This window comes from Molothrus ater, chromosome 1, assembly GCF_012460135.2.
Source record: "Molothrus ater isolate BHLD 08-10-18 breed brown headed cowbird chromosome 1, BPBGC_Mater_1.1, whole genome shotgun sequence".
Taxonomy (NCBI): domain Eukaryota; kingdom Metazoa; phylum Chordata; class Aves; order Passeriformes; family Icteridae; genus Molothrus; species Molothrus ater.
The window spans coordinates 93,654,973-93,909,561 of NC_050478.2; the positions used below are offsets into that span (position 1 = coordinate 93,654,973).

General features: G+C 38.1%; 2 protein-coding genes across 12 annotated transcripts; one reads left to right on the forward strand and one right to left on the reverse strand.

Annotated features, from left to right (window-relative positions):
- Window positions 1-53,205: 53,205 nt before the first annotated feature.
- MBP (myelin basic protein) lies at window positions 53,206-163,841 on the forward strand. 6 transcript variants are annotated; one of them, XM_036397270.2, is made up of 11 exons: window positions 53,206-53,285; window positions 78,535-78,608; window positions 109,631-109,721; window positions 144,742-145,172; window positions 148,455-148,478; window positions 154,823-154,849; window positions 157,203-157,310; window positions 157,784-157,819; window positions 158,394-158,426; window positions 159,392-159,514; window positions 162,046-163,841. In XM_036397270.2, the coding sequence occupies exons 2-11, from the start codon at window positions 78,558-78,560 to the stop codon at window positions 162,100-162,102; spliced, it is 981 nt and encodes a 326-aa protein (XP_036253163.1). In that variant the 5' UTR covers window positions 53,206-53,285; window positions 78,535-78,557; the 3' UTR covers window positions 162,103-163,841. The 6 variants fall into 6 exon arrangements, with proteins under 6 accessions (XP_036253163.1, XP_036253180.1, XP_054373443.1 ...); XM_054517467.1 differs by lacking the exon at window positions 53,206-53,285 and adding an exon at window positions 53,647-53,663; XM_054517468.1 differs by lacking the exon at window positions 148,455-148,478 and having other exon boundaries at window positions 53,216-53,285.
- A 1,708-nt stretch (window positions 163,842-165,549) lies between these two features.
- On the reverse strand, window positions 165,550-243,501 carry ZNF236 (zinc finger protein 236). 6 transcript variants are annotated; one of them, XM_036397358.2, is made up of 33 exons: window positions 243,456-243,501; window positions 232,603-232,745; window positions 230,987-231,151; window positions 226,755-226,933; window positions 225,079-225,203; window positions 221,728-221,900; window positions 218,974-219,120; window positions 217,071-217,142; window positions 213,228-213,431; window positions 211,907-212,135; window positions 209,939-210,211; window positions 207,900-208,103; window positions 205,953-206,097; window positions 203,401-203,661; window positions 202,900-203,150; window positions 202,173-202,274; window positions 197,135-197,286; window positions 195,889-195,995; window positions 195,613-195,764; window positions 195,284-195,496; window positions 194,468-194,747; window positions 193,899-194,002; window positions 189,770-190,135; window positions 187,653-187,798; window positions 186,219-186,462; window positions 185,315-185,494; window positions 184,675-184,827; window positions 179,705-179,895; window positions 177,948-178,079; window positions 176,505-176,702; window positions 170,781-170,910; window positions 167,737-167,913; window positions 165,550-167,302 (listed from the first exon to the last, which is right to left on the reverse strand). In XM_036397358.2, the coding sequence occupies exons 2-33, from the start codon at window positions 232,627-232,629 to the stop codon at window positions 167,175-167,177; spliced, it is 5,610 nt and encodes a 1,869-aa protein (XP_036253251.1). In that variant the 5' UTR covers window positions 232,630-232,745; window positions 243,456-243,501; the 3' UTR covers window positions 165,550-167,174. The 6 variants fall into 6 exon arrangements, with proteins under 6 accessions (XP_036253251.1, XP_036253223.1, XP_036253215.1 ...); XM_036397330.2 differs by lacking the exon at window positions 243,456-243,501 and adding an exon at window positions 243,184-243,371 and having other exon boundaries at window positions 213,228-213,398; XM_036397322.2 differs by lacking the exon at window positions 243,456-243,501 and adding an exon at window positions 243,184-243,371 and having other exon boundaries at window positions 187,653-187,768.
- Between the last annotated feature and the right edge of the window lie 11,088 nt (window positions 243,502-254,589).

Genomic DNA, 254,589 nt, shown 5'->3' on the forward strand with positions numbered 1-254,589 from the left:
TGAGTCTGTGCTGACTTTTTTGTCCTTCTAGTTCTCTACTCCAGTTCTTAAGAATCAGTTCCAAAAAATGTTAAAATGCAGGCAATCAAAAATAAATTTGGAGCTAAATTTCCAAAATCCCATTCTATATTTAGTGCTTTCAAGTAATAGGTTTTAGGCTTAAAAATTGTACATAAAAACATGTATCCATTCTTTATTCAACACCCAGAAATTTTCTCTGTAAAAAATGCCAAAAGCTAAACACCGTGGTCTAACTACTTGAACTTGCTTTATAGTTATTGAAGAGAGTTGCTTGTTTCATTTTCCTTGATTTGTGACAATTACCCCATGGGATGCTTTTTAATGTTGGCAGCAGAAGCAACTCACCTGTGCATGGAAACACAGCTGTGTTTTGTCTAAAACAGAACCAAGTGTATTTTGGTGAACACTTGTAATACAACATAACACAATAGATCAGGTCTTACTAAACTCAGGAGAATGCAGCAGGTATCCAGGTCATGGGCACAGCAGCTGCAGAAATCTTTTAAATGGAAAATTATTCCACCTTCAAACTGCTTTGTAAAATGTACAACTGACTGGAGTGAGGTCATAGGGCTTATGAAAGGCTTAAGTTCTGTAAAACGAGCATCATGTTTCTATATAGGAAAAGCGGAAATACGGGCTCAAGAAGCTACCTTAGCTATGATGTTGGCAAACATCAAAATTATCAGGGCTGAAAGAGGCAGCAGTAGAAAGAAGTAACTTGGACAGTGTGATTCCAGCTGAAGCAGGTGTGTGCTGCTGGCAAAGCAGCCAGGAGTTTGCCGGTTGCTTTGTCTGGGGTCAGCTCCAGGCACAGGCAGAGGCAGAGAACATCTGATGTCAGGGAAAAGGCCAGGACCTCACTGTCCAGCCCTGGAGACCTCGGTCACCAGGGCATATCTGTGGGCAAAGGGAGAAAACAGGTGGGCAGTGCACAGTGGATAGAGACAATGGACATCTTTCCCAGCACTTACTTCTACCTCTACACTCTCCTCCATCCTGGAGGAGATGTAGAGGTAATGTGAGTGAATTGCCAATTTCCTAGAGGCACCATGTGGAGATGTACCATGGAAAATGGAATTGCCAATTTCCTAGAGGCACCATGGAGGAGATGTAGAGGAAATGTGAGTGAATTGCCAATTTCCTAGAGGCACCATGTCCAAAAAAATATATAAATCATAATTTTGATTTTTCTTGGAATATTGACTTTTTTAATATGGATACCTATGTAAGTAGAGATTTATAGTGTGTAGGAAAATGGTAAAATATACCTCTATAGCTGTGCAAAGGCCTTGCAAAGACGTAAAGAAAACCAGGATTTTTGTAGACAAAAACTGATAGTTCACAATTTCTTTTAATTTTGTATGTCAGACTGTCATCATATCAATTGTGAGTCAGGACACAAAAACCCTAATGCAGATTTAATAGTCTTCATTAGAACTACTATTAGAATTACTATCAGATCCTGTCTGCTTTAAAAGATCTATCTTCTAGGCAAATAGCCTGACAAAATTATTTTCAGTTACAAAGTTCTGGGGACAATTAAAAGACTATTTTCCTTTAAAGGTTTGTATGCTGCACATCACTTTACTGCTGTTAGGACTTTGGTTGCATCAGTATTCAAGGAGAGGTAATTAAGATATAGAGATCAAAACCAACAAATTCAGCATAGCAAATTCATTCCATAGTTGTCATAGGTCTCAGCTTCAGGTCTTGCAGAAGCCAATTTCAGCTGCCAGCTCTCTGGGCTTTAGTGAATCTTTTCCCCAGCTCTTGTAATTTTTTGTCCTGACAGAACAGAGACCAGTTTTACTTTCAGATAATTCAGAATTTATTGTAGTGGGTGGAGGTAGCTTAAGCTTTGAGCCAGACTTTTCTTTTTTATTGGTTTTAGTAACTGCCTAAGTTGGGGCTTCTGGATTCAGACTCAGTTGTGCAGTGTTTTAATTGCTCTGGGAGAGGGTTTCATTCAGAGTCCAGATCATTAAAGTGATCCTATTTTTCATTTTTCTGACATTTCACAGGAGATGTAATGACTCAGGGTTTATTTGAAGTTCACCAAAATTATAGATGTTGTTGCCTTCCCTTCCCTCATCTCTCAAGACTCACTGGGCATGTACAGAGCTCCATGGAAGAGGGTTCTGCTGAAGAAGTTCCTAATCTATCTGCCCCGCATCTCCAAAGGCAAACTGAAATCAGAAAGAAGAACAATTAATTTTGTGTAACCAATCTTCACAAATACCTATTTATTACAAAACAACAGCACTGATGGAACTCCCCCACACCTAATGATTTTTCGAGGTCGTGATTGAAGGCACTTGAGACGGTAGTTCATGTTTGGACTCAGGTGTTTATTATTTCTTATCAGTGAATCAGCCTCACAACCATGAGTTCTGCAGCCTTTCATTAGCAAGGCACAAAATGGCTAACTATCTCTTGTTACGACGTCTTTTATGACTACACTATCCAATTAAGAAAGGACACCTATTATTTTCCCTTTTAACCCAATAACTCCTTCGAAGCCTGCAATGTGGACTTTTCTGTCCAATCACAAAACATTACCCAAACCCATGAAGAAGAAGGAAGAAGAAGGTGAAGAAGAAGAAGGTGAAGAAGGAAGAAGAAGGTAAAGAAGAGCAATCTGCTTCTGCCCTAAAACCCCCATCTTGCTTCATATTTATTTCTATATTCTAAAACTCCAAACTCTAAGTTTTCCACCCTGTGATAGTACACACTTCTAGCCAACCACACACCTGTAATCCCAGTGCTATCAATTAATTTTGGAAGTCTGTTTCACGGCCTCAGGTCAAATGCAGTGCTCTCTTGTGAGTCTGTTCCTTTAAGCACAGAAAGTTTAAAATTCTCAGCATCCAGGATTCCAACACCCACCTTTGTAGACCCTGCTAGTGCTCAGCTGTCATTTGGAATCAGAAATCTCTGTTATTGTTTACTTACAGTCCTTGTGCAGCAATTTAAGCATACTCCTCTCTTATCTATGAATATGGAAAATGGTGTATTCTCTCTGCTTTTGCAGACACTTTGCAATATCTGAAGACAACCTGCCCTTGCTGGAGACAGTTCAGATTCACATATGCCCACCTGGTGGAGGAACTTGAGGTAAAAATTTGATCCAACATACAAAGATTCCTTGGCTTTTCCTCCTGGAAGGAAAATAGCAATGTGTCTTGGTGTACAATGATCACTTTTAGTGAATCCAGAGGATTATATAAACTACCCTGAAGAAGCATTGCAAGTAGGCTCGATGGCAGAGCATCCATACTTTGTGCCTTCACATATCCAACTTTTCCTGTCAGTCCTGCGTGCAGCCCAGTCCTTTGTGTCAACAGCTCAGCATGAGAAGCTGTGCTTGCTTTTGGTCATCAAATGCCCTCATGACATTATTTTTGAGGTCTTTCACCCCAAGGAAGCCTGGAGTAATATGTGTAAATCAACATGCAGATAGGGTGGTTTCATATTTAATATAGTGACAAACTGAGTGTCAGAAGATAAATTATTCCTGTATTCTCTTTGATATTTCTAAGAAATTGATTTTTAGCTTTACTTTGGATTTGGTGTGGAAAAGAAGACACACTAACTCATTTTATCTTGATTAGATTCTTGCTATATCTTTTCTTTTTTCCCCTTTTAAAATAACTCTGGAAACCCCATTTTTAGACTTCTCTTTTTTAATAAAAAGTTAATTTTTTGAGTTCTAATTATGTTCATCTTCCACTGATATCTCGCAAGTAATTGTCCAGAAATAAAACAATCACAGCATCAATTTAGTAGATTATAGAATTGGTGTAACTTTGTGAATCTTTTTCCATTTTTTAAAAAATTAGGGGTGAGAGTGAACTCTTAGGTACACTGAGTTTGAAATATATCACTTATGAAATTTGGCTCAGCTGGAACCTTGTCAGTTTGTACCAATTTTCTATTGGGTTTTGACAGTTTATAAAAAGTTATTTACTAAAGAAATCCCTAGCCTATATTCACATAGTCATTTAAGAATTTAATATGGTAACATATATTAAAATGCAAACTTTTTCATTTTGCAATGGTGGCCTGTGTTTGATTTAATTTTTTTAAGGAAAAACTGAAGGGAAAAGTATGGCCACAGAAACTAAGGAGTAAAACCACTTTTCAATTACTTTTGTCATATTTCTCAGATTATTTTTTTGTACACATTTCTATTAAAGACTTTTAAAAGAAAAATATTCAAAAGAGACATCTGGAGTGAATCAATAGCTTGTTTTATCTATCTGAGAATTTTCAATAATCTGTTTCAGTTGTGAAAGGATGACTTTATTCATGAATATGATCTTTTGCTATTCTTACCCAAAAATATCATGTCAAGAACACTATCCATCAGTTGTATCTATCCGTTGTTTCCTGGAGATCGAATTAGTACCTCAGATTTTTTCCATGTATGAAAAATAATCAATAGATAAACATTTCTTCTGAGTTGCAGAGAACCCAGAGCAGTGTTGTAAAATCCTCAGCAGAGCTTATCCAAATTGAATTGAATGAAATTGAAGTACTTCAGGGATTTTGTTTCATGAGCTTGCTGCCTTTCTTCCTATTATTTTATACTGTGATCTTCTCTAAGAGCACGATGTTTGCAATTACGATTTCTTTCCAACACCATAGGAAAAGCTATGTGTCAAAGAGGGGGACAATATTACATAGCAATGGTTGAAGAGAATGGGTTTGTGTTTAAATTGTCTTAGGACAATTCTGCACTGGGCTCTTGTAGTACACATTTCCTTACAGAAATTCTGAAGGAAAATTTCAATGCTTGAAATTTTTGCCGCATTAGGTTACAGAAAACAAACCAGCAAATATTCATTAAAATACTTCAGAAAACCTAATTTAGACAAACTTGAAACAACCAATACCAAACTAACTCATGGCCACTTGCACAGCCATATAAATTATTTATTTTTGTGTTTATTAGTCATCACTAAAATAGAAAGCTTTCATGCCAAAAATTGTGTAATAAATGACATATTTTCTTCAGCATTTTGGCTATATTTATGCAAAGTAATGCATATTGGCAAGGACTTATAGCTGAAATTCTCTCAAAGCATTCTATATAGCCATTGCATCAGATGTCATTCGTAAGCTTCTCTCGGTGGAACACAGTTTTGTGTCCATATTCACAACCTTGACTGAGCATCATAAACTTCAGGAAGGGACACTTCCACCAGAAGATCTTATCCCTGGACAGGGGTGCACCATTAGAAGTGATGTGTTGAGCCACCTAAAACTGTTCCACAGGTTTGTTCTAACAGTCAAAATTTACCTGAGACCATTATTTTCTGAATACACCGAGGAGCAGGTAGCTTCTTAATGTTGAAGGCATGATCATAGAAATATGTATTTTTCACTCAGTATCTGTTTCTCATTATCTCTGTACTTAGCTGTTTCTTGGAAGTGAAATACAGGTATTTAAACCATAAGAAGTTCTGAAAAGGCAATAATTGTTAGAAGCTTGACTGAAGTGAAAAATTACTTAGTCTTAATTCTGTTCATCTGCAAAGGCGGTCCAGGTAAAATTGACCTTTTGAGCATATGATCTGTGATCTGGGGCTGTCTCCTGAAAATCTTCCTGTGTTTCTTCCAATTTCAAATAATTCTGGTTTAATACAGAATTATTAATATTGTTACTCTAATTAAAATAAAATAACAAAAATCAGCTTCTTTTTCTTGATCCTTTAGAGGATACTTTTCATTATATTGATTATGGAAATATTTTAGAAATTTATAGTAGTGTTATAACCAGCTGAATATCTGCTCAAAAGAGGGACTTATCTACTGAGATTTGATCTAGAAATTCTCCCATGCTAGCCTGCAACATCCTGGGGATCAAGAGAAAATGCACATCCACACCTGAGTTAGGAGAAAAGAGAGCTAGCCAAGAGAAAGCATGACACATTCAGATTATTGGAGAATTTTGCCTGAGTAGATAGAGATATTAAAAGCCCCTTACCTGAAGTTTTGTATTTAGGTGTTTTATTTGGATTATTATCATGGGTATTATGAGATATTAGTCTACTGATTAGTTGCATCTTCTACTTCTCACTTTTCAAACCCCAAAAGAAATTGGGGGGGGGGGGGGGGGGTGGAAGGAATCATTGTAGCTTTTTCAAATACTTTTTAGCTCAGGAAGCATATTATGATCTAGATTACACACGTAGACTACACGAAGCTTTATACTTTAATAAATGGATGATTTCTTAATTATTACTGGAGCATGAAATGCTAATTAAATCAGTCTTGAGGATTTTATTGCGCGGCCGCAGGGGAGGCACCGCCTGTGCCCGGGACCCACCAGAGGGAGCCCGAGAAAGCTGCGCGGACAAACGATGCGGAAAAGCGACAAAGCAGAAAAGGGAGCTGGGGAAAAAAAATTGACAAAGAAAAACTGATCTTGCCTTTCTGTTCCCATGCTCCAAGCATTTACACGAGCTGATGTTTCCATCTATTTCAGTAATGAAATCTGTATGGCTGAATGGTTTCCTGGCTGAAATCCTGCAGGAGGACAATGAAGACTAAATGATGCATCTATTTCTTTAAACTGCATCTAGAGATTATTTTTTTAAATTAAGTAGTTAGTGGGGATTTGTGTACACAGTAGCTGAATTAGTTTTTTTAAAAAAAGAAAAAAAAAGAGATAAATTGCCTTAACTTCTCCTAAGGGCTGTCTTTAATTCAACAAACTAAACAAAGTAAAGACATTAAATTTGAAGACTTAGAAATGTGGTTTTTTTCTTTCAGTATTGGTAATAACTCTTTGATATCACTGTGGTAACAGGAAAAGCCGAGATATCACAGCTGTATGAATGAAATTAGAACATTCATATTCTTTCTGAATATAGCTTTCAGGGTTAACAATGGTTCAATGTCAAAACCAACTCATGTAACAAATGGGATAACTGCAAAAAGTTTTAGTTCAGACATGTCCTTATCTGTAATTTCATTAGTTACTTGAATTGTGGAATAAAGACTACACTCAATAAATTTGCAGACACTGTTGTTGTCAACACATTCAAGCACAAGCTTAGAAATCAAAAAGATCTGAGAAAAACTGAACACCAGTGCCCTTTGTGGCAGAATCACATCTACTCTCACTCAAGTGAGGAGCAACAGGTAAGGCAGAGGTGCTGTAGAAAAAGATCTCAGGATCATAGTGGATTTTAGGCTGGACTGTGGCTGAATAACATGATGTTATTACAAAAAAGGCAAATACACACTGGAAAATAAAAATAAAAAATACCCTGAAATTCTTGGCTCAAACAAACAAACAAAAAAAAGATGTTATTTAATTTTACAGTGCACTTTGTGAACTACTGAAAATCTAGTTGCTAAAAGAAGTTAATTACTGGAAGCCTACTAGTTGATTGATTTAATGTGAGGCAGAGGCTGCTTTATACTGCTGGGGTCATATATATTTAGAATAAAGTTTGGGTAACCAGTTTTATGTGACTGCTAATAGTGAAATGTTTACCTGAACAGAGAGAAAAATAATGTGGCTTTTGAAAGCACCTAAATAAAACAGCTGTACTAAATTTGGAATCTGAAGCCTGAAGTTTTCATCAGTGTATGGGGATGTCTGTGTTTTGAACAGTTAGGATCTGAATGTGCTTAATGGGATTTACATTTCTAAATGTAAATGGCAGTGAACCACGATATTATCTTAGCCTTCTTTCCTAGCAGTAGATGAAATATGGGATTATAATTGGAATGAATGTTCCTTACAAGAGGTGGTTTCTTATGATGATGGTCTAAAGGATTCAGCAATATCATGGGCAGGTCCAGATTCTTCTGTGGAAGGGCATGGGTTCACTTTCCAGCAAGGTGAGTTTTAACACCACTTTGTAAAATTAGTGCTGGCTCTTTGTGTATTTTTAAGCAGTATAAAGTGAATCAAGTTTTTAAACTTCAAATGTTTGTAAGGAAATATAAGAATTCTTTAACTTTCTGACTATACTATCACTAATTGTGGAAATTGTACTTTTTTGAACATTTTTTCTTTTTCTTGTTTCAATCATTTATGGTTTCACTTTGGATGTGGTATTAAATAATCTTTTAATTGCATGGTAGGTCATGCAATAAAATCAGTATTCAAGACAATTGAAGAATTTGAATATAATATGATTTAACATCAAATAAAGTACTGTTTAATTGTAGATGTAGTTAATTCAGTGAAAATACCCCACAAGAGGAGCCAATGATTAATGAATGGATGTGCTGGCCTTTTGATTGCTACTCATTAGCTGGACTTCATAATACTTGCATTATATGGGAAAATTATCAACACCTCTCAGAGGTAAAAGTTGGCTTTTTTGTGATACCTTGTCCTCAATCCCAAATACCTGATTGAATGTTCACACCTTATCCTCTGAAATGTACATTTACCTTAAAAACAGTGTAACCTGTGTGGCAGTTTCTCTTTCTCAATTTCTCTGAGTGATACTGGGTATTGAATAACGAGTAACATGCTGAAACAAGCCTCAAAAATTGTGGGCAGGAACCCAGCTTCTGTTTGCTAAGCCTCCCACTCTCTGTGTTATGGTACAGACTCTCTGATTCACAAGTTTTTTCACAATGTGACAAGATCCAGTCATGAGGGATGGCAGATTGTCACAGGAGCAGAAGGGAATGAGTTTTTCTCTGTTGTTGGAGTTTCTGCACTGCCACTAAAAAACAGGAGGAAATGGTGGAAATTCTCTTTGTTTGAAGTTGCTGTTCCTGACTAGATTTTTAAATCTGGACAGAAAAAAAAAAGCAGCCTATGTTACATTTTAGCAATTTTAATTGATTCTTCAACTTCAATTATATTTGTAAACCCAAAAAAAAAAAAGAAACCAGCAATCTCTGGGAAAAGCTTGCAGCTGGGAGACTGGGTCTGAGAGCCTCACATGTACACTCAGTTGTTTTACATGACCATTTTTAATGCTATACACTGAGCAAGTAATCAGATTTAAATTTTTTTCCTCCCTTATCATTAGTAAGTTCCCAGGGAGTTTTTCAATTGCTCAGGTACATTGCTGGCCAGAGATGTATGTTTCTCATTAGGATGAGAAACCAGACTCAGTATAGTTTTCCTCTCTGGTTCTGATGGCCACAGGTGAATTGAACTGTGTATCCCTTTGCTTATGTTTGTGTCTTATCATTTCTCTTAATAATTTCTCTAAAAAACCACCCAGCAAGAATAGTTTTCTTATCTGTTCCCACAAAGTGAAAGTGAGTCAATTACTGATAAGAATAGAAGCTCTGTGCTCCAATTCAGACATGCAGCTGTTTGATCTTCCTAAACAACAGAATCTAAAGAGCTATTCAGAAAATTCTTCTGGGTTTTATTTGTCCTAAAGCAGTAAAAACTTTTAATTAATGTTAATATTCCTAACATTTTGACAAGACATGACATTTTGATGTGATCAAACAGTATCTAATTGTTTCATGTTTATATTTAAAATGCAAAAACTCAATTGCTACAGAGCCAACCATATGGAAAATACCTGTAAGTAGCTATCTGGCTTCCACAGGTAGGAGTATCGTAGGAGACCTTACTGATTTTTTTAGGACTAGCAGAATGACTAATCATGCTTAAGTGGTAGTACCCCCAAAACCTTGAATGGCATTTTGTTAAAGCATTCCCAGGTCTAAAGCCAGATAACCAGTTCTTAAGATCAAAAGCCTTTAATTCCCTTTTTCCTTCCCTTCCTAACAATTTCCTATAAATAGGATGTTACTGCTACCATAAAAGAGAAAAAAATTCCTTTCAATCAGTACACTTTTATCACTAATGACAGTTAAACTGGAACTGGATTTCTTGTCAGCTTGTGAAGATTTATAAAAGAGCATTTGCTACTTTCCATGATTGGAAAAGCAGGAGCATTACATCCCACTTCACAGATAGAGATTGAGCTGAGGTCAATTCTTACAACAGAGAGCATTCGTTCCCTGCATTGCATATAACATTATGACCTGTCAGAGAGGAAAAAAAAAAAAAAAAGAAAAGAGAAAAAAAGAAAAAGAAATAGGAACAAGCAAGAGCATAGAAATGTGATTAGAAGGGGAGAGACCAGGACACAACTCCCTGATGATGGCTGTGCATCCACTGCCTGAAATCTTTCAGCCTAGGGAAATTTTAGGGTTGAATTACATATTTAGTACAATACAAATCCTTTTAATGAGGGATTTGCCATGGAATAGCAATACAATAAACTTGGTATAAGTTTTAACTCAAGGACCTTGCAAATAATAGAAAATTAGAGAAAAAATGTATTTTAAAAAATGGGCTTGTAAGGCCTATAGTAGAAAATTAGAAAAATAGAAAAATAGGCTTCTAAGGAAAGAACTAGCATCTCAAAAGTAATTTTCAAGGAAATTGGACAATACTTCATTAATTAAGTATTCTCCAGTTTATCAATTATCTTGAACCTTTTTGTAAGGTCCTTATCCTGCAAATAAGCCTAAATGGTACTAGACAGGGATGATGTTTGGTACGACTCATAAAGCTGATAGATTTTTTGCAAGTGATTTTTATACTTGGGCTACCAGCTTTATGCTCAAAATCATGATATGCTTATCAAGAAAAACATAGTGTAATAAGATGTAGTTTCCTGAGAAAATTCTAATTTTAGGGTAATTTTTCTGTAAATATCTGCTTCTTTAGGGATTTCTTTCACTGGTATAAATAAAATTGATATGCTGCTTTTCTGGGATAAGGTTTTTCCAATCACTTATTACTCAAAGGAGATAATGTTTATGGCGGAAAAGAAGCATCATTGGTTATGATTTCAAAGGCAATATTAAATCTTATGAAAAAGCATCAAGAACGCTAAAAAGATGAAGGAAATTGCTTAAAGTTATTTAGCCTATAATGATATTAAGCATATCGCAAGTTTTTAATTACTTCATGTAATGCAGGGGTGTGTGGAAAGGCAGATCTGTGATGGCAACAGATGAAATGAGGAGGTGAACTGCAGCACCAGATGCATGAGAAGCCGAGTTTAGAGGCATTGAGCACCCTCAGTGACATCCCCCTCTTTGGATTCTTCACATTAATCAAACTCATGATCAGGATCAAATCCCTCTGCTTTCGGGACAAGATCCTTCCCATCTGAAGAGTCCACCTGCTTCCACATCAGTGAAGATGGCCGAGTTATGGTGTGGGCTCATAAAGATCTAAAACTGTGCTTTGCCTGTGAGCTGTGTGCGCAGCAGTTCACACCAGGGCCTCAGGACCTGCCCTGTCCCATGGGTTATTCCATCAGACACTGTTGTTTCAAAGGTAGCATCCCTAGGCCTTGATTACCCCTTTAATATTTTGTATCTCATCAAGGCTGGACACAAAATGCACAGAAATGCAAGGCACCATGGAAAGTGCCATCTGACTGTAGCTAATGCAAAAGTTGACAGTATCTCATGTAGCTTTTGGTAATGAGTCAGATTCTACTTTCAGAGTAGTGCCAGCCTCCTGAACTACATGCCAAACTGGTCATTAAAAATTGTGTTAGAAACATTCATTCTTATCACAAACTGTGCTAAGTATAATTTTATTAACTTTTTTATTAATAAAATTTATTAGATGTAACATTAAGAGTCTAAGAAATACCCCACAATTAATGTGTCTTGCTTCAGCTGTCTCCTATGTTTGTGCATTTTTGTTTAAGAACTAGATTCAGTTTTTGGATAAAGCTAAGCTAAATGATACTGAACTCTGTCGCGTTCAGGTCAGTGCAGAAATATTTGAAGGATAAAATGACCTTTCTAGATTAATCATCTTTAACTGACATGGAGGAAGGTCTGTTATTCTTCACCATGAATTAAAAGACAGATGACCACTGAAGGGCTTCTCCTTTTAAATGTTGTTTTAAGCACCAAATATTCCCTACTTTTCATGCTGGTCATACTATAGAACAATATTTTGCTCTAAGACATCTGGATTCAAATTTGCTGTCTAGATTCAGATTTCAATTTTTTCTCACACACGGCAAGAAAAAAATAATCATTGACTTGAACAGAATTAGATGTACAGATCCAGACAGAATTGTTAAATCCCTGCAGATAAACTGGGTTTGTTTTTATTTTAAAGGCTGATATCCCTTGAATGACAACAAGGAGCTCATCTGCTGGAAGGGCAAAACAGCAAGTTTAAATATAAGAAGAAACTGGTTAAAAGATTATGGACAAAGAACAATCCCTATATTAGTGGAATGTAGTGTATCCAAACAGCTTTGCATAAGGTCACTTCCCCTGAAGTTACTGCTGCTGTTCAGCCTCAGACTTAAGCCTGCATAAATTAGGCTCTGGAGATTTATTCCCAATAAATCTTCACTAAATTCTTGTCAAGGACAGAAGTGAAGGACATAGAAAACCCATTAATTAAGGCTGAATGCAAGGCAACTGAGGGGTTCACTTAGGCTATATCTACATTAGCATATTAATTTTGTTCAGGAGTGTGTTTTTAAAACAAATCCCCAGCTGACACTGGTTCCTGTAATTCAGTTCTTCCCACTCAGGCTGAGCCTGGAGGCTGACTTACAGCTGAAGTTTAGCTGGGAATATGATACAGAGTACACATCGTGTGCTGCAGCAGCAGGTGGATGTCCAGTACCTCAAGCAGACTGAGTGGGGTTAGGGTAAAACTGCTGGAAATATGTTTATTATGGAATTTGGGTCCCCAGAATTAACTGTGTGGTTTGATCAACCAGCTTCCCTTGTGCAGTACTACTTGGTCCCATAATACAGCAAAAATGCAGCTCTTGCCTGAAGGCAGGATGAAAATCATCTTTTTAGAGCAGTAATCACAGATTAAATAATTTGTTTAGTTCGGGCCAAAGTTAGGTCCCTTACAGTAAATGTGGGGACATTTTATACCAAGTAGAATAAATGGAAGAGGTTTTGTTGCTGTGCTGGGTGTGAACAAGTATTAAGCCAGTCACTCAAGCAGCAGCTGTTTACAGCTGATATTTCAGTGGCCTGAGTATCCCTTCTCAATGGTTTGCATGGGGTAATGAGTGTTACATTTGGCAGTGGATCTGCCCCTGTACCTCCTTTACTGACACTAATGACAAATAGTGAAAAAACATTTGAAAAATGAAGAAATGTTTTCATAAAGAATTTGTAACTTCCTTATTCTGTTGATGACACTATTATTTGACATGTGAATAATAACAGATAGCCACCTCAGCTCATTGTAGTCTTTCATAATAAATGGAGTTGCATAACAGTAATCTTAGAGATTTGAAGTGGTCTTTAGAAGGGAATTCATAAGAACAACAGATTTGAACAGGTCTTGACTGACTCCTTTGATTAATCATCCCTGAAATTTGCTTAAGAGTTTGTGCTAAAGAAATATACCTCAATGGGAAAAAATTATATTTAACTTCTTGCTTTGCTAGACTCCCTTTTACTCAAAAGCTGTTACAAGTCAGAGAATTTTACATTTAACTTTATTAATCACATAAAATATAATATATTAATAAGCCCAGACACTGGTGTTGCCTGGGATAGAGTTCATTTTCTTCTTAGTCAGTGGTACAGTGCTGTGTCCTGGGTCTGGTGTGATAATAATGTTGATAACACACTCATGTTTTGGTCGTTGCTATGCAGTGCTTACCCTGAGTCAGGGACTTTCCAGTGTCCCATGCTCTGCCAGTGAGCAGGTGCACAAGAAGCAAGGGGAGCAGAGCCAGGACAGCTGATCCAAACTGGGCAAAGAACCACAGAATGTTGTTTTCAGTCAATAAACTGGGGGAAGCTGGTCAGGTCTTGCGGATCGCTGCTCAGGAATGGGTTAGGCGTTGATCAGTGGGTGGTGAGAAATTAAATTATGCATCACTTGTTTCTCTTGGGTTTTATTACTTTTCTCTCTCCTTTTAAATAAAAATGATATGATTATTGTTATTATTCTAATTAGAATTATTAGTATATTTGGGGTTGTTTCAGTCATTAAACTGTTCTTATCTCATCCCACGAGGTTTGCTTTTTCCCCCCAATTCTTCTCCCCATCAGGGGTGGGGGAGTACTTAGTTGCTGGCTGGGGTTGAATCACAAAAATATTATTTACTTTAAACTCATAATAGCTCACAATAAGCTTTGTTCTCTGAAAATTAATAATCAGCTGAAGCTGTGGGTTTGCTTGTTAAAAAATTCCCAATATTTTCCCTCTTTCTTTCACAAGAAACACACAAATAAAGATATTTAGATATAACAAGCAGAATTGAAAATTCTTCAAATTAATTTCTTTTTCAGATACATAAAGAAATATAGGTCCAGAAAGGACCTTCTAGGTCAGTTTATTGCAGGCAATCACTGTAGAACGATAAGGTACAGTCCCCTCAGTGTCATGGAGCAGCAGGAATTTCATTATTATTATTATTATTGAAACATTGCTTCCTTGAAAATATCTAATTTTATTTGCCTTTTGATAAGTATGTTGTCCTAAGAGAATGGTGACTAAAAACCACCCAACATACTTTTAATCTTGGAGAACACCTAAAGAATCTAAAGAGAATGTGTCAAATCAGTTCTGTGATTGTCTACCTAGACTTCGACATTTGTGGTTTGATACGGTCATTTTCCTTATTGGTATTTAGTAGGTGGAGAGCTGTTTCTGTGTATTTTTGTGCGTGGGCACCCATGTATTCTTCAGTCCAGGAAAACAGAAAGGTTTTAGATCAAATTTGGAACTATGACAAAAATATGTTAATAAATTTCTAGACAGTATAAAACAAATTCTTGTTAAAAAAACCTTTAAAAAATAAATCTGAGCAACAACAGAGGTCTGACTGGATTTCCAAGATTCTTATCTAGAACTCAATCCCGAAGTGAAAAGTTCATTGAGTACTTAACCTTGCTTGGCATCTGCTCACCAGGCTAGACATCACCTGTGTAATTTCCCTATTAATTAATAAAGAAAATCTGTATTTTTATTACTTTAAAGTCATGAGACTAGAAAATCAAAATTTGATCAGCTCAGGCACCCAATCTGCTAATTGCAAAGTTCACTTTCATATGATTCTGTCAAATTCTCACATCATGTTGACTTTCCTTCTCAAGGAATTTAAATACTGACCCATGATGAGCATTCTTTGGATCTGCACAAAGGACACAAATCATCAGCAAAGGATGCTGTTCTTTATAAACCACCTCATTACTCATATGAGTCAATCTAAAAGGTAAAATGGGTGAAAAAAACCAAACACTTTCAATACACTTATTTAAAAGACTTTCCAGTAATTTGCATGAAAGGGGGTATTCTCTTAAAATACATTCACTTGTACAAGGCTGTGTTCTGCTGCTCATTCTAATTTTATAGGAATCAATCATTAAAAATATGGTCACAAGATAAAGTTGCTTTAAAGCTCTTGTTCACATGCTCACCTTGTCAGAAAAAGAATAAAAGCAAATTCTGATCAAGCTCTGCACTTACTTATGAGATCGATATACACTATTGCAATTTTAATGGTGAGGCATTTTTTAATGCTCAGAAATGACCTGATTTATGTGCCTTCTCTCAGGAATCTAAGCTCCATAAGTAAACAAAAATGATGAATTCAAGTGCTCTAAAATGGCCTCCAGAGGTCAGCTCTCTCCGCTGACTACCAAGGAAAACTTGACTACTCACCCATGTCGGAGCTCTACAGCACCTGACGGTATGCCACTGTACTGAGAAGTAAAAACATAAATAGAAATAAGACCCTCTTAAGATCCCATAGGTTAAAACCTCTGATCAACCCAATTGCTCTCCCATATGTCAAAAGTCAGTGACAGTTTCTTGTAAACACACAGTCTATTGGAAAGATGACACACAAGTTATAATTAGAGCTTGTTACATGGATGGATTCCAGACTACTTACCTACTCCCTGTGCTTGCCTCCTGTCTGAAAATTAATGGAGCTATCTTCCAGATCAGTCTTTTCGGGTTATTTACCAGAAAAACATATTTCTGGGGAACAGCTCCAGAATGATTCACTGTGAGAACTCCATTTCCTGTCAGTGTATTTATGAAAGGAATTGTCTTTTCATTTTTCAGTCTGTCCTAGCAGAGTTATGCCAAGATATGCATATTTTTTATTTCCCAAAATCTCCAGGGAAGTGTTTGGAGCCCTATAATAAAACCAGTAAAAATTTCCTCCTCAAGAAAATTTTTTATTAGCTCTTTTTTTTTTTTGTTTTGTTCTTAATTATGCATTTTCTATTTTATTCAAGCAGAACATCTGTGTGTGTAAACATTGCTGCATGTGTGTCTAACTCCAGTGTTTGCTTGTGGTGCCAATTCACCCCAACTGAAGCCCTGTGAGCAGGTGTGTGATTACTACTGTGAGTTCAGTCGTTTCAGTAGCACTTTGCAGAAGACACTGGACTTCTTTCTTCTTCATATTAGTGCTGCCTTCTGGCACCACTGGTTTAGCTGGCTTTCACCTACCCAACTGAAAGCAAAATTGGACCAAAGGTGGTATTTTGATGATCTTCCTCATCACATCATCTTCTCAAGTTGTAAAGGGTTGCATTTTTTAAGGACTCATACCTAATTTTCCTCTGCAGCTTCCAGTTCCTGCTGCAACACACCACTTTCAGCTTGATTTCATGTTGATAATTATTTTGCTCACCCTGTCTTGTTTGTTGGGATATAATAAATGCATTACTTTTATGCTGATGCCGATCTTTTGTGCTGCTGAATCAAAGTCAAAGTATTCCCCTCAGAGTCAAAAGGAAAATCTCTTATCTGAAATTCAAATACAATGATCATGCTAACACACCTAGTGGTTTAGGAGCACTTCAGAAAACTGAAGCCCCAGGAAGGTAATTCCTCATAGAAGCTGCAAAAGCAGGAATAGTTGTCCTAAAATAGAGCGCTTGTTCTTCTCAAAGTTTTATCTCCATTTGCTAAACTTAAATAATAACTCAGCTGAGACAAAGGTCATTGTTGGTTTTTGGTTTGGGTTTTTTTTTTTTGAGTAAGCTTCTTCTCCTTGCCTAAAAGGGCTCACAGGGTTTGCAGGCGTTGCTCAGCATAAAAAATGCCAGCAGTCCAGCATAGGACTGTAGATTATGGAACTTCATAATACATGTTAGCTCCAATGGTAAATTCAAAAGAAGTTGAAAATCCAATAGATCTATGATGTCTGAAGTTTTGTGAATCTGTTTTAATCAAAGCACTTGGCTACCTTTTTGCTAGAAGTGGTCTGTCAAGATCCGTCAGCTCTTGATATGTTTGCATGGTAGAGAGAGTGATTTGAGAATCAGACAATTGGAAAGGATATTTTTTGAAGATGTTCTTGACGTTCTTTGATAATCTTTGAAGAGGGCACTCAAGACAAATGCATAACCACTGAGGAAATACTAATTACACCTATGAATGTCTATGCACTTTAAAATGGCTCCTTTTAAATTCTGCTGACCTCCAAGTAAGTGATTGAACTGACTATAGTGGGGTCCTGGATCAGTTATCTAAGCAAGCATCTTCCCCTTCCCTCTCTGTGTCATAACACAGCAATCAGCAGACCTTCTCCCAGAGAGCTGCTGACACAGAGCCACTTGTTTTAGCAAGCAGGGTGCTACTGGCAGTACATTCCCACTAGGAGTATTTGAATTTGCTGGAAGTCATTTGCCCTGAGAGTTTCTTGATCTCTTAATTTGACTTCTCTGGTGAACTGCATGGGGGAGCATGGGAGGTATCCTTAAAACAATTTCACTGAGCCCATTGTAAAAAAGGTACTTTATGGAGCAGGGGGAGAAGGGGGAATGGGAAAGAGGAAGAGGAAAGGAAAAGGAAGGCTGGAGAGAGAGCTTATAAGGATCAGTTTACTGCACTTAAAGTTGGTCACTGTGAGCCATCTCTTTAATCTCACTCCCTGTGGAGAGGATATGATTTGATTGACCTGTTAAGCTAATATTATTTAAGAAATGCTCATTATATGACTTACTTCTACTGTGGGTCATAGATACCAGAAATGTCCCTTTCTGCCTCTGCTTTTCAAAGCGTGAGGCTTTTTACAATGATTCATTTAATTAAATTTCTTTGCATATCTAAAGAAGGAAGTTGAAAAGATGTAGTTTATATATCCTGCCACCAGATATTTTAGAGTTTAGCACATTTTAGTTATCTGCTAGAGACATGAAAAAGATATGATAACTTTTTTTTTGTTATTTACTGAGTTGAACGTTCTTGCATACCATGATCAAAAATTGTGCAGCACTTTTGAAGAAGTTTTGTACAATTATTCATAGGAGATAAGGTGATTATCTTCACAGTCACCTGAAAAAAGTGATAATGCATTTCTTCTTTATTAATGATCAATTTCTCTAAAATCTACATGATGGTAAAAAGCACTTTTGTACGATTTAGTTTAAAAAGACCTACTGGGCAAATCTCACCCTCTAGTCTGACTGAAAAATGTATTTGATATTCCATATTGACTCAATTTATTTTGAAAAGTATCTGGTCTAATAATGCATCAACTCCCAGTGAAGTTCCATTGTTACACAGGGGAATAGAACAAAGGTTTTTTCTGGTATTTGACAGCCAGCATTTGGTCTCCCTGGGGCTTGGGTGAGGGAAGGGAGAGCCCAAGCTATAAAGCCAGAATAACTATTTTCCCCCACACCTGAATGTTGGGCTCCATGTTAACTGGTACCATAAATGTGCCCTCCTTGTCTAGATGTGCAAAAGAGGGGTACGTAGCAAGAGAAAAGAGGGGTGTGTAGACAGAGAGGTAGAAGCAGCCTAGCTTCTAGAGACAGAGGACCAGCTACTAGTGATTTTTCTTGTGAGGCTTTCTAACATCTACTTCAGGACCAGCAGAAGCATTCCTAGTGAGTAGGAGAGGGAGAGGGAAGTCCTTGCAGAAACTGTAGTGATAACCACCTTTAAAGCATGAGAGTGAAAAGGATTAAATGAATTAAGTGAATGTCAGAGTTTTTTGTCATGTTTCTTTCTAGAAATTCAGGAAAAGAATCTTTTTTGATACTGTTTAATTGGCAGAACAATTACAAAGGAGTTTATTTTTAAGAAAATACTGTTCCCTTGTTTACACATCCACACAAATGCTGTGCTTTTGTCTACACTGAACCATTCTCTGACCCCTTGCTACAAATGATGAAGCATACAATTATATATGCCATAGGGTTTTTTAATCCTTATATACTGACAGGAGCAAGGTGTCAGAATCAAATAATCTGTACACTCAGCATTTCAGAAAAGTCCCCAAACCAATTTGATACCAGTGTGTTCTTCACCTGTTAATTTCAGATGTATCTTGTTTTTGCAACACGATAAAGGAATACTGATACAGTGTGGTTTTCTACAGCTTGATCACTTTGGAGTCAATTCTGGTTTTCATCTCAGAATTCCCAGGGCCACAGGCCTGCTTTATTTTCTCTTGAAGTCAGAGCTGGCTCAAGTGTTAGCTACAGATCAATGGGCTATGTGAATAGGTCTGAAAGATAGATAGATAGATAGATAGATAGATAGATAGATAGATAGATAGATAGATAGATAGATAGATAGATATAGATAGAGGACTTGTATATCTAACATATGGTCTAATAAAGTATCCTGTGTCTTCAAAAGTCCTAGAGACAGAAGGCTGTACTTCCTCCTACTGTTTTGTCTATCTCAGTTTGAAACCTGACTCATATTTTTATCTATGTGAGATTCTTCAAACATCCTTTAAGTATACATATGCATTGTGTGAGTCAAGACAGCTACTGTCAATGCTTACAGACAAAGCATTTCTTTCTGGAAATGAATTCCTGCTATAGTTTAGCAGTGAACATTTTGCTATCACCTTCAAAGACAGATGGGATCTCGAATGCTTGCTTTCTACCAAACAGCAAATCTAAATGAAGACTAGATGCTAATGATACAGAAATGTGACAAGTGCATGGAGCAATTATGTTGCAGGAAAATCCATAGGATGCACTTATATACATATATATATAAGTAAGATATTGCTTAAAGGACCTTGCACTAATACTTATCCATGGGCATCAAGGGAGGATTTTACCATTTTTTGCTGCTTAGTACAAATTTACCTGATATTGGATCCTTTTTCCTTTCTCTGTCCATTTGTCATCACGAAAACACGGCTGAAAAGTAATTCCAAAATCATATCTCTGATGAACTTTTCATTATTTCTCTTGGTGGGTTCTGCCTACTGCTGATTAAATCAGGAAGAAAAGTAGTCCTACCATGTACCATTTAACAGAGTGCACATAGTGGCTGTTTCTCTGGTAGCGTTGGCTCAGTCTTGTCTTCAACAGTGGCAATTTTGGTATAAAAAGAGTACTTTGAAAAAAAAAATCTTTACAATATGTAACCAATTAATATGCAATTGGTTAATTGCAGCGCTGTGAAAGCTGAAGGGCAGGGATAATGCTCTTTTCTACAGAAGTTCCTGGAGAGAAATTGGCTTTTGTAGAGGAACTGGTTTTACAAGGAGCAGCAGGATTCTAATTCAAAATTGGAGCAATCTCATATGGTTTACATCTTTTAGTTTAGTCTTGTTTATAACTCAAAATACCTGCAGCAACCTGCTTTGTGTCCCCACAGAGCTTTAAATCTTTGGGGTTTTAAAGCTTTGTTCATTGAAGAGAACATTTTGGAAAACATCAGAAGGTTTGTCAAACTCCCAAGTACATTAGAAGACTACACACTCATTCAAAATACCTATAACAAAAACATTTCCTCTGAAGTCTTGATGGGAATTGCAGTAAAAGAAATATTTTTTTCTTTAGTTTCAGAGCTATTACAAGGAAATCAATAATATATGATGGGGGACATTTAAAAGAAATGTTAAAAAACCTGGGATAATGGAAACCATTCATCATGCTGACACAATTTAAAAAAAATGTTCCAACAGAAATAATAATTTTCACACAAACTAGCAGTCCATGAATGCCTTTTGTGTACATATACAAATGTGCACTGTCTTTTCTTTAGGAAGAATATTTTTTCTCTAAGAATAATACTTTATGCTAGATTTAAACTCATAGTTAAAGCAAGCCTCAATTAGTGTTAATACTGTAAATTTGGGAGCCACCAACATATCATATCAGTGTATAATCTGGGATCTTCATTTTTCCTGAGCTATTAACATAACATTTCTTCTTTTTTTGGGTGAAATCAGAGGGATTGCTTATGCTCGTTGGATAAAAACCAGTTTCCCATGTTTTAGTTTCCCTTGCTTTCAAATCAGGGTAATAGTTTTAACAAAATATTGTAAGTCTTAATTTGGATTTTCTAAACTGTTATTCATGAATTCCCTGTTTTTACAGATTATTTGTTATCAGTTAAAATATGGACTATTTATGTAATTAATTTTTTTCACATTGTCAATTTTTTTGTAAATGGAAGCAAAGCCAGTTTTTAAAACATCTTTTTCACAGATAGGATAACATACTTTCACCTAATAGTTAATTAAAAAACAATTAAAGAGGAAGCATTTTCCTTTCGATGTATTTCTTTTATTACAATATTTCATACCATATTATGGTACAGGGGAAGTGCCTGGTGCAGCACAGCAGGTACAGAACGGGGCAGGGCCCTGCAAGCCTGCTGACAGCAGGGCTCTGTCCCCTCTTGTTTGTCAAGTACATAGCAAATGTTATCATTTATGGTGCCAAACTCTAATTTATTTTTCTTACCCGTCTTTTGCTACACTGTATTTCTATTTGTTTAGCATGTTGGCTCCATGCTGCAGTGTCAAGTAAAGGTTGCTATTGCAATTTATCCTGTTTCCAAGCAAAGATGCCAAGCTTTTTCCACATACTGAGCTTTGTTTGAAAGAAGTCAAGTGAATTCACACATTCTCCCAGCACCAAGTGCAACATCCATCTTCAGAGTGCATCATCACAGAGAACAGCACATTCTCTGTTCAATGTGAATCTGCTGCTTGTACTAGAACATAAAACACTATGTATTTTTTGGAGGGGAAGCTCTTTTAAAAGCATCCTGAAGATAGCTCACATAATTTTATTCATGTACTTGATGCCTAACAAAAGCCATTTAAGCTCTGCTGTGATGAAGACTGTTTTTACATGGTTTGAAATAGCCTGTACCAGTTGCAAATGAGTCTTTTCCAGCTCCGTGGTTGTCACAGAAGGTGGATCAAGCCCTGTATCACTTGAGAGGGAAAACATCAAAGAGGTGGGATAAGCACTCAGCATCTAACATGACAAATGCATGCAGGTTTATTTCGCTGAGTAGTCATGAGCATACACCAGAGATAAAGACAAATGGTGATGATTAATTTCTCTTCCAATAGAAAATAATTTTCCAGTGATTTTCCTAGAATGTTCACAAGACAGTTCATTTGCAGCACCTGCTTCATAAATCCATTTTACTCCCAAATAGGATTTTATCTAATGAAAGCAAATCTCCTCTGGCTATGTTGAAGTGAGTATTCATCCGGTGAGTATTCCTGGGTACTCTGCAGCCATAGCTAACAACCCTGGCACGACCCACATCTGGGGTTTCTTATGCAGAACTCTTTTATCAGAGAACTTTTGGCCTATTCTTAATAAAAGGACAACTTCTTCCTGCCAGCTGCAAAGTAATGCTCATTCACAGGGTGATGTAAATAGTGTCTCTTGGTATGTCTCCTTTAATAAATGAAAAAAAAAGGGATTAGTACAACATGAACTTCTCATTATTGCTCCTACTGCTGTCACAGTCCCTGCACTGCTTCTTAAATAAACCCCATGTGCAGTACAATTGCACTAATTCTTCTGCCTGAGAAATCCAATATCCCATGAATATGTGAGGGATGATATTGGTATAAGTCAATAGAAAGGTTTTTAATATTCCAGGGTTTTCTGAGCAAAAATCCTCCCTCCCCTTCCATTTTTAAATAGAACATTTTGCAGGAGTGTTTTAGATAAAATCAAAAAGAACATACATCAAAGTGTGAATTTTATATCTAAACTGTTGGAATCACAATTACTTTTGATTCATATGCTAACCCTGTGCCAAATCATCATGAGTGTTTATGTGTGGATATGCACAAACATACATTAGCTCTAAATTTTGGTGTGTTTTGCTTTATGGTAATCATAAAGGCATGCTCAGGCCAGGAAGGAACTAGAGCATGTTCATGAATCATTGATCAGTCTCAGTGCAGATCCAGAATTTGTTTTTTGCTATTATGCCCAGATGGGCTATTACTGTTATAGGGAAGTGATTTAGAGAAGGAGAATAGTGCTGAGCAAGAGAAAGAGAACAGAAGTGGCTCTTGCCTTGGGACTAGTGGGGTCTATCCCATCAAAACCTCATACTTCTTACTAGATGTCTTTTTTTGTCATTCTATCTTAATGGTAACATGTGCATAGCACAGTACAAGTTGTAAGTAGGAGGCAACATGTCACAGTAAATGCAACATGTCAGGTGTTACAGGATGTCCAACATACACTTTCCATATATATATATACATTTATATGTATATGTGGGTTTTTTACTGGTGTTTTAATGCACCATAAATTTCTCATACATTTATCCACCTGCACAGTATCTCTATTCCAGAAATTTTCTGGCTATCCTCAAGCTTTCAGAGATGAGGCTGTGGAATTCAGTCAGTGCAAAGATGTTGCAGAAGAAAATTACAAGGCCTTTTACAAGGTTATGGCTCTTTTCTCTGGTCTCTGAAACAGGAAAGTTTAGCACTGAAGTTTTTTTGTCTTCTTTTTGTATTACTGTTAGAAATAGCACACACTGTTCTTGCTTTGTGCTCTGCTGCTCACTGAAATATCAGTTGTGTTACACTTGCACAGATTTGCAGTTGTGCACAAATCCACTCTTGTGTTTTCTGCTGAGAGCTTCACCATTCATTCTGACTAGCTTCTAGTGAAACATCATTCTTTTCTTCTCTTGAGGTGGCTGATAGGGGTTATATAGCCTTATTGAAAGACCATTTTAATTCTCTATGTCTCCTGGTCACATCTAATAAGGAAAGAAAATGAGACAACTTAAGGGCTGGTTACTACATCCAGTTCCCTCCTGTAGTGTACTTAGCAATTGCACACAGCCTTTCATTGCCATCATGTCTGGTATGTAGGAAGCAAGGGCAGGCAGCATTCTTTTGGCAGTGGTTTAATGAAGAACCCAAATATAATGGCTATTCTCCAGTTTCAACACTTCAGTGGTGCAGCTCAACCAATGCACCTACAAGGAAACTACAAGAGACAATGAAAACCAAATCAGAAACCCAGAAGAAAGGAAATGGAACCAGTAGCATCTCATCTGGTGAGTGTAACTTTGTGTGTTTTTAGTGGTCACTTTCCTCAGAGGCATTAATGAGTGATTTAGACAAGCTTATATGGTGTCCTGTCAAAGGGAGGCTGGATTTCAGCAGTTCTCTCTCTGGAAAGGGAAATGACTGCAGCTGTGTAGTCACAGTGCAGCTGTCTTGAATTTCACAATTCCCCCAGCAAAGATAGAAGTCCAACCTGTGTACTGGTCTATAAAAACCACCAAGATTCTCCTTGATTTCTGAGAAATTAGGGAACTAATCTTGGCAGAATCAGCAGTATCATAAATAGGCAGATGGTTCAGTAAGCTGCAGAGAGGGAGTATTGCTGCACTCCTTTCTTAATTTAGTATGAAAAGTGAGGGTTTTGTCTGTACTTTTACACAGATCCACCTGCATTCCCTGAATTGAAAGAAATATGCTCAGTCTCTTGATTTAAATTTCTACTGCATAGAATTACTTTGTGCAGTTGCTCTCTAAAGCTCAGCAAACCTCCTTTTAAACTGAGCTAAGAATGTCATGTTAATGTTGGATCCCTCTTGCCCACAGAAGGGAAGCCACAGAGCACCTCCTCACTAGCATCAGCCCTAACAATGTACAAATCCAAAGGCTTCAAAAATCATTCAGCTAATGAAGTTAGAAAATAAAACAATTTAGGAAGTTTTAAAGATCTTACATGCCTAATTATTTGAAACCATATCCTGTTCATAGACTGATATTGGAGGAAGTTAAATAAAGTTAATAAGCAGGTATTTTGGCATTCTGCTCAGTTTAATTCTATTGCTACATCCTGCAAGGTCAGAGTATCCAGAGGTTAGTAATGAAAAAGATTTGGAAAATTCTGTCTTGACTGAGTGGCTGTCATGGGGAATTTTTCTTACACCATTGCTGTACATAGTATTTTGCAAGTTACCTGACCAGACTTTGCTGTCAGAGATGCAAGTAGTCACTCAGCCACATTGCTAAGGTGGGGGATAGGAGCAACACTTTTTTTATTATTTGATTACTTAGAGAAAACAACAATAAAGCCACAGCCTTTGAGTGGTATTTTGTTACCTGACTCACCTCAGCCTCTTAAGCTGCAGAGGAAGAGGTGCTTGCAATGACACAACATCCACCAGGAGATGGCCAGGATCTGTGTTTCCAGGTAGAATAATGCTGTAGAAATACTGGCATATCAAGCCAAGGGGGTGACTTCTTATGGAAAATGGAGAGACTACACTATACATATACAGTCTCTGGAGCAGACAGTATGTCTGATAAAAAGAGGTATGAGTACTGTAAATCCAAAGGAACATCTTTTTTGAAAATGAAATCTCTCTTTTGGGTACTCCCTAGAAGCCTGATGCTAGATTCCTGAATGAGTTCACAGCAGGCTGAATGAGTTCACGCAGACTCCCATGTTAAAAAGCCTGAAGCACCAGCCATGTTGGGCTCATCCATGTTTCAGCTTTGCAGAAGCACCAGAAGCAAATGGTGTAGACTTGTGCTTTCATCAGGCATCTAAATTTATGCAGTGGGACAACTCTGCTAGAGAGCAGGTCCCCACAGCCATGTGGGTCTTATCAGATCCCTCTCTAACTGCCCATTGCAGGAATTCCCAGAGAGCAGGAATCAGTCATTCTGTGCCAGCAGTCTCTGGACAAGTCCTTCACTCACATGTTCTGTGTAAAGCCATGTTACAGTTCCTTAAGCTTCTTCTATAACCTGCTTGATAAAGAACTATGCTCTCTTGGGGATAGGTGCTTAGGAACATGGTTTTATATCTCAGCCAAAAGACAAATCCAATTTGCTTTGGCTGGTAGGACAATCTCTCCCATAGGATCAACTACTTTAAGGACAGTAGTTATCCCCTCACTCAGGGGTTATTCCTTCTCCTAATCCAACCTGCTTCCATCTCTCACTTGCCCAATAACTCACAGGATGCAAAATGAAAGCCGAAATATCCTGCAGAAGGACAAACTAATGCAAAAATCCCTGAGTGGCAATGCAATTTCATTCCCTGATAACATTGCTTTAAATTTCAAATCTATCTTCCAGTAGAACAAATGAGTTTTGCAGGATGAAGCACCCAGCACAGGAAACATTACACCAGCCCCAGTCTCCAACTCCATCAGCCTGACTTCTTCACTACTACCACAATTCATGGTTGACCATGCATCTGACAACTTCATGGCCTCCAGTGGAGCTGCATTTCTTGTTCCAAGGCAAAACCTCTTCCTCTGTACATTATTTTATTGTGTGTTGGTAGAGCCTCCTGCACTGGAGGAAGTGGACTCTGTTCCAACCAGAGCTCCAGAAATCTCACTAAAAACTTTCTTTGTTATTCTGTGTTAATAGATGTTGGCATGCAATGGCAACATAGCACAGCGGAGGCAATGTGTGATTCTGGAGATAACTAGTAATATTTGCTTTCACATGTTTGTGTGTATAAATGTGTATATGCATGTATATATCTTCTTCTAATGTTTAAATGTGTCATAGACTTCTCATGCTTTTGAGCGCCTGTGTAGGAGCTTTCACTGAGGATTTTTCTGACTATCCCCAAGCCTATAGAACACAGGGCTGTGGGAATTAGGACTGATGAGGAAAAGGGGCTGGGAGAAAATCACAAGGTGATCTTTCACAAGGAAACAGCCCTTTTGTTTTTCTCCTGTGTTTCAAAGCACAACAACTAAATATTTTAATCTGGTTAATATTATCTTAGTAATGGGTGACCCATATTGGTCTTATTTTCTATAATGGTGTTCTTACAACCCTCCACTCTTTGCACACATATGCATAAATCTATGGAGAATTTTATAAGATCTGGTAAAAAGCACTAACATCACTACCACAGAAAATGAAATCTTGGTTGTCAAGGGGCTCAGATTTAAACTTTTCTTTAGCAAGCAGAAGTACTGATAGATCTCACATTCATTTCTGGATCTTAATTCTTGTACTACATGCCTTTTGAGTGATGTGCTGTACTTTTGAGGGTAAGCATATCTTGGGGGCTGTGGTATGTTTTTTAAAGTAAATATTACACACTACAGTCATTGGATCTGCATAATGTTACCAGAAACATCTGGAGATTTTCAATTCCCTCTAATCTTATTTTCCTGACAGCTATAAACTTATGCTTCAAAATGTAATATGTACTATGGGCAAAAATGTTTCTTCTCACCAAAGAGAATTCCTCTGCCAGAGAAATAGTCCAACTAGTCCACTGACAACATCGGTAAGGCAGGGTTTGTGGGGTTGCTGTGCTCAAGAGGAAATAGCAATAATTTGTAATTCTTGTTAAAGTTTCAAAGTCTCAGTCCTCTATTGTGGCCTTTCAGATACCAGTGGGTTTTTTTCCTAAAAGTCCTCAATGGTTTGTGTCTGTTTGACTGTAGCCTCACAGGGTCATTGTTTCCTTTGCAGCTGATTCAGAAGTCAGAATGCAAGGAAAAGTCATCCACTACTGTAACCATGTAAAATCACTTCCACGTGTTTAGGTGTTAGACTGGCAACATATGTTCTTAGAATATTTGGACTCTAACAACTAGAAAGCAGCTGCAGATGCTGTGGGATAGCCTCTAATCAGTGTAGGTTTGTATGTTCACACATGGTCTGGAATGGCTCTTAACAACTTCAGCCAGTTGCAAGAGCTGGTAATTCTATAATGAGAAGAACAACTTGGATAAGTACTACCCAGTGGTGAGATTAAGTTTGTGTACTTATTTACCATAGATAATCTAAAATTCTCATCCTTTCTGTTATGCAGTTATCTAACATGACTTGTGTTGTGTTTTTGTTTGCTGACAATCCCTCTTTCTTGCCTAACTTGGATCAGAAGTGATGTTTAGTTTCCGACATGATGCAGTAAGATGAGAAGGAACTGCCTGATAAAGCTATTGCTGGCAAGCAGAGAGATTGAAGGAGGTTGCACTGCTTCATGGGCAGTCTGCACTTTGAAATGTTCCTATCTGGTCCCAGAGCAGGAAGTTTTAAAGTATTGCATGCTATGCACAAGACTGCTGAACGACCAGGTTGTTGCAGTCTAGTGAAAATGTATACTTCACATTTATGGTACCGGTGGGAGAATGAAGAGAAGTTTGTTACTTTCCAGAATATGCTAATTCACTGCTCTTAAATAAAATGTGTTACATGTACAAATCCAAGTCTTCTTGTTTTGCCAACATCTCCAGTTACTGTTTCAGTCTTGCACTGTTCATCCAGATTCCCATTTCTCAGTAGACAGGCATCATCTTCTGAGCGATTTAATAATGGCTGTTAAGCTGGACCTTTTGCAACTTACATCACTTTCAGAAATTTGAATTAGAGTAGACTTCATTTCTAGCTTGATAAATTCAGTTGGGTTTACCACTATAATATTTGTTAATTCAAAGTTAGTTTAATTGAAACTATGGAGAAATATTGCCATTGTATGAAAACTTTATCCATTGAAGCCAAACTTCTAAAAAGATGTATAGAGCAGTTTTTAACTTAAGTGCTGGAACTAATGATTGAGGCTGAATCCTATGCAGTAAGTAAAAAAAGATTGTTATGATAGTTTTTTTCAGTCTTAGTCTCAAAAATTAGTCTTTCATTCATAGTGAGACAAATGCAGAAGCTCTGTCAAAGTCAGGCAAAAAATTATTTGGACTGGAATTTAAAAGTTTGTTGACAAATATTTAAAAATAATGCAGGTTGAGCATTCAGCAGATCAAAGGAAAACTGAAGTAGGGTAAAACTGCTGAGTTTTAAAAGCCAGTTTCACAGTAAGTAGTTCAAGTTCCCTGAAAGCAATTAAAATGTTCTGAAGTTTGGGAGCACAGCTGCAACCATCCTCTGTAATATAAAGAAATGCACTTTCTCTCCTCCGAAAAGGGTTATCATTAAATCCTCTAAACAATCCTCTATGAGCAAAAGGGATGCTGACCAGGCCATGGACCAGCAAAGTTATAGCAAAAGAAGCATTTTCCTCAGCCAAAAGAAAGAGAATTTCAGAGGTTTGTGTTTTAAAGGTGAAAGATTTCTTTTCTACACTCAATTGGAACTTGAGCAATATGTATGGGAAGTGAAATTTTTTTCTTTTTTTTTTTGCTAGCTTTTTTGACCCATTTATCAGAAACTATATGCTTTTAAAGTCAGATATAATGGCTAAAACTTGAAAACATGAGAAGCAGATACAATACACCAGCGAAGAAGTTTCAACATGCTTCAGTTCCTGATTTAAGTTATATTTATATGCTGTGCTAGTAGAATAAAAAGATTAGAAGAAGATGTTAGTTGAGACAAAATTATAGAATATACCAGGCCTGGCTGTTTGATTAGGTTCACTTTACAAGTCCTAACTTCCATATTCACACCCATTCTTCAAGTGTAGACAGGTCTTTCTCCTAAACTTAGAGCCTGCCAGCTGCAGATAGTAAACATGAAATAGTGCAGTACTGTGATGGTGTTCACAAGGGTTTTCGGATGAGGGAAGAGACGTAGATCTGACTCCATTTTTCAGAAGGCTTGATTTATTATTTTATCATATATATTACATTAAAACTATACTAAAAGAATAGAAGAAAAGGTTTCCTCAGATGGCTAGCTAAGCTAAGAATAGAAAGGAAAGAATGATAACATAGGCAGCTGTCTCAGACTCTCTGTCTGAGCCAGCTGGGATGTGATTGGCCATTAATTATAAACATCCAAGATGGGCCAATCACAGATCCACCAGTTGCATTCCACAGCAGCAGATAACCATTGTTTACATTTGGATCCTGAGGCCTCTCAGCTTCTCAGAAGGAAAAAATCCTAAGGAAAGGATTTTCCATAAAAGATGTCTGTGACACAGTACTTGTTACAAAATGTGAAGGTACTTCTTTGAGGCAACACCATGTGTTGCCTTGAACTGCTTGTGTTAGACATCTCTGAATTTTGACACAAGTAAAAATTCATCTGGTGAACAACAAGGTCCTTGCTACTTCTCTTGCCTAATGAAGTGAATTACATTTGTTACATTTTGCATTGTGTTATATTTAAAGTCCCAAAAGTGTTTCAAATTTTGTATTGTAGAGTGCATCTGGTTGACAACTCCTTTTGTCACATTATAAGATCCATATAGACACCAATTCCCAATAATAAGTTGCTATGAGGGCAGAATCAAATATCTAACTGACTGTCTTGCAGAAGAACTGTTTGCTTAAATTTAAGTGCTGTACAAGAGAGCTGCTTAATGCAGTAAAACCAAGTATGGAAACAAATTGTATCTTTGCATCTTAAAACTTAGTAAGTTTATGTGAGAAAAATGAGAAGGAAAATTCTGAGTCCATCGTCCTTTGTGCTCTGGCAGCACACGTGCATGCTAATAATCAAATGGCAATGGAAGTTTCTAAAATGCAAGTGGAAAAGGCCTGAAACTTGTCCTTTTAGACTTTTCTACAATGTTTACTGTAATTCTTTATCACTTTTAGTAAAGCAAGTCATTCCGGCTAGAAATTTCCATTCCTTGTTTTTGTAACAGTTTTTTTTCGGAGGGCTTGAGTAAGATTAGTTGTGCAGAGACTGGAAAAATGAAAATGTGGAGTTTTCTTGCTAATGTTAACAAATAAAGCCAGAAAAAAAAAAGCTCTGTGACAATAATGTCCAATCCTATTTGCCCTGAAGTACAACACTGTGAAGGCACTGCACTTTACTCTGTGGGTTGAGTGACAGAAAAAGCAGTAGCGACCTCAGAGTTTTTGCAGGAAGCAAATACCTGTGGCCATGAAAAGCTCTTGCAGCTGTCACTGTCATTCTTGCAATTTTGGTAGAAGACTGTACCAATCTTGACTGCTTTTCTTGTGGGCACACAGTGTGCTAGTTACATGGTATGATAGTTTATATAATCACACTGTGTTTGTTCACTGAAGCGTGGTTTCGCTAAGTGAGATGGTTAAATGCTATGGGCTGAGTTGAATTCACTTCTGCTGTTCTACAAGCACAAGCTAAGCCAAAGAGACCCTGGCTTTTTTGCATTCAAAATGTGACATTCCAGAATTGATTAAATACTTTGAAAACAAGCTATACACAATTCAGGTTGGGTACATAAATGAATAGAAACATTTGTCTTCAGTTTCTGACTGTATTCTCTCCACATATTAAGTGAGCTGTGAAACATCCTAGTGCTGTTTTTACAAAGAGCATAAAATAACATGAGAAAATAAAATGTTCTGTCTTTAGAATGGTATTTTTGTAGTTTAGTGTATAAGGCATAATAATGCATTACCTGAACATTTTGGGGAAAAGATCACCAAAATACTGAATTGCTGTCTATCTGCAGAGCACTACTCAGCTATGTGCTGAAGGAGGCAGGGGGACCACTGGAAAATGTCATTCAGTAATGTGGTTGGACAGTGATGGCCCTTATGTTTGCATTTCTCAACTATGTTTCCTGTCTGCAGTTGGTTTGCAAGTATTATGCATTCAAGGAATAGCGAAGTTTTTGTAATGTGGTAAACAGCAATCAGGAGAGCTCATATTTCCTTAACTAGCAGTCATAAAATAATGACAGAAAATATGGAGAAAGCCTCATAAATGCTACAGTAAAATGTAAATACTTTGCAGCTTTATATAATTATTTCCACTTTTTTAATCTTTTCCATGTTTCTGTCAACGTTTCTTCAGACTGTGCTTCTCTATCCCATGCTGTCACCTGCACTTCAGCACAGCAACTGCTGAAGATATAGATGAGAACAACTATTTCCAAATTCCTTTTATATTTAGATATTGTAATAAAAATACAATGGGCCTTCAGCAAGTGATTTGCAACATCAGAACTCTGGTTTTCACTGTATAAAATATACTCAAAAGTGCCAAAACTCCACAAATAACAAAAACAAAAGAATGAAAATTAAAAGGCCATTAAAATTTTTTACTGTACTAGTATCTACTAGCATTTTAGCATTTAGATGTTTTTCATTCTAAAAGTGCCTTTTTTTCCCCTTCAAATTCTGTGCTAAAATACTGCATAAATTCCTGGCCAGTTAATTGCATGTCTGCAATAAAATAGACGAACTTGTAACTAAAATGCAGTATGAAGTGTTAGGTTAAAGGTTACTACCTTTAGACATGAAAAATTATATATAAAATAAACTGTTATCTGTAGTGACAAGATTCTGAATTTTTCTTTTCTCTTCAAATTCAGAAATGGCTGTGAGTATTGCTCTCAGGATTGAATTGTTAGCTGAATTCTTTATGTAAATCAAATCAATGTAGAACAATTTTGTAAAATTGTTTATATCCTGAGAAATTCAGTAATTTCTTCCTAATTTATACTTGGTTTCAAGTCATTGCCCACTTTAAATTTTAATAATATAATTTAGCACTCAGATGCAATAGCAATAACTTTTCTGAGCCTCACATAGATCAAAACAAAAAAATCTTTGACAGCCAACCTGACAACATCATAAATGTAAGTCATCTGATTGTAGGCAAAATTCCTCTCATTTCTATGGCGTCTAGTTACTATAAATTAAGTAGACTCATTCAATACAAAAATAAAGGACAAAGTGTAGAGTTGCATAAATAATCAGTTGAAATTGTTTAAAGCTGATAAATAATTGTCTAGCTTTCAACAAATGTATGCCACATCTGCAAAAGATCATGATCTAACATGTATTTAAATATTCTGCTGGTTTAATGTTATTAAGTGCATGAGCATCAGTGCAAGATGGAGAATTTAGGAGGAAGAGAGTTTAACAATACCTGTATAAGCTGCCAGTTTCCTTTTATTCAGGAAGGACAGTACCTACACCAGCATTATGTTCAGGTACACCTTTCAGGAGAGTAAGAGCATAACAGCATTTAAATGTTTGTAGAACTGATGTGTGACACATTTCTCATCAAGTGCCACAAGATACCACAGAACTGCTTAAATAAGTGGAGAAAGGGTTCAGTGGCTGTCAGATGGAAGACCATATCCAGGAAAGGCACTAGGTGGCACAGAGATGATTATTTAGGGCAGTGCAGAGAGTGGTAGGAGACCTCAGAGCTTAATAAAACAGCAGTGATTAGTAGCAATGTAAACTAATCCTTTTTATGCAATTTGCCATTGCAGACATTTAAAACTGAAATTCTGTGGTAGCAAAAGAATATTGCCCATCACTTTTAATCTTGAAAGGGTCAGGATTATATGAAATACATTTACTGCCATGACAAACCACAGGGACTTGTGAATTTCCACTTTTTCTTTCTGCTCAGAGTTTGCTTTCTCAACCTTTTACCAGAATTACCTGAACCATTTGGAGTTACATCTACTAATGGAGCACAGATGCCTAGGAGAAAACCTCCAGTCCCCCTAAGATGTAACTCTGACACAAAATGGGTGCTAAAGATTATTGTATAAAATGGTATTGTCTTTATAATTCATTCCTAAATCAGCTGTTGGGGAAAAGGCCAGCAGGTCTCCAGGCTCTTCTCTCCAGAAGTTCCTCCTTTTTGCTATGGCTCTCTTAGTTTCCTGCTCTGGGAGGACTGACATTAAGGATAATGAATGTACTGACTCACACTTCTGTTAACGATTCAGTCATATTAAAGATTCTCCCTTTGTGTGGGCAGAGGAAGCTGGGCCTCATTAAGGGTTCAGAAGGAAAGATTAACATTCTAATTAATGCACTAGAAAATGACAGCCAAGACCTCTGGATCTGATTTCAGGCTGTGGTCTAGCTGCAATTTCTCATCACACTTCTAGATGCAGTCAGAATTTGTTCCATTAGAAGATTGTTCATATTGACAAATTTAAGTAGGATTTCCCATTGTTAAATATCAATGCTGATAGTTTCTATTCCTCTGAGAAACACAACTTGTGTCTCTTCACCACTGTGTATCGTTGTCATGGCTTTAGCTAACTCAGTGCAAAATCTAAGGTGAAATCGAGACAGAATCATGCCCCTTATTCTTGTAGTACTGTAGACAAAAATAGATGTATTCACTTTATAGTTACCAGCTTGGATCAGGAAAGACTCATCAAATTATGATGAGTCTTATGAATGCTCCTTGTCTTGGTGAGTAAATAGAAAAGGTAATTTTATAACTCTCATGCTAGACAAAAACTTTTTAGTTGCTCATTTTCAAAACTTTAAAATCTTGTATGAACAAAGATGTTGCTTTTTGAACTGTGAAACTTCCTCAGAGATTATAAATATTGGGTGTATGGAGGATTGTGCTTGTATTTTGTTCTTAGCAAAGTGTTTACATGGGCAGCAAGGAAACAAAAACTCATGTGGCTATTATAAACTACTATATTTAGAGCCTGGTGCTCTAAATGTCAGGTAATTATCAGTGTCTCAATAAGACTTCCATCAAAATGAGCTATCCCTCCTATTTGTAAAGGTTTGTATTGTATTTCAAAAATGTTTGCATCTCCCACTAAAATATTTGGAGAAGGGTAATAGAAAATAGAATAAAATAGAAGTGATGGTAATTGATTCAACATATTCTGAAATCCTAAGCTTATTTACTAGTATTTATTTTACATTATATCACTTTGAGGGTGTCAAATTAAAGCTGTAAGCTAAAGGAACCAGCAAGGGAATTAGAAGCTGGCTAGAGACTTTATTGTATTCAGACATTCATTCATTTGACTTTTAAATGCCACTGGCTGCTCACTCTTCCCCAAGCTTCCTATTTCCATTTTTCTATAATTGTTAAATACTATTTTAATGCACAGGGTTTACCTTTTTGGCTTGATCATGAATGACTGTAGTCCACAGAACATGATAAATACAGTTGTCTTTCACTTGGTTTTGTTTGTTCACTTTTATCATCCAGTTCTTGCCTTTCTATGATATCTTCAGATCATAAGTTCTTCCAGGTGAAAGCATTATATTTTTCCATACATTCACTTGGTTCATTTTCATTAGGTACACTTTAGAATCATAGAATTAAAGTTGGAGAAGACCTCCAGTTTCAAGACTAACCTTTGATGAACACCAGCATTTCATATGGCAAAGTGCCACAATTTTAATATATATAAAATTTCAATGTATTTTAATTGCTAATCACAAGACAAGAACTTTTATCATTTTCACCTGTAGACTTGTTTGCAAAACACTCAGCTGAACATTTTTTGAGATTTGTCCCCATACAATTTTTTCACCTTAGAGAATAACTGCTCAAATTGCTGGTTATGCTTTGAAACAATTCACAGTCTGCTATGCCTGTTACTAAAATTCAATCTCATGTTTAATGATTCTCATTGGAAAAGAAATAATTGCTTAGACCCCATAATTTTAAATGTACTTTGCCAAGAGTTGCTTATGACACAGTTATTCCAATTCTGTTCTCATATTGTTAATCTCTGAGTGACTGCAAACCCCAGCAAGAATTCTGGGACACATGTAATTAATGAGTACGCTTGGTTAAGGAATAAACATTAGAGACAGAATAAAATGTCCTCTGGTGAATATCACTCTTGTATCCAAGGAAAGGATAGCTGACAAGCCTGGGTGGTGTTCCCTTTAACACTATTTAATTCATTGCATTTGGAACGGATTTTGCTTTTCTTGTTTGGAGCAAGAGAGGAAGAATGTTTTGTACGCTGGTGTAGTTATTTACAGGGTCCTTTCTTCACCTACTGTGTGTTACAGTCAGTATTTTCTCTCCACCCTTCCCATTCAACATTTCAGAGTATCACAAGCAAGTAAGGTCCTTGGTGTAGAAAATGAACGCAAATAATCTAAAGTACTGTGAATATATTTCAGATGGGACACCAGGTTTCACACTGACCCATTTTCTCTGTCTGAGCTGGACCAAGAGCCTCAAAAAACACACGTCCATCCCTCTGCTCAGCAAGAGCAGCTTGACTTCTCATTCTATTTTTCCTGGGCTAGACAGGAATGGCCAAGGTAATGGCATGTAATGGCACTGGCCCATGACATGGGTGTTAAAAACAAATATGTTGTTCCAGCTTGTTCTGCACCAGGAAGAAAACGCTGTAGGTGTATATAAGACCAAGAAATTACTTGCATTGCTGGAGATGTTCAACTACAGGTGACTCCCCAGTGACCAGATGGGAGAGCGCACAGCCATCTGTCAGTTGCAGAGCACAGAAAGGTGGCACCTGTGGTGGAATGGTATTCTCTCTTTTAACATTGCAGAAGGACCCCTTTCTGGCAGAACCCTGCACTAGAGTGAAAGGAATGTGTTAAAACAGGTGAATTTCCACAGGAAGAAGAGATTTGGCCAACACGTAACTTTTCTTCATCCCAGCTTGCTTATGTAGCAGTCCCACTGTGTTACAGGCAACAGCACTGAAGTGCAGATCAGACAAGGCAAGCATTCCTCACTCTGCCAGTTCTGTGCTCATTATATCTTGCACTGATTTTGGATTATTACTGAGGTAACTTTTTGTAATACCAATACTAACACTGTTAGCTAAGGTGTGTTCTTGTGTTTCACCAAGAGTAGAGAAAGCTGAACTTGTTACCACTCATCTAAGAGGAATTCCAAAGTTACCAAAGCGGATGGTGATTCTCAGTGTGGTCATCACATGCTTCAAAACAGCATATTGGAAAAATTTCCTAAAGTGAAAGTCTCAGAGCCCCAGTTTGTTCCCAGATCATGTCAGGAGATTTGTTTTGCTAGATAGGTTTGACTAGATTGGTTTGGCTAGAGGTTTTGTAACCTGTCACAGTTGGATGTCACCAGATCAAGCAATAGCAGTATTTTAACTTTAGAAAGAAAATAATTTAGATTATGCATATCCACCTAGCAGAAAAAAATGTTTAAAAAATCAAAATTATTTTCCTGTTGATCTGCTTTGAAGACTAAAACCAGATACTGTATGCCAGACAGTAAAGAGTGTACAATTTCTGTTGGGTAATTTTATTTTTTTTTAAATGAAAACCTGTGACAGATCTTGTTTTTAATTTATTTCTTTACCTTTCCACCCACTTTTCTAATAGTAATATTGGGGTTTTAAAAAAGAAATTGGACCACATTTCCCAATTACCACTCTCCACTGGGAGACTAGAGTTTCTCACAAAATAAGTAGGCAGGAGTGGTTTATACTGTATTTTCCAGCTCATAAAGTGTAAGGAATGGAGAGAGCTATTCTCTGTTGGTGGCAGGCCCAAGGCTTTTACTCCTCAATCTTTATAGATGTACAAGCCACATATTTGTCTGTACCAAGACAAATATGCTGGGTTTTGACTGCTTCTTGGTGAAGTCTATCTTGGCCCTATCCTTATTGCATAGCACTCAAAATTAAGTGGGGAAACAATTTTTTTGAAACGTTGTTGAATTTAATGATCTGTTTTGTTCATATGCTAGAACATGTAGGGATTTTGGCCCCAGGATCTGGTGTTTCAGGTGATGTATCTTCAGAAGGTACAGGATAGATCTAGGAATTGTCTCGGTTAATTTTTCTGTATTTCTATATTTCTATATCTATCAATATTTCTGTAATTTCTATATTTTATCAAGAGTGTTTAATGTTCCCTACCCACACAGAGTTGTTCATGTTTCTTAGCACATTTTATCCAGAGTCTGCCACAGTGCCTTACTCATGACTTGAGGCATCAGCTAACACTTAGGGATTATGTAACACATGATGCTTTCTCTTCACCACAGACTATGTCCCTCAGGGACAATCTCCTTATAGAGGGTCATCTGATTCACAGATGATTTTGTCTGTAAGCTCATTTCTGTATATTTTACAGATTTCAAGATCTGGGGACTGATATCACTAGGCTGAAGGGAACTAGTGAGGAACAAAGCAGCAGTTTAACAAAACAAATAAAACAGATGAATGTGGGCTGTTTCATGGTTTTAGTTTTTCCCCAGACAACATTTGTGTGGGACTTTGTTTTGTGAAATTTGGCTGAGATTTACTGCAGATTTCAGATTTGTGACCAAACTTTTACAAAACTTGATAGATTGTTAGGTCTGATTTTTTTTTTCAGGAAGAGCCACATTTTCTACAGCCACTGCCACAAGTAAACTGCGTATTTAAGCCAACAATTTCATCTCTCTTTGCATCCATTTATTCCTTGATTTGGCTAGTTTGTCTTCTGAATGATGACCCTCAGTGTGTTTTTCAACTCTGCTGCTATAATTGGCAAATACAATCTTGGCAGCATCATGCAAGAAATATTGTAATAATAATTAAAATTTTAATAAACAATATATTGGTTTGTTTTATAAATTATTGCAGAACACAGAAGTGTTTAATAAAAAGCCTTTTCTTTGTGTTTCTGAGCATCAGAGATCTACACTAAAGACTACACTTTCAGGGAGGTACAGAAGTAAAGGCAGAGTAAGAGGATGGAAGAGCAATTCCAGATTATGGACTCACATACTACAGATAAAGGTGAAGTCCAAATGTCAGCTAAATACATTGATTTTCCCATTTTAGTTTTGAATGAAATGTCTTCTCTCTTCCTTTTACATAATCTCCTGCTTTTGAAATTCATGTCATTCCACTGTTCAAAAAGGAGAAAACCCCTGGGGGCTTTAAGAGCGATGCATTGCAAAGCTTTTGGAAAGAGCTTGCTGCATTGGAAGGTCATATTGTAGTTTTACTGATTCATTAAATATGTATGCCTCATCTCCTATATAGTTTTCACTCCATAGTTGCAGAGCAGCTTGTAGAGCATGTGGCTTTGTTCTATTTCCTAAAAGATTCTTTCAGCCTTTAATGCAGTGGAAACCAATAATGACACTGACATTTTCCCTGCAAGCCTTCACATTTAACCACGACTTTCTCCTGATGTCTGGGGTGCAAACTCTCCATCTGACTGATGTTACTGAAATGTCGTCTGTTCTGTCACCCTCCGAGTACAGGAAGATGTACTAAGGAAGCAGGGATTGATTGAAGTAACCCAGTACATGGATTTTTTTTTAGGTTACCAATGTCATGCTGTTCCAGTTAAAGTGAATCCGATTCAACCTCAGTTACAGTAGAGTGCAAATACAGGCATTCATTCACAACATCCCAAAGCAGCACAGTTACAACTCATTAGCAAAAAAGAGATATACATGCAGAGGTGAAAGGGAGCCTTGCCAGTGTACCTTGGGCAAGGTTATGTAAGAAAAACCTTTCACCCTTATTAATGCAAATACTATGTCTGTTTTTTATTTGTGGCTTGGTTCTTTCCCTCCTGTCTCATACTGCATCTGCTCAGCAACCTCCAGCTAAAATCTTGCCCATCACTAAGCTGTTTTTAGCTTCCTATGGGGAAGTACTTCACAGTGCATCTTCAGCTATGCTTAGATCTCTGCTTGTCCCCTTCTCATCCTTTGTTGGAATACTAGCTCTCCTTCCCTTCAGCCCTTCAAGGACATCCACACGAACTTATTCTTTTGCTCCAAAACTCATGTTAACCCACATGAGCTTATACAGGAAATAATCAGCCCATTCTTCTTAATGAAAACCAGGATTGTTTGCCCTCATTCAATATGTATATATTGCTTGCAGCAACCCTTTGGCCAAGGTCTATATATAACTAACTAGTAGAGAAAACTTTACTTCGGTGAGTAAAAGTCTTCTGTTCCCCTCTTTAATGACTGCTTCCCATGTTTCAGTGTGGAATGTAGGTTTCATTGCACTTTTATTCTATACCAATCTGTACTTTGAAGCTGTAACCGAGATAATTACACTTAGGTGCTTGTCTGCCTCTCATTATTGGCTGAGTGCTGCCTGGGCTGACAGTGAATTTTGGTGACTGATCTCCAACCTCCCACTCCAAAGCATTCAATTTGATATGTTGATGGTCTTAGGACAATAAAGTTGTAAATGTAATTTTTTAAAGAGAAATAACTGAAAAGGCATTTTTCTACCTAGTCAGTAGCATCTCAAAATTGAAGCTTTTGGTCAAACTAGGAGAAGTCACTGTGTGATCACTGAGTATATGTGCTTATTGACCTTGATTCAAAACACCACTGATATTCAGCTTAAAACACATGACTGAATCCCACTGGAGTTGCTGCAAGCATGTGCTTGAGTGTCTCTTATGAGTAAAGATGGGCAGAAATCTTGTAGATCTACATTCCAGGCTGTGGGCCTTTTTTCCATCCTCCAAAAATTAAAATCCCTATGGCTGCTTCAGTCCTGAAAGAGTTAGAGAGTTCCAGAAGATTTTGTCTTGTAGATAATATTAGCTTGTCTGGGAATGTAAGTCCTCTACTTGAAGCATAATTCCTAGAAGAATTAAGCTCCTGACAGTGGCTGAATGAAAATATGGATTTTATCCGTCACTGCTGAGCAATTTACTGTATATGCATGATCCTTTCCAGTAATGAAGAGAGAGGTGTGACCAGTGACTGGGTTTGTTAATTGAACTCTGTGTCAGGACTATGACAAGGCTTAAAGAGCCCTCTTCATTGTTTTTAGGACTCTGAAAGGTCTCCATCTAACAAATGTGATACCTCAAAAGTGAATAGTTTCACTTCAGGCTTCTTGGCTCCTTGGGATACTTTTCCCAAACGCTTGATGGGAAGCTTCAACCAATAATTTCTTTGTCTTCACAGTAGAGGAATATGGAAAAGTTGATGTGTTGGGAGTTTTTAAGCTTGATTGAATGCATTTAGGAAGCATTGGCAGTATTTACACTATTCTACTGCTATCTTTTTATCTTATTCTGCACAGAGATCAAATTTAGCAATTTCATTAATCTGGAGGGGGGAGGAAACAGTTTTATAATAGACAAAACTGATCTTCTGCATCAATATAGCTAATGGGCTCATCAGGTGCCAATAGCATCAACTTTATATCAGCTGTCATGATTATTACATTTTCCTTTCCCAAATTGTTTGCATTTATTTCACTATTACAGCCTTTTCATCTTTGAATAATAGTAGGAAAAATGAAGGAAAATAGCTGGAGTTTTTCCTCACTGAGACTAATATTTCAAGAGCAAAAGACAAATTACATATTTTGTCAAATAAAAAAAAAAAACAGAATAAATAGATCATCTCTAAGTCCTTTCCAACCTAAACCATTCTATGATTCTATGATCCTATGATAAATCAAAGCCTGCTTGCCCCAGAGAAGTGTAACATCCACTATTTTTTCTCAGTAGTTCAATCTGAAGGCTTTTCTGACAACCGTAAAGTGAATTGTCAGTGTAAGCAGAAGCTCAACACTGAATTGGGTGACAACAGCTGGGAACTTAACTCTCAGCCTGAAAATGGAATGGCTGTGACAGTTTCTTTGGAAAAAAGACAGGTGGCAGCACATCTATATTAGATATTTTTTTAATCATGCCTACAGACAATGACACTTTTAGAGACCTTACAGCACAGCACCTCCCTTGAGCAGTACATCCACATGTGTTAAAGGCTCCTGATAAAACAGGTCATTGTATAAAAGGCAAATTCACCCACTCTGACCCTTCATACAGTAAGAAAAACTTGGTAACTAATGTCACTGTTTTTTAAAAGTAGTACTTGTAAAAAAAAACAAAATAACTTCATGCCACATCAAGAATTTGCAAGATTTAACCTTAAAGTGAGATTTGTTCCTAATACAACTATGTAATAATGGTGCACTGTGTCACTAGTCTCAATATTACTAGATAAAGCAGAATAATTTATTTGCTTTATGATGTAATATTCAAGACATGGATACAGAGACAGAGAAATTGACAACACAAGAATGATTTTCTTCTATATACATTCATTTGCAAAGGAAATAACAGAGAATGTAAAATTAATAAGTAACAACCTATTACTGAAGAAACAACTGCATTTATATGCAGTGCTGAGTGACAGACTTGTGGAGTATCCATAAATACCAGTTTATGCTTGAGATATTTTATTTTAACCTAAATGTTCCACTTAAACTGTGGCCTTATGACAGAAATTATAATTAAAATACTCTCTTCTCTACTTAATAAAATGAATTCCGGGGGGTGATGGTGTTATCTTTTATCACCCTGAATTACATCTCTGACAGCGAGCTAGATTCCACATATCACAGGAAATTCAATTCCTCTCCCTGAAGAGCTTAGAGTCTGATTAAGCTGACATTAAAGTCGATGTAGATCTGCCCATTAAGTTAAGGGAAAGGGACTGATTGCATCGGCCCAGATTTGGAGTTAAGGATAGCAGACACATTCTGCTTTGAACAGGCAGCTTCAGTGATTGTAAGTGCAAGATGACATTCAGCAAGCTGTTCTTTGCAAGTGGAACACCCATTGAAAGCACTTTTTTCCCTCCCCACTCAAAAGATGCTTTCCACTGAAAAAATGGGACCATTTTCAGTGCCACTCCCAGCACTCAGCACAAGCAGAGCAAAGCACAAAATTTGGTGAGGCAGCAGAGACTGTGCTCAGCTTGTTTGGCCTTCAGGATCAGCAAGAGGATCACCTTTAATTGTTGCCATTTAGTTTCAACAAAGCAATCTTAATTTTAGAAATGTAATATTTCTTACACATATTGCCAGTTTTTGAAGACATGCATAAGGTTTGAAAACAGCAATTTATATCATTTCTTTCCCATTTGATGGGAAAACCAGGAGCCAGTTAGTTATGAACTAAGCATGTTTGGTCATTGCAAAGACACGTATTTTTCCCCATTTGTCTGCAAATTAGATTGTATTGGGGCCCTTGCTTTGTGTCAAACCAGCAGGAGGTAGGAATTTTCATTAAAAAATAGGTAGTACAGATTCTTCAAAGATTGCCATGAGCTGCAACAACACAGCATGAGAATCTGATGTAGCCAAATGGAAATAAAAAACAACCAACGCCCCACACTATAATAAGAGTGTTTTAGCTGCAATTGTGTTTGTTAACGTCATGGTGAACCTGAGGCCTTTTCATGCTAAATGCTGCTTCAAACGTGGAAGCAAAAGATGGTGACTATTATAAGGACCTTGAATAATGGACAAGGCAGCAGATGGGCACAGGCAGATGGGAAGCAGCATAACCAGGCAAATTCTATAGGTCAGCTTGCCTGGCATTTGTCTCTGTCCACTGAAAGCTTAACTGCAGTCGTGCTGCAGGTGGCTGTGCTCATTTGGGCAGTGGGTGGGTGAATTTTGCTTGTGGTTTTTTTTTAACATATGCATTATTAGAATTGAAGGTATTAAAGCAAGTGGAGGGAGGATAAAGTCAGAGCTCTGCAGATGCTTACAGGGAAAATTGAGGGCGCAGATAATCTGACAGTGTCATGTCTACCTTCCCCTGTAAAGATTTGTGCCAGTTTTAGTGGGTTGTATATACTCAGTAACAAAATAACTGTCTTCAGACCTTTAACTTCATAGATTCAGTCAACTCTCATTTTGGTGCAGTTCAACTCAGAGAATTTTATTGCATCAGATTTTGGTAATGGGGGTGAACTCTATGTTACCTGTAAAACCAAATGTTATGTAAAGAGGTATTCAATTTAAGATCCTTGTAGTATTAAATATGTACCTGATTTAACAACGATTGATTGGCTATTACTGTCATGAAAATCACATTTTTCCTTAGTAGTCTTTCTACAGTAGAACTCTTTCATATTCTTCCCTCTGTCACGTCCTTTTTGAATACATTGTTTTCTCATGCTGTGAGATGCTGACACTTGAGGGAAAAATTATGCACCAGCTACATTGTTAATAAAAAACCCACAATTGTCTTCTGCTGTTTTTTGGACATGCACACACACCAGCACATGCTCCAGCACAGGCTAATTTACAGAAATAAACTTCCACAAAACTTATCTTAGAACAAAATTAATGTGAATTTCCAAGTATAGTGAATGAACATTTTTTTTCTAATCATTATCTTAAAATACCTGTTTAGAAATTATTTTAGGACTTATCATTAAACTTATTGATTTGAATACTGTTTAAAATGTATCTAGAAAAACACTCTTTGTTTTATTAACTTCTAAGGACTTTTGGAATATTTTTTAGGTTTTCAATGGGCTTGATGGAAAATTGTGGAAGAGGAACCTAGCCAGGGCCGACAATTACTCTTGTAACAAACACCAAGTTTAGTGAAAGAGGTGCAATGGTTTATGATATGTGAAAGAAAGCTTACACAAGGTTGAAAACAACATATGCACAGTTTGCATTATAAGTATGTCTAAACCAGAGCTATTTTCAGAGAAAGACTTCCTTGGGCTAAAGCTGAACCACAGATAAGTCTAGTCCACAAAAAACTCCTCACACTGGCATTTTTACTGGGATAGTTTCAGCCACTGGCAGCTGTTCAGCTCTGATAAATTTTTCCAATAGTTTACACATATCACTATATAATTGCTATTTATAACCATAAATATTTGCCTTCACAGGTTTATTAATTTATAAAGACTTTTTCCAAGCAGTTACACAGGGCTCAATGTTCTGGGCTGAAACATTATGATTTGACTATTTAAATAAAATTATTAAAATATTCTAGAATTTATTAATGTATTCACTTTAATTCCAAACTCACTTATTCATTGAATTTGGGTGTTTCCCAATGAAGGTGTTGACAGTAAGTTTAAAAAGCATTCACAAAAACATCTGTTGGGCTTTCTTTTACTTTGTTTCTTCTTGGAAATTCAACTTCATGCAGACAATGAACTAGCTTTTTATTTTTGGTCCTGTTTTCCATTTTAAGTATTTTTTTCCCTTGAAATCTGCCATGTTTCCAGTTTACATCATTTCTCTTTCTGATGCATCAGATTCCAATCTTTCCACAGCAGTGTAAGCTGTACAACAATGGAGTGCAATTCACGCTTTCGTTAGTTTAGAAAAACTAAAGCATTCTAAAGCATTGAACACCGGATGTTTCATCCCACTAAACAAAAATTCTACAAATCCGTTTGAGGACTACAGAGGCCTGGAGAAGCAGCCCCAGGAGAGAGCACTGACTGCATCTCACAGTGCTGCAGACAGAACATGTCTGAGGCCATTGGAGCTTCTTCTGGTTCTTCACCCCATGCTTTTATTTAGTGCTCACCATCTCTAAACATTTTTGCTACAAATGAAACCACCTTCTTTCTGCTCTTACCTGACCTGCTTATAACAATCTTTCATACACTGGAAGATTTACAGGGTCAGCCCTTGTCTAATAATGTTATACGTGTAAACCGCAGCCATTTCCTAGAGTACTGCTGCCTCCTCTCATTAGTATTAGTACTTTTTTTTACCCTTTCATAAAGGCACTACCTAGGAATAACTTAAAGTTTCATTTCTTCAATATTTTAATTTTCACCTTGTCTTATTAAATTACTTGCATCCTTTCTCAGCTGGCTCCTTTCACCCATTTTATGGCCATCCTTTCTCCTCTAGCTCATATCAAAGAGGAAGGGATCTCGACAACTGTAGGGTGTGTCCCTGTTGAAATGCATCAGGGGCCCAAACCTTCCTCTCCTGTACCTCCTCATACTGACACCTTCTTTCATACTGACTAGTTTTTTTTAAATTTCCCATTTATTAACATTTTTCTCTGTTAATGAAACCAAAGTTTTATTCTAGTAACTAGAGTTTATCAGAAATAGAAAAAACAGGAATATGGTAGACAACTGCTATCTCTGAGCTGCCTATTCTTTTACCTTCAAGAGAAACCTTTAAGATTTTAATCAACTAAACACAAAGAAGTGGCATCATTTTCTTTATGACGGAGATCAGAGAACCTTTTAAAATTTATTCAGAAGTGTATTTTGGGAAATGGATATATTTAGCAATTTCATAACTGCATATAGTTTTTTGCAATACATTTATATCAAATACCTTATAAAATACCTCATAATTACCAACAAAACGGACCACAGACCCACCTGGAATTATTGGTAGGTGGTTACTACCACCCATTGGACGACTCAGCTTTGGACACTTAAAATTTTGTCAAATTTCAGTGATTTGGGAAAACAGTTAATTTGGGCTATGCCCCTCCCTAAAACCTCAAAAACATTGCCTAATCTATTTCATATACTAGGATTATACAGAAAGTTACTTTCTTCATGTAGAAACAAGCAAGTAAACTTAGATTTTGCAATGTATGTCTAAAAATCCACATGGCTTGTTAGTATTTAGAGTTTAGGTCTACCATGCAGGTTAAAATGAATATTAAGTAGCACCATCCTATCATACCTTACACTTGTTTTGGCCAAGGAATAGAAAACTTGGCATGGTCAATTCCAGAGTTATCTCAGGTGAAGTTTCCAGTATTGACTGTGGAGGCATAAGTTAACAATAACCCTGCTCAAGCTCATTTGAAACATCCAGGATAGCCATGTATTGTCTGAAAGTTTGGGGGCTGTGGATTTTCAGAGTTGAGAATTGTTGCATTGTGACTGTAAAGAAGAAGGGAATTGAAAACAATGCTGTTCAATCTACCATTGTTCAGGGACACAAGATCAGAACTTTATTGACAGTGATTACTGCATATTGTATCTTTTTTGATAGGTTTAGATTTCTCCATCATTCTAATTTTTACAGGTTTTTTTCACAGCCAGTCCAAATAACAATCTTTTATTATGGTTAAGCTTATTAGGTGCATAAATCCAAAGCACTTTTCTGATTAAATTTGATTCATCTTTCCATCCACCATGTCTGAATCTGGGGTAAACTCAAGTATTAAGCAACGCAGCACATACAGTAAAGGAATGAACTGCAGCTGAAAGCCTCTCTCTTTCTACTTGACTCTTTGCTTATCCCACAGCATAAGTCAGTCCATACCTGCCAGTCAGAAGAGATCACCAAGAACAGGCATTCTCTGGCACAAACTGGGATACTTCTGGGCTAATCATTAAAAATGCTACTGACATCCATGTTTTCTAGACCTCTTCCTTTGTAGTGACACCCTGCAGGAATACTGTATCCTCCTTTCTAAAAACAAACTTCACAGGTGCAAATAATATCCTTTTGTTGCTCATCTTCAGTTGGATAACTTGCCCACTTTGCAAATGTAGAATTAGGGGGAGGGAATGTTACACATTGACAACTCGAGCTGAAATCAGTAGCAGAAAAAAGTTATGTGCAGTCCATTAACAAGCACTGTAAGCATAGCTGATAAAATTCTTTCTTATGTATACTGCACTAGCTATTTAATCTGCTAAACTGAAAGAAAAGATAAAAGAGTGGTTAGCACAGTGCCATGTATGAAAGAGAAAAGTATTTCCCAGCAGGGAAAACAGAAAGCAGTGCAAGCAACTACATGCCCTATAATTGTACACTTTGCATAGATTTGTACAGAAAACTGCTTTTTTTTCAGATCCCCCTAGATTATGCAACAGCAAACTTGAAAAATTGCATGATTTCCTATTCTACAAAGCTAACCCCCAGCTGCAAAATGTGATTGTTTTTTTGTAGTAGGGGATTGTATTTTGTAGTGTGAAGGGGAAGGCCCCAGTTCAGTTATCAAAAATGTTTTCTGCTTTTTCTCTGCTGATACTGCTGCAGCTGTGCTAAGGCATTCTGGAGTAAGTTTTATGTGTGAGGCTGGTTGACTTCCTCTTGTTGGAAAGGCATTGAATTGCAATAAAGCAGAGCTTTGTAGATGTCTGCCCACACAGAGAATACAGCTTCTCTCTTTTGCAGCAGGAGAAACTATAATGATGGCTGTCATGTTTGAGTTTTAAGGAGTATGTTTTACTTAGTGTAAAACTGATCTCAGCACACATTAGATTCTCCTGTAGAGACATATCTATATTCTGTGATTTAAATTGCACTGAATTCAAGAGCTAATGGTCACAAATTGCATGTAATACAAATCTTAGCCTTTTACAGATTTTCTCTTCGAGGATTATGCTATAGTAAACAAAATCATATTGTTATTAGGTTTTATCATGTATTTTAATACCCCTTTTATTACAAAAATTTACTTGGAAGGTCAAATCTTATGATTTTATAGAGAATAATAAAAAGTTGCTTAATTGTGAGTGCCAGGCGATCATTCTTGTTAGTAGGCACGCTAAATCTGTCTTTATGTTCTAGCCTGGTTTCTTTTCCAATTACCCCTTTTGGAGACTTTCACTCTGGTACTTGTAAATCTTCATTATTAAAACTGAACAAAAGCATTATTCCTCTTTTTTTCATTTCATGACAAAAATGCAAAAGGACTTTTAGCTGGACAGCCTTGCCTGTTACATTTGTTTCCAAGTTCAGTAAGACTGGAAGTTAGATATTTCACGTCTCTGAAATAAAGGTAATTTCTCCAAATGGCTGGAGAACTGGCACTAGAAACAAACCAGTACTTCAACACACAGCAGGTGATGGATTGAGAAAACGGATGGAGACAGAACTTCCTCTGGCACTGAGCTGAGTGAGGCTTGTTATTTTAAAAGCATCTAAACTGAAATAGAGGAAGTGTTGTGCTGGTCATCCCAGAGAGAAGTCCCAGCTCTGAAGCACATGCATAAGAGCCAAGGTGTAATAAGCAAAAAAAGGGAAGGTGGGAAGGACAGAGGTTCACAGTAGGTAGTCCTGTACATACTAATTTCTGTCTCTCTTGAAGTTAACTTTCCATCTGCCCGCAGAAACCTCTAAACCACTCTAGCGTGTGTTGTAAAAAGAGGGATAGAAATGGATCAAATTTATGTGTATCTCTGTGTGTGCATGCATCTGTAAGTAATTACTGAGAATACAGACACTTTAATTTGTATAAGTGAAGAGGTATTTATACACAGGCTTGTTTTCTACTCATTCATTTGTAAATTAACTGTACACAGCAGGCATGTTTTCTCTACTGATGAAGTGAAGAGCAGAAACATGGGAATGTTCTTAACAGCACTTGAACACATCAAATATTTTTGACAAACTTTTTCCATTAGCTGGAGTGTTCAAGTTAGAAGAAAAAGAAGAGTAAAAACTCCTTTTATCATAGGACTTCCTTGACCTATATTGCAGCAGTACATGAGATGTGTTTGAAATAACTTGCAAGATGATCAGTTTCACAGAAAACTGGGTTGTCAGAGGCAAAGATTAGACAGAGACAAAAAAAATAGAAAACTGAGAAAATGAGTTTGGTAGCCTGCTATGGTCATCTTCACTGTCCTGTGCTACTACAACTGCTTTTCAATGTTTTCCTGCAAACAAGGTATTGGTGGTGTCATAAAAATAATGCTCACCTCGAACAATGCTTTAGAATCTGAAGACAAATATTTAGGTCAACAATTTGGAACAAAAATTCTTGTTTGATCATTGATAGGCTATTTTTGCTCTAAAATACAATCACTCAGCTCTTTAAATGCCAGTATTTCTGTAAACAATTGCTTTTCTTTCTCATTCAGGCAAGGATATATCACATTTGCAAGGACTGTCAATATCTATTATATTGTCCTTCATCCACTGCTGATTCATCCAGTTGGTAATCACAATTTACCAGTAGAAAGATTTTCTTTGCAATGCCTTGATACCCATGGCTAGTAAGAAACTGTGAGTTCTGACAAGATTTTTCAAGAGGGTCTGTCCCCTTGTGGCTGCAGAACACCACCCCAATTCTCAAGGTTCATTGAGAAAGCAAAACTGAAATTTTTTTAAGACTCAGAAATGGTGGGTTTTTAACTGCCCCTTTCACAGGTATTTACTGAAGAAGGACACATTGAGCCATTTTTCTAAATATTTGGCAGAGATCTTCTAAAGTTTAGTCACCCTGACCATATAGAAAATTCCTAACTAGGAATTCTAGTCTAACTTTGAAATATATTGACTGCTAACACATAACTCCCAGTCTGTGACAGTTCTCAGCATCTGCAGGTAATGGTGTTCTGTTTCCCTATATAAACAGTCTGACATTACTCAAAAACTTGCTGAGACAATGCTCTTGTATCAGAGTCTTCTTGGGAAAAAAAAGTATCAAGAACTTGTGTGATTCTACTCATAAAAATAGGGTAAGCATTGCGTTGTTATTTTTAAGGACTCACACATAACAAAAGGTTTTGTGAAAATACAGCAACCTCCTAAGTCTTTATAATCAAGATTTGATTCTAAGACTTAAATTAAACTATTGTCATCTGGAATTCACTGATGGTCCATTCATGAAAAATTTCAAATGAGTCCTTAATTAGGTCCAGATTATGTTTCATCTGCATGTAGGGCTTGATATCGTTAATCTTGCATCGGCAATCTCCACTGTCTCAGTGATGGCTCCTCATTACAACATTTGCCATTTTCAATGCCTGAAAGCAAATAGCTGTTCTTTCATCTTAATTCAATAGTGCTCCATGAATTTTAATTAAATCCTTCTCTGAGTTTGTATGATGTTGGTCATTATGAGGCTATTGCACACAAACTATAGTTTTCCTACTAAGGCCAAGCCATTGGCCAGCAAGGTCAATTGCTTCTCATTAAGAATAATAAATGGCAATTCTAGTATAAAAGTACATATGAAAGACTATGCAAATTCTGCTCTCCTTCCATTGCCTTTCTATGATTTGCATAAAGGAACATTTCATACTTGACTCAAGCAATTTTTTCATGGACAGTGAATGTCAAAAAAAATCTCAAGATTAATTTTCCTGTGACATTTGTTTTCATACTGTCTTTTATTCAGATAGAATTCTTTACAGTGGCCCAAAGACCAGGGGTGAAATAGCATGTGGAGTATTTAAGAAGAAGGTGACATTTTTCTTTTCTCCCTGCAAAAGGAAGCAAACAAAAGACAAAATGATACAGGCTTTGTAGATGTGGGCACATTGCTGCTGAACATATGCACTTGCTTTCATCATTAAGTGCTTCCAGGAGCTGGCATTCATTAGTAGCAGAGCTACAAGGAACAAATCAGAATGTCTACATTTCTAGCTAGCAGTGCTGTCGACTGATTCTAGTGTTTTTTACAGAAGTTTAATTTGTCTATGCAATTGAGCATACTGACATCTGCTTACATACAAAAATCCTGGAACAACAGAGGAAACTACAAACTGAACAGCAGGGAGATGTTCAACACACTAAGAGAGAGATGTTGCAGCTATGCCAGGTAACACAGCTGTGCAAGGGCAGTGATTTCTTCAAATTTTTCTTTCCCATTTACTGTATGACAATGCACACTATGCAACTGTGAGTCTCCTCATACCTTCATAGACATTTAGGCCTCAACAGAGTTAGTACACATCCATAACTGAATGTAGAAACACACACACATATATAAATATATATTTTTTGTATGCACATCTGTAGGTAAAGATGTTGACATGTGTAAATACATGACCCACTGCCCAAAGGGTAATTATTCTAGCTCAAACCTACATATAATATCAAAGAAGGGAAGATTTGGGTTCTAAACTGATTACCATAATTTATTCATCTGGGTTCTGAGGGTGTGATCAGATGAGATTTTTGGATCCAATTCTCCCCTGAGATTTTTATGCAAGAAAAGACAGAGATGACCACCCGAACTCTGAAATTGAGTGTTGTTTCCTAAAGTTGTTAAATATTGGTTTCTTTTATCATGCTTTTTACCAAAGTTACTGTTTAAAACTACACAAAGCTAAAGTATCAAACTCATTTAGTATCTTCCTCAAATTTCCAAGAAAAGAAGTGATACTTTTCTGCTAGTGAAGAAGTGTGAGGAGAGAGATGATTCAAAGCAGTATTTCATGTATCCTTAACATAAAATTCCCAGACTTTGAATTGCTCATAATGGTGATACTCCGCCTCTTCATTTCCTCTGCAAACCTTCCTTCCTTCTGTGACCTTTTCTAACTCACACTCCAGCATTTTGTCTGCACAGTACTCTACAAATTCAATAGAGACTAATGTTGTAAACTTCTCACTTTGCACTGTAAGGAATTAGGAAGCTAGGATGAACATTTTATACAATGGAATTATTTATACAAATAACTGTTTATTCATGAAAACATAGAGTTTCTAATATGGCCCAAAATATTTTTCTAAGACCTCCTCCATCTTTAGAGATGAATAGCAAGACAAAAAAAAAAGTCTACATAATGAGAAATTGGTGTATAGCTATAAATCTCGGTCTATAGAGGTTTAAACATGGTGCAGGTGCAACAGATATGCTTATCAGCGATGAAATTTCCAAACAAAAAAAATTACAAATTTACTTTGTACTTTTGCATCTTTGAACTGAATGGAAGCACTGCCTAAAGTATTCAAGCAAGAGAACTGCCCCCAAATGCTGGATGAAACGCAAAAGGCAGTTTCTCATCCCTCTGAACTCCCAACAGCCCGACCCCCGGGGGTAGCGCTCTGGAGCTTCATTCCACGAAGGTGGCTGAAGTTTGCTTGTGCCTGGCGCTAAAGTCACAGCCGGTCCTGGGCTCCGGGATGCCCATGGGGCAGCGTGGAATTCCCTTTGGAACAGCGAGATGGGCCGTGGGGCTCGGGCTCGGCAGAGCACGGCGATACCGAGTCTCTGTTGCGGGCGTGTGACTTGGAGTTTAAAGCTGCAGGTCCCTTTGCCTACCCCTCCCGCCAACCCCGGGCATCGGATTTATCAGGATGCCAGTAAACCCAGTAATAAGAGGAAGTTCCCGGCCCAGGGCAGCCGGGCCCGAGAGGGCAGCCAGCCCCGGCCGGGCAGGGCAGGCAGGCAGGCAGACAGACAGACAGACAGACAGACAGACAGGTAGGTTGCGATCGCTCGCCTCGCTGAGGCCGTGGCGGGACGCAGCTCTCAGTGGTCCAGAGCCACTCGTGTCCCTTTCTCAGCTGGAGCCCCGGGGGGTAATGGGGCCTGTCCCTCCTTTCCCGGGGTCCCTGCCCTTCCCTGCCCGCCTCCGGGCGCTCTCTCCCGCTGCTCCTTCCTGCTGGCCGGCGGCTGCCAGGGAGGGCGGGCGGGGCGCGGCTGCCGGGCGCACCTCCCGCGCAGGTACCGGGGGACAGCCGCCGGGCTTCCAAGGGGAGGGCTGGGGTCGGGAAGGAGCAAGGCAACAAGCCACACGGCGCCGACACCGAGCGGGGGCAGCTCCCGGCTCGCCCGCCGGAGGAGGCGCGGCTGTGTGGCGGCGGGAGGGACCCACGCGCGCTCCTGAGCGCGGCGCGGCGGTTCCCTCCTTCCTGCTCCATCCCTGCCTCTCCCCTCACCTGGCCGCCGCTCCCGGTGTGCGCGCGGGGTCCCCTCGCACCTTGGCTGCCCCCGCCCGCTGCATGCAGCCCCTGGAGCGCCGCAGCCCAGGAGGATACGCTGGGTGCGTTAAGATTAACTCTTTTTTATTATTATTATAATTATCATTTTTAGAGGTTTTTCTTTTCTTCTCTCCGGGCGCTTCGCGGAGGGGAGGGCAGAGGGGCAGCCGGGGCCCCCCCGCCGCCGGCGGCCCCAGGGCTGTGCCCGCCCCGCACGCTGCGCTCCGCTCCGCTCCGCCGTGTTTGTTGTTGTTGTGCTCCGGGGAGGGAGGCGGCCGAGCGAGCAGCTCCCCCAGGGCTGCGGAGGGCGGGCAGCCTCTCGGCTTGTTTCTCTTCCTCTTCGCCGTGTGAGCCCGCGTCCCGTCCTGCTCGGCGGGACAGGCGAGGGGGCTCGGCGGAGGAGGTGCGGCGCTGCGGGACACCTGGGGCAGGTGGCAGCGGTAGGTGGCCCCGGGCTCCCTCGGGGAGGGATCCCGCCCGCGGGACGGGTGCCTGAGGAGCGGGCCAGCGGTGCTGGGGACGGCGGGGAGGGCAGGCGCTGCTGCCCGAGCCCCGCAGGTGTCTGCGAGGGGCGCGGGGCTCCCCCGTCCGTCGGGGCGGCCGTGCCTTACATAACCGGGCGGGAGGCCGGGGAGCAGTGGATGCCGTGCCTTCCGGTTTCACATCGCGGCCGTGCCCGGAGCCTTACACCAGAACGGAAAACTTCTCCTTTTTCTGTTTTGTTTTGTTGGGGTTTTTTCGCCCCCACTTCGCGGGGCCACGGCGCAGGACGGGCGCTGGCGGAGAGCTGAGGAGCGGGGCAGGTGCTGTCCTCGCCGCGGTGCCACCGCTGCCCCCGGCACGGCTGGGCGCTCACCGGCTCCTGCCGGGATTTCCTTAAGTTTCCGTGGGGAAGGTGTGCACGGGGCGGCTCCGCGGTGCCGCTGGGGCGCTCCTGTCCAGCGCCACGGGACCCGGCACCTTCCCGCCCTCCGCGGCTGGGCTCGGCTCGAAGTTGCCGTGCTTCTGATGCTTGCCACGGCTGGGCGAGGGCTGGGCAGGCTTGGAGGTGTTTGAGGTAGCTGTGTCTCCGTGTGTGATGAGCTGTGGCCATAGCAAAGGCTGTACTTCTAGTGCCTTCGTATGCTTGTGGGGACTTTTTAAAAATCGCTGCATGATTTGCCTTGGGAAGAATGTAAACACGCATTTTGTAATTTTAAGTAGGTCCATCCTGATAGTATTTCCTGTGTGCACTGCCTCTGCCCTTCAGTATATCAGATGCTGTGTTTGAAGTAAAGTTGATTGAGATAATATGAAGACACTGGGAAAGTAATGAATTCTTGCAGAGAAACTGAAGTTTTCCCCCTCTTCAGTGGAAGCAGAATTGAGTCTCACGTGATCAGGAGTGATAGCATGTATATTGCACAGAATTATTTCTATTATATCCACTAATCATTTCTAGAAAGCTGAGACTAATATCATGTTGTTAGTGTGGATTACTGCCAGTTCACAGATGCAAACAAGTTAACCTTGGTAGGTTGTGGTTGGTTGTGTACAAAGGCTTGAAACACCTGGCTGGAAGGATGATGAAGTGCTCCCTGTCAGTCAAGGTAAATAATAACAGAGTAAGGGAACAGTCTTGGTTTGTGTTAATGATTTGATTGCTCTCAGCAGTCAAGTAGGAAACAGTTCTCTAAAATCTTTAAATAGTCTTAGGGCACTCAGTAATTACTGGTATGAGTCCATCAAAGTTCTTGAGCATCATGGACTGTGGGTAACATCGGCTCTGTCTGTTACAGATTGCATTCTGAATCATTCTAAAGAGCACCAAGGAGAACATTACCAATGCCATACCAGGCTATACCCAAGCTTCTTCTTGGGTATAAGTAGAGCCTAGTGAGGACTAGGAAAGGAAAAGCTTGCATTGATGCTTCCCTAGAATATTCCCTCCAGGCAGCTGTGGCTAAAGCACTCCATGGGTAGAAGTGTTGCCTTTGTTCTTGACCAACACAAAGTTTGTTGTTCCTTCTTTGATTCTATACAGTAGTTTTTTCAGTCTCTGAGGAAACAGGCAACCAGATGAAGCATTCTACAGACATTATTAATAACTGATAAGATGGTCAGAGGGCAAGTTCTTGTTTGCAAAGGCCCATGCACAGGAGTTATATTGAGGGATATTAATTTTCCAAGTGGTGTTCATGCATTAGGCTCAGAGATAATACATTTAAAATAAAGCTTGATATCTGTAATGAAAAGAAAAAGGCAAAGGGGTGGTGCCTTAATGAAATGGATTCAAATTATTTTTCACTGAGTTGGGAGAAAGCCATGAATCCAACATATAGTCTGCTTCACTGAATTTGTAAGTAGAGAATTAAGAACAGAAATTGAGTTTATGCCATTCTGTACAGCTGAATAATATTCACAGACTTTCAAAGCCCCTGTTCTATCACAATAGTTAATATAAATAAGGTAGTGAATGTTACAGTCACTATTGGGGTGATAAATTTCAGCTCACCACTGACTCTTAATGATAGAAATTGGAGTATGTTAATTAAAAATAGTTTCATATTTATAATTACCTAATTTTGTGCATTTATGAAAAATTTAATGACAGAATTGTTCTTACACTGGGATTTGTTTCTCATGATGCCAGCTCCCATATGACACCTAGAGCCTTACATCCTTCTTAAAGCTTGTCAGAATTCTAGACATAATCAACTCAGAGTATCCAGCACATGCAGGGGAGGATTATATCTGTTTTCAAGTCTTGAGAACAGCCAAGATGACACTGGTCACCCCATTAATCAATAGCATAAGTGAGACGTGATTCCAGTTCTTTTCAGTTCTGAAAGTTGGAGAAGATGAATGTCCGTGGTGTGTTTGATTACACGTGAAGGTACATGGAGTGGTACTGGTGGGATGAGGCAGGAGAGCAACCCGAGTGAGTGTCCCTGCTGTTGTGTATCCAAAAATTTCTTGTTTGTTCTTTTTGTGATTTTTTTTTTTCAGTACTTCATATAAATTACCCATATGGTTGAAATAGCCACTTCGGTTATTTATTCCATTAAACACAACATATAAATTTAGGCTCTAATTGCTCTGCTACATGATTTTTTGTGTGATGAAAGAAATGCATTATAAACTGTGAGAGAAGGCTGAATAAGCTGAAATAAACATCTCATGCTTACTTGAAGCATAAGTACCAGAAGTCATTCAGTGTTCAAATGCTACTGTTTTCTGTTAGCATCTTACCTGTCAAAAGGAAGAGCTGTGAAAATACAATGGTGCTCATATATTAGAACCTGGGCCATTTCGCTCAAACTTTTACTTACCAGAACTAATTAATTTAATTTACTTGAGAACATAACAATTTTTGACAGTCAGCAGTGTTATTGGACTAATATGGATGAAATCTGGTATTTATTGGCTAAAACACTTAAACCATAACTCGTGTTTAATGAGGAGAAGGCTGGAAGGTTTGCAGTCTAAGACTCTTGCATACAGGTTTGAAGTATAAACTCTGCCACAGATTAAAGGACAGCAGAGTCTTCTGGATCGTTGGTAAAGTGCCCTGTCCTGTGGTGTTTAATTACCTGAATATTTTTTCTTTCAGGCAAGATGTCAGGTTGAAACTGTTATCTGTGTTTCTGAGGTGAGGCTCTTAAATAAAGGACAGCAGTGATGAAGAGCAGCTGGTCAGGAACTGCTGTTTTAAATACAGACAGCTGATAATCTTTCATAAAACAGGAATTTTTCTGGATTCTTTAAAATACCCTGTTGAAGACAGAAGGGTGTCCAGAATTGTTAGATGCTTCCAAGAAGAAAATCAGTGGGACATAGTAATTTCTGAAGAAGCCTGAATTTATGTGTTTTAAAAAGAAAAGTTAGCAGCCAATGGAAGAAGAATCAGAAAAAGGGTATGTGCTTTAGAGCTTGACTGCTCAAATCACTTGTGCAACTGGAACTTCAGACAGATAACTCTAGGCTCCAGTACTTTATTTGCATATTTCTTGTGTTAATGTCCACTTTCCAGGCTGTCCAGCCTTCTGCACAGAGTGCTTGATTTGGACCTAATGAAAGAATCGATGTAAAATGAGCAGGTTCCTCTCTGAGAGACCAATGCAGTTGCCCAAGGCAGTGGCTGGCTGCAGTGGAGATGACACTGGAGCTGTGTTACTGCAGCCTTCAGTCCTGATTCTGGCTCTGGCTGTGTGGATCTTTCTGCAGGCAGGTTGTTCTCAGCCTGAGGATAGAACCTATGAGTGCTGCATTTGAGCTGGAGGAGCACAATATGCTGGTGCTGACTGAGCCCTAAGTTAAGATGCCACACATCTTTATTGAAACACAATTCTCTAAGGGTTTTGCCAATGTGAGAATTTAGACAAAATAGTTATGCTAAGCTGTGGTGGGAAAGAGTTGCACAGAACTTCATTGATTGCTTTCCCTTAGAGAGACAGTGATGGTGCCTATCCTTATGTATTCAGTGACAGTGAATAAAGGCTTTGTCACAATCAGTTTTAGATTTTCTTTACTTAATAATTTCATTCAGATGACTATGGATTTTCTATGTTCATTTCTCTGGTTGTTTTCTTGTGTTAGTAGCACATGAAGAAATGTCTTCTTCAGTCTAACCACCACACGTACCAAATGTTTTCCTACTTGAATCCTTGTATCACGTGAACTTTTTGATCTAGTATTAAATAATTTCTGATGTTATGTTTATGATTGACAATCTTACTAACTTCTTTAAAGATGAAATTGTACTCATGTTTTCTTGCTTTGCCAGCTGTTTTCAGAGTTTGGTTTTTGGGTTTTTTAAAGCACTTTTTCTAGATATGGATTTTTAAAACATGTTTTCTAGATGTTTGGGAAACATATCAGTCACTTTCATTAATCTCCTACACCTCATCTTCTTGAGACATTTCCAGAGACTGACCCTTCTGTAAAAGGTTGATCATCCTGGCTTTAACTTTTTCTTGTAGAGATTGACACACAGGTTACTACTATTTAAAGGATTCAGAATCTATTATGATCATTTATTAGTAGCTAAAGAATTTCTAAATAGCAAACACTTAAACAGTTCCTGACAACAGGATTCAGATTTTAACGTTTTTGGGCTTTCATATTTTGAAAGAAGCTTTATGCTTCTCAAAATGCTCTGTTAAAAATAAGTGGAGAACTCTGGTTAATATAGAGTGAGATAATTCCTGTGAGGCTTCTTGCATCAGTTGCAGTAACTGTGAAATCCCAGTTCTGTTGCTTGGAATAGCTGTAAATCTTGGACATAACCCAGGAAAGCCCACACAAAAGGCACGTGAGAGAAAAACAAAAAATAACATGGACAGTTTTTTTTTTTTTCTCCTTCTGTCCTGAAGTGAAACTCAGTGCGGAAGTTAGTTTTCTAAATATTGCTTTTTATTTTACTTTTATTTTTTTCCTGGAGCTTTTGGAAGCCCTTTCAAAGAGGAGAAACAAGAAAATTTTTTTCTTTTCAAGTCTGAAAAGACTGATCAAGTCAGAGCTTTTTTTTTTAATAAATATACAATGACTGAAGGTAAAATAGCAGGTTTTATATTAATTTTTCTTAAAATTTGAGCAATTTTTGATCAACGTATCAGCTGTACTAGGTTTGTTTTGCATGTTGGAAGGAAAGAGGTTTTTTAATTCTGACTTTTTTTGGATTTTGTTCCTACACTTGTAAAATTTCTTAGTGTGTGTAATTGAAATTCTTAGTATTTATTTTTTTGAACACTTGAGAAAGCTTAAACATTTGGAAATGTTTGAATTCAGGTTTTTCCAGGTTGGTGAAGTTAACAGCTGTGGGGATCTAGTGTTTAACTCTTATGAAAGTGGGAGGGAAAGCAAAATCAAATACAAACCAAGTTGTATTTCTAAAATAATTCAGGCATGTAGTGTGTTTTTTTAATATGTTTAACTGGTGCATTATCTTTGGCTTCTGCTAAAGAGTTGCAATTGCAGGACCACAACTGTAAATCTGTTTGTTCTTATCTTTGTACTTGGAAGTCCCAAAATTCAGGTAAAACGATGCAGTTGGACAATTCGTTGCTATACTTGGAATTCAGATACTTATAAAAGAGGCTTTTCAGTGTGAGAGATCAGTACTACCAGACACATATAAAGCCATTCTGGCTGCATTTTTGAACCAGTTTTTCTGATTGGTCTTGTGAATACATGAAAGACCATGAAAAATAATGGTTGTATGTGGATTAAGTTAGATCAAGGACTCTTGTAGTGCAATAACAGCCTGTCATCTCAATGGGCATGTATTTTTTTTCTCTGAAGATTGGAAAAGTCCTGAAATACAGCCGTTGCGTTGTCTGTGCCCTGCCAGTTTTTCGGGTTTTTGTTTCTTTTCAGTTACAAATTGGGCTGTGATACCTTCCAGATGAGAAGGCACTTGTATTCTGGTTATTCAAGGGCCTTCTAGGGGACAGTGTACAGCTGCTTCATCTGTTCTGGGCATGGTCTTGCTGAAGTGTGGTATGGTGGTAGAAGGCCAGTCATGAGGTTTGTTCATCTTTGGACTAAAGGTGTTAAAACTGCCACAGTAAAATCAGAGTTTCCAATATAGCCTGTAATTTTTATCATTGGCTTTCCTAGATTGCCTTGATAGATTTCAGATGGATAAACTGAAGTGAGGTAGGGTGGCTTCAGGCTGGTTGGATTAAGTGGTAGAGGTGCTCTTTGCTGTCTTCTCAGATCTTCTTCCTCACCAACCTAACAGTATCACTTTGTATCCCTTTCAGCTTGTCCGCACAGGTGGCCAAATCTCTCATTCCTCAGGCTGGTTTAGTGCCTTGAAGATGAAGCCTAGAATTTATTTTTTTTTTTAAATGCAGCAATTCTGCAGATCCCAGTGACAACTGTTACTGTCCTCTGCCCTTCAAATCTGTACCTACACCTGTGTCTCATCAGCATATCCCCTAGCTTGTTGCCATTTCCTCCTGACTAATATATGTAATAATATGTGTGTATATTTAGAACTTCTATTGGCTTCCTACAGTACTGAATCCCAGGAAGCATTCCTGCAGTTTGTGACAAATCCCTCAATTACACAGACTTTCAGTTCATCTCGGAAAAGACTCATCAGCTTCTGGGGGTGGCAGTTCCATATCATCCACAATACCTCATGGTTAATAGCAAAACATTGCTTTGTGATGTTTTCTAAAGTATTGTAATGCTTTTCAATTATTCTTCTCCAACACTGTTGTTTCCTGGATGTCAGCATTGCTCTTCTCTTCTAATTCTAAAAACATGAGTCCTTAGTTAAACTCTCTTGTCAGATCTTTTTAGTTCTCTGGACAAAAAGTAGTGTTGGAATATTATCTGACAGAACTTACAGTGATTAAAATAAAATACTATACTTGTCCCTTAGAGCGTTAAGAAGGTACAGAAGAAATTATGGCAGATTTATGCGTGTGCTGGGGTTGTTTTTTTTTTTTTTGTGGAGGATGGCTGTACAAGTTTGTGTCCAGAAAGGACCTGTTATACTGAAAATTATGACAGCAAAATCTGAAACCAAAGGAAGGAAAATAGCTGGCTTATGTTTCCAGTAGTTCTGTGGTATAGGATAAAATACTGATGAAACAATACAGAGCATAACCTTGGGGATTGGTGTGTGCCTTGTAGCTTATCCATAAAGAATGATATAATCATTGTAATAGGAAACTTTTGCATCCCTACTGTGTTGCATTTGGAATGTTTTGATAGCTCTCACCATTCTAGAGAGCTAAATTGGAGTAAAACTCATAATCCCATGAATTACTAAAATCCACTATCAAGTTACACAGTGATCCCATTTTAATTTGTCTCTTCAGTGAAATGGTCACTGAAAAATAGTCAGCAGGCATTTTCATCTCTACGTTGGTTAGCTAAAAAGAAAAAAACAGTGCCTGGAGGGCTGTCTGAAGAACAGTGGCAAACTGTTTTGAAAGTAGTTGCCTGTTGTGCTTCATATAGTAACAAAATTGGTGATACAAGTAGAACCTTTCCACATTCCTTAAGTCAGCCTTAAAATTAAGTCCCCTTTTATTTTTCTGAAAGTAGAAAGAAGATGGATTTTTTTCACAGCTGTTTTTTAGCTTAATATACATGCTCAAATAATTGGGACTGACTTAAAGGAGAACAATTGCAATTATCTTCTGCTTTGGCTCTTGTTGAGTCTTTTACTATTAGATTCTTTTCTCAAATACTGGAAGCTACTGAGGGACTTCTCACTGAAGTGTGGAGCTTCTACAAATAGAAACTCCCTGACTTGTATTTTGTATTATCTTTTATCTGTACTATTACTTTGCCCTGACTTGTTCCTGGAAAAGAGATGCAGAAGTTTCTGCACAGCTTTCACAGTTTCAGCATAGTCTGACTCAGTGCTGTTCACCTGGAAGCTAGGCAGTAATTTGGCTTTGGTTTTGTACTTCAGAAAGATACTCTTATCAAATGGGAAATAGGCTCACATGGAAAAATTGTTGCTTTAATAGAAATTTTAATAGGTGCTTTTCAACTGAGTGCAGGGCTGTTAGTGTTGAAAAGCTAATCTTAAACTTTGGCCAGCCTGTAGGGTAGGTTGTGAAATACTCCATTATTCTCCTCCTCCAGTGGTAAAATACTGTGTATGTGGTTTGGTTGTTCGGTTTGGGGTTTTTTTTGGTTGGTTGGTTTTTTTCCCCCTCTTAATTCTAACTCCTGAATGCCACAACCTTCTTTATTAATGAAAACACCGTAGGAAGATATTTGATTCCAAGTGAAGGCTGAAATTATAGCCACAAGTAATAATTTTTTTATTCCCCTGGAAAGAGTGAAAAAGAAGTAACGAAAACTACTTTGCAACATAATTGGCCTTTTATTATAAATGGCTTACATATTTCATCCCTGTGGGTAATATTTTGTCCATTAGGCCTTAGCAAGGCCACAAACAGCATACAGCAACAACAAAAGTATGCTCCTTGTCTTAATGGAGTTGTGTGGTAAAGCACTGAGTAGCAGCTACTCAGAATTCTTAACTGCAGTTTATATTCTGTCATTAGGGACTGTGTTTCTTTTCCCCTTACCTAATACGTATTTACAGCTTCCCAGATCACAGCTGATGTTGTTCTGCACCCATGCACCTTGCCAAAAAGCCTGGCCTCATCAGTTTTGTAATTTATTTTAGGTATTGAAAATTTGATACTATGTGCTCCAAAGCTTTCTCTAGGCTGAACAATCCCAGTGTTTTCAGCCTCTCCTCACAGGACGTGTGTTTCAATTGACAGTTGTCTTTGTGGCCTTCCACTGAACTTGCTCCTGTTGACATTTCATAATGTGGATCCAAAAGCAGACCTGGTAGTGCAGACACCAGAGAAGTGGATTGTGCATGAAGCAGGGCAATGGCTTCCCTCAGTCCACTGGCTGTTCTTCCATTTCCAAAGCCTGGGAAGCTGTTAGCTCTCCTTGCTGCCAGCTGCAGGGCTGATTCATGGCCTGCCTGGACCTCCAGCTTGTATTCAGGGGAGCTGCTCCCCAGTAAGTTGGTCTTCAGGCTAGGGTCTCAAGACATTTTTGTTGGCCATATCTAAGTTATTCTGAATGGCAACCCTGCCCTCCAGTGTGTTTTCTACAGCAGTGTTTGCAGACTGCTGTGTGCTCTGCCAGGTCACTGTAAAAGAATTTGAACAGGATTGGATCCCTGACCTATTCACTTTGTAACCATGGTCAGATTATGAACCATCAAGAGCTGCTGTTTGAGCCTCATGAGAGAGGCGTTTGGGCTTTTTTATCAGCTGGTAATTTACCCATCCATGCTGTAACTTGGATCAGGTTAGGTGCAGTGATGCTGCAGGAGAGATTGAGTATTCCTGAAATCAAGGTGGGTGACACCAGTGATGTCTCATCTGCAAATCCTGTCATTTTATGGCAGAAGGCAATCGTATTGGTCAGGCATGATTTAACCTCTGTAAATCCATCCTGGTGATTCCCAATGACCATCTTCTCCTTAATATGCCCAGAAATGACTTGCAAGCAGGCATATGTCAGAACATACTGTGGGAGTAGATAAACAAACAATGAAAGTAGGCTTGGACTCTGATGTTTTATTTCCTAGTGATCCCTCAGACTTGGTAACTGGTAACCTGTGCATAATCCCTCTCCTGCTCTTCTTTTTTGGATGCCCAGTTGCTGTCCATCTGTAGGTGGTGAGTGCATGCTGGTCACAGGATTGAGCACCTGCATCTTTGGGAATGTGGTGATGAATAAGCTGGGACTTCATGTGACCTGGGGGAACAAGTTTGTTAGGAACAGGATGTTGCTTCCAGAGTGATTCCTGCTCCCTCTGTGTGTGTGTGTGAGGAATTTACCAGATAAGAAGGTGACAGCAAAAGTGACAATAAGTTTAATAATTATTTTAGCTTGATCTAACGCATGTTAATGATTATATTGATGATCTGCTTAAAGCCAGTGGGCTTTGCCCTGGGTTTTCTCTTGTATTGATTTAGTTCCATTATCTTGCCATTTGCTTGACAGTAAAAGTATTGAATATGCAGTACTTTTACTGTGTCAGGATGTGTGAAAAATCTGTAGTTGCCTTCTGATATGCATTTAAAGCTTCTTTTTTTTGGTAGTTGTTTGCTTTTTTTATTTTTTGGTTTTGTTGCTACTGTTAATCTACTTTTACATCTTCTCTAATTATGTTGTGGCTTTTTTTCTGATAATCATTATTTTGATATTCCCTTATTACTCATAATTTTAGGTGGTCTTTAGAAAGCACCAGCACCTGTCAAATGCAGTATGATCCACAGTAAAACTGAGACTTGCTTGATTTGCACATAGTAAGAAGCAAAGAAATTTAACCTTATTGTATGATGCTGAATAGTGAGTTCACAATGACTTATGGGGGAATTCAGTGTTTCTCAGATCTTATTAGCACCACTTGCCTTACTCATTCAGATGCTTAATTTTCCAACTTCTGTTACTGATGAACAGTTATTACTCTGTAGAGTTCATCAGGTATCAAAAAATTTTGTCACGTGATGATAGTTGTCCTTAGTTTTTTCCTGTATAGAACTATACATTTAGATACTAATTTTGATTAACTGCACTATTTTTTAGGACCTGAAAAGTCCCTTCAGAGTAAGGTTACAAATATATTTAATAAAACATTTCTAAAGGAGCAGTAGCTGAACTGATTTTAAGACTTAAATTCTACAGTTTAGAAATGTTCTAGAAACCATCTCATCAGCAGTGAATTAATTAGAAATAACAGTATTCACAAAATGTTTTGAATGGCAGGTGTAATTAGTTCATTATTTTAATGCTTCCAGTAGTGTTTAATTGCAGTAAGACTTTACTACTTTAGGAAAAAGATCATAATAGTTGGCAAATCATTGTCAGTATTTTAGCTCAATCTTACGTGTATTCCAAAATCATACTGGCATTTTCTAAACAGAGACTGAAAAAATCATGTAGGGGAAAAAGTCAAATGCTAAATGATACCTCTATAGTAAATCTTAGATATCTAAGTTCTTACTTTTTTGTATAATGTCTGTCTCTCTGATATTTTAAGAACTGGTTTTATGCTTTGTTGTGAAGTGTAAAATCACATTTTCCTTGTGTTCAGTTTTTTCTTGTTCAGTAAATATTTTATCTTTTGTAAATAAAAGATTAACATGCAAGTACAGTATTTGTAGAATATTACATTTGGAAATGGACAAATGATTAAATGTGTTTCACAATCAGATAGCTCTGTACTTTAACCTGAGAGGAATAACCAGGGCTTTGGAAAGAAGGCAGTTAAGTAATTTCATAATCATTCATGCATTACAGCAATAATACTGGCACACACAAGCACAAAAACTGGTTTTGCAGTGTCTTCCTGATACAAAAAAATAAAACAATCTTCAATGGGCTTTCTTGTATAAGGAAAGACCACCTAAATAAGTAAGATCAAATGAAAGCAAGATTTTTAGTCATTAAGGTTTGTTGCCACACTGATTTTAAATAGATAATAGATAAAAAATTATTCTTTATATGTCCTTTTGTGGTATTGAGTTATTTCATGATTTTTTTTAATTGATTGAGGGAGGTGTTGACTTAGAGTAGGTTGACTCAATTCCAGCTTATTTTATTTGTATAAAAACTCCTGTAGTGTCAGTTAAATAAGTTGCCTGTCATGTAACTTCTTAAGCATTTTAAGTTTTCTCAATTTAAAGTTTGCTGCAAGTCAGAAATGTTTGAAGTTATTTGTATTTTGTTGGAAGGCAAGACATTATAGTTCATATTGAGGAGAATGTGGAGTAGCATTGTGGTGGGACATACATAGCGAGTTTCTGGCCAAGGGAGAAGATCTCCTTCTGCTTGAAAATTCTCTATTTACAATATAGGATCAGGCAGGTTGTGGGGGTGGAGCATGAAAAAAGCTCATCTGTGAAAAGATCATATATTCTGGATTATATTTGGGTATGGACAATTTTCAGTGGGCAGATGGGAAGCAAGTGATGGGCAAGATAATTGTATTGTCCGAGTGCTATGACACGAAAAGAGCAAAATAGTAACCTGTACAAAAATGATGAGGTGCCTTTGTTTCTGTGGCACCTTTTCTTCATCAACTTGTACATGTTCCAGTCCCAGTGGACCTGGCATCACTGTGCATCTGATTCTGTTACTGTCCGCTTACACCTTTTCCCCATGTGGCATTTGAGAGAGCATTTGTGGTATGATCTGCAATCCTCCTCCATGTTAGCAGACCACCAAAATCTGGTGACATTTTAAGTGCTTTAGGACTGGCTGTTTATATTATGTAATTGGCAAGATAAAGGAAACTTCTGTGCATGACTAATTGAATATAAGAGTGAAAAAAGGTGCACTCTGATTTATCCAAACTGACGTAATGTTTACATGCAGCTATGTTTAAAAAAACCCCAAAACTGTTCTGGTGATAATTGCTTCCAGTTTGCTTAACTTCAAACATACAGAGTCTGGAGTGCTTTTAACTTATGTTTTTAAACATCCTTGCTAGATGCTGTGAAGCCTGTGGTTTTGGGGGTGGAGCTGTGTTTTTATTCTGAGTGAATATTGTGTGCTTCAAGATAGTAAATGGGGAAAACAGTTATGGTTTTTTGTTTTGGTTTGGTTTTGGTTTTTTTTGTTATTTTTGTTTTTGTTTTTTTTGGCCCTAGCATTGCTGTATTTTTGTTTTGGAAATTGGCATTAGATTTGGCAGATGCTCAAATACCAAACTGAGAATGGATTTACTAATAGATACTTACCTATAAGCAGTAATGCATTAGTGTTATCGGTTAAGCAAAAGAAGGTAGTGATGAAAACAGTAGCATTAGCTTAGTAAAGGCTGGTTTGGTCATTCAGAATTATTTTAAGGTCTTAAAATGCCACAGACTAAATATTAGGGACCGCAGTTGAGCAATGTTGAAATAAAGAAGGGATTATTCATTTGGGAGTAAAAGATTCTAGCTGTAACATCTCAAACTTATCATAACTGTTAATTTAAATAGCTGAATTTTCACTTAAAATGTATTATAAATCAGCTAAATCCTATTGGTATACCTTACTTGCTTGCAATTCAATAAAAACTGGTTTAAGTATGATGCTATGTTAATAAAAGACCCATTGCTTTCACTCATAGCTAACTCATGTGAATGTTAAATGACAGGTTTTGATTCAAGTCTAGTAACTTGTATTAATGACTGTATTTATGCCATGAGTAGTTGTTTGAAGGGACTGTAGGTGAGTTAAAAGCTGCATGGTAGTAGGTTGGGTGGAGATATTCTTTGGGGTAAGAAATAAATAATTTGGCCAAACCAGCAGCTAAGTATCTCTTTTCTGAAAGGTTTTAAGTCTGTTAGGGTATGGAATGCAAAGCACTTTTATGGATTGAGTCAATGATGCACAAACAAATTGCTGGAACAGTTAATTAGATAGTTTGTTCTGTGCATATGTGCTATAAAGCTTCAGTCACAGACTGTGGAAATGTTACTCATTATTGCATTTCCATGGAGCAGTGTTTACTGCAGAGTTTTTGAGGAGGGGATTTTAGGGACGCTTTTGGAATATACTCTTAGGGGAATGTTATGAAAAGAGCAGTTGGTTTGTAAATGGTGTGGGAAATAGAGGTGGAAGAGACTTGATGAGCCTTGTATGAAACCCCTGGTCTATCTAGTGCTCAGAATCAGATGTCTCAGAATATCACCCAATGTAACCAATGAGCAAAGGCTCCTGAAAGTCAGTATCCATCCAAACAAAGTGTGTTTCACTGCTGTATCAGTTCCCAGAGCTGTGGAGGGCAGAGGTGGACTTTGTGTGTGTCTCACAAATGTTTCCTGAGAGCCACTGCTCACAAACTTGCAGAAGAGCTGGTTAGCCAAGACCCTGCTGTGCTGTGGTTGGGATGGAGATCATCTCCAGCTCTTTCCCCAAGGGTTCAGACCTGTGTTTCCTGCTGCAAGCAGCAGGCTGCCAAGGTAGAGGCAGTTGAGCAGGAGTCATGTTCCCTTTCTTCAGTGAATGCATGTCTTGGTGCAGAGGGAGTTACAGCTCTCCCATACTTACACTGATCCCTTAAAGGATAAAGTGGATGAGCTCAGAGTGGGGAATAAAGTCTGTTTGTCTAATATCCTACATGCCAGTGAAGTCCAGCTGGCTAAAAGCTATCCTATTTCATTTCTGTTCCCCCTTTCCAGAGTAGTGCTGGTTTTGTGATTTCATTTTGTTTGGGGCTTTGATTATTTTATCCTTTTTTACAGTCAATTGTCACTGTATGAACAGGTGCAGAAAAAGGTAGGCCCTCTCTGCCCCCTGCTCCTCCTGCTTCCCACCCCAGTGCTCCAGGTACACTGTCCAGAAACACAGATTGAAATATTCCCAGGCCCGAGGAGTGCCCTGTGTCATTTGGGGCTGTCCCGCCATGGTAAGAACCACACCATTCATGCAGTCCCTGTAATACAGTGGTCAGACTCTGTCTTCAGCACAGCTAGGTATTCTACACTCCTCTGGTTCTCCCAGAGTCCTGCTCTCCTCATGTTTAGAAATATTCTGACTTTCAGTTTAGACTTATATGTGGGCAGTGTCTATTTTCTCTTCCTCCAACACTCATTTAGCTTTGCTTTACTTAGGCTTGACGTGTTATGAGCTTTTAGCCTTATCTCTGTCTAATAGGTTCCTATTGCTCCCCTCATCTTCACATCTGTTCTAGTAAAAAATTCATGTTGTTAGCTACAGCTGACCAGAATTGTACCCACTAGCTGATGTTATGCTAATGGCTGGTGTGATGACTTTAATTCTTCCCTGTTTTAGCTGGAAATACTCCTTCATGTTACAATGTAGGTCTGTTTGTCTGGTTTTTTTAATCTATTTTCCCCTTGCCAGATCACACTGGTGACTCACAGTTATCCTGTGATCAAGCCAGACTGATCTTTCCCTTCAGTGTCGTCCAAGACGATCCCTGGTTTCCCACATCCTGTGTGAGTGTGCTAATCACAAGCTTATTATCTCATGCTATAGGTGACCTTTTGCCATAGCTGCCTAGAAAAAAAAAAAAAAAAGAAGGCAGGGAGTGGGTTGTTGCAGTGGTTTCCACTCTGTCTTGTGATAATCTTGAGTCTGATAGTTCACATTTTCTGTGTTTGAGACAAAGTTGGCTGAATGAAGCCCTAGGATGTCAGAGAAATAACCTCATTGTATATTGATAGGGTTCTGGTGTAAAATCATGTGAAGCTGCTTGGCTGTGTCATCGCAGCTGGAGTGTTATTTTGCATGACTGATAGCAGAACTTGAAAGCCATGGAGCACTTATAAAATAAGAAGGGAGGTGTGTGTTGTGAGTACAAACCCTGGCATTATGAGTAGCTGAGAATGGGTTTTCAGAATTACAACTCTGGATTTAATTTTCTAATGTCTGCCAAAGCTTCTCAAGTGGGTTGTAAGTATTTTTTTAGTGCATTGTCCTTAACTTATCTCTGCTTTTGCTCTATATCTGTAATATGGGAGGAAGGTTTTCCTTCTGGTCATGTGTTTTGTCTACTTATGTTGCAAGACCTTTAGGGAAGGAACTTCCTCGCTATCTCTGTATATTGTCTGGAAAACCCCTCTTGGCTGAAGGCTGTGGACCCTGACACAGATGATGGCATTTGCAACACTTTCTTTTTTAAAAAATATTTAGTTAACAATAAAATAGTTTACAAGTGCAACTTGTTCAAGAACAAGATATTCTTATGATGGGTGCTGCAAATATTATATACAAGCTTACTTTTAATTATAGAGTGGATTTGAGATATATATTGGTAATCATGATTGAAAGTGAATACACTGCTAGTCTCCTTATTAAAACATTTATTTTTCTCACTCCATTATTTTGATATGTTGCCAGATTTTGTTATCTTTTTCTTTGTACACTGATAAATAGTGAACTGCACTTGAAAACCATACTGAAAAAAAGAGTGTTTGGCCTGTCACATGCTTTTGTCTTCCTTTTAATGTGGAATAAACAATCTAGTTTTCTTTTTAATAAAAGAAGGGGAGATAATGGTCTTGTGTACATTTAGAACATTCTCATGTTCAAATGGAAATTTTCCCCTGGGTCTATCATTGTTCTCTTCAGTAGTTATTCAGTAATGACTGTTTCTATATTGGCTTTAAATGTACCTCTGATAAAGATTGGGAAAACAACATTAGCACATGACATTTATGAGTTACATAAAATGAGACGATATTCAAGTATGAGCCACGAGTTCTTGAAAGCATATTTAAAGAAGCACACAAGTACAATAATTATGTCAGGGTGATGTTCCTCATGCAGATTTCAGCTGCTGTTACTCATTAATTTTTTAAAATTCCAAGTGCAACAACTCACAGCTTAGTGACTGTAACCTGCTGAGCTTATGACCAAAACAATTAAAGCCAAAACATCTGGATTAGAATTCCGTTTGAAAAGAAGATAAATTGATTATTTATTTCTCAGCTATGCAATTATCCTTTGCAAAAAATTAATTTTGCTTTCTCTTCTGAGACGGGAAAGTAAATCAGTGTGTCATCCCCAGAGAAAATCTCAAACTGGGGTCAGAGTATCTGTCTTTCCAGATAATCATTTATGAGCCCAGAAAAATTGCTTCTCTACAGCTTTCTGAGTTACTTTTTTCTTAAATTTATTTACAGATTTCAGAGAAGAGGAGCATAAAAATCTTTATTTAAGCTTCATGAGGTGTCAGTTGCAGCTTGCATAGCAAACCATTTCTCACTGGAGAAATGTCTTATTTGTGTTAATGAACTCTGGATAATGGTGACCTTTTAGGAGGCTGCCACATGAATTTTGAACGTTCTTGCAGGCTTCAGCATGCTTACAAATGAAAATACTGAGGATTGAATCTTCATCAAATTACTTTAGAAAACACTTTAGGATCATGATTTCATGTATGAATGCTCATACAATACAGCTAGGCAAAAGAAGGCAAAAAGAAGTGAGAAACACAATGCACAAGAAGAGAGAAATACAAGCACAGAGTTAAGGATGCATTTTTTCTGTGTCAGAGAAGAAACATTGGGTTTTGTGCCTCCTTGGCAGTGTGTTCATGGGGAGGAAGGGAGGGAAATGACTGCAGAGAAGTAGATTGGGCCGAAGGGAGTAAACTCGGAGTATGGTGAAAGTCAGACCCTTTCGCAATATCAGTATTTATGCCAAATGTTACAGAGGAGAATCTGCAGGAAATCCATCCTGTTGGTTGATATGTTTGCAGTATAGATAACATATATGAAGTCAGAAGAGAGAGAGAGAAAGATCAGGGAGAGAGAGAGAGAGAGAGAGAGACTTTTTTTTTCCTGTTAATTGAGAAGGATCTAGTGATTCAGTGTTATCTCACAGCACGGTTAATGCTGTCTGAAGGGGGTGAATCATCTCCTTGTCCCATCTGTCAGTCTGCTGGATATGAGAAGAGCAGGCATACAGCGCCTTTAATTCATGTGTGTTTAGAGCTGCAGGTGTGCATTTTGTTGTCAGTCTCTACAAAGTGTTAATGAAATACTGATCATCAAAGTGCCTGTGTTCTCTGGGAAGCTTAGGTAACCTACCTCACTTTGAAAGGGGGAATAAACCACTCAACATTTGGAGAGGGCTGTTTTTTCTAAGCAGAGAACAGGAAAAAAAGTGAGTTACCAAATATATCTTGGTTTTATTCTCTTGGCATTTTAAAATTTTTATCAGAATAAAGGTGCTAGATCTTGCCTGTTTTCAGAGTACCTTAATCTCAGAAACTGAAAGTTTTCAAGTAACAAACAATTATAATTTTCTGTATAATTTCTCAGTTGCTTTTATTTTTGTCCTCTGGTACTGTTAAGATTGTTACTTTGGCCTGAAATTCTCAATGATTTGAATATGAATTTCATTCTTTTTTTTCATTCTTCTGGTTAATGCTGCATCTGACTTATATATTCTTGTGTGGTGTATCCTATTTTTCAAAACTACCTAAGAATCTAGGACAAATGTCTTACTTTTTGTTGTTGACTCACTGAGGCTGATTGTTGAGTTTCACAGCTGTGGAGGTATATTTGTAAAGGAAATATGGAACTTTAGAAGCCATGATGGTGGAAAGCACTGCTCTTAGGAGTCTTCTGCATATCTGCATAGAATGAGGCTATGATATGTCTCAATTCTTAAGTTTATTCTTAAGCTTACTAAATTTCTCTGTCCCTTTTTTTTTCCTTTTTTTTTTTTTTCTATGAGTTAATGTATTTTACTGTAGTATCAAATTATTTTGTCTCTGGAGCACCTTGGTGCTGAAAAAAAAAAATCAATGAATATGTGTCTGATCCTTCCAGAAAGCTGGGAAAAGTTGGTCCTAGCTCCAAGGTGTTGTATGCCATTCAGACATAAACCTATGAAAAAGAAAATAGCAACACCCAGCCTGTTTTGTTGTGGTGCTGTGCATAAAAGACAGCATGTAGCAAGTGGACCTTTTCATATTAGTGACTGAGATAAAAACAGACAAATCAGTCTAAGTTTCATAGGAGGGCACCTTTTTCCTTTTGATACATGCATTCAAGGGAGGTGTATGAGTGGCCTCCTCTGTTCCCTAGACTGGGAATAGCTGAGAGGCACAAGTGTCTCAGCAAAGTCACAGAGTACTTTCAAGGAAATCCATGTTTAGTCAAGACGCAGTTGTAGGTACAGTGGTAGAAGCGCAGCAGGCAGAGGGGACGGAGCTCAAACATGCGGGGTGCTCAAACGTGCTGCTGCACCTTGCCCCAGGCCTTTGGGGTCCTACCTGGCTCAGGCGCACCCTCCTCAGGTGCACTGCAGCTGATAAGGAAATTTCCTTATGACCCTGCAGGTGGATTGGCACAGAGTTCACAGGGCTTTGCTAATCTTAGTGTTTTGAAGACAAACAGTAAACATGTGGCTAATGCCGAATGATTGTGGTCACCGATGATTTCTGGTTGCGTAAAGGAGTGTAGGTACCAGCATGTGCTACATGACCTTAGGGGGAGCATTTTTCCATTTGGGAAGCAGAAGAGCCCTGTTAAGAAATTTTCTTTTCCTTAATGGACAGGGTGGATGGCGCTCTAGCAAGGAGAGTGGAGTGGGTTGAAGGAAGAAAGGAGAGAAGAGCAAGAAGAACCTGTGCTACAGAAAATAAATGTCACTTAGCAATTTCATTGTAATCTCACTGTAGTCTAGAATCAAGTTTGGAATATGCTCAATGTGCTGAGGTGAGATTCCTGGAAATCACATGCTTCTGTAAAAGATAATGTGCGATATCCTTTTTGTTGGCAATAGAAGAAAATGGTAATCAAAACAGTCAGGAAACATCTTAAACCTTGGACGTCCTTAAGCAGGATGCTTACCCTATGGCAATTTCAGGAAATAGTTTGCAACAACGTTTTTTCACAGAATATATTCTCTCTCGCTGTTGTAGCCTTTCTCATGTGCCATAGTGTTGCAGAAAATTTTAGAGAAAATGAAATAATTTTGGTGTCCTTTGGAATGATACATGAAGTGTGTATGAATTACTGAGCAACTGTGCTAGCACTGGGGAGTACTTTCTCAGATAAAAGTGTTTCAGAACTTGGCCAGTCTCTCAGAGGAGTGGTTTTCTAGGCCTAGTGTCCTTGGTAAGGTACGTGCAGTTATCTGTAAACATCGAAATTGCTGTAATATCTAGATAGGTCAGGACTGTGATATGCAAGACACTATACAAGCATGATTAAATACATCTGTAAGTACTAAACTCCTGTTGACTTCTCTGATTTATAGACTATGGTCACCTCTGAAATCTTGGTTTTGATAATTCATGATGGAAATATGTCTGGAATAATGTGTTTTTCTTTCAGAGAAATATAATTGTGGAAGTCAAAAGTGAAATAAAGTTTGATTTAGGAAGTATTGCACTCTTTCACAATAATGAAAAATTATACTTGTGTTAAATAACAATGAACTTTGTAAGGGATTTAAGGCACTATATTTTATGAACTGATTTAACAGTTGAATTAAGAGGGTGAGACTCCTGTGGAGCAGTTTATCCATGGGGCAGGTTACTTTAGTTACGTGGTTGCTCACATCTGTCTATCAAGAGTCTTGACTGTGGCTGCTGATGGATTTAGCTGCAGGTCACTCATTCGTGCCTGCTGGAGGTTTTCTTTCTTGGCGAGCTGGAATATTTGGTTACCACAATGAGGGAATTCTGAAGAAACAGATGAGGCATGCCAAGTGCCTCGGTCTTGTTTTGAAAGAAGATGAAGTGAAAGGCTTCCTTGGAAAGCTGTGTATCACACTGAGAGCCTAAAAAAACCACTCAAAGATTTCCATCTAGCTGGCAGCCACTGCTGTGCAGTGTGTCAGCTTGCTTCCCAGGAAGCTGTGTAACCAGGACCTGACACTACTACAAACAAACACAAAAACCAAACAAACACAAAAACCAAACAAACAAAAAACCAAAAAAGAAAACAAAAAACCCAAAAACCAACCAACCAACCAACCAAAAAAACCCAAAAAAACCCAAACCAAAACCCAACAACAAAAAAATACCACCAAACCTTGGGTAAGTTTGTAATTAAGAGTTTATGTTAGGAGTCTACCAGAATTAGAGAGAACTTGCACATTTCTTAAAAGAAATTACCCTTTTTTTTTCTCTGTTAAGACCTGTATATAGTAGTAAAATGGATAAGAATAGTTGTGAATTTAGCAGGAAGTTTTAAGTAAATTCCTCAAATATTTTTATATTCTATGGTTACCCTTCCCATGTGTGAGTAAGGCTAGGAGCACTTGTAGCTCTGCACTATTACCCAGCATCAGTCTGTGATGAATACATATTCCTAGACAAGGTAGTAATTATGTTCTGATACCTGTAAATATGTAAGTCCTTGCATACCTTTATTATTACATGTAGTTCTGTTGAGTCATAATTAACGTGTGGGAAGAGGTAAGATCATTTTTTAAAATCCATTTTCAGCATCAGGTGATACACATTCAGTAGTTTATGCTTTTTAATTTGAAGTAACCAATAGTGTTCAATAAAAGTGCTCCATGTGGATTGGCTTACAGACTGTTTTGACTCCTCAATTACAATATCACTTATTTAAAGTCTGATGACTTCATGGGTGAACTTTTTTCAGGCTCCTGTGAGTAAGAAAATGCTATTTTGCAGTTAAAACTGCATAACCTGCAGAAAGTAATTCCATTGCATTTCTTGTTATATTCAGAAGGTTTGGAGAAGTGTTTTTCTGCCTTTCAAAGGTAATTCTAAATCTTCTTTATAGGACAGTGGGTGTGTATGGGAAGAGCACTAGAATGACTTGTTTAGCTGCAAATATTGACAGGCAGACTAGAAGGGGCTAAAAAACACTACAATGATATATGTTTCTAAACCCCTGTTTTTAATTAACTGCTCAGGTGAAGATAAATTACATGATGCCAACCCAAGTGTATTATTAGAGGTATGTGTTGTGTAGAACAGAGTTTTTCCATTTCTTTTTTTGAATTTTGGAAAAAAAAGTTTTTGTCCTTGGGTAAGGCACTGGCATTTCTGTAGTAGTTGGAATATGGGTTCCTGCTGTGAAGAGAGTGGGAAAGCTGCTTGGGGTCTAGGCTTCCATCAGGTTATCTCTTAGTCTAAACTCTGTGACAAGGTGAATTGATGGGAGGAGATGCTTAATTTCATTTCCCCAGGCAAAATCCCTCGGCTGTTTTTGGAATTACTCAAAGCAGCTGGCATAGGTGGAGCTACTGCTGTATCAGTCATGGATTGGGAAGTGCCAGGTCATGGCAGCAGAGCTGATTCAGCTCAGGAGCTGGTTGTGGCATGGTGCTGAGGCAGCTGGATAGCTCTGCTGGTGGCACCTGCAGTGGTGGTTCATAACTTCCTGCCCCAATTCACTCACTTCACCCTAAAGAGCTTTTAGGTAGCAGAAGCGTTTTCAACTTTTAGTCCTGTTAAATCAGTTTAGTCGTGTGGCCTTTAATTTTCTGAGCCTCTCAGATGGTTTTAATGTGAAACCAGGAACACTTGATGGGGAGTTTTATGGGGGAGCTGGTGATGTAACTCCGTCCACTGCAGGCAAGTGGGGTGTCCCCTCTCATTTGTGACTCAAGCTCATGTGCAAAATTTGTCATCTCACTGGATTTACAAAACTTGCAGGGTTTCACTAGGAAGCTTTTTGGCAAGTGCTGTTGTGGTCATAAGGTCGATCCCATGTGCAGGCCTGTTTTGGCAGGTTATTGTTAGGTGTGATTCATGTGAGATTCGAAGAAGGTATTGCATTTCCACAGTACTTGTGTTTCTTCATTGCTTGGAGCACTGTGACTGTTCTTGTGGCTGTTCATCAGTGCTGAATCATTCATGGATTCCTCGGCAAAGAGTGCTGTTCAGTTGATGGACATTGTTAAGAAGTGTAAGAAGCTGTGTCTTCACTTCATACAGAGCTGCTTAGTCCAGCAACCTGTACATTATGAAGTTGACTAAAAAGAAAATATGAATCTTTTTCCAGCTGAGATGTTTAGAATAGTTGGCTGCAAGTTCCTACAAAGATTTGTAAAAGTGAGTAATCCCGTTGAAGTCAGTGACTCAACTCATTGCATAACGATTGGCGCAGGTAGAAACTCTGCAGTGTGGTCTCCCTCCGGACAGTAAGAACCAGAGTCAGTGTTTAAGTCTCAGTGTTTCATCCTGAGGTGAAAACAACCTGTGTGCTCAGTTTTTAGTCAAGTAAGGCAGATTTCTGCTTGAGGCTGCAGTGAAAAATTAAATCTTTGTTGCTATAAATGCTTGCATGTATGTATGGCTTTCCTTCCTAATCAGGTATCTACAGAACAGCTGGCACTATACAATTTCCTTCATAATTCATGTCAGATTCTTGGAATCCTTTCTTTGCCAAAGGATTACTTAGATTTCACTGTTTAATAGGTAGCATGAAGAAATCTGTAACATTTAGGATACCCTTGCAGTGGCTGCTTGCTTTTGTCCCTTTAGCTGAAAAGTAGTTTTATTGCTATGTGAGGAATTAATAGCAGTTACCTGTAGCTAACTTCTCTTCAGTTTGAACACCTGCATTCATTTATGCATGAAAAAAAAAAGATAAAAATAAAATCTAGTTGTGGGTGTTTTATGGGTACCGGATGATTGTTCCTGGGTGTTACTCCAAAGACATGAGGGAGGCTAAGGGGAGGCAGGAGGACAGGATCACAGATCTGGTCTGCAAGTGTTATGTGGGCTTCATCATCTGTGTACTTAGACATATGTGTGTTATGTACCAAATTTGATAGGTATTTTTTTGATAAATGAGTGGAAAAATAACATTTAGAACATTTGCCTTTATGTTCTGCTGTAGACATGTCTTAGAGTTTTGTATTCTGCTCTGCCTTCCTTACGTTGGAAATTCACCAATTCCTTGTCACCTACTTGATGAGGAATGAGCTGCTGCTCATAATTTGTAGAGCAAAGGCCAGCTTGAGGAAATTCAGGTCTGATACCCAGTGTATATGAATTTATTGGTATTTTTCCTTAAAAAATTTTAGAATGTCAAAAATGGGTGAATTGATTGTGCTGATCTCAGAGTTGGAAAGTACAGGGCTTTTTGGTTTTTGTGGGTTTTTTAATCTTGTATGCCATAGATAGGGCTGGTTTAAAAACATCTGTTTTCAATTTAGTAATAAATTCTAACTTGAGTGCACTTACTGAGCTTGGATGTTTTTAATTTTGATTTTGTGAGACCTTGAAAATGGATTTTTTTAAGGATTTATTTAATTGGATACAGTGATAACATGGAACTTAAAGCAAACTGAATTCAGTGAATCGCCAAATAAGCACTGTAGACCCTCAAAATTTGAAATTTGTCACTGGGGGTTGGGTGGGGTGGTAAAGTGTGTGTGTAAATAAATCTATCAGTCTCTCTAAAAGTTGAAGTAGAGATACAAAATTAGATTGATTACTTATGACTGCCCATCACAGATGTGTACTTTGTCAAGAGCAAAGTTTCTGGCTTTAGAATCCTTTTGTACACAAATCAGTGCATGTAGCTGGGGTTATAACAATATATGAGTTTGTATAGCCTATTGCTTTATTTCATGCATGTAATTTTAAGTCATGCATGTAATTTTAAGTCTTATGACTCTAAATGCTGTGATGAACTGCATTCAAATCATCTCAAGGCAGCAGCTGCAAGGTCCTGTACAGACACCTGCTTCTATGACAAGAACCATGTGGCACAACCATGAGTGTGCTCTAAAAGCTGAAATTTGCATGTTGTTTAACCTACATAAGCTCTGTTAAGCTGAGATATGGTAGGATGAGCCAGAAAATATGAAGAAAGAGTTGGCATTTCTTATGTGCTCATCATGAAAGTGGGAGCTGTAAACAACTTACATGTTCTAACCTTCACAGCAAATTGTTAGCAGTTAATGTGGTGATTTTTTTCACTAATTGCTGTTTATATAGTGGTAAGTGTGAATTCAAAAGAACTTACTTGAACTATTATGGAAGTTTATAGTAACAAATTATTTGATACATACTGCACTGTTTGTTATTAAAAACATAATATTGATAGGGCCTCTACCAAATCTCTGATCTAGTTTATTTTATGTGCAAATTTCAAAAAGAGCATTTTATTTTTTTCCTTCTCTTTTATGTCTTTTTTAATAGAAGTAGTAAAGCTTTCTGATATTGCTTAAATGTGTAAAATAGACCAGATAAGCATGGAGGTTTTTTTTCCTTAGGATCTTACCTTGGACTGTAAAAATTCTTATTGAATATGAAAATTTTCTTTGATATGTGTCAGGTTAAAAATTTATCTGTATTTCTTTACAAATGTATTGGTTTCAAAAATGTTGTTTTGTTTTTTATCTTTTCAGAATTTAAAGTTTGGTGATCCGTCATGGGGAACCATGTAGGAAAACGAGAGCATAGCACTGAGAAGTCAACCAAGGTGAGTGTAGAAAATGGAAGAGAGAGAACCACTTGGGAAATATGTATTCTGTGAAATACAGGGGATTTTTAGGACAGTAGTTGTTTACCAGATCACTGTTACCATTACTATTTTGTAGTTTACACTGTAAAGTGATCATGTTTTTAAAAGAATTTCCTATGAGATGTGGCCAAATGAAGATTTTGTTGTGCTGGATTTAGTGAGAGATGTGATGTTTGATCCATAGTTGATAATAATCTTCTCAGTCATGGTGGTAATGAATGAAAGGGCCTTAGAATCATGATACTGTAGAGTATCTTTTTTAAGAGTCAGTAAGCAGAGTTATATTCTGTGTGTTGACAATTTTTCATTTGGGCAATAAAATTGGCTTTATCCATAAGAAAGACACTGTGAAAAAATAGGTAAAATGAGAGGATTTTTAAGGACAAGAGTGTCAATCCAAGGAGATACAGCTTTAAAAATCTCCTCCCTAGGGAACAAAAAAAAAAAGGGAACTGTCAATATGTTCATTAAAAGTTAGTATTCGATTCCTAAGCATCTGCTGACACTGTTGCGTATTCTGCACATAATGTGGTATTCTGTTTGCCTTGTGATAATATCTTGTTTATTTGTTTTTCTATGTTGTACCGGAAGAGATTTCACAGATCTTAAAACAGAACATCTTTCTATATTTATATTTAAAGTAAAAAAAAACCCCACTGCTTGTTGCTAGCTTTTGCTATCTTCCCTCCACACATCCTCATCCAAAAATAACAGTTTGCAGTCTAAGCCCACACTGTATAAAACTATTGCCCTTTGCATTGGACATAAGCTGTAAACAGATAGTTTGGGCTTTATCTGGAGCAATGTGGGTATTTTGCTTTGCTGTGGCAGATTATCAGCTATCCCCAAAAGGTATACATACTGGAACTCATACATTTATTAGTTCCTTGCAATCTCCTTTAGGAAAATGCATAGTCACACTGGAAGGGATGGGGAGAAAGCCACAGGAACAGAGGACAGCTGGCTACATACAGTTTTGTTTTGTGTCAGTGCAGTATTTTGCAAAATATATTTTGTGGCCCAAAGTTTCAGTTTGAGTACAAATAGTATGAATCCCAAGTTGCTGTCTTGTGGTGCCTGGTCTTGCAGACTTGCCCTTTTGAAAACTCACTTGTGCAGAAATGTCTAATGCACCAAACAGAAACATTTAGCCAAATATTTTGATCCTTTCTGAGTAAGCATGTGAGATCCTGCAGGTATGATACATTACGTTTACAGAGCTTGATGGGCTTCAGTGCACCAAATATCCCCTTCTTTAGTCTTTGAGGATAAAATTTGGTTAAAAAAAAACACATCGTAGCTTCTCTCCTGCTGTGGGATCATGTGTTTGAGGCATCTGGATGGCAGGTGGGTGAGTTGTGGGCCACATCTGGCTTCAAAAAGCTAAAAATTCTTCCAATTCCAACAGCCTGTGCAAGAGGTACAAATTTTGTGGTGGTGAGTGAGAGTCAGGTGACCGTGAGTCTGCACTTGGTATGTAGGACAGAACTACAAGGAAATGGATGGCTGCAATTCTTTAAAATTCCTTCTTTGTCCTAATCAGTTCATGGAGAATACTTGATTCTGCAATCAAAATAAAATTAGTTTACCAAAATTGTTTTGTGAGGTAGGAACTTACTACTGTAGTAATATCTTCTGTCCTTCACTCATCCTCCTAGAGGGTCAAAAAACCAAAACACCAAACCCCTAAACTTTCAAACTGTCAGTGCTTGATCAAAATCTCCCTTTATGCACAGAGATGTGCATGATCTCATTTATCTAAAACAGTACTCATGCCACAAGAAATTACAAGGCCATAGATTTAAAATCAGGAAATACATGGTTGAGGTGTTACTATGGATTCCCTGTAGTTAGTCATTCTTGATTCAGTTCTTTCAGGCAGCATTCAGTTTCTTGGAGGCATTAGCCAAACCAGTTTGTTTTGGGGTTTTTTTTCCTCTTTTTTTCAAAGTTGAAGTAGGGTTTTTTTTGTTGTTGTTCAATATTGCTGTAGATTAGAACTGTTCTCCCACTAATCTTCTGGACCTGCTTACGGCTTACAGACACTTCAGTGGAAATGCTGAACTGCCTCTCCTCCCTCATAGTAATAGAACTGCATGAAAGAGGCAAACATCTTACCAAGGGTCTTTCTAAATTTCATTACTTTGACTCTTCAGGCTGTTTACTATAAGTCCTTCCCCAAAACTGTAGGTCTAAAGGAAAACCATGATTTTAGGCAGCTTCTTTGAACCTTTGTGTGGTATATTAAGGGTCCCCATGGCAGGAAGGAAATGATGAATCTGACTCCATGTTCTTAGAAGGCTAATTTATTATTTTATGATATTAAATTATATAAAAGAATGCTATACTAAAACTATACTAAAGAATAGAGAAAGGATACTTACAGAAGGCTTAACAAGATACCAATGAAAAACTCGTGACTTCTTCCAGAGTCCTGACAGAGCCGGATGGGGATTGGTCATTAAGTAGAAACAATTCACATGTTGGATAAACAATCTCCAAACCACACTCCAAAGCAGCAAAACAGGGAGAAGCAAATGAGATAATATTCCCCTCCCTTCTCTCTGAGGCTCCCCAGCCTCCCTTGAGAAGAAATCTTGGCGAAGGGATTTTTCAGAAAGTATGACAGTGACACCTTTGAGGTCAGATTTACAGCCACCGTACTGTTCCTGGACTGGTAGACCATTTCTCCAGAGGGCTATTTTATGTGTAGTGACATTAAAGAGACTGTTGCCAATTGCAGCAATCCCAGTTCTTGGCTGTCTAGTAAATGTCCTTTAATCCAGCAATTACTATTAGCTTGATTTGGTGGTTTTTAGAGTTGGCATCTAGCTTCACTTTACTTTTAGTAAATTTGTGTATTTAATTGCAAAATTAGAAATGGACTTCTGGAAATCAATTACTTCATGAACTGTCTAAGGTGACACCAATATGCTTTCAAATTTCAAATTTACAGAAGACATTAAGATGGCTTCCCATGCTGTGACACTTCCTTCAAAATATTGTTCTCCCCTTGATACATAGATATGGCAAGCTACAGAGATTATTTAATAAATAATGAGATACTGTGAAATTAAGTGAATACTTTGAAAAATGTTTGACATAAATAATGTGGAGGAGTATTTACAAAACCTTTCTCTTTTACTTACAGCAATAGCATACTCATTTCTGTGGGATTTCTTTCTCATATGTTTGATGGATCTGCATTTTTTAGTTTTGTAAGATACAAAAACATTCCTCAATGAACTCAGCATTGTATCTTTTCTTTTTACTTTGAATGATACTAGACTTTGCATCTGCTTGATGCATTAGTAAATGTTTAAGTATTTATTTTGTTTACTTTCCTCTTAGTGTTAATACTTGAGTTTGAACTTAACATAGATATATCTAAGAACAACCATAACAAAATGAATAGGCTGTCATGAGTTTAGTGCCCTGAGTTTCTTTAACTTCTCATAGAGCTCAATGTCAAGGAGTAAAAAGAACAGACAGTGGAGTTTTACTGGTTTAGTGTTCTAGTTGCTGTGTGCTAATTTGTCATCATTACACTACGAAGTGGCACAATCTCTTTTGCAATGACTTAAAGCTGCCAGTGTTACAACAGCACAGTTCTCTGCTACCCCTCATTAGAGAATTCTGCTCAGCACATTATTGCCATTCCAAAATCTTTGAACTTTCTTGCTATCTGTCAAAACTGGCCCTTTGATTGTTCAGGAAGAGGGGTTTGAAGGAAGGTTTCTGGCATTGTCCCACTTATTCCAGAACAACTTCCAAATGCCCGTGGTCCGTGTAGCTTGGTTTTCAGCGTCACACAGTACTGTGGGGAGATGGAAATCAAGTTTGTGACCTGTTGTGAAAGATCAAAACCCACTGCACTCAGATTTATACAAGCCTGGGACATGTTAGATCATGGGAAATGCTGGATTATTTACCTAGTTCATGTCCTTTATGTAATTGGGGTGTGCTGTAAAAAACAGCAAAGAACCAAACCAAATTGCTCCTTCTGGTACTCAGCTCTGAAAAGCCTTGGGAAATGTAATTGCAGGCCAAAACTGAAAACAGACATAATGATGAATAAGGCATTCAGTCTGCAATTTAATGTTTTCTTTGAACTAAAAATAATCTGTTAATAATGACCAAGTCTTGCTGGGTAATGAACTTGTGAAAAATCTTGCCTTTGATTGCCCTGTGTTATGTATCTAGATTCTATAATGTGTTTTGCAGTGGTTGATTTGATATAACTTTAATAAACTGACAGGTTCTCAGTGTTTAAGGCAAGCTCAGCATAACTACTTCAAGCTAAATTGCTTCAGTGAGCATGTATCAGTAAATCAGATAGTTTCTGTGCTGCTTTAGAGGAGATTCTATTTCCTCTCCTCTTTTTTTCTCCCTGTTACCTTGCTAATGTTGTGAAATTAGCACCCTAAGGCTGCAGTTGTGTAACACCGATTGAAAATTTTCTGTCTCTTCCTAGTGAAAGGGAGTTGAAATTCTTAAGATGACTGGCACACGATGGTAGTTGAACTGTTCATCTCATACATGCTCAGTGATCTGCAAGCATAAAAGCTTTCACTACCTCTCATGGCTTAGGCTGCTTACAGGCCTGAGCTGGATGTGTGGTTTTTGCCAGGTGCTTCCTCTTGGTATGCATCATAAATTATCAAAAAAGGAAAAAAACAACAGATGAAACACTTTTTACTTGCTTAGTTAATTGCTCTGAAGTATTATTTTTCTAAAATAAAAGTTTATTATTTTTTAGTATATACAGCTTGAGAGATGTAACATAGAGATTGTATAGATTTTGAAGTCTGGGGTACACTTTTCTGTAAAAAATAAACAAAAAGAAATAGTCTTATTGCCATACAAAATTCATTTGTATTGCCATAAAAAATTAATCACAAAGCCCTCTCACTTTTTTCTCCTAGCAAAGTTGTATAGCGCTATTTTTATTTTCCAGTGTAATTGTGTGGTTTTTCAGAGTTTACTCTTTCCTGTAAAGCGGTAAAGAGCACAGGAACTATTATGGTGTATCCTTTGCTATTTGATGGCTGGATTAAAACACTCCCCCTTGAGCCAGGATGTTTTCTGAAGGCAAGCGAAAAGGAGAAAGAAACTTTAAATGTTGGGAGCACCAGTGTTTTCTGTGAGAGATTTGGTGAGCATTTTCACCAGTCAGTTTTACAAGTTAGACATGATCTGTAGGATCCTTATGACCAACTGGTGTCTGGTTATGCTGGTGCCTGGTACAAGGAACTGCTGCTTTTGGAAGAGGCAAATCTTCAAGGATGTGAAGGGAAGTTTTGGGCAGTCAGGTTCAACAACACCAGTTGAATTTGATAGATGTCTGTTTTCCTCATGTTCTACCATCAGCCTAGCTTTGCCCTTGAGCAAATCCTCATGTGGTCTCTCTGTCTTCCTATTTCATTTCTTAACCTTCGTGCTGTCTAACTGGATGCTGCTTTGTTGGGATAGAGGCAATGTCATTCTGTATTAATAGTAGTGCTTGGAGACCTTGAGTGGAGCCTTCAGGCACTAATGCGCTTCTGCTGGTGAGATGATACAGAAATGACTTACTGTTTGAAACCTCTGAGAATGCCAAGCATGAAGTAGCTGCGACATCTGTCCTCAAAAATTAACCTTAACACCAGCACCCAGTATGGTATCAGAAGTCTGTGTTAATGTTTCAGTGGGCAAATAATTCTACTATGAAGTTTAAAGGAACAACTTGTGTCTAAATCCAAGTAATGTGTTCCATTACTTGACTGTTCATTAAACTCTTTGGGTGCTGAATTTAGTACAGTCAATTGTGGCTGCAGCAATTAATCCTTCTCTTGTCTAAAATATAGCAAGCTCATTGAAATTTTGTGAGGATAATAAATTGTACCTGAATTGATGATGATACTCCTACACTTCCATGTTTGCCTTCGGTGCATGTGAAGGATACTGTGCAAGGAATGGGTGGAAAAGATAAAAGGTGAGAAGCGAGGCAGGTACAAGAGAGGAGCAGGTTCTGGCCCTGCCACAGCACCCACTGCTAACGTTTAAGGAGTTGCCTGAACTGTATAACCATGGCAGTGTGTGGTTAGATCTGTGTTTCAGTGAAAAAGTGAGTAAATGTGTGGGCATTGCTTGCATAAAATAAGTTTCAAGTGTGTTTTTCTGTTTTGCATGCAATGGCTAAGTCCTAGTGCTCTTTGGTTTGTGTCTAGAGCTGGTGAAGCCTGCATGGGTGTAAAAGGAAGAGGTGCAGTGGCTGTGGTTTTGGCTGGGGAGGAGGTAGGGTGTTGGGCTTTGTTCTCCCACCCTCAGCCTGCAGAACTGACTAAAAGAGGGAAGTGCACTCTGTGCTTTTTTAAGGTCTTGTGCTTCAGATGCCATGTTTTTGTGGTAGTTTTCTGCAGTTCCCTCCTTGTTAGCTTTGATGCAGAACTAGATAAATGTCCTGTCAAATGAGTTTAATGCCAGTGCCACTTAAATTAGCAAGGAGCTGGAAGAACAGGGGTGTACTGCAGTAGGCATTCTTTGTGAACTCCATGTGAACTGTTCTAGCTGCTGAGATGACTTTTCTAGTAAATCAGACCATACTTCAGCCTGAGAACATGTTGTTCAGTGTTTTGGCACCTTCATGCCATAAAAATGAAGGGAAAGCTGTTGATGCTTTTAATTTTGAGGAAGCAGTAAGTGACATGGCAGTACTGAAAGGGAGCAGTGTCCTTCCTCACGGAAACTTTTGTGCTTTTACTGTTGTGGTGGTTGTGGATCAGCTTGTGGCAGTAATGTTGTATCGCCTGCTCTGAAATTGGGTCAGATGAAAATTCTGATTTGTTACTTTGACCCTGGTTGTATTTGAGAAGAGCTTAAAAATCTTCTGCAGTAATGTGTTACCTTAAGATACAGTTATATCTGTAAAATAAATTGTGGTGAAATGTATTCACCCTTTTAGAGAAATGGCTAGGCTTTACCTCTGGGTGTCCGGTGTCAAACCACGGCAGAATCTCCAGTGTCTAAGATAATGACTGGCAAACCTGCCCTGTAGCACTTACTGAAGTATTAAAACCTGTTAAAAGTGCATTTTAAAGTTTGTTCTCGTCTTTTTCCTCCTAGTGCTAATTCAGTGGTGTTTGATGCTCCTGGGCAGCAGCTGTGAGGAAGAGTTCTGGAGCCATGTTTCATTTTAATTCTCAGTTTCTCACAAGTGTATTTCTGATAATGCAACTGACTGTGCAGATAGGGTCGTTGTAAGACATAGTTTTACACTGTGCATCAGTAGGAAGTCAAAAGACTCTCAGATGCTAAATATTCTGCCACGAGAAAAGAGAGGTACCACATTAAGCTGAGTTGAATTTTGCTCTCATTTGTAACTTCAGCAAGTGTGCAATGGAGATTGGAAGGAAAAGGTTGTAGGGCTTTCCAATGCAAAGTATTGCTGACAGTAACTTCTTTTTGCACTTCAGAAGTGGAATTTCTTGAGTAATTGGAGCTATTTGTACAGTGAATAAATTTAACTTGTCTGCAGCTACAGTTCAGAAATGGATTTTTCCACTTTGAGGAGAAATGCCATGGAATGATTTTCCTTTTTATTTAACTTTTTCAGGCCTTCTGGTTGATGGAAATACTTTGTAGCTTTTTCTGGGGGAGGAAAAACATGTTTTTGTAAAAGGAAATTGAAAAACTTTTAAGCAGAATAATATGATGTTACTCTTGATTGCTGAGATAAGATTTGTTATTTTAAAAATCTGATCTTTCAGTGCAGCAACCCTAAAGATATCAAAATTTACATAGAGCTAAAAGCACAAGTTACATGCCAGGTCCTTGGATGATTAGGGGGACTTCTGAGCATCAGTTGCAATGAAGAAGAGGCAATAAAGGAAATCTTGCATTTTTGTCACAGTGCCACACAGTGATGTTCAGGCTGGTGTGGCTGTACTTAGAATTGAAAGCTGAATATAGGGAGGCCTGAGGGCACTCAGCTTGCTTGGAACTCTAGGCAGCTCAAAAAACATTGAAAAGACCCAAGAGACCCAGAAATCTTATCAAGTCTGTCACTAATGAGATATATCTTCAAACAGGCACTTACCAAAACAATAGTCACCATTTTTCGGTCCTCAGATTTTCCTGTTCAGTGTAAGAGCTTCAGGAATGGATTCACTGTTTGGTGGTGCAGAACTATTTTAACTGAATTATGGAAATACCAATATACTGGAGATGTTTTGAATAAAAAAAAAAAATTGAGACTGTGATGTTGAAATCTGAGTCATTTGGGGTTTTTCTTGTTTTGGTTTTGTGGTCATAGCTAATTTACCCGTCTACCTCCTTCCTTTATCTTCTTTCTGCTTCTTTCACCCAGTTTCTTACTGCGTGCTATTTTCTGGCAGCACCTCCAATGCAGTCAAAATGCCTTGCTTTGATTTTTCTGAGGTATTAGAAATGCTGTTTAGCTGCTGACAGTGCTCAGAAACAGTGAGGAGATGGCCAGTTAAGAGGCAGTCTGATCAGGAAGGTGTAAGCACCACAGAAGAAAACAGAGAAAATTTGCAACATATCCAACACATATCCACCGGAATAATTACTTTCTTTTCAAGCCAGTTCTCTCTCTTCATGTTATAATGTGACTTTCTGCAACCTTCCCAGCCTACCACAGTACATTGCTTTACAAAGCAATCCAGTAGTGCCACTGTCAATATTTGAAAGCTGAAAATCAAAACAATATTCTGTTATTTTTATGAGCAACTATCATTGTCACTTATATACTGTTTGGTCATGAAGTTGTTTTGGATTTTTGCATTTGTACCTTGTACCTCTTAAAGAATTTGTTACATGCATCAAATGCAAGAACTTCTCTGTAATCCTTTTGGGGAAGTGTGGCTAAAATTTGTCAGTGTGAAGTGGAACTGCAAAAACTTTAAATCCCATTTTTGTTTCTTTTGTGCACATATATGTAAGTATGCACATGTCCATATTGAAAAAAGTACAAGTGTATATTTAAAAAAATATTTGTATATAAATGCAGGTGTATATTCAAGTATTGATATTGTGCTTCTATGCCTGTTTGGCTGCAGATGTGCTGTCTGTATTAGTTTCAAAAGGCAACACCAGTAGCCTTCCACCCTGGGGAGTCTGTTCATTCTGATCTTTCCTGTGAACTACAGACTAAATGTTTCCTTAATGCTAAGCCAGAGCTTTCTACTGCAGATGAAACTTGCCTTATGGTACACAGCGATAAAGCCTGAATAATCAGTACTTTTTTTCATTTAGACTCTTGTCTGAAATTCCAGACAATTCTGGGTTTTTGAGACTTGGGAGATGAAAGATGGAAGAGAAGATGAGAGCATGTGAGACTCAGAATCTCAAGTCAGTGCCTGTAACAGTTGAGAAATATTTATAGATAATAAAATATATTTAATATGTTTCAATACTTAATATGCATTGATTTAAAATTAAATATCTTTAATATATTTAACAAATCTATAGTACTAGTATAAATAAACATATCTTCATATTCTAGGAAAGGCTTTGGAGCTCACAGTAGGTGAAACCCACTGCATAAAGTAACAGCTGTTTTGTCTTTGGTGCACTACTGCACAGAAAAGTCTGTGTGTTTGGGACGATTGACATTATTTCTGGAGCTTGGTCACGTGAGATGAGATTCTAGGTCAAGGCTGCACACAATGTTATATTTCTGTGCTGAAATAAATTACGTGTCATGTGCTGCAGGATACTTGCTGAGAGAAACTTGCTGAGAGGAGCTCTTTCTCCTATGATGGGATGCTAATCTCCAGTTTCCTTCAGAATCAAATCTGTGTTTGAAGAAAACTTATGTTATACATTTAGTTTGAGATGGATCTGAACCACTGTAATCCATTACATTCAGATTGGCTTAAGTGAAGCATGTTTGTTTGTATGTGCTAACAATGTGTCCTGAGCACTCAGCTTTAGGATACTTTTGCTTGACAAATTAATTTTAATGTTGGTATTTTGTTTCTACCATACAATATTAAAAAAAAAAACAAAATAAAAGGTTTTTCTTTATATGTGCTTCAACTAATTTCTTGTCGTATACTAATATGGCAAGGGTATTGGCAAGGAAAAAAAATAGTTGAAATGCCTAATAGAAATTAATAGAAATTAGGCTTTGACACTTTTTCCTTTTGTTTGACCTCAGTGTTATGTGTTCTGCTTTCCTGCAGTCTTCTCAGGAAGGGAAGGAACAGAACTACATTCAGGAGTCTCTTCAATATATATTTTCTGTCTGTTGCCTTCTTTTCCTTTCCACTGGCATTTTGTCTATTTTTTTCATTTTTTAAAATTTTTATATTATGCCATGCTATGTAGTGTTTATAAGGATTGATAAAACCATATAAAAATGAAAGTCTTATGGAGCCTGGGGTAAAGGAGGCCACAAGATCCCAGTCATTGGATGTGTTCAGTCGGAATGGGGAGCTCTGGTTTCTAATACTCTCTCAGCAGATTGTACAGGTGTCCTGGCTGGTGGCTTTAACTCCAAGTACATGAACAACCAGTGGAGCAAGGGATATATCTGCCTTTGGCAAGGGATTCTGAGATCTTCCAGGCATCAGATTCTGCTCTGGGATTTTGCAGAATTCCTAATAGCATAATGCAGTTAATACTGCAATAATGTAATATTCTATTGCAGCTGTTGAGTCACCTGACTGTGGAAGAATAAAGGGTTTATGGCATTTTGGAAGCCTGTAGGGATTGACACACAGACTTTGTATCAACTAAATTGCATGTCTTTGATAATTTCTGATGATGTCTGTTGCTGCTGTATGTAAGAAACTGGAGGGAGCCCTCTGAACATGTCTTGCATGTAGCCCCCAGGGGAGATGGCTCCACCAGGAGCAGGGGCCCTTGGCTTTAATCCCAGCTTTGAGCTCTGGTCTGAGTAGATGACAAGTTGTTCTGGGTTTTGTCCCATGGGCTTGCTTTAACCAAGCGGGCTGCAAACCGTGGGCTGGTGGAACAGGTGCAGAGCTGCTGTCTTTGTGCTGGAGCCAGATGCCATTTAATTGTCCCATTTAATTGTCCCAGTCACTGAGTAAGACTTGGCCGAGTCTCTTGCTCAGTTCTCAATTCTGCTGCTGCACTGCCTAGTTGGGTCTTGTGGCCTTAAGAAAATGAGGACTTCAGAGAAAACTCTGAGCATCTGGACTTCTCCTAGTCATGAGTTAGTTTCAAAATGTTAGTTTCAAATCTCAACATGGTTCATAGCCTAATGCTGTTTTCTTAAAAGAAATTGTTTGATGCTTTCCTAAAGTAAAGATTTCTGATCTGTCCTGGCATATCTTGCTTCTTACAATGTTATTAATATTAAGATGATAGGAAAAAAGTTTTAAGTAGGAACCCTTATTTTCAAAGGATTTATTCCCTGAGATTTTGCAAGAAGAACTTTTGTATCTGTTGAGTTACCTCTTACCAGGACAAGAGCTGAGGGGAAGAATTTTCAGGGTTAAGAATATTTTGGCTTGCTAAAGCTTTCAAAATCCTGTTTTAGAATAACAATTTTTCATTGTTCAGAAGAAGTAAGAAAATGATTATTTGAATGCTGCACTTAAGGGGAAGTGCTATACTTTAGGGCTTGTAAACTTGCAAAATAGAATTGCAAATTAAGTGTGTTTGCTTATCTATATGGTTATACTTATTCACTTGGTTTAATAACTACAAATATTTTTTACCTGTAACGTCTTCAAATGAATGTATTTGTTGCTTATATGTAACTCAATCAGTTTTTTTTTTGTCAAGATAATCCACTTTTATTATAGTAAATCATTTAAGAAGCTGCAACTGTGGGGTGTTAGAGGCAAAGGATGAGACTAAGTAGTGTTATGGTAATATTTGCAGTGCTAGGGAATGGAATTAAAAAGATGTCTAGGTATTTCCAGCAGGCCACCTCTTTCATTCAGTGCTAAAAAGGTAGTCTCTGGGTCTAAAGTGATTATGAAGTACTATGTTGATTCAAGCTGCTTGAGTTAGACTGTCAGTCAAATCACAAGTAGCCTATATATGGAAAGGATCGAATATATATGTTAATAAAATACAGTTATTTAAGCTTTTGAATTTAGAGTCAATGGATTCTAATCTGGATTTATTGTAAGATTTTATTTTTTTTTATCCATCATGCTCCACCTGTTTTGTTCAGTCCTGGATCTGATTCACATAGCTTTTTTTAGTTTTGTTTCGACTGTGGCTCTGGCAGTACCAATTTTACCCAGAAGTTACATAGCCTCTGGATTATACTACCTCTAGGGGAGAAGGTGGAGAGCTTTGCATGGTCTGCTGTGCTTATGTCTGCAGTCCCCACTGCACAGCACATGAATAATACCAGAAACTATGCCCAAGGTCTACCTGCTCCTTTTTTATGATGAAATACCACCAAAAGAAGGGCAGTGAAAATAGCTTCTTGTTTACCCACAGGTTTCTCTCCAGTTAGATTCTCTGCCTAGAGAAGCAGTTGAAAATAGTTGGTGCTACTTTGTTTTACAGTTGCCCGCATGACTCCTTTCCTTCCTGCTGGCCTATAGAATCAAGGCATGGATTTTAGCCTTCACAATACATATGCAGTGATGTAAAATTCTATTTATGTGCAGAGGGTTACTAAGTAACAGTTGCTGAGGGAAATGCAGTCTTTGACTGTGTGATGACGTCTGTGCGCTTAAAATTCCCAGCCAAGTAGTGCATTAACATAGATTTTGCACATTAATGTAATGGAATTTGCTGTGGGCAGTGTGAGCAAAACCTTGGGAAAACAGCAGTGTAGTTTAAGGAATTGTATTCTCTGCAGCCTGACCCTGTGGACAGGAGATGAAACCAGTTTTTGCCCTTCTTCCTCATCCTCTCCATACGACACCATAATTAAAAACCCTGATATATTTCATAGAATCATAGAATATCCAGAGTTGGAAGGGACCCACCACGTCCAGCTCCTGGCCCTGCACAGGACATCCCCAAGAATATCACACCATATGCCTGAAAGTGTCGTCCAGACATTTCTTGAGCTGTCTCAGGCTTGGCTCTGTCCAGTGCCTAGCCACCTGCCTGTGTGCAGAACATTCTCCTAATACCCAGCCTAAACCTCCCCTGACACAACATCAGCTAATTCCCTTCAGTCCTGTCACTGATCACCAGAGAGGAGAGATCAGTGTCTGCTTCATTTGCTGGGACCTTTCTAGATTCCCAAGCCATCATTGAAAACATCCCAAGACCACTGACATCCCAAGACCAGTGAAAAATCTTTAAGGGAGGTCTCCTGGTGACATAGGGCAGCTCCCTGAGTATCCTGGGATGAATCCCATTAGGCACCATAATTTTGAAGGGATCCAGCTGAAGAAGCAAGGTCCCCACAGGTTCAGGTTGGCTGGGAGTTTGTAATTCTTGCATTTGCAGTCCTCCAGTTCACGGCTCTGGAGGTTCTACTTTAAATATTTTGTGCATTTTAATATTTGTTTGATATTTGTATTTATTGTATTTGATATTTGTATTTATATTGTATTTGTATTTATATCTATCTGTAGGTAAAAAGGATTCCACATGCAATCAGTTTGTTTTGCATGTGTACCTTCCTTCAGAGGGAGGAAAGTTGAGTGGCAAAAAACCAAAAAGAGTTGGGGATAGACTGGGTGTTGATAGTACAAGGAGAAATTTCCCTTTAGCTCTTCTGTTAACTCTGCTTCTGATTTTTCATGGTCTATCAGAAGATTGTTTTTCCTAAGGATTTGGTTACTTGTAAATGGTTACAGTAAATGTTACTTGGGAAAGATCATGTGTCTAGCCTTGAAAATGAGCTTTTGTACTGGAGAAGATTCTACTTGAATGATCAACCTTTCTTTTAAATCACACCACCTAATATGACTTACAGTAGAGCTTTGAACTGAATACCTTTTATATGCTGATAAAGATGATTTTGTTGAACTTTCATGAAGTCTTACAGTTTTTAACTAATTTCTCTATTACCAGGCTCCTTTTTGTCTGAAAATACTTGGAGAATAGGGAGAAGTGCATGTATGTAAATAATTATTGCAGTGGGAAGGTAACATGAGCTTATCAGGCTGTGTGATTTGCTCACTGTGGCTTAAGGAGATCTTAATTTCAGTGAGGTTCTTACATTAATGATGTCGAATCAGAGTACATAAAAGATGGACAAAAATAAATTTTTATAATGAAGTACTTTCACCGTCCTTTAATTAAATATTAAATTAAAATATTAATTAATATCTATCAGACATATCTAGTAATTATTTTATTGGATTTCAATGACAATTGTTTTAGCTGAATCCAAGGATGTTGTTTGTTGATCACTGAGAAATGCATTATAGCCAGGAGTTGATCTTATGTTACTTACCTGGGCTCTTCAGGAACCAGCTCTGTCACTGTCATGGGAATAGTATCATAATTTGTCAACTGTGCAAAATTTACTTTATTCACTTATGACAGTTGTTTTTTAGTTTATTTTCTTGTTATTTCTATGCAAATTATAAAAAAAACCAAAACAGCAAACCAAGCAAAAACCAAACCTAGCGATTCCTTCTCTGTAAGAGTTGGTGTGTTTTCTGTTCCAGGCATTGTAAAGTCTCTTAACATTTTTGATGGGGTATAATTTTCAAGTACTGTCTGACTGCATTTTTTGCCTGCGTTTGAGGGAGTGTAGTATCTGAGGGTTTTTGTAGTCTTTCATGCAGTTCACTCATTTGGTTTTGAGGCCAGAAACTCTTCCCTCTGGAGAGAAATTGATCCTGAATTCTTCATTGTTCAGTCAAGCTCCTGTTTTTCTGTAACTCTTTGTGATCAGCTGTGACTGCTCAAGTGGTTTTAAACTGGTGTGTTGGCCACAGCTTTTCCCTCAGGAAGCTGTCATCACTGCTGGGAGTACTGACTCTGAGCAAAGTATCTTTTGAGTCTACAGAAGAAGCAGAACAGAACAAGGGAAAAAAAAACAGTCACACAATCGACACATCTATTCTTTCAAAGCCTTTTCTTGTTCTTCCATAGGGGCCCTTGTGTATCTTTTCTCTCAAAAGCCCAAGTTCAGGAAAACTGAGTAGGAGTTAAACCTATTTGCCAATAGCACCTGCTTTTCCCATGTACTTTAGGAGCAGCTCATCAGTGCCAAACACCTCTAATGCAACCATTTGTAGTTACTTAACTAAAATGGATGCAAAAAAAAAAAAAAAAAAGAAAGAAAACCTTCTCTGCAAAGCTGCTTCCAGGCGATTTAACCCACCCCTTTCGATCCTCAGGATTGGAGTTATCCCCATTTCAGCTGCAGAGTTTTGCATGCGCCTTTACTGGACTTCAGGAGATTCTTGTCTCTTTACTTCTGTAGCCTGTCAAGGTCCTTGTCTGAAGAGCACCTCTGCCTCTGTGTACTGACCAGTACCCCCAGTTTATTATTACCTGGGTTTTTAATAAAGACATTAAATGATACTGGCCTTAGTGTGGATCCCTGAGGGGTTCTGCTGCTGACTGACAGACACATGGACTCCGTGCTGTTGATTGCCATCCTCTGAGCTTGTTGGTCCTACCAGTTACCCACCCCTTGTGTTCCACCTGCCCAGACTTCATCTTCATGGTTTGACTGGAAGGGTAGAGTGGCAGACTGTGGGAGGCTGTGTCATAGGCCATGCTAATGTCAGGGGATATGATGTCAAGCTTCTCCCCTCCTCCACAAAACCAGTCATTTTATCACAGGAGGCTATTCAGGGGGTTAGTCAGACACCGTTTGCCCTCCAAGCAGGGTGTTCCTACACACCTTCTATCCATGGGGGAAAATTACTGTTAAAACTGTTATGTCATCTAAAAAAAGAAAAACAGCTAAGCATTTGAAATGCTGTGTGTAAAGCATCTCTCTCTTCTTACCAATGCATTATCACTCCTTCAATGTTAATGCAGAGGTTTCTGTCGAGTACAAAATGTACCTACCTTTGACAGTCTTTTATCCTTCAGTAAAGTATTGCACTTATGAATTATTGACAAAAAAAACCCATACTGAGGCCTTCTTTTGGAACAAATCCACATAAAAGAGAAAAGAGGTGTGATGTGCGCTTTCTGGTTGTATGATGATCTTGATTTCTTGAAACCTTTCTAGAAAGATGGGCAGTTGTCACGGAGTTACCAAGTCTTGACATATTGATAGCAGCCTGTATAGTGTAACAGTACAAAGTAAATGTTGATTGGTCACAGAAAAACAAAGGCAATGCTGTCTGGCTGAGCTGTCGTTGGGTTTTTATGTGGTGTTGTTTTTGGTTTTTTGATTTAGGTGTTGGTTGGTTTTTTGTTGCTGGTTTTGGTGGCGGTTTTTTTGGGTTTTTTTTGTTTTGTTTTTGGTTGGTTTTTTTTTTTTTTAATATCTATACAAGAGGAAAGATCTAAAAATTAGGCACTGTAGGAAAAGGTGGAAGTTGAAGAAAAGAACAAGTGTTCCTGCCTGGAGCTGGAGATGTTCCCAGGCAGTGAATAGGTATGCTTGCTGGTAGAGCTTCATGTTCCCACCCAGAGCCTGGGGCTTCCACAGATGATGACTATAAATAGTGCAAAGTAGCGCTTATTTAAATCACCTTTTTTTTTTTTTCCTTTTTAACATGTAGCTCATGAATTTCAATGCAATATTTCTCCTGAAGATGTAGAGTACTTACTAGAACCACACTAATGAATCAAACTGTGGTAAATTGAATCATCTCTGTAGTGATTAGTGATAGGACCCAAAGTAATGGTCTGAAGTTGTGTCAGGGGAGGTTTAGGTTGGATTTCAGAAAAAGTTTCCTCACCCAGAGGGCGTTTGGGCACTGGAACACGCTCCACAGGGAAGTGGTCACAGCACCAGCCTGAGAGTTTTGACAGTGCTCTCAGGCACATGGTGTGATTCTGGGCCAGGAGTTGGATGTGATGATCTTTGTGGGTCCCTTCCAACTCAGCATATTGAATGATTCTGTGATCTTTTTAAATGACAGTTTCTATTTGGTTTATGGCTCACTGAATAAGCTGGTTGCTCACAAATTGTGTTTCTGGTCTTAACCATTTCTCCTGTCTGTACATGCACATGAGTGTTTCAATGTCATCATTTCTGATACTTATTTACATTGGTATTAGAGAAAATGGACATCAATCTCACAGTCAGTATGAGATTTATATTGCTTGATCTTTCTCAGATTTAATTTCTTTGTTTGACTTTATATATTTGGAAAATGGTAGTTACAGCTGTTTAAAAGTATACTGTCTCTGCAACAAAATAAGAAATGTTGCTGAAGAACAGGATTTTGTATTGTGCAGATAGGGGTTTTTAAATTCAGTTATTAGATTAGCTGCTTATGCTTTGCAAAAGGTATGAGAACAGGCTTATGAACTATTTATGTTATGGAGCCTGTATCTTATCATATTTGCCATCTGGAGACACTTTGGATGGATACTTACTGACCACAGTCTTTTTTATATGGTGTACAGAAATGGCAGCAATTAACTCCACAGGAAAACCTTTCCTAGTTCCAGGTGAGTAATAGCAGGTATTTGCAGATGAATCAGGTGTCACCTGGGACTGAAGAAGCACTGAGTGTGAGATCTGAGTGAGTCATTTCCTTGGGCTCTCAAGGTTTGTCTTACCACTAAGTGGTAAGCAGCAATACTTAACTTGGGATCATTATTTCTGAGGGTCAGGAACATGTTCAATTACTGATATGTGGAGGAAAATGTAACATTTTAGCTGTACTCCTTGCATATGAAATCACTGATATTTGCTGCAAGCTCACCCCATCATTTTATGGAATTTTGGAAAAGCATTGATCAGATTGCATATCTGACATATCCACATCTGCATGTTACAGTCTGGGTGCATTAGACTGTAAGTGTGCTCCAGAGGAGGGCACCAAAATCTGGAGGTGTTAGTGTCACTGGTATAATAAACCAGATGGTGGCTTGGTAGCCAGAACACAGCGACAGGTCAGGCTCTGAGTGACAGCCCTTAAAATGCCTGGAAGCCCCAGTGTGATCAGATGCTGAAACGTGGGACAGCTAATGAAATTGGCTTCTGCCATTCATTAAAATCCAGATCTTCACGATCTGTTGTTGTTGTTTTCCCTCTCATGATGGTCAATGCAATTTGAATGCTAATTTGGACATTTTAAACAGGCTGAAAATAAAAAAAATTAAAATGTCATCTCTCTGGGCATGTTTGGGTAAACAATTGGGTTTGTTGTGCTTTTTTTCCAAAATATTTTGCCTCTTAGACTTCATTATTCCCTTCTGAAATGGGAAAGTTCACCTGTTGAATATGTAGGTTAATATTTCAGGGTGCAGCTTCATACATGTGTTACAATGGTCAATTTTTCTTCTAATATTGGTGCAGTTGTAACTCTGCACAGTAGTTTTTGTGAGAGTGCCTCTGTGTTGGCCTAAAACATGTAGGGAAGCATTGTTCTCTTGTTTGTTTTCAGAAAATGTGGTGGGTTGACCCTGGCTGGACTCCCGGTGCCCACCAAAGATCCTCTATCACATGTCTAGTGCATATGAACATTGTGAAAGGGAAATAATCATGCCAGCAAGGGTTCTGCTCCTCTGTTCCTGATAAAGGACCCAGAAGTCAAAGCAAGCAGTGAATGGGAGCAGTTTCTGTTTGTGTTGAGAGAATTTGAGGGATTTGTGTTCTATTGCTCTGAGATTTCTTCCTTGTTATTGGAGTGGATTGGTTTTGGTTAGATTTTTTTACATTCTCCTGACTTGGGTTCTATTGCTTTAGTGCTAATTAGGTGCATTGTTTTGAGTTATTTGCTTTATGACACTTTTTCTGGTTCAGTTTAGACAGTTTCTTGAAAAATGACTGACATGTAGAATATTTCTGAAATCAGTTAATCTCCTCTTCAGATTTTGCATTTTGTGGTTGTTAAGGTAACTAGGAAAAGTGAGGAAGGGATCCTTATTGTGCTTTCTTCAAGTGTATTAAACAAAACTATAAATTAATTTTAATAGGTGTTTTGAAGTTGCTTTTCAAAAAATATTCATGTAAGTATTGCATACATTTCAATGTATATTCTTTGTTTCTTAGGAAATATCTCTTGGGTTATTTCTCTGTGTTCTAGTAAGCAGTTTTATTTATGTATCCTTGACAGCTATCTGTTAGTTAGAGTTGATTTATACTTGAAAGGCTTACAGTGGGCTGCTGAAAGAAAGGTCACCCCTATTTGGGCCTATAGTTGGATTTCAGATCCAACTCTGGGATGGTATTGTGCCTTTCTGAAGAGATAGCTGTACTTGAAAGCTGATTTTAAAGTCAAAAATTAGCATTTATCATTCTGTTGCTTCCTGCTGATTGACTTGAGTGAGAATTGAAGTTGCTGAGAGTTTATGGGCAAGCTCTATCTCTTAAAATTATCTGTAAAAAATATTTGCAAAGGTGACTAATACTTCTGACAAACTTGTAATGTATTTGGTGAGGTACGGAAAGGGGAGGTACCTTCAGGTCTTTAAGCACATTGAGAAACAGACTCCTTGAGGGGCTTTAATATGGTTCTAAAAATTAATGGTCCCTCTTTCCTTTTTGTCAGTCTTACCAATATCTATCCAGGGTCATTACATAAGGTGCAACTACATTATTGTGCACACTGTTTTTCCATCTCATGTATTTTCTCTTCTAGGGGAGAGATTTGGGTCCATGGTGGTGTGGTGATGCTGGTGGGGCTTGTGAAATCCTTGTGCTCTTACCCCCTCCTTCTCTTCCTTGATATGGGGGCAGCCTTGATACTGATATAGGGGTCCTGAGACTGATTATATGGCTCTGGGTCTGAGGAACAAGGGCACAGGAGCCAAGGCTTTCTCCCTGGTGCTCTTAGTGAGGGTCCTGGGCTTGGACAGAAGTGAATGGATCCTAGAGGTCAGCACCTGGTGGCACAACTGATGCTGTCAGCAGGCATTTGGCTTTTACAGCCATGGAGTCCCTCTCTGAGGGTCAGGGACTGCTCAGATGGAATCTACCTGACCCAGTCAGGGAAAAGCCTCACAGCCAACAGGCTGGTCAAGCTGGTGAGGAGAGCTGTAAACCGAGAAAAATAGGGGAGAGAGAGATGACAACCCACAGACAAGTGGGAAGTGATGGAATGGGTTGGCAAACAAAGGGCACAGGGTGATGAAGACAAGAAGAGCCTTGGAAAAAATGTGCCCTCCTCTGGAGCACACTTACACTCTAATGCAGCCCAGACTGTAACATGCAGATGTGGATATGTCAGATATACAATCTGATCAATGCTTTTTTCAAAATTCCATAAAATGATGGGGTGAATGGGGCCAAAGGCCGAGGTTGATTCCATGAACTATCAAGCAAATACTCAGTTTTGCCTAGTGTCTCAACTTTTCTGGTGAGTCTGCATTTGACTCAAACTATTGATAAAACTTAGTATCTTAATGATTTTTTAATAGAAAATATTTTAAATGTAGTTTTACAGTGGGGAACTATCTTTTAGTAGTATATTGATAAAGTGATCCTTGATAACATGATCGATGTCTTTACTTATCTTCACATGTTGCTTGATGTTTTTTAAAATTTACTTACGTGGGAGTGAAAAAATGTCATACCACTGTTTTGCAATTATACAAACTGTTTCGTGCCTTTAGCTGTTTCCCTTAACTATAAAAACCCCCCTTGTTTCCACTCCAAATGCATTTCAAAACTCTTATCTGAAAAGAAATCTTTATTTACATTTTGAAAAATGCAGTTGTGTTGATTATTTTGTAAATATTGACCCTGTAGGTCTTGACATTTGAAAACATTTTCTCCTAAGTGGTGTTTGCGCGTTTATTTACCCTACACAGAGGACATATGCACATTCTGGGAGTACAGAGCAATAAAACTCATTTTCTTTCAAGATCATGCATTTAACATTGGCCTATTTAAATCAAACAGGGAAATGGAAAAGTAATTTTCTGTCTTGGGTGGATAGACAGGTACATGCACACCAAGGTCTCATTTTCTACGGTGACAGGGTCATGGCAGCTTCCCCCTTAACCAAGTGTTACACAGCAAACTTTCTTTTCCCATACAGACTGGAGTGAGGGAGGGGCTCTCTGGTGGATTGGACCCAAGATCTGGTTTAGTTCCATTTTCTCCCCCCTCATGTTACTCAGATGGATTGGTTTTAGCCCCTCTTTTGCCCCCTGTCCAGTTCCTTGAGGGACCAAAAAGTTTTGGGAGCAGCCCTGCTTGTAGGTATGGTCAGGAGGGAGGACACATTCCTTGGAGATGGGACAAGATTGGGATCTTGGCAGGAGTGAATGGTAATGATGAGATGAAATGTCTGTGTCAAAATACCTTGCCACTTTGGAAAGGCAAAATTGTCTTCTTCTTTACAACCCACCAGGCCTCAAAAAATCTTTTTGTACAAAATTTAAGAAACATCTGGTAATTTCCTTTCGTCACAGTTCAGAAACATGATGAGTACTGTAGTCAGAATTTTCTTTGAACCTACAAATCTTGCAGGGAAATGTAATGTATTTTAGCATCAGGCAACTTGTATGTACAATTATTCTTAGTTTTGGCCTAGAAAAGTACTAAATGGGGCTAGAGACTGCCAAGTGACCTAAATCACTTTCAGTGTGTTGAAAAATCTCCATTCTAAAATTAAGTGCTTGATGCTACATTTAATTCTTGGCAAATAAAAGTAAATTTTGCTGAAAATGTCTTGGTAGTTTTTAGGGAGTTGATGTGATGTAATTTTGAATGTTTTTGAATGCTTTTTACATAGCTGCTTTTGAGCTTTCTTTCCTCATGAGCTAGAGACTTGAAAGTGAAAATTAAATTCAAGAAGTTGAAAGTTCATGTTTGGTGTTCACGGGCAGTTGTTTCAGAGTGTGTTTCATACTCATTAAGCTCAAAGGGGATTTGAATCACTCTGTTGTATCTCTTGCCCACTGTCAGTAGAACAGTGCAAAAGTGTTCTAAAGTTGCCTACTGTTTTTGTCTTCTTTCTGTAACCTTAGAGAAAGCACTGCAAAGGTATTTTTATTATTCAAGAGAGCCAGTCTGCATCCGTGTTGAGGAAATGACCCAGACACATGTTCTGTGTAATTATTTTGCACACTGAAGGACTGGTTCATGCATGTAATGGAATTAGGAATAAAATACCAGAAGTGAAATTCTGCCTTCCCTGCAGCCTGGTTTGCTGCTGGGGAACTGGGCAGAGCGAACCTCTCGTGTTAGGTGCTGAGTTCCTGCTGTGCATGTTTTTTTGGCACCGTTGTGCCTCAGCTCTTTGTAGCCCCCACAGTCACATGTTGCACTTCTCTCCTGCGGGCCGGTGGAGTCAACAATTCACGTTGACAAGGGGAACCTTGTGTGTTTCCTCTTAACAACGTTAACACGGGCTGCAGAGCCAGGATGTCAGCTGTGCTGGGTTTTTGTCAAAAAACACCTGTGCACTGTCAGTTGGGGTACTGCAAAAGCCAGAACATTTTCACACCTAGGGGCCGAGAAAAGATGTTTTGCTGGTAATGCAGCAGAAAGGTTCATCTCTAATAGTTGTTTACTGTTCTTGCATTTGACACTTTTTCAGTGAATATTTCTGAGATGCTCTGTAATAGCTTTCATGTTATAATATATTTCCCTCAAAATACCTTTGAGATAATGGAAGAAGATAAATAGAATTTAACTGATTTTTTAAAAAACTTCTTTACTTATGTAAGACACTCTGAACATCTTCTTGTTCCTGGGTTACTGCAGACATCCATCCTTGTGTTTGATGAACCAGATTTGGACACTGCTTCAGGCCTAATTTCTTATTTTTTAATTTTTTTAAACAACTGTAAGCATCATGCAAATGCAGCAATGCAGGTTTACATAGCCATGGTTGGTGGGATTCTGCAAAAGGACTGGAGCCTTTCCTCTGTGTATCATGGCATCAGGTAACTTCTGCACTGAATGGTGGTTTGGAACGATGCACTCTCCCAGATGTGCTCCACACAGACAGCTGCCACCCCTTCTCCATCTCTTCCTATGGATAAATGGTGCAAATCACCAGGTCTACTGCCACGCTCAGTCTTCTATAGGCCCCTGAGGAGGATTCAAGACTGAGGAGGATTTCTAATTATGAGGCAATCATTTTGATCTTTACTCATTGCAAGCTGCCAAACTGAGACCTCTGATATGAGAAGTTCAATGTATGAGGGTGAAAGCCATTTTTTACCCGAACAAAAAGCCCAAAATACTTCTCATTTTTTCTGCCTGGCTAGTGGATTGTTATTTTGCACCTTTTTTTAAATGGCTTTGGTTTGATTTTTTTTCCACTGGTTAATTATTGGACATCATTCTGTACCTAGCTGCTAGTTTTTTGCATCTCTATTATGCTTTCACAATAGATAATCAGATGCTTAGTATCTTTTTCTGGTATATTGGTATCCTGATATATGAACTCAGATTTCATCAATATGCTGGAATATAGAAGTGCTCTCATTAGCTGGGAAGAAAACAGGATTGCTGTTGTACACTTCTGTTATAACCCTTCAGAAAGACCTCATGTGGTGGCATTTGAAAATTACCAGTCTGCTGGAGCCAGACACTGACGTTGTTCAATGGATTTATGAAGCTTTTAAGGAGGTGCACTGAGGGTTGAGGCTGCAGTATCAACACTGTGTTTTTGACTTAAACCACATCCTTTTCTTGAAAAATAGAGTGAAATATTTGCACCTGTGTACCATGTGGCTAAAATAAGTGCTGAAAGGTGAGTAAATTTGCACTCAGTTTAGATGAGATAAAGATGATGAATGGGCTGTGAAGGCATTGATATTGACAGCTGTCACTTTTCAGACTACTCTGGAAATCAGCTTGAACACTTTTTGTAAAAGATACATGCTCTTGTGCTTGGTGCCCAAAATACCTGTTTTTGATTTTGTTCCTTGAGTGTTGTTGTGGCTCCTCCTTGATTCCTGAGGTCAGGAGCTGCTTGCATCCATGTGTCTGCCAGATGCTGTTTGCAGTGGACCTGAAGAAAACCTGTCTGGGTTCAAAGCAGGTACCACATGCTCTTTAATAATGTTAGTTCCAGCTGTTCTGGAGGCTGTTGAACCTCACTGTGTTCCCAAGTGTGGGTGTAGGTCCTTGTACTGCTCTTCACAGTTTCATCTTATGCTTGTGCAGCTGGTGTGGTGATGGTTGCTCTGCCCCATAGCACCAGGGTGGGATTGGCAGAAGAAATAACAAGTCACAGCCCTGCCTGTACTTGTCTGACTTTGATGTGATTCACATCCGGGTTTCCTAGGTATGGTTTCAGGGTTAATGTGCACAGAGTGAAAGACAGTTGCTTGAAACTGAAAATACTGACCCAGAGCATATTTTTGTGTCTTGTCTTTACTTGTTTTGCAAATTCCTTGTGGTTCTAGGAGAATTCCTGATCATGGCAATATCTTAGAGTACCTACAAAGTAAAAGGTTACTCAAATATCTTTTCTTCTCCCTCTGCCCCTATGCACAGGGCACCTGAAATAATTTTTTTTTTCAGTTCACCGTATGCAAGCCTCTTGAGTCTTACATGCCTGACTTGTTTTTTATTTAGTTTTGTTCTCCAAATGAACACTGTCATTTTAACAGCTTGCTCCCAAATGCCTTTAGCCTCTGTGACTTGTATGGGCACAGTACTCTAATCCCTCATTTTCTTCCTATTACATGCTTGAAATTCCATCCTTAGCATAGGGGAGTACTGTATGGACTAGTGAAAGCTGACTAGTGGCACACTGTAGGTCCATAAATTATCATTATCTGTTACATTCTGAGCTGAATATGAGAACCCCAGTGTGGTCAGGAACATTTAAAAGTGAGATATTCTCTGTATTAACCCAGTTTGTAACAAGATAGAGCAGGGTGCTGGTAACACCAAAGTCATGAGTCCCAGTATAGGCCATTGGCTTGAGTTGGACTCAGTGGTCCTTGTGGATCCCTTTTAACTCAGAATATTCTGTGAAATCTGTGAAAATTCTCCATAAACAGAAGCAGTTTTAAAAAGCCTTTAATAAAAGAAGGTAAGCACATGGCAAAATAGCGTGGAACTGTAAGGCGGAATGGAGCAAATTTTTGAGTTGGAATTCAGTGTTTTTTATTTGGTATTTAAAGTTTCAAAATAGACTGAATTAGTTTCTTAAAAGTCCTGAATAATGCGTTTGAGGCATCTCAGACCTTTTTAAAAGTGCCTTGGGGTTTAGTGATGAGAATCCTTTTGTTTGCAACTTCTTTTGAAGTTCTCTTTTGGTGACAGCAGCAGTTGCAGTATACTGTTGAAGCTGAAAGGAACAGAAAACTGTCCTTGGAAACTCTAGCCCTCTCTTTTTCCTTCACCCTGTCAATTTTTATTTTCTTTCTTGTACCTTAAATAAGATTCTGACACATGCACAGGAATTTTGTCGAAACTATGAAGTAGAGAATTGTGAGTCTTCCATTTTAGAAACTGCATGTAAAAATATGTAGAAATGAAAATTAAACTGGAAAACAAGATGTAATAGAAAATGGATATAGTGATTGTGATTTGCTTGATGTTTAAAGGAGTTAATTTGTTTACCTGAAAATTAATGATAAAATTTGCATCCTTCTCTTGGCTGGGAGGGACTCAAGAACAAACTGGTGTAGGAGTTCCTGGAATGTTTACAGGAGTTTGGAGCTGTATAGATACCATGAGCCCAGCTTCAGTCTGGCATAACATTGTTCTGAATGATGGCTGTAGTCTTGTTTGAGGAGTACAAATCTGCCAGTAGGACATGGTTAAAATTGACTATTCACTCTCAGTGCAAGAGGCCTGATGCTTGCTAGCGTATTTGAGTTCCTGTATCAAAAGAAAGGTGTTTAGAAAATCTGCACATGTAGGAAGAATTAATGATTGAGTTCAAGAACATGTTTGAACATGCTTGTTAATGCAGGTCCAGGAGATATCAGCTCACCTGAAGAGGGCCAGCTGCCATTCCATGAATTCCTGCTGCTAATAAGTGTGGTCCACACCATCTCATCTGTTTGACTGTGTTAAGCTGTATGTGTAGAAATTCCTCTCGATCAACAGGAGCTAAAAATTTTGATACTGATTGAGGTGTCTGATAAGAAGCAACAAGGAATTTCTCCAGCATTTATGACAGCAACATTGGTAATCTGGGATGAAGAATACAAAAATTACTGGGAAATTATGACTCTCAAGACTGACTTACATCCTGCACTGCTGATTGCAGCAGTGTTTGGTACTTAGAGGAAAATCCCTGCATTTGCCAGATTTGCTGACACTTGTCTCAGTCTGGTTAGTGTCACAATTTTGAAGGAGCACATATTAATGTTTTAAAGAATTTTTGTACTTTTTCCCCATGGAACTCTGTGGAAAATCAGTTATCTCAGAGAAGAGACAATGTATAGATCATCCTGAAGTTATACTATAGCCTGAACATCATACATACATTTTATGAATGTTAAATGAAAGGTAGCCTTGCATGGTAGAGTTCAGGAGAATATCATTCCAGAAGTGGAAAATCAGGAATGTTTTGCAGAGTTCTTCAGCTGAGTCTGGAGCAATACAATCTACTACTATGGATATGGTTCAGATTATCCAGATTGTTACTGCCTTGAACAACTTACTCTTTTTCTGTTATTTCAAAATGAAGGTTTATTGCCAGTCCAATCTAGTTTTATCCACTAGAAACTCTCGTCTGTCTTTTGAGGTGGTGCCTGTTGTTTATCTTAGTTTTGTAGATGTAGCATGGGGGAAGAATCAATAACCATGCCCGCAGTGCTGCTGGGTTTTGTGGAGGGAAGGTAATGTGCACTATGGACAGGAATGAATGACAGAAGGAACTGGAGAAGTGTCTGTGCTGCCAAATCAGCTGCTCGTGCACTCAGTCTGTGTTGTCTCAAAAGCTGCAGCTTTTGATGCCTGTGTGGCACTTCTCCGAAAAGAAAGGGAATTTTAGCTCTTTTCACTCGTGCTATTGGAATGGGGCTAAACATACTAGCTAAATATATATAACAAGAAAAAAGAGTCGATTGTAAAAGGCAGGAATGAAAGTACAAACAATATGAATCAGTGCTTCACTCTGGATTTCTTTAATTCTCATTGAGACATTAACAATTCTTGAATAATCATTTTATCTCTGATGAGAAGTTTTAACTTTTCTTTGTGGTTTTATCACTTAGAAAATTAAGTCTTTGAGTAACAGCTTTGTGGTTAAAGGAAAAGAAACAAGCCCTTCCTAACTAGTATGCAAAAATGGCAATGTAGTTAAAAAGCTGGCTTGAATACTCTGGAGTACAACTTTCCATTTCCAAGGCCTATGATTCCTTGAGGACTTAGCTGCTTCTCTAAATGTAGTATGCCTTACTGCACTTTTTAACCTGGCCTGACACTGTAGTACTTGCAGAGTACAGCCCACTGTACTTAAATATTAAGGATTTCTTAATATTTCCCATGTAAGTAAAGATCATCTAAGTAGGCACTGATAGCAACAAAATACAAGTTGCACTAATTGCAACTTGTATTTTGTTGCTATCAGTGCCTCTTCTTGCACTAATGAGTGTATATATAACATTTTTGATATTGCTGTTCATTTGCTGCAAATATTTTGGTAGCTACTGGTTATTTGTATAGTTGCCTATCAAAGTTTTAAAATGCTGTGTAATATGGACACTGTGGTGTGCCCATGGTGGATAATGGGAAAACAGGTGAACTGAGTCATAAGGCGCCAGGGGACAGCTACAGTTGAGAGTTGGGCCAAAAATATCTTCTAAATCTGAGGCAGATTATAATGCAATTCTAATTTTTATCAAGTCTGAATCAAGAGCAGCTGTATATGTGCATATTAATGTATATAGAGCTGCAGTGTATATGCACATCTCATTTTGAAACTGCTTTGTGAAATAATAGAAGGGGTTCTAGTCTGTCAACAGCTGTTATGATGCAGTAGTGCTGGTTTGCTCCTTAGGTATTCTGTGGTATTTTGGAACATGAGTAGTCAAGGAGATGCTTTTTGGGGGAGACAGTTTTTTGTGATTTTAGGCCTATATAATATTTATTTCATGCTAAAATCAGGTACTATCTACTCTCCTGGGAACTGATACCGTAAAAGAAATCTATTTTCCCCATCACTTCTGAAATTGCATTGAGTACTCAGCCTGAAGGAGCTAGGTAGAATTATGTTTACTCTGTTATGTACAAAGGGCCTTTATTTTATAACCAGCCTAAAGCACACTATAACTATTGGTAAAGAATCTCTTCTGGCACAGCTCAGGCAGTGTAAGGGAATGTGTTTTCACTTTTTCTCTTCGTTGATTGCAAGGATGGAGACACTTAAATTTTTTAGAACCCTAGAAAAAGGGAATCAAGCAACTGACCAAGTCTTGGCTTTTTTTTTTCCAATACAGCTTGGTTTGAAGCATCTGGATCATTGATTGTTCTTTTGCAATGATATGTCTTGTACTGATTTTGATAATACAAGTATTATATATGCCAGCAGTAATGTGTTGAGTAGATTCTTCCAAAAAATAAAGCAAAAGAAGTCTTTTGAAAGTTTGCATTTTAGCTAAGAAGGCATGCCAAGCAGAATTATATCCAACCATACACTGTCATGTTTTGGGCTGATATATCACAGAACTTTGCTGTCAGCATCTTGGAGCTGGCATCTGTCAACACCAGCATTGTGCCTTATGCAGGGAGCAGACAGCACAGCTGCTGTGTGGTTCTTTCCAGTGATTTAAGTCAAACCAAAATGTCTCAGGGTTCAGTCTTTCAAACTTTCCTGAGACTGCCAAGACCCTGTTTTCAAAGTAAGGGATGCAAACATCTCCCCAGTAAGAGGCTGGAGTGACAACTCATTTTCCCAGACACAACTGAGTGTCTGCTGGATAGTGTTTTGCTGCTGCTGCTCTTGATGCCTTGCAGCAGGTTACACACTCTCAGCTGTTTCCCAAGGGGAGCAAGAGCATAAAGAGCAGCAATCCCTCTCCTCCTCTATCACCAGCTTTACCATACACTAAATATGATGAAATACAATTAAAGATGAGCTAACAAGCACCGTCTTTACCAAGCCTAGAGCAATAGCTCTGATCAGGAGTTCAGCTGTCCCCTTCATTTGGGAAAGCCCTGAACTTTTGATCATCTAAATGTATTACTTTTGTCTCATCCATGATGACACAGTTTTTAGTGTTTTTCTTTCCCTCTGGGATTGACTTACCCTGCTGTAGCAGATGTCCTCTTCTGCTTTTTTTCAGAGTTGGCTGCTCTTCTCCATCTCTCTGTCCAACAAAGATGTAGTTGATTTGCTGCTCACTATAGAGCAACTAAAACTAGGATGGAGAACCCGAGTACAATATGCAGCCTCTAAATGCAGGTGGCCTCTAAATGCAGGTGGTCCTGTCAACCAGCACAGACCTTAGCCCATGTCCCTTGTGTGAGTGGACAGCATTGCAAACTGTGTCACTGCACAACTGGCAGATTTTATCTCTGGGGACAGGACTTAAGTTAATTTTGCTGATCATGAAGTTGTTTACCCAAAGCAAGTTGTCTCCCAGTATAGCCACTCCTGATTTCTGGCTGGGTCCCTCCATCTTCCCAAGGGACACTAGTTAAGCCAGACTGAGGTGAGCATCTGCTGAAACTGACTTCCCTCCTCAGCTCTGAGAGGTACCAAGCTGATGGGTTTTCTGCATGGGACCCACTCAGGTCCCTTGGTGCCTTGAGGGAGTGCAGAATCCTTTCACTTTTGCACATCCTTCCTGCTTCAGGAAGGACCTGCACTGTTCCTCTGAAGCAGTTTGTCTCTGCTTTTCCCAGTTCTTGTCAGTAGTGACACCAGTAGGCTTGTTAGGTCCATCTTTCATTTCTTTCTGAAAATTCTTGCTGTCTTGCTTCAGCGTCTCTTGAGTTTATGTGTCTTAAGTTTGCACTCCTCTGTTCTATAGGGAGTTAACAGACTTAATCTGCCTATTTTCTGACACCTTCCCTATTGTTATTAATAAGGCGAAATAAGAGAAATTTGAAAGTCTGCTATGCTCCGGAAAGCAGAGATGGTAATTTTTCATGAACAGATTGTATAGCAGTCTTTTCAAATATATGTCAGAGTTTAAAAATTGTATTTCTCAAAACATCACACAAAGTCTTCCAAATGAGCATGTACTTGAATAGAGCAATATGTATCCTTCAAAAAGCATAGGCATAAAACATTTCTCTTTTATTCCTTCCCCAACTCTTAGTCAACTCTTTACAGTAATATTTAATATTGAATCAGTCATTTCATATCCATCTTTCAACAGCTGACTGCTTGTGCAGTTTACTGTCTGCATTGCTGTAAGCTTGTGTATATGTTTCTCTTGAGTACTAAAGTAAAACATTTTTAAAACATGAGTTATTTTTTCTTCAGTAGAAATATAAATATTTAAAACTCAGTGTTTCACAGCTTATGTTTTCCTCAGACTTTTCTAGCTAGGGAATTAGATGTTTTAACTTCTGGCAAGTTAAGCGCTGAAGCTGTTGATTTATCTCTACTTACACCAGGTAGCTACCTGGCAAATTTCTTTCAGAAATAGGTGAGTCCTTGTGCTTTAAACAGTCAAGTCCAGGAATTGGTTAATGACTTGAAGGTCTAGTTCACTTGCCTTTCCTGTATAAGGAGAAACATTTGTGTACTATCTTCTGATCTCTTGGTTCACTAAGTCAACATGGAATATGTCAATAGAAATAAAACTAAATATGAGGAGGAAAGGTGGAAACTTACAAGTCTGTTACGATTTAAGATATCTCTCTTGTTTAAATGTCTTTTCTACCTCTCCAATTGACATAGTCTAGTCAGATTAAAACAGACTGAAAAGAAAAATCATGATTTTTCTGAGAGAATCTTTCCTTTATATTTTGCAAAACCACATATGTGTAGCAAAGATAACAAAACCACATGTATTCGTTAAGAATGCAATTACGAAGTCTGAAGAGTGTTTCTATTTGAGAGCTGTAAAAGAAAGACTAATCTCAGTAAATGTTTGTTTTACAGAATGCTGAAACCAAGGTGGAAGAAGCAGCTAAGGAGAGTCCAAAAGCAGCCAGACTAACACAGCAGTCATCAGAGGACAATGAAGTATTTGGTGAGTTACTGCAAACAGTTGAAAATGTTATTTGAAGTGTTAGCACAAAGGGAATTCCCACAAAGACACGGTGATCTACTTAATGTTGATGTACAGCATTTGAGTGCAGGCTGTACAGTCCCACAAAGACCTGGAGAGATGGAGTAAAGGACCAAGTAAAAAAACAAAGAGGGATCAGCAGTCTAAAACAAATCATCTCTGAGGAGAAGAAAGATTGAATCCAAGTGTTCAACAAAATGAAAGGTTTATGCAGTAAGGGAAAATAAACTTTTCTCCATCCATAATGGAGAGGATAAGCAATGAATTCTTAAAACTGCAGAAAGAAAGATGTGATCAAATGTCAGGAAGGGAAATACAGAAACAAATACTAAAGCATTGTGATACATCATCTGAAAAGTGTGCAGATTCATCATTGCAGGCCTTGAAAAACAGGTTAGACAAGTAACTGTCTAAACTGATGTAATCATCTTGTGCCAGAAGGATAGACTGGGTGACCTTTGAGAATTCTTGGAGGCCTCAATTTTAAATGAGCTTCTCTTGGCATTTTTCTGTGAATCCTTTCCCTGCTCTCCATATAGGCCTTGCTAATATTTTTATTATTTGATCTGAAAGCCACATTTGACCTTCTCTTCTTCACTGAGTTTTGGAAAAGAGACAGGAAATCATAGAATATGCTGATTTGGAAGGAACCTATCAGGATCACTGAGTCCAACTCCTGGGCCTGCACAGAGCACCCCAAAAATCACAGCATGTGCCTAAGATTATTGTCCAGACACTTCTTGAGCTCTGTCTAGCTTGGTGCTGTGAGCACTTCCCTTCAGAGCCTGTTCCAGTGCCCAAATACCTGCTGTGTGAAGAACCTTTTCCTGATAAGGGAAACCTTGTTGTTACAACTTAAGGTTGATTTTATGTTAATAGAACTCCAATGAAGAAGCAGTAGTCTAACATTATTGCAGGAGAGGTTAAGGCAAGGCTGATCATGTGGATGTTACTAAGGCTGACTAGCTTGAAAACTTTTGGATGAGTGAAATATTTTTGAATACAGTAAGGATTTTTTTCTTTCAAGGTACAAAAGGAATGGAGCATGAAGAATTAATAATTAGTCTTTCTTACTAATAATGGAAACCATTTAAAATCATCTTTTCTCAGTGAGATAATAGAGTGTGATTGGCACATGAACCTGAATTCCTGATACAAATATTTCCAACACTGATCATACAGTGCCAGCGGCTGATGAATGCACAAGTGGACTTTAGAACTAGCTTTCAACTTTATTCAGTGGGTGCTGAGGCTGTTACCTCATTTCTTTGCCATTTGCTCTGCCAGTTATTTGCAGTAGATCCAGTATTACTGGTTGTAAAGCCCCATGGCACAGTATAATGTGCATCTCAAACTGTGTCCTTTCTCAGTGCAGATCTCTCGTTTTCTTTCTGTGAAAAGGGTGGAAACAGCAAAAGCAGGGAGATCTCCATCTTCCTCTTTCTACCAGCAAAATCTCAGGCATTTAAACCTTCTGTGTATTTGGATCACTACTCCTCTATACCAGTGGCCTAACCCAGTAGTTACTTACACCTGTGGTCCATGTGGGAACTGTGCGTTTAAAGACGGGAATTAAGCATGAAGTTCCCTGTTACGTTTAAACTCACCATCCAGTGATCCATACCCTGGCTCAACAAATTCTTTAACTAATTGAAGAAAGTCAACATGCAGTGTTCTGTGTGGTGTTTAAAGCTAATGGTTTACTAACAAACTGCTAAATATTTCCATGTTCCAAATCTGTGAACTGAGCTGGTTATCTAACATAAGACACTGATCAGCCTTTGGTAACTCAACACAACAAGGAGGAAAATTTCTTTCCAACTCCGAAACCAGTCAGATTACAGTATCTTACATCAACCTTCCTACTACTTTGCAAATGACAGTCTGGGGCTTTTTAAATTTTAAGATTAGGTCAAAATGGGAGTAAAAAAAGAGGAAATACGGTGCAAATGGACTCTGTAATGTTCTCTTACCCTGGTCAATTGAGTAAATCAAAGTAGACTGAAGGTGCAAATGAAGCCACTGTGGTAAGAATCACGGAGAATATTTTGATAGATACAAGTTTCTTGTTGTCTTGAGAACGACTGCTGCATATGCCTTTCCCTGCAGTTCTGGACAATTTCTTAAAATACTCTTATGCCTTATAGGGATAAAGGATAAGCTTGAAGCAGTTTTCCCTAGGTGACTTATTTGTTGTTCTGTGACTTAAATGATTACAGAGCCTGCTCAGTTATTCTCTCTCTGGCTTGATCTATTTCAAGCTATCTCTCATTTCTTTCTTTTTCCCCAGTGATGCTAATTATACCAAGCATCAAGTATGCACCAATAGCTGGCTAATTTATAGCTCCAGCTTTGACTAGAATCCCTCTTCTGAAGAATTTTTAATAGCCTCCAGTCTCTTTGAACCAGGTGCACCTCAGCCTTCCCTTTTCACGGACATCACTCTCTTCTTGTGACTTTTTTATTTTCCCCGGAGATCCCTTCCCTCAGCTTTCTCTGGGCGATGCCACCCCCTGCAGAAGGGTTGGCACGGGCAGCAGAGGAGCCCTGAGCCCCCTTTGAGGAGGGCAGCCCCCCGTGAGAGCCGCCTGCCTTCTCTGCCCTGGTGCGGGGCGGCGCAGCGGGCGCTGGAGGAGCCGTGTCCCCGGCACCGCTGGCTGTCCCTCGTCGCTGAAGCCACCCGGTGGCAGCAGCTGCCAGCCCCTGGCAGCCACCAGGGCGCCTGGACCGCCAGCTCCAAGGCTCTTCAGCAAAGGAGGCAGAAATCTCTTGATTTGCGCTTGTCTCCTCACTCTCCAGGGTTAGCGGTGGCGTGGACCAGGTGGCAATAATGACTTTGCAGGATAAGGGAACTTTCTCTGCTCTGGACTGCGTGGAATAGATGCAGTTGCTAAGGGTTGTTATACAGAATATACCTGATGAACTGTACTGTTTGAATAGTGGTTTTTTGAAAATACTTCCTTTCAGAGTAAATGTGGTTTCTGCAGTCCCTATCAGCTGGTCCAGTTTTGGAAGCAAACACATTATTATTGATTGAAAATATAGTAAGGAACCAAGTGTGGGGCTCTCTTTCAAGTCTGCTAGACCTGGTAGCATTCTTTGTAGATTCAAGCAGGGTTTCATCCACTAATGTAAAGGGACACCTGTGAACACACATAAATACCTTAGTTTTTCTGTTGTTCTTCTCTGTATGGGTTAAATTTGGGAATTACCATTCCAGAAGGCTCTTTTGCATTTCTCTTTAATATTTATTTTTAGACTGGGGTATAGATGAAACGACCTTGCCAGTGATGAAGCCACATTGTACCAGCTGCTTTATGAAACAAACAAGTCAGGTGTGTCTTATGTTTCACAGAACTAAATCTCAAAGGTAATGAACTTTTTATACAGGAGGATGGAGTGGAGAAATGGAGCAGAAGGGTAAGGGTATTGGGAGAGAAAAGACATCACAGTGATGGCATTTGCAACTATGCAATTCTGAATTGACAAGAGTTAGTTTTGTTTGCCCTTTGAAAGGATTTTCTTGTGGCACCCAACAGAGTTCTGTTGTCTGATATATACTGAATATGCATCTGTGATGTGGAGCTAGAACGTCTTGCTCACTGCAAACTTCTGTTGAACTTGCACGTAGTCAACATGGTCTCTGTTGCTACTAGTATGTACTCAGAAAAGGATTTTGAATTACATCTCAGTCCAAGGAAGAGAAGAAATTTGCTGGCTATGATGCATTTAAAGAAATGGGTCAGGAGGGGACTCTTAGCCTTACTTACAGAGAATATTTTCAGAAGTTTATTTGATCCAATGCTACCCTACAATGGTCAGGCTGGAGCAGGGGGGAAAGCTGCCTGTCATTCTGACCACAGAAGGACTGGAGCTTCCTTTCTTTGGTGCAACCCCTATTACATTAACCTGGAAAATTAAAAATGCAGATTTTTAATTATACCTTATTTTTTTTCATTGGGTTGAACTAGCATAAAATTGCAAGCAAGATTTTTTTGTAGGGGGAACTGTTGCATATTTTGTATTCCCCAATCTGATGACAATGAAAGTCAAAGTGTGCTAACTTTTTGTGATAGAATCATAGAATATTTTGAGTCAGAAGGGACCTTTGAAGGCCAACCCCCAGCCATGGGCAGGGACACCTTGAATCAAATTGGGCTCCTCAGAACCCTGTCCAGTGTCACCTTGACTTTTTCTAGGGATGGGGCATCCACCACATCTGTGGGTAACCTGCTCCAGTGTTTTACCACCCTCATGGTAAAAAACATCTTACTTGGGAAGACAGAGTAAGGCTTTGTCTTTTCAAACCCAAAGGTTTCCTTTTTAATCTGGTAGATCAGGCCTAAAATTGTATCTGGATGTGGCCATTTTTCTTCTGGCTTAGAGCCAGGGATCCATGTTGTGTGCCTGGAGTTGTACTGGGAGGTGTTGGGTTTTGTTGTTTGGGTTTGGTGCTGGGGTTTTGTGCTTTGGTTATTCGTTGTTGGTGGGAGTTTTTTGTTTGGTTTTCGGTTTGTTTGTTCTTTGGGTTTTTTGACTAAAAAGAGGTGAAATGAACACTTATTTTTTCCCTCAAAAAGGAGAGATCCTATTGTGGATCTTTCTCAGCACCATCTGCCATTCTGCTGTTTCAGATTGCAGAATTGGGTACGTCCTGATGTATCTTTCTGTGTGCAGAGCTCAGAGATACAGCAAGAAAATGTACATTCAGCACAATACCATGGTGACCCTGACTCACCCTGATTCTCACTTATGCTGATGCCTGCTGCTGTGTCCCACGCAGAATGTCCTGTGGGGATTTGTGTGAACCCACGCAGGATGAAGGATTTCTCTCTCCATGAGACTTCATCTGTAGTGGTTTGACGGAGCAGTCACACTCGCTGTGGGTCTTCCTCACCATGGTCCCACTGCATCCAAACATAGGAATTTTTTGAAGCTGTGTATTGAATGCCAATTTGGGTTTTCTGGTTGGGTGGTTTTTTTTTTTTTGGTTGTTGTTGTTTGGGTTTTTTCTCAGCTAAGGACCTATTGATGGTTTATAAAGTGTGTCTTATAAAATGAGAGAATTTGTATTCTGGTCTTACAGAATATACTGACAAAGCCGGGAATGTGAGTTATTGTATGTTACATGTGTATGGATGTCACTCTTTTCCTGTACTCGTTTTTGCTTTTTGATTCTTGCTTAAAAAAGGGAGGGAGCAGAATGTGAAGGGAGGAGCTGGAAGGCACAGGGCCTTTATCAGGAGGTGATGCAGTCCTGTCAGGAGCTGGCTAAAAGCTGAGGGTTATTGCAGTTCAGTGACCTTACTGGGAAGCTTCTTTCATTGTAAACACAATCAATTGTGGAACACGAGCTATGACTTTAATGCAAAATAATGGCAAGCTTACACAAAAAAAATCAATCTGGTGTGACAGCAAATGGTTCTAAAATAGGTGTTATTACCGTGTTGCAGTTATTTCCTCTTGCCTGAGAGGCAAATGGGAGAATTTAGTGTCCTGTCGGTTTACATTATAAGCTAAGTAATGGTTCTGGTTTTCCAGCTATCCATTTATTTTCACTTTCCTTAACCTTCTTTCCTTTTCTCTGTTTCTTGCAAGACTTGGTCTGTCTGCTTTCATCCAGAGACCACCGGTTTATCAAAATTACAACAGCAACCCTGGATTAGCTTTCTGAGGTGGAAAGAATTTGCATTTTAATAAGATTTACATTTTAATAAAAAAACCTTTTGCTATTTTTTGTACAAATTGTTGGGTCTCAGAGGTACAGCTCACAGCTTTCCCTTTTTTGGCACGGTATTTCATGCTTACCTGCAGATCGTTTTTTTAGGGAAAGGGCTGAATCTTGTGTATCTTACATATCGTAAAGTGGTTTCTGCAAACTGTGTGTAGTTTTTACATATGGACAAGTGAAGCTGAGAGAAGTTCTGTGGTGGGAAGAGATCTGTAGGAGTCCAGAGGCAGCAGCTGGCCAGCTGGTAGGATTTTTTGTTATTTTAAAGTTTTAAGGTTTTCATAAAATATAAATATTTCCAACTTCTATATTAGTTCTGTGATTGGTTTGGTTATGGTTCATCTTTATGTTTTTTCTTTACTTAAAAGTAGGATTCAAATGTTATTTATTTTGTGGCAGCAATCTGATGCTTTAAACAATAACGGTAGCTCTTGGACATCTAATTAGTTAATATGACATTAATTAATTAATGTAGTGTTTTACAGTAGCATCATCTAAATCTTTAAGATTACTTTTAGCATGCCATTGAGATTTGCTGCAAAATTAGTGCACAAGCACTTAAAGGCATTTTAAAAGCTCTGATTTGGTATGATTTTTCTTTTTTTTTCTTGCGTGCACCACATGCAAAAAACATACATAACAGGGGTCTGGGTTTTTCTAATATCATAGGGACTGGATTTGTTACTTGGGTCATTAGCATAGGCGTGGAGCTGAGACAGTGATGCCTGCTGTATTTTTAGCAGTGGTGGGCTGTGCTTGCCGTAATTAATCAGCACATTAACAATAAATGACTTATTCATTATTTTAATGCCTGCTATACAGTGTACAGGAGCTGGTGATTTCTTCTCCCCTTGTTTATTCAGTAAGAGTGAGTCTGTATGCAAGATGGGGGGAAGCACAATAGGCATTTACCATCCTATTGTTATCCAGACCAAGCATTGTATCCAAATGTAAAAGTGAGGGTGGCCAAGGGTGGTCTAATGTCACATGCTGCTGGGTGGTGATACCAGGCTTTTGGCTAATCAGCTAGCCATGAAACAAATTACTCCTTTCCCAGTGGATTTTGTCATCTTTGTCCTGTTGGCAGGCTGCAGCCCAAGAGAGTATTCTGTATGCACAGAAGTCCACAGTGTTCTCTGTCACTGATTCTTATGTACCATCCAGTTGGTTTAAGGCAGGATTTTATCTGTAAATGAATTAAAAGTGCTTCTGAAAGATCCTTATTTTGGGGAAAGGAGTTGAAATCTTGCTGTTGTCCAATTTCCAATTTTTTTGAGGCTGAATAACCACTCAGTTCTGGTTAGAGTGAAAGAAGAAGCAGAATAGTTCTCTGTGGGCCAACCACTCTTCTGTCGGGTTAGCTGAAACAGATGTTGTCATTAAACTTTAATTGCAACATGACTCACTCTCTAATGCAGTGGCTAGAAGAGAACTAGGAGGAGGTTTTGTACCATACATTAGGAGAATATGAAAACAGCAGCTAAGATTGATAATACTTCTGTGTCTTAAAAAAAATAAGTAATACAAAAGCCATCAACATGGGCTTCCTGCACAATACAAACGATGAAATTTCGTTATGTAGTTTCTAGATAAAATCCTTAGTAGGTGATTTGAGCCAGAATAATGTCCTATGGCAAAAATTTTACTAAAATAGTGGATTCTTCTCAGATTTTAAGTAGTTAGTTACCCTGGTTAGAAGCATTTTGTTGATGGTCTGGACCTCATAATTACCTCTGGTTGCGTGTCTGACCCCCATTAGGCTGCCCATAGCACACATCATGAAAGACATATCCAAACACAGATTTTTTCTTCTCTGAATGCAGAAGACAGAAACCAGGGGAAAAAAGGGGATACAGAGGTAAACATCTTGCCCTCAGAAATACAGTAGCTCTGTGCTAAGTTGATGCTTCCCATCCAGTGTGCTGTTAAACGGGTGGAATTCCAATTCCTTGCCAGGATCCAAAGGGCCTAAGAAATTCTGGGTTGTATTTCTTAATGATACTTCCCACTCAGACCCCCTTAATGTTCAATCATGACACTGGAATTAGCTCTATTGACTTTGCCAAAATTATAAAGATAGTGAATTGGGCTTAAAAATCAAAAATCCATTGGCTTGCCCTTCCAACATTAAAAGAGTTGATCTGGAGTGTGGAAAAACCTGAGGATATTATATTCAGGTTGATGCCCAAAGAGTATGGAGAGGCAGGGAGAGAGCCACTGGAGCTGCATCCTCTTGTCCAGCAGCAGTTCTGTGAAAGTATCAGCTTGGGTGTGTGATGGGGGTAGCTCTGGAAAGAGAGCCAAAAAGCAGCAAAAAGCCCACTGTGAAAGGATTATGAAAGTAGAGAATGACAGCAATGTAAACACCCCATGCAAGCTGTTTTGGTGGCGACCCTGATTTTTATTCCTATGCTGGATTAATCTAAATTGTGCTTCAGCCTTATGTATGGCATCTGCAACTGTGTTCACAGGACTGAAAATTAATCTGATGGTGGTGGGGAATGAAACCAAGAATGAATACACAGGATTCAAATGAGTGAATGAAAATGTGCAGGACTTGGCATCTGTCAGTTTCCCCTTGGCACTCCCATCGCTGTACCCTGGAGCTCTGTGGAACTCCAGGCTCCAGTACCATGTCAGGCAGGAAATCCAATCCATCCTTGAAGCTGTGGCTTTCGGCTGCGCATTTGTTGGAGGAGGCTGACTGTGCTTTGGCTTAACTCCTTCAAACACATGGCCTGGCAGCACTTGTGCAATAGCTCAGTTTTAGGGGTGGGACAGTGGCCCTTTAAGTGCTGACAAGGAGGAACAGAGCAGAAATTCACCTCTGAGATAATCCATTTTTGATGAGGAAAATAGAAGTGAAAAGGACCAGTATTTACTGGTGTGCACACACTGGTACTTGTACAGAAACATCCTGGTGGCGACAAGACTGCAGTCGCTCACAAGCCTTGCAGGGAGCAGAGAACAGCCATGATAATGCTGCTCTTTATTTCCAGGGCTGTTGAGAGCTGGCTCCCTCTCTAGAGCCTTCCCTATGCTTCCCTTCCCTGTTGCCAGTGAAAAGCTTGGCCTTCTCTAGTACTTTTAATAGTCCCACTTCATTAGAAGGAACCATTTTTATATTGGATGCAAAGATTTCCATCAAAACAGAAACTTTAATTTAGTTTGAGTGATTTCTAGTAGTCATCCTTTGTGATTTTTTTTTTTCCTTTTTGGTGGTTCTTGCTGTAGCATCTTAAAATCTCTGCTGTTCATCATATTAATCTGCTACAGGATGACTGCACTAATATTGAGCATTCTAAAGACTAAACTCAGTCGTTTAAACACATGCATGGACTGAAAAAAAAAATTAGAAATATGTTTATTTCAAGTGACTTCAATAGGAATGGTCTACAGATAAAAGAAATTCAAAGGAGTTCTCATTTCTGTTCTGAAATATCTGTAATAGGATTTTCTTTTAACCTTTGCTTGTGGAAAAGTGAAAGAACGGGCTCTGAAACAAAAGCGATAGGTTTTGGAACACTTAACTGAGCCACCATGTTATGTAACAATGAAGAGACTTCATTTCATTGCACTCAGTGGAGACAAAAAGAAAATATTGATGCTTCTAAAATAAATACTTGACATTTGACAATATTTATTTCTTTCAAGTAAGCCTGCTTCCCTGAATGTTTATAAGGATGTGGTGACTCTGTTTACCTTGATGGGACCTCCTGCTTCTTCAGCACAGCAGCTCTGCTGATTTTAACAGAGCCATGCAGTGGCTGTGCCTGAGTTCCTGCCAAGGTTGTGGTTATGCCCAAGTTCCTGCCCGGGAAGATGCTGATCTGTGGTGCTTGAAGTCATCAGCTCAGCCAGCAGGTTTGAGGCAGCTGTGTTTCACATCAGGCATTGAGCATGCCGCTGGGGCAGCTTCAGGCAGGCAGTATTTCCATTTGCTGGTCTCCTGATGTCTTGCAGCCCAAAGTCAAACAGGAGTAGCAGTAATTTTATTCCAAAACAACTGGGCCGAGTTTTAATTGCAGTTTTGCAGTTTTGACATTCATTGCCATGAGTGAACTGAATATTTTGGAAAGCCTTTTTGGGCAGGATTAGGTATAGACATGATAAATTTTTGCCACCTTTTGCTTCACCTATTAATCAGGTCTAAAATGTGCAAGTATGCCATTTTTTAAGGTAAGGCTGTGGTAGGAGCAGGCAGTAGTGATATTCTGTTCTCTTTTACTTACTCTTTCACTTTTTCAGGCTATCATTTGTTTTGTGTACCATGTGCAGTTTTGTTTATAAACTGGCCATCCTTAAAGTGGCCACAAGACCCTCTTCTTTGGTCTTCAGATTTTATTGCTGTAGTATCTTCATTCCTTCTGCATTTGTCAACATAGGAAATCTATTACAAAATAGGGAGTAGTTGTGTGGATAGCAATTATACAACAAGCCTGAATGCCCTAGTTAGCATTAAATAAAAATTCTGAAATTTTATTTATTTTTTATTTATTTGCCAAAATTTCTTGCAATAATTTTACTGCTCTATTTCAGAATATATAATTCCCATATGAAGATCTGAAGGCATATTTGTTTCAAGATTCATGCTTGAAATAAAACTCAAAACCAAAAAAATGTTAAAACCCCTGAAAAATGAGAGCTTCCCTCTTCCTCTTCCACCAAATTTTTCCAGTTTTGCTTTGAGGGATCAGTGGCTGGCCAACATCATCATGAGCTGCACAGCCTACAGAGGGACAATAATAAGTGAAAATTAATAGAGGAACTTCACTAGATTTCAGTAGAATTGGCAACGTGCATTAACACTTCAAAATACTATCCAAATTTTGACCAAGATATTTTGGTGGTTGTGGGCTTAAAATGAAAATCAGAAGATTGGGCAAAGTAACTGTTTCTTTTCCCTCTGTGTTAAATTCCCCTAGGCTCCAGCAGAGAGATGTGACTTTTGTTTCCATATGCCACAAACAATAAACTTGGCATCTATTTTAAAATCAGTGCTCACCTGATTGTAGTAATTTGTATTTAGTGGCCTGTTTTCATTATGTGGGCTGGAGTGATCAGTGAGGTTAAATTGAGGAATTTTCTGAAAGTGAGAAGCCTGGGAGTCAAGACTTCTAAATGCATTCATGCTTGGGATTTTTCTTTTTCCTTTTCAGCTGCTCTCATTATTTCCATGCTGCACAGGTTTTTGGTTTTTTTTCCCCTATGTTACTAAAGTACCATAATTCAAATGCAGACTCACTCCCAGCATTATTTCAGTCACGATTCATACTGCAGGAGCACCCAGTCGAGGACTGGACCTCACTGAGCCTATTGATCTGTAAACATTAGACCATAACAGGGTTGCTCTGCACCTGTTACTGCTGATTCCCATTTCTGAGGGCAGGCATTTCCCTGCCAGTCAGACTGCTTTTACACCAAGAATTATTTTGCTCTTCACTGTAAGAAAAGGACCAAATTGCTCTAGATTTTGCAGAAATTGCTCTAGACTATTCCAGATAAAGCCTGTTCCATTTGGGTGAACTCAGCAGCAGAATCTCAAGAGCACAGTTATTCTCTGTGGATGTGCACTTCACCAGCAGCCTCTCTGAATGCTGCTGCTGCTCTTGGCAGGGTTACAGCTGCAGTGCCACACCTGTGGCAGTACAGCTCTGCTGGTGACTGCTCCCTGAAGGCGAGCATTTAAATCATTCCTCTCTTCAGCCCAACAATTTTCTTATATTGACTTGTAATTTGTTGTTCAATTTTGAATAATTATGAGGAGGGACAAATGTCTTTCTAGCATCCGAGTTACATGTTTCCCACCCATGGGTTATTTTTGTTTCATGTATGAAAATGTTTCATACATTTTGTTTCATGATTAAAAATGTCTCCTGCAGTGAAAATATGATTTTCTGTATTTTCTTAGTTCTCATGTAAAAAGACCCTTTTTAGTTCTGTCTATAGGTACCTATTAGAAGATTTCTGAGACTGAAATATTCTTGCAAATTAAAATCAATATTCCTTTAAAAAAGAAAATAAGAAAAAGGAAGCTGTGGAGCTTGCCCCTCAAGAAAACAGAAGTGAGTGTCTTGAAATCAGCATGTTATTTAAAATCACACACTGCTTTGGCTAGCCATTGTGACACCCGACCACTGCTGGCATGTCCAAATCCCTGGCTTTTCTAGTCAACTCCCAGTCTATTTTCAGAGTATTATTATCATGTTCCTTATCAGGAATGAATTGTGGGAGAAGTCAGAGTATAAGATAGTTTGACATAGGGAGCTATTTAGAATTTAGAGCATTTTCTCCTCCATCTCTATTAGGTTGCTTGTGTTGATATAATTGTAATGCAGCACTGCAATGTAAAGACATGTATTTTTTACAGGCAAGATTCATAGTTCAAGTATCCTGATTTAACTAAAACTATAACCCCTCTAATTTAGCAGATTAATTCATTGAGGGAGTATATAAATACTCGGTACTTCTGGTATTTTTTATTTAGTTGTTTAATTTGCTATTTTAATTAGAGAATGAAAAGGGATCTGGATGATTTCAGAATGTTGATAAGTTTTAATTTTTTTATCTATAATATTAAATAAAAAAATCTGTGCAAATAGTGACATTTTCATCTGAGTGAAATATCCTAACATTTCTTCTTTGTAGAATTGCTAATGAGGTCATGTCTTTCTGAAAACTGCAGTTAATTTGCATTAAGTGTAGGGTTTTATAACATTTCAGATCTTCTTAAAATGTTGTGGTTGCAATAGTGCATTTATTTTAAGGATATTATTTATACACAAAAATAAGGAACCATGCTAGTAAGCTGTGCCTTCCACAGGGGAGAAGATAAAATTACAACTTGGATTAGGGGAGGAATTTGATAAAGCATATTTATGTCCTTTTGTGCTCTATGCATTCATCTGTTTAATTCCTAGGCTAGTTTGTGTGTTGATTCAGAGACCAGTTATGTGCACACAGTGGAGACGCAAAGGCAATTTCCTTGTTGCTCTGAAGTGTGTAAGTTGGAAAGTGTATATCTTTTTCTGTAGATTTTAGCACATAGTACCAGTTGGAGTTCTTGCCTATATGCTGCTTGTGCTAATGTGGCATGAATTAGAGGTGGTTTGTTTTGTTGTTTGGATTTTTTTTTACCTTAACACATCTGTGGATAAGAGGCTGAGCATCTCATTTTTGAGATTACTGGTAAACAACTTAATGTTTTCAACAAAACCATTCAAGAATCATTGAAGTGCATCACAAGGATGTGACTTGAATGGAATGTTATAAAACAAAATTTAAGAGGTAAGAAATAAATCTTGTATGGGAGATTGTAGAAAAGGACAGAATGGAATAACCTTATTCTTTCCTAATTACATTATCTTTGTGTGCAGCTTCTTAGCATAGTGTTTGGACTTTGAGTGTAGGGATTTTCCTTGTGTTTTGGAGTGTAGTTTCTTGGGAGTTTTGTTTGGGGATTTGCGGGTTTTTTTGTTTGTTTTTTTATTTGTTTGTTTTGCTTTGGTTTTTTGGATTTTTTCAGGGTTTTTTTGGGGGGGGTGGGTTTTTTGTTTTGGTTTTTTTGGGGGTTCTTTTTGGGGGGGGGTTGTTTGTTTGTTTGTTTGTTTTATTTTTTCCTCATGTGTTAGTATCTTGTTGTGCTGAGACTGTTGGATCAAGTGCACTTTTTGGTTTCTGCCTAAGGCTTTGGGGAGAGACAGATGGATCCGGGATTAGAAACACATCTGTATCTGTTTTGTCATTCCTAAAACTGCTTCGCCATTCAGCACACAGGGACACAGGGTCTCAAGGCTGGAACTCTTAACTAAAGGATTGCTTGTATCCTAACACCTTTTAAATTAGCCTGTTGAGTTAGCTGAGTTCATCTGAAAAAGCAGAAGAGAAATTCCAGGTCTGTGAAAATACTTAATTTAAAACGTCCTGCCAGCAGTTCTACCTCGGCCTTTATATGTGATAGCCAACATATCTCAGATGACCTCAACTCTCAGGGGAACATAAGAATAGAGGCATTCTCTGCATGCATGAGTGGCTAGAATAACACTGTGCTTAGTGATCAAATGAACAATCCCTTTGAGCTTTCGAGATAGTACCCCCTCTCACAGGGCATCGGAAAGCATTTCTTTAACAATTATGCAACAACAAAGCACAATAGGGTCACTGGTTGCTATGATTTCTTTCTGAGGAGGAAAGTCAGAGTTTATGTTACCTTGTTGTTACTATCTCAAGCTGAACTGGTTTGGCAGTCGAGAAATGCAGCCTGATCTGTTGCCAGATCCCTGGTTGTAGTGGAATGGGGTGCTGCAAAAATAAATATTTGAGATTTTTTTGTGTTTTAACCTGCCTGGTGGGTTTGGTTTTTTTTTAATACCTCCTCCCTACCCTCCCCCAGTCACTTGTCGGGTGTCCCTTTACAGATCCTCCTGTTGCAAACAGAACCTGTACCACGGGCTGTGCTTTTCTTACTCCGTGGGTCATTTCTCCAGCCCAGTGGTCATCCTTTTTACTGTGACTGATTCCTTCTGTCTGACTACACTATTTTACTGCTTTTGCTTACCACCAGGCTTTTTTGCCCTGTGTTTTTCTCACCATATTTTCTTCTCACCTGCTGATCTACTGGTTTCTGCCAGACCTTCTTTAGCTGCCTTTGCATTCTTCCATCTGCCTGGTTCCTTCCTTTTCTTCCTTATGCTCTTCTCCTCTTCATGGTCTTCCTTTACTGCCAGGGCTCACTACTTCAGCTGCTTTCTAGCATCTTCTCTACCAACAAAGACACAAAGTTATCCTGGTGAGCTTCTTGATGATTAACCTGGTTGTTCCCACAAAAATTCTAAACAATATTAGCCCATCTATCTCTTTTCTCTCATCCCTGATCATCAGAAAAAGAAAAAAAGGACCATATGGTAAGGGTCAATTTGAAGTAATTTAGATGTTTCCTATTTTGATTTTTAAATGTTGAATGTGGGACACTGCAAGTCACATACCAATGAATATTCCAACCTTGCACAAATGAATACTGATGAGATGACCTGGGATAATAGCATTGCTTGGGGCTGTTGAGGCCATTCTGCTGTAAGAACAAATTCTAGTCAAGACTGAGACATATTCCACAACAGGATGTCTTGTCTTTTCTTTGAATTTGAAAACTAGTAACAAAACTGAGGCTTTCTTATGTTGTGCATGTGTGTGTGCAAACAACTATTTGTATGACAGACAAGTGTTGCACAGTCAGCAGCCAAATGAATACAAATAAAAATATTCTGTGCTCTCTGGGTTTGTCATATCACCTAACCTTTTCCTTCTAGATGAAGAAGAATAAAAGTTGAAGATCATAAATTGCATTAATTTAAAATTAAGATCTGGAGCTTACATTTTTTGCTGGTGCAGTGCCCATGCCTTAATAAAATCTATGGGGAAAAAACATATGCTCTTCAGCAAAATTCTCACCTACAGAAATAAGCCTCAATGTAATATTTATATTCTCATTATAGAGTTCTACTGGTTTGTTGTTGGCTTTCTTTTTCCCCTTTTCTCCCTGCTAATTAGTTTAATGCTGCCAGCATAAGAAACATATTTTTACTTTTGTATTTGTACTATTTATCTATAACTTCAGGTTTGTCTGTACATTTTAGGAAAGATAATGAATTTAAGCCTTAACCCTAGATTCAGATATGACCAGTTACTGTGTCTGGAATCTCAGTAACTCTTCCTACTGCTTTCAGCTATCCCAGTAGAATAGGCTGTGATGGTTGGCTCTGAGGAAGCACACACAGTTTGTTGGATTTTGCATTGTTGGAGGGCCAGAGGCTGGAAATGGGAATGTATAAATTTGACACTCAATTTGATATTCCTGCTGAGTAAAAGAGACATGCATTTCTCCCTTCACACTCTTATTTTCTCCTGGAACAGAAAACATGACAATGAGTCCAAAAGCAAGTGGTTATTTAGATGGCAACAAATTGCTGCATAACTGTGGTCCCAAGGAAGGACGGGAAGGTTGGGAAGCTGTGCTGGTTTTATTTTATCTTGCAGAGGGTATTTAGTACAGCTGGGTTTCTCAGGGTCCCACTGAGATTTTGTTTATTGGAGAGAAGTATTTTGAATGTCTAAATCTACTGCTGCACTTTTTTCCTTTTTCTGCATTATTTTAAGTACTGTGGATTAGTATCTTGCTTCAGATTTAAAAACCAACCTACCAAAACCAAAAAGCCAGGTGAATGTGCACGATATGTTGGCAGCATGTTGCCCTCTCTGTTAAGAGGATGAAACTGGTAGAAAACAAAAAGCGGCATAAAATTCTTGAGCAGGCAATTTGCACGGTGTGGGTGGATTTTCTGAAATACCTGAAGGGAATTTTAAATACTCTGGAAAAATTATCAAAAAAGATCACAACCTGAGTGTGTGGTGAGTAATGAAGAACATTAAGCACAGTGGTGAGCTCTACAGAATATCCTAAAGTATTTTCCCATTTACAGCTCAGTCTCAAAGGAAAAACTGTAAATGGAAGAGAAGGAGTAGAAAAATCTGGCCCATGCAAACGTTAGTAATGAACACTGTCAATACCATGCTCTGAGAACTCTGAGATGTAAAACAACTTCTGGCATTTGGAAGTTTGGACACGGTTTGGGGGGTTTTTTTGGAAGAGTTGAAGGTCAGAATACCTGATGCCAGACTGCATATGAGCTTTAACCTGGCAGGCAAAATACTGACACCACGAAACCTTTCCAGTTTGGCTGGCAGTAGTGCCCCTAGCTGTATGTGTTTTGCAAGAACACAGTGGGGGCAGCCAAGCAAGATCAATAAATTGACACATATTCTTAAAGAGCAGCCGTCTGTAACATCCAGTTCCACTTGGCTAAGCACTAATTTGATTTTTGCTTCTACTTTTTAATTCTTTTTGAGCTCATTGTAATCTGTTTGGATTGGTTTGTCAAATTTGAAGTAAATAGTACAAAAGCAGAATTTGACAGCCACTGCTTTATTTCCACCTCCTCTCTCCACCCCATTTCAAGCAAAGCCTAATTCCAAGGTAGAGTGGCTACACATTTGGCTTGTTTGCTTTTGATTTCCATTAAAGTTTACTGCAAAAACAACCTGATCATACCAGTGACAAGCCTGAATTTGTCTTCCCAGTAACTTGTCCATGTTTGCCCTAAAAACCAATTTGATGCAAAAACTTTCTTCAAAAAGGGAGGCATTTGGGGCAGTAACTACACAATGAAAACACTTTATTTCACTTCTGGAGATCTTTCATTTTTAAATTGCTCTGGGTGAACACATTCCATTGTATGCTGAAAGAAGAGGAATTAACAATTGATTTGTGACATCTTCATGGGGCAGCAAGACAAGGGAAGCAAGAGAAATGTGCAGTATGGAGAGTACACTTCTGCTGGCAGGAGAATAAGATGTTTCCTTCTTCCTCACCTGGATCTTGATCTGAAGGCCATGGCATGTGTCTCGCACTGGCCATGGTCATGGGTTGAAAGCTTTTATTATTTGGCTTGTTAGTTTGTTTTGTACACATACAGTACTAGAGTGTTCACATCCTAAGTGGGATTGAAAATTTGGCTGATCAAGCACATAACTGATCCTGGAATCTAAAGATTTATTTCTTTACTTTGGAATTCTTTCTCAGTGAGTGATTTATTTTTACATGTGCGTCCTTTAAAACAAACAACTGTTTCTCCCTTCTTTTAAAGTTGGGGAATAACAAGATACAAAAAGCCCTCTAAACTGCAGGACCCCAGCAACATTTTCCATCTCTCCTAGAGCTAGGTCCTGTTTTTTTCCAGTATTTACATGCTTACAGTCCCTTTACTTTCCCCTTCCACACCTTTGTGTCCATGTTCCCATGTAAAAAACTAACCCAAACCTTCAAGAGCAGTCTGGGTGACTGAGGATGTCAGGATTCACATCCTGACACATAACATGGGCACATCTGTACCACCAGCATGCATCTGCTATGAACAGACAAAAAGAACAGACTTTTTTTCAGGCTGTTTGGACTATGGCTAAGGCTGCCTCTTAGTTTTTCAGAGATTCTGTTTTACATAAATTTTTAATTTGTGTAAAATAGATGCAGGAATGCTTTGACAATACGATGGACGTTTCCCAGGGATTGATCAGCTTAGTTCTGAATCATGATACTGTGTAATTCCTGCTAGGGGGATGAAGCACATAGTGCCTGATATGTATGCTTAGTCAGAGATAAAAGCGTTCCACTCAGCCATTTTTTAAAGACTTTTTAGCTATTGTGTAGGGCAAAGAGTGTTTCAGTAGAGGAGAAAAAGACATTGCTTCTCTGATATCACTGGCATCTCTCCAGTCAGCATTCAAGTGCCATGGTATTCATTGAATGTTGTGTTTTTCAGAAGCACAGCCTTGTTTGATCTGTTTTGTGTTGCAAAACATGAAAAGACAGTCTCTGAATAAATTTCTATTCATAGAATCACTGACCCTTTTAAATGTATTTCATTTTCATATCCATTCCTTTTCTGGCTACCATTTAAAGCATATTTGATCTAGTTAGCAGGCCCTTCTGCAGGCTTAATGCTGCTGTTACCTCCGAGTTATTAATGCTCATGTTTGTGTAGATGTTGCTGGAGAAACTGTGTATGGCCACATGGGAAACTTCACTGTCAGCAAGGAGCCTGGTGCACACCCCAGAGATGTGGTGCCTCTGAGTTGTAGTACATCCACCCTTGCCTTTGCTGACATTTATTCATTTGTTAAGGGTTTATATTTATTAGGGGAATTGCCTTTGGTCTGTCACCAGGTAAGCCAGCTTCTGCTAATTACATCAGCTAAATTATGCTAAAGTTCCTGTGAGCTGGGATGGGTGTCCTGCCACTCACATAAGTGCAAGTGTCTCCTACTGACTTGAATACCAGTCAAAATAATCTTTAAAATGTAGCAAATCTATACTGCAGTGCAAGCAGAAGAATAATGGCTGCAGATGATGCAGTTTTATCTGCTGGTTAGTTGTGATGATGATGATGGTAGTTATTTAGCTAGCCTCATGCAGCTTCTAAGGACCATACAAAGTGTGCAGTAAGTAATGAACTGCTCTGTAAGTTAACTTTTACTGACACATTTCAGAAAGCCTGACACCTTTTACTATGTGTGACAGACCTGGCAATGAGAGAAAGATGTAAGCAGCATGACTTCAACTTGCAATCATCTAGTCAAACTGTATCAAATTATAAATTAGACTTGTATGAAAAAGAATAGATGCTCAGATAATGTCATGGTATAGCTCCTTATCAAGTTATCCTCTATCTTTTCTCTCTTTTTTTCAATATGGATTGCAACATGCTGCTTGTGCCATTAGTAGAAGTGTAGGATAATTTGACAATTGCTGATTTCACCTAAGTTGTATCAGCCACCTGCAACGAATATGGGCCTTAATTTTATTCCTTTCAGGTATGTGAGAAATATTTCCCTTGCCAGAATAGAAAATTGGGAAACCCAAAATGGGGTGAGTGATAGACCTGTCTTATTTATTGTCACAGAAAGAATTGTCCGGAGATGTGGGTGGGAGAAAGGGGATTTGTTTCAGTAAATGCCTCTTTATGATACTTTCTGAAAGGCAAGCAGTCAGAGCTGGAGACTTTTGCAAGTTTTTGTCCTGATTATCAACTACTTATTTTCTTTCTTTTATGAAATGTATCTTGGTCTATTAATCTGCATGCATTTGATTTCTTTTTTTTTCACTTGTTTCTCAGGCAGTAATGCAGTGGGGGTTTTTTGCTGCTAAGAGGGGAAATACCTTTGAGGCATACCTAAGAAGGGATACTTTTGAGGTTGAATCCCTCCTGCAATAAGCCAAAGATAATAAATGAGAGCTCCAAGTTCAGTGAGTTTGCTTTTCACAGCTTGATGCTCTCATGCTGGGAGCAGCAGGAGTGGCCTGGCCAGCGTGGGGCTGAGCTGGGATAGGGTGGCAGCGAGGCAGGCAGGGTCAGGCACCTCAGGCAGCAGGAGCAGCCAGGGCAGCCAGAGCCCTGGAAGGTGCCACCGTGGGCAGACACAAGGCTGGGCACGGGCAGCGGGTCTGGCCTGGCCAGGAGCCATGGCCAAAGCTCCGGCCCAGCCAGGAGGATCTGAGCAGGATCCTCAGAGCCCTTTGTCTCATCTGAGCTGAGTCCTGGCAGGCTGGACCTGGGCTGGAGCTGACCCTGAACAGGGAACTCCCAGATGAGTGAGAGGGAAGAGGCGCAGAGCCTGCTGGTGCACTTGGGACCTGGAGGTGTATCCTCAAGCCATGTGTTGTTCTTCCAGCTATTCTTCACAGTTACTATAGATGGAATTAGATTTTTTTTTCCTTTGTATTTTTTTATCCTTGATTCCAGTACTTCAGGCTTTCAGTGGGGAGAAAAAAAAATCCTAGTAGGCCATGAACACCAATCTGGAGGTACATGGCAATTTTCCTGCTACTTCCAGCACATTTGGCTTCTACAGTCTGTGGCACCTCTTTGTCAGACTGTCTTGGTTATCCTGTTTTCTCAGGATAAGCAAAGCCCATGATTCTCTACAATGAACTGCATCTAAATTGAGAACTGAACCAAGGTGCAAGGGTTTTATAAACAGATTGCATTATTTACTTATTTCAAAGGGATGCTAGGTAACTTTCTGGGAAACCACAGACTGTGAATATGAAAAACTTCTCATTTTGCCAGTCATAATCTGTGGCTGCAGAAATGCTCTTACAGCACTTACCTGGGAAATAAATGACTTTTTATTTTCAGAGATGATATTAACACAGATATTTTTCTGTCTGTGGAGCACTTTCTACCTCCTGTGAGTTGTCTGTACAACTTCCTAGGAGGCAGAAAAATGAAATCTTCCTGCTGAGAAAACCAAGGCAGAGTTGTTTTGTTTATTTCTGAAATGGCTTAGTGGATATTGCTCCTGCAAACACAGGTCCAGAACCATGAATTGTTGAGTGTTTTGCCAGCAGGCACAGGGCTGCTGCACCCAGGAAAGTGCCAGCTGGGGGCTGCCAGTCCCAGGTCAGTGCAGCACCAAGCCAGGCATTAGCCAGGTTTTCTGGCTGAGATGAGCGTGGGGCTGAGGCTCCAGCATGAATTCTGCTGGCCTTGGGCACAGTGGAGCAGCCTCTGCCTGCAAAAAGCAGGCATGGGATCACCTGCCTCGCCAGGGCTGCATCCTAAGTTTGGGTGAGCAGGACAGTGTGCTATGTGCATCCTCTGTGTACCGTTGTGATAGATCTTCTGGTGTAACCCCTTGAGTTGCTCTCAGGCTCTTTGTGAACTTTTCTAGAAGTGGTGGTTTCACTCATCCTTGTGCTTGCTGGGTGGATTGAGAGAAACATACCCAAAGAACACTTGGGAAGAAAACATGTTTACAGCCTTACTTGCTTGATAAAATATTGTGGAGCTCAATCATACTGCCATTTTAGTCTTCAGAGTTAAGAGCTCTTTTTGCTAAGCGTGCTTTCTTCATCACATGAAAAGTGACTTTATACATACTCAAATAGCAAAATAAAGTTTGTGAATTCTTTTATTTTTTTTCTTTTTTTTAATAGCAGTAACTCCCACGAACTGGTACAAGGCTTGGTACTGTGCAAGCAGTTTTTCACTCTTAGAATGCTGCTGCTGAAAAGCAGATATTGTGTGAAGTACCATCGATCACTGCCGCGGTTTTATACAGTTTGTCACCATTGTTCTTCGTATAGCATTGAGTCACATTTAGCACTATGGTACAGCTCACAAGTGTTCAGCGTGGGGGAAAAAAGTGTTGGGTTTTCTTAATGTAAAAATCCTCTTCATTGTTTATAATCTGATATCTTTGATTTGTTGGTGTATAGCAAATATGTCTGATGTAGCCTAGTATAGATGAGAACACATTTATTAATATGTTCAGAAGTGTAGGATGTAATTTATAATGATGGAGAGTGGAAGCTCCATTCTCTAAGACCCAGAACAGATGAGGTTAGAAGTATTAGAGCAGATATCTATAAGGCTGTTCTGACAGATGCTTAGCTCAGAGGTGAAGTGGATTATTATATCTGGTTTTACATTAACAGATTTGGGATTCCCTAATAATTTCCTTGGGGTTTTTTTCTGACTAAGAGCATACTGTATCTCAGGTAAAATCCCACTGAAATAATAGGTGATTTTAAATTGATGCGTGAACAGACCACATTTTCTCTCAGTCTATCAAACACCATGTAAATTCATCTTTTAGAAATGTGGGATTTCATGATGTTCAAATCCTACCCTTGGCCTCGGCTACTTTGGGAATCTTGTAATTTTACTCCCTTCTTCAGCCAATATTGCAATGTTTTGTTTTCCTTTCATGCACTACTTGTATAGATGAGCTTGTAGAACAAAATGGGGAGAACGCTGTTTGTAATTGGGACAGAGAGGAGGCAGCAGTGTATGATCTCTGTGTTAGCACAGCCATTTAAATTTCACTGGGAAGGATGAGAAATTAAATATTTCTTCTTTCAGTGCAGAAAAGACAAACTCCCCAAACCAAATCAACAATCTGTGGCACCAACCACACAACACGTAATGTTGGTTTAAGAGAGCTGTGGGCAGATGCTGATCCAGTGGTGCTCTGTTAACAGAGCTGTAGAGGGTTGCTGCTGGAAAGGTGTTTGTGAAGTGTGTCTTCACATGACTTTGAAAGCTCTTAGCTAATGTGGACAAATGTCAGTAATCCAGAGCAGCAGAAGGCCATACAGTATTTATTTTCCAAGTGGGGACCCTTTGGATTTAGATGTTTTGTGTTTACATCGTAAGAACACGTATGGGTTATAAGCATTTGACAGAGTAGGTGAGGAGAGGTAGCACTTCAATCTTGTGACTCTTGTAGTTGGTTTAGAGGCGAGTATTTGTTGTCTGCTTGTACTAGCTTCTGACAGCTCTTACTGGTGTTGGGTAGGCAGGCCTTATGACAAGGAGAGATTCCAGAGGTGATTTCCTGTGCAGAGATAATTTGGAATTTGCTCCACAAGAAGCCTGCCAAAGCCTGCAGCAGCATGGCAAGGGATCATGACCTTTGTGGAGCTGGAGCTTGTGGGACTCAGATAGGCAGCACAGCAGAGTGGTTTGGATGGCAGCTTTGGTCCAGGAGCCTTGGGAAGGGAAGGTGGGAGGAAGGACTGGAAACTGCAGGAGGCCAGAGAGGCAGAAAGTGCTTGACAAGAGAGAACAGCAGAATGGTGTGACCAGTGCAAACACTGTCCTTTCCTTCAGGATTGGAGGTCTTGAATCTAGACATGTGAGGCTGTGGATTCTGTGGCTCACCTGGGAGTGTAAAGTCTTTCCATGTGATTGCTGGTAATGTTTCTTTATTCTCTGGTAAATACCAGTAATTTCCTGCAGGATAGACAGACAAGGTGATTTTTATCCAGCTTTAAATGTTTTCAGTTCATCACCAAAAAAAACCAATCATCTTTTTTTTCCCTTGGTATCTTTCTTTTGAATATCTTATTCTCAGCTTTCTGCCAGTATTTCTGTGGAATAATATCTCTGCTGTTAGGCCCTGTGCCAGTTCAGTCAGTGCAGACTGCTTTAGTCCTTTGGATTCATTGTTTAATTTGCTTGGTTTTAAGTATTCTTCTTTTCTGTTTTTAGGGCTCACTTGGGGCAATTATGAAGAAGGTAAACCTGTTAACCCTATGACAAGTTCTGGAGTAAGGTTTTCTTTCAGTCTGTCTGCTGGACAGGCAGATATTTTAATCAAATCTCATATCAATTGCTCAGGAATACATTAGAGTTCCCTTCTGAAAAATATTTCTTTGGTTATCAAATTTCTTCACTGTGGAACTAGCTTCACTCAGAAGTCTCTAAACAGTTTATTTTTGCTGTTTAATCGAAACTACCTCTAAAACTCTTGGGAGTTCTATTGTACTGATTGTAAAAGTGTAAAGGCCTTGAAATAATTTTAAAAGTTAAATAATTGTAAATGTGTAAAGGCCTTGAAATAATTAGTATTTTTACAAACTACCTGCCTTTCATTGCATGTATTGCAATATTTTTATATCCTCCTCTTTCATTCTGCCACAGCAATTCCATGGCTCTGCTCCTAGGTCTGTGCTGACATTCTCCATTGTGCAGCTTCCAGACAAAGCTGTTCTGACAAGCAGGACAGAGCATGGTAGCAGGAATGCCATTCCCTCTGTTCAAGGCAGTGATCAGGGTGCAGCATCCTCGAGTGCTGTGCTCCTGTGCCAGGGGTGCAGAGAGGCTTTAAACTGTGAGAGCAGCCAAGTGCAGCCTCGGGTGTCTGTGCCCCAGCAGCATCCCTGCCATAAATGTGCTCAGCTGTGATTTCTCTGCTGACTTTGAATGTGACATGTGGAATTTGTCCTTTGAGTAACCTGGCTTTCAGGTTTCTCTTCAGAGTTCAGAGCTACTAGCTTGATTGTCACCTTCTAAAATCCTGTACTATTACATGAAAATGTTTTAAAATCTGGTTAGAGTAATCATTGCCAGGCAGACAAAAACTAACATCTGTAGTGCTGAACATCCCTGAAGTGACACATTTGTAAAGCATTAACTGTGTTTTTAAAATTAGCAATCAGCTGCTGATCTGTTAGGCAGAATGACTTTCTCACCATCCATACCAAAGGCAGAACTGGAGTTTCCCATAGCTGCTACAGTGTCCATGAGAGAAAGGAACTTCCTCTTAATGCCAGCATCTTGAACTGGCATTAAGAGGAAGACCTGGCAAAGCTGGAGACCTGCTCCTCTGTTTCCCCAAAAGGCTACAGAGGTGCTTGTCTTCTACCTCATGGATGCAGCTGATGGTGTGGCTCTTGTCCCCACTGCAATGTGAGCTTCTCCCACTTCAGATGTCCGGGTCAAGCTGGAGGTGTGGTCACTGCATTGCACAGGGGGCAGTGACACATTTTCCACCTCCTGGGCACAGCTGGATATGCAGGGCACAGCTGGGCCCCTGCACCCTCCTGGGCAGGGAGCTCCCCCCTGGGCTTCTGCCTCCCACTGGCTCAGGGGTACTCACAATGATCCATCAGTTTCTGAGATGTGACAAGCTCTGTGAACAAATTCTGTGTGACTGGGAGAAATCCTGCTCACTTCTACTCCTCTGACCTTTCACCATAGGTTTCAGGTGAAAGTCAGTTCCAAACTGAAGTGAATCAGTTCCAAGTGTCAGACAGTGACTAATGGCTGTGGACTTGTTCTGATTGTAAAGAGCTGCAGTTTAGGCAGACTTGAACAACCCAACCCCTTCTTTGGCTTGTTTGTGTTGGTTTGTTTGTTTGTTTGGGAGGTATGCTTTATCAGCTTCTGAAAAGCCACATCTTCAATTTTGTTTTACATATATAAAAACTCAACACAATGGTAAATGGTCTATAGGCTTATTTGTGCCCAGGTATTTCAGATATTTTTTGGAATATTGGCAAATAGGTGTGTCATACTAAGAGTGTGTCATTTATACCATTGTGGTGTACTGCAGAATTTTCTGAGGAAAACAAATCTTCTAAAAACTACCAGCATAATTCCCCTCACTGTAAATTCTGTAACCATGACTTTCTTTCTGGGGTCACTTGTGCTACTAAAAGCTTCAGTTCAGAATATACTAGGGCAAAATAGAGAAATCCAGAGATATGGCAATGTACACCTGAAGGATGCATGAAAATGTCAAGCTTATTGATTACATCATCCTGCAGGTGATTCACAGCTTCCAGAAACCTGGCTTCTGTTGTGCACTCTTCTCTCTAGGACTGCCATACTCCTGTAATTTGCTTTTTACCTGGGCCTGCTCTATACAAGGCTGTTTTGGAAAACAAACTTTGAAGTTATGTCCTCAAACCAGCAAATTGATGTGTTATTTTGGGGGGAGTTAAAAACATTCATATTCTCTCTTTGTTTTAACATATGAAAATCTCCTCTACAGTACTTTGGGCTCTGGGTTTAGTTGGGTTAGTTGGTTCCCAGGAGGAGTTGACACACATGAACACTGTTACTCTGTAGAACTGAAATGCATCTTATTGAAATTGGACTTCATAGCCTTATGCTGTAAGTAGTTTCCCTGTGGTCACAATCAAACCATGGTTTTAAAGGTAGCTTATTTGGTTAACTTACTACAAGTATATTTTTTGTGCAGTTTATACTTTCGAAACAATGAAATACCACCCAGACACTTAAATGCTGGTCAAGAAAAACACAGCAGTGTTAACAGACCCTCTTTGGAGGTGCTACATGATTGGTTTTAACAGGAAATATTCTACTGATAGGGTTTTTTGTGCTGCTTATCATGCTCTGAGCAACTTCTTTGAACCAGCTGGTTCACACCAGACAGTGACACCAGTCACCGTCCTTGCCTCACTCATTTCACCAACATTTCTTTTTCTGCTGCTTTTAAGGCCCTGTTTCTCTATGGTATTATGAAAAAAATTTAACTGTAGTATTGGGGACCCAGTTGCTCTGATGGAAAGAGGTTATTTTCCAGTAAAATATAACTGATGTGGAATATACAAAAGATAGTGGAAGTTGTGAGGTCTGATGGAAGCACTACTCATTTTGCCATACTTTGGTGGGTGGGGGATATATCCAAGTTTTACAACCTAACAATTATTCACACTCAGTGCAACTGAAGCAGAAAAGATGAATAATCAAACAATCTTTGTCTAATACTAGTCAGTTGCACAATTTTTAAAGAGTACAAATGCTGATGGGTCAGCAGGTGATTTAATTTCTCCTCTAAGTGCATGAAATTGTTTGTTACAAATGATGCTCCAGCTCGCTTTGCTGTGGGAGGCTCTTTTGTGAGATGTTTGAGATTAAAACAAACCTATATGTTCTAGTAACACAAAGCAACGTTTTTCTTTGAAACTGGTGGGTGGATAAAATTCTTAGTTGAAGTTTTTAAAACCCTCTCTGCAGGCCCTATGGAGAATTGCCACATGCTTCTCATAGATTCCAAATTTCTGCCATAGCAAGTCCCACTGGTTTTCAACCACAGGCTCTTTTGTTTTCTGTACTGGCCTTTGTAAGCCTCAGCAAGTGGAGGCAGTGCCAGAAGTTGTGGAAAACAAGAGCGAGAGGGAGCGAGCCAGGCCTACACTGCTGCATTCCTCTGCAATGGTAGGCCACCGTGTGGGCTTTGGTTCAGCTCTTCATTGTGAGCCAGGGGCACGGATATCCAAGTGCCCAACTCTGTGAAGGCATGCAGAGTGCAAGGCAGTTTCTGCAGTCAAGTAGATTGGTTTTAATTACAGTCTGAAGATCAAAAATTGTTCTCACGCAGGGGATGCTTTTAGCTTTTTTGAATGCCTCTTTTTTCTTTTCTTTACCGGTCCTCACAAGCAAACAATACCTTACACACCCACAAGGCTCCTAACAGTCCTGAGCCACTTTCTCTTTCCCAGTCGTAGAATCGTTAAATGTCGCTGTAGAGCGCGACATGGCACAGGATACCAAGACTCCATCAGAAGGGTGTATAAGAGAGATTTCCTATAGCAACATGTTGCCTTTATAGTTTTTCAAGATATTTACATTTACTTAACAGACACATTGGTCATAAGAAAGAAACAAAGTTCTCAATAGGTGAACAAGGAGCCATGTCATTCTGTGAGCCAACTAAAGTCCGTATCTTTTAACTTTCTCTTTTCCATCATGTTGTCATGGGGATAGCCTTGGTGTCTTCCTCAGGAGAGATACCGGGCTTTCCTTATCTTTAGTAAGCCTTTGCTGGCTCACAAGGATAGCACAAAATGTCTTTCCTACAGTTAAAGCTGGAAAAGACCTCAAAGATTGAGTCCCACCTCTGACTGACCACCACCAAATCAACTAAATCACAGCACTAAATACCACACTCAGCCATTCCTTGAACACTTCCAGGAATAGTGAGTCCATCACTTCCCTGGGAAGTCCTATTCAATGCTTAATCACTGATAATTTCTTATGAAGGTATTCCACTGAATTGCTGAAATACATACATAGCCCATTTAGAAAGACGATGAAGAGGAAATTAAGCACCATGCAGTGACAGATGATGTGTAACTTAGGCCTCCCAGCTAATTTCTTGTATGTTGAATCTAATACGACTTACACAGTAGGTTGAACAAAAAAAAAGGCCTGTTGCACCCCTGGTTTTAAGCCTCAGCATCAGCAGTAACAGGAGAACACAGGGAGCTGGTATTCAACTGCTGCTCTGATTCCTGTGGTTGGAACGCCTCGCTGACTGCTTTGCTTTCATTGCTTTCTTTGACATGGCAGAACTAACTGGCTAAATTTTTTCAGTAAGAACACAGAGGAGAGAGAGTTCTTAAAGGCATAAATAATAAAGGGTGTACAGATCTGGGGAAGATATGATGTTGTTTTTCCTCCATCAGGTCTGAGACCTGGCTCCTGGAGTGCAGCCCTCACAATGGGTAATGGGATAGTAACACATTTCAGCCCACAGTAACCACACATGTTTCCCATTAATATCCAGACTTTGGGCATGGACTGTGGGTTATTACTGCACAGACTTGGAAGCGTTTTCACATCTCTGACATGTAGATGTTAGGAGCTGTGTGTGCCTTGGTGAAAACACAGAAAAGCTTTCCAGCAAGAAGACTCCTGATATACCAAAAATCTCTGACTCAGACAGTATTGCTAGTTTTTACACACTGATACCCTGAAACGTAATTGCCTTCATCAGAGTGGTAATGCTGAACATAAGCTGTAATGAATATACAGCTTATTTTTAATTTCTACTTTTTATTTTGTAGTCATTTCACAGAACCAGCCCTATCAAATCATGAAGTTGTCAGCAGAACCAAAAATTATATTTGCTGATTCACAAAATAAGATTTAGGCATGATTACCAGAGTGCCACCATTCCAGCTAGATGTCATATTGCTGTGTATTTTCACCAACTCATTGATTGGCTGCATTATGGTTTTACTGGGTAAGTTAAAAAAGTCAGTATAGTTACCCTACCAAAAAAGATACCACAGCAGTAATTCCCCACTGTGCCAGTGCCACCTTACAGGGATCCTTCTCTCAAAAATGTTGGCTTTACTGAAGAGCAATGCTTTAGGGATGTATTTATCATGAAACTGGTACTCTTGTGACAAGGAGTGGTTCACAGTTACATAATAAACACTTTGGGATTATGAAGTCCAGCAGAATTTAGGGGAAAGAAAAAAAATCAGGCTATTGATTGGCCTACTGAACTTGCAAAATTAATACTTATTTATACTACTACAGCAAGTTTTTCATTGACTGGCCTTTTGGGAAGAAGGTTGGGAGTCGCTTCAGGAGAGATTTTGCTCTCTTAGCTAATAAAATAGGTAATACTTGTGAATTGATGCCAAAGTATGTCAAATGTTTGAGTGTTTGGGGTTTTTTTTATGTTTTGGATATTATCAGAAATAAAGTGAGAGGAATCACACTTATGTTTTCATACTGTAGCAGTTAGTGTCTGAATTTACATTCTCCTATGCAATTTGCAGTTTCTTCCCTATAGCATAATTTTATGTTAAAAAGTACATATTCCTATTATATTAATGCTAAAAAGTACATATTCCTATTCTACCTGAGTGATTTCAGTACTTTTCTTTGAAATATGAGCATAAATAATATAGCTGAAGTGTCAACTGCAAGGTTAGTTGATTCCATAACAGGATGTGACTACATTTTCCCCCTCTCCATCAAATGTTTTTGTGTTTTCATATGAGCTCTGCTGTAAGGCCAAACTCTGCTACCTCAGAAGCTGCTCTTCAGCAGGAGAGGACCAGGAGAAGAGGGCTTGGAGAAATGAGATCTTTCATGAGTCTGAGAGAAGCTGTGCAAAGACTTGGGTATTAGCAAAGGTCTAGCAATTAATAGATCTTTTCTGACCTATTAACTTTCGGTCTGGCATCAGCTCTTAGGGGGCATAAGGCTTTCTGCAGAGAACAGCTAAGAACTAGTATTCCATGAGGTACCAGGGATTCAGGAAAAGCAGTATTTGTCAGGCACTTCCTGTAAAATGTTAAGTGGAACTTTCATTCGCCCAGCTACAAAAATGTAGTCTAAATGTCTAAACCTATGTTGTGCTTTTACCAACAGCAGTGCAATAACTTTCAGCAGGCTCAGCCACTGATCCTTATTGACCCAAAGTGTAGTATAGAACTAAACTTTGTCTTTTTCAAATTTAATTCAATACAAGTAAATACTGGAGCAGGTAAGGTTTTTCACCTTTTACTGTATTTTTAATATCAAGTTTTATTGTAAGGAAAGTTATGCCACAGCAGACCCCTTCTTCACTGCTTCAGCAGATCAGAAATGTGCTCAACTCATCAGTGGAATGGAAACACCCTCATAACTTTTTTATTCTAGTCTGATAAGTGCTTTGTATGCTGTAAAATGTCTAATGAAAGAAGTGACGGAGGGAAATCAAAGGAATGCGTGTTATGCTTAGCAGGTGGCTTCTCATTTTTGTGGTGGTTTAGTCTGCAGCTTGGTTAGCCCATAGAAAAAGCCGAAGTTCTTGTGCAGAAAAATATCATTCCTTCAGTTATGCTGAAGCTATAGAAAAAATTTGCCTTTGGGGGGAATTTTTTTTCCTGAAAGTGATAAGCTTTTGCAAGGAGGGAGGAGAGCAAGCTGTATTGGAAGTGACCTCTTGGCTAAGTGCAGTAGGAGTGTTAAACTCACGTGAATCTGCATCATGAGATAGATGGGCACTTCTCTCTCAATTCACTCTGCTAGAAAATGGGGAGAATGTTTGTGTAAAGGCTAAAAGCACCAGCACATCTGTTCTGGTTGTGTTCAGAGCTATGACCAAGTGTTTGATTCACAATTATACTGCATGCCATCCATTTCAAACAGAAATATTTGTGTAAAATTGATTCCCGACCGTTTGACAAGCATCAGACAAATCCAGTAATTAGGTCTGTGAATTGAAATGTCTGATGGCATATTGCCTTCTAACCATATTAGAGAAGTTAGGCTAAGAGCCATTTTTTGTCTGCGGTGTCTTAGCATAATGAGGATGAATCAAGCTTTTGCAGTTCAGATTTAACAATGGAGACATAATTCTTTCCTCTGTCTCCCCAAATACTTCTGTACTGAAGCCTAGTGGCTGGGGACATGCTGTTCTGCTGTGGGCTGTGCTGAAGTAAAAGTCCAAACCAGGAGCTGAATTGTGGAATTATCTCAGCACAGAGTTGGAACCCAGATATCCTCAGCTGCAGCATGTATGTAGTGATGATGGATGTTTTTTCTTTGGCCTTTTATGCTTTCAAGTGCCTGATATTACCACAAATGTTATTAGAAGCCACATGTTCCAAAACAGTGGTCTCAGCCTCTTAAATAATGCAAGGCAACCTATTACTAATACATTTGTCTTATTGCTATAGCTTACCAGAGATCTTTAAATCTCAGCTGTGACAAATTTGATTAATTTCTAGGTGTTACATTTTGTTGTTCAAGTGACTAAACATAGATGAATCAATACAAAAAGTCAGATGTTTTAACCAATATTTTGTTGTCAGCATTTCAGTAAAAATACTGAAATTAAGAATTGAGGACTATACTGCGTTGTATTTTACTATCCAGTTGACATCTATAGAAAAGAGAGGACCTAAAAGGTAGAAAAGGACAAATACAGATTATATTTCATTTACTGAAAAACAGTGCTTTATATATATATAGATGCCTTAGTCTAAAATGAAAAGTTGATTTAGAAGTTCAGTAATTTCCATCTTCATGAGAAAGAAGAAAAGAGAAGGCTGAGAAAAGAAGGCTGAGAAAAAGGAAGTGTAATCAATCACAGCAGCCTGTCCTTATGATAAAGTGTATTAAATATTTGGTGTTGCAAAGTTGATTAATGTACTTTCTGGCATTTGTAATGTGTAAATAATACTTAAGATTTCATACAAATATTTAAGCACTGTGACTGTTGATCTTAGCCTCTCTTGAGAACCCAAAGTAAGGTAATGTACTTCAGCTTTTATCAGCTTCATCTTCCTCGTTTGTTTTACAGCATTTGTAGAGGGAGCAGCAGTAGGAATGTGAGAGGAATTACAAGTATCTGCAAGAAAGCAAGACTGGAGAGGAGTAGGAGGAGATGAAAAACTTGTCATCTTTTTTTAAAACTCCTAGCTTAACAATGTCTTTCCAGGCTGTCCTCTGTATGGAAGCAGCCTGCAGACTCAAGGAGGGACTGTGATAGAGCAGCCCTTCCAAGTGACCCGTGGGAAGGATATTTCTATCCGAGGTCCCTCGATGGGAAATTGTCCTTTGCATAGAACAAATTTCCGTGGTTGTTGAGAGGAGCTGTTGGAAGCATTGGGCTGAGAGGTCCCAGCCAATTAGCAGCTTTGGGAAAAGAGTTATTTTCATTCTCAAGAAATGGGATAAACTATCAATGTCTAATCAAGCACCCAAGGCCACTCCAAGTAGTTTTAAAATGCTTATATGGGACCTAACTCCTATTAAGGACAATGAAGGATTGCATTTATTTTTGTCTCTTTGAAAGCACCTTTGGACTTCTCTTTGGTTTCATTAACAGAGTGCTAAGAATTTTTTGTACATCTGTATTCCTCTTTTTGGAAGTCACTTGGAGTCTTGTTCCCTCTGGCTGGTTTTGGGCTAATGTGAGGAGGTGCTTTTCTTGTGCTCTCATTTGTGCAGCTCTCAAGGACCTTATGCACTTACAAATAAATAGAAGACACTTCCATAGCCTTCTAGTTAATGCCTATGGCAATGCATCCTGCTGTACTTCATTCTACAAGGATTAGCCAAAAAATGCCTAAGATCTCTTCCTCCCTGGGGAACTTTCTTTTGTACAAGTATTATGGTACAAGTTGTGTGCTCTATTTTAAGAAAGAGCTTCATTTTCCAAAGAAAAACAACTTGAAAAAATAGTAGCTATACACAGCATTTACAACAGGTTTTATTAAAAGTCTGAATATTTGTTTTTAAATGAACAAATAAGCATACATTTATATAGTCCATTAATTCTGGATGTCCTTAGGGCATTATTAAGTGATCTGTCTCTCCAAATGCACTGGAAGACTTTGATTAGTTAGCAACAATATTAACAGTATCTCTCTTACATTTTTTTATATATTAGAGAAGACATAAGCATGAGGAAAATTTAGAGGCAAACTTAAATGTGTGCTTTCACTGCTGAGATGGAGCCTCCAGAAAGATTTATACTTTATAGCTCACTGCGTATGCATTGGGAGAAGCTACTTTTGTGGCACAAATACCCTTCTTTGTTGCTTACCAATACCCGTATTCAGAGGCACAAAGAACAACTGTTGTAAAAAATATTAGTATGCAGATGCTCTGGTGTTTTGTTAATGCATTTAATTAAATACAATAACTCTTTTGTTTGCTTTTCTTTTTCTGTCCCTGAATGGATTTGTATTATGGTATAGAACCTAGGCTTAGGGTTGCTGTTTAAAATGTTTTGCAGTTTCAGAATGTGTCACACATCCAAGTTAGTTACTTTCCTTTTGTTCTATTAAGAAAGTCATTTGGGTATGTTACTAGTTTCTAATAAGTTTGATAGCATCTTTTCAGGAACACTCAAATTGCAAAGTTGCCAGCAAATATTTTCCCCACTAATGAGGTCTTCAGTGAGAGTTCGGCACTGGTTAAATAATTGTATTTCTGAGAGACTTTAAGACGTTTTAACCTAAGAATTTTTTCTTGAACATTTTCTAGCTAGTTTTCACAAAAGAAATTTAAAAAATGCAGAGCAAAACTGTACTTTATACTTTTATATTAAAAACTGTAGCAGTAACATAATTGAGCAATTGTAACCTACACAGGTTTTGCAGAAGCCAACATTTCTGTCTTACGTTGTTACCCATAAAATTATTTCAGAATTATTCTCAGCCTGAGAAAAGGTTTCTTTAGTGCCCTGTGGATGGGTGAAACCATATGAAATGACTGTCGACGAAGTCTAAAATGCTCTGCTGAATCAGCAAAGTGCTTGAGCCCAAAGTACTTTGAAAAGACAGCAGTATTTGCCAGATCCTATCCCTCCCATGGCAAAAAGGACCAAATCAAATCAGGATGTAAAAAGGTAATTAGGAGACCCTGAGGTAACACATGACTTATTTCTGAATTTCTGAGTCCCATTAACTCCAAAAGACATTTCTGACACAGTGTGTGGGAGGTGTCTGTGCTGAAGGTTGCTCCTCAAGCAATGACCTTCTGATACTCTTTTGGTGTTCCTTGGAGATAAGGCATATTCTTCAGTGGGTGCAGTTTCCTTCAGAAGAGTAGGAGTAGGAGTCATGGTATAGGCCATCAAAACCTCCATAAGTTTTTCTGTCACTGATAGAAGGAGCTACTACAGGTGAAGGAAGGGCTAAGAGTGTTGCAGCTGATGCTTCTCAGGGGCTTTACTGGGTGCATCAGAACACAACTCTGGAGAAGGCAGCAGGCATTTCACTTACCACAGGGGTCTGTCTTGGCACCTTTCTTGCTAAAAAAAAAAAAAAGCTTTTCAGTTGCTGGTAATTGTTCTTGTTGCTTCTCACAAGCACTAAATACAAATTGGACAGTTTTGCTTTAGGCCTTCAGCGTCAATGCCAGGACATTGTACCCAGAGTACCAGGATCATCACACATGGACAAAAACTGTCATGAGAGGCCAAGCAGAAATTGCAGTTTAGTGCTCTCTTTTTTGAAGTGAGGAAAATTTCAGTAGTGGGGCAAAAAACCCCTTTCTCTCACTGTTTGTTTGATCCATATTGTAGTTACAGTGAGGGATTCCATATGAGGCCGTAAGCTCTGACATCGTGGAGAGGGAATGGTCACTTGTGAAAGCACAGATCTGCAATGTCACTGTAATTTTAATTTTTTTCCTCTGTTTTGGAGAAAGATGGCGTAATTAAAGTTGCAGTCCTCAAGGGAAAGTACAGGAATTCTGATCACTCACTGAAAGCCTCCTCATCCACAAGCCTTCCATATGAATAAGTTAGTTTCAGTTACGCTTCAAGTAATCTATCAATCTATTTATAAATGTGTTAATAAAAAAAAAAAGAAAAAAAAAAGAAAACCAAAACCTACACACACACACACACACACCAAAAAATCACCTAGAACTACTGCAAATTTGTGTGAGAACATCACTCTGGTTTCAGTTCCAAGATAACTTAATGTTCTTTAAGGCTGGAAGAGAACATAGTTTCATTACAACTGCACATATTAAGGGTTTTGTATGAAATGAGCATCTCAAGGCAAGGGAAAGAAAGCAGCATTGTTCCAGGGCTGTTTTTCACAGGCCAGTATTCATATCTCATCCTTGTTGTTTGCAGGAGAGGCAGATGTGAACCAGAACAATGGGACCTCCACGAAGAGCCCAGCGGTGACAGACTCCAAAGGCACAGTGGACCCGAAGAATGCCTGGCCCGAGGCCAGCCCAGCTGACAGGACTGGTCGCCCCCACTTGATCCGCCTCTTTTCCCGAGATGCCCCAGGAAGAGAAGACAACACCTTCAAAGATCGGCCCTCAGAGTCAGACGAGCTACAGACCATCCAAGAGGACAGTGCAGCAGCTTCAGAGAATTCGGATTTGATGGCTTCACAAAAACGCTCCTCTTTCCGGCACGGATCAAAACTGGCATCTGCGAGCACTATAGACCATGCCAGACATGGATCCCCACGGCACAGAGACTCGGGTCTACTTGACTCGCTGGGCAGATTCTTTGGAGGTGAAAGGCACGTTCCCCGGCGGGGCTCGGGCAAGGTGAGCTCTGAGGAATAGAGAACTGCAAGGCTACAGCAAAACACAGTACAGTTAAAGAGGAAGGGTGGGTCTGAAGGAAGGGTCTCACTGCTATAAGGCAAGAGTTGACCTAGCCAGCGGGATGGTACTTGTAATATAATGCTTGGCTTTAAACTGAAAACAGCAACAACAAAAAAAGCAAAGATCTGGGAAAGAAGAGGAGCTACTCTGGGTAGTAACATGGAGTATTAGAAATCCAGGGGGCTCTAGAAACATTACTGGGAGGAATTTTTATGAGCATTTAATGTGGTGCGTTGTATGCATTTCTATGCTGTGCCATTTAGAGAAACTTCAGTCTGCTTTTGTGTGTTGTTCTTAAATATTTGCAAAAGAGAGCTGGATGAGAGCACTAAATGCAAGATGATCTCTATATATCTTGGCACTAACTGATGGGCAAACTTGGAAATAGATGTTAGAAAAGGAATTATGGCCAAATTCTCAGCCTGCTTGTGCAAGAGTATGTTTAAGGTCAGTTGACAGCATTGCCATGGAGATGGCTTGACAGATACTATCCTGAATCCCAGACGTACAAAATAATCCAGCTGCTTTATTCTGACAATTTGAGATTTATTCCAAGTATTTCATATTAGAAATTGCATAACAAGCCATTTCTACACTATCAGTTCAAAACCAAGGGCATTGATGAAAGACTGTTAATTAAATTCTTCCTTTTTCCAGGATACCTGCCTCCTCTGATAAATTATGCAGCTGGCATATTAGTTCACTATTATTCAAGTGGCGAAGTTTAATTTGTTTTCACTGTACCTTTTGCCATGTAAATGATAAGTGGAGTCCTGTGTTTGTGTGTCCACACACTACATAAGCATTCGAATGGAACTGCTGTAGGGATGTGAAATTTTTCTTTTAGCTGAATTTGTTGTAGTTGCTCAAGCTGTGTGTTGCAAAAAGCAGAATTCATAGTTGCTGGCTGAGCCTAAATTTTTGAAAACCCTTTGACAACCTTTGAGGTCTATTCAGTGTTCCAGATTGTGATCTGTGCTGTGTCTCAGGGCTGCACTGGGACAGGACACAAACTGCCCTGTGGTGTAAAATTGATCTGTGGTGGTCCCACAGCTGTGGCTGTCAGTGTCCTTCACAGCTCCACACCTGGAAGCACAATGTGTAATAGCCCTTCCCTGAAGAGTTGTTGTAATGTAGAGACCACCGGATGAAAAATACTCTAGAAACTTAAAACCAGAAGCTTCTCACACTTGGTGGGTGGTACTAAGCAAGCTGGGTGTTTTGTTCTTTTTATTTCTCACCTTTACCAACTGGGGCCTGTAATGCTATTGACAAAGATTTAGCAGCCAGGCCATTTTTCCTTTAGTAACATTTCTGTGTGTAATGTTCCTGTGTGTAATGTTCATAAATGCAACAAGCATTTGCTGTGAGCATGAAGAAAACCTTTTTTCTTCTTGCTTCTACAAATAACAGAGACTGTTCCCAGCTGCTGTTTTCTGGGGCCTGGTTGGCCAGCTCAACTCTTGCTGTTTTGTTCATGTACTGTGTTACTCGATGACAAATAGTGTATGAAATGTTCTTTGTACACCGAGGTGACAATACCAAAAAGTTAGATTCTGCATACAGAATATACAGAGGTATGTGCATTCCTGTGTGGCAATAAATCAAACCAATCAACTCAGTTTTTAGGAGTAATGACTAAAAAAATGTCTGCCAACTGTACAAAGTCTGTATTTTATCCTTTGGCATGAACTTGATTGCAATGATTCTCTGTAGATTTTGATGTAATTATGTATGAGAGGACAGGAGATCATGTCTTTTATCTCTGCTGTAAAATGCTATTTTGAAGAACTTAAATGTCTGCAAAACAGAACAGAATTATGGACAATTCTGACATTTTTTACCAAGCAGAAGTAGTTGTTTGGGGTTTTTTTCCCTTAAGAACGACTACTCATAGAGTTACGGAGTCCTGATTTGCAGATCTGAGCTGGAAGCACAGAGAAGTTGAATTATTTTGGCAAAAGTCTGTCACATTAGGACTTGCAGTGCCAAAGCATCTCTAGCACTCTTCCACACAATGATAATATTGATGTACATCCTAGGAAACATTCCTAGGAAACTCTCTTGTGGGAGGGCTTCAGTGTGGAAAGTATTGAGCAAGTGGCACAGTCATTTCAGTTATTATTTATTTAGCCTCTGAAACAATGCCTTTTGGTTTCTTGTATCAAGAAAGGCTTGTGGTGTCATTTATTTATACAAGAGTAGACAGAGGAAATCTAGATGGCTCATTCGTGCTTAAACCCTAAATAGTTGTTGCCATTTGCTGAATTTTGTAGAGGATCACTGATAGATGATGAAGGCATTCATGGACCAGCCGAAATAGAATGAAGTCCCTTGGCAGTATTCCAGACTTCACTAAGTAAACAGGTCTTTCATAAATAAGATACCACTAAAAGCACCTTAAAAGGATGAATTTCAAAGGCTTGAAAAGTTCCTAGAGCTGCACTGTTAATTTGCTTGCACTTTTTTTATTTTGAAGCATTTCAAAGCAATTCTGCAGCTGCCTTCTTGCAGTCTTCCTTTTTCAGCCAGCCCATGCCTCAGTGGGAGCATCTCAACTACCCACACCAGCAAGCACTGGAATGCAAAGACAACACTTACTCTTTGTACAGATTTAGGGCTGACATTCAAGCAAAACACATTATAAATTCTTTGTGGAGGCATTTTCTTCTTGCATCCGTAGCTAAGAAGTACATTAATGAATAATATTCACTATTGTGTCCATAAAGGTGGGGTGGGAACAATGCTGGGACTGTTTCATGGCCTCCTTTTCTCATGTGGAGCAGGTTCTCTCCCCTGCTCTGCAATTCTGAAGTTAAATTGCATGAGAGTTCCATGGGAGTTGTTAAAAATAGAAATACTGGAATGTACAGAAATAATACTTTTCTTCTAAGGGGCAGCAAGTGTATTTGCCATTTTCCCCCCAATCCCATTGAGATTTTAGACAGCTGAAACTCAATTAAAACCAGCTTGAATTTTGTACTTTTAAGAAAAACTTTTAAGGTAGAATATTTGAAACAAAACTGTTGTTGTGCACAGCTCAAATTTAATCATATTAAAAAAAGAATTTTAAATGGTGACAGAAAGAAACTGTGGTGCAGACATTTTAAATAGCATGCAAGAGAGAGCAGCATAACAATAAATTATTTCCTTTCTAATCTTTATAGAATATTTGTCTAAGCAAGTTTGTTAAAACGATCAAATGTTCTTTGTGCCTCCTAGATTCTGAGCCTGTATTCAACTTCAGTATGTACTGACTGCTATTTTGTTTCTTTGATGCACTTGTTTTGTAATCCTTTTGTTTATGATTTTATTTTTTTTTCTACTAAGTTTGGTTTGTGAAACAAGAAATTTTCTGCCCTGGTTTAACTTTTTGTATTAACTTACTAAACTTTAAACTACACTTGTGACACAGATCAAACAAACCAAAATATATGAGTGACAGTAAATAATAGGTGAGGCAAGACTTAGTGAAAGATTGAATCAATTTCTCTTTTACATTTTGCTTCAGTTTGGTATGCAGTCTTGTAACTGGCTCCTGTTGCCTGAATGAAGCCTTGCTCCTCCATTTCCTTCCCAACTTCTGTGTGTTTGGGTGCAAGAAATGTGGAATGTAGAGATGGGGCTTCCCCATGCTACAGACAGATACAAGGCAGGAGCAGCACTGGGCTGAAGTTCTTCTCAGCTTGAGCAGAACCAGGGTTTGGGATCAGCATTTCTGAATCAGCAGATCCAAACCCACTCCTGAGCTAAGCAGCTGCTAGAGTAGGGATCTACAAAAATGGTTGCGATAACCATGCAAAGGCAAAAAGTTTAGGAACCACAGTTTTAAATAATGCCATGGAGGGATAAGTTAATCAGAATCTTTTTTCTTTTTTTTTTTTGCACTTGAACTCTATTCACATTTCCTGTGGAAGCTTTAATGTATACTACAGCACCATGAAGAATTTGAAAAGCAGTAAAATCAGTGCTAGTCTGACTAGTATATGATGTGATTTAAGTAAATACTTACTGTGATTTTAATTTCCAAGTCTTAGTTTTCAGGGAGTGGTATTGCTTGTGATACACTGTTTTGTAAAACCTGCTGTGCAAGCTGTATGCTTGTAAAAAATTTTACAGAGTTTATAGTGGTTGTAACAATAATTTTGTTTTAATCTTTTGCTTTTTATGTGCTTTATGTATTCATTAAACTGTTTACATCACAAAAACCAGTGTACTAATGATTTAATTTGTTTTAAATGCTTTAATCCATTAACAGAAGTTGCAACAAACTACTATTATATGTGACAGGTTTTTAGTTCACTAAGAGGCTGCGCGTCATTCTGCAAAATTCAGTTAGAACAGTGCATTGGACAGAGGGGAATAGAGAGGTTTCCTTCTGGAAGGAAAAGCTGGGCTTTGAATAACCAAAGCTCCTGTCTCTGATATTCTCACTGAATCTGGCCTCTCATTTGTAGCAGCCTAAAAATGAATTAGTGTAACAGAACTGCCAGTCTGAAGCTCATTTAGCTTGTGCAGGGGTAGAATCTCAGACTACTTTATATCTGCCTGGTTTAAAAAAAATCACCTGCACAAAACAGGGCAAGACCAACTGGTGAGTACATACACCATGTGAGAAGTAAAACACCTAAGAGCCACCATCATGGGATTGACTTTGACACGTTCATTTAACACCTGTATGACCATAAACATGTTACTTATGCCTAATAATTAACACATTATTTAATGCACTGGCACTCGCATTTTCAAGGAAGTTACTAATTGAAGTAATTATTACAAGGTACTAGAGGACTTTGGGAATTGGGAATAGGTTAAATGCTCTTTAAGTGGTAGTTCAAAGTGCAAACACTAAATTTTGGTACAGTATTAGTGATGCTTTGTGCTCACCTGACATCAGCTGTATGGCAAGGCTTGTTTAGAAATGGGACGAAGTATTTGAGGCTTGCTGATTTGTTTTACAAGTTAAAGAGCAGATCATGACTGGGAGAAGGCCTGTGTGCTTCACTGGTTTTTATATGGTCTTGTGCCTCTTACATTCAGATATATATTAGAAACATATTCAGGCTAAAATACAAATTAATCAACTAAAGCATTTGAAGGATCTGTTTCTAATCACTCCACAGCAAAAATGTTTTCCCCTTTCATTAAACTTCTAACAGGATCTTTCAGTTCAGTCTTTGCTTGACTATTTCTAGAGTCTTCTATCCACTAATATGATATAATAATAACAGTAGTATGTGTAAGTTGCATACAGAAGAGCTCCAAGGATTCTTTTGAGAACTTGGTGAAGTTCAAAGCTTGTGGTGCCCTTTGCCTGGGCCTGAGCCTGATGGCAGAGCTGCTGAAGGAGCAGTGATGGCCGCTTTGGGATCTTTTGGTGGGAATTGGCCTCAGCTGTTCTCAGCCATGCCTTTCTTGTTCACCTGTGTGGCCCCTCAGCCCAGATGAGAGTAAGGTCTGGATTTAATTTTAAATATATCAGAGGGGGTGTTTGTTTAAACAAGTGCAAGGGTCAGGCAGGGATGTACATACCGATGGCCAAAATGTACATACAGATGGTCTAATAGAGCTATTAAAAATTTAGCACAAGGATTTTCTCTGCCTAAGAACAATTTAATGGTTACTTCTCTGCAGATGAAGCAGTTTGATATGTAAGAAATTGCTTTATATTCAAATCTGCTATATTAGTTTTTTCTATCACATTCCTTGCAAATGAAGAACTGCATTAGCTTTAGCACTTTCCATCTTAGAATGCCAAAATAAATTACCTGTACTTCAGTTGTTTTTCAGATTACACAATGGTAAATGCTTCTAGATAGAAAACCAGAGCAAAAGTTACTAGTTTTTTGTCTCTGACCTTGTTTTGTACCTCTGTCATCACATAGCATTAGTAACAATTGCTGGCTTTCACCTTTTTTACTGATGCAAAATATCTCACCATGTTCCTGAAATGGTCTCCATTTAAGACACATTACACTCCCAAGTTACTCAGTTTTGTTTCTGACCTGCACAAGAAATCGCCCACTGCCATTTTCAGGTGATTTTACTGCATTTTTTACAAATCAATTAAAAACTAATTCTCATGATGCATCTACTTCTCCACTTTTGATACATCATACAATTAATGTACCTTGGAAACTGTATGAGCCTCAGGTTTGGAGTGGTCCATCTTCTCCACTTTATACTAACAGTATTATTAGAAATTTTACCATGTATTTCTTTCAAAGAAATATTCTATTAACCATGCCATATCTAAATATTTCATAAGAGTAAACTCTCCTTGCTATTACACTCTGTCTACAAGTTATGCTGAGACAGGCAATAGTACTTTTAACAACCTGTATGAGAGTTTAGCTTGTCACTTGCTTACCTATCAAAGGCAGAAAAGAAATAGAAGTGGGCCAATCCCTCGAAGATGAGAACTGATCAAATACCTTGTGGGTGGGTGGTTGAGTGTGTGCAGTCTGAGATTTCCAGAAATCAAGGTTGCAGTAACATTTTTCTGGCCAGCAGCTGTAAAGTGATTGTGTACACCTGGTATTTATAGCTTTGTTTTCTAAATAATTCCTATCTTGCTTATTGTATTACCTTCATGACTATATGAAAATACCAAGGAACAGGACATCTAAAAATTGTATAAATGACTGCTTTCTTACCAATGGCCATACACATACCCCCATAACGTTACAGTGTTTTGCTGTAGCAACACCAGCCAACAGGTGCATCTCCACCAAATATGCAGGTGATCCGTAGAAACTGATCATGGTGAGTACCAGTGCAGGATGCCTTCCATATCTTGCCCATGTACAGTAAAGTCCTAAAGGCTGTGAAGTATGATGGTAGCAGAAGCTACTTGGAGAATACCTACTAGCCAAAGTCTTTTTTTTTTTTTTTTCTGGAGTGGTGATTCTCAAACAAAATCCAAAACAAATCCAGTCAGGAAAACCCCCACCCAAACCATGAATCATTTCAATAAAGTTTAATCTATGTCATTGATACCAACTTGAACAATAACAGAACAATAATGAGTATGCGTCAGAGACTATGTCCAAGCAAATAAAAAACTTCTGTCATGAAGAATATTTGAATAAAATCATTCATGCTAGGCAGAAAAAAATGCTTCAAAAAAGCCAAGTCAAATTAAAGCACTGGGTTTTGTCTCCAAAACCATTTATCAAGTTTCACAACAATGGAATAAACCAGACATAGGGAAAAAACCCAGAAGGCATGATGGCACTGGTCTCCCATTTGAGTCCCATCATAAACCAGAACTCTCCTGAAAAACTGCCCCCATTCTTCTTTTTTCCCCAGTAATTCTTTTACCTGTTAATTTATGAACACTAATCATCAAGGCACTAAAGGGTAAAGGGGTTATGGAGAAATGTGCTTCTGGATTATTGATTGGCACCTCTCTTGATGGGAGTGTTCTCCATTGTCTCCTTCTTCCTTGTGTCTCTTACTTTTCAGTCATTTCTACTCACTGCCATGTTTGTTATTCCTGTCATTCTGCTAAGAATTCATCTTTTTGTTCATCACCTATTTCTAGACAAAGATTGATCTCAGCACAACCCTGAAAGGCAGAATCTCCTGCATTCTACATCCCTCTTCCTGCCAATTCTCCTCTATATCTTTGAGCAAGTAATTTAATTTCTGTCTTAACTTTCACATTAGTAAAAATTAACAGTTCCATTACAAGGATGTATGGCTTATCCTTCCTAAAGTGATTTAAAAAGCCTGCTGAATTTGGTAATTAACTATAATGTCATCACCAGATCAGCCAGTGGGGAAGACATCAGCGTTCCCATTGCTTTTGGTCAAAGATCAGCAAGTCATGAACAGCCTGGGACAAACACTGCCACCAAGAGCAAACTGCTGCCTGGGTTGTACGTGAACAAAGCTGGAACCAACACCACAGCTCTGATTTAGCAGTGCATGCTCACAGAAGTTACATTCCTCCTGGAATAAGCATGGAAAAATACATCCCACATGGGCTGTGTATTCCGTTGCTGCCTGGTGAGAGCCAGGGAAGCAGCACTGGAAGGTTCTGATGAAGTGTCAGCCATGCCCAGGAACACAAAGCCCCATGGACAAAGCCCCTCCAAATCCCAAGATGAAGCAATTTCTGTGTTCAAGTGCCTGCCAGATTTCTCATTAAACTATATCACAGATTTCCATATTATTAAAATAAGAAAGAAAAAGTATATCTATTTATTGAAAGGATGCATCTCAATTCCTGTTTGGCATACATATTTAGAAACCATACTGACTACCTACATTTGAACCTGGATAGGAATTTCATTGGGGTTTGGGTTTCAGAGTCTGTTTCAAGGACTAACACAAAATCAGCTGAGTGGCTCACAAATTCCCTGTTGAACTTTCAGCTTTTTCTTCCCACAGAACAGCACAGTGTTCATCACATAATGCTTAAAGGATAATTTTAGCCTACCAGTACAGTTCCAAATGTCTTAGTGGGGGTGGTAAGCATTATGGACAACCTACAGCTTTTGGAACAGTTTGGTTTTCTAAGACAATCTAAATGCAATTTTCATGTCTATGTGAATTTGAAATGTGTGGATTTTGTATGATATCTTTTAAATTCATGCACAGCAACTTGTTAGGTATCTTGTGATGAAATCTGTTGGAAACCATGAAACCCATTGAACCCATGAAAAAGCCCTTTGTTTTCCATCTTTAACTGGTTTGACTGCATTTTAAATCAGCTATTTCCATATTTTATATGTGTAGATTTTGCCAGCAGAGGAACAACATGGGACGTACTTTAGATTTTGATCTCACATTCTAAAGTAGGCAATAAAAGCACACAATAGTGATACCAAAAGGAACTATAAAAAGCTGTAAATTCAAGTGCTCCAAAAGTAACTTCATACTGTTATTGGCACAAATGCATATCACAGACTGATGAGGAGTTAAGAGCTATTTACATGCATATGGAATCTTCAGCTGTAAGCAATCCTCTTGTGGAGGATGAGAGATTATAATATGCATTTAAAAGTCCCCCCTAATGCATCTGAGTTGCAAGATCTGACATATCCTGTTGCTAGCAAGCAAAGTCAGGGATGGATTTCATGGGATTTCATGACTGAAAAAAAAAGCCTGTAACTGCTTAACTGTATCCATTTTATACCCAGAGCCAGTTATTGCACAACACTGAAAAGCATGCATATATATATATACACACATAAATACATACACACCCACACACAAACACACACTTTGGTATCTTCAGGTCAACTGGAAATGTAATAACCTTGCACAAAACCCCAAATGGAGCCTGTATTATTAGTTAATTAATGTTAACTAACTAACAATTATTTATTAATTTTTAATTTATTAATTTTTAATTAATAATTTTTAATTTATTAACAAATTAATTTTAAATAATTTTTAATTAACTGCTTTTACAAGGTACTAATAGAGGTTGTGCCAGTAAATGTAATTAGCCTGATGTGAAAGTACATGGCTAACAGAGGGAATGCAATTCCAATGTATAGCTAATGTTGAAACTTAAAATACCTGCATGTTTTCTTTGCATTGCATTCACAGTTACTCTCTTTTTTTTCTTGTCTTAGTGGCCAACATACCACCATACTACCAAGGTAGGTGACACAGTAAAACAATGCTATTTTCCTGTGCATCACCAGAAAAAACCACAAAATGTTTCTAAAAAAAAAATCACTCCCCTTACAGGATAACTGCGGGTATTTTATGTATATTTTAAAGAATTCTTATTTAGATTATTAATCCTTAAAACTATTGATTTCACAATGAAGTTGAAAACTATGTTTTTGTCATCAGATCTCCCAGTTACTGTTTAAATTTCTAGTACTGGTAAATCTTTCTTACTAAGATCATTCATCTTTAGGGTTCCTTTTGGCTTTTTTGAAGGTGCAGCAGAGTTGACTTAGTTGAGATCCTTGACTGAGGTCTAACATTTAATTTATGTTAACTGGGAACAGGAAAAGCTGAGTGTTCTTCTGTTCAGTTACTGAAGAATTATGGTATGTTTAAACTTCCTTTAAGTGCACAAACAGAGGCTCCTCCATTTTAAACTTCACCACCAATATCCAAGGGCTCTGAATTCACGCTCATACTTGGCAAGTACATTTCAAAATACATCGATATGGAAGCCAAGGATGCCTTTTATTGGCAATGCTCTCAAGACTGAAATTCTTAACAACATTGCAAGAGGTGAGGGAAGAATTCACTGCAGCCCCTGGGCAAAAGACACAAGTAACACAAAAAAATAAGAAGCAAATTATATCCCTTCCTAAAACACAGTTGCTCTTCTCTATTCCTGTAAGTTTTTTAACATGAATATTATTTAAAACCAAGCACTTTAAACATATTTAAAGGAAAATAGTGATGATCTGAATGCATTAATGAAACACATGGTACGTTGAGTTCATTCAAAAAGGTCCACTTATATCACACCATCTCAGTAGCCCATCATAGCAGTATAAATCAGATTTCTCTTTTAATTTCAAATCCATCAGATTTTATCTTTTAACACCTACAGATATTACATAAACAAAAGCAGTCTCTGAAAAATACAATTGGATTTTGTTTTTTGTCCCTAGGAGTTCAAAAATTGAAAGAGAAAACTAGAGGTGAAAGAGTAATTTCAACAATGAATTGAGCAGAAATGTGTAAATTACCTGTCACAAATAAATAATAATATCAAAAGTTCTGAAGACAGATGAAGTTTGCTGATGTCAATATGAATGGAAAGCACTTTATTTTAAACACCAAAAAACTCACTCAGAACAGTCATTGAAAATTACTTCAGATTTGCTACTGCTTCATACACATTAAGACAGGAGACAATCGAAGCCTGTGATGACATTTGGCACTGCAGGCAGAAGAAACTTTGTACTTGTAGCACAATAACCCACAATAAGCCAAGTTATTAGCACCCAATAACTGGTCAGAACACCAAAATCAAGAAACTCAACCCTGTTTAGATTCTAAAACCTTATTATCCCAATTTCTCTCCATTTCTGTGGCAATTCATTCATAGCCCACCAGATCTGCAGCACCATGATATTTATCCTAAAGACAAGGCAGTCAGCAGCTTTCAAAGGGTGATTTGAATGTAGATTAAGAAGACAAAACCATGACTGAAGTAACTGACTCTCTCTTCCTAACCACGGCAGCAGAGGCTATCTTGGCAACACTGGAACTAGTGACCAAGTAGAAACTGCTGCAGATTTATAAGCAGGACTGACAACCTGACACTATGGAGATCTCACAGATCCAAAATTCAGATTTTCCTGCTTTTAAAACAATGAAGTACCCACATATCATCAGTATGGAAAAAAAAAAAAAACAACCCTGATAAAAATCAGCCAAACTTCTCTGCACTGGTTAGGTTTTTTTCCAACAGAAATCAGTATCTGACTTCATTTGGACTACTGCTCAGGAAGCCCTTCTGAAAATAGAAAGCCCTACTGAAAGAAATTTCAGCCTCACTTGGTTCCCTCATTCTGAAAATAACATTGCTCTTGCAGCTCATGAGTGTTACAAAGTCTTTGGGAACTAAAAATGGTACATGATCTATTCCTGCTTTCCCATGCAGAATGATCCAACATAATTTAAAGGTCTTTTTCCATTTTGGTTTCTTTTCTAAAATCACAGTCTATGATCCTACTTAAGAAAAATTTCCTATTTAAGGAAAATTACAAGGTTTCCATTACCTGAACTTTGCAATAAGCTTATTTCCACACTGGGCTGTAACATCAAGAACATGTGCATCCATATACATGCACAACATATGTGCCTATATGTGCTGTGCATTTGCCATTTCACAGCACTGACAACTGTAAGGGGCAATCTCTGTAGATTCCCAAGGCATATTCCTCCTCTGTTCTCTCCTGAAAATGATTCTTCATGCCATGGCTGATAAGCTGTCCTTCCCAGCTCACTGGGCCACGTGCCTGTTCTGCTTTTCAGGACATACATGCAGCCAGGGTCAGCCACCACGTCGGGTCCATCCCCCCAAGATCTCAGCATGGCCGGCCAGTTGATGACAACCCTGTAGTCCACTTCTTCAAGAACATTGTAAGTCTCCCCTCCTCTTATGCACCAAAACGAAATACTTTCTTTAGAATACATGAGTAAACAAACACTCCCCAGTCATTACCCTTTATTTCAAGCCTCAAATTGTACTGTGCCCTTTGAGCTCATTATGCAATTCAAATACAAAAAGATTTTTTATCTAGAAGACAAACAATACTAAAATGCTACCAAAAAAGCATGTGAACCTCCATTAGTATAGCCAAATGCTAACCATGTCAGTTATTCAGCTTCACCATAGACAGGTTTTGTCCTTGTGTCTTTAACACTGGCAGTATTAAGGAATTATTACTGCTTCAAGATGGACATCAATCCAGCGAATTCCATGAAAGCCTAAGACAGCAGAGAGCTTCTTAATGCAATTACCATTTTAGCTCATAGGCAATGTGCAAGAGGCCTGATGATTTCTGGCATTTATTTTTGCCTTCGTTTGACAACTGTCTTGTGTTGGTTTTTAGGTCTCACCCCGTACACCACCCCCAATGCAAGCAAAGGTAAGCAGTTTCAGGGACTCAAGGCATTTATGGGCTAATTCCCACTAATTCAACTGCAAGCCTGATTCACTGTCCCCAATGGCACTAAGTAAAAGTCTACAGGTATCCCTGGGAACAATTTAAAGCAAGAGCCTAAGACACAGAAGTCATGGTTCTCTTCCTCATGGATTTCCTGACTTCGTGCATGACTAATTGAAGCCACTTGCAGGGATTTTTATATTCAAATTATGGTGTGATTGCTTTAGGTAATGAACTAACAATAGGTAATGCTTTCAAACAAGCCTCACCAGCCAGGTGCTGTCCTTCCATTTACAGAACTCAGCTGGCTTTTGAAGAGGTAATACTGACAAACCATGGCTAGTAAAATCAGTTCTAGTAATCACAATTAACAATTTTGCCTTTTTTTGCTTCATGAAATGACTGTACAGACTGTTGTTCTCAATTCCTGCCTGCCTCATTATCTGGCCATTATTTCATAATCTCGGCTACCTTTTCATCTTCTGTGTATGGCAGACCCAGGTGCTGTGTTCCATAGTGATCACCATGTCATTGTTTCTATTTCTTGCATGTACAGGGAAGAGGATTATCCCTCACCAGATTTAGCTGGGTAGGTGACAAACGTGCTTTCGGTAACAGCCCTTTTATTTACCAGGCCAAAGCATCTCTTACTCCATTGCCTCAAGCTGCTGCAGCAATGTGATAATTTTGTTTTGTCTCAAGTTTGCTATTTTGCTTTTCCTGTTCTACTTTCCTTCCTCCTTCCACAGCACTTTAAGATGACAATTGTGTTGCTTGCTCTTATCCTGCAATTTGACAGCCCCTGCAGCAATAATTTCTTTTGCTTCAGCACAAAGGGAGCAAAATCCACTGCATGGCAAAGCTCTCTTCCTTTAAAGGTTCCTGGAAGACCCATCGGGTGCATTTTTCATCTCCTGGGATGGACAAAAATGGGAGGGAAGGCTGGGACAAGATAGGTGCTTATTCCACTTTTGCAACTGCTTTTACACAGTCTGCAAAACTAATGCTGCCACTAACCTCAGTATTTTGTTCCACCTTTCCTGTCAGAAGTGATCTGCTGAAGCAATTCCTAGACAAGCTCTTCCCACAGTTCTCTCACAACTAATTAAATTCTACTTTTCTATCACAGGTTTGATTTTATATGAGATGGCATGTAAATTACTGGCATTTTAAGACAAAATATCAAAGCCTTCAAGCCATTAAGCATTTCTTTCACTATCAGAACACCACATATTAGCTGATGTGTTTGACATCTTAGAACTCATGAAATTAAAACATTTTAAGTTTTTTCACACAGGTTAACCTTCTGAGTATTTAATTTTTGAATATAAATTCATTTTTTACAGATTGATGCTTCCCAGATTTGAATCTATTAAAATAATTTCCTAACATTTTCCTTCATCCTTGTTGATTACATAAGATTGTTTTATTGCAACAACCTCCAAACTCCTCATTTGAGTATTGCATTTCAGTGATCATATATAAAGACTACAACATGCATATGATAATTGGAATGTGACAATTTGCAACATAAATTAAAATCTTTCTTTGCAGGGTGGTGAAACACACAAGCCAGGATATGGAAGCGGAAAATTCTATGAGCATAAATCTGCTCATAAGGGACACAAGGGATCCTATCATGAGGGCCAGGGCACTCTTTCCAGAATCTTTAAACTGGTAAAGTACAATTGAACTTTAAGTACAAAAAAATTGAACTGGGAAAAAGAGAAGCCAAACCTCTCCAGAACCTGCCATGTTTGAAACAAGTATATTTCCTTAAAGCTTCTGATGGAATTAGACTTGCATGGATAAACCAGAAGGCTATTTTGTGGCTTAGTGACTACTTACATGATAGGAAACAAAGGTAAAAATACACAGTTAGTGGTCATCAGGAAAGAAGGTAAGTCCACAATGTCCCAGCACCAGACCAGTGTTGTCACTGAATGCAAAAATGATCTGAAATAAAGAAGACAAATGAGATGACACAGCTTGTTGCTGCTGAATTATCTGGGATAGTGAAAATGGAAGAGAACTGATAAACTGCAGAAGGGTAGTACAGGGCAGTGTTGGACACATATTTGGATGCAGTAACAATTCCAGCAGTCCCCGCTTGTTCCTATCTCAGGTGGGAAAACTCTTACAATATGTCAGTATCGAAAGTTATGAAACCACAGAGCGGGACAAATTACAAACTGTCATATTAGAAACAAACATTTGGTCAGATTAGCTTTAGTCTGGTTCAATTCCCCATTTCAAAGCACAGCACAGCCACAACAACACAGGCAATAAATGAAAACAGAACAGGAAAAAAAGGTCAGTTGTGAGGATTTTTTCTATTCTATGTCAGGAAACAGACACATGAAAAGCAGACTATATCCACTGGCAGATACTTAACAGAGACTGTATTTTCCCTCTAAGGCAATGATGGCAGGGAATTCACTCATAACAAATCACCCAGTACAGTATTAGCACATGAAGATGCCCTCAGCAGTCATCTTAGCTTCAAGTCAGAAGGTCTGAGATCCTTAGCAGAGTCAATCATTTCAGACTCTTATTATTCCTCTCCTCAAGAGGAGATATAACAATGCCTTCATTTGCAGCAAAACCCACATTTTTGTCTCTAGAACAGTTTAGGTTTTCTATCTCCCATTGTACAGTTGTTTTCCAAATATATGCAACACCAAGTGACAGCACAAAAACTTCAAGGAAGTAGTAGGAATTGTTATGTTGCAATTTAAGAAAAGGAATGATCTCTTCAGAGCCCCAGGTAAAAATCAACCAAAAGCATTTTAAGTCTTATTTTCATGTTGTGCACTTGGTAGTTTTGTGGGGTTCAGGTACATCAACTATTCCATGGCTATACACTCTCATTATTTGTAAAACTTCATAATTTCAACATCTGAAAATACGCATTAATGATCTCTCATGAAATTTAACATTCTCTTTTTTGCATATTCATCACAGCTATGTTAGCTTTTATATATATATATATATTTTTTTTTTATATATATATCAGAGATACATACACCAGTTTTACTTTTTAGATAACGTTTATCCAGCCATTATAATTTCTGCAACTTTGATAAGAGTTTTATTCATGCTTATTTGATTTAGACCAATTGTTTACAGCAGGAGGCATTAATTACTGTTTCTTTATATAGTTCAATAGTCTTGTAATATAAAAAAGTTATCCAGTCTTTAAGGTATCTTTGAAAGAAAAAAACCCAATTACCTAATGAATTAAACTGAATTTTCCTGTAACAGTTCTGTAAAACTAAGGAGGCAGTGCTGAAAGATAAGAACATAAATGAAGAAAATTAAGTCCCAAAGTACACACATTTTTTTTTCAAGTAAACAGTTTAGTCATCATCTGATTACAGTAAAAATTACCACGCTATCTCCCATTTGTGATTTTAAGTGCATTTTTCAAGATTTGCCTGTAGAAGAGTTGCTAAAGCTAAGGAACAAGATACCAAGTTAGCTTAATCTCAAATTCCAAAAAATTAAGTGTTGGAATTTCAGCTTGAATCATCTTTGCTATAAAAATGCTTCTTTTCTCACGTGCAGATTTATGAATTGTCACAGTTTTTTTCCTCACAGCTTGACACTTTCTTATTATTTCTAAGAATAGGGCAGGTTTCAGCCCTTTTATCTTTTCTTAGCTTTCTCCTGTATCTGCATCTGAGCTTTCCATATAAACCTCCTGTTGATGTAACACTGAGAATTTGCTGCAAAATGAAATTATTAAATTTCAGTTCTTTTGGATGTGAAACTATTACATCCTGTATGCAAGTTTTGGAGATTTTGTTTTGTTACTTGTTTTAAAGTATACACATAGTACAGGGTTCATAAAATGAAATTAAATAAAATGCTATTTTCCATGCTGTCCAACGAAATAAATTGTTTTCATTAGGAAGGCCTGAATAAGAACATGCACTTAAAAGTTGTTAATGAGAGACTGTCTAGTCTTCTGTGGAAGATTTAATGACAGTAAGTTAATCCTAGGTGAAAATCAATGAAAATAAATCCTATTTTTGAAGTGAAAAATCCCAGTAATATTTAGGGATATACTAGAGGCAATTGGAAGCTATTTTCATTAGATAGTATTTTAAATTTTGTCATACTTACAACAGATTGATGTTCTTCAATGCACAGCCCCAAATACATATTAATTTCTAATTGATGCAACTCTGTTCTTCCCTCCACAGGGAGGCTCTGGGTCCCGACCTGGATCGCGGTCTGGTTCCCCCATTGCTAGGCGCTGAAGCTCCAAGATGCCATCCAAGGATCGTGTACTCTGCTTCATAATATAACTGCCTTAAAATTAGTAACAGCTGCCACAATTACCTAGATAGATGCAATCCATTACTTAATGCCAATTAGTAGTAATGCCATGCAGTAGATGATACAAATTTCTATTGGCAATCCCTGAGCAACAGTTGAATGAAAGGAACACAAAAAGTAGCTTTGCTAGATGTTTTCCTTATTTTATGTGAAGTAACAAGATCTCTGACTTTACCCCTTCTTCTTCTTCAAGATGCCCTAACTGTATGCTGGACTCCTTTATTTCTCCCAAGCACCTAATTTAAGCTCAACACTTCTGGTTTCGTTTTAGTGAACATCAGAATTACAAATAAAGAGCTATAATGTCTTGGATACTGAGCACTGCTGTTAATGAATTTTTCAGACACTGCTGTTAAAAAAAAAATCCAACATGTGCAGAAGTTGTAAGGACTGTTTATCCAAATTTTCTTTTTAGTTTTTTTTTTTCTTTTGTTTTGTTTTAATCTTCCTTCTCTCACTCACAGAATAATTTATTTTCATAACAGGATTAGGCAGTCATGGAAAGGTTTATCAAACATTGGGAGTTCAAGGTATGTGAAGTGTGGGAGGGGGCAGATGTTGAAGAATCAATATGACGTGGAGCAATAGCAATAAGGAAATTCTTTCCATACAATGATTTGCTCATTGCATCCAAACCATGAGAATAAAGAGTAGATGAGGGAGAGAAAGAGGATTTCAAATTTGAGTTAGACTAATGTTACAAAACAAGGGATATTCCCAGAGAAACATCTAAGACTGCACACGTGACCACTGGACGTCACTGGTGCTTCACATAAATTCTGCTGCAATAGCATTAACTTTGCAGTACAATAAGTAAATAAGCATATAAACAAAAAAAGTCTAATTTCTGAAAGAAAGCCCTTCAGTACTGGTATCTCAGATAGTCCTGCACATCTCACATTAGAATTTCAAATCTTTCTCTTGGTATTGCAGCAGTGTTGTATTTGATAGGCTCATCTTTTGCCTGAGTAACACTTGGATGCCTTTTAAGGGCAGTGCACCAAAGCAAACTCATAGTAAACTACTGTGAACATTTAACTGTTGTATTGTAGTTGCCTCCTAGAAATAGATTATAGTTCAGTTAGATTTAGATATGAATTGTTCACAAATTACTAAAATGAATGTGTGGAGATGGTATTTCCAACCACACCTAGGGAAATAAAAGGCTCTTCTGAATTGCACTGTTTTATTACTTAAACTTACAATTTCTTCAACTTGTCATCTAAGTGTCTGATTAATTATTTTATTTTTTTAGTTTTAGCCTATGCACTGTAGATTACAGTTAGTGCTTTCTAGGTTGAAACAGCATTCCTAGTAAGTACCCAGTAAAAGTTACCTATAAATATATGTTATTTACATTTCACATCTAGATCTATTGTAGCTTTAAATCAGTGTCCATTAATATGAAGCAATGGAAGATGAGATGATAGAAAATACATAGAGACTAAAGAAAACAAAACTGCCAAAATTATTATGCATACACACACTATTACATCTATTACCTTTGTTGGTTGCTATGTGTATTTTTCTATTGTAGCTTCATTCAGATGTATACTCTGCAACGTAATAGTTGATTTAATTTGAACACGTATTGTTCTTAGAGGAACACAGCTTTTAAAAATAGTCACTATTGAAATAAAGTAATCAACTTGAAATGAAACTTGGGCCAGTTTTGTTTTTTTACAAAGGAAAAGGATGTATATATATATATTTATACATACTTATATATATATTTATATATTTAGGTCTGTTTGATTTATTGCCCCCCACCATCCCCCAGAGTTTATGAATAATGTTCAGATACTAGAAAATAACACAATGACACCTTGGGACCCTGCACACAGGCTTCTAGTGACATTGCATGGCCCAGAAGGTTGACAACAGGACACAAGAATTATGGAATGCCAGTGTCTTAAGGAGTGACAGCAACAGGCCAGAGGGATATTGCAAGGCATAAAATGTCTATGAACAGGAAATATAAAACAGTCCCCTTCATGAACAATTGTGGCACAAACAGCCCTCAAAAATGTGAAAGATTATTTAAGGTAAAAGGCCCAGAGAAATACATCTTTCAATACACTACACAGTAGAGTAACAGAATTTAACCAAAACCTCTTCCTTGCCTTCATCACTCTTCTTTCCCCTCAGTCATCTTTGCCAGAGGGTTGAAGTGGCTTTTTGGATTTACTTCTTCTAGAGGAATAGGTACAGTACTTGAAAGCATTGCTTTACCAATATGAAAAGAGATTAAAACTTAGCCTGAAATTTATTTGTTAAACACTAGTAGTTTTGATGAAAACCAGCAGTTTAAAGGGCCATTTGATTTGTAAGCAAAAGATTTTTCCTGAAACAAGAATGCACAGCCAATACCACGAGTGTGTAATTTAATGTTCCGAAGGAATGGACATAAACCAAAATAAATTGTGAGCAGACACGAGCCAAAAACCCCAAGGCTAGCACAAACCTACTACTGCATCAAACCAGAAAGAACAAGGGCTGTCCACTTACCCATTGTGCAATGTGACACATCAAGCACTCCTCAGAACAAGAGTTCTTCTGCTTCCTTACATAATGCATCTGCTTTAACACAGCTTTTGAAAATATCAACATACTGGTTACAGTGTATTTGCTCTGAACATCAACACATACACTGCTCTGAAAACCTCCAACTCAATCCTACCAAGGCTATAAAAACCTCTGTTAAGACACTTGAAGTTCACAGGTGAAGAGGATGCAGGGAAGCAAATCATATACAGAGTTAAAAAGAAATTTTTTAAAAGTCTATTACTGTAGCTGACAGGATTTCCAAGTGCTGGAAGAGCAGCAAACTGAATTCAGGAAAAATGTCAGCTGACTCCATAACTCATACTGTTAACACTTCCAAGGCTGGCTGAACAGACTCACTGCCTCTAACCAAGGCATAATAACACTTTGAGAAGTGACCCTTTAAAAATGCCATCTTTTTACCCATGAGATCAGCTTTTAGGTTCCGTGTACCAAGTATCACAAACTCATTAAATGGTCTGGGTTGCAAGGGACCTTAAAGATCACCTAGTTCCAAGCCCTCTGTGCATTTATACAGTATTCCCTGAAATGACAAGGAAAAAATTTCATACATGGAACATGCAATACAGCACATTTGGCTCTATTATTACAGATAAACAGCGTGCTATGCCATGAGGCCCGACAACTGTAAAATATAATGTCTTTCTTTAACAGCTGAAACATTCACAGGCTGCCTGGAAGGGAAGGCACTGATGGAAGGACTTTATTCTTCACATCTAATATTCAAACATGTGCTTCTGTAAACAGTTTTTCCAATCTCCTAGAATCCAGAATCACATGCTTAAAAAATACGCGAAACAAAATTTGGAAAAAAGTAATATTATTTAGCATGTTTTTCAATTAAATATTCCACATAACAAAAGTGTTATTTTCATGTCACCAACTATATTACTTATATACATATGCTGAACAGTTAACAAAAGAATTAAGAGATGCCCTATCAAAACCAACAGTGATTTCTTGCTTCAGCAATCTGAAATAACTAGTTTGTATCACAGACACAGTATAAACAATATTTACAGAAAAGAGCTTTTTGGATCTGAGAACAATTATCTTTTAGAAGGAAAATTCAATTCCAGGTCTGTATTATAGTACAACATATCCACCACTGATCTAGAAGTACTTGTGGCAACCAAACAGATGAACTCCTTGCAACTGGGATTAATATTTACAAAATATACTGATCGGCCACACAGAGGCTCGTAGACTTTAAATATATATATATATACACATATATAAGCACACATATATATATCTATATATATGTAACATATAAATAAAATTCAAAAGAACAAGGCAAAAATAAGAAAACAGCTTCTGTCTTTGGAATGTCTAAAAGACAACTATGCTTTTACTCCAGTGTTCCTCTGCTATGAAAAGTACATACTTAACAAGTGGCACCTTTGAAAGCAATACTCAGTCAGCTAGGTAGTTTTGCTAAAACAATGACTTAAACAACAAATAAATGTAACATATTTCCAAAATCCACAAAGAAAATAATAAGGAATTTACAGATTCAAAATGATAACTGTTTACAGCACTGGGGAACATTGTATAGTATAGGTGACTTATTGTGCACCTAATTTTCTCACTGCTACCACAAAATGGTATTTGTTTACCTCACAGATTTACTATATGGCTGTTTTCCACAGATACCGAGATATGTACCTGCTGACCCAGTACAGCAAACAGCAACAGAGGTTTTTACTGGAACCCTTTTTCATTTGGATTCTTATGAAGTAATTATTGCCAAGTCAAAAACCTCAAGACTTTTACTGTAAAAACTAACATCTATCGGCCTCTGTGGTTGGAATGAAAATGAACATGCTCCCTCTCAAGAGTTTATCTCAAGAAAAGCCATGAGCTTGCAGTATTTTATTTTTTTTCAACAAATTCTCAAATGCACTAAAAAAGAAAGCTTTCAAAAGAAATACAGCCTTTTCCTGTGCCTTGTAAAAAAAAAAAAAGGCAAAACTCCACTGTTTTATACTGCATGCATCATCAACTGCAACACTTTGTTTCCAATCTCAATTATTTCTTAAAACACATTTAAAAAAAGTTAACTGACAGTTTCATGATTTTCCTGTGAAGTCATTCTTCATCTCCATTAAAAATGGGAATCATTCTATTCTGATATAAAGTTCCAGTTTATTTTTAAATAGATATACTGGCTGTGAATTCAAAGACGAAACTGTATACATTATTACCTGAGTTCATTGATTCACAGACAACTTAGCACAGATTAAATGAAGTTTTCCCAATATTCTTCTACAAGCTTAAAAAAAAGAATTCATCTTTTAGGTATCTTTTGTAAATAATTAAAAAAACCCTCTAATATATTATTCTATTGTTAGTATCTTCAATGCTTGAAGCTTTTACTGTAAAGTTCGAGTCCCAGAAATATTTTTTCTTGTCAAATTTCAAGGTGTTATCGAAAAACATTGCCTATACTTTGCCATTCATTTGAAGATTCTTGTACCACTTCCTCTAAATTCAGAGCACGACTGATGTCTTCCCCTTCTTGTTCTTGGTGACTTGCAGGCTCTTGTACAGGACCTACCAAGGTACAAGAGAAAAGGCAATTGAGTATGATTTTACATATGGTGTAAGAAAAAGGCAAATAATGCACTTGGGAATAAAGGAACCATGATAGGAACAGTATTATACAATTACTTCAGATACTGTAAATTCATTAGATGGTCTTGGAAATTTTTTTTAAAAAATCTAATACAATATACTGCTTTCCTGGAATAATTTTTCAACTCTGATTTCTGTACACAGAGCTCCACATCAAAAACGAGGAACCACAAAAAGCAACGAATTGCTGTTTCAACCTAATTTTTGGGTTGCATGTGCAACTATTACCTCATCAACTGTGGTCTTCAGCTATCGGTGCTTGATTCCTCAATAGCTTAAGGGAAGTGCTCTGTGCTCTCCTAACAAAGTACATGGAGTCCTGCCCTCAGCAGTACTACCACCATGCTACGTACCAGTGTAACCATGAGCCCGTTTCATATGCAGCTTCATATTGCTTTTCTGTGTAAATCCCATTGCACAGTAGTCACATTTATAAGGTCTCTCTCCTGTGTGCCTTTTCATGTGGACTTTAAGAGCACTCTTCTGGTTAAATGCCTTTTCACACAGTGTACACTGAAATGGCCGTTCCCCTTTATAAGAAAGAAAAACACACTTTGTATTTTTTCGTTTTAAGATTAAAATACAGTTTGAAATTCTGTAAAAATTAACAAAATTATCTAGAAATGAAATAGACATCATCATTTTCCTTGAGACTTTCTCCAAACAGGGCTATAGCTCCCCATTGTCAGCAAAAATCTCAAATTAAATGTCAGAATAGTTACATAAGTACTAAATCACTGATTTATTCTTCCTATCCAATTTATAACCTAGGTAAGTTATTTAACAGAGGTACAAAAAAAAAATCTATTTACCAATTTGACTTTTCTATACTCAAAGAAACCATCACCTTTTTTGCATCATGAAGAGTAATGCAGATAAAGCAATGTACTAGAATTAACAAAGCTGATGCCTTTAAGAAACTGAAAAGTCCAATATGTTAACAAAAAAAGTGTCCTGGTAATTCTGCATGGAACTTGTGGCTTCCTATGCCAACTAGTGATTCCCATATCTCACCAAAAGAGGCTTATTGTTCCAATTCTGCTAGAATACTACTGATTTCTAGCTATAAACACAAGAACATATTAACTTAAAAATATTTTAAAATTTAAAAATACCTACTTTGCAAGACCAGACTTTTACTTCAACACTAACATTCAACACCATAACCTCTGATGTAAACACACTGTATGTCATTAAGGACTACTAAAAGCACTTTCTAAGATACTCCTTGCTATTAGTTAGCACAATAAAGCACAAGAAGGAGTAAAAACATTTTTCCAAATTCTTTCTTACAGGACAAATATGTCTCTCCCTTCATTATGTTAGTGTTCCCACCTGCATGCCAAATCCAACTTCAGAAGGTCCTTCAAAGCACAGATATTTTCCTTCTATTTTTGTTAACAACTTTTTCTTTAGTTTGAAGAGAAATCCAGGGTTACTGAAATTCTTTTGATTCCATTTTTTAAATTCAGTGAAGGTGAGCAGCCTTTTTGGTGTAATGGATTACTACACAGTTTTTGGTAGAACTGGAAGCAAGTGCTTCCCTCTGATTTCAACATTTCAGCAAACCACTCTTCACTGATAAATCCTAAATAGCAAAATATCTAGAGCTATTCAGAGAAATAATGCGTTTTCCTTCTGGTCATTGATTCAGTAGATATTACCCATTAGAAATGGTTATAAATGTTTAGTCAAGATAGAAATCACAAACACTTTCTCACAAACAAGGACAGTACCTCTATGGAAATAAGTCAGTTTAGGTTTAGATTAAGCTTTCCTAGCATAGTTTATGTAAATGCATCCATCTAAACACTTCTGTACAGCACGTAAACAGGATTTTCACTCTTTTGGTCTCAAGTGATTTCCAAAAGAACATTACCTTTTGAAAGAATTACAATCTATAGATTGACCTACTGTTGCCTGACATCGTTGAAACACAAAAATAAACATGAATTTAGCAAGGTCTGTTACAGTCTAGCACATGAGCCTCCTAGTACAAGAAACCCAAAAATATCTAAGGATTTAAGGATTTCCTGAGTGAATTACAACTCATTCCAAAACAGAAAGAACTCATCCTATGATGGGGAAGATTTATGAGAAACAGATCAATAAAGGGACTCTGCTCTGTTCTCAGTCTCCCTGAACTGCTCCGTGCCTATTACAGAGGGGCAGCAGTGTGAAATTAAACTAAGCATGGAAAATGACAACTGGTCATCTTTCCTGCTTCCTGTATATTCTGTGGAACCCTTAAACTAGGAGACAATAACTTTTTCAGGAGTCTGTGTTATTTAAGTCAGTTTTGCAAAAAGCAAATTACTGAGGGTATTTTAATTTCTTTGGATTTTAACTCCTGCTTCTCTTTTCCTAGCCACAGTAGAACCAGAATGTTCTTTCTAATGCAGTAACCACAAAGCAGCTTGATGCTGGGGAAAGAGAAAACTCTGGTTGACTCATTCTAAGAGAGAGTTTTACCCTTTTGAGGGAATCTTCTTATTCTACAGCACAACCAGCCAAATTCATTGGTCCTCTACAGCTTCAGCAACACAGGTAACTTTCCCCTGTCTTGTTTAAATTTAGCAGCCATGACAGCTATTTATTGGTAGCAGTGGTAGGGAAAAGAAAGAACTTGTTTCAGAGAACTGACTGCTATACTTAGAACTCATGCTCTGAAGAAGAATGTTTGTCAGGCACAGAAGGTGACAGGGAGGGCAGCTGGGCTATCATCCTATGTACAGCCTTCAACTTACAGTAGGGCAGAAGCTGCAACCTGAAAAGCATTTCACTTACATCACAGAAAGTGAGTACTCCCTAAGAGAAGTCAGAATAGACTTTTTATGGATTAACTGTTGAAGGAAATAATACAAGTGGAATACGTGGAAAAGAACACAACAAATTAAAAGCACTGGCATTAGAAACAGATGACATGTGCATGTAGCTCAGTGACAATGAAGCACTGCATACAGCAGTCAACATTAGCAGTCAAACCTATCTCTTGTTTAACATCACTGAGCACACTCCTCATTTGCACATTCTTCTATATGATTGAGGATGATCATAACCAGTGTTTTTAAATCACTTCAGACAATACTTTAAAATACGATTTTATTAATCTCTTTCAAAGGCTGACAAACCTTTAGACACAAGTTCATGCACTCACATTATCACTGCAGTACTGCCAGTCCCAAAATACAGATCAGCTTAGTGAAGCACATGAGTTTTCAAGTTTGCTGTTCCTCCTTTTAATTTCCATACATTTGAAGAAAGAAATTTACTTGGTTTTTTAAGCTTAAGTTGATATTTAAATGCAGTTAGCTGAAAGCATAAGCAAGGGCTCCAAACATAACATCCAAACATTGCTAAGAAAACCTCTCAAGATAAAAACAATTTATGGTGTCACCTGTGTGGATGCGACTGTGTCTCTCCAGCTGACTTGGCTTAGCGAAAGCTTTTTCACAAGTATCACACTTAAACACTCTAGGCTTCTGGGAACTCAGTGAAGGTCCACCCTGATGGGTTTGCATGTGTTCCTAAGCCAGCATAGGGAAAAAAATAAATTTCAGACCCTTTAAAAAGATTTCAGTACTTAACATAAAAATATATTCACACCTGGAAGACAAAAGCAGATCTTAGTCATCAGCAGACAAGCTGGAAGAAAATGGAAGCGTGCATTGTTTTTTTTTCTTTTAAATTAGAGATTATTTTTGCGTATCAACTCTCTCTAACCATCCGTCTTCACACTTCTGAAAAACTCCATAAGTAACTGTACGTCTTTCTTTTTTTGGCACACATTAGTCCCTTTACTAATTATCTGAAGCAAAATAAAATACAGAAAACCAAACCAGAGTTCTTTAAATGCTCTGTGCATCTACAAAGAAGTATTTTGACAACTGTGCATTGTAAACTAACATAGGATTTTTCCCCCCCTCTCCTCTATAGCATCCATCTCCCTCCTTGTCTGATACGTGGGCATTCCTCAGCATCTGAATTGGTAACACTGTCAAACTGCACAGGCCTCAAAGAGGCAACTATCACAACATAGACACACACACAGCTGCACGATGGCAAGATGCAAACAGAACCACTTCACAATGGACTCTTAATTGAAAAAAAACACCAGAAACTTAAATCACTAAGGTTCTTAATGGTAAGATAGCAGGATGTTTTATCTTCATGAAGAAGCATCAATAACAGTTCTAATTTCAGTGTTTTTATTACACTGATGCTAGGCCCAGATGTTTTTCAAACTTAGAAGAGTATTTATGTTATCTATTAATTTTTTCATTTTTCATTTTTTTATTAATACCAAGTTAAAATTCGAATTACAAAAGAAAATAAATAAAAATATATATAACTAAAAAAATCTAATCAAGAACTGTCTGTGAAACAGTACTGCAAATACTTGTCCACTTTCTAAAATGTGCGTGGATATTCTTTTCTAGTCTATTTGATTACAGACTAAACTATTAATTAGTCTTTACTATACCTAAACAATAAGCCTTCTTGATGTCTATGAAGTCCTATTCCTCACTCCACGAACTGAAGCAAACTGTGTCTGCAGAGTTTGTTTACACTGGAAAATCAGCGAGACAGTTACATGGATGAATATTATTATCACAGTACTTATCATAATAGAGTATTATAGGGAAATAATATAAGGTCTTCTGAGAAAAATTAGGTATCTTAAAACCCCTGCTTAGGTGGAAATAAACAAAATCTTTAGGTTTTATCTTGTTCATAACCCCCTCAAGCATTGAAATGGTGGAAGCATACTATAACCTACTTCAAAAAAATTATCTGAAACCAGCTGCTTCTTTCTTTCACCATAAAACCCAAACAAAAAACCAAACCTCCAAATCCCAATGACTCCCACCCCATCTTCTACTTCAATGCAAACAACATATCCAGATAGCCCTGTAAAACTTTCTGCCAACTTTCTCTGAAGAAACAGTTTGTGATGCAATTCTGTTCCACTGATCTGTGCACCTCTCATACTTTTCCTGTAAAATAAATATTCTTTTGAAAATAGTTCATGGAAATGCAACATTCATGAAGTGCAATCATCTCTTTATCTTCATAGATAGTATTTCACTGATTTTGTGATATTTTACAACATTACTTGTGCAATTCTTATATTCTTCAGAGAGTAATTATCTTGGGGTAGCAAACAAGCATTATCTAATTAAAAAAATAAGACCAGGAAACCTTCTTTGAAATGGCTCATTGCATTAGTACGCCACTCCTATACCCCATCACTCCTGAAACATTAATTGTAACCACCTCTCAAAGTGTGGCAATAAAAAGTTTGTTTCATTCCATTGTTTTAATAAGATGATAAGGCCTTTTTCCTTTTAACTTGGAATCATGTCTGTGCCTTATTTACTATCAACAGTCAACTTCCAGATACTTCCACTACATATTCATATAAAACTGGACAGTTTAGTCACTGTGCATGTCTTAAGGTTCTCTTCTCTGAAGCTGTAAAACAGACAGTAACCCACATCAGAAGGGGAGTCTGAGTCACTTAACTGAAAAGCCTTAACACTGGGGGTGGGGGGTGGAGGTGTTTCTGAAAATGATCTCTAAAGAGCATTTTCTTGTGTATAATTATGAAAATGCTGCTACTGACATCTTTGGAAAAAACACCTACAGTTAAGTACTGGGATCTAAACACTAATACCCTTACCTCTTACTGGATTTTTCTGAAAAGCCTGAAGTTTGGTAGTGCCCTTAAAGTTTCTGGTGATCTCCAGAATTCCACCAGTATAAAATGAAGACCACGAGTAACAGATCACTGAACTCTTCCCAAAATCCTAAGCCAAACCCCAACATTTATCTTTGAATTTGCTATTATAGGCTGCTCACAACTGAAGCTGCTATTAACACCTTGATAAAGAGTCTGATGAGGGGTGGAATTTGTTTTAGTACCTGATGGTCCAGTGGTAAATGAAATTGTCCTTTAAGACCTTTAAGATCAAAGCCAACTGTTAACCAGCACTGACAAGTCTACCACTAAACCATGTCTGCTAAGACACTGTCCATAGTGCCACATCTACACATCTTCTAAATACCTTCAGAGTTGGTGACTCAACAACTTCCTTTTACAGGCTGTGCCAGTGCCTGACAAGCCTTTCAATGAAGAAATTTTCCCTAATATCCAATCTAAATCTCTCCTAACATAACTGAGGTAATTATCTCTTGTCCTATTGCTCATTATCCAGTAAAGGCCAACCCCCACCTGGCTAAACTCTTCTTGGAGAGAGTGTTAAGTGACCCCCGGGCTCCTTTTCTCCAGGCTAAACAACGCCAGCTTCCCTCAACTGCTCCTCCTAAGAGTTGTGCTCCACCCCTTTCACCAGCTCTGCTGCCTTTCTCTGGACACACTCCAGAACCTCAATGTCCTTCTTGAACTGAGAGCTCAAAACTAACACAGGATTTGAGGTGCAGCCTTGCCAGCACAGAGTAAAGAGGGACAGCCACTGCCCTGCTCCTGCTGGCCACACTATTCCCCACACAGGCCAGGATGCCATTGGCCTCCTTGGCCACCTGGGCACACTCTGGCTCTCGTTCAGCCACTGTCACTCAGCGCTCCCAGGTCCTTTTCCACCAGCAGCTTTCCAGCCACTCTGCCCCCAGCCTGTAGTGCTGCCTGGGGTTTTTCATGACCCAAGAGCAGGACCCGACACTTGGCCTTGTTGAACCTCACAAAATGGCCCCAACCCATTGATCCAGCCTGTCAGATCTCTCTGAAGAGCCTTCCTGCCCTCCAGCAGATCAACACTCCTGGCTAGCTCAGTGTTGTCTGCAAAATGACTGAGAGTGCACTCAATCCTCTTGTTCAGATCATTGATAAAGATATTAAACAGAACCAGCCCCAGTACTGAGCCCTGGAGAACACCACTGGTGACCAGCCATCAGCTGGATGTAACTCCATTCACCATCACTCTGAGCCTGGACATACAGCCAAATTTTTCCCAGCAAACAGTGAGCCCGTCCAAGCCATGGAGGTGAGTTTCTCCAGAAGAATGCTGTGGGAAGCAGTGTCAAAGGCTTTGCTGAAGTCCAGGTAGACAACATCCACAGCCCTTCTCTCCTCCATGAGCAAGTCACTTTGTCACAGAAAATCATGTTACTCGAGCAGGACCTGCTTTTCATAAACCCGCACTGATTGTGCCTGATCTCCTGGCTGTCCTGCATGTGCCACATGGTGGCACACAAGATGAGCTGCTCCATAACCTTTCTGGCACTGAGATCAGGCTGAAAGGCCTGTAGTTTCCCAGATCCTATTTCCAGCCCTTGTAGATGGGCATCACAGGTGCTAAGATCCAGTCAACTGGGACCTCCCTGGTTAGCCAGCACTGCTCATCGTAAAAGTGGTTTGGCAAGCTCTTCTGAAAGGCCCCTTGGTACCCTTGGGTGGATTCCATCCAGTGCTATAGACAAATTGTGCATGTTGAAGTGGTGCAGCAGGTCACCGACTATTTCCCCTACCTCCACTGAGATGACTACAGTGCTGCATGCACCAGCACTGGGACATTTCAAACGTGCTCCAGTGTCCTCAGCACAGTAGGGGTGGAGCTTGAAGGGTCTCACTGGCACATGAACCCTCAAACACTGGTGTGCTGCCCTCAAGCTCATCTCCAGCAAGTCTGGTTTTATCCCTACCTCCCTACAAACCTAGTTCAGATGATCTCTCTCAACGAGCCCTGCTAACTCCTCAGCAAAGATCTTTTTCCCCCTTTGAGACAAGTGTAGCCCATCTGCAGCAGGCCTGCTGTTGTGTAGACCAATCCATGGTCAAAAACCCCTAAATTCTGCAGTCTCAAGAGACAGCTACTGATCTGCCAGCTCTTCCTACACCACACCCTGCAACTGGAAGGACAGAGGAGAAGATTACTTGTACTTCTGATCCCTTAACAAGTTGTCCCAAGGCCCTCAAGTCTCTTGTGACTGCCCCTGAACTTCTTATTGCAACTTCAATCGCTGCCTTCCTGAAAAATCAGTTATGGATAATAATCCAAGGGACATACTAGGGTAAGAAGTTATCTTGTCATATCTTTAACATGGGCCCAGTTTTAAGAAAACAAACTGAAGAGAGACTGATTTTTGGAGTTTGTTATCATTACTTAAGGAAAACAAGTATCAAGACTCCTTTGGGTTTTTTTCCTGGAAAATTTCTTCTAATTCAGAGGTTAAGAGTTTCACAACAATACATTTTATGATAGTTTCCAATAGTCTAGTTGACAGACTTGATCACTCCAAGAGGGTGAACTTCACCAAGAGAGTATATTTCATTAAAATATTATATCAAAGTGAAATGAAATCTATTGAAGAGGTGTCCTAAAAGATAATATAAATATAAATAAATATAAATACATTGCCTTTGGCTCCAAAAATTTCTTGCTATAAATTCTGGGAAGCTGGCAAGATTCTGGGCAACTTATATGTTTACTCCTTTCTTAAAGCTCTTCAAATTACTTCCATTAAGTATCTCCCAGAGGTAAGATACTGGCCTGAACAAAGCACTAGTCTAGTACAGCCCAATATTCCTAACATTCCTAACAAGAACATTCTATAATACAGTTAAGAACTTAGATACATCACTAATTTTTTTAAAATACTTGGAAGTACTAGGTTGTTCATAATCTAGAGAAAACAGAGAAAATATCACTAGACAAGAGCAATAATATAAAGACATTTTAAAATAAATGCTCCCTCTATCACTTGTACTCACATGACAGAGCATCTACAAATGAAATGGTAAGACTGTAAAGCAGGTAACTTCCTGAGATAGCAAAAGATTATCTGGAAATCAGGATTAGCATTGATGATATTCATATGCAAATAAAATAAGTGAAATATTTTCCTGACACTACTACTTGCATGACAGGCATTAACATTTTCATTCTGTAGTCAACATATGCATTAAAATCCTCTCCATGCTCCAGAAGAGAGTTCTCTATCTGTGCATACATTATCACTTAGATTCCCTCTCTCAGATGCACATCTCTGACACTGTAAAGGGAAAGCAAAGACAAAGGGCTAATAGGTACCTTTTGTTAATATCACAGAAAGTCCAAAACAAAAGGAGTTTAGAGAACTATCAACTGTTATTACCAAATACCTTGAGATGTGTTGCCCTCTTAAAGGCCTTATTGCAGATCTGGCAAACATGTATTCGCTCCTTGCCATGAACCTCTTTGCAGTGGTGTGTCAGCATGGTGATGGAATAAAAGGTTTGGCTACACTCAAAACACTGGTGCCCACGAGTTTCTTTTTCTGTTTGACTGCTTTTACTCACATTAGGGGTAACTTCTGTCACCTGTAACAGTTTACAAATACACTATCAGGTAATTTCATAAGCACATCCACATTGGTTTATTTTTAAAATCTACCTCAAAATTTTTGGAGAGCATCTGCAAGCAACTTAGAAGACACAAAAGAAGTCAGTTATATGTAAACATGAACTTCTATTTCATTGCTCTAAATAATGACACATGTATTTTAAGAAAACAACATTAATAACTACAATCAAATTGACTTAATACGTCATAAATAGAATGCGTGTGTGTGTGGATTCGTACTTGTCTACATTCAGTTTTATGCTCCTGAACAACCCAGATGATCCTCAATCTGCTACCAAATAAAATTCAAAGCCAAAAGCATTCCAGACAGGAAAAAAGTTATCTCTGATTCTGTAGAGGAGAAGAATATTTTCTATTTATTTAACTTCTTGACTGGGGATTCTATTTTCATAAGGAAGTAAAGGTCTACCTCCAGAAGTACTGAAACACAACGAAAAATTGATAGACTTGCATGGTGGTGTGATGCATTATTGTTTTAATTAGTGAGAACTGCCTGGAAAAACTACTTTCTGCAGATAATTTAATACCAAATTCTTTTTTAATACCAAATTCAACTTTATACATACAGAGGAATCCTAAATACAGTAACATAGAAAGCAACAAATCAAGTCACAATCCTCCTCTCTCATTTCTCCTATATTAGAGCTTGCCCAGCCAGGCTGGTGGAAAACATTCATTCTGCCTTCAAGAAAAGAAGTCTGAACCACTTTTTCGAATACCAAAACTGTATTACTTATGTAAGAGTTTCTATTGTGATTCAAAGGCATAAGAAGTTGCAAAGACTTTATGTTGCACCATCACTGAAACAACTTGGATTCAGAAAGAGAATGGAAAAAGTGTACCAATGGGTGCTATTTTTCCCCACATCTCCAAAATTTATTTATTTTTATTTTATAAATACCAACTTACTTGGAAATTTTTGGAGCAGTCTGTGTTGAGCACATGATTATGTGATTTGGAGAAAGAACCACATTATAAATTACATTTCTTTCTTATGTGCATGTACATATATATGAAAGTGGTTTTTAATTCAAAACTTAAAACAGTATCTGTGTGATTAGGAAGTTACAGAGAACCTCTTCCCAAAAGTCGTTTGGGAATGACATCAGGCTTCATGATTCAAGTTAAAAAGACATTGTTACAGTATTTTGATTAAATAGAAGTCCTTTACCACAAAAGATACAGAAATGTATAGTATCTACCTGATATGTTATTTCATCAGAGTTTGCAGGTGCTGAATGGGGTGTATGGCTCACCAGTATTACTTGCTGTGATCCTGATGCACTTTGGCTAGCAATACTGGAATCTGTGAGTATAGCAGGGAACTGCTGACCCTGTCAGAGAGGGGAGCAAAAAAACAGAAGAGTAACTATACTTAAAAATCTGCATTTAAACAGCTGACTGGAGTAATGTAAGTTTTCCTATCTAAACAGTACTTTTCTTTTTCCTTTAGAAAGAAACATTTCAGAACCCTATCTGAGCAAATGCAACTGTTTTCCTTCCTTTTCTCCTTTACATTTATATCTAATCATTTAAGGGTAACAACAGCTGGAAGTTTGTAAGACTAGATTCAGTTCTGATCAATTTTTACCAGCCTTGCATGAAATGCTGAATGTTTTAGCCTTCCATTGCCTTTCTTTAACTCCTGTATTCTGCTCTCCTGCATGGCCTTCCTGCAGTATCTTTATTCAAACCTCTTGATTAAGCATACTTCCAAACCCCGTGAAATCATGATACAAAATCACTACTTAGGGTATATGACTACTAATATCTTACTACTTCTACTTCTACACTACTTTTAATGACTTCAACAGGAAACACAGTTCTTTTACATACTACCTATCTATTCACCATGATTTCTTGCAACATAAACTGTGTTTGCACAGCTATTATTATTCTTTACTGTTTCAATTTTATTTATGTTTGCCTTAACAGCAGGCATGGGATCTTATTCATAAACACCAACACTCCCAAATGTTATCACTGAAATAATTACAAAGCTTGAAATGAAACCATGTTCTGCTTTGTTATTCTGTGAAACCAGAAATCACAAACATATCATACGAATTATTTAAGAAATCTTTTCTTCCCTTCCCTGGAGCAAAACTGCAGAGGAAAGCATACAACTTTGCTTCATCAGTTTTAATCACAGCACATACAAGATAAATAGTATTTAATTTGTATACATTTACACACTAACTCAGGTCAAAAAGTAAATAAAAATCAATCTAAACCTAGTTAAGCCAAGAAAATAGAAGAAACAGCTCAAGTTTTCAGATGTAAAATCTACACTGAAATGTGAACCATACATTGAAAACCTTTTCACTTTGTAGTCTTTCAATATTATTTTTTATCTCCCCACTCTGTAGATTCTATTTGCCAAATGTGCCTTTGGCTCTTGATGACACCACAAAATTCTTAAGTTAAGCTATAAATGAAACTAATAGTAAGGTTACTAGAGAGATGACAGTGCATACAGCACCATTTTTAGAAGATTTCTTATAATGCCACCTGTTATTATAGATAGCCAATTAAATTCTGTCCTGTTACTTGCTGTGAAAAGAACTGTCACAACTGCTGTTCAACTCTCCCATTCACAAGTAGGAAAAGAAAAATTTACCAAATGAAATAATATATTAGGAGTACTAAGCTATATTACTGAATAGTGATAATAAAGTATTTGGTCTAACACCAAAAACTGATCTCAAACCATGTTTGAAACAGTAGAATCTATCTGTTAATTTAAAAAACAAACAACTCTGCAAAATCTATTGGCACTTCTGTTCCAACAGTTCATTTTTCTAGATGCCAAACTCACACGGTTGGCAGGGAGAAGGAAAATTAACTAAGATATCAAATATGATGTATTTACAGGACAAAATTATTTTCTAAGCAAAAGAAATTATGTTCTGTATGACAGAAACACAAATTTATCTGTCAGTTCAGAAAAGCACCTTACCTGCGAAGTGATATTAAGTGTAACTGCATCAAGACCACCTGACAACATTCCCTGAGTGTCAGCAAGAGTCAAAGTGACACTTCCGTCTCCTCCAACTCCTGATGAAGACATTACCAAATTCTGTGCAGAAACTGCAGACTGAGATATGGGTGTTGCTGGAGGAAGGTTTGTTCCCCCCGTTGTATTAAGTTCTAGAACAGATGCAAAATGTTAAAAAAAAATAAATCTGTTACATATATGAACACTAAACTACAAATTTATTTTAAGTGAACCTAGTAATTTCTGTTTCCCATTGCTGGGATTTTCTATTGTGGAATCAACAAAATCAGTTAAACTGCTAGTCAAGAACCTAAAGTTGTCAGATGATAAAATTAGAAAAATTACATTTAAGTGTAGCTTCATGAACACAGTATTGCACTCACAGGTGGTCACGTGCATATACAAACATATATAGGTAGAAATTCATAAATATACTTAAAATCTCAAAATTTGAGTATTAGAGCAAATTTGGTATTTTAGCACTTCTGCAGTGAAGGCACCAGATTTTGTCATCCTCCAGTTTAGAGATATAGTTCTTCAGTAGTCCTGTAACTGCCTCAAAGTACTAATTTAAGACATGTCTTCTTGTTTTCATTTTTCTACTATTGTGTGGAATAAAGCAAATTTAAACTTGTGGAAGAATGGCTATGTGACAAGGGCCACGTTTTGGACCAAGAATCGGGAGGATGCAGCTAATCTGGGTCCCTGCACCTGCAAAACACCGTGTCCTTGAGCATAGCTGTGGTACAATAAGAAGTAGTGTGAGACATGAGAAAAGAAAGATGTAACCCCTAAGGTATGAGGAAGAGCTGATGTTGTAGAATAGCCAATAGATTGCTTAGCTTGCAGAATATGTATGAGCTTATTACTTGTTGTGCATAAAAGTCTGATGCTCTCTTCAATAAACGAAGCTTGCTAAACACTCATATTGAGCGTCCAAGTTTCCCTCACCGCGACATATGGCGCCCGAACAGGGACCCTACAGAGGGCTTGAACCTGCGAGCCACGGTCCAGTGCAGTATTCTGTGTCGGTCCCGACACAGCACAGGAGGTGAAAGAGCGGGCTCCGCGTCCCCGAGCGACCTTAGAGAAGGGTCTCGGCCGGCTAAAGAGCGGGCTCCATGCCCCGAGCGACCTTAGAGAAGGGTCTCGGCCGGCTAAAGAGCGGGCTCCATGCCCCAAGCGACCTTAGAGAAGGGTCTCGGCCGACTAAGCGCCACCAATGTCTTGCAAGGGCTGCAACAGTGCTGACTACTAAATTAGAAGGTAATGGAGAGACAAGCAGCCTATGACCTTTTTAAATGCTTTTTACAGAAGCAGGGATTACAGGGTATCGACCTGGGAAAAGAACTCCCGGGACTGCTTGCATCTGGAGTTGCAAAAGGGTGCTTTTGCAGATCCCAATCAGCTCTTTGAGGAGTTAGAGTGGCGTAGGTTTGGGGATAAGTTGTGGGAAGCTGTGTCAGATGAGTGTAAAACTGCAAAAAAGTTCTCTAAAACTTGGCGGATAGTTGCTAATGCACTAAAACAGTACCAGGCAGAGCAGAAGGCTGCTCAGGCAGCCTCTGCCCGATTGGGAATGCCTGTTCCTAGTGAGAATAGCAGGGCCTCAGCGTCTACATCCTCTTATCCTCTGCCCCCAGCAACTGCCACGGTGTATCGGCCGGCGGGGACAGCCTTTGCGCCAGCTGCCCAAGCTGCTCCTTCTGCACCTCTGCTGGCAGCGAGGGATTGCCCCCCCCTCTGGCTGGAGAGGACGGCAGGGAAAGAACAAAGGAAATGCTTGAGCCCGAGGCAGGGCAAATTGCTAATGAAAGGCGTAAGGCATGGCGAGAGAGTACAGGAGAGGCAATAGTTGCAGGCAACCGAGCGGCTGCTGATGCCTTGCTTGAGGTGGCTTGTCCGGTGGTTTATGCACCAAATCCTGCCGGAGGCTTGCAAGCAACTATCACTACCTTAGACTGGAAATGGCTGGCACAGCTCCATGCCACTGTAAGTGAGTGTGGCATCCACAGAGAACCAACTCGTCAGATGCTCAATTATTTGTGGGGAGGATACATACTGTTGCCATTGGATATTAAAGGCCTCATGAGGCTAGTGCTTACCCAGCATCAACAGTTGTTGTTTAATGCTCACTGGCAGGCTGCGTGCCAAGAGTCTGTGGCTACCCTGAGACAGCCAGGAGGTCCGCTAAATGGAGTTACTTTAGAGGAACTTATGGGGATAGGGGCATACCTAAGGATGGAGGCGCAAGCACTAATCGGGCCCAAGAAGGTGAGGGAGGCTATGAGATTAGCCCGGGTGGGGCTCGATAGGGTGAAATACCCAGGGGGTATTCCCTCATACATGGGAATTAAACAGGGAAGAGAAGAGCCATTTGGGTTGTTAGTGAATGCTATTCAGACAGCAGGGGTCCCTGAATAGATGCACGGAGCACTACTAAAGCAATGTGCCCTACAGAATTGCAATCCCACCACTAGGAGTATACTTGTCACACTCCCTGGTACCTGGACTGTTGAGGAGGCTTTAGAACAAATGGTTCAGGTGCCAGTGGGGCCGCAGGCTATGTTAGCGGAAGCAGTAAGAGATTTGGGAAGTAGTTTCAGGGAGCAGGCGCAGGGGACGCAGAGTCAGGTGTTGGCTGCCCTTGCCCCCTTGCAAGCGTTGGTAAATTGGCTTCAAAGAAAAGGACCATCACAATTCCGATGCTTCCGCTGCGGAACTGCTGGCCATATGCGACGGGATTGTACAATGGGAGCTGTGTGGTGCCGGTGCTGCAAGTCCGACACACACAATGAGTCAGCCTGCCGGCATGTCTTGGGAAACGGGAAGCCCAGCGGGAGGGGTCGCCCCGCTCCGACACAAGTGGCGGCCCAGAGCCCAAGCGCCTTCCCAGCACAAGCGCCTCCTCCCTCTGCCCCGCAACCAGCGGAAGCCTCGGTTTGGACCTGGCAACCTCAATAGACTGCATCTTAATGGACTGCAAACCGCAGCGTATCCCAACGGGGATGAAGGGCCCTGTTACAGCTGGCGGACAAACCATGGGAGCTTTGTTGATTGGACGCTCGTCTGCCAGCATGTCAGGACTTACTATTCTTGTTGGACGAATTGATGCTGATTATACAGGTGAAATCCAAATAACAGCACAAACACTATTCCCACCATTGTTTATTCCAGCCGGATCACGAATTGCTCAATTAATCCCCTTGCCTCAATTAACCAGAAGGACTGTACCACTTGGCAAGCAGCGACGTGGTGAAGGTAGTTTTGGTTCCACAGGAACAATGGCATTGTTAACAGTGGACTTAAAGCATCGTCCTAAAAAACATATTGACGTCCAGTATCAGGGTCAAACCATCACCCTGGTTGCGCTCCTAGACACCGGTGCAGACGTCAACATCATAGGGACGCAGAAATGGCCACCCCAGTGGGCCACCCATGTGGCAAATGCCCCAGTCGCAGGAGTAGGAGGACTCACGCTTGCACGGAAATCCCCTCTGCTGAAAATTTTTATAGAGGGAAAGACTATCACCTGTACAGTTTCTGTAATACTGCTCCCTGAGGGTGTCCACACCTTGCTGGGCCGCGATGTGTTGGCACAGTTGGGAATGGTCCTTGCCACAGATCTCCCTTTATAGGGACGGCCATTCCACGGACTTTCCTGATCCCACTCCAATGGAAAACAGAGGACCCGGTGTGGGTTGAGCAATGGCCTTTAAAAGGGGAAAGTCTCATTCAGGCACACAAGCTGGTCCAGGAGCAGTTTGACCAAGGACATCTCCGGTTATCTGTTAGTCCTTGGAATACTCCTATTTTTGTGATCAAAAAGAAATCTGGCAAATATCGGCTCCTGCGTGATCTATGTGCCGTCAATGATCAGATGCATAGTATGGGAGCCCGGCAGCCCGGATAGCTCAGTCGGTAGCTTTCTGGCTCCAGGGGTGGCAGCAGCAGGCACCCATGCCACCCTAAGTAAGTTGGGAGGCTGGCTTGTGAAGCAAACCAATGCCACTTCTATGGCGCTTTCTAGCCTTTTGCTTGATGTTGATTCTATTCGCCATGCAACGCTTCAAAATAGAGCTGCAATTGATTTTCTTTTGCTTGCACAAGGCCATGGTTGTGAAGAATTTGAAGGCATGTGTTGCATGAACCTTTCTGACCATTCGCAGTCCATCCACTCCCAGCTCTCTGAGTTGCGGAGGTTAACCAGAAACCTACAGGTAGAATTGGGCTTTGGTATTGATGGATAGCTCAAATCTTTAGGCCTGGGATCATGGCTATGCTCTATTGTTAAGGCTGGCATAATAGTAGGAATTATAGCTTTGTTGGTAGTATTAGTTTTGCCTTGCTTTTGCATATGCTTACAAAATATGGTGCAAAGGATGATATCTGCTGCATTTAATCAAACATTGCTTGTGCAAAAAGAAAACAGGGGAATTGTGGAAGAATGGCTATGTGACAAGGGCCACGTTTTGGACCAAGAACCGGGAGGATGCAGCTAATCTGGGTCCCTGCACCTGCAAAACACCGTGTCCTTGAGCATAGCTGTGGTACAATAAGAAGTAGTGAGAGACATGAGAAAAGAAAGATGTAACCCCTAAGGTATGAGGAAGAGCTGATATTGTAGAATAGCCAATAGATTGCTTAGCTTGCAGAATATGTATGAGCTTATTACTTGTTGTGCATAAAAGTCTGATGTTTAGCAAGTGTTTAGCAAGTCTTCAATAAATGAAGCTTGCTAAACACTCATATTGAGTGTCCAAGTTTCCCTCACCATGACATAAACTGACATAACAATTTAAAGCTTGTGAGAAAACACACAAAACACTCAAAGTTCCTGAATCATGACATGCAAGATTATTCCATTAATTCTAGTATTTACTTTTTAAACTAAGTATTATTTTCAATTAGAAAAAACGTTGTATGCGTACCTGGAGCATTTAGTGAAGGGCCCTGAGAAAGAAGCTGGTCATTGCTTATAGTTAATGTAGCACCTGTAGTCTGACTGCTGATGGTTGGTGCTGTCAGCCTTAAGCCAGTGTTCAGATCAGTGCTTCCAGAATTATGCTGAATAAGATCTTGGCCTGAATAGAAATAAGTCCTACTGTAACTAGAATTGTCTCAGCATTATTCTGCTACTGTTCTTGCAATAGATCATAAAATAATAAAAGTAGAAAATACAACCAAAACACATAATTAACTTCCATACAGATTTTTATGCAGCGGTTTGGCAAGTTTTTAATACAGATGTGATTATGCAAATCCAGATGCTAACATGTACAGAAACATCTGAGATTAGTAATATTTAGACAAATATGGATCTTACTTCTCTAGATTTAAAGCACCAACTTGATCAATCTATAAAAATCCAGCTGTTAACTGAGGTTATGAATAAAACAGTGAGTGAATCTTAAGTGTTCTCAAGGCAAACGAGTTCAGGTTTCAAATGCGGATTCGGGAAGTATCTTTTAAAGCTGATGAATATAAGGAAAATACGCCATGGGAAAACTGTGGACTGTGAAAATCCTTGTATGCTACTAGGTATCATTAAAGATTTTTAAAAACACAAACCAGATATTGTAAGAGTGATTTCTTGAGGACTTCCTGATGAGGTCGCAGTAGTAGAACCCGAAGCATGAGCTAGAACTTGACTCAAACTGGAATTATTTATGGTCAACATTATCTCATGTTGTCCACTTGTAGATGACACCATACCCTGTGAAGTCATGACTTGAGTAATGTCTTGTGCACCTAAATGAAAGTGGTAGAACAACAAAAAAAAATCCATTAATATCCTTTGGTAGAATTTTTGACAAAACTGTTTAGAGCAATTTATACATTATTTTCTCAGATACTATAATTGATGCAGCCAAGGGGAGATGCTAGAATTTGCAGTAGAAAGTAAAAACTCTTTTCACATCCTATTTATTCTTCTACAGTTAAGATTTTCAGAATGAAGATTTTTGTATTTTGCTCAAAACTATCGAAGTTCTTAAGTATTTTCTATTTTCTATATTTTTCTATTTTATAGAATCATAGAATGGCCTGGGTTGGAAGGAACCCTAAAGATTACATGGTTTCAACTCCCCTGTCATGGGCAGGGATGACTTCCACTACATTAACCTGCTCAAAACCTCATTCAATCTGGCCTTGAACACTTCCAGGGATGGGGCATCTACAGCTTCTATGGGCAACTTGTTCCAGTGCCTCACTACCTTCACAGTAAAGAATTTCTTCCTATTAGCTAATCTAAACCTACTCTCTAATTCACCTTCTGAAAAAAATCATGTTAAGAAAGGGTAATGCAAAGCTGTAAAATTTGCTGAAGATGCTCAAGCAAGAACTGCAAGTTTATTTTATTAAAATGAGACGTCTGGTGGGAGTGGGGGGAGGCAGGGGTTGACATTTTCTCACTGTAATACCCTGAGTAAAATTAAAAAATTGAACGCACAATAAAACCACTGACAGTGCTTACCATTAGCGCTGGTTGTCAGCACAGATTCCTGCTCAGACAGGGACCCTATTGTCATGTTAGCAGATGATGTTACTGTGGGCTGCAAAGACAAGCCTGATATGGGCTGAATAACCACGTTAGCTGGCACTGCATTTTCTGTTGCCTGGAGGGAGGGATTCTGTGGAGCCATGGTGGGATCTCCAGTCAGCTGCTGAGTAAGTAAATTACTCTGCTGTAATGTCTGCTGTAGGATACTTGGATCGATCTGAAAAACAAGTTTTCAGCAATCAATCTGAAGTTAACAAACTGGGTTAAATGAATATTCTTAACATAAGTCCAGAATACATATTTACTGCATACAGAGTATATACAATACTTAAAATTAATAATTAACAATTTAAAATCTAAATTTAGTTTTTATGTGTCTGTATCTAGCCAGTCTCCAAAGTGACTATGTAACCAATCTATTCAGATTCACTTTCCCTCTCTTCCTTCAGCAAAATGTTTGGGAAATCATAATCAGTTACATATCAGCATGCCCAGCCCCAGGTAAACACACTGCTGGTATTCTGTACTGTCCTATTAGTGCATGTAGTGCTTATCACAGTCTCCAAGCCTTTGAAAGTGAAAAGGCATGGAGCAGAGGGAAGACTGATACAAGAAATTATTTAATTCTGCAGCTCCAAGGAGTCATTAAGGTCTCGTTTCACAAGCCAACAACTGCTCTCTATACTTAAAGATAAGACATTTTCCTCTTCAGAGATATTTAGCAGTTGAAAAAACAAAATGAAAATGTCCCCATTTTATGCTAAGAACTCCTTGAACAGAGGGACTATGAGCAACTCAATGCAACTCTGCAGATGTCCCTTCTCTGACCTTGGGGTTGTACCTGGTGAGCTCCAGAGGGCTCCTCCAACAACAATAATTCTGTCAACTGATCAAACACAACCACGTTCAAGAAAATCATTGTTTCACACATCTCAAGAACTTTTAAATACAATAATCTCATCTCTTTCTGTCATTCTTTTTATAAGCTCAGTGGGAATTTAAATTGTGAATTCAATCATTAAAAGCTTTCGAAGTAACACAGTGCCTTATGCTTAGAAAAGAACACTCCATGCAATAATTTGGGTTTGTTTTGGGAGTGGGAAGGAGCCAAAGTACTTGTGAAGTTTAAAGACAAAACGCAATTAAAAGAAAAAAATACATATTTTAAAGCAGTCTGTCAAAATCTGAGAGGTAAAAAATCCTGAAAAAAAAAGAAAATTAAAGAAACCAAACCAGAAATATATCCCATTGTGCAGCTATTTTTTAAGTCTTCTAACATTGTACAAATGATACAGTATGTTACTAGCTCACCCAACTCAAGAACACTTCCAGAATTATGTAGGCTCCTTAAACTTTCTTCAGCCCTCAAAGTGACTCTACAGAATTAAAAGCTGTAGAGCAACTTACCTGTAACGTTATGTTGTTAATACCAGTGGCATCTATTCCAGAAATCTGAACATTTTGTCCAACCAGATTAGTAGCAAGTTGTAACTGTATTCCTTCAAGAGTGGCCAAGCTACCATCTGTCAAGGACACAGTTAAGTCACCTCCAGCTACCAAAGAAAACAGTTATATTGTAATGTTTTTATTTACTATTACTGACTACCTCTTTCAGCATGCTTATTTTTATAAATTAAATCAATATAAAAGCTACATACACACACACATTTATTTATGACAAGAAAGATAATTTGAAGTGTATAATTTGATTATAAAGTAATTTGACTGCCTGTTTTAAAGCTTCATAAATTCCATGTGATTTAAGGATTGCTATTTAGGCACTAGCTAGTGGCCTACAAAACAAGAATCCCTCCAGAGTAGCATTAGAAATCTGGAAAAATTTGGTTTAGATTTCCTTGGAGAGTGTGCTGCACCTAAACAAAGCAGCACACACATAGGGTATTTATATTCCAACTCTGAACATCCACAAGAAAGTTATTGCCACATTTTGCACAGCACAGACGTGGTTCAGTACCAAACTGTCAAAGTTCATCCTCTGTACTTACATGGATGAATATAAAGGTGCATTAGCAATTGAAATCCAAAAGTCTTTAGACCTTGAAAAGGTTCTAATCTCAAAAGTTGAATAGGCCATCTCTACAAAAGGTCTTGAGAGAATATATGGAAAAAGTCATCTTGTGTTTGACGTACCTTCTTCCCCAAATACCCTGAGTGTATTCTCCAAATACCCTTACCTCAACTTTGGAGAGTGTTGGTTGATGCTTCAAAAACATCTACCCTTCCCTCTTCAGAATTCTTAAGTATAATAAATCTGGTTTACAATGCACCCAAAAAATACCTGCTCTGGCCAAACACACATAACTAGTCTCAATTTAAGAAGGTCTCTTTTTAGGACATCTGAACAAGCTAAACACACCACCTTAATATGCTCAAAAAACCAAGCAAACAATTTCTCATCACAACTTTATCACTCACTGTACCTGTCAAATAACATCAGTATCTCTGAACATCAACAATTTATTCATTTTGGACAACAGTTTAGATCAATTAAGATAAGCTGGAATGGCTACAGTTAAATATGAGACTGATATAATACTCTGAATTTGTGGGCATACCTGCTAAATCATAGACGTGGACTGAAAAAAATGCCAAAGCACATAAAATCAAAGTCTCACTTTCAGAAATGACAGACAGTCCAAGACCCACAATCTAAGTAGTACATTTAAGAGTACCAAGGCACGTCTCCAGACACCTTAACACTATTCTGCTTTTAAAATCGTCCCTGTCCCAAGTTTACCTGAGCACTTACACAAACATTGGGTCAGTGAGCACCTACACAAAAAATACCTGAAAAAATTTAGAAATTAGCAAGGATCATTCTCAAAAGGTCATCTTCTTGCAACATGAAGCATGTTGGGTATTCTGTGCCAGTTGGTCAAAGAATGGCCTGTGGCACATTTAATGTGCTAATGCAGCTTTAGTCACTGTCAATTGATGAGACTTCATATCTTAGGAACTCACTTATCTAACATATATACCTACACTATTAGTTTTTTGCATTGTTAAAGAGTTTTCTTGCTTTGTGTTGAGGTTGGGGGTCTTTTGGTTGGTTTTCTTTTGGTGTGGGTGTTTTTTTTTATTTTGGAGAAATAACTACACATGTACCACAGAGGATGTGCACTTGAAAAACATTCTTCATTATTCACATAAATAAGTAGTGTAGACAAACAGAGTAACTGTTTTACTTCTTTTCTTTTTAAATAAAACCAAGAAAGAATACAAGTACTCCAGCTATTTGTTATCTGCATTTTCTTCCACTCTGCAGTGCAATACTACAGGAGAACTGAAGAGACTTTTAGATGAACTGTATATATTTTTCTTTCATTCTTAAATAGGTAAATTTCTATTCATGTCACCACTGTGCATCAAACCATGAATTCAGTAAAACTCTTACCTGTTTGGCAAGCAGTGTTTTGTAAAACTTTCCAAACTCTAATAGAAAGAAAAATTCATAACTTGATCACCACACCAGCACCTCCACCCCCATCCCCATCCATTTTTACCTGACACTGAAGCAGGCAGGATAGCCTGGCCCACAAGTCCTTGTTGAAGTAAATTTTGATCAAACTGACTCGTCAAAACAGAGTTATTCATGATGAAAACATTAGGGTCTGTTGAGGATGAATTAAGAAGACTGACTGGTTGTAATGCCTCAGTTGAAGTCCGGGCAACAGGCTTCCTAACTTTCTTTGCATCCGGTTTATAATGACACTGTATGTGGGTTTTTCTGCGCCCTGAAGTACGAAACCGCAAATCACAGTGTGGGCATTTGAAGGGCTTTGCTCCCGTATGCAGGCGCATGTGGACTTTTAGACTGCCTTTTGTGGAGAAAGAATTACTGCACACGTGACAACAGAAGAGCTTCTGGCCTAGAAAAGTTTCAAAACCAGAAAGATAAGTGATTAAACCCCTAAAAAGACTGAGAGGACTAAATCATTCATTTAACAAACCCTGTAATAGATTCTAAACTAATCTGAACATAATAAATTAGAAGTAATTGGACTTTGTCATTTGGCTGCTTTTCAGATGAATTAAGGTTCTCAATGAAGAGTATATTAACTTTTTCCTTTTACTAAAACCCCATATGCTTTTAAAGCTTTCATGCAGAATCTTATTTGGTCACCTTCATGCCTCTGTCATCCTCCTCATCTCATCTTCCTGACTAATCCAATTGTTTAAACTACACAGACCATAAACTGGAAAATTAAAAGTTTCATCTTGACCTCTTCAGCATTTGGCTCCTACTTAATTAGCCACTCATTTCCTTTTTAATTCCAGCAGCTTTATTCTTCTGTTTCAATGCTGCCCTAACTAACCAGTATTAATGGATTAGAAGTAAGAAATTATTAAAATTAAGTGAAATAACATTCTAAAACAACATATCAACCCCACAAAGTAATCCAGAAGTACAGAAATCTGGCCTATACATACACAGACCTCTTTGTCTCTCCTTTTGGAGTGCATAACATCTGAAAAATATCCTTGGTCTCAAACAGAATTTTTAATGTACTACAAATAAAAGCAAACTACAGAGTTTATTCCTTGAACCATATACACAGCTATACAATTCACAAAAAGCATAATGTAGTATCTGGCAGAAAACATGCCACTGCAGCTGAAAACCCACTATAACTCCTGGAATTCCTAGGCCTTCCAGCACAATATTGCTTCCTAGCTAAACAAGGGAAAGAAACCAATGCATTTGGTAAAAAGAAATCACAAGAGCAATGTGTGCCTGTAAGTCCTGCTATTGAGTTCTAGTTTTCATTTACACAGAAGAATCTCTCATCCATTTCCTGAACTACAACTCAAACTACTTCAAATTACAAAACCCTGGCACACTGTTGTCACTTCCTGTTAAACAAAACTAAGTAAATCTCTGACAATATTTTGTTTCAAAAAATGGAGAAGAAAGAGCCCAATAACATGAACCAGTGAAACAATGGGAATCTGGGCTGCAGCAAAGTCATCTACCATATTCACAGTGCCACAAAGGAAGCCATCCAGCAGTCTTTTCCCACTAAATAAAAAATCCCCACCCATTGGGAGAAAGGGGGGTGAAAAAATAAGAGAGAGAGATTGAGAGAGAGAGAGAGAGAGAAGAAAGCCAACTAAAAAAAATAAAGGGCAGGAAAGAACAAACATAACATCTGAAGTCCTGTTATTTAAATATGCAATGAGATTGTGAGCTGACTCCTGGGCCTTTTGTGTAAATATTAGGAATCTGAAAGACAAAAGAAAGATGGTTGAACTGTTTTCACTAGTTTAGTAGTTTTGAGGTAAAGTCCACAAGAGAAACTTGGAGGGAAGATGATCACAAATTCAGATGAGAAGTCATCAAGGAATGGTGAACACTAAATTGGCCCTGCTTCCAAATATAGCAAAAATTAAATGTGTTTTATGCCACTGACACACCACACTACTGGCTACACAACTAACAAGTTAACAAGAGCTGTTATCTGAAACAATATATCTGAAAGAACTGTAATCAGGAAACTGGAAAAGCAATGAAGACAGAAATGCAATAGTGTGTGACTTCAGTTATCCCACTTCATGCTACATCAGGATGCAGGAGCTAACTGTTCAGACGAAGAACCATATACCTCTATGAGAAACTTCCAATCTTCCAGTAAAGCCCCAAACTAATTCTCTGGATCAATGCTGGTTACAGATGGTATCAGGTACATTCCTATCCAGGCAACTTTGATTTACAGGTGAGGAACAGAGTAGCTTTTCAAACAGAACTATTTTTAGGGGAGTTACAGATATTAACACTGTATTTTTTTTAATTATTCATTTAAATAAATTATGTATCTCTCAATATAAAACCAATGAACTAGCAAGTGTAGGTATATTGCCCACAGATGAAGACAGCACTCCAGAAAGCAATCTAGGCTCAAATGCAGAAAACTGCATATTAGCTAAACTTCATCCAGCACAAGCTGGCCCAAGTATAAAAAACATGGAAAAAAACTTCCATAAGATAAAATGAATTACAATAGGGAAAAGGATGTGGCTTTTGCAGTGAAAATTACACCTCACAAATCTGTGAGTGCTCTTTGAAGAAGATCAGATTTCCAGTGTATCTGGATTTTTGGAATTCTACGTTGGTTTTATACAAAAAGATCTTAATAAAAATGCTGTCACAGGATGAAAGGACAGAGTCCTTCTATGAACTAAAGAAAACCAGTTCTAAGACTGAACACAAATGGCTTACATGGACAGTTTTCAAAAGGCTGTAAGTCAGCAGAAGAGCTCTTAAGCACCTGAGCAAGGACTCAAACCATCAAAATTGTACTATATGTATTATGAAAGAGAGAATGAATAGCAGGTTGGGAAAGTCTGTTTAAGGATGTTAAAATAAAATTTACAAAGCTCCATTATACATTATCAAAATGTCTGTACAACCACAAAGAGCTAAAAAATTAAGAAGAGGAAACAATTTATTTCTCAAACAAAAATCTAGTGGGCTTATGAACAAAATTAGCAAGACAGCAAACTGAAAATCAAACTTGAATCCAGGAACTTACTACTACTGACTGTACTGAAGGCCATTCATTTTTACCCAGTTTTTCTTCATTCAGAAAACAACTGGATAAAACTAATGTAAAATATTCCATTAAAGCTAGCAAGCAAAGAGATGCAATCTCTTATTCAGAGACCCACAATTTGTAAACTGCTTGAACCAGGAGGTGTAACATGACACAATCCCTGCTTTGTTCCTTTCATTATCCTTACTATCTGCTACTGTCTGTCCTGACCTACACAATTTCATGTAACATAAGTACTATTTCTTACTAAACAACAGTAGAAAGTATAAGTACAGTAAAATGAAAAAGGAGCTTCCATGAGCAAAAAAAAAAATGCATTACAGCATTAAAAGCTTTCTATCTTGTTTTTTATTGTTTTTGAAAACAGATTATAATGAAACTTAACAAAACTGTAGACAGTTTTAGAAAATAATTTATAAAATAGTTCAGGACTGGGTTTATTACAGAAGTTTAATGCTAAGAAGAAAACAAGTATGAAAGACTGGAGAAGGCTTTTTTTACTTCGCACAAAATTGTAGTTGAAAACTACTACTATCAAAATCAGACCTCTCTCAGGAATACAAAAAATCTACCCTAAAAATCTAAATATTACAAATATTTAGGTTTACATTCAACTTGCAAGATTCAAACAGCTGAATGCTCAAAATTTTTGTACTCTTATTTTCCAGTTTATGTAGCAGTGCAAACATTAATGTTTATAGGGTTGTTTTTTTTTTAACCTCTAAATTATATAAGGTTGCCTCAACTCTTACCTTCTTACTCAGGAAAATCATTTATCATTGAAATGCTGCAGAAGATCTGACATGAACATATTCAGAACACTTACATACACAGTTTTTAGCATGAGCTAAGACTGTGCTTTGGAAGCCTACAGAAGGCTGTAATAACATGGTTTATTCAGAATGTTCTGATGTAATTCATTCGATGGTGTCACAAGTACCAAATTTCCCCTGGCATCGCCATCCACAGCTCCAAATACTAGATCACAGTGAAACATAACATTCTCTGCAAAATCTGTACTTAAACAGCTGGTCAAGAAAGCAAACAGCTTCTAAACAAAGACATGCAAAACCTTACTGACCTGTGTGTGTTTTAACATGACAATCCAGAGTGGATTTTACAGTGAAACTCTTTCCACATTCATCGCACTTGTACGGCTTCTCTCCAGTATGGATACGAACATGCCTAGTAATTCCAAGATACATGTACAAGTGAAATTCTACTTTTATGTCAGTTTGTACAAATATTTATCTTCTATCTTATTAACTTTATTAATAAATTAAATACTTATACTAGCATTACACTAGGCAGACTAGGCAGAACAAGAAGATTAAAGTATTTGAAATTTCTTGAAAAGATTTTCACATGTTTTTATATGCAAGTATTAGAGAAAAAAAAACCAATTTATTCTAAAACTTCATAATAATAATAATAACTTTCATACTCTAGGCAAATAAATATCAAAGAGCTGGATTAGTCATATTCAGAATATGTAACATTTTGACACATTTTTGAACCACTGTGAAAAAGAAAAATTTATGTAAATATTAGTCAAATTTCAACTTGGGCATAACGAGTTATATGAAACTGTAATTCCTAAAGTTTCCTATTCAGCAAATTAAAAACATATGAATATATTTCATTCCTCACCTGACTAAATCACTGGGTTTTTTAAAGCTTTTGGGACAATAGCTGCAACAGTTGGCATATTTGGGCTCTGCTTCCAGTTCTGCTTGCTTATCTTTCATCTCACTAATTCTGTCTTTCTCTGCAGCTGACTGGACAAGAACTTTTTCTGAAACAGTGGCACTTTCTTGAGGCCTAATCTTTGCCAGTTCTGCTGTCTCTTCTTCTGTAAAGGTTATGACACCAGGACGAGATTTTCTGGAAGTTCTTTCAGAGCTTTCATCATCATCTTCAACACATGCAACTATTAAGTAAAAAAAAAAACCAAAACCAAACAAAAACAAACAAAAAATCAAACCAAAATAAAAATCACACTTCTGTTCAGTTTAATCTGTCAGCTGAAATTACAAAAAATAGAAGAGTGTATTATTAAACACACAGCCACTACATTTTGTGCTTGGACTTGCACTATTATGGACTTCAATCTCTTTTAGAGGTCTAACTACTCATGTCTGTACTTCATTAAAAAAAAAAGCTGCATTTATAATTCTTATCTTTATAATAACTAACACAGGTTAAGTAATACAGAACAAAAGATCTACTTTAGTAAAATAGCTATGTTACATACAATACCTTAACTGTGCTGAACAGATCCTGGAAACTAGTTTATTTAAACAATTCAGATAATAGAGAGGTTTCAGCAGCTCTAAACAGCAGACATAATCCACGCTGGAAGGTTATTTTGTACCATCCCTGTTATAATAGCATTCATGTAATACACCATAATATCTGTATTTCTTATGTAGTAAGGACTGTAAAAGTAAAAATGAAATCATTTACCTCCTCCTCCTGTATCTGTAGCTGCTGCTACAGCTGAGGAGACTGCCTGATGTTTTTTCATATGTTTTTTGCAGTGAACAGTTGTTCGAAAGCTTTCATCACAGAATGGGCACTTGTAAGGCTTCATGCTCATGTGAGTTGCCATGTGCCTCGTAAGGCTGCCATTAGTTGTGAAGGAAGTATTGCAAATGCTACAGCTGAATGCTTTAACTCCTTAAAGTAACAGAAACAAATAAGTAGCATGCTATTTGTTTAAGTTTACTCACACAGGACATTTACAAAACCCAAACATGGGTTAAGCTAATATAGAGCTGGTATACTCTGTTTACCTGTATGAGTCTTCTCATGTGACTTAAGAACTCCCGAGGAAACAAAACCACGGCCACAGAGTTGGCATTTATAAGGTTTCTCACCAGTATGTGATCGTACATGTTGCTTCAAATGGCTGGATTTCTTAAAACCCTTGTTGCAATATTCACATCTATTAGAAAAAACTAGTTTTCGTTAGTTTCATGTAATTATTAGGTATCATAATTACATAATAATTACATGTAATAATTAGCCATTCAGGAAATTCTGTGACAAAAGCTACAAGTGTAACATACCTATACGAACGCCTACTTTGATCTTCATTATCCTCAAGAAAATGAGGCCTTTGTGTGTGCAATTCAAGGTCTTCCTGTGGTGACTGGTCTTGCATCAAGCGAGTGGTCTAAAAATCAAAGCCTCAAGTGAATTTCAGTAACACAGCATTTAAATATAGTTTCACAAATAGGCAAGAAAAAAAATTACAGCATTTACAGTCAACACAAGTAATTAAATTTATGCTTTCATGCATTTTGAAAGGAAATTAAGAATGCAATGTAATACTTCACTCTTCCATAATGAGAAGGAAAGCATAAAAATGTTCAGCTACTGAACTGGAATAAACAGACAACATAGTACACTTACACTTCCCTGAATCTCCACAAAAATGTATCTAAATTGTCTACATTTTCTAGTGTTTGAGGAGTTAAATTTAAAACTAGACCAGCCATTTTAAATACTGAGTAAGCATCAAAACACAGTGCTGCTAACAAATTTCACTGCTTTCTGAACATTCCTGTAAGTAAAAGGCACAAGAGAATAATCCTTGAGAGCAAGAAATTTCAAAATTGAAGACAAAGAAATTCTGAAGCCTGTAGGCTGAAATGACTCAAACTCTTCCAGATCCTAAAATCCACATCAGTTCTCTGACAACATCTGTACTTTGCAAACAAGCTTCAAGGGACAGCAATTCCTAGAAGTCATCTTGGTAAATACATTACAACAGATTGTCTTCATGCTAGGTACTTCTAATGTCATAAAAGTTATAGTTAAACTGTATTTTTAGCAATTGAGCCCTTTTAAAAATTTAACTAAATGAGAAGCATGCAAAAACATCATACACTGCATTATGCAAGCTCCATGAATGATGACTTAAAGACTTGTAATGCTTTTTTTATTGCTTGGTCATATGTGTCTATAAACATACAGATTTAATAATTAGAAGAGAATATAATGAAATAATGTTAAATTATTTCATAACATTATATCCTCTCCTTAGTTTTAAAGTCACAATCCAATGTTATAGTATTTTTTTAAGTCTAGAGCATCAAAACATGCACTTCCTTTTCAGAACTGTAGTCAAAGCACTTATCCTCTCCTCACATTTCCAATTTCCAGTTGTTAACCATAAGCAATCTAGCTTATGCTTTAAGCAATAAGCAAAACTTTTCTGACTTCTTGTTTTACCTAATCACCCAATGAAACAGTGCAAGGAAGTCACAACTGAACACAGAAAAATTAATCCTGCCTTCAAGTAGTACTTACTACATTAATAGTGTCTGTATTTGGAACCTGAAGAAGGGCTGGTGGATGATAACTCGTTGAAAGAGCCTGAGATTCAAGAGTGCTTGAATCCTGCAGCTGTTGTACAGCTGGAAATTGACTCTGTTGATTGTAGCTGTCATTCACAGTAAAACCTGCCAGAAATTAAACAGTCATAAACGTGTAAAATACACTGATTTGGACTTTGAATAACACCACACTTTTCTGAAGACTACCTTCAAAAGAGAATAAGTAGCATTACCATATAGTAACAGTTGTACCCTTCACTGTTGAGCATCAAAACACACACAAGTTTCTGGCATCTACATAATAGGCATAACAGGGTTACTTACCATTAGCTGGAATTCTATTGGAAAATCTCCTCCACAGAAAAACACTGTTTGAAGTTCCTTCAGGGTGCCACAATTACCTTAGAGCCATTGAAATTTTGAATTTCTTGTATGTAAGCATGCATGTGTCAAACAGGTTGACCCATCTCCCTTTATCCACGTTGGTACCACGCTCCCTTAACTACACTGGAAGCCGATCACAAGGATGCAAAGCTCAGTGGGGAGGATGGCGGGTGAGTGGAGGAGATGACCCAATAGGAGAACTCCAGTTTCTGATAAAGTAACCCCATTTTCTCCTACTTTGGATCTCCTCCACATATCCCCACTCTTTAGATAATAGTAAAGTAGAGCCTCTCAAAGGCAAACTGCAAAGTAAAAAAATAAACACATTTTTATTCACATTTCTGGTATAAAACCCTGAAATTTTTATTTGGTTTGTTCTCCTGAAATAGCAGGTCTTAATCATCTTTTCTAAATCAATGAATGAAATGATAGCATCAATTATTGAGAGCCAGGGAAATACAGCTCAGATTGCAGTGGTTTTTGATGCTATTAGAGATGTCCTTTTACCAACCTTTTTAAATCTTAATACTTCCAGTATTAAAAAATAACCCATAATGTCATGTGGAAAAAAATTTAACCACAAGTATCAGTAATTAACGTATGGGCAACAATTTCAGTACTTCTGTGCAGTTTGCCTTTAGTGGACAAAAAGGGTGAAGATTATGAACACAGAGTAGAAACAAATCCACATCAGATGATCACAGCATCAAAGGCCAAAAAGCAATGCTTAAAGAATGCTTTTGAGCAACAGTAAAACAAAAACCTGGATTTGTTGACTTTAAGCAGAAATGTTCCCAAAAGACACTTTCCACAGCAGAAGAATATTGTAATCAGTAGAGAAAAAAATCCCTATTTGTATGCTACTGCTTCCATCATAGAATGAAAACTCACAAATGTAAGTAAATCTTGAAAGCATTATTAATCAGGTCATAACGAGTCACCAAACTTAATGCTGAAACACGTATATTATTCTCTCTCCTAGAAGTACCACAAGAGTACAAGAAAAAAAGATCCTAAAAGCTGGACCTTGTACCTCAATTGGCTTTTGTGAAATGACAAAAAAGTAGCCAGAAGAAAGCACTGAAAACTTCTGCATTGATAAGAGGGCTGCTAATTTCTACTTCTCAAATTAATTTTTGAAGTGTCTTTATAGAAAAATGACGTTCCCATTACATAGGATGAGAATACAAAAAAACAAGACTCAAGAAACTGAAGCAAAGTGATGTTACTTACATGACCTATATTAAAAAAAAAAACAACTACTAAATATACTATGTAAAAACCTGAAATTTCTTTTTTAATCAGTAGGTGTATTTTAGTAGCTAAGAAGGAAAAAAGAAGTTACTGTACTATGACCTATTTCATTTCACAATGTTTGAATGAATTACTGAGATTCTGAAAAATTTCCCAGGATCATAAAAAATGCCCAAGAAGAGCATTGAATGTAGAGGTACTTGAGATTTGAGAACAAACTGAAGAAAGAAATGCTACTTCTGAAAGTAGTTTGGGAATAAATACAAACCAAAGCTGTAACAAGAATATACACGATGCATCCCCATTTTGCTCAATTCCTAGCATAAGGGCCAATTTCCTCTCAAAATTTAATAAAGATCTGACAGTTTTGAGCATTCTAAAAGCATTTGCTACTGCCATACTATTTCTACAGAAGAGCACTAAAAAAAACCCACACCACCAAACACCAGAACCCAGACATTCAGTCTGAGAAAGAAATTTCACAGCCTTTATTTTCTGCTCTTCTTTTCATCACTGTATGTTGTTTCCCAGAAGCTTTTGATCAATCTTAAAGGAACAGAGAGTACCTTAAGCTCTGTATAAGGGCAGCCTCTTAATACAAAGTCTTCTAAACTTGGAACTGGATTTGGTGGTTTTCAGTACAAGTAATCATTTGTGTAGCTTGGGATTTTTTTCGGCTTTAGGACATCATCCAACCTTTTATCTTCAATATTAACAAAACACAGCAAAAAACAGAATACTCTGGAAATCATTTTACTCATAGAAAGATGTGTCTTGCATGTGAGAATGAGAAAACAACACTATGATAGTTTGTAGTAAATACAATATTTAATTCAGAAGAAATTTCACACCTTTACTGACAGATCTAAACTCTAACACTATAAACATTGACATGAACATGTGCATCTCAGCAGGGATCAGTGACTATCAATTACTTGTTCTGCAGGTTTGCTTCTTATGCAAAGGCAACCAGCTGGACAGTACTGACTGCAAATATGTGTAAACAGTTACTGAAAGATCAGTATTTTAAGTCTGAGATCGCAGATCAGCTTCTTAGGAAAGCAAATAGCATTGTGGTGGTAAGGGTATGTTTGTATGGGCTATAGAACTAACAGCATTTGGACTACTGGTTTTTCAAGATCATTTGCCTATCACCACTATTTGAATTATCATTCAACCATGCTTACTGGGACACTTTTAAAGGAAGTAAAGGTGATATCATTTATATGAAAACACATTTGCTGACAGGTAACCCAAAGACAGTTTCAGATGAAAGACACATTTTTTGTTCTGAATTCACTTAAAAGTCTTCAAATGAAGATGAATACACTACAAAGAACTTAAGTCCTTTTCCTCAGCCTCCAAATCTAGCTCAAATTAATCATTTGATACTGTAGCACCCTCATAGGATCTGCACTTCTTTACAAGTCTGAACATATGAAGAAAATAACCTATCTGAATAAACAAGAAATTCAACAGAAGTATTACGAACAAACCTGAAAGAAGAAATAAAGTTCTGCCAGGTCTATGCAGACCTAGAGATTACCCTCATCTGTCTAAAATGCAAAGTTGGGGTTTTTCCCTCAAAAAAGGAAAAAGAAAAATCAAGCAACCTTTCAAAGACTTTTTTTTAAACTCCTACATAATTTTATTAATAAACACTGAATCAAAATATTTAATCAAGAATACAGCCTATAAATATAACGAATAAAAAAAGACAGTGTTTTAAGCTTGAATGTTCTGCCTAGCTGATAGGAAAAAGGAATTAGGAGCATGAAGCACAGATGCAGACATAGGGAGAGGGTCGACCAATTTAACGCATGCATCCGCGCAAATGCTTACCTACCTGAAATTCAAAAATTTTGAAGGGCTCCAGGATCTTCAAGGAAACTTCAAAGAGTTGGGAATCTGTGGATGAGATTCCAAGTAGAATAGGAGACGTCTTATACAAATGAGACTTTAAAATACCCACATCACACATGTTCTGCTTCTCTGAACCAATTTTACAACATATTGATGATCAATCTAGATTTCTGATGATGAAAGAATTGGTTTGTGGGTTCTAGGAGTCTTTCCCCTCCCCAAGAAATCATTTGATAGTTACATAACACAGAAGATACACATACACAGAAACTGAAGCTTAAATAAGATGATAAAACAAGAGTCACTTATTGGCTTTATAAATTCTAAGGAGCCATTAAAAAATACCAAATAAAAACCACCACCACTCTTCAGAATAATGTAGAACAAAAGGCTGCTTTTTTTCCATAGTGTCTTCTCATTCAGAGAGTTTGAAAAACTGTAAAAGTCAACCAATGAAAATAGTCATAGTATTTTAAGAGGATCTGGATCAGTCTTGTTTAATAAAGGTGGAGACTTTAATTTTCTTTTCCTTACACGCAAAGCAGCACAACCTGGAGAATTAAAATTGGCAAATTATACTATTTCTTCACAGTGTGATACAACTTACCACAGTCAATTAAGTTTTTACAAATGATACTATACAATTAAAAAGGAATGAAACTAAGAACAGAGAAGTTTGTGCACATAGAATACCAATTACTGGTTATCAACTACAGAAAGTTATTTCCTAGAGTGAGAAACAAGGAGATCAAGGATAAGCCAGCAATATTTCCAAATCAAAACAAATGAAAACCCCTTGAACATTCCCCACCTCAGCAACAGCCCTCCTGCCAGAAAACCCAAAACAACCACCAAGAAAACCCCAAAACAAAATTAGTAGCTTCATATTATGTAACAATTCAAGAAATCCAGCTGTGAAAAGCAAAAAAGATAGTAATTTCTTTACTATTTGCAGGCTACACACACTTACACATATTTCTCTGTATTTTAGGGGGAAAAATAGTTTCCAAGTGCTTACAATCTCTTAGTTTGCTAGTTTCATTGCTCTACATAATATAAAAAGAAACCATTGTGCATAGGTGAAAGTATGATTTTTATGTGACTATATTTTGCATTGTCTTTTTCCAAAATGAATCCCAGTAGCTACTCACTCAAATCTTAAGACCGTGTTTCTGATCATCTCAGGTTATGAGCATGTATACCAAGGGAGAAACCTGTGCAAACTGCCTACTGCCACAGCAAGTTCAAACACAATCAAGGAAAGAATATTATATATGCTTGACTATAAAACCCATACTGTAATGACTAGACATCGGCTCATAAAAGCAAAAAAAAAATTAAGTATTCATAATATTCTACCAAGTATAGCTTCAGAATGGTAATTTTTTTCCAAGTTCTCTGCATTGCAGTTACTTTAAACTGCAGACGCCCACTTTAAAAATGTTTATCATAGCTATGCTGTCAAGCCAGATTTATGAAACTACTTTTTACCTCCTTTATTTATTACTAACCTTGTGATAAGCTCTGTTGATCAAATGGCTGCTGTGTTATAGTCTGTTGTTCAAACTGAGTGATGTTTTCCTGTAAAGCATGCTGGGATGTCACAAATCTATCTGAAATGGGGAAAGGAAGGAGAGGGAAAAGGGGGAAAGAAAAGGGAAAAATATCAAGAAAAAAAGATGTAATTAAATGTATATTTCAGTTGTTTCAACACTCCCATATTTTACAGTCATCCAAATATTCGCATTAAAAGAAACCAAACAATTATTAGCTAATCAGGTATTTAAATCTTTGTTTATAGTACATTTTATTAATATTCCCTGTTGTACCTGATAACTCATTGCACCATGAAAAAGAGCAAAGCAAAACCAAGACACTTTATTCCACTATTAGAACATGGAACGTTCACCTCAAACCACAGCTATTACTTTCTAAGTAGACTATAAGGCAGTGCTTTTTAATAGTCAGAGAACTGACACGGTAAGGTTTCGTGGATGGATCATTTTTTTCTATATTTATTTAGTAGTTTTGCTTGCAAAAACTAAAGAGTGCAAATCCTAATTTTTTTATACTTGAATCGTAAATGTAAACACCAATGAACGAAACTGTACTATATATTTTAAGTATACAGTAAGTAGCCTTTATTTCATGTATTTTTGTAGTTCCTGTCAAGAAGCAAGTATTTGAGAAATTGTAAACTTACCTCATTATAAACCTTATCATATTTCAAATACTCACCCTCATCTTGCTCTAAAGGCTGATCAGCCAATTCTTGTTCTAGTGCTGTTTCTTCTGTGCCTACTACTGGCTGCTGGTCTAACTCTAAAATAGCCTGCTGATCTGTTGCAACAGTTTCTGACTGCTGTAGCTCATCACTTTGAATCTCCACCTGCATTTGTGTAGAAACATGAATGCTCTGCTGATGTACTGTAGAATCATCTATTGAAGAAGACTGCTGATTCTGCTGAAGTTGCTGTGCAAGTTCATATCTACAAAGTAAGGTGAGAAAGTCTTTACGGTTTCAGTTAACATTTATCCTATTTATATGAACAATTTTTTATTTTTACTGTACACCATAATTTACTATACCTGCAAAGGTACCTAACTTTTGCTACCCATAAATAAAAAACCTTATTCAAACATATACAGCTGCTACACAGCAAAGCTGCCTTTCCAAGCATCTTTAAGGAATGGCTGCTGAATTACACTGGAAGACTTATACAAAAATTGCAAGCATACCTATGAGTCTTCATGTGTTTTTTACAGTTGAGTGATGTTTTGAATGTTTTTTGACAGTAGGGACACATATATGGTCGAAGGTCATTATGGATCCCCATGTGTCGCCTGAGGCTGCCACCAGTAGTGAAGGCCCCGTTGCACACAACACACTTGAAAGCTTTCAATCCAGTGTGTGTTCTAATATGTGCTTTCAGAACTCCAGCTGACACAAAACCTCTTCCACACTGAGAGCACTTAAATGGCTTTTCACCTGTATGAGACCTTTTTAAGAGAAAGCAGAAGTTAAAATAGATTTAAACGTTTGATTTACAAAGTTATTAAAGGACTCAATTTTAAAATGAGTGAAATAAACCAAACTAACGTGACAGCTGTATGGATGGAAGAGGCCCCAACTAGGAAAAGCCAGAAATTAAAGTTTATTAAGTTATAAACGACCTGGCAGGGCTAAAAACAATACTATCTGAGTAGTTTTAGTTAAGTTGTACAGTCCAATCTCCTTTTCTGATCGTACTTTGTCTCCATCACGATATTTGGGTTTAATTTATCCATTCCAGATGGTGCAGTAGTTTTTGAGACTAGTATATTATCACTCACATGTATTTTCCTCAATTCAGCTAACAAACTGTCCACAGAAGTTTGGAGGAAAAGACATGGTTCTCCTTATACATACTACCACTACACTTAACAACAAAACTCTTGGGAAAAGAACTGTGTCCATCCCGAATACTTCCCAAACAAGGCAAAACCTGTCTCTCATCAAGCTATGTGAAAAAAATATTCAAGTGGGGAAAGCTTCTCGTTTATCAAAGTACATAGCACTCACTACATCCTTCCTCCCAAAGGTGCTAGAGGAGTTTCCCTTTAGGACTACACTGAGATACAAAACAGATGGAAGGAAAAGTTAGGAAATGAAATGGAATGCAACGAGAATTTTAAGGGTTACAACTACAGCATCCCAAGAGAGAGCTAGAAAGAAGGCAATGGAAATGTTAGGAAATAGAAGATAAAAGAAGCAAGGCTTAATAAAATCAGGAAAAGTAAGGGATAGTTTATTACAGTAACCTTCGAAGTCTATAACCACCACATCAGAGACCATAACGAAGTATATAACAGACATTAAGATTACTCTTTTGCTACCAACACACACGATATTAATTAGCAGTAGGGTATCCTGACCTTCCTTGGTGTGCCTGGGGGATTATTTGACACACTATTCACAATCACTGCTCTACTGAAAATACCCCTACTACAAGTTTCCCTCTTTTTCAGAGGGGAAAACAAGCTTTGTAAGCAATGATCAGCACTACTCCATGAGGACACACCGTCTACAAAATTATCAAGCAAAGCAATTTAATAACAGCAATGCCAATTTACAAAGAGCAAACATATGACAAGAAGAAGTTTCTAATTCCTCCACAACTCTTAAAGCCAGGCTTCACTCAGTACTCAGATGAAAGATCAAAGAAACACAGCAGCAGGTGATTAGTATCCACATCCTATTTTTGCATTTTCAGTATAATTCAAAATTATTTTCATTTAAATCAATCCATCTGGAATGTGTCTACAGAAGACAATGAGAAATCTAGGTAGGATATTACAAAAGAAAAGATGGGATATTGTAAAGCTTTCCTTCCTCCTGTTAAGACAGCATATAAAACCCAAGAACTGTTTCCAGGCAATGTGAGAACTTAAAAATACAGAACTTGATTTTTAAAGAGAGTATGAGGAGCTCACTGTGATCTGAGCTAGAGAGAGTGAGAAAGCAGTACAGAGCTTACACTGCAGAAACAAGCAGATTGCCACCTGCTTGTATGGACTCTTCCCTTAAATTCCAGTAACCATCTTTGGTGGGGTTTTTTCATATTTCTTCTTCTAGTTGTTTATAGTTTGTAAGTCAGAGAGCACTGTTTCATACCTTGACTAAATGTTAAATCTAATTGCCTGTAAAAACACAACCCGATCTAACTTTGAAGCTACTCTTCTTCTCAAAACAAGACTGGATTAGTTACCTCCACTGGTTCTTCTACAACCTAAATTCTTCTGTGACTCCACAACTGTGGCCCAAACAAGCACTGACAACAGAGACCTTGAACTGAGCCTCAAGGAACAAAATGATCCCCAGCAATATTTACTCAATTACAATGTAAACTACAATTCTTTTAGGTTTTCTATACAGAACAAAAGGCAAATTTCTGTCTCAAAAAATAGGAGTTACATACAAGGCAGACAATCTGGAGCATGCAATTACAAAATTACCACAAGAATTCACAAACAATGCTTTTTATTTTCTATACACACTTTTGGAAGAAAGAATCCAAGTGTCAGTAAACTAAACTGCATATTGAACACAACCACTTATACTGCTAGAACTACAAATAGCCATGAGTTAGTCCAAAGTCTCCTCCAACTCAACAAGAAAAAAAATCAATTATCACTGGTTCAGTGTTTAAGAGATGGTAAAAAAGTATTTTCAGTGAATACTATATAAATTTAATGTCTTTCCACAAATTTGTTATGGCATATATTTCCTTTCTTGATTGTGTTTATTTTACCTGATGTGTTGTTTAAGATGACAGGATTTTTTATAGGCTCGATGGCAATAGTAGCATTTGTATGGTCTCTCTGCATTATTCACAAAATTATTGTTAAAATAGTTTTGGAAGACCTGGCTATTCCTCGGGATTGGCTGGATAAGACCTGCATACATAAACACACAAATAGGAAAAATTGATTGGTAAAGTTATTCCAAAGATGCAATAGTCTGAAGAGCTAGTATTTGAAAAGAAAGTATGACTAAACTTGTAGTATCCAAAAATATGAAGAAAATGTGCATGTTTTCAGCACTTACTTAAAATTATGCATACATACAGCATTACAGATATTATACTGTACGTGGTATTTTAATGGTAAGTTCTTCTTCTATCCACAGGTCCACCTCACTACAGTAGCAGCCTTGTCTAAAATAAGCATTAACTTTTCCTAAAGTTGACAGTTTTGAATTCATTGCTGATCCAATAATATCTTCTCCTTCCAACCTCGACCTTAGCAAATGATATTTAATCCATTTATATCAAGTAGTATCAGGTATACACTTGACAAATATTTAATACACCTTTTGGGAAAAGCATTGAAACAGATAGAGAACAATTTGCAGAGTTTTTTTAATAGACTTTTAGAAAAAATAAGATTATTATAGAAAGCAAAATATATACCAACAGAAGTGCCACTCAAAGATTAACACTATTACCAAGTAACATTATTACATTCTTGACACCTCTAAAAGAACTATGATTCTTTTTGGGGGGGGGTGGGGGGGGGGGGGGTAGGAAGGAGTAAAAATGTGGAAATATTGTCAGGGGGTGTAAAAAACATGACACACCTTCTAGATAAACAGTAGAACTTATTTTTACATTGAACACTGTAATATCAGCAGAGTTCATGTGTTATCAGCATCCATAGGAAACAACTTCTATAGTATTTCTTGTTAATATTAATCTTTTTCCAAAAATCAGTGACTTTGATGGTGCAGAACTTAATTGTGTTGAAGTGGAGGTTCTCTTCAGAATTGAGAAATGGGATTCTACTTGTTTCTGGGGTTCACTCAAGAAAAATACTGCGTGATCTGTCTGAAGCTGTCAGCTAAGTTTTGTTTGCACCCCAAAAATTTAAGTTTCTTCTATATGATATCAAAATAACCCCTACTCTTGCTTTCAGTAACTCCTGGATGCAGTGAAAGCAAAAGGATGTTTAAAGAGTGATAAAAAATTTTATCGATACAAGATAAAGGTATTTCCAGTGTAAGATTCCACCATAAAAATGACTCCAAACAGACAAGTCAGGGGTTAGCAGACTGTTCAATCAAACAACAAAGAGTAAACACCTCACCGACTACACTGACCTCTACTGGAAAACTACATATTGCTTTGTACAACTTCTTCCAAAAAGTGGTTTAACTTAATCTTGTGACAATATTTATACAACAGAACTATAAAAACTGGATGAGTTCTCCCAAGCAGGCTCCAGAATGAAAGCTACCTTTTTCTGAGATATGACCACGAATGATTACTACTAATTCAGTTGAGATCATAATGAAAGCAAATACTTTAAAAACATGTAACAGACTGACTCATTATTATCTGTAATCTTTATTACAAATGTTGATTGAGACATGATCATCTTGAGAGGACTTTTGGTCATGAACTGTCATCTCCTCTATACCAACAGTCTAACAATATTTAAATTAAACTCCTAATATAAAAATGCACATAGCTTCTTACTGGTAGGGATTATACAGTTTAACTGTAAATAAAAAATACCCTTCTTATTAATTCTATTGCAAGCAAACTATAAAATATGGCACTTTGCTAAAGTTTTTGATGACTTATTTCAACAAGCATCTTTACAAGTGAGCTCTGAATGCTTTTGATTGATTAAAATGCAGCCTTTATATTCCATTGAAACCCAAAGTTCAAGAGAGCATGGATTTAGTTGCTCTTTACCTAAATCAGTTATGAGTATGGGCTCTTGCAAAGGGATGTCTGGTACTGGACCACTTGACTTTCCTACTCGAACTTTTGTGGGTTTACGTTGATGTCGCAGCTTTCTTAGCTCTGTGTGCTTGAAATGTGAAGTGATATGAGTTTTCCGATGGCCTGATGTTCTGAACTTCTTGTCACAGTGAGGACAAGCAAAAGGCCTAACACCTGCAAAAGATAAAAAAAATTAGCTTAAAATTTTATTTCCATCAACTTAGAAATGCAGCTTTAGAATACTGATGCTCTTTCCTGTAATTTTCTTTTTGCTTTCTCCATAGTGTTTATTGTAACACAGGTTTTCAAAACAGATGCATAAAATTCAATGAAAATAACAACTAATCTGCTGAACGGCTAATTGACTGAAACACATCACTTGAAGCAAGTTTGTTATCAAGAAACTGGATGATGCAAAAGTGACAGCAAATTTCAAGTGCTTCAGAAGCTGTCCTAAGAATTGCACATGGCAGGTTAAAGTCCTTCCAAACCAAAATTTTAAAAAACTGTGAGAAAAAGGAATCAGCAAACACAGACAAGTATGTTATATAACAGGATAAAAGAGAGGGAACAGGGATGTAACAAAGTAAAAAAATTCTAGATCCGTCTCTGAAAACATCAACTCGGTTTGATGGCAGTCAAAAAAGCATGCCAACAAAAGCATTAAAGACTTTTTTAATGCAAAATCCAGTAGAAATATCTCCTTGAGAGAGATTTCCTAGAGAACTTGGTAAGTAAGAGATAGGCAAAGCTGAACAACTTTCTGGTTTTGTTCAAGGGGAAATCTTGGACTTTAAAGGCTAGGAAACACGACTGGGTATTATGAAGACAGCTTTTATCAAGTTCAATCACAGGCAGAAAAAATGTAGAAGAATGAACCATTCTTCACAATGCAATAAATGAAACATTATCTGAAAGTACAGAGCAGCTCCATAAACACTGGACTACCTGTTTTCCAAGCCACCTAGTGCTTCTGCCACTCTGAATTAATCTGAATGCTTGTATGAAGTAAGCCTGACTTTAACAGAAAAAAAATACTTGTTTACAAGTTTAGAAAAAAAAAAGTGGAAGACTTTCTGCAGATGAACCAACATTGATATTTCATGGATGAAATACATCAAACTATAAAACATGTTGGATCCCAAATGCACTTAAGCCAATAAATGATACTTTTGCAGAAGGCAATATTAAGGCACTAAAGGGAAGAGCAGCACATTTATCTTGCTGCAACTTTATTTACCTGAACGAACAAAGAAAGGACTTGGAAAACAACCAGGTAACCTACCAAAAGCAGAAATTTCATTGCTTTTTATGGAAAGGATAGTTCAATCACATAAAAACGTTTTGAAGACATCATATGTAAACAAAGACCATATGATCTGAGGAGTTCTAGGATAGTCACTGTAAGATGCTGAAAACAGCATCAAACAGCAACAGAATGCAGTTGTAAATGCAATATAATATACCAGTTAACTTATAAATAACATATCTAACACGAAATTATCCAACAATGACTGTAAATCCTCAACCACACCAGATTATTTTACGTGAAAACATGACGCAAACTGTAATGTAGAAGATAAAATGGGAAGTAACCAGCCCCAAGTGTTACAGTAAAATTATAAAAAAGTGTGGAGAGGAGGGAAGATCAAGAGCAAATATTAGAGATGACCGGGGATAAGTAAAATCAGAATTCAAATTGCAAGAGTATGACTCTTCAGAAAGCACAATACAGAATAGTGATACTAGAAAGGAACAACAGCTGACTCATAATCAGAAAATTAAATGTCTATGTTTTTTGTAAGAGCCCAAAGTTTCAAAGCCATGAAACACTAGAAAGCTATGACAAAAAATGACACTCATCATGTACAACACTAAAATGATACATTCTCTGATTGATATTAACAATGACGTGGCAGACATGCCTACGACTTACACATTTCACAGTCTTTACTCATTCAAGGTCCCACCCATGTCATAGAATACACAGAGCCATCTCAAGGCCTTACCTGTATGCAGGCGAATGTGAACTTTTAAACTCCCTGAGGTGGAAAAGCTTTTCATACAAAATTGGCACTTGAAAGCTTTAATGCCAGTGTGTGTTTTTATGTGTGCTGTTAGAGTGCTCTTCACGGCAAAGGCGCGGAAGCACTGGGGACACTTGTATGGCTTCTCGTGGGTGTGAATGCGAATGTGGCGCACTAAATCGCTTGGTTTTTTAAATTCTTTAGAGCAATATGGACAAACATGCCACCTGATTCCATTTTCTTCACGTATAGAACCTGAAACAAAGAATATCAAAATGAATGCTTTTTAAAACTTCTAACAATTCTTGAAAACTCTCACTACATTGATGCTATTGTACAAAACAATCAGGCCACAAAAACACTTTGTGAAATAGATGCCATCACAACACACTTCATAGAAGATTAACTTCTCTATCAGACATATTCTACTTTATGAAAATGGTGATGGGCTGAAAAAAAACCCCAAGAGAATCCTGTTGAAATTCAAATTACACAATTTCTATACCACTTAGAAATGTAGAATGTAGTTGTAAATGCAATATAATATACCAGTTAACTTATAAATAACATATCTAACACAAAATTATCCAACAATGACTGTAAATCCTCAACCACACCAGATTATTTTACGTACTTAACACTTACCTAACTGGAGGAGATACTTTGCTTGACCCTCTCTTTTTCAAATTCAGACTTAAATTACAGTTTGTAAACTTGTAAAGGAAGAGAAACTGAACAAGTCTTTCTCATAGGTTAACAATTTAATGCTACTTTTTTTATAAAAGTTGGTTTATGATCCAAGAACCCTAAAGTCTGTCCTAAGGCAACAGGACATTTTTTCCCCAACAAAAAATGAAAGAAACCCTTCTAAAACCTATCCAAGCTTTTTATCCAGATATGTTGTTCAATATCAAATTGTTTGCTCATTTCAATCAGTAAACCTAGTGGTTTTTTCCCTGTCAACACACTGAAGTCATGTTGCTTTATCAAAAACAAAAGTGGTTGTGTTTGACTCTACAGCAGTGACCTTTTATTTTTATTTGCAGTAACAGCTAGAGAGTTGTTGCTGTTAAACACAAGTAACAAAATAATTATACACCAGAGGAAAAATTTAATGTTAATTTTTATCACAGCTATACTGCAGAAGACAAGTTTTTACCTTAGATCAATTTCTCCTTGCAAAAGAAAAAGCAACATCAGTGTATCCATGCAGATACTACAGCCAGAGATCAAAGGCTGCATTAAAGCACTGTATATACCAGGATGGCTGCTAAAGTATGAAGACTTTACATGGAACAAACAACTTCTGGCAGCCATAAAGCTCAAGCAACCTTGAAACTGAAGTTGCATTTAAGCACACAGAAACAAAATGCAGGCTTGTATACACACAGCACAGTACAGAGGCAGAATAACAACATGTATTTATGGTGACAATATCATATCAGTACTGCAATTCCAGAGACAAGTGACATGAAGAATTATTCATAATGCCAGCCTGTGTCCTTCCCTACATGAATCAGTCATGATTTGCAGTCCTGCCCTTATGTCTCTGTAAGACCTCACTTCCAAAGGGGAAGAATAGTTCTTGCAAGAACTCTACTCTGGGACACACAATGAAAACCCAGTCCTTGTCAGAGAAGGATGACAGGAGAGAATAATACATTCATATACTTTGTCCTTTTCTTGTAACTCCACTGATTTAATCCAAAAGATTCAGAAGTATAATTTCAATTCATGCCATCCTGATGTGGCTTTTTAATGAAAATATATTTTATAATAAAAATTATAAATATTATTAAGCATACCTTACACTGTATTTTAGATAAGAACAAATACTGTTCATAACTAATCCACAACACATTTTGGGAAATCCCTTTATAAAGCCATAAACACACCCACATTTATTACAGTCTTTACAGCACAAGAAGTAGAAAGCAGTGGCAGTATTACCAGGCAAAAACGGTGATTTTTTCTTAATGAACTTTTTTTCTTTTTTATCTAGTTTATCTGTACTCTCTTGCTCCTTGTCTTGTTCAGCACTATTAGAATCAGCCTGATGATTTGAGAGGCTCGGGACATCTGGGTTCTGATCCTGGGCCCCAGCAGCCTTAGCCTGGCTGCAGTCAGTAGAATGTGCAGAGACAGGAATTGATGACAACCCACTGTTCTCTAATGCTTGCTAAAAAAAAGAACAAAAAAACTTCTAGATCAAGGAAGAAACATTCCACAGTTATCCCCAACTTTTCTCACACAAGCACTTGGAAGATACAATGAAAATATAATTAAATGAAATAAGCGTCTCTTTCTCAGAAAACTTCAGCTGTATTTCAAATCTACAAACACACTACTACACAACATTGATTTCTGATTGTCTGTGAAATTTTAGGCTGGATTTTCTGCATTTACAGCTGCCCTTTACAGAACAACAACTTTTTTTTTTTTTTAATAGCCATCAGGGTAATAATTATGTATCACGTTGTTACTCTTTCCAATTCCCCATCACATTCCAGACACCAGAGAACTCAGCACAGGTAACAACACAGTGAACCTGCCCATAGCTGCATAAAACATTTGGGTCTTCCAAACGCAAATTTAAATGGTATTTAAAAGTCTAGAGATGAAAATGTGCCTGACAGGTTAGCAGGCTACCAGTAACACTAAAGAATATTATTCTCTGTCCTGCTCCATCCTGTTTGTATCCTTCTGGGGCACAGGATGCAGAATAAGCACAGAAAGTAATTAAATCACCCTACATTTCTTCTGTTACACTGCATCACCTTCTGCCATTATCAAGGACCAAATATAGAACGTTTTTTAGGAAAAACACTGGCTGACCTTGGAAAAAAATTCTTGCTCAAATAGGAAATATTCAAATAGTCCTTATTAATTACAACAGGGTAAAGGCCAGGTATATATTCTCATTTTTTAACCAGATAAAATATTTTTCCCCTCTTGAATGATATCATGTTTTAAGCACTGCATACCCTGAGGACCCACCACAAGCTGCTTCCAGCCAACAGCAAAAAAGAAGGCTTAAGGTATCAGTAAAAATATCCACATACGAGGTACACTTAAAGCCATACAAAGATGTCTTGGTGCAGCCCATACCCATTCAATAAATCTTGACAATTCTGTCTTGATTAATGGATTGTTTAGAAATCCATAAGGAATGCTATAACTGAAAATACTGAGAATGAATTTCATTAAAATATAAGAAAGAATGAGAAAGGAAACACTGAAATGTAAAGTTGTTCTCACATAGAGCTCTTACCTGCAAAATATCTCTACTGATCCCCACTGCAATGTTGAGTTGTTGACCAGGTTGTTGAGGCTGGTTATTTTCTACAGGACCTGGTTCTGATAGCTCAAGGAGCTGCTGAATGACATCAGTGACAGTCTGCTGACCCTGATGAGCAGCAGCTGGAGACACCTGGTTTTCTGTCTGTTGAAGAAGTGGAGACCGAAAATGTGTGGCCTGAAATATAGTGGTACGTTTGTCAAGGAAGATCAAAAGTACGTGTTATGAACTCACCTGTCCAGCTCCCTTACCTGAAATGTCTGGTAACTGTGCACTAGATGGATGGCTACTTATACAAGACATAATGATTTTACAGAGCCTCATTCAAAGTTTGCGTGCTCCATTATAGAATTGCTTTTGTACATCCCCTTTTTTTTCAGTTCTTCCCAAGCTTGAAATTGTAAGCTTAGAGCTTGGATTAAATTTACTGTTCACTACTGAACCTTCAACCAATTTAGAAAACACAGGGAGGGATCAACTACAAAACTCCACATGTAAAAGCCACATGAAAAGTAATTCCCAAAAGAAAAAAACTGACATGGCTATCTTTTTAAAGTTCACATTTATCTCAAGTAGGTCCTTTGTAAAAAACAACCTTCCATTAGAGTTTTTTTTTTTTTAAACTAAATTATCTGTGTTGCTGTATCAAAACCTTTCAGAACAAACGACTAATTTTTCCCCTTCAATTTGGAACCTTGAAACCACTTAGTTCAAGAGCAATCTCTTCATGCACATCAGGCTCTGTCGAAATACTAAAAAAATTTGAAGTTAAAAAACTAATTTCCCAATCTTTAATTTGAAACTGTGTATCTTAGACTACCTCAGTAACAAATATGAAGGAAAAAAGTGATAAAGAGTCTTGGTATTTATTTTAAATTGAATCAGAAATAAAGACTCCTGTTTGCCTACATTTATAAACTTCTCTTCTTATGACAAATAGACTGCATTAGTATAAAATTACTGAAACAACTGCTTTCAATATTTTTTTTATTGCAGAAAATAGAAATATGTATTTGTACAATGGCTAGCCCCATAGCTGGGTATCCTAGAACATACTGGTTATTTACGTCTAATATTCACTTCTGTTCCCTAAAAAGAACCACTTCAAGGTGCATATGCAACCACATGCAGTTATAGAAGGCTATCTTCTTTCAGATTATTTTTAGCAAACAATAATCTTAGGCTTCACATCTGTACTATTTCCTTCTAATCTGAAAACTTCCCTGAGATTTTCTTTATACTAACACTTTACATTAGACAGTTAAGATGACACTCACTATAATAAAGAAAGGATGGCTACAAAGAATTATATTAAGGAACATTAGCTTGACTCGGATTATGTCCTGTGTATTTGATGAAGTATTCTTAATGCCTTCTCATGAGAAGATAAAAACCAAATCCTTATCTTGCTTCTCTTGCATGCGAGAATATCACTTGTTTCTTTGCTGATTTAACCATCAGTTCTTTTTGACCTCACTAGTGAGACACAAAAAGACTCCATATCTCTTCAGATTCCAATTTAGCAAAAGTGCTATAAACATTTCAATATGGGCGACACACTATATTGCAGTGAGAGTGGCATTAACAGGAAGCAAACTTCAACGGAAGCAAAGCAGTTTGCTGAAGAATGTAACAGCTCTTTATAGACACAATTCCTCTTCTGGAAACAGAACGTAAGGAGGCTTTTAAGTAGAGCAGGATGCCTATACTAAAAGTGTGTGAAATTCCCTCAGGCTTTAGCAAGAGAAAAATTGATGCTATTATTAATTAATTATTCTTAATTAAAATTAATGTTATTGTTAATGAAGGAACTTCTCAATATCATCTTTGATGTGAAAATTACGGCATTATGTGAATTTAGCCAGTATGTCCTGTATATTATACAGCAGTTTATATACAGTTTCATGAAGGCTATCTTTTTTGAACAATAATGCACACACATGCACATATATGACGTTTGTTACCATTACTCTTAAGATACTCTTTGTTCTAGAGTTAATTATAAAACGTTTCAGAGATCTGAAACATTTATAAACATTTATAATTGTTAAAATTTATAATTGTTAATTATAACATGTTTCAGGTCTCTTTCTAGGTCTTAGTCGAACATCTGATTTTAAAGAGAACAGAGAGAATGAAGTGTTTTATTACTGCTTTGTAATTCCGCTGTTGTTGAACTGGAACAGTGGACCTTGTGATGACCCTTGGTTTGTCTGATCTGCTGTGTAACACAGACAGTGTGCTTGCTCTGAGTGAATTACTCCTTCAAGTCACAGCAACTCTAAAAAATTAGAGCAGTTCTTTAAATCAAGTAGTTTATTGTGATTAACTTTTTCTGTTGCCATCCAACTTCAATATGTGGCTCCAAGAGTAAATTATCTTCACTAAAATTTCATACTTTATTTCTAAGTGTCAATTTGCCTAGCTATGACCCTCAAACTTTTTTTCCACTCCTCTATTAAGAAGACAGACTTCTCCCTCTTCTTCAAAACATAACATGAAATCATGTCTAAGTATTTCATCTGATGGACAAGGCAGCTAACACACCTTGAGTCTCTTCACTAATAAACACATCACAGCGTATTTTATGGATTCTGATAGCTCTGATTCCTCCTGTATCATTGATTACAGTTCATGAATAGTGAACACTATAAACAGACAACTGAAAAAACCCTAAAAATTGCCAGAATGAAATACAGACCAGATACAACCCTGGATCTGGAGAGACTGTGTTAACAGTTCAGTTATATGAGGTTCAACAAGGCCAAGTGCTGGGTCCTGCACTTAGGTCACACAAACCCCAGGCAGAGCTGCAGCCTGGGGGCAAAGTGGCTGCAAAACTGCCCAGCAGTTTGAGGCAGTTCTGGAAGGAGAAGGCAATGGGATCCATTGCTCTCAACTCATACCTCTCACTAGGAAAAACCTGGCACTCTTCATCACATTATCACAGAATACTTTGGAAGGGACTCATCAGGATCACCGAGTCCAACTCCTGGCCTTATGCAGGACAACCCAAGAGTCACACCACGTGTCTGAGACGTGGATGAGCTGTTTATGGAGACTTGAAAGCTGTACTGCCACATTTCCCAGATCTTGGTTTTGTGAGTACAACACAAAATAATCAGTAGCTGAAGTCGGGAGACTGTAAGTCAGATGGTCTGTCCCTAAGATACCACGCTGCAACCTACAGCTGACAAACAAGATGCTGTATAGCTGCAACAAAACCTGCCAGAATTCCCAGGGAGCAGGCACATACAGACCTTCCTGTACACCACAACTGTTTGCTATGGAGTTCTAGAAAGTCAGTCCTGCATCATCCTTCCCCAGCTCCACAGCTCCTCCTGAGCCCCACGGTTCCTCCTCTGCTATCAAAAACTTCCAATCAACTCAACCTGTATGAACACAGCTCCTTCCCTCTCCAACCAAACCATGGTAATCCCTGGAAAATAAAGGCAGAAGGGCAGAGCAATCCAGGATTTTTAAGAATCCTTACTCTCTGGTCTTCTTATACAGAAAAATATTTACCTCCATTTTGAAGAGCTATTGAAGAGACTTACATGCAAAATCATGAGTGTGCAAACAAATGAGGCAACATAATGGCAAATGAAGCAAACATAACATTCAAGATCTGTTCCACCTCTAAATAACCAGCTGCATTCACCAAGGAGCTTCCCTTCACATATTAGCTGATCCAACTTATCACAAAGTATCACAGCATACCCTTTTTCACTAGGTAAATGAAAATTTACAAAATTATGTAAGGTTTCTCCCATTTATAGTCTTGACACAAAAATATGACCAAAACTTCACACTTACATTCTTCCATTTATTATCAACAGGTTGCAAAAGATTAGTAGGGGATGTCGTTAAAGGCTGGGTGACAGAGTCCTACAAAGAAATCAAAATAATTTAAATCTTAATCAAAAAGAAGAAAAACATGGCTGATACAAAACATGGCAGAAAAGTAGCACAGAAAAATCAGATAGTGTGAGAGAAACAGAAGTACACTAAACCATTTTAGCTATAAATACTAATGCAGCAAATGACAGCCTTACAGTCACTATAATTTAGCAATATTCTCATATATCACACAAGAGTACATTCTTTGGTAGCACAGCACTTCAGGAAACTTCAGCTTTTGGAATGGGTACTTAATAAGGACATAATCCTTGCTTATCCCCAGGTATGTACCAAGGGATGACAGAGACTGATGGCAAACTTCAGAATAGAATTATTATACTGGAGATTTGTTGTTAAAGCAGTTCTGCAAGTTTTCAGCAGAATGAAGAAAAGTTCTAATGTAAGAATGCTAGTGCTAATCTAATAATGTACTAAGTTTCTAATGTAATTTAAAAAATAGAAATAATTAAATATATGCAGATTCAGACATAAAATTACAAATAAAAAGCATAATCCCCTCTAATTTGCAATTGATGTCATTTTGTATCTCTGCTCCACCTTGCTAAACTTATTGGCATCTATTTTTAGAAAGAATCTTTTTCTCCCTCCTGTCTCTTTGCTTATACTACTGTATGGCATTTTTTGCTAGTCCACTCTTGCATGCAAGCAGCAAAGTATTCATGCAAGCAGAGATAATACCACACTGCTGTAATAAAAATATGCTAAGTAAATCCAAAATATTTTAGTAAACAAAAAAACAAAACAAAAAAACCAGAGCTGGCCAGGGAAAAAAACACATGAGGTAGTAATGAAGGAATTCTTTTCCATCCTGCTTTTAGGATTAGGCTTGAGAATGTAGAAATGTAAAAAAAGACATAGTGAATATATGCACTTGCAAATAAATAAGACACATTAGTCTTTCTTTTTATGAATTGACATGGAGAAACAAATAGTATCTGGCCTATAAAGCAACTTCAGAAAATGTAAAAAAAAGCTTTTCCAAACACCATTACTAGACAGGTTATTTCAAGAAGACACAGCTGCAAAATGAAGTTCAGACTTCAAATGTTAACCTTCTTCTTTCAAAGACAGGTATTACTCATCACCCATTGAACATTAAAGCATGAGTTAGAGATAAAGCAAAGCAGAAGGGACTAGAAGTAGAAAAGATTGTTCTAATAAAGAAAAAAAGAAGAGTACTATGATAAATTAAATATGCACTGGCTCAAAAAATACTGTATTCTTATGAAAACAGAGACATTTTCTGAAATGTAGCTTTTTTGTTTCTTGGTAAAGAAAAAAAAAAAACATCCACTACTTCCAACAAAGCTATATTTTTTCCTTTATAATCTGCCTAATAAGAAATTAGCATTTAAAAAAAGTTATCAGATATACACAGAAGAATCCACCATGTGTTTATATAGACTAGAATTATACAAACAATTTCTGAAAATGAGTTGAAACTAATACATTTTTTCAATAGTTCTAAAACTTCCCCATAATTTTTATTTTATCAGAGGAGGCTAACATAATCTGTAAGAACAAGAAGTATACTTTACTTAGTTGCAGAATTAAACTGCTACATTTTCAACCAAAGTGTCGAATTGTAAACACTTTTTTGCATACAGTTGGCCAATTTACATTTTCCCAATATTTAATCCTGCAAATTTATACCAAAAATCACACAAAACTTGAAAAAGATAAAAGACAGCTACAAGTTTAGAAGTTCTAACCTATCTGAAGAATTACTGGAATTAAGATATAGACCTAATTAAACTCTCAAAGGCATTTTCATTTCATTTGGATCAGCAAAGCTTACCGCTGTAACATGAGATACATCTGTTGAAGCACTTGCAGAATTCTGTGGACCACCCATGTGCATCTTGCTGATATGTGTATTTAAACTACCCAAGCTTTTGAAGACACAGCTACATTCTGTACAGTTGTACGTAGGGCCATTCTTCACCTTAAAAAAAAAAAAGTAAATTTCCCCTACACCTACCAAATATCATGTTTTTTCATTATTTTTCTATATAACAAGTAACTATGGGATTATGAGAGCTACAATGGTTTATTTTTCAAGTTACCAATATTCAGTTATGGAATCAGGCTGGTACCTCTTGGATATATGCAGATTCATATAACCACATATAATCTATATGCATGACTACAATTGCTTATTACCACTTGACAACATTGTGAAGCAGCAGACAGCAAAACTCATGTTCTGCGGCAAACGAGGCCTCAGACCTCTTTACCATCTCCTACCATTTCACACTTAAAATCAAAACGGAAATGCAACTTTCCAATTAAGATATGCCTGAAGAGGAAACATCATACATAATACAAATGGAAGTTTGGAAGTATGAATGAAAAAACACAGACAAAACCAACACCGTGAAGAGCATGGAAGTTTAATGTCTAGTTTGAACTGAATTTGAACACACAGAACAAGAAAGTGATCAGCAGCCACTTTTTTGAGACTTTCCGACCAATGGGTTAAGGTAATTAAAGCAGTTAAATTTGCAGATTGCAACCATCCTCACCTTCCCTCCTCAGTCCATCACACATCAATAACATCCAGTGTCATACTTGCAATGTGCAGGTATTTAAAAGAAAATACACTGCAATATATTATTGGAGAAAACACACTTGCAATATATTATTGGTATTTCATCTTTTGTGACATTAAACTGCCAACAAGACTTTCAAAAAGAGGTATCAAGTAATAAAATATGCTACAACTAAACAGTGCTTTAGGAAGTGAGAATCAACCCATAATTCATTATCAGCTGCAATGTTATTCTGTAACTGTCTAAGAATAAAACACAGAATTCAGAGAGTTCCACACAGACTTGAAGAAAACACAGCAACAGAAAGAAAGGAAAAAAAATCAGTAAGTTAACCAAAGCAGTAACTCAAATGCAGGCTCAGGACTGCAAAACACAGCATAGGATGTGATCAAGAGCATTTATTTAAAGTATCTTATCCCACAGCTTGTTTTCTTCTTACAGAAAAACAGAGTAACAGAGAGAAAAGTAAAAAGTTAACTAATATTGAAAAAGTCAATTTAAATTATTAAAACAATGTTGGTTCATTTTTTCATGTAGCATAAGCTGTCACACATAGAGTTGTTAACCTTGAGGATGACCAATCACACCAGAGAATCACAGAATCAATTAGGTTGGAAAACACCTCTGAAGTCCTCAAGTCCAAACCTATGACCAAACACTACCATGTCACCTAGACCATGGCACTGAGTGTCAAGTCCAGTCATAAAAATTTATGTCCATGGATGGTGACTTCACCACTTCGCTGGGCAGCCCATTCTAATGTCTAATCACAGGTTCATGAAGGAATTCCTCCTGATGTCCAACCTAAACCTCCCCTGGCACAGCTTAAGACTGTGTCCTCTTGTCCTGTTGCTGGTGGCTTGGGAGAAGAGGCCAACCCCCACCTGGCCACAGCCTCCCTCCAGAGAGCTGTAAAGAGTGATAAGGTTACCCCAGAGCCTCCTCTTCTCCAGGCTAAACATCCCCAGCTCCCTCAGCCACTCCTCATAGAGTGCTCCAGACTCCTCACCAGCTTCATTGCCTTTCTCTGGACATGTCCAGGACCTCAATGTCCTTCCTGAATTGAGTGTCCCAAAGTGAATACAGTACTTCAAGTTATATGACTTAACATAATTAAGTGTATCACATAAGACATATTCATATACTAAGGCATATCCTAAAAGTAAGAAGCTAACATGCTAAAAGGATCCTTAATAATATCTACCATTGTAACACAAAAATGAAAAACAAGACTGCAAATCTCAGTTAGGGGAAGAGTGAGAACAAAGATGATATTGTGCACACAGGAAATAAAAGAAGCAAAAAGCACTACCTCTGTCACTTCATAATTTCAAACCTAAACTAGGTCTCTTTCTATGGGTATTTCCAACCACAACTCACTGAAGTCTGGAAGGAAATTACTGAACAAAGTTGCATAGATCATATTGCTAAGAAGATTGTATTACTTTATCACAGCAGTACTTTCTGAGTCTTAAAAACTGTCTGTCAAAAAGAGAAAAAAAAACCAGACATAAAGAGGTCTGAATCATTCTTTTTGTAAAACTTATTCTGGAATTTTCTTCTACTTGTAACCAAAAAAACTCTGTAAAAGGCTGCAAAACATACTTCAAAGACAAATGGCAAGCATGTTCTACAATAGAATTAGTGAGTTCTGTTTGGCCTTGAAATTTTTCACCATTTTCTGCTTGGCTACTTCTGGCTTACTTTCATCTGATTCTAGTCCTTGTTTTCCCAAGACAGACACAGGTACATTTTTGTACACCTAACCCCGCTATTCATTAATCTGCCCATGTACTGAAAAGACACTGGCCAATGAAGGTTTTGCTACTTCTCCTGAGTATACATTTATTCAGACAAGCTAAGGAAAGCTGAGAGGTAAAAGCAGCAAACCAGAATCTACACTACAGCAATAAATGCATACTGGTTGGAGCACATAGGAATAGCAAAAGGGAGTTAATACGCATGTTAGCAGCCAGGACTCGATGAATAATGGCCTTTACCTCAGAGTGAACTCTCTGGATGTGTGACTGCAGGTTGCCTTTCTGGGAAAAGGCGGCGGGACAAAAGGCACAGGCGTGGGGCTTCTCCCCCGTGTGCTTGATCATGTGGGTCTGCAGAGCCCCCTTCTGGTTAAAGGCCTTCCCACACTCGCTGCACTTGAAAGGTCTTTCACCTGCAGGGAAACAGCAGCAGGAAGAGGAAGGGTAAGGAGATTTAAGGAAATGTCAGCCGTTTTCTGTAGCTAAACGAAAAATTGTATCCATTAAAATAAAATACAAACGTTATTAGATATGTTATTAGGAAGCTTTGACAATAAAATTGTCTACCTCAATGACCAACCTCAGCACCTACACTGATGAAAATGTAGCCTTGCTAAAAAGGTTTTGTGACTTAGCTGATGATTATTAGTTTAAATAGGTAAAATAAAGGATATCTAAATGAAGCAATTATTTAAAGCACCTTCCCTCAACTTGTGGTTTGAAAGATCTCAAAAGCTGCTATGCAAAATCATTGGAGCAAAAAAGACCAAAGGGAAAAAGAAAAAACAACCCCACATATGTTTTATACCAAATCCTATAAAATGTATATATCTTTACAGAAACAAGCAGGCCCAGAGGGTAAATGGACAGTAATAAATAACTAACAGCCAAAAATTAAACCTTTTATCTAATTTAAAATCAGAAAGTCTTACAGCAACTCTGCATAAGATGGTATATGGTTCCCATTCACAATAAATATTAAGAGTCATTCACTCTTTGCAACCACATACTGAAAAGATGCAATGAAATAATGTTTTAGACAGTTCTGCTCAGAAAATAATTTTTAAAACTGATCATACTGAATATTTAAAGAAAAACTAGCCAACATTTTTACAGAAATGCTTTGTCACAATTTCTCAATTTTGGTGCCCTCAGTGCTGTGCATAATTACACTTTTTGTATGTTACCAGATAAGCATGAGAAACCCCATAGAAACTTTAAGTGATAGAACATATATAACATAATAAACAGATTACAAAGCTACATAAACTTACTAATAATAAATTTCAGTTTCTTACAACTATGTGTCCTACTTAACTCCTGGAAACCTCCACTGTGAACCTAGTACTACTACTTTTTTTCTTTTAGTGAAAGAGTTCAGCTGTGGTAACTCTAGGAAAATATTTAACACCTTGCCTTTGCACATTTCCATAGCCAAGACCAGTATAAGCACCACTGGGTGCTATCTTTGCTACACCACTAAGTCCTACCATGTACACATTAAATCAGTTTTAATAAATATTTTTATATTATTTATAATTTTATAGCTGTAATTACATCTACTTTCAACTTATTATTCCTTAATTAAGAAACAGAACAAAAGAACAAAAGCAGCTATTTTTCTGAAATTGATTTCAAGCATATAACTCACTGAAGGAATGTATATCTTCTGTTCTGCTGCTTAGGGTTTTTGAAGGTGCCTTAAGGATTGCAGGTTTTAACTGTATGTTTTTTAAAAGAGATTAAAATGAAGTACACTGATTCACATCTGGAAATACAAAATTCCTATTAGGCTTTCATTGGCAAAAAGCTTAGCTTCCAGTAAGAGTTGCTGGTGGACACATGGAACTATTGTTTCAGGTTAAGTTTGCCTATGTAAGTAAATCTCATTATAAAAACGAAATCCTAACTCTATTGTGGAAACATGAAATTTCTGTATTTCTCAAGTGCAACTTAATAAATTACAGATTTGAGAAAGGGGACGAGGGCTTCATTACTCAATTATTAATGTGGGAATTGCAGTCCCTGAGACTGGATTTTTTTTCCCAGAAGGGTCTAAGTGCCTGAAATGACTAGCTAGAACAAAAAAAGTACTGCAATTAAGAGACTAACCTAATGCCACCCATTGTGCACAGATCTGCTGTTTTAACACTTAAAAACTTGGGCATTCTAAATTCTCTAAAACAGAGTTGTTCTTTTCTACATATCTACAGTACCTCAAGCAGACAAATGCCAGACAGATTGTCTGCAGATTTGGAGTACTAACATACTTCACAAATTACATGAGTATTTGCAAGGTAATTGGAACTTAAAATGACCTCCCATCATGTGCAGATTGGAACTGCATTTTCTGTTTCCCAACAGACAAATGTCTTTCAGTCTTCAGAAAAAAAACATAAATGCCCTTGAACTTTTCAAAGCTTAAAAAAAGCATCCATAACCAACTATAATCTTGTTTATTTATTCTGACTAAAATAAGCTAATGAATTAAATTAAAGAGCCAAGAATCTAAAATACTGAAGTTAATTTTCACTGACGTTTTTTATATTACTTTCAAGCAATTTTTTTAAAGCAGGTACAAGGGTGACCTCTTGTGTTATTTTTCTATAACTAGATCTGTAAAACTACAAAAGATTCTTAAGAAAGTGTCACACAATGGTCTTTTTATTTCTTTGTAAACAAGGCCATTCCTTTAAATGGCAACTCATTACATCACTGTCTGAACAGTGATATTACACTGATACTACAAACAGAATTGTACACTTACACAAATGTATACCTGAATTAATTATAAACTAGACAAATGGCAATTTATTCAGTATGTATGAAAAATACATACTGAAAGGAGACTTTGTTTAAAGCCAAACTCCTGCTATAATAATGTATACCTGGTTAAAACATAAGAAGTATTCTTTTATAGTCATCTGTACACTTCGAAAGTTTTATATTATTTTATGCTTGGCATTTTTCAATTACTTCAACTGCTTATGGTTTAAACATGCACATATTTATGATAAATGTGGCAAAAAACATTTCCTACTCATTCTGCAAATTTGAACAGTCACCTGCACTTCTTCAATTATTACAACCTAGGCTTATCACCTCAGAAAACCACTTCTTAAGTTTAAATTAATCAATTTTAAAAATGCAAGACTACTACTTTATTAGTATCATTAATTCTCATGTACTTGTGCTGTTTTTGCAACTAGATTTTAGAACCTGCTCTCTAGAGCACATAAGATCTAATTTAAAGTAGATGACTGGCCCTTATCAAGAGATTCTGATTTTAGGGCCCATTGAAACTCTAAGTACCAAAACTGATATTTGGAAACAAATGAAATGTATAGATTTTCTCACATTTTTAAACTGCTTCTAATCACATAAATCTGAAAAATTTAAAAGCATATAAATTTCCTAAGCAAATGAATTACATAAAGTTTATTTTAAACCAACAGGTAAATGTATCTAATAAGCCAAATCTATTAATAATGTTTCAGGTCCCAACAGGGAGAAAAAATACACGGCATTTCAGAGGTTAACTGATATTTTTAAAGCAAAAACAAATTAAAATAAGTACTTCCACAGCCTTACCTGTGTGTATTCTAACGTGCCGTGTTAATTGACTCGGTTTCTGGAACGTCTTCCCACAGTGAGGACAGGAATAGGTAAACCCACTTCTATCAATGTTTCTGTTGTAAGATCTGGTATTTGATACCCTGTGATTAAAAAAAAAAAAAAGAAACATTACTTTGAGGATGCTTCTTTTACGCCATCATTTTTAACATAGTGTTAATTTGATGGCAACATAGTATCAGCTGCACCAGTGAAAACCCAAACTCCATAATGATATTCATAGAACACCAACAGCTCTTTTCTCAGTATGTACATGCACCAAGACTTTTAGCTATTTCTGCAGTAAAGATCTGATACATCTTACAGGCTCTCTTCAGACATTTTCATGGTAAATTATGCCAGAAATATACAGTGACTTCACAAACAGTGAACAATATACAGTGACTTCACAAAAAAAAAAAAAAACATTTTGGTGGGAACCTTCAACTCTATTTCTTTTGCCTGAATATAGCAAAGTCCTTCATTCTGAACTAGAACACACAAATCTCACACACTGGAGTACAAATGCACTTGCTGAAGTCTAGTAAGAACAAGTTAAGAATTTAACAACCCAAATATTCCCCACTGGCCCTTAAATACAAATCACATTCTCCAAAGAACCACAGAAACAGAGAATATAAATTCCCAAAATTCATTTAGCTACAAATCAAACTAATTAGTTTATTCATCCTAACAACTCTAAATAGGAGTTGTCCACAAGAACAATGGTTTTAGTAGGTAATACATTTACATAACTCAATACAAACCTTACTTGACACTTCAAATCTTTAAATTTCTGTTTGCAGATTGAAATTTACAACACTTGTTTAAACCTCCTGCAACACAACTATTAAGATTGTAGAATCTGTATTAACTTCTAGTAAGAAGAACAGGGAATAGACAGCATGTCTTGGTTTTGAATATGTCATTTTCATCATCTGTTTTTTACAGAAACAGTGAAAATTAAAAGAGAGATCAGCTGTCAAGACTTCAGGCTTTTTTAATATATAAAGTAAACCAAGAAAAGTTTTTCTTCCTTCTAACTTAAAGTAGCTCTCACCTTCCTCAAAGTAAAGTTAAACTAGAGAGCTGAAAGAAAAAACAGAACAAACACTCACTAAAAATAAGAACAGCATTTACCAGGGCTCTTTTTCCCCCTTTCATTTTGTGCTTTTTCAGACTTACAAGAAGCTCATGGGAGGCTGTAATGGGGAAAGATGATTAAACTGCAAAGAACAAGTAACATCTTTGCAGAATGAAAGCATTAAAACTTTTGTCATTATAATAGATGCTATGTAAAATTAATATACATTTGCTTCAATATACTGCTATTACTGTTTAAAATCATAAACACACTTCAAAAATCACTTTGCATCAGAGAAACTTAATGCATGTTTACAAATAGCTTGCAGATGAACTATGCTTAGTATGTGTGCCTAAATACAAAAACAGGGGGAAAAAAGACCTCCAAAAATAACCACCCACTTGAGCAAGGTTTTAAAAAGAAAGTGTCATTTTAGAACACCATACCAAAGAAAAGAGATTATCTGCATAAATCATGGTACTTTGCTGACTGGAAATACTACTCCTGCTTTTCCCAGCTATCACCATAAAAGTAACATCTGCTCATTTTGTTATAAACCCATGATTGTCACCTTATTTTATAGTGAGTTTTCATATGCTCCTTTAGCTGTGAGGAAGTTTCAAATTCTTTTTTGCAAGACTTGCAGCTGTGAATCCTACTGCCTGCCAATTCTTGACGATGTTCTTCCATGTGTATGGACAGCTGACTCTGTAAAGTGAATTCATCTCCACACTCTGAACAGATAAGATTCTGAAAGATATAATAGAGACTGATTTTTCAAAACAGCAGTGCACAAGCTTTGTTCAAGCAGATTAACTTACCCTTCTATGGACATTGGCAGCTGGAAGCAAGCAGCGAGGGAAGTATACGAGCAAGAAGAGTTTATGAGCCCTGTGACATAAATCATGTACAATAATCACTGCAAGATTATATTTATATTTATATTTTAAGAAACTCCAGTAGAACTGAGTTCTGAAAAACTTCATATGGCAGCAGAAACAAGCAGTTCAGTACCATCCTCACCACTCCCTATTTCCTCAGTGGGCTGGTTCAAGACACACACAGAAGCTCACCTCAGTACCACTACACCTACATGGTCTACTGAAACATCTGTAACAAATAATTATTTTCTAACCAAAATCACTGTAACTGGATTCAGGGATTTCACACTTTTACAGGTTAAAATTATATTGAATGTTATTTTTAAACAGTAATCCCACCACAGTTAGCACTCACTGACTTTTAAGCTTTCTTGACAGTAAAGATGACAGAAATAAAGAAGGACACAGTGTTTCTAACAGATATCTCTTCAACCCAATAACTTCAGAAAGGTATTTTTATCAGCTCAGTTTTAAGTAATTGTGATTATCACTGCAAATTGAAATGTTTCTTATCCTCCCCCCTTTTTTCCTCTCTCATAATGATCAACAAGAAAAGTAAAAACAAACAACAGAAAACAACCATGTTCATTTCAAGAAGGATATTGACAAGAAGGTTTTAATCAAGAGGAACACAGGTATGCCACAGTTATTTTTGGACTGCTTTGACAATAAATTTGTTCTTTAAGTCTGAAAAAAAAAATCTGCAGTATCACATTTCCAGACAAAAGCTTAAAAAGCTGAAGTCCTTTAACAAAATTATTTACCAATTCAAAAATTATTTGTTTAACCTAACCTAGATGCCATTATTACTGCATTCAAGTTACAGAGTGAGCAACAAATAACTAATTTTTTTTTTCTAGGGCATACATTCAAATCTGAATACTTCTTATGGGCATCTACTGCTCTTATACAACAAATTTAGTTTATGATTTTAGATTTCTAAAAGTGGGGGAAAATTTCATGAAGTGAAACCTACAATTAGTATGCCAAGCTCACGAACCTCAAAACTGAGGGATTTTGAATCACTTCTCAGCATTTTTCAGACATGCATATGTATCACGTTAAGTTGCAAATACACATATTCTATTAAACAACTTCTACAAACAAAAAAATAACCTAAGATGAAGTTATTTGAGACAATTAAAGCCTTCATTATTCTGTTCAGTACTGTGAAATTTCTGTAGGAAAGCAAGATTACGGTAAAGCAGAAAAACTACAGAAAACCCACCTATATATCACACCAAACAGACTCCACTATAGGCAATACCAGATGTATTTTTTTGCTCCTCAAGTAAACAAAAAAATCACCACCATGTACAGAGCAAGTAATTGAATGCTGTAACCTCACTATGGTTAAACCCACGTTTTAACACCAAACAAAAGGAGTTGGTCATACGCAAAATTCCCAAACTCAGAAAAAAAATTTTTGAAGCTCTACTCATTGGATTCTGCCTGTTTTAGCTCTCCCTATCTTACCAGATGCAACATCTGAAGAACACTTTGGAACTCGTGATCTTCACCTGTTTTGTATCTATCACTCCCAGCATCTGTAAAGGATTTTAATCAGCACTTTTTCAAAAGATCATTGCTCACGAATTATTAGACAGTACAAATCAAATTCAGTGGATATTTCTAAAAAACAAAAAAACCAAACAAAACCCCAACATCACACAAAGTAAAATATAAAAACCCAAAGCAAGAGGATCTTCTAATGAAGGAATTTTCATTTTATATCCACCAAATATCAGTTTTAACTTTTTCAACATATTAAGGTGTTCCTAAAGCCCCAAAGCCACTCATGTTCATGAAAAAAGAAGACATAATAGCAGTTCTGATGCAATAAATAATTTGTGTTTCAGTTTTTTATTCACCATTTCTATCCTGCCAGGGCAAAATGTAGCAATGAAAACTATTGTGCATTTCCACTGAGGAAATGGACATGTTCAACTATCTTCAAGAAGATGGGTCATATTTACACAAGATATATTCTTAATGACTTCTCAAGAGAAAGCTACCCTATATTAGTGAGGAATTTCAAATATGAAGCTTTTCCCTCACACCAGTTTATCACACATAAATCACTGAAGAATGTGAGGAGAAAATAATGTCTTGCAAGCTCAGTATCAACAGCCCAGAAAATTCCTTCCAGAACCTCTCACATGGAGCAATCAATCACAAAAATCTAAGTTTCACAGACAGACCCACTCTCCCAAATCTCACTAGAGCTGTTCTATTCTTTCCCATCTGCATTCATCTGTAGATAAAGCTGCCTGATGCAGCACAAAACAAAGGTAAAGCTCCCCAAATTTCATTTTGTGAAGCAATCTTCTTACCCTCTATGTATGTCCCTTAATGTATATGCACCTTTGCTCTGATTTCAGACTTGTAACCCTTCTAACAGCAAAAGGAAGAAGAGTGGACAGGAGGGAGAACATACTCCACCCACAACTTGTTAACCTGCACGTTGTGGAAAACCCCTCAATGACAGCCGGTGCCATCACCAATTCCCTCTGCTTCAAGTTCAAATTCCAGCTCTCCTACAGGTCCTGTGCATAATTACTGTGAAAGTTATTCCTGCAGTTTTATGTGAATTAATTGCTACATCCATCTCTGTTTTATCACAAAACTATTGGGTATTATAAGAAACACATTCATTAGCAATTGAAATATGTTCATATTTTTATAAATTTAATTTTCAAGCTGCAGATGGAATTTTAAATTGGAAGGCATCACACAGCCTATTCTTCTGACATCTGCACGAAAGCAAAAAAATCAGCACTGCTGAAGCGCATGAAAAATCACTTAGTGGTAGAAATAAATACCAAAAACCACCCTCAGGTGTCTTTCTTATTCTGATGTTTCGAGCAATTAATAAATCAAGTTTCCTTAACAATACCAACTAAGCCATTTACCATTATAGATACATTAATATACAGCAAAATTGGACTCCAGTCCACTTAACTTGGCTACCTACTTGGCTGTGTACATGACAAAACACGAGCTAAAATGATTAAAGAAGGAATACAACCTCTACAGATGGTGTGCCCTGCATCTGGTTTAGGGAGAAGTGCACACAGGCCTATTATTCCAAACTTACAGGTCAAAACTGCTGTAAGCTGTCAGCAATTGGCATGGAGAAACACACCACTGTTACATTTGTGATTAGAAGCTGGACAATAAAAATGCATTCCTGATTCAGCTACAGTTCTCCAACATGAAGTGCAATTTTAAAAAAGCCTTAACAGGAGGAAGAGGCAATTAGATCATCAAAAACTTGGTATTTTGGGCAGTGCATTCAACTCTGGCAATTGTTGAAATGCAGTAAAGACTATAAAGTGTGCAAAATACAACCACTATGTATTAACTGCTAAGAATTTAATCAACACTCTATCAAAATGAAAAATGAAATTTTGATAGGGGAAGAACAAGTACTCCTCAAGCAAAACAACCAACCACGCAAAAACAGAGGTGGGAACTGTAGATAAGGTAACAGCTTCATCTATTTCTATGAATGGTGAGAGTGCCTCACCATGACATCTGCCATAAAACATGATCACACATTATTTCTTATGTGTAGGCTTTTCAATATAGATTAAGTCACAGAAGTATCTTCAAAATAAAAGTACGTGCAAACAACAAATCAGTCAATGTTTATATATAGTATGATATGGTATGTATCAAATATGCTCAAGTTCCTTTTGTTCATAAAGACACAATGGGAACACTTATTTATAATCAGGATATTAATTTCTGTAACTAATATTAAAACAGACTCCCCACATAAAGTTTTATATTTCTTCAGAACAAAATCTTTTATTCAAAATCTAAATTTACACAAAACCTAAAGCATACAGGTAAGGGATTAAATACAACCACTATGACATGTCTTTTCAAAATTAAGTTATAAAGTTTAATGAATTACCTCCTCTTTCTCATGTAGCATTATATGTGCTTTCAGACTGGCTACTCTGGAGAACTTCTTGTTGCACACAGGACACGTAGGATCTTCGCCATTGTGAGTACATTTGTGAAGTGTCAAGTTGAATTCAACATTAAATGACATCGGACACTGGTCACACCGGTGAGGCTGTTCGTTAAAATCACAAAAATAAAGACAAAATTTAGTCTTCCCATAAGCTACATATACCTTAAGTGGCACATATAACCATACAAATCAAAATGTTAAACATTAAAAAAGAACAATTCAATTACCTACATAGCATAATGATGCTTAAAAATACCAATATTAATTATTTTATCTTCTTTGCATCTCATTACAGAAAATGCAAATACAGCATTATAAGAGCACAAAAGAAAGAAGGGGAACTAAGGAAACCAGAGACTCAAAACTGAGACTGTCTGAAAAGAGTGAAGTTAGTAGGAGAGAGCAATGAGCAGGAGACAGAAATACATTTTCCTATTTTAACTGTGATCACGATTCACCCAGAGGGTGGCTGGACACTGGAACAGACTCCCCAGGGAAGTGGTCACAGCATCAGGCCTGACAGAGTTCAAGGAGGATTTAGACAATGCTCTCAGGCACATGGTGTGACTCTTGGGGCATCCTGTACAGCGTCAGGGGTTGGCCCTGATGATCCTTGTGGGTCCTTTCAACTCAGCATATTCTGAGGTTCCATGAAATCTCCTGAAGTAAAACTAATAATCAAAGCAGCAAAACAATTAGTTTATACTAGGCCTGACTGCTCCTCACTTGGTATCTGCAAAACCAGTTTTCATTCTTTAAGAGCACTTTCACTTTTGGATGTAAAGGCTCTTACATAAGTGTGCAATAGCATGGGCTTAACCTTATCAATTTTACAACACTGAAATTTGTGTAAGCTGTTTTTGTATACGTGAATTATCTCCATTATTATGCTACATTTTGTAAAAATTAATCTGTATTTAGGGCTACCTCAAAAAGTAATAGAATTATTTTCCTATACCATGTCAGTAGTTTTAGCTTTGTAAACAAGAAAGCAAGGGAAATAAATTAAATGCTTCATATTACAGATGCAACTTGTGGCAAAAGCTTCATTTAAAAAGCCAGTCCAGTCTTACTCACATATTGGCACTCTTCTCATTCTTTCCCAAATTTGATTTGTAAGCAGCTAAAGTGATGACATTAATCCACTGATTAATACATACATACTAAATTAGTTTACAAGTAGGATCCTTTTAATAAATACAAGCATTATTTTCTTCTTATTGCTAATGTGTAGAATCCCTTTGCAAACTATTGAAAACAAACTTATACATTTTGTCATCCACCTGGGTATTTTAGAAATCAAAGAAAATGGCTAAAATTAAAAACTACTGATCTGGAAACAACAGTCCAATTAAAGGGCATCAAAGGAAGGTCCTATCTCAAATGAAACATGAGAAAACATAAAAGAGATATGTCACAAAACTCTGAGGTCCCCAAGTAATAATTATTAGTGGTGTGACTGAAAAGAAATGGAAAAGACATCCTGTGTTAGCTTCACTTGACAGTATATGAAAATATCAATGTACACTGGTTGTATCTAGCACAACTCATACCTTGTCATTTTGCTCATGATCCCTCATATGGCGCTGGAACTGGGTCTCTCTTGGAAAAGACAGCAAACAAATCTCACACTTATGGAAGTTGGGTACTTGGTAGGGAAAATTACCGTTCTCTGTAGTTGGTGTCAGAACATCATCTACAAAACAAGCAATAAAACATTTGTATGAAGTCACATTTTATCTACTTATAATTTATTGTAAAAAACAGAATAATTTGAAGCAGAAACTATTTCAATCCCTCTAAGATTTTTGACTTATCCAACAGCTTCAGGAATCTTGAAGATCTCAGGCTGAAATATCACTGCTTCCATTGACACAGGATCAGCCAAATATATCCATACCTCAAACTGCCAGTCACTACAGACATAAATGATCACCTTTCCCCAGTAATTTGAAATAAATTCTTTCTGTGCTTCACAAACACCCATCAAGTCTGAAACAAAATGAAACCTTGCAAAAAACACTAGGTATGAGTAAGGGACTGCCAGGGGTTACTTTTAATAATATTACATCACAGTTTTTTAAAAAAGTTTTATAAAACTACATAGTCAGCAGTTCTGACTACACAGATTTTCTGCCCTCCGTCCCTTCTCTTGCTCGCTCCTTCCCTAAGAAAAATATTTTCTTTCTTCTCCTTCTGGCATTACAAAAACTTTATTAAAACCTATTTTAAAACCTTTAGAGTTGTAAACCCAACACCAATGTTTCAAGCAGTTGAGAGAGATGCAATAAACTGCAAGTCTAAGTGCATACATATTCAATCAATGGAAAGAGATGTATTTTACTTGAAAAAGACCCAGTCTAAGCCCATACAGTTTTCTTTTGAACTCCTACAGTCATGTAACTTTTGATACACCAAGTCACAAGCTTCTACATCCTCCTGCTCAAACGAGTGAAGTCAATCCTATAAATAATTTATGATAAAAGGAAAATATTAATCCAAGAAAGTTAAATACATTTTACATTTGAGAAGATACTGTATTACTAAGAAAGTTATCTTTATTTAAGGAAAACTTTAAGAAAAGCGACTGGCAGGAGGGGTCAGTTTGTACTGCAGGTTAGAGTCATAAAAGAGGAGAAAATCTATAGAATTCAGTTTCAAACTACCACAACTATAACTGCATCAACAACAGAACACAAAAAGAAGGGAATATTTGTTTTATTATCTAGACATGCAAGGTTTCTGATGTTTCTCTTTAAGTCAGTACTTTTCTTCATGTATGTAAGAACTAGGCATAGGAAGTAACAACAACACAAGCAGAAGTTTACAGCATCCTGTTTACATTTCCTCAGAGGAAATTGGAGATTATATAGTTCATATAGTATTTCCACTCTACTGCACCCACTTCAAAGTCCTCTCTCATTCACCACAACATTTACAAGGGGAAAGAAAATATCAATACCTTATGTCCTGATCATTTTTTTCCCTGCCAAAAAATCTCATAAACAAACTTTAAAAGCTTGTAGTTGAGGAAACATTTCAGCACAATTTATCTGGACAAGAAATCACAACAAAAATCAATGCCCTAGGGACTTGCACTTCCCATTCCTGGACTAAGTGACCCAATTAAATTTTGCTTTGCAAAGTTTAGTTATCAAATATTTCTCTGTAAGAAAATGATGCAAACATCACTTATCTTTATCATGTTTAAACTTACACTTACTGCATCTTTTAATAGACTATAAATTCATAGTATGCAGACACTATCAATAACAACCCTGAAATGGCCATATTTCTTCAAAAGCTGAAAACCACAGTTTTAATTACAAGACACAAACTTTCAAGCAATCTTGTGATAAATATGCCTGATTAGAAAAAAGGACACAAAATCAGTTTCTGTAAATAATGGCATCAAAAGAGAAGTGAAAGAAAAACCTACTCCTATACTTGGGCTATGTGAAAACATAATGCACAAGGCTTTCCTTTCCTCTGGAAAAAGGAGTAATTGTTCAACCCCACGTAGGCCTGACCTCTCACTTTAAATTGACAACTGAAAAGTGATCCATCCAATCCATGACTTTCCAAAGGCCTTCAAACCTTCCCCTTGAACCAAAGAGATTATTATCTTTAAACATTCACTCTTGAGATCAAAGGCACTGGGCAATTTACAAAAACAATGTGGAAGCAATTGAAGTAGCAAAAATGTAGCAGTGACATCATCAAAGGTGTTAATTTCTCTACACTTTGAAGCAAAATCCCAACATGCTCACTAGATTCTGAATAATACTGCCAAGTGGTATTGGTCTTGGGTCAATAATATACCTATGTAGTACCATTTTTATTAAAATGTGTATCATATCTGTATTGACCAATACTGATAAATCTACAGGCTGTGAATTTTCTTCTGCAATTTAAAAAGGAGTTTAACTATAAAACAAAAAATTAAGTATCTTGTAATGTTTCAGCAGAATTTGATTAATATAATTCTACAAAATCAGACCACCTGATGCAGTACTTAAAAGTAATTCAGCTTTTCTGTAAAAAGACAGGAATGACCACCGCTAAAATAAACAGGAAGAGGCAAGAAATGAATAGTCTTAAAATATTTCATAGAAAATAACAGAAAAGCAGCCTGAACTTAGAAAAATGAGGAGTTGAACATATCACATCCCACACCAAAGCATCATGAAGTTCTCAAGACTAGTTCATGGATGATCATAAACCCTGAGCTGCCCCCAAGCTGTTCCACCTTCCCAGAGGCACTCAGATCCCACGGAAGAAGAAACAGAAGGCACCCATATAGCAAATGGACTGCTTACAGTTGTAACATTTTAAGCATTACTCTTTCAATGAAAATTTTTGTAACTCTTTCCAAAGCCAAATCTTGCAGGGTTTTTTGTCCCTCTCTTTCATACTGCTAAAAAGCAAAGGAAAGGCACTGGGGAATCAGGACTGGACTCTAGAATCACCAACTGGACTGCAAAGTCCAGCTTCTCTTGGCAGAAGACTCTCAGTGCAGAAATCCTTAAGGACAAGGCACAGCAGATCAACTTAGGTTAGATTCCAGAAGTCTTCAAAGGCTCAGCTACTGGGAGGTCAGGCTGAAGTCTGTTCTAGGTAGTTACAGCCAGTATGTCCACTAAAACAGTCCAGTTTAGACATTAAAGTATTCCGAAAGTTCAATTGCTTCACTTTTCCTCAAAGGGCAGGACTGCTACCTAATACAGGTTTAAATTAAAACACGAACTCGTTTATTCATTACCACTACGTCTGAAGTAGCCTATGGGAGAAATGAGACTACAACGTCTTTTTTCCTTGTATTGTCACTAAAACAGTCCTATCCTCTATCACCCACTAAATACTGGATATTTCAGAGAATTGCACAGCTCCTTTTTTTTAAAGATGTAGGAAGTGCCTTTATAGATTACTCTTCTACTAACAAGGAGAGTATTCAGAAAAATATCCCTCCTGAAATCCAACAACTGGGTAACAGAAAGGCCTAAACGGTTACACTGTGTTTAGAATTAGGAGGACAGTAAAAACAGGAAAGACACTGTCAATTAAAGAAGTAACAAGCAAGTGAGCCATATTTTGACTTTTCAGGAAGGTGTCACAGCCTCATGAAATAAGACTCAGGACTGTTTTCATTTCCATGTTATTAAAAAAATATTTCAAAATGAAGTAACAGTTTGACACAATTTGTTTGTTAGAAGAATCAGTATCCCAATGAAAACTTTATTTACACTGATACCTCTTTCATAACAAGTCAAAGTAATAACCTACACTACTGTATTTCAGATAAATCAGCAATAAAATAATCTTTCCCTATATCAGAGGGAAAAAATGCTTATGGTGCATCAGCTTGGATCATCAAACAAGCCAAATGCTGCAAAATACTGAACCTATCTTAAAGACCAATACTTTTGAATACCAAAAAACATGCAGAACAAAAGCAAGTTCAAGAAGCCAGCAGTGGGGCATGAACCATGTAATTTTAAAATCCACTGAGAAATCTGTCAATTAAGAAAAATGCAACAATTCCAAACATTCCCTGGGTACCCAAGTGAAAAAAATCAAAATACTGACATAACTGACACAACATTTGATGGACACATTTATCATTTATCATATTAGCAAGAATCTCATTAATAGCCAATATGATGCTTATGTTCTCATATTGTAATATATGTAAATATAAGTGTTAGAAACACAAATTAAGCAATCTTTTTATTGTCAGGTATACTCGGGCAGATGAGAACACAAGTCTGCTTTTTAAATGAATTAATGCAATTCAGAATGCCATTCAAGCCAAAACCACAGAATTAAAAGTCTGAGGTTTTAGTTCAAGAAGACATTCACTAATTAAGTAACACCAACAGAATCACACAAAAAATTGGCATGCTCTTATTAGAGAGCAGCTTCTTACTAATATCCATAAACAAACACAGAGAGAGAAAACATAAAGTAACTATTCAAGTAACAAACCTCCTGAAAAATAAGTGATTCTTTCAGGTCTACACACTACAACGAATGATAAACCTTGCTGAACAGAAGGATAGTTTCAAACATTTGCATTTATCAGTATTAGCTGCATAGAAACAGTGCAGAAGCTACTGTCACTTTCTACTTTTTTTTTTCAATTTGCATGTTAGTCTAGCTGCAGCATAAATCAACCTTATTCCTTCACAGCTTGGGAGAGACACTCAAGTATCAATACAATTAACATAAACAGGGAGCACTTAGCTCATTATGCGCCATCAAACACATCTTTATCAACATGCACTGTCAAACATATTTTTGTCTGTATTCTTAGTTTGTCGAAAGTGCCCAAAAAGAGAAGACTCTGATTTGCAAAGCACCTATCAATGATAACAAATTTTCAGTTTAAATAGAGTCTTACTTGAATACTCCTAATGTTATAACCTGTAATGTCTTTCCTGAATTTATTGTCCCTCACAGAGCAGCCATAATCACTCTGGGTGAATTCAGCTGTGATACAGCCTTCACCAACCATTGACCTCAGGAGTTGAGTCAGCAAGCAGGTGCTCTCTGCTAGAAGCCACTGATGCCAACTCAATGTGGAAGGAGGAAGACAGAATTAGAGCACTCCCAGCCATTCCCTCCTTATGTAAGCAGCACTGTGCCTCATGGCAGCCCACAGCCCTCTCTGCAAGGCGCAGATGGACTCATTCAGCTGTGAATACAGCACAGCCTTATTAGATCTCTAATAACCTCCTCCAATCCAACTGAAAGGACATTGCAAATAAACACTCAAGCTTGTAAAATTCATGGGTGAAAACTTGTCACTTATGTTAAATGGCAGCTAGCAAGCCTAGGGACAAAAGGGTCTGACCCTATCAAAACCTATTTACTAATTTATGAGTGGAAAAGAAAGTGGTAGGACAAGGGAACAAAACAGGGATGGCAATACTGACATTTCCTCATACTACACTTGAACTCATAGAACACAAATGATAATGAATCATTAAAACATTTTGCTTAGTTCTGCAATCATAAAAGCAACAGGTTAGTTTAAATCTAGCTCAGCACTCTAAACAAAAACAGCAGGCATTCCTTCTGACTCCTAATGGGAAGAGCAGGAGGACTCAACTCTCAAAAAAAATCCATAAATCAATCAAGATTTACTCATATAAGACAAGGTATTTTTATTATGCTTTGGTCAACACTTAATCTGGAACACACTACTGGGATGGACATCCAGGGGCCAGTCACTTAGCATGTGCTAACACAAAGTAGATGCACTCCTTTCACGAGCAGAGTCCAGACAGCAGAGCCACACTGCTGCACCTCTGCTGCAGAGAAGCCTGAATTAACTCTGAGGACACAAAATTCACAGTTCCATCACAGCCAGTGAGATACTAAGTAGGCTGCACTTCGTCTGGCTGGGATAGAGTTAACTTCCTTCCTATCAGCCCATATGGTGCTGTGCTTCAAATTTGTGACTAAAACAATGCTGCTAACATCACAGCTTAAGCTATTGCTGAACAGTGCTGCACAGCATGAAGGCCTTCTCTGTTTCTCACTTTGCCCCCACAGTGGGTAGGCTGAGGGTGGGAGAAAGGCTGGAGCTAACACAAAGGGATATTCCAAGCCTTAAACCATCATGCTCAGCCATATAAAACTGGGGGTAGTTCTTCCAAGGTAGTGTTCTTGGCTCAGAGACTGAGCACCAGACTGCACCTCTGAGAGTGATGGCAAACATTTACCTTTGCACCACTTGGTTGGGCTTTTTTGTTGCTTGGCAATTTGGCTGGTTTTGGGGGTGGGGGGGGGTGTTACCTTTTTTTTTAAACTTTCCTCCTTTATTTCCTCAACAGCCTTTATCTTAATCTACAAGCTTTTTCTTGCTCTTGCTATTCCCATTCTTTCTCTCACCCTACTGCAGGAGAAAGTGAGTGAGTGGTTGGAGGGTGCTAAATTGCTGGCCAAGGCCAACCCACCACACAGATACACCATCCCCATCATCCTAACCTACACAGACAACTGAAATCTGGCATTTCCTTCAGCAACTTTGATAGCTTTGTTTGACATTTAGGTAAATCTTGCTATATTTATTGCTAAATGCTCCAAAACAGGAGTTACACTTTTTTTGACAGCTGCATATGAATGTACCAAGCTACCATTTTTCAGCTGTTTGTTTCCACATGATTTGGATTTCTCATGTGTGAAGTCATGATCTTTACCTGTGCCCAGCCACTACACTGCTAACAGAAACTTCTGAATGAACTAAATGATTTACTACGTGGTCTTCCCTATTCCGGAGAATGAACATAATCCAACTGCAGCAATAAAAATCAAAAGAGGGACATGAGAGATCTCAAATAGAAATTTTAATTATATTTGAAAGCATTTACTGCATGGGAATAAATGAGGTATGAATGTATCAGCATAGATGCAATAGGAAATAAAATTTCTGCAACTAGTGGAAATCTATGGACAAGGGACAGAACAAGAACTGAAGCTATCACACAGACAGAACACAAGTTATTCAACTGCATAGATTACTTGGGAAAAGACATGGAAATTATTTCAAGTATAGTGAGGAACTAGTGTGGAATTAAAGCATGCCAGTGTAATCCAAGTTTACCATCTTTATCACCCAACATGCCCCTTTGTACATAAATGGGGATTTTTTTTACTGCAGAACAGCGAGATACCAGAGTATCACCATTAAAGCCTAAATATGAATGTTTTCCTAAGGCAAAAGCTTGAGCAGTTGTTCCTTCTGCACGTTTTCCAAAGAAATTACCTATACCTACTATATTTAAGAGATTTAGAGCACACCACACAAGCTGTACCGTAACCTCGTCATTCTTGCCTGCATGACATCACTCACCTATTCTTCTCTTATCAGTCAGAGGTCACCACATAAAACCCTAATGCAAAACTACTAAAATAATCTACATAACAAAAATTTTGTAAGATTTAACTGATGTGTTCAAATTTCATTTTTCTTCAGTAATATAAAATTGGGATGCAAAGCCTCTAAATTGCTTTTCCCCTAATTCAATGTACTCGCACCCAAAATGCTGCTAGAAGACTGACAGCAGCAAACAAAATACAGCCAGCTCTGCAGAGGCTGACTTAAAAGTATGTCATCTCTGTGTTTCCTAGCTTTGTCTATTTAATATTTATCACTCTTCATGTGTGAGTTCTGTTACAATTCAGGCCCTCTGAAGACATGAAATACTCAAGTTTTAACTGCACTCATAAAGGAACTCAGTTCAGACTTGTTTCAAACTAGCCCTTGGGTTTAATAAAGGACATACACTCTAGGCTTAAAAACTGCTTCAGTACACCCTGACATATTTCACTTTGCTGTTCAAAGCATTCCTTTCCTGCTATTTGAAAATGATCAGATAGCAAAAGTCAAAACTGCTCATTTCATGTTGCCGCTAGTCAGTGACAAATATCACAGGTAAAACCAGAAAGGGCCTCTCTTTGGGAGGAGACCTCACAACTCCCTTGTGTAACCACTGCCTGTGCTCAGTCACCCTCACAGTAAAGAAGTGTTTTCTTATGCTCAGACAGAACCTAGAATGTTTCAGTTTTCACCAGAGAGATTAATTTGAGCTGTTTAACTGAGTTAAAAAAAAAAAAAATTGCAAGATGGTTTTGGGAAAACAATACAATACCAAAAAAGGAAAAGGATCCTTTAAAGTATCAGCTATTGAGGTCAAGATACTATTTTGACTACTGCTGCCTAGAGTTCATTTTTCTTATCCAACATATTTAATTTTCCTAGAACAAAGAACTTGTTCTAGTCTTTGACATGCATGGTGGTTTGTCTAAGGAAGCTACATAAAACATTATTGATTCACTTTATTTTCTCCCAAAGCAGAATTACCATAAACATACAGACTGTACAACTACAGAGAGCAACATTTCCATGAAAGACAACAGCATAGCATGGCTGTAGGAATTCCAAGGACCACACTTCAAAAAATCTAAACCAATGCAATCTCCTAAATAAAAGATACGAAACTTATTTTTGTAAACACCTATTTTCTAAATAAAATTCCTTCTGGTAAAAGTGAAACCCATGAAATGCACAACCAGTTTTCAAAGCCTGTATCTGAACAGGACAAACAGCCAAATGTCCTGAGAACATAAATTTCCCAGATTCAAGCTGTCCTGTTCAGCCAGAGCTTCCTCATTCATGACCTTTTTTTGTTACAGAGAAGTGCAGAAAAAATGTGCTGCTTGCCAACATTGACTTCACTGCTTTCCCAAACTGCTGAAATCTCAAGGACCAAACCCACCAGAATCCACAAAACTTGCCTATTTAGGCCAGTCCTTGCAAATGTCTCTCAATCCCTGTGACAGCCCCAGACCCTGTAATTCTCAACTGCATTCAAACCACCTCTATGAAAAAAATATAATTAATAAATTGGCAAACTTCTTTTAAAATAAATGAAAATGTGAAAAACAGAGAATGTGATGAAACTCACATTAAGTCCTGTCAGCCATTTGCACATCTTACCATAGAAACAGTCTAAGATCAAGGTCCAACTACAAGCAAAATGAATACAGCTACTAGGCTGTAGCTGCCTGGACAGCTTGTCTCAATTCTCAGTTCTCATCCTTTTCTCATTTGTACATCATGCCATTACTATAGGAGTTCACACATGTATGACACATGCATACCGTTTCAAAACTACCAGAGAACTAAGTAGATCTTTGAGTAGATTTTTAGTTTAAATAATAAAACAACAAACAAAACCAGCTCAACCTCCAAAGCTAGTAACACCAAAACTTCTTTGGGACTTTCTTTATATCCTTATTACTTAGTGATCAAAAGCTGAGACCAATAGCCACAACAGAACTAACAAAAAAAAAAAAAATATCCCCCACCACTTCTGGTAGGAACCTGTGGCCCATCTGGCTTTCCATACTGTAGAAAAAATCTTGCCAAACTTCCCAACTCTGACGTAACAGTACAGCTTTTTCTTTGCCTGTCAGCACATTTCAATTCTACAGAAAAGTCTTCCACAGAACGCTCACCTACACATTCCCACTGCAGAGCGAGAACTCATCTGAAAACATTAGGAAAACAAAATATTCTAAATACATACTGAAAATATTAATTGGCTGACTTTTTGTTACTGAAATAGGCATGGTATTAAAATGCTTCATCAAATCTCTTTCCATTCTATTTGTGAAAAAATACGTATTTCAATTAAACATCTACTGCTACAGGCTAGTGCTGAAGGAGAAGTCACTTAGGAGGGTTTCAGGCCTACCTGAATCACAGCATTTTTTGTTTGTGGACCTTATTTCGATATTGCTCACAGAACCACAATAACATCAGCAGGAGCGAACTACACAAAAGAGCCGTAAAACTCACCAGCTACCCACTACTGTCAAAAAAAAAAACCTCCCCAGCCCATCAAACCAATCCTGCCCTGAACGTGCTCGCCAGACATCAACGGCAATAAAATACAATCAAAAATGTTAAAACTTAAGCGTGAGACTAATACATGTTGGGAGAGAAAACCAGCTTGGTTTGGGTTTTTTTACACATATATTAACGTAGAAAACGACTGCAAAGCTGTTTCTAAAGGGAAACAACAAGAAACTTAAAAATAACGTCGTCCTTGCAAATCATAAAGATGGGCGAGTTGAACATCGTTTCCCAATTTTTATCATGCTTTATTCGAAGGTCTCGTTAATTTGGCCGGGAGAAGAAGGAGAGGGAGAGGAACAGCGGAAGGAGCCGGAGCCTTCCCGTCCTGCCCGCCGCAAGCTGGCCCGAGCTCTTCCTCCGGCTCCGGGTCCCGCACCGCGGCAGCAGGACGAGGAAGAGGAGGCGGGGGGCCAGGCCCGAGGAACCCTGCTCCGCCGGCCACCACAGCCACGGCCGCGCTGCCGCGGCGGGAGGCTGCGGGGAGGCCGCCCGGGCCCGCTCCGCCGCGGCCCGCCCGGTATCATTGCGCAGGGCCGGTCCCGGCTCCCTCCGCTCTCCTCTCCTCCCCTCCGCCCTCTCGCCTGTACCCTCGCACAATAGACCCGGCCTTCCTCCCCCATATCCGGGGACTATATGCGGAGCCCGCGGAGGCTTCTCGCCTCCCACCCCCGGGCGCGGATCGCGCCAGCCCGGCCGCGCTCGTTACCTGCCTCGGCGCCGGCCTCGCCACTCTCCCCGCCGGGCTCGGGGGGCCGCCCCCTCGGCATGGCCGCCCCCAACCCGTCCCTCCCGCCCCCCCCGGCGCACGCACACACGGACACACCACACACACACACTCTTGGCAACGGGCGGAGGGGGGACGGAGGGGCGGGGACGAGCGGGCGGGCCCGGCCCTACACACGGGCTGCGGGGGGCGGGCGCCGGCGCTCCCTCCCGGGGGAGGCGGGCAGGGGGCGAGCGGGGCAGCGGCGAACTCACGGCAGGGCCGGGCGGGCGGCCGGGCGGGCGGGGGGCGCACGGCGGGTGAGGGGCGGCGGCGGCCCCCGGTGCGCATGCGCCGGCCTGTGCCGGGCTGGGGGAGGTCGGTACATCCGGGTGCGGCGGCGGGCGGGGCCCGCAGGGCGCCCTTGTGGGGCAGGCCCGGGAACGGGAAGGGGAGCGTGCCGAGCGGGGTTTGGCACGGTGGATCACCTGCCTGTGGCTCCCACCTGGCCGCGTACCTGTGTCCCCTGCTGTAGCTGACCCTGCCTTGCCAGAGGGGTTGGACTACAGGTCTCTTCCAACTTTTTGACAGTTCTGTGATTCCGTGAGGGTGAGAGCCTGAAAGCCAGCAGGACTGGGCCAGAGCCTCGTGGTTAATGGCCTGAAGTTGTGTCAGGGCAAATTTAGGTTGGATATGAGGTGCTAGGAAATGGTTCTTCGCCCAGAGGGTGTTTGGGCACTGGAACAGGCTCCCCAGGGAAGTGGTCACAGCACCAGCCTGACAGAGTTAAGGAGTGTTTGGGCGATGCTCTCAGGGTCATGGCGTGGTCTTGGGGCTGTCCTGTGCAGGGCTAGGAGTTGGGCTCCATGATCCTTACGGGTCCTTCCAGCTGTGGGTATTCTGTGTTTCTGTTCCCTGCGGGCGATGGTTCCCTTCCTTACCCTTGCACACCCTCCATGAATTATGGTTTTAGGCTGAGGGGTACAAAACATGAGTACATGGGACTCACCTGGTGCCCAGGAAGGTGGCAGCCTCCAGCCCGCACAGCTGCCAGGGCAGGCAGGGTTTGCTGCTGCACTTGCTGAAATTGTTTGGCCTGGCTGTGCCCTGGCCAAGCTTTGCTACCTGAACCAAATTGCTGCCCAAGGAGATCTTAGAATCACATGGTGGTTTGGATTGGAAGGGACCCTATAAAGATCATCTTGTTCCAATGTCCCTGCGCATCAGCGGTGACACTTTTGACTAGACCAGGTTGTTCAAGCCCCGGCCAATCTGGCCTTGAACACTTGCAGGAATAGAGCATCTACAGCTTCTCTGGGCAGCTTGTGCCAGTGTTTCACTACCCTCACAGTAAATAATTCCTTTTCAGTATGTGATGTACCCTCCTTCACTTTAAAGCCATTCCCTCTTGTCCTGTCACTCCTCGTGAGTGAGCCTTGTCAGAAGTCCCTCTCCAGATCTAGATGTGAGTTGTCATAAAAGTTAACTGGGTCATGTAATAGTGATTTCCTGGTATCAGAGGCCATAGTTTGATTCTGTCCCCTGTAACTTGTGTGCAATAGAACTGCACTCTCTGGAAAGATACAAATAAAGTTGCATATGCTTTTCTTGACAGCATGTTCTGCACTTCATAGATTTCATTGCTTCCAAAGACACTGTTGCATGTCTTTGTTTAATACACAAGTGTTGAGCTTCTAAAATTAGGTGTTTATCACACCTCTTTCTTGCTAAATACATCTTAATACAAAACACTTTTGATTAATGACTTGATTCTTTTTCTTCCATTATCTCTTTAGTGTTTAAGATTCTAAAGCTTGTGAGTTATGGGGGTTTCCTACAACTTTTGATTTTTAAATACCTTTTTAAAATGAGTATATTTCTGTACAGAGGGAACTTGTATGAGAATACTGCCTGCAGTGATCAAAGTACCTTTTTTAACATTTTTTTGGCAACTCAAGTCTTACAGCCAAAAATGGATCCAAAGCCCATTGCCACTGAACTGACTTGCTGCTGCTAATTTGCCAAACTGTTAAAACGTGCAAGTTCTTCTCACTGCCTTCCAGGATGTCCCTTTTTCCTCCCCCCATCCCATATGCCAGCATATGTCCAGTTTCTTTATTACAAACTACATAGTGCTTCAATAGCCTGTATTAAAACGCATTTAATATGATGCATTAACCAGGCTGGATGATCCTGTCCTCATTTGTTACATTTATTACTTTAATGTCACTTTCTGTAGTTTCTGCAAGTAGTATTTGTCAGGTACTTCTGATCACTCATCAAAAAACAGGGTGGGTTGAGTACTGATACCTGTTAACTATTGTAGCAAAGCATTATTCAGTCGTTTTCTCATCGTTGAATGTTGATTATCACTTGGTTAATTCGTCTTGTTCCATTTCAAATGGATGTTGGGGTTTTTTTCTTAAGTTAAAGCCTTTCAGATACCTAATTCAATTACATCTAAAAACTTGCCTTAAGCAACCCAATTTAATCATATCAAAGAATGAATTCAGGTTTTTGGAATGCAAGGTTTAGTTTCTTCCTGAAGGCTAAGGTTGGGTAAGCAATATTTGGATAATTTCACATTCTGTCCGCCAATAAAAAGTGTACTGTATTTAATTTTCTCTGCAGAAGTACAGCACTGGCTGTATAAAAATGGAAAGGAGGACTGAAGCTGGTGTGACCATTGCCTGGGGCTTCTGTGAGCTCATTCCTCGCTGCAGCCCAGCTGCAGGCAGGAAAAGAGCGAAGAACAGCAGTGGCCTCTGGTGGCTGTAGGATAGTTCTGTGCTAAAACACTAAGATCGCCGGTCGTTTTAGCCGTGAGCTACAACCTACAAGTACAAGAAACGGAGTGACAGCTTTTTGCGTGATTGCAGAGAGAACCTAGGGACAGGAATCAAAACCAGCGATACCGAACCGGATCAGTATCTGGAAAAACTTTGCACAATCTCATTATCTTACGTATTTCTCCTGATTTTATTCCAACTTCGTTATCAAGCATGTCTGTATTTTTGTTGAGGTCATCTGCTTTAGGATTAAGAACCTTCATTTTGAGTTTATTTTCAGTTTTGAGCTGATGCACACTTTACGGGAATGTGAGATTTTATGTGCAGGCAACTTCTGTCTGTACAGATAGTAATGAAAGCCATTTAATGCAAAAGCCAACTTTCATTGCTATTTTAGCTTTTCAACATTATTGTTCTCTGCCTGTCTTTCAGTGTTCAGCAGTAGTACATACAATTGTGTTTAATTTTGTGCTGCAAAAGTCTGTTCATTATCTGTTCCAAATTTATGTGGTATGTTTGTCATTGCCTATCAGTCTTCTAACACTTCTGCATTACTCTCATTTTGTATAAAACTAGCTCTGCATAAAAGCATAAGAGCAGAATAGACATAATTTTTTTCTTCAGGGCCTTGTGGTACTGGGAGACAAATAGTTTATGAAGAGTGCATGTAATATATGTTGAAGAGGATATGAACATTTTTATTAATAAGGAAATTCAGTGGTATATCATATGCCTAACTTTACAGACATTTTCAAGCTGTCTAATCTCTATGTAATTTTCCTTCTTTGTCTGTGTGATTGACACAATATTTTTCCCTTGCACTTTGCAGCTCCTGGAAGAAATGTACTGTACTCATTGCTATAACTTCTGTGCTACTTGTCAGTGATTCTGTTGTCTGTATTTGCAGAAGTGCTGATATTTCAAAATATTTCAAAATTTTTGTATTTTGTAAATAATAAAATCTCCAATTACAGTCTCTCTCTAAAGTCTCTGGCATTATTCCAGAAGTGCTACACAGGACACTCTTGGTTTTGGGGTGTGCCTAGCATTATAACCCAGTGCCTTCTCAAGTGAGAGCCTAGCAGACCATTACTTATGTTCTGCTGTCCATCCAAAGAAAACATGGGTCTGTTTTCCAGATGGAATCTGTAATGTAATACAGTGTGAGATGGCTAGCCTTTAACTTTTCTATGATTAATTTTATCAGGTATCGCTAATTTCTAGGCAGAAAAGCAGCTACAGTGTCATCCCTTAAAATATGCAACAATGAACTGTATACTTATTTCATACTTGCAGATGAACTATAGCAACAGAGAGTAAGGTTAACACAAGGCCACAGAACAAACTGAGTTCTGGGTTTTACTACCAACCAGTAGTACTAGATGTGCTGCTGAATTTTAAGGCAAACTAATGAAATTCAGTGAACCATTTCAGTAAAGCTAATTACTAAGTAGGGTACTATTTTCAGTTGTCAGATACTGTTTTACTGTAGGAAGATTTTTTTTTTCCAGTTGCGTATGGCTTTGCCGTACTTGAAATCTTTGGACTAAAATTTCCATGCCAGCTGTGTCACTGCTGTTGATTTGAACAGTCTACTTCTGTTTGTCAGCTTATATATCAACCTTGATTTTGGTTTTTTTCTTATTTAAGAAGGCACATGAAATAATTTGCTGCACTCACCAGTGAAACCAGCAGTTGAAAATGTTGATGTTAGCTTGAATTTTAATTCAGGACGAGTCCATTCCAATAATACTTCAAATTTATTCTTTCTCTATATGTTTCAAACAAATTAATAGAATGTGCTCAAGTTTTTTTTTAATTTTTATTTTTCATTTTAAGGGTCATGTGACATCTCCCTGTCCATGTATTCCAAGCTGGGGAAGGCAGCGCAGTACTTTCCCTGAGTTAAGGCTGTAGATGTGTACTATTCCAGATTGGAGAATCCCTCTACAATTTGCTTAGAATCGTGACATTTAGATAAGTAAAACACCTTTTGAACTCTTATGTTTTGGCTTTTGCACGTCTGAATGCTTGAGAAGTAGAAACAAACATACTTCTAGTGAGTGCATTTTTGTGTCTTGGTTTGGCTTCGAGCAATGGCATTTTGAGAAAAAAGTATTGCAGTTTTCCCAGAATGATGAAAATGCTGATACACCAAAGTAGTTCTGTGGTTCTGTGTTCGGCCAGAAGTGAGAGAAAGAGAAGCAATCTCAATATCCTAGATACACAGTAGAGCCAGGCCTCCATAGAAGGGCATTTTGAGAGCTATACCATCAAATTTTGTAGAATGCTTTGGGTTGGAAGGGACTTGCAGGTCATTGAGTTCCAACCCCTCTGCCATGGGTAGGGAACTAAACCAGGTTTGCTCCCAGCCCCATTGAGCCTGGCCTGAACACTGTGTTTGCCAACTGTTGGCACAAAGCAGTAAATAAACTTAAGACTGTCTTAGTGCTGTTGCCAAAATGAAATCAGCTGTCCTGGGAATAGAAGCTTTATGATTATAGCACATAACTTGGACTAGGACCTGCAGTAATGTGGAAATGTCAACAAAAGCAACAATCATCTTCTGTCATACTGCTATAATAGAAAAAGCTAGAATAGGCCTGGTGTATGTTCAGAATGTATAAATTCTTAAAATTATGCAGTGTGAGAACTGCAGTACGCATTGTTTATGAAGGATTTCTCTAAAGAGGTAATTTTCCAATGTTAGCATATTAATTTCCAAGGAAAGGGAAATGTTTCCTGCTTTGTTGGGTTGGTTTGTTCATTTATCAAAGAAATGGTGCCTCCTACACTTTCTTGATTTCCTTTTGTGTAACTAAAGGACTTGGGTTTCCAGCACGGTCAGCTATCTTGCTTCTAAAGGTGCAAAAAATAGTATTTTGATGAAAAACTAATTCCTTGTGAAAATCTAGTGTTTACACTCATTACAAACCCCCACCCATTTAATGAAGATTGAAAATGTAAATGCCCCTCGAATAATATCCATAAAAATCTCATTGGCAGCCCTGGGGCTGCATGCACAGTTCAGTATTTTAAGAGGAAATTCAATATAGTAAGGCAGGGTTGTACTGTAGTATATTGTAGTAGTAGAGCTGTACTAAAGGTGAAATCTATTTTGAGACCAGGATGACTAATCAAATAAAAACAGCACTGAGTCTAGCAGCTTCTTTTAACATATGCTACTGAACTTAGATATTTCACATCTGTGTGACTTTCACCTTCTGCCAGCTGGGCACTAACTCAAACTGATCATCTAAATGATATATATTACATTTGTTGTTAGTGTGAGAGTTCTAATTGGATTCCTATGAATTTCTACAGAGCCATGTTACCTAGTTTGGCTCCTACACTGGGATTTAAAGTCTCCTTCCACGTTTAAAACCGAGCACAGATGTCACCATTTTTTTGTGCGGCTTTCCTAAGATGCAGTTTTTATTGTCACATTGATCAGTCTGAGTCTCTGTGACCAGAGCTGTCTCTTTTCTATTGCATTTGATTCTCCATTTTTTCTTCTATTTATGTAATATATACCCTATGATGCAGGTTCTCCACTGGCTGAGCTCTATTTTCTGTTGTGGGTATAACATGCCTGGAAGATGGTCCAATCCTTCACATACAACCTGCTAATCTTTCAGCAGCTTTGCTGCAGGGATACCAGTGTATCATATGCTCTAGATAGGTGGGGTGTTGATTTTTTAAAATTTTTGAATCTGCTTTAAATAATTTGTCAGAAACCTCCAATAAGTTTCATTATTTCTTTCAGTGACACGAGTTTCTGTGTTGTCTGCACTACCTGAAATCTCAGCCTGTAAGCCTTCTCTGTATGTTTTCTTTAGGTGTCTTTTTTGGGGGATTTATTGCATGGTCCTTGTGGTTTTATGGTCATGCATTTTATAATTTTGATGTATCTTGTTATGGTTTCAATTTTGTTTTCTATTCACAAGTAATAATGTAGGAGTCTTTATAACCTATTAGGTTCACTGATGCCTTACTGTGAACTTGGCTTTTAATTTCCAGTTTGTAGGCTGTCTTGACTTGATGTCTTATGATAGGCTGAAGTTTATGTTTTCTGTTTTATGTTGCCTTTTTGTTCCCTTCCTCCTTTTTCCTCTCCTCTTCCCTCTCCTATTTCCCTTTCCCATGACTACAAGTGTTGGCACAATAATTTCTTCTGCTGCAAGTGTATGACCCCAAACAGAAAGTCTATCCATCACCTAATTTTTCTTCATAGTACATCATGAGCAATCTTATGTGATCTTATAATTTGCTTGTCTTTTCTGCTCTATATTGTTTTTTTTATGGTTTTGGTAATGGAAGTGGGTTCTTGGGCAGGCTTTTTGCTGTCTTTTTGTTCTTTTCCTCTGTTAAATGCCAAGTTGTCCCTGAGACTGCTCTATTGGGGAGTTGCTGTCCATATTGTGTTTGTCTTTATCTCCTCATAATGTTTACATGAAGTTTTTGGACATTTTTGTTCAATCTCCTGAAGCTTCATTACAGTTTCTAAATGATGGGAATTTTAATCTGACAATTCTATAATTCAGCTTTCTTATATGATTCAGTATTGGTCTTCCCCAGATTCTTGACCACAGTTGTTTTTCTGTTTTTAAAAAACCTCTTTCATTAATTCTTGAGCTAATGTAAAATCCTAGAAGTCTTCTAAAAGCATGTACTGCCTCGGTCTTGTCTTCATATGCCATGGAATATGTATGAATAAGTCTTGTCTTCATATGCCATGGAATATGTCACCTTTGCAAGCAGCAAGTACAGTCTCAGGACATCATTCTGCCCTCCACAGACAAAGACCCCTCCTGAGAGCAGTTTCAGAAGTAAGGCTTGCCATTCGTAGAAATTACAGATTACATATTCTTTTCACTATGAAGACTGTGTTTGAACCATTGGTCTTTTCATGTGAAGGATTTTTTTAATAGGAAAAAAATCTTTTTTCAGATTGGACACTACTTGTATTTCCTTAAATCTGTTGTATTTTTCTATCTTTGGATATGCTACAGAGCCCTGGTTTCTGGGTGCTGCATAGACTGCAGAAGCTTGAACAACTCAAGTGCATAGGAGATGTTTTTCTCCCAAAATTTTTAGTGGAAATAAACTTATAGACTCCAGAGTTAGACTATGCATAGGACTTACCCTGAAGTTGGAATGTAGGCTAAATACTTTGATCCTGAGGAAGAAAAAATTAAGTTTTCTTGAAGGGCAAAGATCATACGTGCTGCAACAAGTGCTAATCCATTCTTTAGACAGATAACTAAGGAATTTTTATCATTTCACAAGCCTGTATTTTTCCTACTTGTTGATGGGAGCCTCTCACTCTGTATCACACCCCGAGATAATATAAATCAGCTCACAATGAGAAAGCACAAAATTAAGTAAGTAGGTGCTTGCAGAGAAGGTGAGGGTAAGAAAGTATGCAATTATACTTCCTTGAACAACAGAAATATTATTTGAATAATAAAATGTTCTTATAAACATTTATTAGAAAAATCTGATAGAAATGTTTCTGTCTTAAACCTAAGCCTGAACTTTCTAGATCAATACAAGTATCTGAATGTTCGTGTTCATAGTCTTGTAATTTTGAAAACTTGTGCAATAGCAAACAATACAATATAATTAATTGGTTTATGTTTTCACAGTGTTAATTCATGTGCAGAATTGTTGCCTAGACAGAGCCCTTCTGGGGATGTAGCTGCACATTGTGAAATAGTTGGTGGCTGTTCTCACTTAGAAATTCCCTCCCTACCATTCTCACAGTGATTTTTCTTCTCTCCACAGCTTGTCACCCTGGGCTGTGCTGGCATGATGGTCCATGAGGGTACACCATACTTGAAAGAGATTATGGAACTGACCCCATTTTAGAGGATTCATATTTTATGTTTTTGGCAAGCACAATATATGGGTGCCAAACACAAATGCCATCCCCTCAGCCAGATATCAAAGCTGCAAAAATCTGGTTGCCAGATTTACTAGGATTTAGAAACATTGCTTCGTACAAGGAAGACATAAGAGAGGGGTCATTACAGAACTGGGCTTCTGGCACTTAAAATCAGGAATATCATGGGCTTGTAAAAAAAGAATTGTTGAGAAAGCCAGTATGTTCAGAAGAACATGTGGTTTGAAGTGGAAATTGTGGTACTGGTAATGCTATGGGATTTCAGATACATCAGTCAAAGCAGAGAAAAATCAAATAGGCTGGCAGTTAAAGAAGAAAATGTGGCAGAAACAACTGCTTAAAAACTAAGATAAATGATGAGGGAAGTAAGTCCAGTCCTAAGTGGAAGAAGTGGCATAGTACACTTACCAGAAGCTTGACAGAAGAAAGTTAATCCACAGATTATAACACCCAAACAAAAAATTTGTTGATGAAGGTGAAAATTAAGTAGGCCTTCGTGGTGGTGATGTGGTGTTACTTAATTCTTAAAAGTTAGAATGTAATGAAGAAACTCCCTGCTTCATCAAACAACCTTATGAATCCACATGGACTGAAATTCAAAGTCTAAATCAAATGTATCATTTGGTTGGTAACTGCTCAGCAAAGATGGTAACATTGGTTTCAGTATCCTAAGACCACCAAAGAAGCAGCCAAATCAGGCAGGAGAACAATCATGGGCTGCCTTATTTGCCTGCAGTGAGGGGTGGAACACCATGAGACTGTGCCATGGAGATCGCTCAGTAGCTGGGTCTGGGGCAGGTGGTTGGGCAGAGCCCAGGAGGGTCTGCAGCCTACATGCAACCCTGAGCTGGGTCAGGGCACTTCCAGGCGCTGCCCCAGAGCCCCACAGCTCAGGGATTGCTCTGCAGCAGCTGCTGCAGCCCGCTCAGCTTTGGTGTTCTTTAGAAGTAACCGCAGGTGGGCTCCTCAAAAGGGGAACTGTGGGAAAGAAGCACCTTGTTAAGTTGAAAAGGTCAGCTAAGAGAATGGAATCCTCTTACTTCACTTGAATTTTTTCTGGTCACCACCACACCCAATGGAAGCATTGGGCCAACACACCCTTGTTACAAAGATAAGTGTGGGAAATGGCAAAAGAAAACCCACATACCGGGGAGGAAGTGACAAGCATAAAAAAAGCAAGGAGATGCTCTGTGAAAAACTGATGTCCGTATTAAAAGAATAGAAAGAATTGTATATTCTGGCAGGTAGCATGTAAAAGCACAAGAAGACAAGAAGAATTTTCAGGAGCATCTAGCAGAGGAATTCACAAGTAGCAACAAATCTTTCTTCCAATACATCAAAAGCAGGAATTAAGCCAAAATTTGAAGGGCAAGGGTAGTAATTGTGGTATGAAGAGAGCACCCACGAGGGTCAGGCCATTGCAGAGGAATTACACTAATTATTTTCATCAGCAGTCACTGCACAAGAAACAGGGCAGATCCTGATCTAAAGTTGTCTTTATGAGAGACTCCTCACAGGATGCCCATGGAAAAGAAGTGGCTAGAGAAAAGCACACATTTTAAAAACAGAGCATGCAAAGAACACCATGTTGTCAGGACAAGGTGCTGTTCATTACAGAGTTCAGGAGGAATTCAAGCCTGAAAGAATTGAATGACTCCTAAAACATGACAGTGGTAACTTTCTCAAAGCTGCCTTGGGACCTAAGGACAACTGAAAATCTGAAGGCAACTTTTGAAACACTTCTTAAGAAGAGACCTGGAGAAGTACAAAATTCTTAAGCATTTTTTATAGCATGATATCTGTACCATGCAGAATAGCTATCAAGAGCAAAATTACTTAATATCTTGATAAAATGATGGGGGGTTTGGCCTTTCTGAAGTCTTATCAACATGTTACATGGATAACTGTGATATGCTTAATGCGCTTACTTGGTTTTTTCAAAAGAAATGAGAAATGTCTTACTAGAGGCAATTAGGGAAACTTCACACCATGTCATGAGAGGGAAGACCCTTGTATGGTTAAATGCTTAGAAGACAGGAGTAAATGGTCAATTTTCACAGTAGAAGGTAGTGACGGATGAGGTTCTGTATGATCTATGCTAGAGCCTTTGCTGCTCAAGATGGTTATATATTACTTTGAAAAGCATGTTAGCACTGAGGTAATCCAGTTTAATGATACTAATTTATTCAGGGTAGTAAAACTTGGCGACTGAGCAATAAAATGGCAACTGAAATTCAGTGTAGATAAATATTCAGTGATGTACATAAAGAGAAGAAATACTGATTTCACTTCCATGAGCTGCCTGGAACGAGAGTTGGGAGTTGTGATCGATAGTCACACAGAAACATCAGTGTTCAGTAGTGTTCAAAAGAATTAATCAAATATCAGGAGCCACTAGGAGAAGAATGAAGAACAGACGAGAGACTGGTGGTCTGCCACCATGTAAATCTGTGGTTTTGGCCTATCTGTAATATGTTGTGCAGTTCTGGTCTTGTCCCTCCCTACCACCTCAAAAAATACAAGGGACCAAAGAACATTTAGTCAAATTCAACAAGGATGGTCAGAGGCATAGATTAACTTCCATATTAGAAATCAAGCTACAGCTGTTGAAAGGAGATATTCTCAGTGACAAAGGGAAAACTGTGGAAAAAGGAATCAAAAAGAAACTAAATTATTAGGGGCAACAAATAATTATAATCACAATTTTAATAAAAG

Bases quoted from the DNA above. Each gene is read 5' to 3' on its own strand.
- ZNF236 (XM_036397314.2), bottom strand. From the start codon at position 243,244: ATGCCGAGGGGGCGGCCCCCCGAGCCCGGCGGGGAGAGTGGCGAGGCC. The intron at 217,143-218,973 runs GTAAGCTTTGCT...ATTTCTTTGTAG, and splicing joins ATGTATCTCATGTTACAGCG to GACTCTGTCACCCAGCCTTT. The intron at 202,275-202,899 runs GTGAGTATTTGA...TCCCCATTTCAG, and splicing joins GCCTTTAGAGCAAGATGAGG to ATAGATTTGTGACATCCCAG.
- MBP (XM_036397270.2), top strand. From the start codon at position 78,558: ATGGGGAACCATGTAGGAAAACGAGAGCATAGCACTGAGAAGTCAACC. The intron at 145,173-148,454 runs GTGAGCTCTGAG...TGTGCCTCCTAG, and splicing joins CCCGGCGGGGCTCGGGCAAG to ATTCTGAGCCTGTATTCAAC. The intron at 159,515-162,045 runs GTAAAGTACAAT...TTCCCTCCACAG, and splicing joins TTTCCAGAATCTTTAAACTG to GGAGGCTCTGGGTCCCGACC.